The 244,522-nt window shown below is 46.4% G+C and overlaps 4 protein-coding genes across 4 annotated transcripts; 1 reads left to right on the top strand and 3 right to left on the bottom strand.

The window, feature by feature from the left end:
• Nucleotides 1–1,862: 1,862 nt before the first annotated feature.
• On the bottom strand, nucleotides 1,863–123,243 carry LOC141082383 (uncharacterized). Its single transcript, XM_073566322.1, has 4 exons — nucleotides 123,111–123,243; nucleotides 27,936–28,079; nucleotides 27,422–27,532; nucleotides 1,863–4,446 (listed from the first exon to the last, which is right to left on the bottom strand). The coding sequence occupies exons 2-4, from the start codon at nucleotides 28,005–28,007 to the stop codon at nucleotides 2,005–2,007; spliced, it is 2,625 nt and encodes an 874-aa protein (XP_073422423.1). The 5' UTR covers nucleotides 28,008–28,079; nucleotides 123,111–123,243; the 3' UTR covers nucleotides 1,863–2,004.
• LOC141082382 (gastrula zinc finger protein XlCGF66.1-like) lies at nucleotides 80,524–95,642 on the bottom strand. The gene is made up of 4 exons (XM_073566321.1): nucleotides 95,460–95,642; nucleotides 95,151–95,330; nucleotides 94,475–94,565; nucleotides 80,524–81,418 (listed from the first exon to the last, which is right to left on the bottom strand). Exons 1-4 carry the CDS (start codon nucleotides 95,640–95,642, stop codon nucleotides 80,898–80,900), a joined length of 975 nt encoding a protein of 324 aa, XP_073422422.1. The 3' UTR covers nucleotides 80,524–80,897.
• On the bottom strand, nucleotides 101,664–102,119 carry LOC141082381 (oocyte zinc finger protein XlCOF29-like). The gene is made up of 2 exons (XM_073566320.1): nucleotides 102,018–102,119; nucleotides 101,664–101,888 (listed from the first exon to the last, which is right to left on the bottom strand). The coding sequence occupies exons 1-2, from the start codon at nucleotides 102,072–102,074 to the stop codon at nucleotides 101,664–101,666; spliced, it is 282 nt and encodes a 93-aa protein (XP_073422421.1). The 5' UTR covers nucleotides 102,075–102,119.
• Nucleotides 123,244–170,119: 46,876 nt separating the features above from the next.
• Nucleotides 170,120–214,198, top strand: LOC141082380 (uncharacterized). Its single transcript, XM_073566319.1, has 10 exons — nucleotides 170,120–170,197; nucleotides 190,523–190,672; nucleotides 190,802–190,981; nucleotides 196,544–196,667; nucleotides 196,751–196,848; nucleotides 198,852–199,031; nucleotides 199,114–199,237; nucleotides 199,321–199,418; nucleotides 199,617–199,707; nucleotides 213,207–214,198. The coding sequence occupies exons 1-10, from the start codon at nucleotides 170,120–170,122 to the stop codon at nucleotides 214,055–214,057; spliced, it is 1,974 nt and encodes a 657-aa protein (XP_073422420.1). The 3' UTR covers nucleotides 214,058–214,198.
• The last annotated feature ends 30,324 nt before the right edge of the window (nucleotides 214,199–244,522 follow it).

Below are 244,522 nucleotides of genomic sequence, written 5' to 3'. Positions count from 1 at the left end.
AGGTCTCCAGCAGACCTCTATGCTTGTCACTGCCGGAATGCTATGAACTCCACTCACTAGCGAAAACCGCACGGACCAGGGATCGTCCCGCCGATCTCCCGCTCTCCTTTTAACATGGGCAAAACGCTACTCAGACAACACAGGGTGAGGGTAACACAGTGTGGCCATGCTTTATTCTACCACAGAACAGGCAGATAACACATAGAACATGAAGAAAAGATGAGGTGGCACTCACCAGTGTAAAAAGTCTGTTCTTTATTGATCAAGCAGTTCACAGCATGTCCTCAGGGAGATGGAGTATGCGAGTGACGACGGCCATTTTGCGCTTCTGCGGGTCCACACTTTCTTTACTTGGTGTGCACCCAAAGTGTCCGGTTACATGAGCTCGTCATGGCTCACTGAGCAGTATCGCACCGAGCACATGTGGCGGCCGTGATTTCCCTGCCGTGCAGTTTATCTCTTTGTATGCTAACACATAGAACAGTCCCAGAAAAATACCCAAGATGGGGCACATGACAGAGTCTCACCCTCCACTGACCCGCCAGGATAATAGCAGCTGTGACTACAGATCTTCCAGGGTCGCAACTCCACCTGTGGCGCACACACACAGGGGTAATGACAAGCATAGGAAATTGACAGTCCATACAAGGCCAGTTGATCCGAGGATCACAACCTGTCTCCAAACGTATCCATGGTTCAGCGATGGTCAATGGAGCAGATCAGTATTCTTCCAACCGGCTGACACAAACAAAAGTCTGTTTTCTTGACCAACCAGAAATCAACACTTACATTTAAAGCCAACATACAGATAACATTCTATTATTCTTCGTTTGCTAAAAAATATTCATCTGGTTAATTAAGATACAATGCTGTAAGTCTTCACAATGCCAAAAGTAAAAAAAAGTTTTTAAAAATGTTAAAAAAATATAAAAGTTCAAATCACCCCTCTTTCAAAATACAGCAATAAAAAAATCAAACATACACATACTTGTTATAGCCGCGTTCAGAATCGCCCGATCTATCAATATAAAAAAGAATTAACCCGATCTCTAAATGGCGTAACGAGAAAAAAGGTCAAAACGCCAGAATTACTTTTTTTGGTTGCCGCAACGTTGCATTAAAATGCAATAACGGCCGATCACAAGATCGTATCTGCATCAAAATGGTCTCCATTAAAATCATCAGCTCGGCAAGTAAAAAATAAGCCCTCACCCAATGCGAGATCATAAAAAATGGAGACGCGACGGGTATCGGAAAATGGTGCAATTCTTTTATACTTTACCTAATAAAGAGGAGTTATTTTTACTGATACAGCGGGTATGGAAAGTATTCACACCCCTTTATATTTTTCACTCTTTGTTTCATTGCCGCCATTTGGTAAATTCAAAATCATACTATCTATTCCTGACACTGGAGTGGCTTATAAACTTCCGAAATAAATAGTTTGAGGTCTGGGATCTGACAATATGGGGCTAGTTTTCTGACTGTTTCGAATAACATGATACATGATTTTAGTTTTTTTTTGTCTAGTCTCGCTTGAATATAGGTCAATATTAAATAGTCTCCTGATGAGTCGCCTTTGGTGAGGACGATGAAACCCGTAGAAATGAGAGGCTTGGAGAGTGAGTGTGTATACGTCACCTCACCCCATATACTGAACTGTGGGGTATATGTTATTTTCTATTAGTCACCTTCTGACTAGCCTTCAGGGGGTGAATTATGGGTATAGTTTTACATTTGGAATTAATAAAGTTTAGTTTTATGTCAGCAAACATGAGGAATGACAAGAGACAACCCATTTAAGAAGATTCAGTTTGGGTTAAAACTATTCCAACATTATGAACATAAAAAAGGCTTCTCCCCTATGTGACGTCTCTGATGTTTATTAACAGATGATTTCCAAGTAAAATATTTCCCACATTAAGAAAATGAAAAAGGCTTCACTTCTGTGTGCCTGCTCTGATGGCGATCAAGGAGCGCTTTGTGGTTAAAATATTTCCCACATTAACAGGAAAAAGGCTTCTCCCCTGTGTGAGTTCTTTGGTGGATAACAAAATGTGATTTACGTGCAAAACATTTCCCACATTCTGAACAAGAAAAAGGCTTCTCCCCTGTGTGGATTCTCTGGTGATTAACACAATCTGATTTATTGTTAAAACATTTCCCACATTCTGAACATGAAAAAGGCTTCTCCCCTGTGTGAGTTCTTTGGTGGGTAACAAACTGTGATTTATGTGCAAAACATTTTCCACATTCTGAACATGAAAAAGGCTTCTCCCCTGTGTGAGTTCTCCTGTGGGTAACAAATTGTGATTTCTGTGCAAAACATTTCCCACATTCTGAACAGGAAAAAGGCTTCTCCCCTGTGTGATTTCTTTGGTGGGTAACAAACTGTGATTTATGTGCAAAACATTTTCCACATTCTGAACATGAAAAAGGCTTCTCCCCTGTGTGAGTTCTCCTGTGGGTAACAAAAGTTGATTTCTGTGCAAAATATTTCCCACATCCTGAACAGGAAAAAGGCTTCTCCCCTGTGTGATTTCTTTGGTGGGTAACAAACTGTGATTTATGTGCAAAACATTTTCCACATTCTGAACATGAAAAAGGCTTCTCCCCTGTGTGAGTTCTCCTGTGGGTAACAAATTGTGATTTCTGTGCAAAACATTTCCCACATTCTGAACAGGAAAAAGGCTTCTCCCCTGTGTGATTTCTTTGGTGGGTAACAAACTGTGATTTATGTGCAAAACATTTTCCACATTCTGAACATGAAAAAGGTTTCTCCCCTGTGTGAGTTCTCCTGTGGGTAACAAATTGTGATTTCTGTGCAAAACATTTCCCACATTCTGAACAGGAAAAAGGCTTCTTCCCTGTGTGATTTCTTTGGTGGGTAACAAACTGTGATTTATGTGCAAAACATTTTCCACATTCTGAACATGAAAAAGGTTTCTCCCCTGTGTGAGTTCTCCTGTGGGTAACAAAAGTTGATTTCTGTGCAAAATATTTCCCACATTCTGAACAGGAAAAAAGCTTCTCCCCTGTGTGAGTTCTCTGGTGGGTAACAAAAGTTGATTTCTTTGCAAAACATTTCCCACATTCTAAACATGAAAAAGGTTTTTCTCCAGTGTGAATTCTCTGGTGATGAACACAATCGGATTTATTGTTAAAACATTTCCCACATTCTGAACATGAAAAAGGTTTCTCCCCTGTGTGAGTTCTCTGGTGGGTAACAAAAGTTGATTTCTGTGCAAAATATTTCCCACATTCTGAACATGAAAAAGGCTTCTCCCCTGTGTGAGTTCTCCTGTGGGTAACAAAAGTTGATTTCTGTGCAAAATATTTCCCACATCCTGAACAGGAAAAAGGCTTCTCCCCTGTGTGATTTCTTTGGTGGGTAACAAACTGTGATTTATGTGCAAAACATTTTCCACATTCTGAACATGAAAAAGGCTTCTCCCCTGTGTGAGTTCTCCTGTGGGTAACAAATTGTGATTTCTGTGCAAAACATTTCCCACATTCTGAACAGGAAAAAGGCTTCTCCCCTGTGTGATTTCTTTGGTGGGTAACAAACTGTGATTTATGTGCAAAACATTTTCCACATTCTGAACATGAAAAAGGTTTCTCCCCTGTGTGAGTTCTCCTGTGGGTAACAAATTGTGATTTCTGTGCAAAACATTTCCCACATTCTGAACAGGAAAAAGGCTTCTTCCCTGTGTGATTTCTTTGGTGGGTAACAAACTGTGATTTATGTGCAAAACATTTTCCACATTCTGAACATGAAAAAGGTTTCTCCCCTGTGTGAGTTCTCCTGTGGGTAACAAAAGTTGATTTCTGTGCAAAATATTTCCCACATTCTGAACAGGAAAAAAGCTTCTCCCCTGTGTGAGTTCTCTGGTGGGTAACAAAAGTTGATTTCTTTGCAAAACATTTCCCACATTCTAAACATGAAAAAGGTTTTTCTCCAGTGTGAATTCTCTGGTGATGAACACAATCGGATTTATTGTTAAAACATTTCCCACATTCTGAACATGAAAAAGGTTTCTCCCCTGTGTGAGTTCTCTGGTGGGTAACAAAAGTTGATTTCTGTGCAAAATATTTCCCACATTCTGAACAGGAAAAAGGCTTCTCCCCTGTGTGAGTTCTCTGGTGAGTAACAAAATGTGATTTCCATGTAAAATACTTCCCACATTCTGAACATGAATATGGCTTCTTTGCTTTAGGAGCAGTTGGCTTTTTATTGCCTCTTTTGTGACTTAGATTTTCCTTAGTAGTCAGTAATGAATCAGAAGATGGGACCTGTTTCATAGGATCAGATGAGAGATCTTTGCTGTGAATGGATAATGATATATCTGGAGTAACAGCAATCACTTCAGTTCTATCTCGTAGGATCTCAAGATCATCAGATTTAAAAGTTGAAGATGTCAGCTGTCCCTCTGATCTCCTGGTACAGTCATCTGCTAAGATAAAAAAACAATTATTTTTTAATAAAATATCCTTGAGTTTTATATATTTGAACATTTCTACTTAAACTGTCCATAAAAATGGCAAGCTATGTAATAAACTTTATTTACCAAGACAAGGACAGTTCACAGTCTAATAGAAAACCTTGTTGGATGAACAGGATCGGACTGGGATGCCTAGGGACCACCCTATGGCTACCATAAACAGTTTTATTACGTGTTCATTTTTTGGCCTCTCCCACTAAAACGTGTGCCTTTTTGCAAGCTGGACAGTGTGCAAAAGAGAACGCTCTCAGCCTCCAATATATCGTACAGACCGCACTCTCAGCCTCCTATATATCGTAAAGACCGCACTCTCAGCCTCCAATATATCATACAGACCGCACTCTCAGCCTCCTATATATCGTACAGACCGCACTCTCAGCCTCCTATATATCGTAAAGACCGCACTCTCAGCCTCCTATATATCATACAGACCGCACTCTCAGCCTCCTATATATCGTAAAGACCGCACTCTCAGCCTCCAATATATCGTACAGACCGCACTCAGCCTCCTTTCTATCGTACAGACCGCACTCTCAGCCTCCTATATATCATACAGACCGCACTCTCAGCCTCCTATATATCGTACAGACCGCACCCTCAGCCTCCAATATATCATACAGACCGCACTCTCAGCCTCCTATATATCATACAGACCGCACTCTCAGCCTCCTATATATCGTACAGACCGCACTCTCAGCCTCCTATATATCGTAAAGACCGCACCCTCAGCCTCCAATATATCATACAGACCGCACTCTCAGCCTCCTATATATCGTAAAGACCGCACTCTCAGCCTCCAATATATCGTACAGACCGCACCCTCAGCCTCCTATATATCATACAGACCGCACTCTCAGCCTCCTATATATCATACAGACCGCACTCTCAGCCTCCTATATATCAAACAGACCGCACTCTCAGCCTCCTATATATCATACAGACCGCACTCTCAGCCTCCTATATATCGTAAAGACCGCACCCTCAGCCTCCAATATATCATACAGACCGCACTCTCAGCCTCCAATATATCATAAAGACCGCACTCTCAGCCTCCAATATATCATACAGACCGCACTCTCAGCCTCCAATATATCATACAGACCGCACTCTCAGCCTCCTATATATCGTACAGACCGCACTCTCAGCCTCCAATATATCGTAAAGACCGCACTCTCAGCCTCCTATATATCATACAGACCGCACTCTCAGCCTCCAATATATCATACAGACCGCACTCTCAGCCTCCAATATATCGTAAAGACCGCACTCTCAGCCTCCTATATATCGTACAGACCGCACTCTCAGCCTCCAATATATCGTAAAGACCGCACTCTCAGCCTCCAATATATCATACAGACCGCACTCTCAGCCTCCAATATATCATACAGACCGCACTCTCAGCCTCCTATATATCGTACAGACCGCACTCTCAGCCTCCAATATATCGTAAAGACCGCACTCTCAGCCTCCTATATATCGTACAGACCGCACTCTCAGCCTCCAATATATCGTACAGACCGCACTCTCAGCCTCCTATATATCATACAGACCGCGCTCTCAGCCTCCTATATATCGTACAGACCGCACTCTCAGCCTCCTATATATCGTAAAGACCGCACCCTCAGCCTCCTATATATCATACAGACCGCACTCTCAGCCTCCTATATATTGTACAGACCGCACTCTCAGCCTCCTATATATCGTACAGACCGCACTCTCAGCCTCCTATATATCGTACAGACCGCACTCTCAGCCTCCTATATATCGTACAGACGGCACTCTCAGCCTCCAATATATCGTAAAGACCGCACTCTCAGCCTCCTATATATCATACAGACCGCACTCTCAGCCTCCTATATATCATACAGACCGCACTCTCAGCCTCCAATATATCATACAGACCGCACTCTCAGCCTCCAATATATCGTAAAGACCGCACTCTCAGCCTCCTATATATCGTACAGACCGCACTCTCAGCCTCCAATATATCGTAAAGACCGCACTCTCAGCCTCCAATATATCATACAGACCGCACTCTCAGCCTCCAATATATCATACAGACCGCACTCTCAGCCTCCTATATATCGTACAGACCGCACTCTCAGCCTCCAATATATCATACAGACCGCACTCTCAGCCTCCAATATATCGTAAAGACCGCACTCTCAGCCTCCTATATATCGTACAGACCGCACTCTCAGCCTCCAATATATCGTAAAGACCGCACTCTCAGCCTCCAATATATCATACAGACCGCACTCTCAGCCTCCAATATATCATACAGACCGCACTCTCAGCCTCCTATATATCGTACAGACCGCACTCTCAGCCTCCAATATATCGTAAAGACCGCACTCTCAGCCTCCAATATATCATACAGACCGCACTCTCAGCCTCCAATATATCATACAGACCGCACTCTCAGCCTCCTATATATCGTACAGACCGCACTCTCAGCCTCCAATATATCGTAAAGACCGCACTCTCAGCCTCCAATATATCGTACAGACCGCACTCTCAGCCTCCTATATATCGTACAGACCGCACTCTCAGCCTCCTATATATCGTACAGACCGCACTCTCAGCCTCCTATATATCGTACAGACCGCACTCTCAGCCTCCAATATATCGTACAGACCGCACTCTCAGCCTCCAATATATCGTACAGACCGCACTCTCAGCCTCCAATATATCGTACAGACCGCACTCTCAGCCTCCAATATATCATACAGACCGCACTCTCAGCCTCCTATATATCGTAAAGACCGCACTCTCAGCCTCCAATATATCATACAGACCGCACTCTCAGCCTCCAATATATCGTACAGACCGCACTCTCAGCCTCCTATATATCGTACAGACCGCGCTCTCAGCCTCCAATATTTCGTACAGACCGCACTCTCAGCCTCCTATATATCATACAGACCGCACTCTCAGCCTCCTATATATCGTACAGACCGCACTCTCAGCCTCCTATATATCGTACAGACCGCGCTCTCAACCTCCAATATATCGTACAGACCGCACTCTCAGCCTCCTATATATCGTACAGACCGCACTCTCAGCCTCCAATATATCGTACAGACCGCACTCTCAGCCTCCAATATATCGTACAGACCGCACTCTCAGCCTCCAATATATCATACAGACCGCACTCTCAGCCTCCAATATATCGTAAAGACCGCACTCTCAGCCTCCAATATATCGTAAAGACCGCACCCTCAGCCTCCAATATATCATACAGACCGCACTCTCAGCCTCCTATATATCGTACAGACCGCACTCTCAGCCTCCTATATATCGTACAGACCGCACTCTCAGCCTCCTATATATCGTACAGACCGCACTCTCAGCCTCCTATATATCGTACAGACCTCACTCTCAGCCTCCAATATATCATACAGACCGCACTCTCAGCCTCCAATATATCGTACAGGCCGCACTCTCAGCCTCCAATATATCATACAGACCGCACTCTCAGCCTCCTATATATCGTACAGACCGCACTCTCAGCCTCCTATATATCGTAGAGACCGCACTCTCAGCCTCCTATATATCGTACAGACCGCACTCTCAGCCTCCTATATATCGTACAGACCGCACTCTCAGCCTCCTATATATCGTACAGACCGCACTCTCAGCCTCCAATATATCGTACAGACCGCACTCTCAGCCTCCTATATATCGTACAGACCGCACTCTCAGCCTCCTATATATCGTACAGACCGCACTCTCAGCCTCCTATATATCGTACAGACCGCACTCTCAGCCTCCAATATATCGTACAGACCGCACTCTCAGCCTCCAATATATCGTACAGACCGCACTCTCAGCCTCCAATATATCGTACAGACCGCACTCTCAGCCTCCTATATATCGTAAAGACCGCACTCTCAGCCTCCAATATATCATACAGACCGCACTCTCAGCCTCCAATATATCGTACAGACCGCACTCTCAGCCTCCTATATATCGTACAGACCGCGCTCTCAGCCTCCAATATATCGTACAGACCGCACTCTCAGCCTCCTATATATCATACAGACCGCACTCTCAGCCTCCTATATATCGTACAGACCGCACTCTCAGCCTCCTATATATCGTACAGACCGCGCTCTCAGCCTCCAATATATCGTACAGACCGCACTCTCAGCCTCCTATATATCGTACAGACCGCACTCTCAGCCTCCAATATATCGTACAGACCGCACTCTCAGCCTCCAATATATCGTACAGACCGCACTCTCAGCCTCCAATATATCATACAGACCGCACTCTCAGCCTCCAATATATCGTAAAGACCGCACTCTCAGCCTCCAATATATCGTAAAGACCGCACCCTCAGCCTCCAATATATCATACAGACCGCACTCTCAGCCTCCTATATATCGTACAGACCGCACTCTCAGCCTCCTATATATCGTACAGACCGCACTCTCAGCCTCCTATATATCGTACAGACCGCACTCTCAGCCTCCTATATATCGTACAGACCTCACTCTCAGCCTCCAATATATCATACAGACCGCACTCTCAGCCTCCAATATATCGTACAGGCCGCACTCTCAGCCTCCAATATATCATACAGACCGCACTCTCAGTCTCCTATATATCGTACAGACCGCACTCTCAGCCTCCTATATATCGTAGAGACCGCACTCTCAGCCTCCTATATATCGTACAGACCGCACTCTCAGCCTCCTATATATCGTACAGACCGCACTCTCAGCCTCCTATATATCGTACAGACCGCACTCTCAGCCTCCTATATATCATACAGACCGCACTCTCAGCCTCCAATATATCGTAAAGACCGCACTCTCAGCCTCCTATATATCGTACAGACCGCACTCTCAGCCTCCAATATATCGTACAGACCGCACTCAGCCTCCTTTCTATTGTACAGACCGCACTCTCAGCCTCCTATATATCATAAAGACCGCACTCTCAGCCTCCCATATATCGTACAGACCGCACTCTCAGCCTCCTATATATCGTACAGAGCGCACTCTCAGCCTCCTATATATCGTACAGACCGCACTCTCAGCCTCCTATATATCGTACAGACCGCACTCTCAGCCTCCTATATATCGTACAGACCGCACTCTCAGCCTCCTATATATCGTACAGACCGCACTCTCAGCCTCCTATATATCATACAGACCGCACTCTCAGCCTCCTATATATCATACAGACCGCATTCTCAGCCTCCAATATATCGTACAGGCCGCACTCTCAGCCTCCTATATATCGTACAGACCGCACTCTCAGCCTCCTATATATCGTACAGGCCGCACTCTCAGCCTCCTATATATCGTACAGACCGCACTCTCAGCCTCCTATATATCGTACAGACCGCACTCTCAGCCTCCTATATATCGTACAGACCGCACTCTCAGCCTCCTATATATCATACAGACCGCACTCTCAGCCTCCAATATATCGTACAGGCCGCACTCTCAGCCTCCTATATATCGTACAGACCGCACTCTCAGCCTCCTATATATCGTACAGACCGCACTCTCAGCCTCCTATTTATCGTACAGACCGCACTCTCAGCCTCCAATATATCGTACAGACCGCACTCTCAGCCTCCTATATATTGTACAGACCGCACTCTCAGCCTCCTATATATCGTACAGACCGCACTCTCAGCCTCCTATATATCGTACAGACCGCACTCTCAGCCTCCAATATATCATACAGACCGCACTCTCAGCCTCCTATATATCGTACAGACCGCACTCTCAGCCTCCTATATATCGTACAGACCGCACTCTCAGCCTCCTATATATCGTACAGACCGCACTCTCAGCCTCCTATATATCGTACAGACCGCACTCAGCCTCCTTTCTATCGCACAGACTGCACTCTCAGCCTCCTATATATCATACAGACCGCACTCTCAGCCTCCTATATATCGTACAGACAGCACTCTCAGCCTCCTATATATTGTACAAACCTCACTCTCAGCCTCCTATATATCGTACAGACCGCACTCTCAGCCTCCTATATATCGTAAAGACCGCACTCTCAGCCTCCTATATATCATACAGACCTCACTCTCAGCCTCCTATATATCGTAAAGACCGCACTCTCAGCCTCCTATATATCGTACAGACCGCACTCTCAGCCTCCTATATATCGTACAGACCGCACTCTCAGCCTCCTATATATCGTACAGACCGCACTCTCAGCCTCCTATATATCGTACAGACCGCACTCTCAGCCTCCAATATATCGTACAGGCCGCACTCTCAGCCTCCTATATATCGTACAGACCGCACTCTCAGCCTCCTATATATCGTACAGACCGCACTCTCAGCCTCCTATATATCGTACAGACCGCACTCTCAGCCTCCAATATATCGTACAGACCGCACTCTCAGCCTCCTATATATCGTACAGACCGCACTCTCAGCCTCCTATATATCGTACAGACCGCACTCTCAGCCTCCTATATATCGTACAGACCGCACTCTCAGCCTCCAATATATCATACAGACCGCACTCTCAGCCTCCTATATATCGTACAGACCGCACTCTCAGCCTCCTATATATCGTACAGACCGCACTCTCAGCCTCCTATATATCGTACAGACCGCACTCTCAGCCTCCTATATATCGTACAGACCGCACTCTCAGCCTCCTATATATCGTACAGACCGCACTCTCAGCCTCCTATATATCGTACAGACAGCACTCTCAGCCTCCTATATATCGTACAAACCTCACTCTCAGCCTCCTATATATCGTACAGACAGCACTCTCAGCCTCCTATATATCGTACAAACCTCACTCTCAGCCTCCTATATATCGTACAGACCGCACTCTCAGCCTCCTATATATCGTAAAGACCGCACTCTCAGCCTCCTATATATCATACAGACCGCACTCTCAGCCTCCTATATATCATACAGACCACACTCTCAGCCTCCTATATATCATACAGACAGCACTCTCAGCCTCCAATATATCATACAGACCGCACTCTCAGCCTCCAATATATCATACAGACCGCACTCTCAGCCTCCTATATATCGTACAGACCGCACTCTCAGCCTCCTATATATCGTACAGACCGCACTCTCAGCCTCCTATATATCGTACAGACCGCACTCTCAGCCTCCTATATATCGTACAGACCGCACTCTCAGCCTCCTATATATCATACAGACCGCACTCTCAGCCTCCAATATATCGTACAGGCCGCACTCTCAGCCTCCTATATATCGTACAGACCGCACTCTCAGCCTCCTATATATCGTACAGACCGCACTCTCAGCCTCCTATTTATCGTACAGACCGCACTCTCAGCCTCCAATATATCGTACAGACCGCACTCTCAGCCTCCTATATATCGTACAGACCGCACTCTCAGCCTCCTATATATCGTACAGACCGCACTCTCAGCCTCCTATATATCGTACAGACCGCACTCTCAGCCTCCAATATATCATAGACCGCACTCTCAGCCTCCTATATATCGTACAGACCGCACTCTCAGCCTCCTATATATCGTACAGACCGCACTCTCAGCCTCCTATATATCGTACAGACCGCACTCTCAGCCTCCTATATATCGTACAGACCGCACTCAGCCTCCTTTCTATTGCACAGACTGCACTCTCAACCTCCTATATATCATACAGACCGCACTCTCAGCCTCCTATATATCGTACAGACAGCACTCTCAGCCTCCTATATATCGTACAAACCTCACTCTCAGCCTCCTATATATCGTACAGACCGCACTCTCAGCCTCCTATATATCATACAGACCTCACTCTCAGCCTCCTATATATCGTAAAGACCGCACTCTCAGCCTCCTATATATCGTACAGACCGCACTCTCAGCCTCCTATATATCGTACAGACCGCACTCTCAGCCTCCTATATATCGTACAGACCGCACTCTCAGCCTCCTATATATCGTACAGACCGCACTCTCAGCCTCCAATATATCGTACAGGCCGCACTCTCAGCCTCCTATATATCGTACAGACCGCACTCTCAGCCTCCTATATATCGTACAGACCGCACTCTCAGCCTCCTATATATCGTACAGACCGCACTCTCAGCCTCCAATATATCGTACAGACCGCACTCTCAGCCTCCTATATATCGTACAGACCGCACTCTCAGCCTCCTATATATCGTACAGACCGCACTCTCAGCCTCCTATATATCGTACAGACCGCACTCTCAGCCTCCTATATATCGTACAGACCGCACTCTCAGCCTCCTATATATCGTACAGACCGAACTCTCAGCCTCCTATATATCGTACAGACCGCACTCAGCCTCCTTTCTATCGCACAGACTGCACTCTCAGCCTCCTATATATCATACAGACCGCACTCTCAGCCTCCTATATATCGTACAGACAGCACTCTCAGCCTCCTATATATCGTACAAACCTCACTCTCAGCCTCCTATATATCGTACAGACCGCACTCTCAGCCTCCTATATATCGTAAAGACCGCACTCTCAGCCTCCTATATATCATACAGACCGCACTCTCAGCCTCCTATATATCATACAGACCACACTCTCAGCCTCCTATATATCATACAGACAGCACTCTCAGCCTCCAATATATCATACAGACCGCACTCTCAGCCTCCAATATATCATACAGACCGCACTCTCAGCCTCCTATATATCGTACAGACCGCACTCTCAGCCTCCTATATATCGTACAGACCGCACTCTCAGCCTCCTATATATCGTACAGACCGCACTCTCAGCCTCCAATATATCATACAGACCGCACTCTCAGCCTCCTATATATCGTACAGACCGCACTCTCAGCCTCCTATATATCGTACAGACCGCACTCTCAGCCTCCTATATATAGTACAGACTGCACTCTCAGCCTCCTATATATCATACAGACAGCACTCTCAGCCTCCTATATATCGTACAAACCTCACTCTCAGCCTCCTATATATCGTACAGACCGCACTCTCAGCCTCCTATATATCGTACAGACCGCACTCTCAGCCTCCTATATATCGTACAGACCGCACTCTCAGCCTCCTATATATCATACAGACCGCACTCTCAGCCTCCTATATATCATACAGACCGCACTCTCAGCCTCCTATATATCATACAGACAGCACTCTCAGCCTCCTATATATCGTACAGACCGCACTCTCAGCCTCCTATATATCGTACAGACCGCACTCTCAGCCTCCTATATATCGTACAGACCGCACTCTCAGCCTCCTATATATCGTACAGACCGCACTCTCAGCCTCCTATATATCGTACAGACCGCACTCAGCCTCCTTTCTATCGTACAGACTGCACTCTCAGCCTCCTATATATCATACAGACCGCACTCTCAGCCTCCCATATATCGTACAGACCGCACTCTCAGCCTCCTATATATCGTACAGACCGCACTCTCAGCCTCCTATATATCATACAGACCGCACTCTCAGCCTCCTATATATCGTACAGACTGCACTCTCAGCCTCCTATATATCGTACAGACCGCACTCTCAGCCTCCTATATATCATACAGACCGTACTCTCAGCCTCCTATATATCGTACAGACCGCACTCTCAGCCTCCTATATATCGTACAGACCGCACTCTCAGCCTCCTATATATCGTACAGACCGCACTCTCAGCCTCCAATATATCGTACAGACCGCTCTCTCAGCCTCCTATATATCGTACAGACCGCACTCTCAGCCTCCTATATATCGTACAGACCGCACTCTCAGCCTCCTATATATCGTACAGACCGCACTCTCAGCCTCCAATATATCATACAGACCGCACTCTCAGCCTCCTATATATCGTACAGACCGCACTCTCAGCCTCCTATATATCGTACAGACCGCACTCTCAGCCTCCAATATATCGTACAGACCGCACTCTCAGCCTCCTATATATCGTACAGACCGCACTCTCAGCCTCCTATATATCGTACAGACCGCACTCTCAACCTCCTATATATCGTACAGACCGCACTCTCAGCCTCCTATATATTGTACAGACCGCACTCTCAGCCTCCTATATATCGTACAGACCGCACTCTCAGCCTCCTATATATCGTACAGACCGCACTCTCAGCCTCCTATATATAGTACAGACCGCACTCTCAGCCTCCTATATATCGTACAGACCGCACTCTCAGCCTCCTATATATCGTACAGACCGCACTTTCAGCCTCCTATATATCGTACAGACCGCACTCTCAGCCTCCTATATATCGTACAGACCGCACTCTCAGCCTCCTATATATAGTACAGACCGCACTCTCAGCCTCCTATATATCGTACAGACCGCACTCTCAGCCTCCTATATATCGTACAGACCGCACTCTCAGCCTCCTATATATCGTACAGACCGCACTCTCAGCCTCCTATATATCGTACAGACCGCACTTTCAGCCTCCTATATATCATACAGAACGCACTCTCAGCCTCCTATATATCGTACAGACCGCACTCTCAGCCTCCTATATATCGTACAGACCGCACTCTCAGCCTCCTATATATCGTACAGACCGCACTTTCAGCCTCCTATATATCGTACAGACCGCACTCAGCCTCCTTTCTATTGTACAGACCGCACTCTCAGCCTCCTATATATCATACAGACTGTACTCTTGGCATCCTATATCACATACAGACTCAGTCTCCTATAATAGATACTTTCCATAAGTGTGGTATGTACAGTAAATAGGATGCCGATATTGCGGTATGTACGGAATATTGACCTCGTATATGACATACAGACTGTCGGCCTCTTATTAGGCCTCCTAGGAGACATACAGACTGTCGGCCTCCTATAAGACATACAGACTGTCGGCCTCCTATGAGACATACAGACTGTCGGCCTCCTATAAGACATACAGACTGTCGGCCTCCTATAAGACATAGAGACTGTCGTCTCCTATTAGGCCCCCTATAAGACATACAGACTGTCGGCCCCCTATGAGACATACAGACTGTCGTCTCCTATTAGGCCCCCTATAAGACATACAGACTGTCGCCATCTTAGATATTGTACAGACTGCACTCTCTGCCTATATACGGCATACAGGAGGATGATAGTGTGGTCTGTACGGTCGGTATACAGGCCTCATATGACATATTAGGCCATATAAGAGTGTGGTGTGTGTGTATCTTATATTGGAGGCACTGGCAGAGATTGTGATCGGTAATGCTGCATCATGTCATGTGTTTGAGCAGGGCCGGTTTTAGGCAAAGTGGGACCCTAGGCAAAGTTTAAAATGGGGCCCCAAATGCTAACATATTGCACATCACAGAGAAGCAGTTAGATTGTATTTACATGTGCTGAGTTAAGGCTGCTAAATGAGTGTGATCGACAACATTATATTATATTCAACACTTGTTTCCCGGCCTCTTTTCACCGTCTGAGAAAGAATGATGGGGACAGAACAATCATTAATGGATCAATCTGTCCCCATACAGTATCATGTTATCAGCAGCACATCTACAGTTTACACCCCATAGTCCTCCATATAATATAATGTACCCCATAGTCCTCCATATAGTATAATACACCCCCTATAGTCCTCCATATAGTATAATATACTCCCCATAGTCCTCCATATAGTATAATACACTGCCAGTCATCCATGTAGTACAATTCACTTCCCATAGTATAATGCACCCCATAGTTCTTCATATAGTATAATGTATTCCCCATAGTCCTTGATACAGTATAATGCAGCCACCCCATAGAGCATAATGCAGCCACCCCATAGAGCATAATACAGCCACCCCATAGAGCATAATGCAGCCACCCCAAAGAGTATAATGCAGCCCCGCCATACAATATAATGTAACCCCCATAGAATAAAATGCAGCCCCACTCTTACAGTTTAATGCAGCCACCCCTTAGAGCATAATGTAGCCACCCCAAAGAATATAATGTAACTCCCCATAGAATATAATATAGCCCCCTAATATAGTATAATGCAGCCGCTCCATAGAATATATGGCAGCCCCTAATATAGTATAATGTAGCCCCTCCATAGAATACAATGTAGCCCTCCTCATATAGTATAATACAGCCCCAATAGAATATAATGTAGCCCCCTCAAAAAGTATAATAGAGCCCCCATACAATATAATCTAGCCCCACATATACTATAATGCAGCCCCCCATAGAATACAATGTAGCCTCCTCATATAGTATAATGTAGCCCACTCAGAGTATGATGCGATCACCCCAATAGAATATAATATAATACAGCCCCCCATAGAATATAATGTAGCCCCGAATAGAATAGAATACAGCCCACCTCCCCATAGAATATAATGTATCCCCCTATATTATATAACACAGCCTCCCCCAGAATATAATGTATAATGTACCCATCATGGTATATAACACAGCCACATAATATATAGCACAGCCACAAAGTATATAACACAGCCCCACAAAGTATATAACACAGCCCCAAGTGGTATATAGCACAGCACCACATGGTATATGGCACAACCCCACATGGTATATAGTACAGCCCCACATGGTATACAGCACTGCACCACATGGTATACAGCACAGCCCCCATTGGTATACATCACAGCCCCCCACTGGTATACAGCACAGTCCCATATGGTATACAGCACAACACCATGGTATACAGCACCAAATGGTACACAGCACCAAATGGTATACAGCACTGCCCCATGGTATGCACCAGCTCTCCCTCCCCCCCGAGAATGGCCCCACAGTCACTGTTACATTTAAAAAACCAAAACACTCAACTCCTCGTGCCCGCACTGCTCCGGTATCCTGCTCTGCCTGGCACACAGTGAGTGCGCAATGAAGTGTCAGAGGCAGAGCAGGGAATGATCATCCATCATTGCTATGAACTGTACCAGCATCTATGATGCCGGTATAGTTCAATGCGGAGGCGGGGGTAGTCGGCATGGGGGCTTTTATAGAACATAATACACATCCCTTTTATTTTTTCCTTTCTTTTCCATGACCCAGAAGTCCCCCATCCAGTTCCGGGTCAGCGGCTGCGGTGTATCGCGCATGCGCCCCCAGCACTTCCCCTACCACCTGTACCTCAGCCTGTGTGCCCCGGAAGTCCAACCTTCACTTTCGGGGCAGAAGAATCTGTGTCAGTCGGCGCATGTGCCGACTCGGCTTCATGCACCGGGCTGCATCCAGGATGCAGGCCTTACCGGAACGCTGCCCCCCACGCAACTGCTATGCTGGTCGGGGCCCATGAAGCCCAGCTCCATCCCCGGGTCACCATTGGAACCCGTAAGGAAGCTGCAGCCGACGGCGCGTCTCCCGAGTGAGACAGGGCGGCCCTCCCCGGACCCAGCCATCGTGCCATCCACTAGATGAGGAGGGAGCCGTCAAATGGAAACTCCTCCAACGCTGCATCTGGACCACAGCCCCTGCCTTTCCCACAGACCCCGCACAGGCGGCATGCATTGGCCCAGGTATGTGTTCTTGTAGGAGATTATTCCTGCGGATGCCGTAGGAACAGGAAACCAACTGAGGAGGAGAGGCAGACCTCCCCTTTTATTTTCTGTAGGTTTCCTGTTCCTATGGGGTGGATCCCTCTCTCCAGTGGGTGCTGTCATGGCGAAGGGTAAAATTAGGGGTAGTAGTCCGGTGGCTCTGGCTGACAGGATGATATGGGATATTAGGGGTAGTAGTCCGGTGGCTCTGGCTGACTGGATGATGTGGCATATTAGGGGTAGTAGTCCGGTGGCTCTGGCTGACGGGATGATGTGGGATATTAGTGGTAGTAGTCCGGTGGCTCTGGCTGACTGGATGATGTGGCATATTAGGGGTAGTAGTCCGGTGGCTCTGGCTGACGGGATGATGTGGGACATTAGGGGTAGTAGTCTGGTGGCTCTGGCTGCCGGGATGATGTGGGATATTAGGGGTAGTAGTCCGGTGGCTCTGGCTGACGGGATGATGTGAGATATTAGGGGTAGTAGTCCGGTGGCTCTGGCTGACGGGATGATGTGGGATATTAGGGGTAGTAGTCCGGTGGCTCTGGCTGACTGGATGATATGGGATATTAGGGGTAGTAGTCCGGTGGCTCTGGCTGACTGGATGATGTGGCATATTAGGGGTAGTAGTCCGGTGGCTCTGGCTGACGGGATGATGTGGGATATTAGGGGTAGTAGTCCGGTGGCTCTGGCTGACGGGATGATGTGGGATATTAGGGGTAGTAGTCCGGTGGCTCTGGCTGACTGGATGATGTGGCATATTAGGGGTAGTAGTCCGGTGGCTCTGGCTGACGGGATGATGTGGGACATTAGGGGTAGTAGTCCGGTGGCTCTGGCTGATGGGATGATGTGGGATATTAGGGGTAGTATTCCGATGGCTCTGGCTGACGGGATGATGTGGGATATTAGGGGTAGTAGTCTGGTGGCTCTGGCTGCCGGGATGATGTGGGATATTAGGGGTAGTAGTCCGGTGGCTCTGGCTGCCGGGATGATGTGGGATATTAGGGGTAGTAGTCCGGTGGCTCTGGCTGACGGGATGATGTGGGATATTAGGGGTAGTTGTCCGGTGGCTCTGGCTGACGGGATGATGTGGGATATTAGGGGTAGTAGTCCGGTGGCTCTGGCTGACGGGATGATGTGGGATATTAGGGGTAGTAGTCCGGTGGCTCTGGCTGACGGGATGATGTGGGATATTAGGGGTAGTAGTCCGGTGGCTCTGGCTGACTGGATGATGTGGCATATTAGGGGTAGTAGTCCGGTGGCTCTGGCTGACGGGATGATGTGGGACATTAGGGGTAGTAGTCCGGTGGCTCTGGCTGACGGGATGATGTGGGATATTAGGGGTAGTAGTCCGGTGGCTCTGGCTGCCGGGATGATGTGGGATATTAGGGGTAGTAGTCCGGTGGCTATGGCTGACGGGATGATGTGGGATATTAGGGGTAGTTGTCCGGTGGCTCTGGCTGACGGGATGATGTGGGATATTAGGGGTAGTAGTCCGGTGGCTCTGGCTGACGGGATGATATGGGATATTAGGGGTAGTAGTCCGGTGGCTCTGGCTGACGGGATGATGTGGGATATTAGGGGTAGTAGTCCGGTGGCTCTGGCTGACGGGATGATGTGGGATATTAGGGGTAGTAGTCCGGTGGCTCTGGCTGACGGGATGATGTGGGATATTAGTGGTAGTAGTCCGGTGGCTCTGGCTGACGGGATGATGTGGGATATTAGGGGTAGTAGTCCGGTGGCTCTGGCTGACGGGATGATGTGGGATATTAGGGGTAGTAGTCCGGCGGCTGTGATGGGATGATGTGGGATATTAGGGGTAGTATTCCGGTGGCTCTGGCTGACGGGATGATGAGGGATATTAGGGGTAGTAGTCCGGTGGCTCTGGCTGATGGGATGATGTGGGATATTAGGGATAGTAGTCCGGTGGCTCTGGCTGACAGGATGATGTGGGATATTAGGGGTAGTAGTCCGGTGGCTCTGGCTGATGGGATGATGTGGGATATTAGGGGTAGTAGTCCGGTGGCTCTGGCTGATGGGATGATGTGGGATATTAGGGGTAGTAGTCCGGCGGCTGTGATGGGATGATGTGGGATATTAGGGGTAGTATTCCGGTGGCTCTGGCTGACGGGATGATGAGGGATATTAGGGGTAGTAGTCCGGTGGCTCTGGCTGATGGGATGATGTGGGATATTAGGGATAGTAGTCCGGTGGCTCTGGCTGACGGGATGATGTGGGATATTAGGGGTAGTAGTCCGGTGGCTCTGGCTGATGGGATGATGTGGGATATTAGGGGTAGTAGTCCGGTGGCTCTGGCTGACGGGATGATGTGGGATATTAGGGGTAGTAGTCCGGTGGCTCTGGCTGACGGGATGATGTGGGATATTAGGGGTAGGAGTCCGGTGGCTCTGGCTGCCGGGATGATATGGGATATTAGGGGTAGTAGTAGTAGTCCGGTGGCTCTGGCTGACGAGATGATGTGGGATATTAGGGGTAGTAGTCCGGTGGCTCTGGCTTATGGGATGATGTGGGATATTAGGGGTAGTGGTAGTAGTCCGGTGGCTCTGGCTGACGAGATGATATGGGATATTAGGGGTAGTAGTAGTAGTCCGGTGCTCTGGCTGACGAGATGATGTGGGATATTAGGGGTAGTAGTCCGGTGGCTCGGGCTTATGGGATGATGTGGGATATTAGGGGTAGTAGTAGTCCGGTGGCTCTGGCTGACGGGATGATATGGGATATATGGGGTAGGAGTACGGTGGCTCTGACTGATGGGACGATGTGGGATATTATAGTGAATGTGGCTATGAGGAGTGGGCAGGGCTATACACTCAGATTATGCATAATATATATATATATATACAAACACACACAGTACAGACCAAAAGTTTGGACACACCTTCTCATTCAAAGAGTTTTCTTTATTTTCATGACTATGAAAATTGTAGCTTCACTCTGAAGGCATCAAAACTATGAATTAACACGTGGAATTTTATAAGTAACAAAAAAGTGTGAAACAACTGAAAATATGTCTTATATTCTAGGTTCTTCAAAGTAGCCACCTTTTGCTTTGATTTCTGCTTTGCACACTCTTGGCATTCTCTTGATGAGCTTCAAGAGGTAGTCACCGGAAATGGTTTTCACTCACAGGTGTGCCCTGAGGTTGGGACCATCAGTTGTGTTGTGCAGAAGTCTGGTGGATGCACAGCTGATAGTCCTACTGAATAGACTGTTAGAATTTGTATTATGGCAAGAAAAAAAGCAGCTGACAGTCTATTCAGTAGGAATTAAAAATAAACCAATAAATTTCGTTCAACTTCACAATTGTGTCCCACTTGTTGTTGATTCTTCACCAAAAATTTACATTTGGTATCTTTATGTTTGAAGCATGATACAGTACAGACCAAAAGTGTGTGTGTATATATTGTGCGTGCATGTAGATATAAGTATATATATATATATGTATATATATACATATGTGTGTGTATGTATATAATATATGTATATATATTATATTATATTGTGCGTGTACAGTATGTGGGGAAAGCTTGAAAAGTTCCAGGGGGCCAAATACTTTCGCAAGGCACTGTAAGGGTACTGTTACACTTAGCGACGCTCCAGCGATCCCGACAACGATACGACCTGGTAAGGATCACTGGAGCGTCACTACATGGTCGCTAGTAAGCTGTCAAAGAGGCAGATCTATTCAGCGACGCAGCAACGATCCGGCGATCCGTATAGCGACCTCGGCGGTCGTTGGGACCTTGTCACACACCAGCTATTCTAAACGATTCCAGCCTGCGCCCCTGAGTTCTGCGTCGCCAACAAGGTCGCTCGTCGGCGTCAAACACAGCGATGCATGCTGGCCAGTGGGACGCCGACAATGAAAAATGGTCCAGGATGTTTGAGCACGATCAGCGATATCAGGCGGGGGGGTGGTCGCCGCTATGTGTCACACGTAGGGAGATCGCTGTGGCGTCACAAAATCTGTGATGTTCCAGCGATCTCGCTAACAATCTTATTATGTGAGACAAGGCCTTAACTACAATGGACCTGTAATAAGTGTCCGGTACATGGGACCCTGGCAGCACGCTGGTTATCTAGGTGATACAGATTCTCCATTAAATGTCACCTGCTTAACCCAGCAGGAAGTACGGCGGCGTCTAAACATCACTAAAATTGACAAATCCCCGGGCCCGGATGGGATACACCCCCGAGGACAGCAGGAATTAAGCACAGTCATAGATAGACCATTATTCCTAATCTTTAAAGATTCCATAATGACAGGGTCTGTACCACAGGACTGGCGTATAGCAAATGTGGGGCCAATATTCAAAAAGGGGACAAAAACCGAACTAGGGGCAGTTTATATAATGTGCTTTTATACTGACAGTGTGTATTAGGATTTTTCTATTCTGTTGTGAATATTGTGGCTTTATTTACTGTAATACATTTTTCATATATTTTCCACACGTGCTCCAGTTTGATCCAGCGGCACATTAATCCAGTTATTATAATTCAATAACAATTATTTTAATATTATCATTATAATGTTTTTCCTGTAGTTTATTACAATCCTCCTTGAAATTACTATATTTTTTGGACTATAACACACACCTAAGGTTTAATTGGAAATTAGGAAAAAAAATTGAAGCAAAAAATGTGGCCAATTCTGTATTTAATATCCCCTATCCTGGTATATATGGCCCCCTCATCCCCATCCTGATACACATGGCACCTCATCTCTACCCTGGCATGCGTGGATCCCTCATCCCTACCCTGGTATGCATGGATCCCTCATCCCTAGCCTGATACACATAGCCCCCTCATCTCTATCCTGGTATGCATGGCACCTCATTCCTATCCTCTTATGTATGGCCCCATCCCTATCCGGGTATGCATGGTCCCATCGCCTCCTAGTATGCGGTATGCAGGGCCGCATCTCGTCCTGGTATGCAGGGCCTCATTCTTATAAGTGGCCCCCACCCTCATCCCCATCCTGGTATACATGACTCCATCAGAAAACATTAAAAAACAAACCATTACACTTTCCTACCCGGTGCTCCCTCGCAGCCTCCTGCTCCGGTGCCAACAACTGCTTTATGCTTGTAAGCAGCGCTGAGAACAGTGAGTATTCATGAATATTCATTTCTCTTAAGTAGCGGCACACGTGACCGCCAGTAGCAGCAGGAAGCCGGTGGCTGACACTGTGCGCTACTGAAGAGCAATGAATACTCACTGCCCTTTGTGTGCACAGTCCTGGCAGCTGTGCTCTGCTTGTGAGCAGTGCGTGACGTCCCTGCCATGCGCTGCTTACAAGCATATAGCAGTTGCTGGCACCGGAGCAGGGTGCTGCGAGGAAGCGCGGGGTAAGTAAGTGTAATGGTTTGCTTTTTTAATGTTTTCTGATGGGGCCATGCATACCAGGATGTGGATATGGATGGGGGTCAATTATAAGGATGGGGCCATGCATACCAGGACGGGGTTGGGGGCTAATCATATCAAGATACTATTATTAAAGAGAAATGAATATTCATTGCCCTCGAAGTCCATGGGAGTGGAATGCAGTGAATATTAATTTCTGTTTAGCAGCGGGAACAGGAGTTAGCCGCAGCCACCGGCTCCAGCCTCATGTGACCCGCTGCTCCGCCGATGCCGTTTCCCCACCTCCCCTCTACAGCCGGAGCCGGTACATCCGAACTATAAGACACCCCCCCCATTTTACTCCACATTTTTGAAGGAAAAAAGTGCGTCTTATAGTCCGAAAAAATACAGTAGTTTTAATACAAACTGAAAAGTCAGGATAAAGGGAAACTCTGCTGTTATTGTACAGAAATTCACACTTGGCCTCACTGCACATTTAGGGTACGTGCAGACTTTGCGATTTTTGATGCATTTCCGCAGCGTTTTTGAACGCGCAGAATTGCATCATATCCGCAGTGCAGAGTGCACACAACGTAAATCAATGGGAAATCCAAAAACGCTGTGCACACGCTGCGGAAAAAAACGCGTGGATTTGCAGCGTTTTATTTTCTGCAGCATGTCAATTCTTTGTGCGGATCTGCAGCGTTTCTCACCCATTGACTTGCATTGAGTCGGGCATTTCCACAGCAAAATCGCAGGTCTAAAAAAGATCTGCAGTATTGCTGCGGATGAAACGCTGCTGATCGGAAGCAGGGAAGTGTGTGGGCGGTGACTGTGTGCGTGTCTGCCGGGGGTGTGCAGGGGGTCTGCATGTGTGTGTGTGTGTATGCAGGCATCGTCCGATGGGACTACAAGTCCCATCGGGCAATGCCTGCTACAGTGACAGTGAGTGAAACATTAGCCAATGATGGGACAGTAGTAGTCCCATCATCCGGCTAATGTGTTGAATGTAAAAAAAACCACACATATATAGTTCATACTCACCATCTACACATAATCCCCGAAGCCCTCGCTCACCTGAAAAAATATTAAAATAATAAACACTATACTCCCTGTGTGCAACGTAATCCAATTAATATGATTATCCCAGGACGATCTCCTGTGGAGAGCTGCCACATCAGCTGATGCGACTGCTCTCCAGGGGATCCAGTGATACAATGACAGAGATAATCCTCCGCATTGTATCACTCCGCCGCCGACAGGTCCCTGGAGTTCACTTGTCAACTTGCGGCAATACAGCCGTAAAATGTGAGGCTTATTTCCAATGACACACTGCTGGAGGGCTTTCGCCTGTCAGTGTGTCATCGGAGGCCTATAGAGTGGTCATATCTGCTGATGTGACAGCTCTATAGTGGAGATCGTCGTGGGACAATCGTTATTAATGGGATTATGTTGGACAGGGAGTATATTGTTGGTTTGCTTTTTTAATTTTTTTGCTGGTGATCGATGGCGTCGAATGGATTTAGGCGTACAATAAAAATTATGAAAAACTGTCATGTTTTATTTCATTAAAATACTTTATTCTTATGTGTGCTTTTTAACCCTTTCTTACTATAAGATTAATAATGAATAGGCGTTTTATTGGATGGATCTATCTATAATGGATAGGCGTCTTATTGGATGGATTCATCTATCCATTATAGATCCATCCATGGATGGATCCATCCATCTATCCATCATAGATCCATCCATAGATATGGATTTATCAATCTATCTATAGATATATCCATCTGTCCCATATTTATCTGTGTGTGTAATGAAGGGTGGGTTGGACAAATGTAAAAGAGGAGGTTGGGCCAGAAATGACATCACAAATCTTCTTTTTTTTTGTTAATTAAGATATCTTTATTTAGCTTACAAAAACGCATACAAATCCACATCAAAAACGTGCGGATTTTTACCTGCCTTTTCTGGCAAGAGATGCAGATTCTGTGCAAAAAATTCTGCAGTTAAATCTGCAACGTGTGCACATACCCTTAGAGTTGTCGCTCATAAAAGCAAAGTTTGACCAGAAAGACTTGTAAGGACCTGGTCTTTTAGGGACCATGAGACATTCAGCAGCACAGAAGGGAGAGAAGATTCAACCAATAAGATCTCAGGGATCTAGGAACCCAACAGCATCATTACCCTCCGCTTTCTCTTTCAGGCCCAGCATAATAATTTTTCTACAAGTGATTTTCTATCTTGTCAGCACATTCTACGTACGCTGTCATTTGGCTTTGAAGACTACAGGTCTGGGCAGGTAACGATCAGCGTCTCATAATCTGGGGGTAGGTGGATCTACCAGGTTGTAAGTTCTATAGAAAATGGCTTTCAAGGCCCAAAGTCATTTGAACAGTTTTGGGTGGAGGAGAATGTTGTGGTCTAGCGGCAAAATGGTGATCATGGTAATACGGCCGGACTACACCACCGATAAAGCAGCCACAGCCGGTGACTGAGAGGAATCTGTGACTTCTCTGCATTCAGTGGTCCCTACTCACCTGGGTAGTCATATGTGGGAATCTCCTCTTTACACCGCTCATCACCCCTCACATATGTCTCTGTAGTATTAATATGGGTCAGATCTTCACCCTGAAACAAATATTGTAAAAGTCACTGACAGATGGAGAAGTCCCATCTATGATCAGCTCTAATCCTGCCATCTCCACCGTTCTCATTACACAAGTATAAAACATATACCGTATATACTCGAATATAAGCCGAGATTTTCAGCCCTTTTTTTGGGCTGAAAGTCCTCTCTCGGCTTATATTCGAGTCATATATGCCAGGGGGTCGGAGGGGGAGCGGGGGTGTCAGGTCATACTTACCCGTTCTGGCGCCGTCTCTGCAGCCCCCCCTGCTTGTCCCACAGTCTCCCTTCCTTCCTTCAGTGGTCACATGGTACCATTCATTAAACTCATTAATATGCGCATATTCATGAGTGTAATGAGCGGTACCACATGACCGCTGAAGGCAGGAAGGGAGACAGTGGGAGCACAGAGCTGCAGAGACAGCACCAGGACGGGTAAAGTATAGGCTATATTCACCTGTCCCTTCACTCCATCGCTGCTGTCTGATGTGTCCTCTGTCAGTGACATTCAGACAGCAGAGGGCGTGGTGACGTGGTTAGTGCGCGTCGTGCCCTCTGCTGTCTGAACGTCACTGACAGATGACATGGCAGATAGCGGTGAGCAGCAGCGATGGACGCAGGACAGATGAATGTCTCAGGTGCCGGGTCCTGAGCAGGAGAGGTGAGTATGGCTTTTTTATTTGCAGCAGCAGCGGCAGCATATGGGGACATAATGTATGGAGCATCTTATGGGGGCAGCATATGGGGGCATAATCTATGGAGCATCTTATGGGGGCATAATCTATGGAGCATCTTATGGGGCCATAACCTTTATGGAGCAGTATATGGGGCATATTATTCTATGGAGCATCTTATGGGGCCATTATTAACCTTTGTGCAGCATTATATGGGGTGTATTTTTATGGAGCATCTTATGGGGCCCATCATGAACTGTATGAAGCATTATATGGGGCTCCTGATTCAATATGGCTATTCAAAAACATCTATCCTACTGATGTCTCAATTAATTTTACTTTTATTGGTATCTATTTTTATTTTTGAAATTTACCAGTAGCTGCTGCATTTTCCACCCTAGGCTTATACTCGAGTCAATAAGTTTTCCCAGTTTTTTGTGGCAAAACTAGGGGGGTCGGCTTATACTCGGGTCGGCTTATACTCGAGTATATACAGCAATACTAGTGGATAAAACAAGACTGAGAAGACCTTCACAGCAGTCTACACATCATAGAGGAGATCTCCTGACACCTTCTCTCCATCTACCTGATGATCCTGAGGAGCACTTGGATCTTCTTGTTTACAGTCTTGTTGAAAAAAAGGCTGGGACATCTCTCTGGTGTTGTCCTCTTACTGGATAGATCTGGAGGAAACACATACAGGGACTGAATTCATTCTCTACATACAGATAATTATAGGCCGTGTGTATTTAGTCCTGTCTATTACCTGGTGATGTGAGGGGCTGGGGAACCTCCATTATGACGTCCTTGTACAGATCTCTGTGTCCTTCTAAATACTCCCACTCCTCCATGGAGAAATAGACAGCGACATCCTGACACCTTATAGGAACCTGACACATACAATGATACCGTCATCCCCCGATCCCTTCATAGTGTTACTGTATAATGTCCCAGCATTCCCAGCAGTGTCACCTCTCCAGTCAGCAGCTCAATCATCTTGTAGATGAGCTCTAGGATCTTCTGGTCATTGATGTCCTCAGGGATCAGAGGGTGAGGTGCAGGCCCCGTGATTGGGCTCAGGGGTCTTCCACATCCCTCAGACACAGGGTCCTGACAGCGATCACTAGAGGTCTTCTTCACCACTGTGTAATCCTGGTTGTGGAGAGACACATTAATAAATCTCACTACAGACATTTCCAGAGTCCTCACCTCTCCAGTTCTGTCCATCTGTTATTCCCATAGATAAGAATGATGTAATGTGACGTCATCAGAATCTCTCACCTCTCCAGTGAGACGGAAGAGGATCTCTAGGGTGAGGTGTAACATCCTCTCCGCCATCTTGTCTCTGTCCATATCCATCCTTGATGGGTAAATCAGGAAAATTCTCTTCTGTAGAAGATCTTCACTGAGAGGATCCGATATTGTAGAGACCTGAATGAGAAGAAGATGATCCGATGTAACATCATAAGAATCCTGTGTAATAATACAATTACTGGAGATAATAAGGGAAACATATGAGGAGATTTATTATCTTACAGGGTTTAGTTTTCTCCCCTGACATCTACTAATAAAACCTATATATTTAGGCCACAGACAACAAGCAGTTTCCTCCTCGGAGTCGGCAGCTGAACACGTTCCTCATAGACTCATCTTCCATAACGCTAATTCTCGTCTCATTACCGACACTGAAATCGGTATTAGCAATACTGCAGGAGATATTCATTACACGTGACATGAGAAATAACTCCTTCATGATGAGGACGACATCTTCATCTCCTACTGCGGCTCTAGAGACAGATGTGGCCAGAGTCGGTCACTGCCTCCATCCCCACCGGCCGTCTATATGAAGGTTTCCCGTCTTCCCCGCACTGGAATCTTCTATCACGTTAGATCTCAGCTCTGAGTCACACACAGAAGTTTGTGGCTTTTAGAAAAGATTTTTTGTTTCCACAAACACAACGGAAAGAAATGATCTGATCCCAAAGTCTCCATGTACAGTGATTTATGGGGATTATTTCTGGCCTTAGGCTTTCCTATATTACAAGAAAAACTCCAGAAAAAGCCGATATTAAAATGTTTCTAAAGAAAATTGGCTCCAACAATTCTTGTGAGAAGAAAAAAATATGCAAAAAGCAGAAGACACATTTTATAATTTTTAACAATTAAACATTTATTAAAAAGAAATTAATCTTTTTGGGCCCCAGAACATAGATGTACACTGCAGGGACGGCACAGATGAGGCTGCAACAAAAACCCTGACAGTTTAACCACTTGCTGCTGTGAAAAGCAAACATGGCATCTAAGAAGGTGTGACAGAGTTTGGCTGAATGCCCCCCGCCTCCAAGTACTCGATAGTATGGGGCGGCCTAGTTACTCCGATACTTACATGCCTAATAATGGTGTCTGGGCTGCAATGTATGAAGGTCTATTAGGTCGGGCCAGAGGCAGCGTCCAATAAGTTACCTTATAACGCCCCCATACACATTAGACTAAAGTTCCATGAAAGCACTGATTTCGGGGGGTTTGGCCGACCATGTAATGTATTTGGGGGCCTCCCGACAGATGATGTCAGGGCAGAGAAGGATCTGGCATCCTGAATTTCAGAGGATAATCCGTTTGTTCTTCCTGTAGATAATCCTCCTCTAGAGGAGTCGGGAGGCGACTCTCTCATACAGACCACAGGAAAGCTGGAATATTTGTGTGTATGGGGGAGTCGGGAGAGATCGCCGTCTGCCAAATGACCGTTCAGCCAACTCTGATCTCATGTGTATGGGGCCGTTAGTATTACACTGACAGGCAGTGATGATACACGGCACTACAGTAGTACAGGGCATCACCGGAGCCATCAGAGGCTTGTATGTTGTGTGATCGCACTGATCAGAGGGGTTTAAAAAAGGTTTAAAGTGGAGAAAATGTCACAGTTTCAGCAACAAGAAATATCCATCACTATATGGAAAGCAGAGTCACTGCACAATGTTAGTTACGTCACATCCATAACTACTTTATTATACTCTATTATCCTGTACACAGTGGAGTAGACAGAAATCACAGATCCCACAGCAATAGCTGGAATTGGACCCTCCAACATAAAGAAAACAAAATCTATCTATATACACTGTTCAAAAAATAAAGGGAACACTTAAACAACAGAATATAACTCCAAGTAAATCAAACTTCTGTGAAATCAAACTGTCCACTTAGGAAGCAACACTGACTGACAATCAATGTCACATGCTGTTGTGCAAATGGAATAGACAACAGATGGAAATTATTGGCAATTATCAAGACACCCTCAATAAAGGAGTGGTTCTGCAGGTGGGGACCACACACCACATCTCAGTACCAATGCTTTCTGGCTGATGTTTTGGTCACTTTTGAATGTTAGTTGTGCTTTCACACTCGTGGTAGCATGAGACGGACTCTATAACCCACACAAGTGGCTCAGGTAGTGCAGCTCATCCAGGATGGCACATCAATGCGAGCTGTGGCAAGAAGTTTTGCTGTGTCTGTCAGCGTAGTGTCCAGAGGCTGGAGGCGCTACCAGGAGACAGGCCAGTACATCAGGAAATGTGGAGGGGGACGTATGAGGGCAACAACCCAGCAGCAGGACCGCTACCTCCACCTTTGTGCAAGGAGGAACAGGAGGAGCACTGCCAGAGACCTGCAAAATGATCTTCAGCAGGCCACAAATGTGCATGTGTCTGCACAAACGGTTAGAAACTGACTCCATGAGGATGGTCTGAGTGCCTGACGTCCACAGATGGGGGTTGTGCTCACAGTCCAACACTGTACAGGACGCTTGGCATTTGCCACAGAACACCAGGATTGGCAAATTCACCACTGGCGCCCTGTGCTCTTCACAGATGAAAGCAGGCTCACATTGAGCACATGTGACAGACGTGACAGAGTCTGGAGACGCCGTGGAGAGCGATCTGCTGCCTGCAACATCCTTCAGCATGACCGGTTTGGCAGTGGTCAGTAATGGTGCGGGGTGGCATTTCTTTGGAGGCCACACGATGTTGGGCTGTGAGCACAACCCCCATGGAGACACAATTGTGCTTTACCTGGAGATAAATTCCCAGTGGGGGCAATTTCCAAAATGCAATAACTTAAGTGGGGAATTCAGCTCTTTTCACACTTAAGGGATCTGTATATGGAGTCTACAAACTACAGTGGGGGAAATAAGGATTTGTTACGCTGCCAATTTTGGAGCTAAAGTCACATTTTTGTGAGGAAATAAAGTAAAATTGTCATTTTTTCCTTCCACATTGCTTATATTCCTGTCACACTGTCCGAATTCAGATATTGTCCTGTCAGAAAGGAGAATACAGGGAGCGAAAGGGTTAATAGGACTCACAGGAGGAACCGGCCCAGAAAGCAGAAGATCCAGGAGTGTCCGCCACATATATGACTGCTCTGTGCACACAGGACCTGTGATGAGGTCACAGGAGGGGAGGAGTCAGGGGTCACATGATCCGGGGCCTCAGTGTCTGCCACATATATGACTGCTCTGTGCACAGGACCTGTGATGAGGTCACAGGAGGGGAGGAGTCAGGGGTCACATGATCAGGGGCCTCAGTGAGTACAGGACTGGAGCGCTGGAGCGCTCCCGATAATCAGCTGCGTGTGTCGCGCTGTGTGATAGTCACAGCACCTGCATGGAGGGCGACACATGCAGCTGATTATTGGGAGCGCTCCAGGGATCCGGGGTCCCGATGCAGCTATTCGGTAAGTGATATTAGCCAATAACAACTTCTCCGACGATATTCGCTCATCTCTAGTAATAACAGCTCAAGGAAATTCACCGAACTTTTCATTAAGTTTAATAGTAAGACCCTATTAAATATTGAGCACCGACGGGATGAAGCATTGACAGCAGCGTGTAAAAGTGTGGGCGCCCCGGGTCAAAATGACCGTTATTGTGAGCAGTAGTAAGATGAAGATGAAAAGATCTCTAAAAGGCCGAACCTCTAAGATGACACATGGCCTTTGTATTTTAGGCAAAAATAATAATAAAACACATACATATGTATATATATATATTTATATATATAGACTTTTTTACAATTTCATAATTGCAAAAAGGAAAAAGGGCGATGCAAAACTTTGAGCACCCTGGGAGATTTGTGTACTGAGATAATTTTGACCAAGATTTCACACCTTAATTAGCTTGTTAGGGTTATGGTGAGATCACATGGTGACCAGGAGCTACAGTCTGAGGAAAGGGCTAAAAAGCCTTCACTAGACCCCTGTACAGCTGTATAATGAGGCCCAGGCTTTATAGTGAAGGAACAGGAGTGAGGGCCTGTTCCCAGGAGCTACAGTCTGAGGAAAGGGCTAAAAAGCCTTCACTAGACCCCTGTACAGCTGTATAATGAGGCCCAGGCTTTATAGTGAAGGAACAGGAGTGAGGGCCTGTTCCCAGGAGCTACAGTCTGAGGAAAGGGCTAAAAAGCCTTCACTAGACCCCTGTACAGCTGTATAATGAGGCCCAGGCTTTATAGTGAAGGGACAGGAGTGAGGGCCTGTGCCCAGGAGCTACAGTCTGAGGAAAGGGCTAAAAAGCCTTCACTAGACCCCTGTACAGCTGTATAATGAGGCCCAGGCTTTATAGTGAAGGAACAGGAGTGAGGGCCTGTTCCCAGGAGCTACAGTCTGAGGAAAGGGTTAAAAAGCCTTCACTAGACCCCTGTACAGCTGTATAATGAGGCCCAGGCTTTATAGTGAAGGGACAGGAGTGAGGGCCTGTGCCCAGGAGCTACAGTCTGAGGAAAGGGCTAAAAAGCCTTCACTAGACCCCTGTACAGCTGTATAATGAGGCCCAGGCTTTATAGTGAAGGAACAGGAGTGAGGGCCTGATCCCAGGAGCTACAGTCTGAGGAAAGGGTTAAAAAGCCTTCACTAGACCCCTGTACAGCTGTATAATGAGGCCCAGGCTTTATAGTGAAGGAACAGGAGTGAGGGCCTGTTCCCAGGAGCTACAGTCTGAGGAAAGGGCTAAAAAGCCTTCACTAGACCCCTGTACAGCTGTATAATGAGGCCCAGGCTTTATAGTGAAGGGACAGGAGTGAGGGCCTGTGCCCAGGAGCTACAGTCTGAGGAAAGGGCTAAAAAGCCTTCACTAGACCCCTGTACAGCTGTATAATGAGGCCCAGGCTTTATATTGAAGGGACAGGAGTGAGGGCCTGTGCCCAGGAGCTACAGTCTGAGGAAAGAGCTAAAAAGCCTTCACTAGACCCCTGTACAGCTGTATAATGAGGCTCAGGCTTTATATTGAAGGGACAGGAGTGAGGGCCTGTTCCCAGGAGCTACAGTCTGAGGAAAGAGCTAAAAATCCTTCACTAGACCCCTGTACAGCTGTATAATGAGGCCCAGGCTTTATAGTGAAGGGACAGGAGTGAGGGCCTGTGCCCAGGAGCTACAGTCTGAGGAAAGGGCTAAAAAGCCTTCACTAGACCCCTGTACAGCTGTATAATGAGGCCCAGGCTTTATAGTGAAGGGACAGGAGGGAGGGCCTGTGCCCAGGAGCTACAGTCTGAGGAAAGGGCTAAAAAGCCTTCACTAGACCCCTGTACAGCTGTATAATGAGGCCCAGGCTTTATAGTGAAGGGACAGGAGGGAGGGCCTGTGCCCAGGAGCTACAGTCTGAGGAAAGGGCTAAAAAGCCTTCACTAAACCCCTGTACAGCTGTATAATGAGGCCCAGGCTTTATAGTGAAGGGACAGGAGTGAGGGCCTGTGCCCAGGAGCTACAGTCTGAGGAAAGGGCTAAAAAGCCTTCACTAGACCCCTGTACAGCTGTATAATGAGGCCCAGGCTTTATAGTGAAGGGACAGGAGTGAGGGCCTGTGCCCAGGAGCTACAGTCTGAGGAAAGGGCTAAAAAGCCTTCACTAGACCCCTGTACAGCTGTATAATGAGGCCCAGGCTTTATAGTGAAGGGACAGGAGTGAGGGCCTGTGCCCAGGAGCTACAGTCTGAGGAAAGGGCTAAAAAGCCTTCACTAGTCCCCTGTACAGCTGTATAATGAGGCCCAGGCTTTATAGTGAAGGGACAGGAGTGAGGGCCTGTTCCCAGGAGCTACAGTCTGAGGAAAGGGCTAAAAAGCCTTCACTAGACCCCTGTACAGCTGTATAATGAGGCCCAGGCTTTATAGTGAAGGGACAGGAGGGAGGGCCTGTGCCCAGGAGCTACAGTCTGAGGAAAGGGCTAAAAAGCCTTCACTAGACCCCTGTACAGCTGTATAATGAGGCCCAGGCTTTATAGTGAAGGGACAGGAGTGAGGACCTGTTCCCAGGAGCTACAGACTGAGGAAAGGGTTAAAAAGCCTTCACTAGACCTCAGTACAGCCGTATAATGAGGCCCAGGCTTTATAGTGAAGGGACAGGAGGGAGAAAACTGGGGAAAGGAGCCAGAAGAGCCGGACTGCCCATCACTAACCTGCAGAGCCGCACTCCACATATATGGCTGCTCTGTGCGCACAGGACCTGTGATGAGGTCACAGAAGGGGAGGAGTCATTATTTGCCCCTCACTACTGGCACAATTACCCCGCGCCGCCTTCTCTACACAGTGTTATGTGTGGAATGTAACGTGTGATTTCTCTGGATGGAAATAGACCCCACACATGAGGGAATTCTCACCAGTCACCGGCCGTCTACTATATGGCGGCATATGATTGTGCTATCGACTCCACACCAGGAGCTAAAATGCCCAAATCTCGGTTATTTCCCCCCTTCCAGAGTCCGGCTGAGGCCGGGGTCACACTTGTGAGAAACTCGCCCGAGTCTCGCTCCTCAGGGCCCTTGTGGATTAGCCTCTGTAGGGGAAACGACACCGGCTGTCAGGGACAGGGGGCCCCAACATAAATCCAATATTCATTGTAAGAAAACCCAACCTGATGCCGCCATTCGGGGTCACCAATGCTCCGGCAGTCTGTGACAATGTCAGTAATTATATTTTTCTCACTGATTGGTAGATTTGTGGTAATTCTCCTGGATGATATAGTTAGTTACTCCCGTCCTCTGGAGGAGCATGCTCAGCATGTCAGACAGGTTCTCCAGGTTCTACGTGACAACTATTTATTTGGTAACCTGGAGAAATGACAATTTGTGGTCCAGCAGGTCCAGATCTCAGGACATGTGGCTTCTGCATTGGGGTCTCAGATGGACCCGTTACGGTCCCAGCAGTCCCTTCATTGGTTTTAACCAAGTAACCTGAAAGTGTTACAGAGATTTCTTGTAGTCGAGATACTGAGGAACAAACAAGTGAAAAATAGGGTCTTACCTGATAACCAGATGTAATGAGAGTAGGGGAGTATTACACTCACCTGATGGAGCGGCTCCTTTACACCATGCTCAATGCATAAATCAGCTGCTGCAGGACCCGGGGCCAAAGACCGAGCAGAAGAGCTGATCCGGGTATAATGTGTCTGTACCTGCGCTGCTGATGGAGACGATCGGAGATGGAGATTTTCATTAAAAATGTTTATTTACTTATATTCCGCAGCACTTTACAGTTTGCACACATTATCATCGCTGTCTCCGATGGGGCTCACAATCTAAATTCCCTATCAGTATGTCTTTGGAATGAAAAAACGCCAACAAATCACAAAATGTCAAAGTTCATGAGAAAGTCCGTCACACAAAGGTAAATTATAGTTCATGAGAAAACAGAACACACTTACATACAATAATTATATTATAAAGTGCCTATGAATGAAGTGCGGTCACCTAAAAGAATGAATAAAGATATACTGTATCTTTCGGACTATAAGCCGCACCGGACCATAAGACGCACCCCAAATATTCAGAAGGAAAATAGGGCAAAAGTTAATGTGCAAGTGGGGGTCTGTCTCACAGTCCGAATTCAGTAAACCCGGGGGGATCGGCAGCGCTGGTGGAGCTGGGTCACAGGAGGTGTTCGGTGATCCGGCGATGATCTGACTTATCCCAGGCTGGTGCAGCAGGAGCCTCTGTAACATCTGTAATCTCACTGAGGCCATTTGGAGTAAGGGGGTTTAGTTTATAAATCCAGAAGATTTCTTCCCGATGTAGTTGTCCAATGCGATTCTCAGTTGTGTAGAATCTTTCTTGTGTTTGATGGTGCAGTGACGTGAAAGCCCATGTTGGAGAAAACCCTATGGAGTATTGGAGCGGTGTGAGTTCAGCCTTTTGTGGAGGGGTTGGGTCGTCCTTCCCACATATAATTTCTGGTCTGAGCATATAATCACGTGTGTAACATAACTGGTGGAACATGACATGGGAGTTTTGATCGGGAAAATTTCACCAGTAGAAATAAGGCTGAATTCAGAGAGACCATGGCAGATCGAGTCACAACAGAGGCAAGTTTTCAGATTGCATGTAATGGTTTTATTCGGGAGACAGGCGATTTTTAGCAAATCTTCATTCTCTTTTATGTTTCTTGGTGCTAGGACATTTTTCAATGATGGAGGTCTTCAAAATGTCAAAAAGGGATTGCTGGGTAATGTTTTTCCCACTCCAGCTGTCTGACATGCTCATGATGCTCCTGCAGAGTACGTGAGTAACTCAATATATCATCCAGGTAAACTACCGCAAATCTACCCCATTGTGTATACATATAAGAGTAATCATAAGGGATTGAAAGAATCGTCACCCAGATCCTTCTTGCAATTTTATTCCATGGTGAAACGAGACATCAAACCATATTAGAGTGTGGCGTGCAGGTAGCAGGGAGCTATACAGAGGAGAGAGCCTGACGGAGTACGGCCGTTTCGCACTTGCTTAGCGCTTCTACCGGTCCATGCTTGTCAGGGGGTTACACCACTTCCTTTCAACAAGGGTTAGCGAATGGTTAACTGAGAAGTGCAAAACATTTACAGTGAGTACAGTGAAATGATTAATACAAAAAATTAAAAGAAATATAACATAGATCACAGCCACACAGACATATTCAATGTATCACTGAGGCCAAGGGGAACTTGTGCATCGCAATCCACCATCCATGCTGCTTCTCTTGTTAGTAGTAATCTGTTCTGGTCACCGCCTTGTACGGGATAATCACCGGGCTCAATTCCTGCAGATCTCAGCACATCGGGGTCCGCATTATGGACCTCTCTTATATCATTAATGTCACAGATCCTTTTCCTGTGTGACTGAATGGAAATGTTCTCTGAGCCTGATGTGCCGCGGTCTAATAGTCTGGGCAATATAATAATCGTCCTGGGCAGTATATGACATAAAGCACTTGCTCTGTGCGGCCCGTGATTAGTTTATCTACCGTCATCGCCCCGATCCTCAGATTTCTCCTGTAAGATGGAGATGACAGAAGGAGCGATCCCCACAATGGGAATGGCCTCTTGGGCGTCTTCCATGTAACCAGGTGACTTTATTGTTCTTCTCCTGGAATCTTTCCTGTAGCGATAAGTCATCTAAGTCACCGCTTCTTCTAGAAGCAATCGAGGGTTGTTCTTTGCTGCTACGGCTAAATCTTCATCTCCTCACAAATGCCAATTCCTGTTTATCGCTGATTTTATTACATTCATATTGGGATTAGGTGTAAAAGTAACAATAAACCTTTTATTATCTCGTCCTTTTTTCTGCTCTTCCTCCTGGATCTTGTAACTAGACCCACATGGGTTCCTCCATCGCTCTAGCACAGTGTAATAATGTTGGCGGATGACCTCTGTGTAATAAGTCATCTGTCAGGTCATTCGCTTGTTGTATGAAACCTTCTTCTCTACTATTCATTGTTCTCAGCCTCAGATACCGGCTGTATGGTCGGCCTCTGTTAGTATGTTTCAGGTGCGCATTATTAGAATGGAGGGACATATTGGTGGCTGTAGGTTTTTATAGGTGCTGGTTATTATTCTACCATCCACTATTTTATTATTCACATCTGAGAAATCTAAGTTATTCTGTCCAAATTGTGAATAAATCTCATATTAACCTTATTCTGCTCATTCATATGTTTAATGAAATCATTAACCCCTTTCTGTACCAGCCCACACCAGAAACACATCATCCACGTACCGGTGGTCCGCACGGAGGTGTCAGGGGGGGTTTACACTTTGGCAAGAACAAATTAGTGAAACTGCAGCATCCGGCGCCTCCATCGCTGTCCCCGTCATCTGGGTGACCAGCTGCCCCCAAAAGAGAAGGCCTTATGGGACAATATAACATTCAGGCTTTCCAGGATGAATCCAATATAGTCATCTGTTTCAGCAGTTTTTTCCATAGATTTTTTATTGCTTCCAGTCCTGCGATTTGTGGAATTCGTGCGTACAAGCTCCCGACGTCGATCAAAGCCAATTTATAACCCTCCTGCCAATCTATACCGGACACAATTCTCTATAAATCTCCGGTGTCCTTGATGTGAGCAGGTGCTATTCTCAGTAATGGTCTCACACACCGGTCTATAAATGTAGATAAAGATTCTGTTACTGATCCGACCCCGCACACTATCGGGCGGCCTGGTGGGGGCGCTGCGTCTTTGTGGACTTTAGGAATATAACACCAATGCGGCTTGTGTGGAAATTCAGGGAAGAGTTTCTCTGATATTTCTTAGACAATCGTCCCTTCTCTATGTGAAATCTCAGAGAAGATCTTAGTTGTTCCTTCTCGTTATTTGTGGGATCAGCGCTTGTTTTTCTCTGTGCTGCTCTCTGATCGCTGTCTTTCTGCTCCTTACTATATTGTCCATTACTACTAACACTACATTATTGCCTTTATCGGCTTCTCTAATAACAGGATCTTGGCAGTTTTTATCTCCTTCGGTGCTCGCTGTTCTTTTTTGTTACATTATCTGTTGTTTTTGTACAGCACTGCCTGTGTGTCTTTTACCCCTCTGTAAAAAACATAAAAACAATTAACCCGATCAGTAAACACCGGAAATAGAAAAAATGTGAGAATGACAAAATTACGTATTTATGGATGTCACAATTCCACAAAAAATGCTGTAACGAGCGATCACAATTGTACTAATAAAAACGTTATCTCGTCCTGCAGAAAATAATCCATCATACAGCTCCACCGGAGAAAAATAACAATGTTACGGGGCTCGGGAAATGGAGGAACTGCTCCAAAAATGTTTCTTTGCAAACCTCAGATTTTTTCTCCACTAAAAGAATAATAAAAACTGGACATGTTTGGTGTCGCCGTAATCATAGTGATGAGGAGAATCATATTACACGGTCAATTTTACCACAAAATGTACAAAAACAATTCACAATAAACAATGTCAGAATTGCTTTTTTCACAATTTCACCGCACTTGGAATTTTTTCCTTGTTTTTGAGTACACTATGTGGTAAAATTAAGGGAGTCATTGAAAAGTACAACTCGCCCCGCAAACATCAAGCCCTCATATGTCTATGTGGACAGAGAGATAAAGAGTTATGGCTCTGGGAAGAAGGGAGGGAAAAATAGAAACCAAAAAACGAAAATGGGCCGCAGCATGAAGGGGTTAATTGCATCTTTCTGCCACTTAAAGGGAAAGATAGAAATTAGTTGTCAGTTCAGCGTTATGTTCATGGCTTCTGATTTAGAGGAGTTGACTATAAAATTCCTTCCATGGCCGAATTCTCCGGATTCCTTTATTACAGAGGGAAATGAGATCATTGGGGTGAAACATAGAGCCACAAGTCACCTGTGTATAGAGCGAGTGTATAGAGCTGTGAGCCTATAGTGACCCACTAATATCGGGATTTATACGTAATGCCACCACTAACTGCTCCATCACCGGTGTGTATAGGAGAAGTGATGAGGGGCGCCCTTGTCTCGTCCCATTATTAATAGATAATGTGTCAGATAGAAGGCCGTCTCCCCTAATTATCAGTTTAGGGTCAGTGTATAAGGAGAGAATGACAGATAACAAGAAAAGGCCCAACCCAATATGTCGTAGGGTGACCTTCAGGAAAGTCCGGGCTCTATGTCCAACGCTTCTTCAGTGTCGGCAGAAACAAGGCTCATTGGGATCCCCAGGGATCCAATGTTTTCTCACGAGCTTCTCTGTCCTTAATAAAGCCAACCTGATGGTCGGTAACAATTGGGGGCAGGTAGTGGGAGAGCCGGGCTGTAATCACTTTAGAAAATATTTTCACCTCTACAGTAATTAGTGATATTGGATGAAAATTAGGGCAGACATTTGGTTCTTCTCCAGGCTTTCAGAAACAATGTTATGTCAGCCTCCAGTAATTAAGGGGCAGAGAGGGAGTCTTCTGAGATATTACTGATCACTTCTCCTAAAAATGGTGATAACTGGGGTGCAAACATCTTATAAAATCTATTATTGCCCCCATCCGGCCCAGGGCTCTTCCCGATAGGGAATGATGTAATGGCCTCTCCGATCTCTTCCTCAGTGACAGCTTTGTCTAGTTCCTCCTGCTCAGGGGTCTGTAAGGAAGGAAGAGCAGCGTCCATAATATATTTGTCAGTTTTTCTTTCCAGAATATTAGGTGGCATGTCGTGGTATTATCCATGGATATTATATAGCGAGCTATAATAGCAACAACATGCCTCAGCTGTGTCAGAGGGGTTATGAATTTCTGGCCCGGGTGCCCCTTTTATTTTGGATACATATGTCCCTTGCATGCATGGATATAACCTCCTTGTCAATGAGCGACCACATTTATCTGTGAATTCATACGAGCACCTTCTCATGTGATCTTGGTATTTTCTATCGTTTCATCTATTAACAACTTTATCACCTTTCTTTTTTCAATCAGATAAATTTTATTGAACAAAACAAAGAATTACTAGCATTTTGTTTTTCTTGTACAAACTGTGAGAAAAACAATAAAAAAAAGAAAAACCAGTAAACAATACAACAACCGGTTACAATGATATAAATCCCAATTTCGCTCTATAGTAGACGGTTTACAGCAGTCAATAACGCTGTGCATCCTCTGTAGTCCCGGAGCGTCTCTCCTAAACCCCCCTCCAGCCCCTCTCTCTCTTTCTCCCTACAGTCAGGTTAGAAGTTGAGAGTGAGTGGGAAGGGGCCGATTACAACACAGCAGAGATCAAAGCATGGCCAGGAAGATGCCTGCAGCCCTGTGTGTCTGTGTCATCTCCTCCTGAGTCCTCATCATGGCTGCTCATAAAGCACTGTCCTGGGAATGGATCTGTGCAAGTGAAACCACAGAACCTGGTAAGTATACATGTATATGTGTATCTGTGCATGTACATGTGCAGTATATAGTGTGTGTGCCTGTATATGTGTATTAGTATGTGTGTGCATATCTGTGGTGCATGTGAGTTTATATATAATATATATACATGTACATACAGTATATAGTATGTGTATGTATATTATACTTGTATACTGCTTGTGTGCACTGTATTCTGTAAATATCTAAACTGTATATGTATGTGAGCATACTGTATATACTGTATATAAACTGAATGTTTCTGTGTGTATATACTTTATATACACAGTATGTGTGTGTACTGTATATACAGCATATAGTGTATGTTTCTATATTTATAAAGTATATATAATGTGTGTCCATGTATAGTGTGTATCTGTGTATGTGTGCTGCATATATAGTCCTGTAATTGTAGTGTCGCCATAATAGGGATCAGTATTTTACCGTATTTTACTGATTATAAAACGCTCCGGATTATAAGACGCACCCCAAATTTTGAAGAGAGGAATAGGAAAATAACTTTTTTTAATAAGTTACTTACCGGGGGGTGGTGGCTGCGGTGATGCGAGGTCCCAGGGTCGCTGCTAGAGGAAGCAAGAGTGGAGCGTTGCTGCAGGCTGGGATGAGGGGGCGTTCAGATGTGTGGCACGCCGCTGCGGGTGTACGGTGCTGCGGGGGCTCTGCTGACATTTTGTGAAAGGCCAGAACCCCCGCAGTTTATATATTTTTACTCATTTATATAGCGCTATTAATTCCACAGCGCTTTACAGACATTAGTGGCGTTGTCCCCAATGAGGCTCACAATCTACATTCCCTTCTTTAGAGACGGACATGCGGCGGCGTCTTTCCAGATCACAACACGTCTATTTATCTTGTGGAGACGCGATAAATCTCACCGTACAATGTATTGTATGCAGTGAATCCACACGGCTCAGTAATCACATGTGGAGTCACCTGCGTTCAATAGCCGGCAGCGGACATGTGCTGCGTCCAAAGCGCTACCAATTCCTGATCGTGTGCACCCGGCCTAAGGAAATAAATCAGTCAATTACAGAAAAAAAGCAAATTCCTTTGACCTCTGCTGGTGTCAGTGCCGTCTGTGGCCCCAACGGGGATTTATGTGAATCCTATTTTAGAGGGATTCAGGCAGAGCCCCCGGACGCACTGCAGAAGCGCAGTGTAAACAGGGCTTAATATCCTATTGTGTGGAATAATGCCGTCTACTATACTATTCCGGGCTGTCCCAGTGCAGCGGCCAGACACGGACACCGGCCAGACACGGACGCCGGACAGACACGGACACCGGCCAGACACAGACAGCATCCAGACATGGACAGCATCCAGACACGGACACCAACCAGACACAGACACCGGGCAGACATGGACACTGGGCAGACACGGACGCTGACCAGACACGGACACCGGGCAGACATGAACACTGGGCAGACACGGACACCGGCCAGACACGGAGAGCGGCCAGACACGGACACCAGGCAGACATGGACACCAGGCAGACACGGACAGTGGCCAGACACGGACAGCAGCCAGACACGGACAGCAGCCAGACATGTACACCGGCCAGAAACAAACACCAGCCAGACACAGACAGCAGTCAAACACGGACACCAGCCAGACACGGACACTGACCAGACACGGACACCAGCCAGTATAAATCTGTTGCTGTCATCTTTCAGAGTTTCTGCAGTGTTTTTTTCCCTGTTCAAATGAATGGGACACAAAAATGTAAGTGAAAAGGCTGCAAAAAAGCAGAATATTTCCTGCCAACACTGTAGATCAATCCACAGCAAAAATTGTGAGTGTGAACAGACACTACAGGGGATTTCTGAGAATGTAAAAATAATTAGCATGAACTGATAAATCCCCCGTTGCTCAAGCACCGATGCTCCGGGGGTCTCTGTCAGTCTTAGCATTGGGCTGCAGTGTTCTTGTGGCTCCGGGGGGGTCTCTGCCAGTCTCAGCACTGGGCTGCAATAGTCTTGTGGCTCCAGGGGTCTCCGTCAATCTTAGCACTGGGCTGCAATGGTCTTGTGGCTTTAGGTGTCTCTGTCAGTCTTAGCATTGGGCTGCAGTGGTTGTGAAGCTCCGGGCTTCTCCGCCAGTCTCAACAGTGAGCTGTAGGGGTCTTGTGGCTCTGGGGGTCTCTGTCAGTCTCAACACTGGGCTCCAGTGGTCTTGTGACTCTGGGGGTCTCTGCCAGACTTAGCACTGGGCTGCAATAGTCTTGTGGCTCCGGGGGTCTCCTTCAGTTTAGCACTGAGCTGCAATGGTCTTGTGGCTCCAGGGTTCTCCATCAGTCTCAGCACTGGTCTCCAGTGGTCTTGGGACTTCGGGGGTCTCCGCCAGTCTCAGCACTGGGCTACAGTGTTCTATGGCTCCGTGGGTCTCCGTCATTCTTAGCACTGGGCTGCAATGTTCTTGGGTCTCCAGGGGTCTCCATCAGTTTCAGCACTTGGCTTCAGTGGTCTTGTGGCTCCGGGGTTCTCTGCGAGTCTCAGCACTGGGCTGCAGGGGTCTTGTGGCTCTGGAGGTCTCTGACAGTCTTAGCACTGGGCTGCAGTAGTCTTGTGGCTCCAGGAGTCTCCATCAGTCTCAGCACTGGGCTGCAGGAGTCTTGGCTCTGGGGGTCTCTGCTAGTCTCAGCAATGGGCTCCAGTGGTCTTGTGGCTCCAGGGGGTCTCTGTGAGTCTTAGCACTAGGCTGCAGGGGTCTTGTGGCACCGGGGGTGTCCGCCAGTCTCAACACTGGGCTGCAGTGGTCTTGTGACTCCGGGGGTCTCCGGGAGTATTAGTGCTAGGCTGCAGGTGTCTTGTGGCACCGGGGGTCAGTCTCAGCACTGGGCTGCAGTGGTCTTGTGGCACCGGGGGTCTCCGTCAGTCTCAGCACTGGGCTGCAGGGGTCTTGTGGCTGCGGGAGGTCTCTGCTAGTCTCAGCACTGGGCTGCAGTGGTCTTGTGGCTCCGGGGTTCTCTGTAAGCCTCAGCACTGGGATGCAGTGGTCTTGTGGCTCCGGGGGTCTCCGTCAGCCTCAGCACTGGTCTGCAGGGGTCTTGTGGCTTCACCTTATATTATAGCTGCAAAGTGAATAATAACCATCAGGGCCCCCGAACCATCGGCCACGGAGCCAGAGGGGATTTAGCAGAGTAGTTTGGGGGACATGTAGGACTTGTTATTAATCACTTTTTATTCTGCTGTTTTCTATTATGTGACTGTACGGCCCCTTCACACGACCTGTCATGTTTTTCACAGATGCCACGTGTCCCCTATTTGACCTACGGTGCTGCTCTCATGTCCGTGTTTCCCCATCGGCACAGATGACAAAGCGCCAATACAAGTCTATGAGTCCATGTAAACGTGCCGTCCGTGTGCTGTACATGTGCTGTCTGTGTGCTGTACATGTGCCGTCCGTGTGCTGTACATGTGCTGTCCATGTGCCGTCCATGTGCCGTCCGTGTGCTGTACATGTGCCGTCCGTGCGCTGTACATGTGCTGTCCATGTGCCGTCCGTGTGCCGTCCGTGTGCTGTCCATGTGCCGTCCGTGTGCTGTACATGTGCCGTGCATGAGCCGTCCATGTGCCGTCCGTGTGCTGTACATGTGCCGTGCATGAGCCGTCCGTGTGCTGTACATGTGCCGTGCATGAGCCGTCCGTGTGCTGTGCATGAGCCGTCTGTGTGCTGTACATGTGCCGTCCGTGTGCTGTACATGAGCCGTCCATGTGCTGTACATGAGCCGTCCATGTGCTGTACATGAGCCATCCGTGTGCTGTACATGTGCCGTCTGTGTGATGTACATGTGCCGTCCGTGTGCTGTACATGTGCCGTCCGTGTGCTGTACATGTGCCATCCGTGTGCTGTACATGTGCCGTCCGTGTGCTGTACATGTGCCGTCCGTGTGCTGTACATGTGCCATCCGTGTGCTGTACCTGTGCCGTCCGTGTGCTGTACATGATCCGTCTGTGTGCTGTACATGTGCCATCCGTGTGCTGTACATGAGCCGTCCGTGTGCTGTACGTGTGCCGTCCGTGTGCTTTACATGTTCCGTCCGTGTGCTGTACATGTGCCGTCCGTGTGCTGTACATGTGCTGTCCATGTGCCGTCCGTGTGCTGTACATGTGCCGTCCGTGCGCTGTACATGTGCTGTCCATGTGCCGTCCGTGTGCCGTCCGTGTGCTGTCCATGTGCCGTCCGTGTGCTGTACATGTGCCGTGCATGAGCCGTCCATGTGCCGTCCGTGTGCTGTACATGTGCCGTGCATGAGCCGTCCGTGTGCTGTACATGTGCCGTGCATGAGCCGTCCGTGTGCTGTGCATGAGCCGTCTGTGTGCTGTACATGTGCCGTCCGTGTGCTGTACATGAGCCGTCCATGTGCTGTACATGAGCCGTCCATGTGCTGTACATGAGCCATCCGTGTGCTGTACATGTGCCGTCTGTGTGATGTACATGTGCCGTCCGTGTGCTGTACATGTGCCGTCCGTGTGCTGTACATGTGCCATCCGTGTGCTGTACATGTGCCGTCCGTGTGCTGTACATGTGCCGTCCGTGTGCTGTACATGTGCCATCCGTGTGCTGTACCTGTGCCGTCCGTGTGCTGTACATGATCCGTCTGTGTGCTGTACATGTGCCATCCGTGTGCTGTACATGAGCCGTCCGTGTGCTTTACATGTGCCGTCCGTGTGCTGTACATGTGCTGTCCATGTGCCGTCCGTGTGCTGTACATGTGCCGTGCATGAGCCGTCCGTGTGCCGTCCGTGTGCTGTACATGTGCCGTGCATGAGCCGTCCGTGTGCTGTACATGTGCCGTCCGTGTGCTGTACATGAGCCGTCCGTGTGCTGTACATGAGCCGTCCGTGTGCCGTCCGTGTGCTGTACATGTGCCGTGCATGAGCCGTCCGTGTGCTGTACATGTGCCGTCCGTGTGCTGTACATGAGCCGTCCGTGTGCTGTACATGAGCCGTCCGTGTGCTGTACGTGTGCCGTCCGTGTGCTTTACATGTGCCATCCGTGTGCTGTACATGTGCCGTCCGTGTGCCGTACATGAGCCGTGCATGAGCCGTCCGTGTGCTGTACATGTGCCGTGCATGAGCCGTCCGTGTGCTGTACATGTGCTGTACATGAGCTGTCCGTGTGCTGTACATGTGCCGTCCGTGTGCTGTACATGAGCCGTCCGTGTGCTGTACATGTGCCATCCGTGTGCTGTACATGAGCCGTCCGTGTGCTGTACATGTGCCATCCGTGTGCTGTACATGTGCCGTCCGTGTGCCGTACATGAGCCGTCCGTGTGTAACATGGAAAGTCTATGAGAAGCTTTGTAATTCCATTTCCATTATCCATACAGATGACCAAGATCAGAGTCTCATTATCCCGAGTAGAGAAGCTCCAGGGACAAAGACCCCGTCTGGTCCTAACACGCTGGGGGTCCGGAGTATCCAGCCACGGGGCCCGAATTCTCTCATTTGTGGCCCCAGCGTTTCCTGTAGAATAAATCCCTTTCTCACACAGTCCTGTAGTAATGACTTTGTTCTCACGGTTTGTAGGAGGGTTCGTCTGACTCCATCTTATGTTCATAGAATCATAGAATCGTAGAGTTGGAAGGGACCTCCTGGGCCATCTGGTCCAACCCCCTGCTCAAAGCAGGATTCGCTAAATCATCCCAGTCAGATGTCTGTCCAGCCTCTGTTTGAAGACTTCCATTGAAGGAGAACTCACCACTTCTCGTGTTATCAGTATAAGGCTACGTGCACACGCTGCGGATTCCGCTGTGTTTCCGCAGCGGTTTTGGCCGCTGCGGACCCGCAGCAGTTTTAGCTGCGGTGTACAGTACCATTCAAATGAATGGTAAAAAAAAACTGCTGTGCTGACGTTGCGGAAAAATCCGCGCGGATTTGCTGCGGTTTTGAAACCGCAGAAAGAATTGACATGTCAGTTCTTTCTGCGGAATCCGCAGCGGGTTCCTACTCCACCATTGTGGAGATGGTGAATCCGCAGGCAAAACCGCAGATAATCCGCAGGTCTTTTGACCTGCGGTTTATCTGCGGTTTTTGCAAAATCCGTGCGGATTAATCTGCAGCCGATTCCGCAGCGTCTACACACACCCTAAGTGCGAGAGATGAGAGACCGTCGACCACAGTTTTACCGTGTGTGTCCGGCGTCAGTTCTACAGTGTGAGAGATGCAGGGTCTGTGACCGAAGCTGGGGGTATACGGGTGTATACAGCATACATAGAGGGGTCCGTGACCGAAGCTTAGGGCATACAGGCATATAAAGTGTACACTAAGGCCTCTTTCACACATCAGGTTTTCGCCGTCAGGTGCGATCCGGCGCTTTTGACAGAAACCGGATCCGGCGAAATGCAATGCCGGATCCGGTTTCCCCCCCATTGACTTGCATTAGAGCCGGATCGAGCCGGATGGCCATGCGTTTCATCCGGTTTTCGCCAGATCCGGCAATGTGACGCGATCCGGCGTCTGGAAAAAACGGCTACTGTAACGTTTTTTGTCTCCGGCGAAAAAGCCGGACACGCCGGATCCAGCGTGTCCGGCTTTTTCATACAATGAAAGCCTATGAGCGCCGCAATGCGCCTGATGGTGGCCGGATCCGGTTTCTTTGGTCTGAGCATGCTCAGTAGCTCTGCCCACAAGACATATATAAAAGCAAGACAGTGGGACCCACAGCCACACCCAACATGCCACCCAAGCCAAGAACCAGGAGCAGGAGAAGGCAGGAGACCACTGCAGCACCATCAGCACCACCACCCCAAATGGAGCAGCAAATGGAACATGCTGAGGAGGGGAGGCCAGCAGCAGATGAGAGACGGTAATTATCAAATCCCCCATTCCTCCAAACTAGGGCTATGGAATATCAAGATATTCATTGGCCCTTTGTTTCTCTTTATTCAACAGCCGCCCAATAGATGCAGCAGCAGCAGCAGCAATGGCAGCAGCTGGAACACCACCCACAGGCATGGCGTGTGGCCACCAGGAAGACAGCACATCATCTTCTGGGAGCCCTCCCTCGCATCGTCAGCGCTTGACGGTAAGTTTTTATTTCCAAAATCCATCATCTCTGTAATATATGTCTATTCATTGACTTTTATTTCAAAACAGGAATCACAAGATGAAGAGGAGCTCCCAGAAGAAGAAGGAAGGGGTGGACAGACACTTGGAGTGGGCTCACAATTGGTAAGTTTTTTGCATCAAACGCAGAAACACAACATCACACTACACACAACACATAGAAAACAATGTTCTGCAGACCACACACAGCAAACAAATGCCTACATCCAAAGACATAACATTTTTTGTTTTCTTCTCTAGTCTTCCCAATCTGGTGCTCGGCCAAGAGGTCCTCGCAGTGCCTCCCAGGGTCGTCGGCGACAGCAACGCGGCGGTCACCAGCGTGTAAGTATAAATATTTTTGCTTTGTTTTTTTGCACTTTTTATTTCATTTCTTTTGTGGAGGCTAATTATGTTATTTTTGTCTTTTTCTTTAACAGCCTTCACAGCGTGCTCCCGACTCTGACGGTGAGGATGGAGGGATTGATGTGGACCACCTCATCGATCTCGTCAGAGAAAGGGAGCCGCTCTGGAATATGGCTGACCGCCGCCATGCTGACCTTATCGTTACCCGACGACTCTGGGAGGAAATCTGTTCGCTCCTTGTGGGCCGCTGGGAGGACCTCGATGCTCGGGCCCAGATTAAAGAGCGTAAGTATATACGGTACCGGTTGCTTGATGTAAACCAGTGTTTCCCGAACTCCAGTCCTCGTGGTCCCCACGGATCATGTGTTCAGGATTTCTATTTACTATGGAAATCCTGAAAACATGACCCCTGGGGACCATGAGGACTGGAGTTTGGGAAACACTGATGTTGTATACTAACCACTTTGTCCTTTCTCGTTTCAGGGGACAGAATTGTGAAGCGGTGGCGGTCTGTGAGGGATCGTTTCAAGAAGGAGTTCAATAAAGAGATGCGGGCCCCAAGTGGATCTGGAGGACGCAGGAGCAAGTACAAGTACGCACGAGCCCTGTCGTTCCTCCGGGAAACAATGGTCACTAGAAGGTAAATATTACACACCACATGTGAAAAAAAATGTTAGATGTAACTTTTTTTTTCAGCCAGGGCCATACCATGTCAGTATTTTAATTGTTTTTTTTTCTCTTTATTCCACAGCACGGTGAGCAGCACTCGGGAGCCTGCACGATTGGACCCTTCTGAGGCGATCCCTGAGGAGACCGGCACCGAGGGACACTTCGACCGCCCCGGTACATCTGCACCTTCCCAGCCTTCCCACACATTCGACCCATCTGTCCCATCCACCAGCACAGGAGCATCGTGGCCGCCTACATTACATGAAGCTGCTGGTGAGGAGATCGCTTTCCCTTTACCCCACCCTTCTGCCCCTGCCACCTCTAGTACACCTGCGGGTACTGGGCGGCAGCGGCAGAGGGGTCAGGAAAAGAGTTATGCGCCAGAGTTCTTGCATCTGAATGCATCTTTCCAGAACTGTCTAAAAGTCTTGTCAGAGCAAATCTCCGCAGGCTTTCAGCAGATCAACTCCAGCATTCTGGAGGTGAAGACACTTCTGCAAACCATGCATTCAGAAGCAAGATCTTCGCCAAACCACACCTTTTTCAGGTCTGTTGTGGAGCGCATGGCAACACTATCTCCTACCCAGCAGATGCATGTAATGCATTCGTGCCACGGTGCTCTACAGCAGGTTACCTCCCAACCTCCACCTCCCACCACTGTAGTTCCTGCACCTGCACCCCCTCCAGCCACTTTCCATCCTCCCCCTCCTATTACATCTGCACCCCCTCCAGCCACTTTCCATCCTCCCCCTCCTATTACATACCAGCAACCTCACCAGTACCAGCAACCTCCCCAGTACCAGCAACCTCCCCAGTACCAGACATCTCCCCACTTCCAGCAACCTGCCCCATACCAAACTCCTTCCCCGTACCAAACTCCTTCCCCGTACCAAACTCCTTCCCCATACAACTTTCCATCAACATCATCTGCTCCTACAGTCCCTGCCCAACCCTCCACTCCACCGCCCACCACCTCTTCTGCCTCCCACATGTCCACCCATTCTGTAGCTTTTTCCACACCATCACCTCTAACTGTTCCTTCCCCACCACGATCCCAATCCTCTCTCCACACTCCCATTGTCGAAGTGTCCCGCAGCCCCTCCAGCAGTATTTCCACCCCACACTACACAGATTTATGATGTGTTTTGTAATAAAAATGACCAGTTGGTTTCAAACCTTTATTAAAAAAGTTTTTTTAACTTTAAAAACAGTTTACACAAAAAAAAATATTTTAAATAAAAGTTAAATTATTGTTTACACTGGTTGTCTGTCATTTCTTTCTGCGGCGAAATATGTTTTAAAAAAAGGTTAAATACAGGGTATTTAAAAGGTAAAAAGGTATTCAAAACCAGGTATATAACTGTGGGTAAATTTTAGCTTTTTGCCACAGTTGTGTTCCTGGTTGTGTTTGAAGCAAAGTATTTCACCTGAAAAGTTGTGTTTATTGTTGGTGATTTCCTAACAATGTACACAACTTTTGTTAAAAGGTGAAATACTTTGCATAAAACACAACCAGGTACACACCTGTGGCCTAAAGCTAAAAATAGTAAGACCATGACAAGATAGCCAACTTTGGTTGGCAAAGGTATATACTGTTGGTACAGAAGGTACACAAGTTTGGTTAAGGACACAAATCTTTCACACTCTGTCATCCTGCCAGTGTACTCTGCCTTGAGGTGACATAAAGTATAGTGCAAAATTGTCCCTCATTACTGAAACCGTCACAGAACTTCTAGTGGTAATGTCATGGTAATCTTGCAAGGTGGTTTCTTCAGAGGTGTCCTCAATGGAAATGGGTTCCTTGCAGATAACAAAATTGTGGAGTACCACGCAAGCTTTGATCACCTCGTCCACAGTTTCTGTCTTGAGGTTGATCGCAGTCAATAGGACCCGCCATTTGGCTGTCAGAATACCAAAGGTACATTCAACCATTCTTCTTGCTCTTGTGAGGCGATAATTAAAAATGCGTTTTGGTCTTGTCAATCCTCTGCTAGAGTACGGTTTCAAAAGGTGTTCTGACAGCTGGAAGGCTTCATCCCCTACACAGACAGATGGCATAGGTGGGCCAGCTGTTTGCGGCAGCGTTCTAGGTGGTGGGAACTGGAAGGTGTTTCCATACAGTTTACGCCCCATGGCAGACAGTTTGAAAACTTGAGAGTCATTGGAGCGGCCATAGGCCCCAATATCAACAGCAATAAATTTGTATTCCGCATCAGCGATGGCCATGATGACAATTGAAAAATATTTCTTGTAATTGAAATATTCCGATCCCGATCCAGCTGGCTTTACAATGCGGATATGATTCCCGTCCACAGCGCCCAAGCAGTTGGGAAACTGACATATCTGTAGAAACTTGTCAGCAATTTCAATCCACCTCTCTGTTGTGGGCTCTGGTAAAAACTCTTCAGCTAAGGAGTCCCACAGTGCACGGCATGTGTACTTCACTATTCCAGATATGGTGGAAATCCTGAGTCTGTACTGGAAATGCAGTGACAAAAGGGATTCTCCAGTTGCAAGAAATCTGTGGGGAATTAAAAAAAAATAAATTAGTTTTAAATCACAGCATTACATACCAAAACTGAGCTATAACACTTGGAGATACAAACTACCACCAACAAGATTGCAGTGAAAGTGTGCTCTGATGCAATCACATCCAATAAATGTGGCTTACCTTAAAGTCACCATCAGACGCTCTGCGGGTGAAACAGAGAAGCGGCAATAGGTGTCCGATTTTCTTATGAGGTGTGCAATGCGCTCCACCAAGTAATCAAAATTCTCCATTTTCATCCGAACATATCCAAAAAATTTATCCGGGTTTCGTCGAAGGTCCATGCAGAGTGTAGAATAGACCCCACGCGTCATTCTCTTGACTGTGATGGGGTGGATCCACAAACGTCGTCCACGATGCCTGATGCGCTGCTGTCTCGCTCTCTCCTTCTCCAGAACAATCACCCTCAAACGATTCGCCTCCGCTGTAAAATCCGCCAAATTCTTCAAAATATTTCCAATGACAACATCCATCTTCGCCAGTAACTTGCTCTTCTCTCCAACCTGCACTTTCTCCTCTACAACCTGTCAAAGAAGGGCTGTAGGAACATGCTATATATAGTTTTCCAGTAGCCAATCCCGTTCGGAAGGCCACAAGGGTCAATTTTAAAAACCGGATCCGGCGTAATCCGTCGAAAAACGGATAGAAAAACGGATGAACCGGATGAGACGGATCCGGTTTTGTCTGTCAAGAACAAGATGGATCCGGCAGAAAACCGGATCCGGCACATCAGGTTTTACAAAACATTTGCCGGATCCGGCATTCCGGCACGACGCCGGATCGCGCCTGACGCCGAAAACCTGATGTGTGAAAGTAGCCTAAGGGGGTCTGTGACCGAACCTGGGGATATACGGGTGTATACAGTATACACAGAGGGGTCTGCGACTGAAGCTGGGGGTATACTGGTGCATACAGCGTACACAGTGGGCTGTTACTTAAGCTGAGGGTATACACAGAGGGGTCTGTGACCGAAGCTAGGGGAATACGGGTGTACACAGTATACACAGAGGGGTCTGTGACCGAAGCTAGGGGAATACAGGTGTATACAGTGTACACAGGAATCTGCAACTGAAGATGGGAGATTACAGGTGTACACAGTGTACACAGAGTGGTCTGCGACTGAACTTGCGGGTATGCGGGTGTATACAGCATACACGGGGGGCTGATACCGAAGCTGGGGGTAGGTGGGTGTGTACAGCCTACAAACAGGGGTCTGTGACAGAAGCTGGGGGATTACAGGCGTATACAGCGTACATGGAGGTGTCTATGACTGAAGCTGGGGGTATACGGGTTTATACAGTGCACAGTGAGGGGTCTGCGACCGAAGCTGGGGGTATACGGGTGCATACAGTGTACACAAGAGTCTGTGACTGAAGCTGGGGGAATACAGGTGTATATAGAGTACACACAGGGGTCCGCTCCGTACACCTCGTACACACACGGCTCTGCTCCGTACACCTCGTACACACACGGCTCCGCTTCGTACACCTCGTACACACACGGCTCCGCTCTGTACACCTCGTACACACGCGACTCTGCTCCATACACCTCGTACACACACGGCTCCACTCCGTACACCTCGTACACACAGGGCTCCGCTCCGTACACCTCGTACACACGCGGCTCCGCTCCATACACCTCGTACACACACGGCTCCGCTCCGCACACCTTGTACACACACGGCTCTGCTCCGTACACCTCGTACACACCCGGCTCCGCTCCGTACACCTCGTACACACAGGGCACCGCTACGTACACCTCGTACACACACGGCTCCGCTCCGTACACCTCGTACACACGCGGCTCCGCTCCGTACACCTCGTACACACGCGGCTCCGCTCCTTACACCTCGTACACACGCGGCTCCGCTCCGCACACCTCATACACACGCGACTCCGATCCGTACACCTCGTACACACGCGCCTCCGCTCCTTACACCTCGTACACACGCGGCTCCGCTCCGCACACCTCGTACACACGCGGCTCCGCTCCGTACACCTCGTACACACACGGATCTGCTCCGTACACCTCGTACACACAGGGCTCCGCTCCGTACACCTCGTACACACCCGGCTCCGCTCCTTACACCTCGTACACACGCGGCTCCGCTCCGCACACCTCGTACACACGCGGCTCCGCTCCATACACCTTGTACACACACGGCTCTGCTCCGTACACCTCGTACACACGGCTCCGCTCCGTACACCTCGTATACACACGGCTCCGCTCCGTACACCATGTATACACACTGCTCCGCTCCGTACACCTCGTACACACACGGCTCCGCTCCGTACACCTCGTACACACACGGCTCCGCTCCGTACACCTCATAAAGACACGCCTGCGCTCCGTACACCTCGTACACACACGGCTCCGCTCCGTATACTTCGTACACACACGGCTCCGCTCCGTACACCTTGTATACACACGGCTCCGCTCCGTACACCTCGTACACACACGGCTCCGCTCCGTACACCTCGTACACACACGGCACCGCTCTGTACACCTCGTACACGCACGGCACCACTCCGTACACCTCGTACACGCACGGCTCCGCTCCGTACACAAGCGGCTCCGCTCCGTACATCTCGTACACACACGGCTCCGCTCCGTACACCTCGTACTCACACGGCTCCGCTCTGTACACCTCGTACACACACGGCTCCGCTCCGTACACCTCGTACACACCCGGCTCCGCTCCGTACACCTCGTACACACAGGGCACCGCTCCGTACACCTCGTACACACGCGGCTCCGCTCCGTACACCTCGTACACACGTGGCTCCGCTCCATACACCTCGTACACACAGGGCTCCGCTCCAGACACCTCGTACACACGCGGCTCCCCTCCGTACACCTCGTACACACACGGCTCCGCTCCGTACACCTCGTACACACACGCCTCCGCTCCGTACACCTCGTACACACACAGCTCCGCTCCGTACACCTCGTACACACACGGCTCCGCTCCGTACACCTCGTATATACACGGCTCCGCTCCGTACACCTCGTACACACATGGCTCCGCTCCGTACACCTCGTACACACACGGCTCCGCTCCGTACACCTCGTACAGACACGCCTCCGCTCCGTACACCTCGTACACACGCGGCTCCGCTCCGTACACCTCGTACACACGCGGCTCTGCTCCGTACACCTCGTACACACGCGGCTCCGCTCCGTCCACCTCGTACACACGCGGCTCCGCTCCGTACACCTCGTACACACACGGCTCCGCTCCGTACACCTCGTACACACGCGGCTCCGCTCCGTACACCTCGTACACACGCGGCTCCGCTCCGTACACCTCGTACACACGCGACTCCGCTCCTTACACCTCGTACACACACGGCTCCGCTCCGTACACCTCGTACACACGGCTCCGCTCCGTACACCTGGTATACACACGGCTCCGCTCCGTACACCTCGTACACACACGGCTCCGCTCCGTACACCTCGTATACACACGGCTCCGCTCCGTACACCTCGTACACACGGCTCCGCTCCGTACACCTCGTACACACACGGCTCCGCTCCGTACACCTCGTACAGACACGCCTCCGCTCCGTACACCTCGTACACGCACGGCTCCGCTCCGTACACCTCGTACACACACGGCTCCGCTCCGTACACCTCGTATACACACGGCTCCGCTCCATACACCTCGTATACACACGGCTCCGCTCCGTACACCTCGTACACACACGGCACCGCTCCGTACACCTCGTACATGCACGGCACCGCTCCGTACACCTCGTACACGCACGGCTCCGCTCCGTACACACGCGGCTCCGCTCCGTACACCTCGTACACACACGGCTCCGCTCCGTACACCTCGTACACACACGGCTCCGCTCCGTACACCTCGTACACACGCGGCTCCGCTCCGTACACCTCGTACACACGCGGCTCCGCTCCGTACACCTCGTACACACGCGGCTCCGCTCCGTACACCTCGTACACACCCGGCTCCGCTCCGTACACCTCGTACACACAGGGCACCGCTACGTACACCTCGTACACACACGGCTCCGCTCCGTACACCTCGTACACACACGGCTCCGCTCCGTACACCTCGTACACACGCGGCTCCGCTCCGTACACCTCGTACACACGGCTCTGCTCAGTACACCTCGTACACACACGGCTCCGCTCCGTACACCTCGTGCACACACGGCTCCGCTCCGTACACCTCGTACACACACGGCTCCGCTCCGTACACCTCGTACACACACGGCTCCGCTCCATACACCTCGTACACACGCGGCTCCGCTCCGTACACCTCGTACACACGGCTCTGCTCAGTACACCTCGTACACACGCGGCTCCGTACACCTCGTACACACCCGGCTCCGCTCCGTACACCTCGTACACACAGGGCACCGCTACGTACACCTCGTACACACACGGCTCCGCTCCGTACACCTCGTACACACACGGCTCCGCTCCGTACACCTCGTACACACGCGGCTCCGCTCCGTACACCTCGTACACATGGCTCTGCTCAGTACACCTCATACACACGCGGCTCCGCTCCGTACACCTCGTGCACACACGGCTCCGCTCCGTACACCTCATACATACACGGCTCCACTCCGTACACCTCGTGCACACACGGCTCCGCTCCGCACACCTCATACATACACGGCTCCACTCCGTACACCTCGTGCACACACGGCTCCGCTCCGCACACCTCGTACACACGCGGCTCCGCTCCGTACACCTCGTACACACACGGATCCGCTCCGTACACCTCGTACACACATGGCTCCGCTCCGTACACCTTGTACACACACGGCTCCGCTCCGCACACCTCGTACACACACGGCTCCGCTCCGTACACCTCGTGCACACACGGCTCCGCTCCGTACACCTCGTACACACACGGCTCCGCTCCGTACACCTCGTACACACACGGCTCCGCTCCGTACACCTCGTACACACAGGGCACCGCTACGTACACCTCGTACACATGGCTCTGCTCAGTACACCTCGTACACACACGGCTCCGCTCCGTACACCTCGTACACACACGGCTCCGCTCCGCACACCTCGTACACACACGGCTCCGCTCCGCACACCTCGTGCACACACGGCTCCGCTCCGTACACCTCGTGCACACCCGGCTCCGCTCCGTACACCTCTTACACACAGGGCTCCGCTCCGTACACCTCGTACACACGCGTCTCCGCTCCGTACACCTCGCACACACACGGCTCCGCTCCGTACACCTCGTACACACACGGCTCCGCTCCGTACACCTCGTACACACACGGCTCCGCTCCGTACACCTCGTACACACAGGGCTCCGCTCCGTACACCTCGTACACACATGGCTCCGCTCCGTACACCTCGTACACACACGGCTCCGCTCCGTACACCTCGTACACACACGGCTCCGCTCCGTACACCTCGTACACACAGCTCTGCTACATCCACCCTGTAAACCCCTCCTGACCCCACACAGAAACTTCCCCTCATCCAGCACCATGACAACCAGCACAGCAGAGTCCTGCAGACACTGAGGCCCTGATCATGTGATCCCTGACTCCTCCCCTCCTGTGACCTCATCACAGGCAGGGCCGGCGTTATGGGCAGGCAGACCAGGCAGCTGCCTAGGGCCCCCGCTCCTCCAGGGGCCCCCAGCCAGCGGCACATCACACAGCCACTATGGGGCCCCTGTGAGGCAGGAGGGCCCGCCTGCCACCAGCGCCGACTCCCGCCGCCGCACTGAAGGAGGCAGTGATGGGGGAGAGAGCGTCAGCTGACGCTCCCTCTCCCATCATTCCCCGCTCTGACTCTGACACAGCGGGGGCGCAATGACGTCATCGCGCTCTCACTGTGTGCAGGAGGAGACAGGAGCAGCCAGCAGCGCGGGCATGAGGAGAAGGTGAGGAGTGTTGTTTTTTTTGTTTTGTTTTTTTTAAATCAGTGCGAGTACTAGACTGTGGGGCCACTTTGGGGGGACTATATATCATGCTGGGGGGGCGCTATATACCATGCTGGGGGGCTATATACCATGCTGGGAGGGCCATATACCATGCTGGGCTGTATTATACCATGCTGGGGGGACTATATGTATACCATGCTCGGCTGTATCATACCATGCTGGGGGGCTATATACCATGCTCGGCTGTATTATACCATGCTGGGGGGGCTATATACCATGCTGGGCTGTATTATACCATGCTGGGGGGCTAAATACCATGCTCGGCTGTATTATACCATGCTGGGGGGGCTATATACCATGCTCGGCTGTATTATACCATGCTGGGGGGGCTATATACCATGCTGGGCTGTATTATACCATGCTGGGGGGCTATATACCATGCTGGGCTGTATTATACCAGGCTGGGGGGGGGCTATATACAATGCTGGGCTGTATTATACCGTGCTGGGGGCTATATACCATGCTGGGCTGTATTATACCATTCTGGGGGGGGCTATATACCATGCTTTGCCGTATTATACCGTGCTGGGCTGTATTATACCATTCTGGGGGGCTATATACCATTCTGGGCTGTATTATACCATTCTGGGGGGCTATATACCGTCCTGGGCTGTATTATACCATTTTGGGGGGGCTATATACCATGCTGGGCTGTATTACACCATTCTGGGGGGACTATATACCATGCTCGGCTGTATCATACCATGCTGGGCGGGGGGCTATATACCATGCTGGGCTGTATTACACCATTCTGGGGGGACTATATACCATGCTCGGCTGTATCATACCATGCTCGGCTGTATTATACCATGCTGGGGGGGGCTATATACCATACTGGGCTGTATTATACCAGGCTGGGGGGGCTATATACAATGCTGGGCTATATTATACCATGCTGGGCTGTATTATACCATTCTGGGGGGCTATATACCATGCAGGGCTGTATTATACTATGCTGGGGGGGCTATATACCATGCTGGGCGGTATTATACTGTCCTGGGCTGTATTATACCATTTTGGGGGGGCTATATACCATGCTGGGCTGTATTATACCATTCTGTGGGGGGATATATACCATGCTAGACTGTATTATACCATGCTGGCCTGTATTACACCATTCTGGGGGGTGCTATATACCGTGCTGGGCTGTATCATACCATGCTGGGGGGCTATATGCCATGCTGGGCTGTATTATACCATACTGGGCTGTATTATTCCATTCTGGGGTGCTATATACCATGCTGGGCTGTATTATACCATGCTGGCCTGTATTACACCATTCTGGGGGGGGCTATATACAGTACCATGCTGGGCTGTATTATACCATACTGGGCTGTTTTATTCCATTCTGGGGTGCTATATATCATGCTGGGCTGTATTATACCATGCTGGGGGGATATATACCATGCTGGGCTGTATTATACCATACTGGGCTGTATTATTCCATTCTGGGGTGCTATATACCATGCTGGGCTGTATTATACCATGCTGGGCTGTATTATACCATGCTGGGCTGTATTATACCATGCTGGGCGGGCTATATTATACAATGCTGGGCTGTATTATACAGCCCAGCATGGTATACAGCCTGTATACCATGGTGGGCTGTATACCATGGTGGGCTGGGCTGTATACTATGCGGTGTGTTATATACCATGTAGGGTACATTTTACACTATATTCTATAGGGGGAGGCTGTGTTAAATAATATGAAGGGCTACATTATATTCTATGGGGAGGTGGGCTGTATTATATTCTATGGGGGACGCTGTATTATAGTTATTATATGAGGAGGGCTACATTGTATTCTATGGAGGGGCTAGATTATACTATATAAGGGGCTTCATTATATCCCATGAGGGGGTTGCCATATATTCTATGGAGGGGCTGCATTATACTATATGGGGGGTGGGACTGCATTATATACTATGGGGAGTTACATTATATTCTGTGGAGTGGCTGCATTATATTCTATGGGGGTTACATTATATTGTATGGCGGGGCTGCATTATACTCTGTGGGGTGGCTGCATTATACTATATGTGGGCTGCATTATGCTGTATCGAGGACTATGGGGAATACATTATATGAAGAACTATGGGGTGCATTATGCTATGGGATGTGATTTGTACTACATGGGTGACTATGGCGGTGCATTATACTATATGGAGTGTATTATACGGAGGACTGAGCAGTGTATTTTAATATATGTAGGGCTATGAGGAGTGTAGTATACTATATGGAGGACTGAGCAGTGTATTTTAATATATGGAGAGCTATAAGGAGTGTATTATACTATATGGAGGACTTTGGGGCAGATTATATTATATGGAGGACTATGGGGTGTAAACTGTAGATGTCCTGCTGATAACATGATACTGTATAGTGATCTGTTAGAGTGGTTTCACATTAACGTTGCAGGCCGCTAAGCCCCCCGCTCTCTGCCGCACCTCCTTCGGCAGCTCCGCCTACGGGCGCATGACGCTTTAGCACTGGGGACGCACACGGCCGCCGCTAAGCCCCGCCACCTGCTGCGCCTCCTCTGGTAGCTCCGCCTATGTGCGCATGATGCTGCATGCGTCCGGCATCCCCTATCTTTAGCACTGGGGACGCAGGCTGTGCGCAGGTATGTGTTTGGCGGTGCATGCGTCCTTTTGACGGTGCGCCGAGCGCACCAAATTGCAACAGGTTGCGTTTGGCGCTGGTCGGCGCACCGTCAAAAGGACGCATGCGCCGCCAAACGCATATCTGCGCACGGCCTGCGTCCCCAGTGCTAAAGATAGGGGACGCAGGACGCATGCAGCGTCATGCGCCCGTAGGCGGAGCTACCGGAGGAGGCGCGGCAGGTGGCGGGGCTTAGCGGCGGCCGTGTGCAGGCCGATGCTGCGGCCTGAAACGCTAATGTGAAACCACCCTTAGGGTGTGTGCACACGTTGCGGATTAGTCTGCGGCTTTTTCTGCAGAGAATCCATATCTCTTGGCAGAAACTGCAGGGTAAAACACATGCATTTTTTCTGCGGATTCCTAGCATGTGTACAGCGGATTTGATGCAGGTTCTAGTGCGGTTTGGCAGTGCGGATGAGAGAGAGAGAGATTGATTTGTATGTCCCGGAACATACACTGCAGCTGCGGTCCCGCAAAAAAGACGTAACATGCTGCGGAATATAAACCGCAGCAAATCGGCGCGGAATTTTCCGCAGCATGTGCACGGCGGATTTGGGTTTACATTGTACTGTAAACTGCATGGAAACTGCGGCGTAACCGCAGCAAAAACCGCAACGTGTGCACACACCCTTAGTGATCGTTCTGTTCCCATCATTCTTTCTCAGATGGTGGAAAGAGGCCGGGAAACAAGCATTGAACAACTTCAATTTTGACGATCATTTAGCGGCCCGAACTCAGTGCATGTAAATACAATCGAAATGCTTCTGTGTGATGTGCAGTATGTTAGCATTTGGGGCCCCATTTTAAACTTTGCCTAGGGCCCCACTTTGCCTAAAACCGGCCCTGATCACAGGTCCTGTGCGCACAGAGCAGCTGTAGAAATCTCCGGCCTCGGGGGTCTCACCAGACTTCGCTCTTTTCTTGCAGAGGCCGCAGTGGATTTCATCCTGGATCCATAGAGCTGAATAGAGGAGCGATGTTCCTTCACTCTGATGGGAATTGATGGTGACGTTTGTCCAACGTCCACGTTACTGAGTAAATCCCCCCAGGACTGCAGCCGGTAAAGACCCCGATATCCACAGGTGTCCCTCTAATTGGGGGAAAGGGACAGAAAAGCCTCTTATCCCGAGGGGAAACCCTGTACATGGAGACATCGGCCTCAGATCTCTCCTGTCCTGTTCTTCCAGAAAAGCCTCAAACTTCTGTGTGTGACTCAGAGCTGAGATCTAACGGGAGAGAAGATTCCAGTGCGGGGAAGACGGGAAACCTTCATATAGACGGCCGGTGGGGATGGAGGCAGTGACCGACTCTGGCCAAATCTGTCTCTAGAGCCGCAGTAGAAGATGAAGATGTCGTCCTCATCATGAAGGAGTTATTTCTCATGTCGCGTGTAATGAATATCTCCTGCAGTATTGCTAATGCCGATTCCAGTGTCGGTAATGAGACGAGAATTAGCGTTATGGAAGATGAGTCTATGAGGAACGTGTTCAGCTGCCGACTCCGAGGAGGAAACTGCTTGTTGTCTGTGGCCTAAATATATAGGTTTTATTAGTAGATGTCAGGGAAGAAAACTAAACCCTGTAAGATAATAAATCTCCTCATATGTTTCCCTTATTATCTCCAGTAATTGTATTATTACACAGGATTCTTATGATGTTACATCGGATCATCTTCTTCTCATTCAGGTCTCTACAATGTCGGATCCTCTCAGTGAAGATCTTCTACAGAAGAGAATTTTCCTGATTTACCCATCAAGGATGGATATGGACAGAGACAAGATGGCGGAGAGGATGTTACACCTCACCCTAGAGATCCTCTTCCGTCTCACTGGAGAGGTGAGAGATTCTGATGACATAGTAACATAGTTATTAAGGTTGAAGGGAGACTTTAAGTCCATCTAGTTCAACCCATATCCTATCCTAACTTGCCCTAACATGTTGATACAGAGGAAGGCAAAAAAAACCCATGTGGCAAACAGTAAGCTCCACATTGGGGAAAAAAATTCCTTCCCGACTCCACATACGGCAATCAGACTAGCTCCCTGGATCAACGCAATATTAAGGAAACTAGTGTATATACCCTGTAATATTATACTTTCCAAGAAAGGCATCCAGTCCCTTCTTAAATTTTAGTAGGGAATCGCTCATTACAACATCATATGGCAGAGAGTTCCATAGTCTCACTGCTCTTACAGTAAAGAATCCGCGTCTGTGAGTATGCTTAAACCTTCTTTCCTCCAGACGTAGAGGATGCCCCCTTGTCCCCGTCACAGGTCTAAGAGTAAAAAGATCATTAGAAAGGTCTTGGTATTGTCCCCGCATATATTTATACATTGTAATAAGATCACCCCTAAGCCTTCGATTCTCCAAACTAAATAACCCCAAGTGTAATAACCTGTCTTGGTATTGCAGACCCCCCAGTTCCCTAATAACCTTGGTCACTCTTCTCTGCACCCATTCCAGTTCAGCTATGTCTTTCTTATACACCGGAGACCAGAACTGTACACAGTATTCTAAGTGTGGTCACACTAGTGACTTATATAGAGGTAACATTATGTTCTCCTCATGAGCATCTATGCCTCTTTTAATGCATCCCATTATTTTATTTGCCTTTGCAGCAGCTGCCTGACACTGGCCGCTAAATGTGAGTTTGTCTCCCACCCATACACCCAGGTCTTTTTCAGTGACAGTTTTGCCCAGTGTTTTACAATTAAGCACATAATTATACATCTTGTTCGTTCTACCCAAGTGCATGACCTTACATTTATCCCCATTAAAGCTCATTTGCCATTTATCAGCCCAAGCTTCTAGTTTACATAAATCCTCCAGTAATATAAAATTGTCCTCCTCTGTATTGATTACCCTGCAGAGTTTAGTGTCATCTGCAAATATTGAAATTCTACTCTCTATGCCCCCTACAAGGTCATTAATAAATATGTTAAAAAGAAGCGGGCCCAAAACTGACCCTTGTGGTACCCCACCACTAACCGTGACCCAGTCCGAGTGTGCTCCATTAATAACCACCCTTTGTTTCCTATCCCTGAGCCAGCTCTTAACCCACCTACACATCTTTTCCCCTATCCCCATTGTTCTCATTTTATGTATCAACCTTTTGTGTGGCACCGTATCAAAAGCTTTTGAAAAGTCCATGTACACCACGTAAACTGCATTCCCTTGGTCCAGTCCGGAACTTACCTCTTCATAAGAGCTTATCAGATTAGTCTGACAGGAACGGTCCCTTGTAAACCCATGTTGATATTGGGTCATGAGGTTATTCTTCTCCAGATACTCCAGTATAGTATCTCTTAGAAAACCCTCCAGGATTTTACCCACAGTTGAGGTTAAACTTACTGGCCTATAATTTCCAAGTTCAGTTTTTGTCCCCTTTTTGAATATTGGCACCACATTTGCTATACGCCAGTCCTGTGGTACAGACCCTGTTATTATGGAATCTTTAAAGATTAAAAATGATGGTCTATCTATGACTGTGCTTTATTCCTGCAGTACTCGGGGGTGTATCCCATCCGGGCCCGGGGATTTGTCAATTTTAGTGCTTTTTAGACGCCGCCGTACTTCTTGCTGGGTTAAGCAGGTGACATTTAATGGACAATTTTTATCCCTGGTCATGTTATCCGTCATGGAATTTTCTTGTGTAAATACTGTTGAAAAAAAGTCATTTAGCATATTGGCTTTTTCCTCCTCCTCATCCACCATTTCACCCAGACTATTTTTAAGGGGGCCAACACTATCATTTTTTAGCTTCTTACTATTTATGTAGTTAAAGAATGTTTTGACGTCACATTACATCATTCTTATCTATGGGAATAACAGATGGACAGAACTGGAGAGGTGAGGACTCTGGAAATGTCTGGAGTGAGATTTATTAATGTGTCTCTCCATAACCAGGATTACACAGTGGTGAAGAAGACCTCTAGTGATCGCTGTCAGGACCCTGTGTCTGAGGGATGTGGAAGACCCCTGAGCCCAATCACGGGGCCTCCGCCTCACCCCCTGATCCATGAGGACATCAATGACCAGAAGATCCTAGAACTCATCTACAAGATGATTGAGCTGCTGACTGGAGAGGTGACACTGCTGGGAATGCTGGGACATTATACAGTAACACTATGAAGGGATCGGGGGGGATGACAGTATCATTGTATGTGTCAGGTTCCTATAAGGTGTCAGGATGTCGCTGTCTATTTCTCCATGGAGGAGTGGGAGTATTTAGAAGGACACAGAGATCTGTACAAGGACGTCATAATGGAGGTTCCCCAGCCCCTCACATCACCAGGTAATAGACAGGACTAAATACACACGGCCTATAATTATCTGTATGTAGAGAATGAATTCAGTCCCTGTATGTGTTTCCTCCAGATCTATCCAGTAAGAGGACAACACCAGAGAGATGTCCCCGTCCTCTTCTTCCACAGGACTGTAACCAAGAAGATCCCAGTGCTCCTCAGGATCATCAGGTAGATGGAGAGAAGGTGTCAGGAGATCTCCCCTATGATGTGTAGACGGCTGTAAAGGTCTTGTGCTCAGTCTTGTTTTATGTCACCATCCTGTTAGCTCTTCTCTGAACTTGCTCTCGCTTGTCAATGCTTTTTTTTAAGTGTGATGCCCAGAACTGGACACAGTGTTCCAGAAGAGATCTGACCAAGAAGGAGTAGAGGAGAATAATTATTTGACGTGATGTAGACTCTATACTTCTCTTAATACATCACAGAACTTGTGTTGGCAGCGGATTACTCACGATTCTCTCCAAGCGTGTGACAACAGAAGTTGTTTTTTCAGGAGCAATCAAGAACAATTTTTGATAAGCTTAATAGATCAGGAATAAATCATTTGAGTGTCTCTATTTGTGCAGCATCTACAGCAGGCTGCTTCTCCCATACTCAGACACAGCAGGAAAACAGGAAATACAGTCACATGCTCTCCCTGTGTGAGCCTCTGGGAGTTTTTTTTTAAACTTTATAAACAGCATACAAATCTAGCAACTAAACAGTCATGTACATGAATGGAGTTGTTGCACTAAAACTATTCCAACAACTTGTATAATGAGAACGGTGGAGATGGCAGGATTAGAGCTGATCATAGATGGGACTTCTCCATCTGTCTGTGACTTTTACAATATTTGTTTCAGGGTGAAGATCTGACCCATATTAATACTACAGAGACATATGTGAGGGGTGATGAGTGGTGTAAAGAGGAGATTCCCACATATGACTACCCAGGTGAGTAGTAACCACTGAATGCAGAGAAGTCACAGATTCCTCTCAGTCACCGACTGTGGCTGCTTTATCGGTGGTGTAGTCCGGCCGTATTACCATGATCACCATTTTGCCTCTAGACCACAACATTCTCCTCCACCCAAAACTGTTCAAATGACTTTGGGCAGTGAAAGCCCTTTTCTATAGAACTTACAACCTGGTAGATCCATCTACCCCTGGGATTAGAAGACACTGACCGTTACCTGCCCAGATCTGTAACTATAAAGCCAAATGACAGCGTACGTAAAATGTGCTGACAAGTTAGAAACTCACTTGAAGAAAACTATTATGCTGGGCCTGTAGGAGAAAGCGGAGGGTAATGATGCTGTTGGCTTCCTAGATCCCTGAGATCTAATATCAGGGCTGTAATCTCATCTCCCAAGATCTTGATACCGAGACCTCCATCTGCGCATGTGCCGCCCCCCGGCAGCCATGTTCACAGAGTCCACCGCACAGGAGGAAACCATGGACATGCGGGGGGCTCTGGCCTTTCACGAAATGTCGGCAGAGTCCCCCTGCAGCAGCGGACTCCCCGGGCAGCAGCGCCAGGCACCCCAGCAGCACCAAACAATCACAGCGGTGCACTGCACATCGGACCCCCCTCATCCCACCCTGCGGCCTGCAGCATCACCCCACTCCTGCCTCCTCCAGCAGCGACCCTGGGACCCCGCTTCACCACAGAAATAGGATGCATGGATTATAAGAAGCACCACCATTTTATTAAAAAGAAATTCCTATTTTTCTCCTCAAAATTTGGGGTGCGTCTTATAATCCAAAAAATACGGTAACATGTTTTTTATTCTAGTTCTTTTTGTACAGGTTCATTTTGTATGGTAGTCTGATGATGGTGGGATCGGCCTGCCTCACTTATGTTAGTCTGCAACTACCTGGTAGCCTTTAAAATAAGGTCTCCATTACCTCTGCCAAATGGCTGAGATCTAAATTTAAGACACCTCAGCTCTGCACTATTATAAAAAGTTCTCTATGAATGTCTAATCTTTCTTCTTGAAACTCATCTGATGGAAAATATTGTCCCTTACGATAGTTTAGATTGCCAAGAGCCACCGAGCCCCATACTCTAATTACCCAGAGAGTTTTCACCAGGATAATAGGAAACAATTGGACCTTACAAATTATTTCCCAATGTCTCTTGAATCCAACAATCCCCTATATATGGTTGTACACTACTCTCTGGGCACATGGTAGGGTAAGAAAGGAAGGAGCGCCATTTAGCTATTCGTACACAGATCTTGATGGAATAGTTTGCAGACACGATGTATTGGGAGCACTGTTAGTGATCACCTGGCAGATCAGAAGATGGCCACCACGAGAAGGCTTGGCTCTATCTACGCTATTTTCCAGATCCCAGTGATTGCCTTGCTCATCATCCTTTAACCCCTCTACATGGATCTGGACTTACACAGAGACCCCTAGGCTTGAGCCATGGTGTTACCTGCTATTCTGTGGGGTGAGATGGCAAGAAGAATAGTCAGGTAGTTAGTCATAACCAGGAGGGCAGAGAAAGTACAAAATCAGAAGACACAAGTGTAGTCAGTAAGCGGGCTGGGATTACACCAGGAAACAAATACACCAGCTGAGCACAGAGGACTGAACCAGAGGAGAACAAGGCTGTATCTGGCAGATTCCAGGAATGTGCTTCAAGCTTTAGTAGGGTTTGGTGCTTTCTAATTGGCTTAAGCAGGTAGCAGATTACTACCAGATTGCTGGACAGCACACAAACCCATACTGCCAGGCTGGATGAAACTACTGGTCTCAGGCACCCTAATCTTAGTGGCTGGACAGAGCCAACGCCACCCAGAGCTTCTGGTTTTGACGTCTCTTCTATTACCAGCAACGTCTGCACCATAAATAAGGCGCTGCTTGGTGATAGAATCAAACATCGCAGGAGCAGATTCCAGTGGAGAGGGGACACACCATCTGCAGATGCCCTAATATAACACAATTACAGGGAACTGAAGCAGTAGAAATCCCCATAAAGTGGCTCCATTATGGAAATTATAACCCTCAGTGAATTATTCTATGGGAGTAGTGACACTTTACGGAAATTAGCTCGCACTGGATGTTGCAACATGAAAATTGCACATTTGCCATTTTATTATCCAATACATAATGCCCAGATTGTGCTCCAGGAAACACACACCGTAAATTAAGTGGGTTCTTCTCACTATAGTAATGCCACATATATGGATGCTAAATATGGTTTGGGCGCACTACAAGGCTCAGAAGAGAGTGGATATTTGACTTTGGGAGAGCGGATATTGCTGGATTGGTTTATGGAAGCCATGTTGCTTTTCAAGAGCTTTTGACCCACAAATATTGTGGAAACCTTTTGGTTTTCCTCTGACAGATGATGGATCTTAGTGGTTTCTTGTGTTTCCGTGAGATGAGTAGAAGTTTTATTGGTATAATTTTCACCTATATAACATTGTTTGTTGGCTTTTTGTTCCATGTTTGGGAGGCAGAATGAACAAACCATTGAACACCATGATGCACTGGTTCATGCTATGAGGCTTTCGATTAGACTGTGAACTGTCATTGTCTTGGTGAATACTTCAATATTTCTTAAAAAGCTTGTATTTTTTATGGACAGCTTAAGTAGAAATGTTCAAAAGTATAAAATTTGAGGATATTTTATTCAAAATTATTAATTGGTTTTATTTTTAGCAGATGAATGCACCAGGAGATCAGAGGGAACGCTGACATCTTCAATTTTTAAATCTGATGATCTTGAGATCTCACAGGATACAACTGAAGTTAATGCCATTACTCCAGATATACCATCATCCCTTCATAGCAAAGATCTGTCATCTGATCCTATGAAACCGGTCCCATCTTTTGGTTCATTACCAACTACTAAGGAAAATCAAAGCCACGATATAAGCATTAAAAAAATAATTGATTCTAAAGGAAAGGAGCCATTTTCATATTCAGAATATGGAAATAATTTTCTTGAAAAGACTTTTCTTAAACATGAAAAAATTGACATAACAGAGAATAGATTTTCCTGTTCAGAATGTGGGAAATGTTTTACTCAGAATTCACATCTTGTTACACATGAGAGAATTCACACAGCAATGAAGCCATATTCATGTTCAGAATGTCAGAAATGTTTTACTCAGAATTCACATCTTGTTGCACATGAGAGAATTCACACAGGAGAGAAGCCATATTCATGTTCAGAATGTGGGAAATGTTTTAGCCAGAAATTAGATTTGGTTAAGCACCATAGAACTCACACAGGGGAGAAGCCTTTTTCCTGCACAGAATGTGGGAAATGTTTTAGCAATAAATCAGATTGTGTTAAGCACCATAGAACTCACACAGGGGAGAAGCTTTTTTCCTGTTCAGAATGTGGGAAATGTTTTGTGAAGAAATCATCTTTCTTAGTCACCAAAAAATTCACACAGGGGATAAACCTTTTTCATGTTCTTAATGTGAGAAATGTTTTCTACCTAAAACACCACGAGAAAACTGAAAGTGAGAATTTCAGAGCATATAACCGATATAATCTCTCTTGGCAGTTCTAAATCGGACATGTCCTTTTCCTCTAAACATTTTATTTCTCAACATCAAAGGAATATTTCTTCACTTCAAGCGGTCGGATTTGAGAAAGTATGTGTTCCATCAAGAGATGGGGATTTTAAAAGACGTCTAGTGACCAGAGAAGCTTTCTGGATGTTCCAGCTGAAAACCTGTGTTCCAAATGGACTGAATGCACGAAAGGAAATTATGTTCCATAATTGATGTGCATATTTTTTACATTGGAATCCTCTATATATCTATATTCGTTTATATTTAATTGGTATATTTTATACTGATTTGTTTTTAATATTTTTCTGTTTTTGTATGACTGATTTTATTGCTATTATGCACCATGTGTGTTTAAACTGTGATTGGTGGGAGGTGGTATATATTCAGCATGGTGTTCACTTGAAAGTAGCTTGGAAAAAGAACTTATTGTTCGAAACGCGTTGCTATTGCTACTCCGCTATGATGGGGCTTGTCCGTGTATCTCTGTTCTTATGCCTTCAATAAATTTTTTGCATGTTTCGAAGCTGGATATTTTTTTCTTTTGGACCGTTTTCACGTGTGTTTACACGGAATCCGAGCCTCCTTGCATCACCATTAGCCAGGACAGGTGAGCTGGTCTTTTTCACTTGCTGTGTATAATGGCAGACAGTTCCAAGGAGAGGGAATGAACGTCTGAAGTGTGAAGCAGCTAAAAGGTAACCCAGACAGGGAAGATTAACTGAGAGACTGTATAGCCTGATGCCTGGATAAAGCATAGCCTGTGTGACCACAGGGCTAAAGGTGCAGAGCTCCACTATGAAGATTCATTGTTGTCTGCTGTAAGAATGTTCTGTTTTCCTCATGCTGCCACGGTTTATGCTGATTAAACAACAGAATATAACTCCAAGTAAATCAAACTTCTGTGACATCAACCTGTCCACTTAGAAAGCAACACTGATGACAATCAATTTCACATGCTCTTGTGCAAATGGAATAGACAACAGATGGAAATTATTGGCAATTATCAAGACACCCTCAATAAAGGAGTGGTTCTGCAGGTGGGGACCACAGATCACATCTCAGTACCAATGCTTTCTGGCTGATGTTTTGGTCACTTTTGAATGTTGGTTGCGCTTTCACACTCATGGTAGCATGAGATGGACTCTACAACCCGCACAAGTTACTCAGGTAGTGCAGCTCATCCAGGATGGCACATCAATGCGAGCTGTGGCAAGAAGGTTTGCTGTGTCTGTCAGCGTAGTATCCAGAGGATGGAGGCGCTACCAGGAGACAGGCCAGTATACCAGGAGACGTGGAGGGGGCCGTAGCAGGGCAACAACCCAGCTGCAGGACCGCTACCTCTGCCTTTGTGCAAGGAGGAACAGGAGGAGCACTGCCAGAGCCCTGCAAAATGACCTCCAGCAGGCCACAAATGTGCATGTGTCTGCACAAATGGTTAGAAATCGACTCCATGAGGATGGTCTGAGTGCCCAACGTCCACAGATGGGGTTGTGCTCACAGTCCAACAACATGCAGGATGCTTGGCATTTGCCACAGAACACCAGGATTGGCAAATTCGCCTCTGGCACCCTGTGCTCTTCACAGATGAAAGCAGGTTCACACTGAGCACATGTGACAGACGTGACAGAGACTGGAGACGCCATGGAGAGCGATCTGCTGCCTGCAACATCCTTCAGCATGACCGGTTTGGCAGTGGGTCAGAAATGGTTTGGAGTGGCTTTTCTTTGGAGAGCTGCACAGCCCTCCATGTGCTCACCAGAGGTAGCCTGACTGCCATTAGGTACCGAGATGAGACCTCAGACCCCTTATGAGACCATATGCTGGTGCGGTTGGCCCTGGGTTCCTAATGTGGCACAATGCCAGACCTCATGTGGCTGGAGTGTGTCAGCAGTTCCTGCAAGATAAAGGCATTGAAGCTAGGTACTGGCCTGCACGTTCCTCAGACCTGAATCCAATTGAGCGCATCTGGGACATCATGTCTCGCTCCATCCACCATCACGTTGCACCACAGACTGTCCAGGAGTTGGAGGATGCTTTAGTCCAAGCCTGGGAGGAGATTATGGAGGTCATACAGGCACGTGGAGGCCACACACACTACTGAACATCTTTTCCTTATCATGATACATTTCCACTAAAGTTGGATCAGCCTGTAATTTTATTTTCCACTTTGATTTTGAGTATCATTCCAAATCCAGACCTCCATGGGATATTCATTTTGATTTACATTGATAATTGATATGTTTTATTGTTCTGAACACATTCCACTATGCAATGAATAAAAATTTGCAACTGGAATATTTCATTCAGAGATATCTAGGATGTGGTATTTTAGTGTTCCATTTATTTTTTTGAGCAGTGTATAAGCCCATATATATCGGGAACTAGAGTATATCAGGTTCTGGGATTTAATTATATTTTTAATAACAACTTCATTCACGATTATTTACTTCATTCATTGTTCATTACATTTTCTTAATAAATTATCATATCTCTTTGTTACACATCCTAATACTGATTTACTTACCGTATTTATATTTCTATATTTTAATGAAAACCTTTTTTATGAGTGTATACACTTCACAACAAACACTTTTCCATATATTTTATTATCCATCACTGTTTTTTAAGCTGCTTTTATCTTTATATTTATGACAAAGTCAGCTTACTCTGAGTCGTTTTCTTTAGAGTGGACCCTCTGGGTCGTGGCACCTAGGGCGAGCTGACCTTGTGAGGAACCACCCCCTATACAGGGAGTGTCAGGGGCAAGACCAAGGGGGTGAGCCACCATGACTGCTGGAACCAGACGGCCGGCTCAAGTAGACACTAAGTGAGAGTGTCTGATGACAAAGGATGTGCAGGAAACAAGGCAAGACATGAATTCAAGGTATCTTAAGGCGAACTCAGGGTAACATCAGGTGCAAAACGTGATAACAGGAAAAACACAGCAAGGTGCGTGCATGGGCACGCCAAGGTCCATGGCATGGTACGTGCCAGGTGGCACGCCTGGGTACAGGCAAGGGCTCGATGGCATCGGACTCCAGACAGCTGGCAACGATCAACAGGATCAGGGCATCAGGCTGCGGACATCATCTCTGGACATCAGGCTGCTGTCGTCAGGCTTACGCTCTCTGGCAGGTACCGGGCATCCGGCAGGCAAAGCAGGGTTCAGGCAAGGAGGCACGACAGAGGTCGAGACAGGGTGCGTGTTAGGGAACACACCAAGGTCCAAGGCAAGGTTCCAGGCAAGGTGTGTGCTAGGGGCACACCAGGGGCAAGGTGCAAGTGTAGGGGACACGCCAAGGTACAAAGTTCAAAGTACAAGACACGGTGCGTGTGTAGGGAACACGCCAGGGTTCAAAGTCTGAGATCCTGCATGTGCAGAAGGGCACGCCAGGGTTCAGGCTAAGGCAAGGGACTGCGCGTGCTAGGAGACATGCCAGGGTTCGGGCTAGGGCCTGTGCGTGCAAGAGGGCATGACAGGGTTCACGCTAGGGCCTATACCTGCAAGAGGGCACGACATGGTTCAGGCTAGAGCCTGTACGTGCAAGAGGGCACGATAGGGTACATGTCAAGACCTGTGCGTACTTTTAGAGTAGCACGGGGAGGTATGCCAAGGAGCAGGCTATGGCCTGCGCGTGCTAAGAAGGCACGCAATGCCCAGTGCAGAGACAGCGTGGGTGCAAGGAAGCACAGAGAGCATAGCTGAGGCACTGGCTAGCTGATCGGACTGAGGCACAGACAGCTGGGCAAGACTGAGGCGAACCCGGCAGAGGCATAACAGGCGACACAGCTGTCACTGGCTGACGAGCACGGCTGATGCACAAGCAGGCGGGCACGGCTGAGGCACAGACAGGAGGCTAGAAAGGCCAGGCGTGTGCAAAGGGCACTCGAAGAAACAAAGCAAAGCAAGAAGCAAGGCAAGGCACAGAACAAGGAGCGGAACATAGGCAGAAGCACAGAGCCGGTCAGAGAGAGTATAGGACTAGCAGCGGAGTGTAGGCCGAAGCCCAGAGCGGGTCAAGGCAGAGCCTTGAGACTAGCCTGGAAATGTGCAAGAGAGCACCATAGGGCAGAGTAAGGAAAACCAGGCAGAGACAGAGAACGTGGAGGTACTACAAGGCTCAGAATAGCAAAGGCCAGACATGGCGAAACAGGCAAAGGCAGAGAACATACGAAGTACTACATGTCCAAGAATAGCAAGGACAAGACATGGCAAAAAACAGGCAAAAGCAGAGAACATAGGAAGGACTATAAGGCAAAGCATAGCAAGAACAAAACATGACGCAAAAGACAACACTAGACAAGGCATGGGACAAGAGGCAGAGAACAAGCAGAGCGTGTGCAGAGACACACAACAGGGCAGAGTGCAGGGGCACAGAATACAGGGAGCGACCGAGCAGACCATGCAGCCATGTAGGGAAGCAACATGATACTCAGGCCCCGACCATAGGAAGGGGCGGTCTGATATAGCACTTCCGGGTCAGGACCGGGGAGGACTTCCGGTTCAGATCCTCCAGGATCATAAAGAGGATCACATGGTCGAGTCCTCCAAGACCATAGAGAGGACCACATGGTAGAGTCCTCCAGGACCATAGAGAGGATAGCTGGGTCAGACTGTGCTGGACCATAGAGAAGGTCACATGGTCAGAGTCTCCAGGAACAGAGAGGATTGCTGGATCAGACTGTGCTGGACCATAGGAAAGGTCACATGGTCAGGGTCTCCAGGATCACAGAGGACAGCTGCAGGCAGAGCAGAGACTGATGGCCACACAGCAACGACGTGCAGCCACGAGGTAAAGCACACATGCGCACTGGCAATGGCAGGCAGCCATGAGATGAGGCGCGCGTGCACACTGCTCCAGGAATCTTGCAGCACAACAGTCATGAGGTGCGTGTGCACGCTGCTCCAGGGATCTTGCAGCATAAGACATAACGGGCATGATAGTTTGGTGCACGTGCACACTGCTCCAGGAGTCATGCGGCATACCAGACATGGCGGGCATGACAGTTCGGTGCGCGTGCACGACAGTTCGGTGCGTGTGCACACTGCTCCAGGGGTCATGCGGCATAACAGCCATGGCGGGCATGACAATATCTTTACCATATCTCTTTTTATTCTCTTTTCTTATCCGTTGCACAGTTGCACTTTCACTGGTCACTTGGTGATGTCACATTTGGCACTTTTCACCTGCATTGTTTTGTTTCCGGACTCACCTCACTATCACTTTACCTGATTGATCGCTACCAGATGGCTCTATGCAGCATTATTCATCTTGGACTTACCAACAGGCATTCATCCTGAACCTCCTGCTTCACTGGGGATGCTAAATGCTCTCCATGGCAACGAGTCCATCCAGCATCATTCCGGTCACTCTCCCTCGGTGACTCCATCCAATCGGAGGTGCCTGGAGGCGGAGTTACCCGGGATAGCGTGTAACGCTGTTTCCTGGATCCTGCACATGACACACCACCCGGGGGCGTCACAGATACAATTACCCACGTGGGGTATACTCGCTCCCTGTGACCTCTGATTGGCATTTGCCCCAGGTCGTTCGGTTTACACCAATAAGCCATCAGGGGTATGTCCCCACCACTATTAGGTGTCACGCCAATAACATGAACCTGGACAGGAAATGGCTGGTATAAGCAATAACCACCGATGTGATTGGCTTACACTCACGCCAACGCTCACATGCTGACACACGCTCACACTCACAAGCTGACACTCACTCTCACATACTATCTATTCCTAACACTGGAGTGGCTTCTAAACTTATGAAGTATATAGTTTGAGGTCTGGGATCTGCCAATATGTGGCTAGTTTTCTGTTTCGGATAACATGACACATAATTTTAGTTTTTTTTTGTCTAGTTTCTCTTGAATGTAGATCAATATTAAAGTCTCCTGATGAGTCGCCTTTGGTGAGGACAATGAAACCCTTAAAAATGAGAGGCTTGAAGAGTGGGTGTGTATACATCACCTCACCCTATATACTGAACTGTGGGGTTCATGTTTTTTCTATTAGTCACCTACTGACTAACCTTCAGGGGGAGAATTATAGGTATAGTTTTACATTTGGAATTAATAAAGTTTAGTTTTATCCTTTTGTCAGCAAATGATAAGAGACAACCCATTTAAGAAAATTCAAATTTGGTTAAAACTATTCCAACACTATGAACATAAAAAAGGCTTCTCCACTATGTGACGTCTCTGATGTTTATTAACAGCTGATTTCCAAGTAAAATATTTCCCATATTAAGAAAATGAAAAAGGCTTCTCCTCTTTGTGACTGCTCTGATGTTTAACAAGAAGCGCTTTCTGGTTAAAACATTTCCCACATTCTGAACATGAAAAAGGCTTCTCCCCTGTGTGAGTTCTTTGGTGTTCATCAAGATTCCATTTCTGGCTGAAACATTTCGCACATTCTGAACAGGAAAATGGCTTCTCCCGTGTGGGTTCTTTGATGGCTATCAAGATCTATTTTCCGTTTAAAACATTTCCCACATTCTGAACATGAATGAATGCAGGGATTGAAGCTTGAGGAAGATAATTTGCATATTCCAGGTGTCTTCTAGGAAAAGCAAAGTCTCCATAAGCAAGAAGATCGATGGGTACAGTCGGGACCAGCTGCTTGGAAAGCATCGCCAAACCAGGGATTGAAGCTTGAGGAAGATAATTTGCATATTCCAGGTGCCTTCTGGGAAAAGTGAAGAGTCTCCCTAAGCAAGAAGATCGTTGGGTACAGTCGGGACCAGCTGCTTGGACAGCATCGCCAAACCAAGGATGGAAGCTTGAGGAAGATAATTTGCATATTCCAGGTGCCTTCTGGGAAAAGCGAAGAGTCTTCCTAAGCAAGAAGATTGTTGGGTACAGTCGGGACCAGCTGCTTGGAAAGCATCGCCAAACCAGGGATTGAAGCTTGAGGAAGATAATTTGCATATTCCAGGTGCCTTCTGGGAAAAGCGAAGAGTCTCCCTAAGCAAGAAGATCGTTGGGTACAGTCGGGACCAGTTGCTTGGAAAGAATCGCCAATTTTTGCCTCTAGGACATTATTGCAAGACAGCTTGGCTGATTGAGTAGATTACACAAGAAGGTTACACACAATAGATTGCACAAGAAGGAAGGCACACAGCAAGTCAGCAGGATCTAGGAGCAACATGGCAGACGTGAAAACCTACATGGTGAACTGCAACATGTGCTACATGTTCACAGATCAACCAGAAGAAGAATCCAACTTCACCTGCCAGAAGTGTAGACTAGTGGCCCTTTTAGAAGAAAAGGTGCGCAGTCTGGAAAAAAGAATTGCAACTTTGAAACTCAAAGAAAATGAAGACTTCCTAGACAGAACAGAAGCATCTCTACTGGTCACAGAAGGTGAAGAAAGTGTCAGAGAACCTCCAAAAGCAGACGAATGGGAGGATGTGACGAAAAGAAGCAAGACCATAGAGACATCACCAACCACTCAACTGACAATCCGATACCAAGGCCTTGTGGAGGACGAAGATGGCACACCTAAGGATGAGGCACCACCAGCAAGCAAAGAAAAGGGCACACAGCAACACCCAGAAGTGACAACAAAAAGTACAGCGAAGAAGAGTGGTAGTGGTGGGAGACTCATTACTGAGAGGCACAGAGGCAGCCATCTGCAGACCGAACATAACTGCAAGAGAAGTATGCTGCCTCCCAGGTGCGAAGATCAAGGATGTGACTGATAGGATACCAAAGCTCATCAGTTCCAGGGGCGTCCACCCATTTCTTCTGATACATGTTGGCACCAATAAATTCATGGACTTCTGTGCGCTGCCAGATAAATTCACCAATCCAGTTTGTGAGAAAGATTAACCGTTTATTTCCCAACGCGTTTCAAAGTGTATAACACTTCTTCTTCAGGGGATGACATATATGATCAGATAGAACTGTCACAGATTATATACAACCAGGATTCAAAAATTGGCGCCAATGATCACGTCATCTAGTACAAATGTCAAAGATGACATGTGATCATTGGCGCCAATTTTTGAATCCTGGTTGTATATAATCTGTGACAGTTCTATCTGATCATATATGTCATCCCCTGAAGAAGTGGTATACACTTTGAAACGCATTGGGAAATAAACGGTTAATCTTTCTCACAAACTGGATTAGTGAATTTATCTGGCAGCGCACAGAAGTCCATGAACTTATTCCATAATCTGAAGCTTTAAGCGGTCGCAGAGCTGACTTTGGACGTGCAGCAAGCAGACTACTGATCCTACATGCCTGAACCTCTCCTGAAAAGGGTGAGTAAATTCTAATTTTTTCTTCTGGATATAACTCGGATAAGACCCTATTGCGCTATTTTGTTCCTTTAGTTTGATCACAATGTTGGCACCAATGACACGGCAAGGAAGGACCTACCGACAATCTGCAGGGACTTTGAAAAGTTGGGGAAGAAAGTAAAGGAACTGGATGCACAGGTAGTTTTTTCTTCTATCCTTCCAGTAGACTGGCATGGCACCAGATGGAACAGGATCCTTGATGCGAACTGGCTAAGACGATGGTGAAGACAACAAGGATTCGGATTCCTGGACCACGGAGTGAATTACCTGTACGACGGACTCCTCACCAGAGACGGACTACACCTCAACAAACTTGGGAAACACACATTCGCCAGAAGACTCACTACACTCACGTTAAACTAGAAGAAGAGGGGACGGGAAGAAAAACGTTAGACACAAACATGAAGCCAGAAATGATACTGATGAATGATGTGAGGTGCGGCAAAGAAGATCCAAGACAACATACTTGGAAGGAAGGTAAGAAAATTTCTAAAACAATCCACAGGGAGGAGATGGAAGAACTAGAAGTAGAAATATCTACAAGTAACTATGACATAGTGGGAATAACCGAGACATGGTTAGATGAAAGCTATGACCGGGCAGTTACCTTACAGGGTTACAGTCTGTTTAGAAAGGATCATAAAAATCGGAGAGGAGGAGGAAGGGTTTGTCTTTATGTAAAGTCTAAAGTCGACTTTGAGGGAGGATATTCGCGAAGGGAATGAGGATGTCGAGTCCATATGGGTCGAAATACATGGAGGGAAAAATAGTAACAAAATTCTCATTGGGGTCTGTTACAAACCCCCAAATATAACAGAAATCATGGAAAGTTTACTACTAAGGCAGATAGATGAAGCTGCAACCCATAATGAGGTCCTTGTTATGGGGGACTTTACCCGGATATTAACTGGGAAACTGAGACCTGCGAAACCCATAAAGGCGACAGGTTTCTGCTAATAGCCAAGAATAATTATCTTTCATAATTGGTTCAGAATCCAACCAGAGGAGCAGCACTTTACACCTAATACTATCTAACAGACCTGACAGAATAACAAATCTGCAGGTTGTTGGGCATCTAGGAAATAGCGACCACAATATTGTACAGTGTCACTTGTCTTTCGCTAGGGGGACATGTCAGGGAGTCACAAAAACACTGAACTTTAGGAAGGCAAAGTCTGACCAGCTTAGAGATGCCCTTAATCTGGTGACTGGGACAATGTCCTCAGAAATAAGAATACAGAAAATAAGTGGGAAATGTTTAAGAATATCCTAAATAGGCACTGTAAGGCCTTTCACACTTCAGTTATTTGCATCAGTTACAATCCGCCAAAAAGGCGGAAAAGCGGATCCGTTCTCAACTGATGTGAACGGATGGCACAGGATCCGTTTTGAGACGGATCCTGAAAAACGCTGGCTGGGGAGAGAGAGAGAGAGAGAGAGAATTTTTTTTTTTGTCCGGCACCTAGACAGAATTTCGGGTTAAATAAGTGTCTGGAGGATCCGCTGGGGAAAAAAACGTTACAAGCTCCGTTTCGAAATCTTTGAGAATGGAAACGGACAGCAACATTATGGCGGATCCTCACAAAAACGGATGCAACGGACAGCAATCCGTCAGGATCCGCCACTAATGATATTCAATGGGGAAAAAAACGGATCCTCAAAAGAAAATTGCGGATCCGTTTTTTTCAAAACCTGGCGGATTGTGACTGATTGTAAAAAACTGAAGTGTGAAACAGGCCTAAGCGGTTTATACCTTGTGGGAATAAAAGGACAAGAAATAGGAAAAACCCAGTGTGGCTAAACAAAGAAGTAAGAGGGGCAATTACCAGTAAAAAGAAATCATTTAAACTACTAAAGCAGGATGGCACAGTTGAAGCTCTAAAACACTATAGGGAGAAAAATACTTTATCTAAAAAACTAATTAAAGCTGCCAAAAAGGAAACAGAGAAGCACATTGCTAAGGAGAGTAAAACTAATCCCAATCTGTATCAACTACATCAATAGTAAAAAAATCAAAAGTGAAAGTGTAGGCCCATTAAAAAATTGTGAGGAAAGAATGGTTGTAGATGACGAGGAAAAAGGTAATATATTAAACACCTTCTTCTCCACGGTATTCAAGGTGGAAAATGAAATGCTAGGTAAAATGCCAAGAGACAAAGAAAACCCTATATTAAGGGTCACTAATCTAACCCAAGAAGAGGTGCGAAACCGGCTAAATAAGATTAAAATAGGGTCCGGATGGCATACACCCACGAGTACTAAGAGAACTAAGTAATATAATAGATAAACCATTATTTCTTATATTTAAGGACTCTATAGCGACGGGGTTTTTCCACAGGACTGGCGGATAGCAAATGTGGTACCAATATTCAAAAAGGGCTCTAAAAGTGAACCTGGAAATTAAAGGCCAGTGAGTCTAACCTCTATTGTTGGTAAAATATTTGAAGGGTTTCTGAGGGATGTTATTCTGGATTATCTCAATGAGAATAACTGTTTAACTCCATATCAACATGGGTTTATGAGGAATCGCTAATGTCAAACCAATCAGTTTTTATGAAGAGGTAAGCTATAGGCTGGACGTGGTATATCTTGATTTTCCAAAGCATTTGATACCGTGCCACACAAGAGGTTGGTACACAGAATGAGAATGCCTTAGTGATAGAAAGCAGAGGGGGGTTATAAATGGTATATTCTCTAACTGGGTTGCTGTGACCAGTGGGGTACCGCAGGGGTCGGTTTTGGGACCTATTCCAATCAACATATTTAGCAACGATCTGGTAGGTTTACACAGTAAAATATCGATATTTGCAGATGATACAAAACTATGTAAAGCCGTCAATACAAGAGAAGATAGTATTCTGCTACAGATGGATCTGGATAAGTTGGAAACTTGGGCCGAAAGGTGGCAGATGCGGTTTAACAATGATAAATGTAAGGTTATACACATGGGAAGAAGGAATCAATATCACCATTACACACTGAACGGTAAACCACTGGGTAAATCTGACATGGAGAAGGACTTGGGGATCCTAGTTAACGATAAACTTACCTGGAGCAGCCAGTGCCAGGCAGCGGCTGCCAAGGCAAACAGGATCATGGGGTGCATTAAAAGAGGTCTGGATACACATGATGAGAGCATTATACTGCCTCTGTACAAATCCCTGGTTAGACCGCACATGGAGTACTGTGTACAGTTTTGGGCACCGGTGCTCAGGAAGGATATAATGGAACTAGAGCGAGTACAAAGGAGGGCATCAAAATTAATAAATGGGATGGGGGAACTACAATACCCAGAGAGATTAGCAAAATTAGGATTATTTAGTCTAGAAAAAAGACGACTGAGGGGTGATCTAATAACAATGTATAAATATATAAGGGGACAATACAAATATCTCGCCAAGGATCTGTTTATACCAAGGAAGGTGACAGTCACAAGGGGGCATTCTCTGCGTCTGGAGGAGAGAAGGTTTTTCCACCAACATAGAAGAGGATTCTTTACTGTTAGGGCAGTGAGAATCTGGAATTCCCTGCCTGAGGAGGTAGTGATGGCAAACTCAGTCGAGGGGTTCAAGAGAGGCTTGGATGTCTTCCTGGAGCGTAACAATATTGTATCTTACAGTTATTAGGTTCTTTAGAAGGACGTAGATCTGGGGATTTATTATGACAGAATTCTATAGACTGAACTGGATGGACTAATGTCTTTTTTCGGCCTTACTAACTATGTTACTACGTAATATGGTTTCTCTCCTATGTGAGTTCGCTGGTGGCCAACAAAATGTGATTTACGTGCAAAACATTTCCCACATTCTGAACATGAAAAAGGTTTCTCCCCTGTGTGAGTTCTCTGGTGACTAATAAGATTCCCTTTGTGGTTAAAACATTTCCCACATTCTGAACAGGAAAACGGCTTCTCCCCTGTGTGAGTTCTCTGGTGGTTAACAAAATGTGATTTATATGCAAAATATCTCCCACATTCTGAACAGGAAAATGGCTTCTTTGATTCAGGAGCAGCTTGTTTTTCATTGCCTCTTTTGTGACTTTGATTTTTCTTAGTAGTCGGTAATGAATCAGAAGATGGGACCTGTTTCATAGGATCAGATGAGAGATCTTTGCTGTGAATGGATGATGATATATCTGGAGTAACAGCATTCACTTCAGTTTTATCTTGTAGGATCTTAATATCATCAGATTTAAAAGTTGAAGATGTCAGCTGTCCCTCTGATCTCCTGGTGCAGTCATCTGTTAAGATGAAAAACATTTTTTTTTAATAAAATATCCTTGAGTTTTATATTTTTGAACATTTCTACTTAAACTGTCCATAAAAATGGCAAGCTATGTAAAAAAGTCTTTATTTATTTACCAAGACAATAACAGTTCACAGTCTAATAGAAAACCTTGTTGGATGAGCCAGTAGTGTGCGGTGTTCAACTGTTTGTACATTCTGCCTCCCAAATATCCAATAAAAAGAAACCAATCAATGTTATGTAGGCGAAAATAATACCAATTCTCCTCTCACAAAAACCAAGTCCCCACTCAGGTCCATCATCTGTCAATGGAAAAACAGAGGTTCCCGCACTATTAGTGGCTCAAAGGCGGCTGAAAAGCAACAGAGTTTCTATAAACCAATCCAGCAAAATCCGCTCTCACTCCGGAGTCTTGCAGTGTGCGCAAACAACATTTAGGATCCCTGTATTTACCAATATTATAGTGAGAAGAACCCACTTAATTTGCGGTGTCTCCTGGAGCACAATCTGGGCACTATGTGCTGGGTAAGAAAATGGCAAATGTGTAATTTTCACTCTCCAACATCCACTGCGTGTTAATTTCCGGAAAATGGCTGTGGAGTCAAAATATTCACTCCTCCTACACACATGGTCAATGTTGTTGGTACCCTTCATTTGATGACAGAAAAACCCACAATGGTCACAGAAATAACTTGAATCTGACAAAAGTAACAATAAATAAAAAATCTATGAAAATTAACAAATGAAAGTCAGACATTGCTTTTCAGCCAGGCTTCCACAGAATTAAAAAAAATAAATAAATAAAACTCATGAAATTGCCTTTACAGAAATTATGGTGCCCTTAACTTAACCACTTCATGACTGCCAACGATAGATAAATGTTGGCGCTTGCGCCGTTTGTCTACTGTTGGCAGTTTTATGCTCATCAGGACCCCCACGTATCTTATAACGATTCCGGCTCACATCGCTTCCTGTGACCCCCGCCCTCATCGACATCTGATTGGTTCAGGTCCTTATGACGTCAGCGTCACACCAGCCAATGAGACAAATCACTAGGAAAGTTTGTTGTAGCAGTGAACTTTCCCGGGTGATCTGTCTCATAAAAACGCTGTTTCTCCTCAGATCTCTGGTCAGTGAGAGATTAGAGGAGAAACAGTGTTACAAGTGCTGCTGGGAACAGCTGTGTCAGTCAGCGATTGTGGTATAAAGTAAAAAACAGATAAGGCAGGTTAGGGTTAGTGCTATAGTTAGGGTTAGTGTTAGGCTAAAGTTAGGGGTAGGGTAAAGAATTAGGCTTTTCTCAATTGTCTCCCCAATAATTTGGTCACATCAGTCATGTCAGAGTTTTCTATTTCCGGGAAAAAAAATGAAAATGAATAAAATGGCCGGTCAGTATTATAGTGCAGAGGAGGCTTATGCACTTTCCTGTTCTGACAGTGAAGAAAGTGCAGTGTCAGATGGCGATGTGGATTTCGAGGGATTTAGCAGCAGCGACAGTGATAGCTCAGAAATGAGCAGTGATTCTGGTCCATCCTCACACACGGACCAGTACAACAAGGAGGACAAATAGCGCTTCTGGAGAAATGTCTCCAACTCAGGGAACAATGCCCAGTACTAGCGCTGTCCCTAGTGCTCGTGAATTGGCGCACACCAATGTCCAAGGGGCTTTGCCTCTTGATGTAGCATTACCCAGATGGGAGGCTTCGGATTCGGCTACTCCATTCATCCCTAATTTTAATGCCATTCCTGATATAAATGTGGAGGTGGAAAATTTTGGACTAATTATATTTATTAGTTGTGACAGATACAGTTGTGGCCAAAAGTATTGACACCCCTGCAATTCTGTCAGATAATACTCAGTTTCTTCCTGAAAATGATTGCAAACACAAATTCTTTGGTATTATCATCTTCATTTAATTTGTCTTAAATGAAAAAACACAAAAAGAATTGTCCTAAAGCCAAATTGGATATACTTCCACACCTAACATAAAAAAGAGGGTGGACAAAAGTATTGGCACTGTTCAAAAAATCATGTGATGCTTCTCTAATTTGTGTAATTAACAGCACCTGTAACTTACCTGTGGCACCTAACAGGTGTTGGCAATAACTAAATCACACTTGCAGCCAGTTGACATGGATTAAAGTTGACTCAACCTCTGTCCTGTGTCCTTGTGTGTACCACATTGAGCATGGAGAAAAGAAAGAAGACCAAAGAACTGTCTGAGGACTTGAGAAACCAAATTGTGAGGAAGCATGAGCAATCTCACGGCTACAAGTCCATCTCCAAAGACCTGAATGTTCCTGTGTCTACCGTGCGCAGTGTCATCAAGAAGTTTAAAGCCCATGGCACTGTGGCTAACCTCCCTAGATGTGGACGGAAAAGAAAAATTGACAAGAGATTTCAACGCAAGATTGTGCGGATGTTGGATAAAGAACCTCGACTAACATCCAAACAAGTTCAAGCTGCCCTGCAGTCCAAGGGTACAACAGTGTCAACCTGTACTATCCGTCGGCGTCTGAATGAAAAGGGACTGTGTTGTGAGTTCATTTTCCCCTTCACTACTGAGGCCCGATGAACTCCCTCTTCTGGTAAGGAAAGGTAGTGAGCCTGATTATCAGCCACCTGAGCCTAATGATGATGACTGGCTGAGTGGAGTTATGGACTGGATATAAGGCTGCCGACGCCCTTCTGCCCTGCGGGTGATTTCTCTGTGGGATCCTTGGAGACCAGTCTGAATTCCTGCTCTTCTAAAGCTAAGTTTTTCTGCTCTGCTTTTTGCATTTGTGCTTTGACTTTGTTTGCTTTGTTTTTCTGGACTTCTGCCATTCCCTGCTGGGGTGAGCTGAATTCCTTTAGCTCTGTCTTCTGAAAATACCTGAGTGCTCATATAGTTTTTGAAGCCTAGCTGCTTCAGGGTCTTTTTCCATATCAGCTGTTGGCTTATGTCTTTGATAGGATTTTGGCAGATTGCAGACAGCAACCTTCCTTTCCTGTCCTGTTTACTTCAGCTTGGGCCCCATCGTTTGCTCAGCCTATCTTTCTATCTGTGTGAGTGTTTTTTCATCTTGCTTCACCATCATTATATGTTGGGGGCTGCCTTTTACTTTGGGGTCTGCTCTGGGGCAGTTTAGATTTCCTTTTCTGTCTTTAGGCTATTTAGCTCTCCGGCTGTGATAGAGGGGTCTAGGGCACTGTAGGAACCCCCCACGGCTACTGCTAGTTGTGTTGATAGGTTCAGGGGTCTGCAATCTGATAGTTGCCAACTTCTCTGGTTTTCTGGACGTAGCTTCTATTTTTGTGTCTGCTTCCTACGGTGACTCATTCATAACAGGACTGTATGGTAGGAGACCCAGGAAGACCCCACTTCTTACCCCGAGACATAAAAAAGCCAGGCTGGAGTTTGCCAAAACTTACCTGAAAAAGGCTAAAACATTTTGGAAGAATGTTCTCTGGTCAGATGAGACAAAAGTAGAGCTTTTTGGGCAAAGGTATCAACATAGAGTTTACAGGAGAAAAAAGAGGCATTCAAAGAAAAAACACGGTCCCTACAGTCAAACATGACGGAGGTTCCCTGATGTTTTGGGGTTGCTTTGCTGCCTCTGGCACTGGGCTGCTTGACTGTGTGCATGGCATTATGAAGTCTGAAGACTACCAACAAATTTTGCAGCATAATGTAGGGCCCAGTGTGAGAAAGCTGGGTCTCCCTCAGAGGTCATGGGTCTGCCAGCAGGACAATGACCCAAAACACACTTCAAAAAGCACTAGAAAATGGTTTGAGAGAAAGCACTGGAGACTTCTAAGGTGGCCAGCAATGAGTCCAGACCTGAATCCCATAGAACACCTGTGGAGAGATCTAAAAATGGCAGTTTGGAGAAGGCACCCTTCAAATATCAGGGACCTGGAGCAGTTTGCCAAAGAAGAATGGTCTAAAATTCCAGCAGAGCATTGTAAGAAACTCATTGATGGTTACCGGAAGCGGTTGGTCGCAGTTATTTGGCTAAAGGTTGTGCAACCAAGTATAATGCTGAGGGTGCCAATACTTTTGTCTGGCCCATTTTTGGAATTGTGTGTGAAATGATCAAAGTTTTGCTTTTTGCTTCATTCTCTTTTGTGTTTTTTCATTTAAGACAAATTAAATGAAGATAATAAAACCAAAGAATTTGTGTTTGCAATCATTTTCAGGAAGAAACTGAGTATTATCTGGCAGAATTGCAGGGGTGTCAATACTTTTGGCCACAACTGTAGCTTGCTAGAGCATATTGTCCTACAAACAATTTTATATGCGTCCCAATTCATCAGCCAGAATCCACGATCCTATTATGCTAGGTCAAATTTATGGACACAAACTAATGTCCTAGAAAAGAAACAGCTTTTCACATTTATGAGGGGAAACACAGCCAACTAAACCCACCAGGATGCCCTACTTATCTGGGGACATCGGGAAAAATGGTTTTGAGCCTTTTTTTTTTTTTTTTTATAAAAAGGCTACAATCTATATGTTGACAACTACTACACCAGCATACCTCTATTTAAAAGTCTGGTTGAACATAACATAGGGGCTTGTGGGACCATTCGCAAAAACCGTCAGGGGTTTCCACAATCATTGGTCAGCAAAAAGTTCCGAAAGGGGCAGTCAGGGGCTTTACACAATGGAGAGCTGCTTGCCCTTAATATTAAGGATAAATAAAATATTTTTATCCTGAGCTCGATCCACACAGATGCCACAAGGGCCACTGCAGACCAACAGGGATCCACTACTCCAAAACCTGTGTCTGTCATTGACTACAACAAATATATGGGGGTGTGGACCTTGCAGATCAGGTTCTACAGTCATACCAGGTGTCAAGAAAATCATATATCTGGTATAAAAAGTTAGTCATGTATTTGTTTCAGGAGGCTACATATAATTCTTTTGTGTTATACAAAAAAGCCAGAAATGCAGATACTTTCCTTGATTATCAGGAAAAGGTCACTGAAAATCTTGTTTTTGACAATGTTGTCTGCCTCCTACGGTGACTCATTCATAACAGAATCACCCGCCACACCGCTGATCCTAGGGTACTCAATAGCAGGAAAGAATTGCAGAAAAAAAAAAAAAAAAAAAGTGTGTATATTTTTTCCTCTATATCTCTGAGGCCGTAGGGGGAATTTTCTTTTTCTCTCAATGGAGATAAAGCAATTGTCTGATCGTGTGGAGCAGCTCGCTGCGGAAGTGCGGGGAATTTCCGCCTACCTTGCTCATTCACATGCTGCTGAACCAAAGATTCCTACACCTGATGTATTTTTTGGGGATCGGTCTAAATTTTTGAATTTCAAAAATAATTGTAAATTATTTTTTGCCTTGAAGCCTAACTCGTCAGGGAGCTCCGCGCAGCAGGTTAAAATTGTCATCTCTTTGCTGCGTGGCGATCCCCAGGATTGGGCGTTTTCTTTGAAACCAGATGATCCTATTCTGACTAATGTGAATGCATTTTTTCAAGCCTTGGGGTTGTCGGTGTGCCTTTAGTGAGGCTCCGGTGTTTTCCACCTCTCCTCAGTCGCATGATGTTCCTGATTATTTGGCGGACTTTTATGATGTATTTAGTGACAATGAGTCTGCGTCTCTGCCTCCACATAGGAGTTATGACTGTGCAATTGAACTGAGCCTGGGGGTGTAAATTTCCCAAGGGTCGGCTCTTCAATTTATCTGTACCCGAGCACGAGGCTATGCGATCCTATATTAAGGAGGCATTGGAGAAGGGTCATATTAGACCATCCTCGTCACCCTTAGGTGCCGGGTTTTTTTTTGTAGCCAAAAAGGATGGATCATTAAGACCTTGTATTAATTATCGTGCCCTCAACAAAATTACTGTTAAATATCAGTATCCGTTACCCCTGATTTCGGATCTATTCTCTAGAGTTAAAGGTGATGGTGGTTTACCAAGCTTGACCTCAGGGGGGCATAAAATCTTATTCGCATTAAGCATGGGGATGAATGGAAGACGGCGTTTAATACTCCGGAGGGACATTTTGAGTACCTGGTGATGCCTTTTGGGCTCACTAATGCCCCTTCTGTCTTCCAGTGCTTCATGAACGATATTTTCCGAGATTTTGTCGATAAATTTTTGATTATCTATCTGGATGATATTTTGATCTTCTCCAAGGATTGGGATTCTCATGTGGAACATATTCGGACTGTGTTCCGGATCTTGAGGGAGAATTCCCTGTATGTCAAAGGATCTAAATGCATTTTTGGAGTACAGAGGATTTCTTTTTTGGGATTTATTTTGTCCCCGTCAACTATCGAAATGGACCCGGCCAAGGTACAGGCCATTTACAATTGGGTTCAGCCCACTTCTTTGAAGGCCCTCCAGAAGTTTTTGGGTTTTGCTAATTTTTATCGGAAATTTATAGCAAAATTTTCTAGTATTGCCAAGCCATTGACTGATTTTACTAAAAAGGGTGCTGATGTGTTAAATTGGTCTCCGGAGGCTGTTTCTTCCTTTCAGGAGCTTAAGCGAATATTCACCTCCGCCCCGGTTTTGCGGCAACCTGATGTCTCACTTCCGTTCCAGGTAGAGGTGGATGCTTCTGAGATTGGTGCAGGAGCTGTTTTGTCCCCAAAGGATCCTGTAACATCTAAAATGAATCCCTGTGCTTTCTTTTCCCGAAAGTTCTCTCCATCTGAACGTAACTATGATGTGGAGAATCGGGAACTGTTGGCCATGAAATGGGCATTTGAGGAGTGGAGACATTGGTTGGAGGGAGCTAAGCATCAAGTCGTGGTCCTCACTGACCACAAGAATTTAATTTACCTAGAGTCGGCTAAGCGCTTGAACCCTAGACAGGCTAGGTGGGCCTTGTTTTTTACACGTTTTGATTTTGTGGTTTCTTTTCTTCCTGGAACTAAGAATGTCAAGGCTGACGCCCTCTCTAGGAGCTTCTTTGCTGATTCTCCTGTGGTGACCAAGCCTGCTACCATCTTAGGCGAAGGGGTAGTTCTTTCTGCCATCTCGCCCGATTTGAGACATGCTCTGGAAGAGTTCCAGGAGGACAAACCTGAGCATTGTCCCAGTGGAAAGTTGTATGTTCCTGACCAGTGGAAGAAGAGAGTGATGTCTGAAGTTCATTGCTCTGCTTTGGCTGGTCATCCAGGTATTTTTGGTACTAGAGATCTGGTGAGTCGGTCCTTTTGGTGGCCCTCCTTGTCTCGTGATGTCAGGAATTTTGTGCAGTCCTGTGGGACGTGCTCCCGGTCTAAATCGTGTTCTCGCTCTAGTGGGTTGTTGATGCCTTTGCCTGTCCCCAAGAGGCCATGGACCCATATTTCAGTGGATTTCATCTCTGATATGCCTGTCTCTCAAAGAATGACTGTTATTTGGGTGATTTGTGATAGGTTCTCTAAGATGGTTCATCTTGTACCACTCCCTAAGTTGCCGTCTTCCTCTGAGTTGGTGCCCCTGTTTTTTCAACAGGTGGTTCGCTTGCACGGGATTCCTGAGAACATTGTATCTGACAGAGGAGTTCAGTTTGTGTCTAGATTTTGGAGAACTTTCTGTTCCAAGCTGGGAATTCAGTTGTCCTTCTCCTCTGCTTTTCACCCTCAGACCAATGGGCAGACAGAGAGAACAAACCAGACCTTGGAGTCATATTTGAGATGCTTTATTTCCGCTGATCAGGATGATTGGGTTTCATTTTTGCCCTTGGCCGAATTTGCTTTAAATAATAGAGCTAGTTCTGCCACTTTGATGTCACCTTTTTTTTGTAACTTTGGGTTTCATCCTCGATTCTCTTCAGGGCAGGTGGAGCCCTCTGCCTGCCCAGGTGTTGACACTGTGGTGGAGAGAATGCACCAGATCTGGGACCAAGTGGTAGATAAGTTATCTCTCTCCCAGGAAAAGGCCCAGCGGTTTTCCAACCGACATAGGACCATTGGTCCCCAGTTTAAGGTTGGTGATATGGTGTGGTTATCATCAAAAAATATTGCTATGAAGGTGGCTTCTCCTAAGTTTAAGCCTAGATTTATTGGACCTTACAAGATTTTGGAGATTATTAATCCGGTCTCTTTTCGTTTGGCTCTTCCTGTCACATTTAAAATCCATAATGTGTTTCATAAGTCCTTGTTGAAGAGGTTTGTTCAACCTGTTGTTCCGGGGGTGGCACCTCCAGACCCTGTATTGGTTGAAGGTAACATGGAATATGAGGTAGAGAAAGTACTGGATTCCCGTCTGGCTAGACGGAGACTCCAGTATTTGGTTAAGTGGAAGGGTTATGGTCAGGAGGATAATTCCTGGGTCTCTGCCTCTGATATTCATGCCAAAAGATTGGTGCGTGCCTTTCATCGGGCTCACCCTGATCGCCCTGGTGGCGTGGTTGAGGGTTCGGTGACCCTTCCTCAAGGGGGAGGTACTGTTGTGAGTTCATTTTCCCCTTCACTACTGAGGCCCGATGAACTCCCTCTTCTGGTAAGGAAAGGTAGTGAGCCTGATTATCAGCCACCTGAGCCTAATGATGATGACTGGCTGAGTGGAGTTACGGACTGGATATAAGGCTGCCGACGCCCTTCTGCCCTGCGGGTGATTTCTCTGTGGGATCCTTGGAGACCAGTCTGAATTCCTGCTCTTCTAAAGCTAAGTTTTTCTGCTCTGCTTTTTGCATTTGTGCTTTGACTTTGTTTGCTTTGTTTTTCTGGACTTCTGCCATTCCCTGCTGGGGTGAGCTGAATTCCTTTAGCTCTGTCTTCTGAAAATACCTGAGTGCTCATATAGTTTTTGAAGCCTAGCTGCTTCAGGGTCTTTTTCCATATCAGCTGTTGGCTTATGTCTTTGACAGGGTTTTGGCAGATTGCAGACAGCAACCTTCCTTTCCTGTCCTGTTTAGTTTAGCTTGGGCCCCATCGTTTGCTCAGCCTATCTTTCTATCTGTGTGAGTGTTTTTTCATCTTGCTTCACCGTAATTATATGTTGGGGGCTGCCTTTTACTTTGGGGTCTGCTCTGGGGCAGTTTAGATTTCCTTTTCTGTCTTTAGGCTATTTAGCTCTCCGGCTGTGATCAAGGGGTCTAGGGCACCGTAGGAACCCCCCACGGCTACTGCTAGTTGTGTTGATAGGTTCAGAGGTCTGCAATCTGATAGTTGCCAACTTCTCTGGTTTTCTGGACGTAGCTTCTATTTTTGTGTCTGCCTCCTACGGTGACTCATTCATAACAGGACTGTATGGTAGGAGACCAAGGAAGACCCCACTTCTTACCCCGAGACATAAAAAAGCCAGGCTGGAGTTTGCCAAAACTTACCCGAAAAAGGCTAAAACATTTTGGAAGAATGTTCTCTGGTCAGATGAGACAAAAGTAGAGCTTTTTGGGCAAAGGTATCAACATAGAGTTTACAGGAGAAAAAAGAGGCATTCAAAGAAAAAAACACGGTCCCTACAGTCAAACATGGCAGAGGTTCCCTGATGTTTTGGGGTTGCTTTGCTGCCTCTGGCACTGGGCTGCTTGACTGTGTGCATGGCATTATGAAGTCTGAAGACTACCAACAAATTTTGCAGCATAATGTAGGGCCCAGTGTGAGAAAGCTGGGTCTCCCTCAGAGGTCATGGGTCTGCCAGCAGGACAATGACCCAAAACACACTTCAAAAAGCACTAGAAAATGGTTTGAGAGAAAGCACTGGAGACTTCTAAGGTGGCCAGCAATGAGTCCAGACCTGAATCCCATAGAACACCTGTGGAGAGATCTAAAAATGGCAGTTTGGAGAAGGCACCCTTCAAATATCAGGGACCTGGAGCAGTTTGCCAAAGAAGAATGGTCTAAAATTCCAGCAGTATTGTAAGAAACTCATTGATGGTTACCGGAAGTGGTTGGTCGCAGTTATTTTGGCTAAAGGTTGTGCAACCAAGTATAATGCTGAGGGTGCCAATACTTTTGTCTGGCCCATTTTTGGAGTTGTGTGTGAAATGATCAAAGTTTTGCTTTTTGCTTCATTCTCTTTTGTGTTTTTTCATTTAAGACAAATTAAATGAAGATAATAATACCAAAGAATTTGTGTTTGCAATCATTTTCAGGAAGAAACTGAGTATTATCTGACAGAATTGCAGGGGTGTCAATACTTTTGGCCACAACTGTAGCTTGCTAGAGCATATTGTCCTACAAACAATTTTATATGCGTCCCAATTTATCAGCCAGAATCCACGATCCTATTATGCTAGGTCAAATTTATGGACACAAACTAATGTCCTAGAAAAGAAACAGCTTTTCACATTTATGAGGGGAAACACAGCCAACTAAACCCACCAGGATGCCCTACTTATCTGGGGACATCTGGAAAAATGGTTTTGAGCCTTTTTTTTTTTTTTTACAAAAAGGCTACAATCTGTATGTTGACAACTACTACACCAGCATACCCCTATTTAAAAGTCTGGTTGAACATAACATAGGGGCTTGTGGGACCATTCGCAAAAACCGTCAGGGGTTTCCACAATCATTGGTCAAAGAACATTTCCGAATGGGGCAGTCAGGGGCTTTACACAATGGAGAGCTGCTTGCCCTTAATATTAAGGATAAATAAAATATTTTTATCCTGAGCTCGATCCACACAGATGCCACAAGGGCCACTGCAGACCAACAGGGATCCACTACTCCAAAACCTGTGTCTGTCATTGACTACAACAAATATATGGGGGTGTGGACCTTGCAGATCAGGTTCTACAGCCATACCAGGTATCAGACAAATCATATCTCTGGTATAAAAAGTTAGTCATGTATTTGTTTCAGGTGGCCACATATAATTCTTTTGTGTTATACAAAAAAGCCGGAAATGCAGATACTTTCCTTGATTATCAGGAAAAGGTCACTGAAAATCTTGTTTTTGACAATGTTGTCCCCGCCAATCCTTTAGAATGTGAAGAGGTGAGAAGACTCACTGAGCGACATTTTATTGCACTCATCCCAGTAACTGAAACAAGAAAGAACCCCCAGAGAAGATGTCGTGTATGTTCCTAGAGAGGAATGAGGCATGATCCCCGCTATTATTACCCACAATGCCCATCACTGCCAGCCTTATGCCTCCATGACGGCTTTACAATCTTCCACACAGAACCACGTTGTTGAACTGTTTTGACATTCAAGCATTTGGTTTATTTAGTGACAGACACATTTGAGTAGAGCTGACTTAATTTCCGGGGGTAGGTGGGGGGAGGTCTCCAGAGACACAAGCTGGGCACAATATATTGGGCACTACAATGACATTTTTGCAATTTTTGCTCTGAAACTACAAGTTTCTGGAAATCATCCATGTAGTGAAACTGGTCACTATATCCATAGATGAATTCCCAGAGGGGTGTCACTTCCAAAATGGGGTCACTTCAGGGGGGATTCTGTTGTTCTGGCACTTAGCAGCTCTCCAAAGTGCCACAACAGCAGAATCCCCCCTGAAGTGACCCATTTTGGAAATGACACCCCTCTGCGAATTCATCTATGGGTGTAGTGACCATTTACCTATCTACCTATTTTCCAATGTAAAATCTGGGGTTAAAACAACATTTTAGTCGTAAAAATATACCATATTTTTCTGACTATAAGACGCACTTTTTCCCAAGAAATTTTGGGGGGAAATGGGGGTGCGTCTTATAGTCGGAATATACTTACAAATGATGCTGCGGCGGTGGTGCTATGTGGAGGGCTCCGCCAGCATTTTGTCAAAGCCCGGAGACCCCCGCAGTTCCATTGCTGTGATGCAGTGGTCTCCACAAAAATGGCCGCTGTGGGCGGCGCATGCTCAGATTCAGATCTTGGCCACGTGGTGGTGTATAGGAATGCAATATAGCGAATTATAGGGAGAGAATAGCTAATTTCTGGATATAAAGTACTGTACCATTAAATGGCCTTGGCACCCCGACGTGCGTTTCGTGTTTAGCTTTTTCCAAGGGGCTCTCCAAATGTGACATGGCAACCGCTAATTATTCCAGTATATTTTACATTCAAAAAGTGAAATGGCACGCCTTCCTTCCGAACCCTGCCGTGCGCCCAAACAGTATATTTCCCCGACATACGGGGTATCGGCATGCTCAGGAGAAATTGGAAAACAAAATGTATCATCCATTTTCTCCTGTTACGCTTGCAAAAGTAAAAAAAAAAATAGGTGTAAAGGAAAATTTTTATTATAGAAAAGAAAATGTTTATTTTTTCCTTCCACATTCCATTCATTCCTGTGAAGCAACTGAAGGGTTAATAAACTTCTTGAATGTGGTTTTGAGCACCTGGAGGGGTGCAGTTTTTACAATGGTGTCACTTTTGGGTATTTTCGGTCATATTGACCCCCAAACTCACTTCAAATGTGAGGTGGTCCCTAAAAAAATGGTTTTGTAAATTTTGTTGTAAAAATGAGAAATCGCTGTTTAACTTTTAACCCTTATAACTTCCTAACAAAAAAAATTGATACAGATGCTACTGTGCAGGCGCCGCCATCGCCGATGATATTTTGCTGGATGTAATTTCTTTCTAAGCCTCACAATAGCCACAATATTATAGGCATTATCACCAATAATATCAATGCTATTATATGCATTATGTAATAATGGGGGCAGGTCAGTGAGGGGTCAGCGACCTGTCATAAGCCAATACAGATGAATATGTAATCAGATCACCACATAAAGCCCCGCCCACAGCCCCACCCACAGCCCCGCCCCAGAGCACGAGAATCTCATTAACTGAAAACTACAAATACAGATTACACAACAGTAAACCAGAGTTGCCCTCATTTATGGTGGACCATTGGAGCTACTATGGATCCTGAGCAGAAGATTAGAGAAAATAATATTGCTCCCCATTTCAGGAGAGATTGTGCAGTAATCTGAATTCCTTAGGATCAGAAACAATGTAATTGGTTGTAAGTTCTATAGAAAAGGACTTTCAATGCCCAAAGTCATGTGAACAGTTTTGGGTGGAGGAGAATGTTGTGGTCTAGAGGCAAAATGGTGATCATGGTAATACGGCCGGACTACACCACCGATAAAGCAGCCACAGCCGGTGACTGAGAGGAATCTGTGACTTCTCTGCATTCAGTGGTTACTACTCACCTGGGTAGTCATATGTGAGAATCTCCTCTTTACACCACTCATCACCCCTCACATATGTCTCTGTAGTATTAATATGGGTCAGATCTTCACCCTGAAACAAATATTGTAAAAGTCACCGACAGATGGAGAAGTCCCATCTATGATCAGCTCTAATCCTGCCATCTCCACCGCTCTCATTACACAAGTATAAAACATATAATACTGGTGGATAAAACAAGACTGAGCACAAGACCTTCACAGCCGTCTACACATCATAGGGGAGATCTCCTGACACCTTCTCTCCATCTACCTGATGATCCTGAGGAGCACTGGGATCTTCTTGGTTACAGTCCTGTGGAAGAAGAGGACGGGGACATCTCTCTGGTGTTGTCCTCTTACTGGATAGATCTGGAGGAAACACATACAGGGACTGAATTCATTCTCTACATACAGATAATTATAGGCCGTGTGTATTTAGTCCTGTCTATTACCTGGTGATGTGAGGGGCTGAGGAACCTCCATTATGACGTTCTTGTACAGATCTCTGTGTCCTTCTAAATACTCCCACTCCTCCATGGAGAAATAGACAGCAACATCCTGACACCTTATAGGAACCTGACACATACAATGATACCGTCATCCCCCGATCCCTTCATAGTGTTACTGTATAATGTCCCAGCATTCCCAGCAGTGTCACCTCTCCAGTCAGCAGCTCAATCATCTTGTAGATGAGTTCTAGGATCTTCTGGTCATTGATGTCCTCATGGATCAGGGGGTGAGGTGGAGGCCCCGTGATTGGGCTCAGGGGTCTTCCCCATCCCTCAGACACAGGGTCCTGACAGCGATCACTAGAGGTCTTCTTCACCACTGTGTAATCCTGGTTATGGAGAGACACATTAATAAATCTCACTACAGACATTTCCAGAGTCCTCACCTCTCCAGTTCTGTCCATCTGTTATTCCCATAGATAAGAATGATGTAATATGACGACATCAGAATCTCTCACCTCTCCAGTGAGACGGAAGAGGATCTCTAGGGTGAGGTGTAACATCCTCTCCGCCATCTTGTCTCTGTCCATATCCATCCTTGATGGGTAAATCAGGAAAATTCTCTTCTGTAGAAGATCTTCACTGAATAGGATCCGATATTGTAGAGACCTGAATGAGAAGAAGATGATCCGATGTAACATCATAAGAATCCTGTGTGATAATACAATTACTGGAGACAATAAGGGAAACATATGAGGAGATTTATTATTTTACATATATGTCTCTGTAGTATTAATATGGGTCAGATCTTCACCCTGAAACAAATATTGTAAAAGTCACAGACAGATGGAGAAGTCCCATCTATGATCAGCTCTAATCCTGCCATCTCCACCGCTCTCATTACACAAGTATAAAACACTAGCTGAAGAGCCCAGCGCTGCCCGGACATAGTAACTAAGTACAGTTAGTTATAACAAATTATAACGATTATATCTATCTCTACATATAAAGCTGAGTGTATAGCCCCGCCCACTCCGCATAGCCACATTCACGTTAATATCCCACATCATCCCATCAGCCAGAGCCACCAGACTACTACCACTAATATCCCACATCATCCCATCAGCCAGAACCACCGGACTACTACCCCTAGTATCCCACATCATCCCGTCAGCCAGAGCCACCGGACTACTACCCCTAATATCACACATCATCCCATCACCCAGAGCCATCGGACTAATACCCCTAATATCCCACATCATCCCATCAGCCAGAGCCAACGGACTACTACCACTAATATCCCACATCATCCCATCAGCCAGTGCCATCGGACTACTACCCCTAATATCCCACATCATCCCATCACCCAGAGCCATCGGACTACTCCCTCTAATATCCCACATCATCCCATCACCCAGAGCCATCGGACTACTACCCCTAATATCCCACATCATCCCATCAGCCAGAGCCAACGGACTACTACCCCTAATATCCCACATCATCCCATCACCCAGAGCCATCGGACTACTACCCCTAATATCCCACATCATCCCATCAGCCAGAGCCATCGGACTACTACCCCTAATATCCCACATCATCCCATCACCCAGAGCCATCGGACTACTCCCTCTAATATCCCACATCATCCCATCACCCAGAGCCATCGGACTACTACCCCTAATATCCCACATCATCCCATCACCCAGAGCCATCGGACTACTCCCTCTAATATCCCACATCATCCCATCACCCAGAGCCACTGGACTACTACCCCTAATATCCCACATCATCCCATCAGCCAGAGCCACCGGACTACTACCCCTAATATCCCACATCATCCCCTCAGCCAGAGCCACCGGACTACTACCCCTAATATCCCACATCATCCCATCAGCCAGAGCCAACGGACTACTACCCCTAATATCCCACATCATCCCATCAGCCAGAGCCAACGGACTACTACCACTAATATCCCACATCATCCCATCAGCCAGAGCCAACGGACTACTACCACTAATATCCCACATCATCCCATCAGCCAGAGCCACCGGACTACTACCCCTAATATCCCACATCATCCCGTCAGCCAGAGCCACCGGACTACTACCCCTAATATCCCACATCATCCCCTCAGCCAGAGCCACCGGACTACTACCCCTAATATCCCACATCATCCCCTCAGCCAGAGCCACCGGACTACTACCCCTAATATCCCACATCATCCCATCAGCCAGAGCTACCGGACTACTACCCCTAATATCCCACATCATCCCGTCAGCCAGAGCCACCGGACTACTACCCCTAATATCCCACATCATCCCATCAGCCAGAGGCACCGGACTACTACCCCTAATATCCCACATCATCCCGTCAGCCAGAGCCACCGGACTACTACCCCTAATATCCCACATCATCCCCTCAGCCAGAGCCACCGGACTACTACCCCTAATATCCCACATCATCCCCTCAGCCAGAGCCACCGGACTACTACCCCTAATATCCCACATCATCCCATCAGCCAGAGCTACCGGACTACTACCCCTAATATCCCACATCATCCCGTCAGCCAGAGCCACCGGACTACTACCCCTAATATCCCCCATCATCCCATCAGCCAGAGCTACCGGACTACTACCCCTAATATCCCACATCATCCCATCAGCCAGAGCCACCGGACTACTACCACTAATATCCCACATTATCTCGTCAGAGCCACCAGACTACTACCCCTAATATGCCACATCATCCAGTCAGCCAGAGCCACCGGACTACTACCCCTAATATCTCACATCATCCCGTCAGCCAGAGCTACCGGACTACTACCCCTAATATCCCACATCATCCCATCAGCCAGAGCCACCGGACTACTACCCCTAATATCCCACATCATCCCATCAGCCAGAGGCACCGGACTACTACCCCTAATATCCCACATCATCCCATCAGCCAGAGCCACCGGACTACTACCCCTAATATCCCACATCATCCTGTCAGCCAGAGCCACCGGACTACTACCCCTAATATCCCACATCATCCCGTCAGCCAGAGCCACCGGACTACTACCCCTAATATCCCACATGATCCCGTCAGCCAGAGCCACCGGACTACTACCCCTAATATCCCACATCGTCCCATCAGCCAGAGTCACCGGACTACTACCCCTAATATCCCACATCATCCCGTCAGCCAGAGCCACCGGACTACTACCCCAAATATCCCACATCGTCCCATCAGCCAGAGCCACCGGACTACTACCCCTAATATCCCACATCATCCCGTCAGCCATAGCCACCGGACTACTACCCCTAATATCCCACATCATCCCATCAGCCAGAGCCACCGGACTACTACCCCTAATATCCCACATCATCCCGTCAGCCAGAGCCACCGGACTACTACCCCTAATATCCCACATCATCCCGTCAGCCAGAGCCACCGGACTACTACCCCTAATATCCCACATCGTCTCATCAGCCAGAGCCACCGGACTACTACCCCTAATATCCCACATCATCCCATCAGCCAGAGCCACCGGACTACTACCACTAATATCCCACATCATCCCATCAGCCAGTGCCACCGGACTACTACCACTAATATCCCACATCATCCCATCAGCCAGAGCCAACGGACTACTACCCCTAATATCCCACATCATCCCGTCAGCCAGAGCCACCGGACTACTACCCCTAATATCCCCCATCATCCCATCAGCCAGAGCTACCGGACTACTACCCCTAATATCCCACATCATCCCATCAGCCAGAGCCACCGGACTACTACCACTAATATCCCACATTATCTCGTCAGAGCCACCAGACTACTACCCCTAATATGCCACATCATCCAGTCAGCCAGAGCCACCGGACTACTACCCCTAATATCTCACATCATCCCGTCAGCCAGAGCTACCGGACTACTACCCCTAATATCCCACATCATCCCATCAGCCAGAGCCACCGGACTACTACCCCTAATATCCCACATCATCCCATCAGCCAGAGCCACCGGACTACTACCCCTAATATCCCACATCATCCCATCAGCCAGAGCCACCGGACTACTACCCCTAATATCCCACATCATCCTGTCAGCCAGAGCCACCGGACTACTACCCCTAATATCCCACATCATCCCGTCAGCCAGAGCCACCGGACTACTACCCCTAATATCCCACATGATCCCGTCAGCCAGAGCCACCGGACTACTACCCCTAATATCCCACATCGTCCCATCAGCCAGAGTCACCGGACTACTACCCCTAATATCCCACATCATCCCGTCAGCCAGAGCCACCGGACTACTACCCCAAATATCCCACATCGTCCCATCAGCCAGAGCCACCGGACTACTACCCCTAATATCCCACATCATCCCGTCAGCCATAGCCACCGGACTACTACCCCTAATATCCCACATCATCCCATCAGCCAGAGCCACCGGACTACTACCCCTAATATCCCACATCATCCCGTCAGCCAGAGCCACCGGACTACTACCCCTAATATCCCACATCATCCCGTCAGCCAGAGCCACCGGACTACTACCCCTAATATCCCACATCGTCTCATCAGCCAGAGCCACCGGACTACTACCCCTAATATCCCACATCATCCCATCAGCCAGAGCCACCGGACTACTACCACTAATATCCCACATCATCCCGTCAGCCAGAGCCACCGGACTACTACCCCTAATATCCCACATCGTCCCATCAGCCAGAGCCACCGGACTACTACCCCTAATATCCCACATCATCCCGTCAGCCAGAGCCACCGGACTACTACCCCTAATATCCCACATCATCCCATCAGCCAGAGCCACCGGACTACTACCCCTAATATCCCACATCATCCCGTCAGCCAGAGCCACCGGACTACTACCCCTAATATCCCACATCATCCAGTCAGCCAGAGCCACCGGACTACTACCACTAATATCCCACATCATCCCGTCAGTCAGAGCCACCGGACTACTCCCCCTAATATCCCACATCATCTCGTCAGCCAGAGCCACCGGACTACTACCCCTAATATCCCACATCATCCCGTCAGCCAGAGCCACCGGACTACTACCACTAATATCCCACATTATCCCGTCAGCCAGAGCCACCGGACTACTACCCTAATATCCCACATCATCCCATCAGCCAGAGCCACCGGACTACTACCCCTAATATCCCACATCATCCCATCAGCCAGAGCCACCGGACTACTACCACTAATATCCCACATCATCCCGTCAGCCAGAGCCACCGGACTACTACCACTAATATCCCACATCATCCCGTCAGCCAGAGCCACCGGACTACTACCCCTAATATCCCACATCATCCCGTCAGCCAGAGCCACCGGACTACTACCCTAATATCCCACATCATCCCATCATCCTGGCGTCAGAACCAAAGCGCAGAGTGGATTTTCCCTGACTTCCATACCAATGATCCCTTTAATAGAACCCTGTGTCAGAATGAGAGCGCTGAGGGATTTGCCCTAACTCCCATACAGGAGATCCCTTTAAGAGAAGACTGGGGTCAGAACCAAAGTGCTGCATGGATTTGCCATGACTTCCATACCGGGGATCCCTTTAAGAGAGGCCTGGGGTCAGTATCAAAGCGCAGAGTGGATTTTCCCTGACTTCCATACCGGGGATCCCTTTAATAGAACCCTGAGGTCAGAATCAGAGCGCTGAGGGATTTGCCCTGACTTCCATACAGGAGATCTCTTTAAGAGAGCCTGGGGTCAGTACCAGACCATTTGAAGGCAATTGCCCTGACGTCCATACCGGAGATCCCTTTAAGAGAGGCCTGGGTTCAAAACTGAAGCGCTGGATGGATTTGCCCTAACTTCCATACCAATGATCCCTTTAAGAGGCAAGATGTGCCTATGGGACGGAGGATGTGTGATGGGTATATGGGCAGGGAGGGGGGGGGATTCATTTCTGTCATGCTCTCTGCTCCTTTCTGGGGGGGGCAGACAATGGCTGGGAGCTTATGTTCCCGGGGATGCTAGATTTCTCCCACCATGTCAGTGTCTGCTGAGGTGTTGTCAAGTGGGAAAACTTGCTCATAGCAACCAATCACAGCTCAGCTGCTTTTAACCAGCTCTGGTGAAATGAGAGATGCTTAGTGATTGGTTGCAAGGAAAACTGCTGCTGCTCATAGCAGCCAATCACAGCTCAAATTCTTTTGAACAGCTCTGGTGAAATGAGAGATGCTTAGTGATTGGTTGGTGACACACACACACACACACACACACACACACATTCAGTTTTATATATAGAGATATAATACTGGTGGATAAAACAAGACTGAGCACAAGACCTTCACAGCCGTCTACACATCATAGGGGAGATCTCCTGACACCTTCTCTCCATCTACCTGATGATCCTGAGGAGCACTGGGATCTTCTTGGTTACAGTCCTGTGGAAGAAGAGGACGGGGACATCTCTCTGGTGTTGTCCTCTTACTGGATAGATCTGGAGGAAACACATACAGGGACTGAATTCATTCTCTACATACAGATAATTATAGGCCGTGTGTATTTAGTCCTGTCTATTACCTGGTGATGTGAGGGGCTGGGGAACCTCCATTATGACGTTCTTGTACAGATCTCTGTGTCCTTCTAAATACTCCCACTCCTCCATGGAGAAATAGACAGCGACATCCTGACACCTTATAGGAACCTGACACATACAATGATACCGTCATCCCCCCGATCCCTTCATAGTGTTACTGTATAATGTCCCAGCATTCCCAGCAGTGTCACCTCTCCAGTCAGCAGCTCAATCATCTTGTAGATGAGTTCTAGGATCTTCTGGTCATTGATGTCCTCATGGATCAGGGGGTGAGGTGGAGGCCCTGTGATTGGGCTCAGGGGTCTTCCCCATCCCTCAGACACAGGGTCCTGACAGCGATCACTAGAGGTCTTCTTCACCACTGTGTAATCCTGGTTATGGAGAGACACATTAATAAATCTCACTACAGACATTCCCAGAGTCCTCACCTCTCCAGTTCTGTCCATCTGTTATTCCCATAGATAAGAATGATGTAATGTGACGTCATCAGAATCTCTCACCTCTCCAGTGAGACGGAAGAGGATCTCTAGGGTGAGGTGTAATATCCTCTCCGCCATCTTCTCTGTCCATATCCATCCTTGATGGGTAAATCAGGAAAATTCTCTTCTGTTGATCTTCACTGAGAGGATCCGATATTGTAGAGACCTGAATGAGAAGAAGATGATCCGATGTAACATCATAAGAATCCTGTGTAATAATACAATTACTGGAGACAATAAGGGAAACATATGAGGAGATTTATTATCTTACAGGGTTTAGTTTTCTCCCCTGACATCTACTAATAAAACCTATATATTTAGGCCACAGACAACAAGCAGTTTCCTCCTCGGAGTCGGCAGCTGAACACGTTCCTCATAGACTCATCTTCCATAACGCTAATTCTCGTCTCATTACCGACAATGGAATCGGCATTAGCAATACTGCAGGAGAGATTCATTACACGTGACATGAGAAATAACTCCTTCATGATGAGGACGACATCTTCATCTTCTACTGCGGCTCTAGAGACAGATGTGGCCAGAGTCGGTCACTGCCTCCATCCCCACCGGCCGTCTATATGAAGGTTTCCCGTCTTCCCCGCACTGGAATCTTCTCTCCCGTTAGATCTCAGCTCTGAGTCACACACAGAAGTTTGAGGCTTTTCTGGAAGAACAGGACAGGAGAGATCTGAGGCCGATGTCTCCATGTACAGGGTTTCCCCTCGGGATAAGAGGCTTTTCTATCCCTTTCCCCCAATTAGAGGGGACACCTGTGGATATCGGGGTCTTTACCGGCTGCAGTCCTGGGGGGATTTACTCGGTAACGTGGACGTTGGACAAACGTCACCATCAATTCCCATCAGAGTGAAGGAACATCGCTCCTCTATTCAGCTCTATGGATCCGGGATGAAATCCACTGCGGCCTCTGCAAGAAAAGAGCAAAGTCTGGTGAGACCCCCGAGGCCGGAGATTTCTACAGCTGCTCTGTGTAAAGTATGAAAAACCAGAGAGTTTTTTTAATCCTATTACAAGAAAAAAGTCCAAATGACTCTAATCCAAGACAATTTACAGGTGGACATCCATTGTCTTTATTACAGACGGACATAGATGTGAATACACATAGAAGATTAGAGCTTATAATAATAGATATCCACAGGAGCAGGCGGCAGCGGATCACCTGGAGAGCACCGGAGGGGATCAAACATGAGACAAACGAGATCATCTCAATCACTACATAGTAAAGTGCAGATGCTAAAAATGAGGAAAAAGGAGGGGCAGAATGATGGGTTAAATACCCATATTATATGGAATAAATAGCACTAAAAGGGCCACACATCAAGTATAAAATCATGTGACCAGCAAAAATAATAATGGCAGCAATCATGAGCCAAGAGGCCCTGTACTCAAATGACACTTCATAACCTACCCATATCCAGAGCACAGAAGCCCCGAACCTGCAGAGCCGCACTCCACATATATGACTGCTCTGTGCACAGGACCTGTGATGAGGTCACAGGAGGGGAGGAGTCAGGGGTCACATGATCAGGGGCCTCAGTGTGTGCAGGACTCCGCTGTGCAGGTTCAAATAAGGATGAGGAACAGCATCTGGTCTGGGTGAAAAATTGTATCAAAAATGTATTCTGCCAGTACAAAATACAACGTTTCGGCCATATTGTGGCCTTTTTCAAGTATAACATAACAGCACAAATGGTGGCCTTTTATAGTGTGGCACAGCCAATCACCATTTAGGTAACACCCATCATGCGCGGTGCTATGCAAGGGATCAGCCACACGAACCGCCCACCGGGGAGGACCGCGCACGCGCAGAGGCCTAGAGCACGCGATCACATACCGCACTCCCTCACAAACCCGCGCATGCGCTGATTAACAAAAACAAGTGTAATACCACACTTGAATAAATGAGTCCACACAGATAGGCCAAAATGCTCCCAAACAACGCAGCATATAAGAGACATGTGGCTGATCCCTTGCATAGCACCGCGCATGCGCGGTGCTCTGTGACGGAGACGTCACGTGACCGGACCTGCGGGGATGGGCGGCGCGCGCCGTGACCTGGTGGTGCGCGTCATTAGACTGCGCTCCTGATACAACCTGGCTCTGGCTGATGTTGTCATATGGGGAGAGGGAACTCTGCCGATATAGGGATTTGTGAGTCCTCATATGATTGGTCCATTGGGGTTGGCGCCACTATTATGTGATTAGGGATTGGCGGTTTATATATGGATATGTATTACTGCAAGTGATTGGTGCATTATTTCTATGGATACCTTTGATGCATCACGATCATTGGTGGCTGATTTGGGGATCGTTGTTTATATATGAAATGCTTTTGCAATATTTCTAATATGAATATGACCATTATTGTTAACGACTAGATAAACTGTGCTATTGAATATATATGTATCTGATGGATGTATTTATATGTATTTTATGTATGGATTTTCTGTGATGGGTGTTACCTAAATGGTGATTGGCTGTGCCACACTATAAAAGGCCACCATTTGTGCTGTTATGTTATACTTGAAAAAGGCCACAATATGGCCGAAACGTTGTATTTTGTACTGGCAGAATAAATTTTTGATACAATTTTTCACCCAGACCGGATGCTGTTCCTCTTCCTTATTTGGACTATTGTTCATTTGGGTCCATGAACCTTTGAACTGGCATCCAATCCTCCGCTGTGCTGTCAGCTGCTCTTTGCTGTCCGCTGTGCTAGTTGTCATGGTGGTGGATGAGGGGAAGTTTATGTGTGGGGTCAGGAGGGGTTTACAGGGTGGATGTAGCAGAGCCGCGTGTGTACGAGGTGTACGGAGCGGAGCCATGTGTGTACGAGGTGTACGGAGCGGAGCCATGTGTGTACGAGGTGTACGGAGCGGAGCCGTGTGTGTACGAGGTGTACGGAGCGGAGCCGTGTGTGTATGAGGTGTACGGAGCAGAGCCGTGTGTGTACGAGGTGTACGGAGCGGATCCCTGTGTGTACAAGGTGTACGGAGCGGAGCTGCGTGTGTACGAGGTGTACGGAGCGGAGCCCTGTGTGTACGAGGTGTACGGAGCGGAGCCGTGTGTGTACGAGGTGTACGGAGCGGAGCCGTGTGTGTACGAGGTGTACGGAGCGGAGCCGTGTGTGTACGAGGTGTACGGAGCGGAGCCGTGTGTGTACGAGGTGTACGGAGCGGAGCCGTATGTGTACGAGGTGTACGGAGCGGAGCCGTGTGTGTACGAGGTATACGGAGGGGAGCCGTGTGTGTACGAGGTATACGGAGCGGAGCCGTGTGTACAAGGTGTACAGAGCGGAGCCGTGTGTGTACGAGGTGTACGGAGCAGAGCCGTGTGTGTACGAGGTGTACGGAGCGGAGCCGTGTGTGTACGAGGTGTACGGAGGGGAGCCGTGTGTGTACGAGGTGTACGGAGCGGAGCCGTGTGTGTACGAGGTGTACGGAGCGGAGCCGTGTGTGTACGAGGTGTACGGAGCGGAGCCGTGTATGTACAGGGTGTACGGAGCGGAGCTGCATGTGTATGAAGTGTACGGAGCGGAGCCGTGTGTGCACGAGGTGTACGGAGCGGAGCCGTGTGTGTACGAGGTGTACGGAGCGGAGCCGTGTGTGTACGAGGTGTACGGAGCGGAGCAGTGTGTGTACGAGGTGTACGGAGCGGAGCCGTGTGTATAAGGTGTACAGAGCGGAGCCGTGTGTGTACGAGGTGTACGGAGCGGAGGTGTGTGTACAAGGTGTACAGAGTGGAGCCGTGTGTGTACGAGGCGTGCGGAGCCGTGTGTGTACGAGGTGTACGGAGCAGAGCCATGTGTGTACGAGGTGTACGGAGCGGAGGTGTGTGTACGAGGCGTACGGAGCGGAGCAGTGTGTACGCGGTGTACTGAGCGGAGTCGCATGTGTACAAGGTGTACGGAGTGGAGCCATGTGTGTACGAGGTGTACGGAGCGGAGCAGCGTGTGTACGAGGTGTACAGAGTGGAGCCATGTGTGTGCGAGGTGTACGGAGCGGAGCCGCGTGTGTACGATGTGTATGGTGCGGAGCCGCGTGTGAACAAGGTGTACGGAGCGGAGCCACATTTCTGCCGACCTATCTGTGTACTCTGTATACCCCATCTTCAGTCACAGACCCCTCTGTGTACGCTGTATACACCCGTATACCCCCAGCTTCAGTTGGAGACCCCTCTGGGTATGCTGTATACATCTGTATTACCCCAGCTTCAGTTGCAGACCCCTCTGTGTACACTGTATACATCTGTATTCCCCCAGCTTCAGTTGTAGACCCCTCTGTGTACTCTGTATACACCCGTATACCCCCAGGTTCAGTTGCAGACCCCTCTGTGTATGCTGTATACACCTGTATACCCCCAGGTTCGGTTGCAGACCCCCCTGTGTATGCTGTATACACCCGTATACCCCCAGCTTCGGTCGCAGACCCCTGTGTATGCTGTATACACCTGTATACCCCCAGGTTCGGTTGCAGACCCCTGTGTGTATGCTGTATACCCCCGTACAACCCCAGCTTCAGTCGCAGACCCCTGTGTAGACTGTATACACCCGTATACCCCCAGCTTCGGTTGCAGACCCCTATGTGTAGGCTATAAACACCCGTATATCCCTAGCTTCAGTCTCCTGTGTACACTGTATACACATGTATACCCCCAGCTTTGGTCGCAGAACCCTGTTTACACTCTATACACCCATAACTCCCCAGCTTCGGTCACAGACCCCTCTGTGTACACTGTATACACCTGTATACCCCCAGCTTCGGTCGCAGACCCGTTCACACTGTATACACCCGTATACCCCCAACTTCAGTCGCAGACCCTGTGTACGCTATATACACCTGTATACCCCCAGGTTCGGTGTTATAATAATTGTAATAAAGTCCTTTTTTTTATGTGCGTGTATATATATATCCATACGTGAATGTGTGCGAGTATATATATATATATACACACACATGATTGTATAAGCCATTTATTTTGCCTAGACTTTGAAACTCTTTTTAGTTTACGTATTGTGAAACATATGGGTGTTACCTTTGGGTGTTACTTTTTGTGAACGTTAGCTGGCTTTCCTTATCTTGCGTGACTTCTCTGGTAATGTAGATAAGGATTGTTAACAGCTACGCTTATTCTAATTGCATGTACTATTTTTCTTGCAAATGTAGTGTTTTCAACGCCTTCTTTTCCTGCTATTTAAACTCTAAGAATATGTATTGAAGTTAGACAGAGGACTGCCCACACCTGGTGTGGCCGTCATTCTCTCTCCATGCCCGCATGTCCAAATAAAGAAGCATCTTACTTATTCAGGTCTGGACGATTTCTAATTGGAACATAAAAAAATCCCTGACATTTGGTGCGTTGGCCGGGAATCCAACACCTTTCCCTCACCGGTGAGTACTGTAAACCGTGCACGGGGGAGTCTAGAACTCCTTAAGTAAGTCCTCCGCCTTGCCATTAGGCGTCAACAGGGGCATTATCAGTTATCCCGGACTGAGGGAAAGTGATGGATTTCGTATAATCTAAGGATCTCTGGGAATCGTCTGTATCTGAATACAGGTAAGAACATTTAATAATTTTCATTATATTCGGTAACCTTGTTAATCCAGTATGAATGTTATTCTAGGAATTGAATGGGAACTGTGATTGTAGACTTTTCCAATTGGGGTTTGCGAGAGGCTCCTGTAAGTTGGTAGTTTGCATGCAATTGGAGTTATAATAACTCCTGTTGCTAAGCTCCATAGGAATGGGGTTTGTTTGTTCTTGTAAAATATTCCGAAGAATAATAATAATCTTTTTTTTATTTTTGAATGGGATGAATGTTATTTTAGGAATTGAATAGGGAACTTGTGGACTTTTCCAATTGGGGTTTGTGAGAGGCTCCTGTAAGTTGGAGGTTTACATGCAATTGGAGTTATTAAACCTCCTGTAAGTTGCGAAGCTCCATAGTGATTGGGGTTTGTTTGTTCTTTTAAAATATTCCACTGAATAGCAATAATCTTTTTTTTTTATTATTTATTTTTATTTTTGAATGGGTACAAAGCCAGTGTGAGAAGGCTACTGTGCAATAAAAAACTCCGTGTGCACGTTAAATTGATCTAGATGGGAGAATCGAGGGAGATTCTTTTTAGATTAACCCCTTAATGACAGCCAATATGTCTTTTTACTGACCTGAGATTTAAGAGAATATCATCCCCGTGCAGGTGATGATCCAGCAGCTGTCGGCTATCCACTATAGCTGACAACTTGCTGTATCCGGCTATACCACTTTGCAATAATTCCTGAAAATCACCTGAAGGGTTAATAAACTACCTGACAGAAGTTTTCAATATGTCAGGGGGTGCTGTTTTTTAAAAAATGGGCTACTAAGGGGTTAAGGAACCCGGTATAAGATGAATTTTTGCCGGTATTCTGTTTTGTCTTCTGTACTTTGTTGAATGTTGTTTTCTGGTAAGTGTGCTGTTTTGTCTGTCTTTTAAAATTATAGAACTAAAACGCCATAAATATATGTTTTATGTTACTCATGAGACTCCTTGAATGTTATCTTGAGTGAATGTATGAGGATTTAAATATAAAATCCTGAGTGTATAAGGGAGTCCAGTAGGCGTGGTTAACAGTCATCTGTGGACTGGAGACAAATCATAGGTTATTATAGTGATATAAATCACCTAGGTACACGCGACCTGATCCCCATAGAGAATATTCTATGTTGTTATGTTATATGTTTTTCTTTTAATAAGACAGAGTGACTGAACCCTCCTCGTTTAAAAAGTGGACACAAAGTCAGATTAAGATCTTATAATGATCACTGAGGAGAGTCCGCGCCTGTGGTGCTTTGAATACCTGATATTAAGAACGGGAACGTCTCTGGATAAAAAGAGACAGTGTCATTAGACTTTATCTCAGCACTTCAGGAATAGGAGTACGAGGGAACTTTACTCTCTTGTCTTATATGTCTCTGTGTATGTCCAGTCCCTAACTGTGGAAGCTGTTGTACCTTGTGTGTTTGCACTGTGACGTTAGTTAAAAGTCCATGAGAGTGACCATAGCCCTTGGGGACCTTTCTTGTTTGTTACACTGTGTTGTCACACTCACCCCTTACAGGCTTTCCTTGGACGGAGGTGGCAAGATATAGAGATACAAGCTGGTAAATACCTAGGACATAGTGTAATCAGTGAGGATTATTTAGATCCTGGATATTAGTAACAGTAATTGTATTGTTGCTATTTTATCTTCTTGTTGACTTATGAATTTCACTGATATTTGTCAATCTTCTTGCAAGTGGGTAGAAATCCATTGTGCTCCAGGGTTTATATTGTGTATTGTCCTTATTTTGTTTTTTGTCTTTTTGTGTTTAAGAATTTTACGTAACATCCTTATGGGGCTTTATCCCATAGACATATAGATATATATTTTAAGACCTTGTCCTCATTGTAGGGCAGGATTGTTATTGACCATTTCATCTGATGGCTGGAAAGTTATTAAGATTGTACCAAGAAGGTATCCCTGGAATGAAGCAGGATTATGGTCCTTTTTCATCGAGTACCCAGAGAGAACAGCCTTCAGATCAAATGTGCAATGTGTCCTTATTGGTAACTTATAGGCCGAACTCTTATATATTATAACAAATAGAGAGTAAAAATTCTATATCGCTGACATTGTCTTTTTAGTCTTGACAATCTAGGAGTAGGCACCACCCAGAGCAAACAGTCCTGAAGTGGGGAGATAAGCTGTTAGCATGAGAATTGTTGTGGAATGTGGTTGTGGTTTTGAGATAAGAAGGGGCCACTAGGAGATCCTGAATGTGTCCCCGGATGGATGGGTTGTATTTTATGATAAACTTAGTTTCATAAAATGTGAAAATTTGGTACAGGAAATGGAAAAGTGTAATGAGAGGAAATATTTAATTTGGCTAAAGTAGAAATACATTTATAAAACACTGTATTTCCAGAAGTAACTGTCCTTGTGGGAAGCCATGAGGTCACTTTTCTTGTTGATTTCTTGTTGATTCAGGAGCACTAGAACCTTAGTACTTCCAGAAGAGATACCGACTATTGGACTGTCTGCTGTCTGCATAGTGGTAAAAGGAGCAAGTGGTAAGACACAGAGAACCATTGTCTACGCCTGTGGAAACACCGGGCCCTCAGCACAGGTAAAAGTGCAATTACACAAATTATAATATCAACTCTGTGGGAGGGATATGATGCAAGCCCTGAGCCTGGGAATAATTCCTACTGCTGCCGGACTATAGGTGAAATCCATGGCTGAGACAATGGTGCTCCAGGGGTATGGGGAATCTAGATACTATTACAGTCTAGATCTAATAACTGAAGGACCATCCTCAGTTACTGAGTCCTTAATCAAGGAAGCAATAGATAAAGGTACACAAATGTAGATGTTCACACACCTGAAGAACTACACAGCACCATGTACTACAGGTATTTCAGGGGTCCTGATGTAAAATATGAGAATTTCCATGCTCTAGATTGTTTATTGCACACCATATACTGGAATTATAAAGGGAACTGTGCCGTCAGTTGTAAACTGTCAGAACAAATTAAATTGTTGTTTTTGCTTTTTAGAGGCACCGAGCCACATATTTCCCTCTCCAGATGTAAAGGTAGATCATGGAAATTCCTTGGTGATTTTGTTGAAGAGTGTAAGGAAAGTAACAATGGGAGGATTTGGGTGATGGCTTATTTTGCAGTGCCAGACTGCAGGCATGTTCACAAGTACAAAAAGTGGAACACCATTTCTAAACCCAGTGTCCACCTGCAGCGAGGCAGGGGAACGAGTGAGAAATGCTGATCCTTTCCTAGAATTAGAAGAATTGACCACATACCCAGAATCTTTGTGGTCCTCATGACCTGCAGATGTGGGATTGATAAAAGGGGTGATTATACCCTGTCCAGCTCACCTTGTAACACAACCTTGTTTCCAGTAGGGAGGGCGCCCCCATCTGTAAACGAGGCTGTGATTCCAAGAGCCCCCACAGTGCCAGACCTCCATACTCTGCTGAATGACTGGAGGCCGGAACATAAGGTCTTTACAGTGATGTCTTCAGCATCCTGGTACATCCAGATAGCCAGGTTTGGTTTGTACTCACATATAAGGGGAGCAGGTATACATTCACCAGGATCCCACAAGGGTACTGTGAATCACCTACTATTGTTTTCCAGGTAAAATCGGCTAACCTAGCTCAATGTGAGTCACCAGTAGGTAGCCAGATGCTCTTATATGTGGATGACATGCTATTGGCATTAAAAAAGAATAAAAACAAATTGGTAACCAAAGGGGTTATCTTTAAAGATGACCTATATGTATGAACTGCCCAGTGACCTCCTAAGATATGTCACAGTATTGAGCCATGGTATAAGCTATGTCTCAACAGGAGGGGTGGTAGAGGTCATATCTTACGTATTTATGATGTATGGCTTTACTATTAAAAATTTTTGTTTAATCTGCATTACTTGTGCAAAAAATAATTCCTAAGGGAATCTGAGACCAAAGAGAGGACAATGTCCTCACCCTGAATACTTATTCCAACACATTTGTATGGATTTTATTGAACAAGTGTGAGGGAAAAAGTCCGGCCTTGTTATTATGGATGCTTTCAGCAGGTGGATTGAAGCTGTCCACCCTGATGCATTAATGGTACCGAAGGCCCTTATAAAGGAAATCATACCCAGATTTGGGGTTCCAGAAAATATATAGTAAACTAAGTAATGTTATTATTACCTAAAACATTGTCAATTGAGTTGGGAAACCACTGTGCCTGTCATCCTCAGTCAGCCGGACTGAAGGACACAGTGGGATCTTGAAAAATAGGTTGACAAAGACCATGCAGGAAACAGGAAAAATTGGTTGTACTGTCTCCTATTGGTTGTACTAAATATGTATGTCACACGGACATCAGTAGTGCTGACAGCCTTTTGAAGTCATATACGGGAGATCTTTTCTGTCACCTCAGCTAAAATCCTTTAAAAGGATAGATGAGGAAGTTGATTGTACATTAGCAGAATATATGGCTAAGATATTAACTCACAAAGAAGTTTCTACTCGTAGTTTTTTTCCAGGAAACTCACTAACAAAACCTGAGATTGTGAAACTTGCAGACTGGGTCCTTGTGAAGGTGATAAAGAAGAAACACCAGCACCATCCTAAGTGGGAAGGTCCTTACCAAGTCCTGTGGACTTCTCCTACTGTGGTCAAGATTCCTGGATCCATCTCTCATACTGTAAACTTGTCAGACAGGTAGGGACAGAGTGAGATCTGACTTGCTTGTCAAAGTCCAGCTACAAAGGGAGGTTTTCCACAAGGGAAAGCTTGTCTCAAACTGGTGAAGTCTCCCATTCATCCCCCTACCCGGACAAGACGGTCAGATCTAGAATGTGTACATCAGGGTTAGTCACAGGTATATTCTTCGTGACCATAGTGATGGGAGATTGGAGGGTAATAGACCCAGCAGGAGAGGAAAGTCCAGGGTGGTAGAATGGTTTCAGATTTAAGACTTTAAATCCTACTTTTGAAATTGGGCAGGAGGCCGCCATGTTAGTGGATTTCTGTCTGTTGTATATATGATGTAGAGACAGGGAACAAGCTGTGAAACTAGCCGAGTCTGATAAGTATGTTTGTGTTATGAGCTCTAATAGCAGAAGGGATGTATGTGTGTGACTGGAGTAAAGCAGCATGGACAATTGTAGCCCGAGACTATAGGTATAAGCCTTATGGCTACATAGATTTTAAAGCCTGATTCTCCATTAGGAGAAAGGAGATCCCCTTACACAAATAAGAATAATTGTAATCAGCTACTGAGAACTTTTAAAAAACCCTAAGATGAGGGATCGAAGGTTATAGGAGCTGATATGTCAGGAGCAGACCCAATAGGACATTTCTACATAGAAGTTCAGAATAATAGCATTATTAATAATAATACATAGACCCAAGGAAGGTATGCCAGAGAGAACCATAACAGAGTCCATAGGGTTCATAGTTAGATTGTCTAACCTAACTTATGAAGATAAACTAGCTCTAGAGAGAGGCTGTGAGGAGAAGAATGGTTAGAATGGCTTAAATACATTGCAAACAGGTTTAAAAAATTAAGTTATATAGTAAAACTTATGTCTGCTCAGAAAGGGAAGGAAAATGTATATCCCCACTTGAGAAACCGGATATCCCACCACAGGTGATTGCTAATCCTGGTAACTATACTTGTTCTAGTCTTCCAGGGCATGGACACGACTTCGGAGAGCTCCAAGGTGACTCTTGTAGAGAATGGATCATTGTCTCCCACAGGGCCAAGTACTCAGCCATATGGTCAGACCACACTACCCTGAGAGCGGATATATGGTCGTTATGCGGTGATAAAAGCATAAGAGCCAGACTACCACATGGTTCCCGAGGGGATTGTGTGGTGGTCCAGCTAATAATTCCGTTCCACCTGTTGTCAACAGGGATATGGCCAAAGGTACGTAGAGGAAGAGACAGAAGCGTGAAACTCTGCAAGGATCCTTCCATTCTAGTATCTACAGAGATGACATTGGAGTTCCCACGGGAGTGACCAACGAGTACAAGGCTAGGATCCAGGTAGCAGCCAGGTGGGAATCCATAATTTGGTGGGTGATTATAAATAAAAATGCAGATTGGATAAACTACTTATACTATAACCAGCAGAGATTTGCTAATTATACCTGAGATACAGTTAAAGGGATAGCTGAGCAATTAGGACCAACTTCTCTCATGGCTTGGTAGAATAGGACGGCATTAGACAAGTTCTTAGCAGAAAAGGGAGGTGAATATAAAATGTTTGGAGGATTTTGTTGCACCCTTTATCCCTAATACAGATCCTGATGGGAGTATCTCCAAAGCTCTTGATGGACTGACTGCCCTGTCTAATGAATTAGCTGAGAACTCTGGATATGACGACATATTCCTGGACTGAAGGATGGTTTGGGAAATGGTCCGGAGTATTCACTTCTGCGTTGACATCTCTTACCATCGTGGCTGGACTGCTGATTGTTTGTGGATGCTGTGCTATTCTATGCATTAGAGGACTTGTTCAAAGACTGATTGACTCTGCCATAACAAAAACTATGCATCAAGGAATGGAGACCTTGGAAGAATGAAAATGTTGGGACTTAATGATAAATATACTGAACATATTACTCTCCATCTATATTATATGAAGATCTTCTGTGAAACCTGACAAAAAGAAATCTGTCCCCAATGTGTACAGATAGATGATTTTACTACAAGATGAGGGAATGTTATAATAATTGTAATAAAGTTCTTTCTTTTATGTGCATGTGTATGTATATGTGTATATATATATATATATATATATATATATATATATACATACATACACACACACACATACATGTGTGTATGTGTGAGTATATATTATATATATATATATATATATGTATATATGTGTGTGCATCCACAGTATATATGCACACATGATTGCATAAGCCATTTATTTTGCCTAGACTTTGAAACTCTTTTTAGCTTACGTATTGTGAACATATGGGTGTTACCTTTGGGTGTTACTTTTTGTGAACGTTAGCTGGTTTTCCTTATCTTGCATGACTTCTCTGGTAACGTAGATAAGGATTAACAGCTACGCTTATTCTAATTGCATGTACTATTTTTCTTGCAAATGTAGTGTTTTCAACGCCTTCTTTTCCTATTTAAACTCTTAAGAATATGTATTGAGTTAGACAGAGGACGGCCCACACCTAGTGTGGCTGTCATTCTCTCTCTCCGTGCCGGCATGACCAAATAAAGAAACATCTTACTTATTCAGGTCTAGACGATTTCTAATTGGAACATAAAAAATCCCTGACAAAAGGGTCTTGTGGCTCTGGGGGTCTCTGCCAGTCTTTGCACTGGCCTGCAGTGTTCTTGTGGCTCCGGGCTTCTCTGCCAGTCTCAGCACTAAGCTGCAGGGGTCTTGTGGCTCCGGGAGGTCTCTGCCTGTCTCAGCACTGGGCTGCAGTGGTCTTGTGGCTCCGGGGTTCTCCGTCAGTCTCAGCACTGGGCTGCAGTTGTCTTGTGGCTCCAGGGGTCTCCGTCAGTCTCAGCACTGGGCTGCAGTTGTCTTGTGGCTCCAGGGGTCTCCGTCAGTCTCAGCACTGGGCTGCAGTGGTCTTGTGGCTCTGGGGGTCTCTATCAGTCTCAGCACTGGGCTGCAGTGGTCTTGTGGCTCCGGAGGTCTCTGTCAGTCTCAGCACTGGGCTGCAGTGGTCTTGTGGCTCTGGGGTTCTCCGTCAGTCTCAGCACTGGGCTGAAGGTGTCTGGTGGCTCTGGGGGTCTCCGTCAGTCTCAGCACTGGGCTGCAGAGGTCTTGTGGCTCCGGGGTTCTCCGTCAGTCTCAGCACTGGGCTGCAGTTGTCTTGTGGCTCCAGGGGTCTCCATCAGTCTCAGCACTGGGCTGCAGTGGTCTTGTGGCTCCGGGGTTCTCCGTCAGTCTCAGCACTGGGCTGCAGTCATCTTGTGGCTCCAGGGGTCTCCGTCAGTCTCAGCACTGGGCTGCAGTGGTCTTGTGGCTCCGGGGTTCTCCGTCAGTCTCAGCACTGGGCTGCAGAGGTCTTGTGGCTTCACCTTATATTATAGCTGCAAAGTGAATAATAACCATCAGGGAGCCTGAACCATCGGCAACGGAGCCAGAGGGAATTTAGCAGAGTAGTTTGGGGGACATGTAGGACTTGTTTTTATTCTGCTGTTTGCGAGGTGGGATGTAGAAAAAGATGGCAATTCTGCTGTTTTCTATTATGTGACTGTACGGCCCCTTCACATGACTTATGTTTTTCACAGATGCCACGTGTCCCCTATTTGACCTACGGTGCTCCTCTCATGTCCATGTTTCCCCATCAGCACAGATAGGGGGTGTATACAGCGTACACTGAGGGGTCTGCAACCAAACCTGGGGGTATACAGGTGTATACAGTGTACACAGGGGGTTGTTACCGAAGCTGGGGGTATACGGGTGTATACAGTGTACACTGAGGGGTCTGCGACCAAAGCTGGGGGTATACAGGTGTATACAGCGTACACAGGGGGTTGTTACCGAAGCTGGGGGTATACGGGTGTATACAGGGTACACAGGGGGTTGTTACTGAAGCTGGGGGTATACGAGTGTATACAGAGTACAGGGGTGTCTGTGACCGAAGCTGGGGGTGTACTGGTGTATACAGTGTACACAGAGGAGTCTGTGACCGAAACTGGGGGTATACGGGTGTATACAGCGTACACAGGGGGCTGCGACCGAAGCTGGGGGGTATACGGGTGTATACAGCTTACACAGGAGTCTGCGACCAAAGCTGGGGATATACGAGTGTGTACAGCCTACACACAGGGGTCTGTGACCAAAGCTGGTGTGATTACAGGTGTATACAGCGTGGTGTCTGACTGAAGCTGGGGGTATACTGGTTCATACAGTGCACACTGAGGGGCCTGTGACCGAAGCTGGGGGCATACGGGTGTATACAGGGGTCTGCGAACGAAGCTGGGGGTAAACATGTGTATACATTGTACACAGGGGTCTGTGACTGAAGCTGGGGGTATACGAGTGTATACAGTGTACACAGGGGTCTGCGACTGAAGCTGGGGGAATACAGGTGTATATAGTGTATACAGGTTTCTGTTCCGTAGACCTCGTACACACACGGCTCCGCTCCGTACACCTAGCCAGGGCTGTGGAGTCGGTAAGCCAAACCTGCAACTCCGACTCCTCAATTTCCCTTACACCGGCTCCGACTCCATGACTCCGACATATATTGCTTATATTTAAGTGAAAAATTTATTGTAGTACAATGTGAACATCAGACATTTAATCATTTCTATGATCCAATAATCAAGATATTTAGATAGAACATATCGATTTATAGGAATACAACTTTAGAACACAAAAAACTGTAATAAATTGTAAATATGTAATACGCTGTATAATATCGATTACATGTATACAGTACAGTCATGGCCAAAAGTTTTGAGAATGACACAAATATATTTTCACATGATCTGCTGCCCTCTGGTTTTTATGTGTGTTTGTCAGATGTTTTTATCACATACAGAAATATAATTGCAACAATATTATGAGTAACAAAAGGTTATATTGACAGTTAGAATGAGTTAATGCAGCAAGTCAATATTTGCAGTGTTGACCCTTCTTCTTCAGGACCTCAGCAATTCTCCCTGGCATGCTCTCAATCACCTTCTGGATCAAATCCTGACTGATAGCAGTCCATTCTTGCAAAATCAATGCTTTTATTTTGTCTGAATTTGAAGGTTTTTGTTTGTCCACCCGTCTCTTGATGATTGACCAAAAGTTCTCAATGGGATTAAGATCTGGGGAGTTTCCAGGCCATGGTCCCAAAATCTCTATGTTTTGTTCCCTGAGCCATTTAGTTATCACCTTTGCTTTATGGCAAGGTGCTCCATCATGTTGAAAAAGGCATTGTTGATCGCCAAACTGCTCTTGGACGGTTGGGAGAAGTTGCTCTTGGAGGACATTCTGGTACCATTCTTTATTCATGGCTGTGTTTTTAGGCAAGACTGAGAGAGAGAGCCCATTCCCTTGGCTGAGAAGCAACCCCACACATGAATGGTTTCAGGATGCTTGACAGTTGGCATGAGACAAGACTGGTGGTAGCGCTCACCTGGTCTTCTCCGAATAAGCCGTTTTCCAGATGTCCCAAACAATCGAAAAGGGGATTCATCAGAGAAAATGACTTTACCCCAGTCTTCAGCAATCCACTCCCTGTACCTCTTGCAGAATATAAGTCTGTCCGTGATGTTTTTTCTGGAGAGAAGTGGCTTCTTTGCTGCCCTCCTTGAGACCAGGCCTTGCTCCAAGAGTCTCCGCCTCACAGTGCGTGCAGATGCACTCACACCTGCCTGCTGCCATTCCTGAGCAAGCTCTGCACTGCTGGTAGTCCGATCCCACAGCTGAAGCACTTTTAAGAGACGGTCCTGGCGCTTGCTGGTCTTTCTTGGGCGCCCTGGAGCCTTTTTGGCAACAAGGGAACCTCTCTCCTTCAAGTTCTTGATGATGCGATAGATTGTTGACTGAGGTGCATTCTTTCTAGCTGCGATACTCTTCCCTGTTAGGCCATTTTTGTGCAGTGCAATGATGACTGCACGTGTTTCTTTAGAGATAACCATGGTTAACAGAAGAGAAACAATGATGCCAAGCACCAGCCTCCTTTTAAAGTGTCCAGTGGTGTCATTCTTACTTAATCATGACAGATTGATCTCCAGCCCTGTCCTCATCAACACCCACACCTGTGTTAATGGAGCAATCACTGAAATGATGTTAGCTGGTCCTTTTAAGGCAGGGCTGCAATGATGTTGAAATGTGTTTTGGGGGATAAAGTTCATTTTCTAGGCAAATATCGACTTTGCAAGTAATTGCTGTTAAGCTGATCACTCTTTATAACATTCTGGAGTATATGCAAATTGCCATTAGAAAAAATGAAGCAGTAGACTTTGTAAAAATTAATATTTGTGTCATTCTCAAAATTTTTAGCCATGGCTGTACAGACCAAAGTTTGGACACACCTTCTCATTCAAAGAGTTTGCTTTATTTTCATGACTATGAAAATTGTAGATTCACTCTGAAGGCATCAAAGCTATGAATTAACACATGTGGAATTATATAATTAACAAAAAAGTGTGAAACAACTGAAAATGTGTCTTATATTCTAGGTTCTTCAAAGTAGCCACCTTTTGCTTTGATTACTGCTTTGCACACTCTTGGCATTCTATTGATGAGCTTCAAGAGGTAGTCACTGGAAATGGTCTTCCAACAGTCTTGAAGGAGTTCCCAGAGATGCTTAGCACTTGTTGGCCCTTTGGCCTTCACTCTGCGGTCCAGCTCACCCCAAACCATCTCGATTGGGTTCAGGTCTGGTGACTGTGGAGGCCAGGTCATCTGGCGTAGCACCCCATCACTCTCCTTCTTGGTCAAATAGCCCTTACACAGCCTGGAGGTGTGTTTGAGGTCATTGTCCTGTTGAAAAATAAATGATGGTCCAACTAAACACAAACCGGATGGAATAGCATGCCACTGCAAGATGCTGTGGTGGCCATGCTGGTTCAGTATGCCTTCAATTTTGAATAAATCCCCAACAGTGTCACCAGCAAAGCACCCCCACACCATCACACCTCCTCATCCATGCTTCACGGTGGGAACCAGGCATGTAGAGTCCTTCCGTTCACCTTTTCTGCGTCGCACAAAGACACGGTGGTTGGAACCAAAGATCTCAAATTTGGACTCATCAGACCAAAGCACAGATTTCCACTGGTCTAATGTCCATTCCTTGAGTTCTTTAGCCCAAACAAGTCTCTTTTGCTTGTTGCCTGTCCTTAGCAGTGGTTTCCTAGCAGCTATTTTACCATGAAGGCCTGCTGCACAAAGTCTCCTCTTAACAGTTGTTGTAGAGATGTGTCTGCTGCTAGAACTCTGTGTGGCATTGACCTGGTCTCTAATCTGAGCTGCTGTTAATCTGCGATTTATTTCTGAGGCTGGTGACTCGGATGAACTTATCCTCCGCAGCAGAGGTGACTCTTGGTCTTCCTTTCCTGGGGCGGTCCTCATGTGAGCCAGTTTCTTTGTAGCACTTGATGGTTTTTGCCACTGCACATGGGGACACTTTCAAAGTTTTCCCAATTTTTCGGACTGACTGACCTTCATTTCTTAAAGTAATGATGGCCACTCATTTTTCTTTACTCAGCTGCTTTTTTCTTGCCATAATACAAATTCTAACAGTCTATTCAGTAGGACTATCAGCTGTGTATCCACCAGACTTATGCACAACTGATGGTCCCAACCCCATTTATAAGGCAAGAAATCTCACTTATTAAACCATAGTCATGAAAATAAAGAAAACGCTTTGATTGAGGTGTGTCCAAACCTTTGGTCTGTACTGTGTGTGTATATATATATATATATATATATATATATACACATATACACACACACACACACACACATACTGTGACTTATCTCGGCTAAGACAAAGCCTAGATCCTCAGGCTACATCCACATCATGGGCGTAGCCAGGATCAAACCTGGGGGGGCAGAACCTCATACTGCACACCCCTACACTTGAAAATAAAGCCTGCACCTTAAGAAGATGTGGTGGTGAATGCAGTCTATTTATTCCAACTATCAGTTGATGTTACTGAAGACGAGCAATGCCTGTCCTGGGCGTCCTTTTGGGCAGCTATGAGGTGGACCTGACTGGTGCTAAAAAAAAAAAGGAGTGTTAGTCTGTGTGCTATCCGGCTTTCATTCTTTTTGGTACAGATATGATATGGATAGACAGATATATAAATAAAAGCAGATTAGAAATCTGCTCTGATATTGAAAACATTATCTATGAGCTCAAAAACCTTTCAGGTGATGCAGTTTTTAAAAAGCTGATCTGCTTTTGCAACTGAAAAACGTATCCTCAAAAAACGCAGCAAAAACGCTGTGTGTGAATGTAGCCTTAGATCAGGAATAGAACAGTCATTTATAGGACATTTCATAACTTTCCCAAATTCCTATGAAAAAATATTCAGCACATTCTGCATTGAATTACTGTACCCAATTTATTATATATTTTAGGAGTCGGAATCGGTCCATTTTATACCAACTCCGACTCCACCAAAATGAGCTCCGACTCCGACTCCACAGCCCTACATACTAAGGTTATGTTTTATCTCCCGTCCACCACACTCCAGCTCCGGCTCCGCCCCCCAAGCACCAGCCTCTGCTCCCCCCATGCTCAGCCTCTGCTCCCCCCATGCCCAGCCTCTGCTCCCCCCCCATGCCCAGCCTCTGCTCCCCCCCCATGCCCAGCCTCTGCTCCCCCCCCCATGCCCAGCCTCTGCTCCCCCCCCCATGCCCAGCCTCTGCTCCCCCCCCCATGCTCAGCCTCTGCTCCCCCCCCCATGCCCAGCCTCTGCTCCCCCCCCCATGCCCAGCCTCTGCTCCCCCCCCCATGCCCAGCCTCTGCTCCCCCCCCCATGCCCAGCCTCTGCTCCCCCCCCCCATGCCCAGCCTCTGCTCCCCCCCCATGCCCAGCCTCTGCTCCCCCCCCCATGCTCAGCCTCTGCTCCCCCCCATGCCCAGCCTCTGCTCCCCCCCCATGCCCAGCCTCTGCTCCCCCCCCATGCCCAGCCTCTGCTCCCCCCCATGCCCAGCCTCTGCTCCCCCCCCATGCTCAGCCTCTGCTCCCCCCCCCCATGCTCAGCCTCTGCTCCCCCCCCCCATGCTCAGCCTCTGCTCCCCCCCCCCATGCTCAGCCTCTGCTCCCCCCATGCTCAGCCTCTGCTCCCCCCCCCCCCCCATGCTCAGCCTCTGCTCCCCCCATGCTCAGCCTCTGCTCCCCCCCCCCCCCATGCTCAGCCTCTGCTCCCCCCCCCCCCCATGCTCAGCCTCTGCTCCCCCCCCCCCCATGCTCAGCCTCTGCTCCCCCCCCCATGCTCAGCCTCTGCTCCCCCCCCCATGCTCAGCCTCTGCTCCCCCCCCCATGCTCAGCCTCTGCTCCCCCCCCATGCTCAGCCTCTGCTCCCCCCCCCCATGCTCAGCCTCTGCTCCCCCCCCCCCATGCTCAGCCTCTGCTCCCCCCATGCTCAGCCTCTGCTCCCCCCCCCCCCCATGCTCAGCCTCTGCTCCCCCCCCCCCCCATGCTCAGCCTCTGCTCCCCCCCCCCATGCTCAGCCTCTGCTCCCCCCCCCATGCTCAGCCTCTGCTCCCCCCCATGCCCAGCCTCTGCTCCCCCCCCCATGCCCAGCCTCTGCTCCCCCCCCCATGCCCAGCCTCTGCTCCCCCCCCCATGCTCAGCCTCTGCTCCCCCCCATGCCCAGCCTCTGCTCCCCCCCCCATGCCCAGCCTCTGCTCCCCCCCCATGCCCAGCCTCTGCTCCCCCCCATGCCCAGCCTCTGCTCCCCCCCCCCATGCTCAGCCTCTGCTCCCCCCCCCCATGCTCAGCCTCTGCTCCCCCCCCCCATGCTCAGCCTCTGCTCCCCCCATGCTCAGCCTCTGCTCCCCCCCCCCCCCATGCTCAGCCTCTGCTCCCCCCCCCCCATGCTCAGCCTCTGCTCCCCCCCCCCCATGCTCAGCCTCTGCTCCCCCCCCCCCCATGCTCAGCCTCTGCTCCCCCCCCCCATGCTCAGCCTCTGCTCCCCCCCCCCATGCTCAGCCTCTGCTCCCCCCCCCCCATGCTCAGCCTCTGCTCCCCCCCCCCCATGCTCAGCCTCTGCTCCCCCCCATGCTCAGCCTCTGCTCCCCCCCATGCTCAGCCTCTGCTCCCCCCATGCTCAGCCTCTGCTCCCCCCCCCCATGCTCAGCCTCTGCTCCCCCCCATGCTCAGCCTCTGCTCCCCCCCATGCTCAGCCTCTGCTCCCCCCCATGCTCAGCCTCTGCTCCCCCCCCATGCTCAGCCTCTGCTCCCCCCCCCCATGCTCAGCCTCTGCTCCCCCCCCCCATGCTCAGCCTCTGCTCCCCCCCCATGCTCAGCCTCTGCTCCCCCCCCATGCTCAGCCTCTGCTCCCCCCCCATGCTCAGCCTCTGCTCCCCCCCCATGCTCAGCCTCTGCTCCCCCCCCCCCATGCTCAGCCTCTGCTCCCTCCCATGCTCAGCCTCTGCTCCCCCCCATGCTCAGCCTCTGCTCCCCCCCCCCCCATGCTCAGCCTCTGCTCCCCCCCCATGCTCAGCCTCTGCTCCCCCCCCCCCATGCTCAGCCTCTGCTCCCTCCCATGCTCAGCCTCTGCTCCCCCCCCCATGCTCAGCCTCTGCTCCCCCCCCCCCCATGCTCAGCCTCTGCTCCCCCCCATGCCCAGCCTCTGCTCCCCCCCATGCTCAGCCTCTGCTCCCCCCCCCCATGCTCAGCCTCTGCTCCCCCCCCATGCTCAGCCTCTGCTCCCCCCCATGCTCAGCCTCTGCTCCCCCCCCCATGCTCAGCCTCTGCTCCCCCCCCCCATGCTCAGCCTCTGCTCCCCCCCCCCCATGCTCAGCCTCTGCTCCCTCCCATGCTCAGCCTCTGCTCCCCCCCCATGCTCAGCCTCTGCTCCCCCCCCATGCTCAGCCTCTGCCCCCCCACACACCGTCTCCCTTCTGTCCTCTGCGGGGTGTCGCCGCTCCCTCCTCCGCGCTTCTCGGTGTGTTGTGTCGCGCTCTTCCCCGCTGACAGCTCCGCTCCTCTGCTGCGCGCTCTCCACACTTCTCTCCTATGGGAAATGCTGGACAGTGTGGGCGGGGCCACAGCTTCCTCCCGTCTGCTCTATGGAGGAGGAGGCGCCGCCCCTTCTGGTCACATGGCCATGACGTCACCACAGGTCCTGTGCACTGCACAGAGCAGCCATATATGTGGCAGACAGTGAGGCCCCTGATCATGTGACCCCTGACTCCTCCCCTCCTGTGACCTCATCACAGGTCCTGTGCACAGAGCAGTCATATATGTGGCGGACGCTCCTGCACCTTCTGCTTTCTGGGCCGGTTCCTCCTGTGAGTCCTATTAACCCTTTCGCTCCCTGTCTTCTCCTTTCTGACAGGACAATCTCTGGATTCGGACAGTGTGACAGGAATTTCAGCAATGTGGAAGGAAAAAATGACAATTTTCCTGTTTTCCTCACAGAAATGTGACTTTCCCCCAATGTATCATTGTCCTACAGGTGACAGGAGCGCTGAGGCCGCACAGTGCGCCGTGTCTCCTGAGTGCCGATACCCCACAGGCTCGGGAGGGAAGGGGCGCCATTGTGGGGGGATAGACGGCGGACGCCGTGTGACGTGTGAAGAGCGCTGACACCAGAACAGCAGAGACCCCACAAGTGGCCCCATGTTACCCCCTCCACCTCTGGGGGGCTCCTCTAGGGGGCAGGGAGGATTATTAACCCTCAGGGGAGTCGCTTGTGTAATACACGACTGCTCCGTTTGGGGGTCACCAAGACAATTTTGTGTTTTCCATGAAGACTTTTATTCATCTATTGAGTTACCAAATGAATTTAACCCCTTAAAGGGAGTCTGTCACCCCATTTTAGCGCTATAAGCTGGGGCCGCCGCCATCAGGGGCTTATCTCCAGCATTCTGTAATGCATTCTGTAATGCTGTAGATAAGCCCCCGATGTAACCTAAAGATAAGAAAAACACGTGAGATTATACGCACCCCGGCGTCCGGTCCGATGGGTGTCTCCCATCTTCATACGATGATGTCCTCCTCCTAACTTCTCCCTCAGCTCCTGTGCAGGCGTGCTTTATTGGCCCTGTTGAGGGCAGAGCAGAGTACTGCAGTGCGAGGGGCCGGGAAGGTCACAGAGGTCCCGCGCATGCGCACTGCAGTACTCTGCGCTGCCTTCTACAGGGCCAATAAAGCACGCCTGCACAGGAGCCGAGGGATAGGAGGAGGACGTCATCGTATGAAGATGGGAGGCCCTGGACCGGACTGCAACACCCACCGCCCCCCGGTGAGTATAATCTCACGTGTTTTTCTTACCTTTCAAGTTACATCGGGGACTTATCTACAGCATTACAGAATGCATTACAGAATGCTGTGGATAAGCCCCTGATGGCGGTGGCCGCAGCTGATAGGGCTGAAATGGGGTGACAGATTCCCTTTAATGAACGGAGCTTTTTTCGTTTTTCGCTCCCCTTATTTCCAGAGCCATAATTTTTTTATTTCTCCGTCAGTATGGGCGTGTGAGGGTTATTTTTTGCGGGATGAGTTGTGCTTTTGAACGACACCATTGCTTCTACCATGTCTTGTACTCAAAACCGGGAAAAAAATTCCAAGTGCGGTGAAATTGCAAAAAAAGTGCCATCCCACACTTGTTTCTTGCTTGGCCTTTTTGCTAGGTTCACTAAATGATAAAACTGCCCTGCCATTATGATTCTCCAGGTCATTACGAGTTCATAGACACCAAACATGTCTAGGTTCTCTTTTATCTAAGTGGTGAAAAAAAATACAAAATTTGCTAAAAAATAAGCACAATTTTCCAAGCCCCGTAACGTCTCCATTTTTCGTGATCTTGTGCTTGGTGAGGGCTTATTTTTTGCGTACCGGGCTGATGGTTTAATGATGCCACGTTTTTGCAGATACATTCTTTTGATCACCCGTTATTGCATTTTAATGCAATGTCACGGGGACCAAAAAAAACGTAATTCTGTCATTTGATTTTTTTTCTCACTACGCCGTTTAGCAGTCGGGTTCATCCTTTTTTTATTGATAGAGCGGGCGATTCTGAATGCAGTGATACCTAATATCTATAGGTTTGATTTTTTTTATTGTTTTATTTTGATTGGGGCGAAAGAGGGGTGATTTTAATTTTTATGTTTTTTATTTTCTTTAATTTTTAAACACTTATTTTTGGCATGCTTCAATAGCCTCCATGGGAGAGTAGAAGCATGCCATACTTGATCGGCTCTGCTACATATGGGAGATGAGCAGATTACCCATATGTAGCAGTAACACAGCATTGCTCATAGCAATCTGACGGCAACAACCATAGAGGTCTCTATGAGACCTCTGATTGTCATGGCAACGCGTCGCTGACCCCCGATCACATGACGGGGGTTGGTGATACGCTCATTTCCGGCTGGACGCCGGAAGTACTAGTTTAATGCCCGCTGTCAGTGTTTGACAGTGAGATTTAACTAGTTAATAGGCGCAGGCAGATCTTGATTCTGCCCGCGCCTATTGCCGGCACATGTCACCTGTTTATAACAGCTGACATGTCGAGGTTTTGAAGTGGGCTCACCGCCGGAGCCCACATCAAAGCAGAGGATACTGACCGCTGATGTACTATCCCGTCAGAGGTCTGTAAGGGGTTAAAATCTCGTCCAGACATTGACAAGGTTCGAAAAAAAGATTTTTATTTGAAATAATAATTTTCTCCTTTAAACTTTGCTTTCGTCAAAGAATGCCCCTTTGCAGCAATTTCAGCATTGCAGACCTTTGGCATGTGTACCATACGGTCAAGCTGCTCCCACAACTGCTCAATGGGGTTGCGATCTGGTGACTGCGCTGGCCACTTCATTACAGACAGAATACGAGCTGCCGGCTTCTTCCCTAAATAGTTCTTGCATAATTTGGAGGTGTGCTTTGGGTCATTGTCCTGTTGTAGGATGAAATTGGCTACAATCAAGCGCTGTCCACAGGGTATGGCATTGCAAAATGGAGTGATAGCCTTCCTTATTCAAAATCCCTTTTACCTTGTGCAAATCTCCCACTTTACCAGCACCAAAGCAACCCCAGACCACATTACCTCCACCATGCTTGACAGATGGCGTCAGGCACACTTCCAGCATCTTTTCAGTTGTTCTGCGTCTCACAAATGTTCTTCTATGTGATACAAACACCTCACACTTGGATTTGCCTGTCCATAACACTTTTTTCCAATCTTGTTCTGTCCAATGTCTGTGTTCTTGTGCCCATATTAATGTTTTCTTTCTATTAGCCAGTCTCAGATATGGCTTTTTCTTTGCCACTCTGCCCTGAAGGCCAGCATCCCGGAGTCGCCTCTTCACTGTAGACGTTGACTCTGGCGTTTTGCGTGTACTATTTATTGAAGCTGCCAGTTGAGGACCTGTGAGGCATCGATTTCTCAAACTACAGACTTTAATGTACTTGTTACTCAGTTGTGCAGTGGGGCCTCCTACTTTTCTTTCTACTATGGTTAAAGCCTGTTTTTGCTCTAGGAGTAGTACACACCGTTGTAGGAAATCTTCAGTTTCTTGGAAATTTCTTATATAGAATTAATTTCTAAGAACGAGAATAGACTGTCAAGTTTCACATGAAAGTTCTTTTTTTTCTGGTCATTTTGAGAGTTTAATGGAACCAACAAATGTAATGCTCCAGATTCTCAACTAGCTCAAAGGAAGGTCAGGTTTATATCTTCTCTAATCAGCCAAACTGTTTTCAGCTGTGCTAACATACTTGCATAAGGGTTTTCAAGGGTATTCTAACCATCCATTAGCCTTCTTACACAGTTATCAAACACAAAGTACCATAAGAACACTGGAGTGATGGTTGTTGGAAATGGGCCTCTATACACCTATGAAGATATTGCATTACAAACCAGACGTTTGCAGCGAGAATAGTCATTTACCACATTAACAATGTATAGGGTGTATTTCTGAATCATTTAATGTTAGCTTCATTAGAGAAAACTGCTTTTCTTTCAAAAATAAGGAAATTTCTAAGTGACCCTAAACTTTTACATGGTAGTGTGCTTTAATATTAGCCGTATTTCCTATTGGCAGGTATACGTTTTCTTTTAGGATTTGATTATAAACTTCCACCAGTGGAGAAGAAAACTCTTCTACTAATGTTTTGCAGAACTCCCCTGGCAGCCCATCTGGTCCGGGGGCCTCGCTATTTTTCAGGGAGTTAATAGTGTCTAGTATCTCTTCCTTTCTTATTGTAGAGTTGAATCTTTCTCACCTTCTGAGACTGTTGGGAGGGATAGTCTATCTAGGAATGTCTTCCCCTCTTCTCCATCTACTGGTTCTTGTTCATACAATGTGTTATAGTATTTATGCCAGATGTCATTTATGATTTTTGGGTCTGTTTGTGGTGAACCTTTGTGATCATTCAAGCTACCTATAAATATCATAGGTGTTTGACCTTTTGCCAAGCGAGCCAATAATGAACCAGCCTTATTACCGTATCTAAAAATTCAGACGTTTTTTTGGTTCCCCCTTATTCTTTCTAGTCTGTCCAGCTAAATGTCAAATTCTGCTTTAGCTTTGATCCATTTATGCCTATTTTCTAAATTGGGTCAGTTAACCCCTTAACCCCCAAGGGTGGTTTGCACGTTCATGACCAGGCCAATTTTTACAATTTTGACCACTGTCACTTTATGAGGTAATAACTCTGAAACACTTCAATGGATCCTGGTGATTCTGACATTGTTTTCTCGTGACATATTGTACTTCATGTTAGTGGTAAAATTTCATTCAATTAACTTGCGGTTATTTGTGAAAAAAACGGAAATTTGGCGAAAATTTTTAAAATTTCGCAATTTTCCAACTTTGAATTTTTATGCCCTTAAATCACAGAGGTACGGCACACAAAAAACTTAATAAGTAACATTTCCCACATGTTTACTTTACATCAGCACAATTTTGGAACCAAAACTTTTTTTTTTTAGGAAGTTATAAGGGTTAAAAGTTGACCAGCGATTTCTCATTTTTGCAACACCATTTTATTTTTACGGACCACATCACATTTGAAGCCACTTTGAGGGGTCTATGTGATAGAAAATACCCAAAAGTGACACCACTCTAAAAACTGCACCCCTTAAGGTGCTCAAAACCACATTCAAGTAGTTTATTAACCCTTCAGGTGCATCACAGGAATTTTTTGAATATTTAAAAAAATGAACATTTAACTTTTTTTCACAAAAAAAATACTTCAGATTCAATTTTTTTTATTTTACCAAGGGTAACAGGAGAAATTGGACACAAAAGTTATTGTACAGTTTGTCCTGAGTACGCTGATACCTAATATGTGGGGGGAACCACTGTTTCGGCGCATGACAGAGCTCAGAAGGGAAGGAGCGCCGTTTGACTTTTTCAATGCAAAATTGGCTGGAATTCAGATCGGATGCCATGTCACGTTTGGAGAGACCCTGAATTACCTAAACAGTGGAAACCCCCCACAAGTGACCCATTTTGGAAACTAGACCCCCCAAGGAACTTGTCTAGATATGTGGTGAGAACTTTGAACCCACAAGGGCTTCACAGAAGTTTATAACGTACAGCGGAACAATAAAAAAATCATATTTTTTCCACAAAAATAATCTTTTCACCCCCAATTTTTATTTTCCTAAGGGTAACAAGACCCTAAAAGTTATTGTGCAATTTGTCCTGAGTACGCTGATACCCCATATGTGGGTGTAAATGACTATTTCGGCGCATGGCAGAGCTCAGAAGGTAAGCAGCGCCATTTGACTTTTTTGGCTGGAATTGAGATCGGACACCATGTCGCGATTGGAAAACCCCTGATGTACCAAAACAGTGGAAACCCCCCCCACAAATGACACTATTTTGGAAACTAGACCCCCCAGGAACTTATCTAGATGTGTGGTGAGAACTTTGAACCCCCAAGGGCTTCACAGAAGTTTATAACGTACAGCCGTACAATAAAAAAATCATATTTTTTCCACAAAAATAATCTTTTCACCCCCAATTTTTATTTTTCCAAGGGTAACAGGACCCTAAAAGTTATTGTGCAATTTGTCCTGAGTACGCTGATACCCCACATGTGGGGGTAAACCACTATTTGGGCGCATGGCAGAGCTCGGAAGGGAAGCAGCGCCATTTGACGTTTTTGGCTGAAATTGAGATCGGACACCATGTCGCGTTTGGAAAGCCCCTGATGTACCAAAACGGTGAAACCCCCCACAAATGACCCCATTTTGGAAACTAGACCCCCTAAGGAACTTATCTAGATGTGTGGTGAGAACTTTGAACCCCCAGTGCTTCACAGAAGTTTATAATGACCGGGCGTGAAAATAAAAAAATCGTATTTTTTCCACAAACATGATCTTTTAGTCCCCATTTTTTTTATTTTCCCAAGGGTACAAGGAGAAATTGGACCCTAAAAGTTGTTGTCCAATTTGTCCTGAGTGCGCTGATACCCCATATATGGGAGAAAACTACTGTATGGGCACACGTCGGGGCTCGGAAGGGAAGTAGTGACGTTTTGGAATGCAGACTTTGATGGAATGCTCTGCAGGGGTCATGTTGCATTTGGAGAGCCCCTAATGTACCTAAACAGTGGAAACCCCCCCCACAAATGACCCCATTTTGGAAACTAGACCCCCTAAGAAACTTATCTAGATGTGTGGTGAGCACTTTGAACCCCCAAGGGCTTCACAGAAGTTTATAACGCCCGGGCGAGAAAATGAAAAAAATCGTAATTTTTCCACAAACCTGATCATTTAGTCACCATTTTTTTATTTTCCCAAGGGTACCAGGAGAAATTGGACCCCAAAAGTTGTTGTCCAATTTGTTCTGAGTACGCTGATACCTTATATGTGGGAGTAAACTACTGTATGGGCACACGTCGGGGCTCAGGAGGGAAGTAGTGACGTTTTGGAATACAGACTTTGATGGACTGGTCTGCGGGTGTCGTGCGTTTGGAGAGCCCCTGATGTACCTAAACTATTGAAACTCCCCACAAGTGACCCCATTTTGGAAACTAGACCCCCCACGGAACTTATCTAGATGTGTGGTGAGCACTTTGAACCCCCAAGTGCTTCACAGAAGTTTATAATGATATTTTTGCCCCCAATTTTTTATTTTCCTAAGGGTAACAGGAGAAATTGGACCCCAAAAGTTGTTTTGTAATTTGTCCTGAGTAGGCTGATACCCTATATGTGGGGGTAAAACACTGTTTGGGCGCATGGCAGAGCTTGGAAGGGAAGGAGCGCCGTTTGACTTTTTCAACGCAGAATTGGCTGGAATTGAGATCAGACGCCATGTTGCGTTTTGAGAGCACCTGATGTGCCCAAACAGTGGAAACCCCCCAATTATAACTCCAACCCTAACCCCAACACACCCCTAACCCTAATCTCAGCCCTAACCTTAACCCTAGCTCTAACCCTAATGGGAAAATGGAAATACATACATTTTTTTTATTTTATTATTTTTCCCTAACTAAGGGGGTGATAACGGGGGGTTTGATTTACTATTTATGGCGGTTTTTATGTTTGGCGGCTGTCAGACGCTAAAAGACGCTTTTTATTATAAAAAGTTTTTGCATCACCACATATTGAGAGCTATAATTTTTCCGTATTTTGACCCACCGAGTCATGTGAGGTCTTATTTTTTGCGGGACGAGTTGACGCTTTTATTGGTACCATTTTCGGGAACGTGACATCTTTTGATCGCTTTTTATTCCAATTTTTGTGACGCAGAATGAACAAAAACCAGCGTTTCATGAATTTCTTTTCGGCATGTGTTTACACCGTTACGCCTGCGGTAAAATTGATAAAGCCCTTTTATTCTTCGGGTCAGTACGGTTACAGCGATGCCTCATTTATGTCATTTTTTATGTTTTGGCGCTTTTATGCAATGAAAACTTTTATATAAAAAATAATCATTTTTGCATCGCTTTATTCTGCGAGCTATAACTTTATTTTTTCGCTGATGATGCTGTGTGGCGGCTCGTTTTTTGTGGGACAAGATGACGTTTTCAGCGGTACCATGGATATTTATATGCGTCTTTTTGATCGCGCGTTATTGCACTTTTTGTTTGGCGGTATGATAATAAATCATTATTTTTTGCTTAGTTTTTTATTTTTATTTTTTAAGGGGTTCGCTAAAGGGGTTAACTAGTGGGACAGTTTTATAGGGCAGGTCGTTATGGACGCGGCGATACCAAACTTGTGTACTTTTAATGTTTGTTTTTTTTATTATTTCCAAAAAAAATCTGTCACAGGCAGTGCAGAAGGCTTCCTCATGTCTGCGCTTTGCAGGCACTGAGGAAGCCAGCTCCCTGAAGGCCCCCAAAGCCCCCCGTCGCCATCTTGGATTCGGGGACCTGCAGGGAAGGAGCCCCCCGCAGTAGCGCTGCATATTGCGCTGCTGTGGGGGGCTCAGGGAAGCACGGAGGGAGCCCCCTCCCTGCCGATGCTTCCTTTTAACTCCCGATACACCGCGATCGTGTTTGATCGCAGTGTGTAAGGGGTTTAACGTGTCGGGGGCGGTCCGTGACCACCCCTGACACATTGTGCCGGGTGTCAGCTGTGATAATCAGCTGACACCCGGCCGCGATCAGCGGCGCTCACCACGTGGGTGCCGCTGATCGCTGTGACGTACTATCCCGTCCCTGGGAATTAAGTCCCAGGGCACATGGACGGGATAGTACGTCACATGGCAGAAAGGGGTTAAACACGGAGGTATGAATAAGGCCTTATTCAGAGACTGGGAAGTAATAGAATAGTAAAATCCATCCAGTGATCCTCCAATGTCTGCTGGACATGGGATGGGGAGAGTTTCTAGTTCTGTTAGAACATAGACACCAGACTTCTTGCTGTTAACCAGTTAATGCTTTCTTGTCCACCGCACTGCAGTGTCCAAAGAGGAAGACAGTGAGACAGGCAGCGACATCGCATCAGAGAGCTCGTGACCTCAGAAGATCCCCGGATCCTGGTATTGTGACATAATATTAAGAGCAATATTCATTCATTGATATTACTCTATAGAAGGGAACCTGTCGCCTCGTTTTGCCGCTGTAAGGCTGGTTTCACATTTGCGTTTTTTAGCGCTGGAAAAAAACGCTAACCTGCGCATGCGTTTTTTCCCCTATATTTAACATGGGTGCGCATACCTGCGCGCTGCCATGCGCATGTATGCGATTTTCATGCGCTGCGTTTTTTTGGGGTATGCGTTGGTATTTTCCAGACGCAGCATGTTGCATTTTTTGGCCCTGCAAAAAAGCGCATGCGCACATATGCGCACGTTTTGCGCTAAAAATGGCCATTATAGCCTATGGGTGCGCATATGTGCGCATTGGCATGCTTATGTATGCGTTTTTTTGCACCAGCGTTTTTTTTTTTTAACCATGGAATTTAGGGGTTTGGGTTAGAGTTAGGGTTAGTTAAGGGGGTTTAGGGTTAGGGTTAGGGTCAGGGCCAGGGTTAGGGTTGGGGTTTGGGTCAGGGTTAGGGTTAAGTATGGTTTGGTTAAGGGTTAGGGTCAGGGTTAGGGTCAGGCTTAGGGTTAGGGTCAGGGTTAGGGTTAGGGTCAGGGTTAGGGTTAAGTATGGTTTTGTTAAGGATTAGGGTCAGGGTTAGGGTCAGGATTAGGGTTAAGTATGGTTTGGTTAAGGGTTAGGGTCAGGGTCAGGGTTAGGGTTAGGGTCAGGGTTAGGGTCAGGGTTAGGGTTAAGTATGGTTTTGTTAAGGGTTAGGGTCAGGGTTAGGGTCAGGATTAGGGTTAAGTATGGTTTTGTTAAGGGTTAGGGTCAGGGTTAGGGTCAGGGTTAGGGTCAGGATTAGGGTTAAGTATGATTTGGTTAAGGGTTAGGGTCAGGGTTAGGGTCAGGGTTAGGGTTAAGTATGGTTTTGTTAAGGGTTAGGGTCAGGGTTAGGGTCAGGGTTAGGGTTAGGGTCAGGGTTAGGGTTAGGGTCAGGGTTAGGGTTAGGGTTAGTTAGGGTTTAGGGTTTGGGTTAGGGTTAAGTATGATTTGGTTAAGGGTTAGGGTCAGGGTTAGGGTTAGGGTTAGGGTCAGGGTTAGGGTTAGGGTCAGGGTTAGGGTTAGTAAAGTCATGGTTTGGGTAGTGTGAGGGGCCACCTAAAAATGTTGGAAAAAAACGCAAACGCGGTAAAAACGCACTAAAAACGCATACAAACGCTTAAAAACGCTGCGTTTTTTTCATGCATGCTCATAAAAATGCTTGAAAAAAACGCAGCAGTTGTATGCTTTTGTATGCGTTTTTTCAATGCGTTTTTTTGCGGGAAAAACGCGCTGCAAAAAAAAGCAAGTGTGAAACTAGCCTAAGATGCGGCCACCGCCTTTAGGGGCTTATCTACAGCATTCTATAACGCTGCAGATAAACCCCCAATCTAACCTGAAAGATGAGAAAAAGAAGTTTTCTTACACTCACCCGGGGGCGGTCCGGTCCGATGGATGCCGCAGCGATTTTTGCCGGCAGTTTTTCCGCCTCTGCCCTGTAACGGATCACTTATGGCCACACTGCGTTCGGCCTCATTCATTCCCTGTGGGAATTATGAACATGTGCTGCACTTGCGGTTTTGAACTTGCAGTGAAACAAAAAATCACTGCTCGCCGCGTTTTCTTCCGTTGCTGCAAGTACAGCATTTGCCGGATCTGCCGCGAATGGCAAAAAAGGCTGATGTGACAGTAGCCTAAGTCCCTGACGACAGTGTCTGCATTAGTCATCCTCATCAATGGGAGGGCAGCACTAAAAGTGCCCAGGGCAGCACCAACTCTAAATACGCCCTGAGCAGAGGCTCCTGTTTAGGATAATAAGCCAACATGATCACATCTGCTCCAAATTATAGGAAAATTAGTTTATTACAATGAGAGTTCGTTCACATAACTATATGATATGGTGGAGAACTATCCGATGTCTCATCAGATCGCGCTAGACCCAATATTATACCATGGGGCAGAGCAGAGCTGTACTCTGTATCTCATACTAATTCAGCATGAGAAAAAAAATCACAGCATCTGGCCACTTCCTGATGGGCACCATGAAGAATGTGACGTGACCAGATAAAGTCCATCATTACCCTGCACCTTGGTTCAGCCGGACGTGGCTCTTCTTTAGCACATGATGCTCACGAAGGAGTCACAAAAGCATTTTTTTACCAGTCAGATATTCTATATCCTGTTCAAATTGTTTTTATTGAAAATGTCCCAATTATTATACAATCCAGGTAATGACGGTCACAGAGGAGCGCCAGCCGTGCCTTCTCTGGGGAGATCAATGCAGCTCCTGCCGGGTGCCTCCAAAGAGGAAGGAGGTTGCGATGCTGAATGAACCCGGTCGGACGGAGCGCAAAGAGAGGGGAATGAAGATTTAAAATCTTCTTTTACTAATCACATTGGACTACATTAATAAAAGAAGATTGTAAATCTACATTCCCCTCTCTTTGCGCTCCGTCCGACCGGGTTCATCCAGCATCGCTAATTATTATACAAAATAGAGTTAAACAAAAGAAAAGAAAAGAAAAGGAAAAAAAAGGGGAAACAAGGGAAAATAAAGGAAAATGGGAGAAGGAACTATCGCAAAGCAACAACAGTTATTCTATCTCTGATACATGTACCAAGAGATACTAAGATCAAGGGTAAGACAATGGAGTTATCATTTCTTTCACATTATCTCACCATTGTGATAATGAAACTATCACATATTATGTAAGCTATGTTCCTGATCAGGGCTGCCAAAAGGAATTTCAGGGCCTCATACTGGCAAAATTTTTGGGCTCCCTTGAAACTCCATCCAGGCTCCACCCCAGTTCTGCCTCCACTCAAGCCCCGCCTATACCCATCAAACTTTCCACAGTCCCACCACCCACTCTTGGAAAAACTCTTCTGCCCCATCCTCACCAATCACACAGTAACTGTTCCCATGGAACCATATCACATACATAACCATCAGCTTTTGTTTTGACCAACGGATTTTTTAAGCCTGCCACCACGACAAGGTAGACTCTTTTGGCAGGGCCCTACTCTACTCTAACACTCTACTCTAACCTATTAAATGTTTCTTAAAATATCCAATCATCTTATTAGGAATATTTTCTATTTATTTTTCTTTAAGGGAATGTGTCACATACATTTTTTAAACTAATTTAAATCCTATTGTTATAATCTTTTATATAATCTGTATTTCTGATTGAAGATTATTGTATGCTGTTTCCTGAACATTTATGGAAGCTGCTCTCTTGCCTGTTTGGAGATATGGATATTGGACATATACATGTGTATATATATCATAACACATTATAGAGGACTCTATTTCCTTGGGAGAGTTTTCTATTCATGTTCTTACGTTTAGTGACATTACATGCAGATGTCATTGTGCAGGAAGGGGGAAGAGGTGAGCTGTGACATTACCTACTGGGAATGATGGATTCTGTTATCTTTCATTGTAATCCTGCTTGTTATCATAACAAGGTGACTGCTAATAAGGGATCTCTTCTGGAAGTGCCAGTCTATTAGAAAAGTCATTTCTGTTTATTATTTTATGATCTAAGGGGTTACATACTTTAAACTCAATTCTTGCAAAACTTTATTAACTATAAAGGATTGGCCATGTTCTGGTTATTGGTCACGAATGTGTTTGAGATGATAGGGCTCTTCCTAATATGGCCTTTCTTGAATTACAGCAACAAATATGGAATATGGGAAATAGAAATATAGGCTATGCGGAATTTTTTGCACTAAATGCCTTTTAATCATCTCATATAATTGTAGATTGTGAGCCCTCGCGGGCAGGGTCCTCGCTCCTCCTGTGCCAGTCGTGACTTGTATTGTTTAAGATTATTCTACTTGTTTTTATTATGTATACCCCTCCTCACATGTAAAGCGCCATGGAATAAATGGTGCTATAATAATAAATAATAATAATATACTCATTGGTTAATAATAATAACTAGAGAGTGGACAATGCCCAAAACATAAAAGCTTCATAACACATTCCCACTAAATATTTTGCTAACTCTTATTTTCATAAGAGTCATTTAGTTAAATCCTTTGGTCAATTACATAAAGTGCAAAATTACAGTGCCAATAACAAAAGAGAAAACAAAGAAAAGAGACAAAACAAAGACAACACATATAACAATAACATATAACACAATGAAAATAAGGTCATTTTGTGAGTTCAGAGAAACATAATATAAAAACAACAAAGAGTATTGCTCACAATCTAAGGAACTGAAGCAGGTCCGACCCCCCCCTCTTTGCTTCTGCTCACCAGGCACCATACACTAGTAAGGGCAGTAATGCCCTGATGGCGGCCCTGTCCCTGCCTACATGAAGTATGTAGCTAGTCTACATAGATCATGGGATGTCGGGCATCCATTCCTGGCTACCTACAGTTGCCATTTCATCTAAGTATTCAGTCAATCTATATTAAAAGGAAACTGTCACCCCCCAAGGTCATATATGACCTATTAATATGGGCACACAGGTAATAGTTACTAGTCCTACCTGTATGCCTCATATTAACGGTCTTGTTGTGGAGAAATGTTATATTCTGTCTTTACGTTAATGATTTCTTCCAGGCTCCGGGGCATTCTCTGCCTGGAAGAAATCCCTGCCCCCTCTCCTCATTACAATACTACCCTCCTCCCATCAGCGCCAGTAATAGCCCCAGAATCCTGCGCCTCAGCCATGCACCTTGTCGGCGCGCACACCAGAGATTACTGGAGTGGAAGGTGCCGGCACCTGTGCAGAAGATCCCTGAGTGCAGTACCCATAGAAGGGAGGATGAGATATGTATTTCTGGGGGAGTGCAGGGCACAGGAGTGGGATTCCAGGGCCAAAACAGCCGTGCATGAGAGGGGGTTAGTATTACAATGAAGAGAGAAGGCAGGGTCTTGTTATGGAGAAATGTTACATTTTTTTTAAGTTAATGAGTTCTTCCAGGCACTGGGGCTTGCATTGCCTGGAAGAACTCATTAACTTAAAAAAAAGTAACATTTCTCCATAACAAGACCATTAATATGAGTCTTACAGGTAGGTCTAGTGTAACATTTCTATTACCTGTATGCACAAATTAATATGTCATATACGTCTCGGGGGTGACAGATTACCTTTAAAGCATAAACACACATAGATAAGAATTAATATACACTCACTGGCCACTTTATTAGGTACACCTGTCCAACTGTGTGTTAAGACTTAATTTCTAATCAGCCAATCACATGGCGGCAACTCAGTGCATTTAGGCATGTAGACATGGTCAAGACAATCTCCTGCAGTTCAAACCGAGCATCAGTATGGGGAAGAAAGGTGATTTGAGTGCCTTTGAACGTGGCATGATTGTTGGTGCCAGAAGGGCTGGTCTGAGTATTTCAGAAACTGCTGATCTACTGGGATTTTCACGCACAACCATCTCTAGGGTTTACAGAGAATGGTGCGAAAAAGAAAAAAAATCCAGTGAGCGGCAGTTCTGTGGCCGGAAATGCCTTGTTGATGCCAGAGGTCAGAGGAGAATGGGCATACTGGTTCGAGCTGATAGAAAGGCAACAGTGACTCAAATTGCCACCCGTTACAACCAAGGTAGGCAGAAGAGCATCTCTGAACGCACAGTGCGTCGAACTTTGAGGCAGATGGGTTACAGCAGCAGAAGACCACACTGGGTACCACTCCTCTCAGCTAAGAACAGGCATCTGATGGCTACTTTCAGCAGGATAATGCGCCATGTCATAAAGCTCGAATCATCTCAGATTGGTTTCTTGAACATGACAATGAGTTCACTGTACTCAAATGGCCTCCTCAGTCACCAGATCTCAATCCAATAGAGCATCTTTGGGATGTGGTGGAACGGGAGATTCGCATCAGGGATGTGCAGCCGACAAATCTGCGCCAACTGTGTGATGCCATCATGTCAATATGGTCCAAAATCTCTGAGGAATGCTTCCAGCACCTTGTTGAATCTCTGCCACGAAGAATTGAGGCAGTTCTGAAGACAAAAGGGGGTCCAACCCGTTACTAGCATGGTGTACCTAATAAAGTGGCCAGTGAGTGTATATAATATGATGACGACAGCCGTCCAGACCTGCATCCCACCACAAACAGTCCAGAGTAATCCCTGGAGAATGCTATCATCCTCAGTGACACAGTGAGGGGCTATGCGCCCCCTTCTGATCTCAGGCTATTTACTCATTTAGGAGTGTCTGCTCAAACTGATGGGGTACAGCTGTGGGACCCTATTTTCAGAGATGATGTCCTCCACCCAAGTCTCAAAAAGCTGAAAGGGTCTTCAGGAGAGGTGGGTAGTCGAGCTAGGCTATCAGACGGTCACCTCTGTAGCTGCAGTCATCCTTCCTATGGTACTATTCAGGGGTGGACATATTATTGGTACAAATTGTGAAATTGCACACGGGCCAAGAGGTAAGGGGACCCATTTCCACCTCCAAAGCAGATAAAATTGTGCATTATGATGAGTTATTGGGCTGATCTTTAGCATAAAGACATAATATATCCACAAGACCATTAATATGAGGCATACAGGTAGGTCTAGCGTAACATTTCTATTACCTGTATGCCAATATTAATGGGTCATATACGTCTCGGGGGGTGACAGATTACCTTTAAAGCATAAACACACATATATTAATTCTTATTTATCTAATAGGATGACGACTGCTGTCCAGACCTGCATCCCACCACAAGAAACAGTCCAGAGTAATCCCTGGAGAATGCTATCATCCTCAGTGACACAGTGAGGGGCTATGCGCCCCCTTCTGATCTCAGGCTGTTTACTCATCTAGGAGTGTCTGCTCAAACTGTTGGGGTACAGCTGTGGGACCCTATTTTCAGAGATGATGTCCTCCACCCAAGTCTCAAAAAGCTGAAAGGGTCTTCAGGAGAGGTGGGTAGTCGAGCTAGGCTATCAGACGGTCACCTCTGTAGCTGTAGTCATCTTTCCTATGGTACTATTCAGGGGTGGACAGGGATGGGCATGTTATTGGTACAAATTGTGAAATTGCCCACGGGCCAAGAGGTAAGGGGACCCATTTCCACCTCCAAAGCAGATAAAATTGTGCATTATGATGAGTTATTGGGCTGATCTTTAGCATAAAGACATAATATATCCACAAGACCATTAATATGAGTCATACAGGTAGGTCTAGTGTAACATTTCTATTACCTGCATGCCCATATTAATATGTCATATACGTCTCGGGGGGTGACAGATTACCTTTAAAGCATAAACACACATAGATAAGAATTAATATATATAATATGATGACGACAGCTGTCCAGACCTGCATCCCACCACAAGAAACAGTCCAGAGTAATCCCTGGAGAATGCTATCATCCTCAATGACACAGTGAGGGGCTATGCGCCCCCTTCTGATCTCAGGCTATTTACTCATCTAGGAGTGTCTGCTCAAACTGTTGGGGTGCAGCTGTGGGACCCTATTTTCAGAGATGATGTCCTCCACCCAAGTCTCAAAAAGCTGAAAGGGTCTTCAGGAGAGGTGGGTAGTCGAGCTAGGCTATCAGACGGTCACCTCTGTAGCTGTAGTCATCCTTCCTATGGTACTATTCAGGGGTGGACATGTTATTGGTACAAATTGTGAAATTGCCCACGGGTCAAGAGGTACGGGGACCCATTTCCACCTCCAAAGCAGATACAATTGTGCATTATGATGAGTTATTGGGCTGATCTTTGGCATAAAGACATAATATATCCACAAGACCATTAATATGAGTCATACAGGTAGGTCTAGCATAACATTTCTATTACCTGTATGCCCATATTAATAGGTCATATACGTCTCGGGGGGTGACAGATTACCTTTAAAGCATAAACACACATATATTAATTCTTATCTATCTAATAGGATAACGACAGCTGTCCAGACCTGCATCCCACCACAAGAAACAGTCCAGAGTAATCCCTGGAGAATGCTATCATCCTCAGTGACACAGTGAGGGGCTACGCGCCCCCTTCTGATCTCAGGCTATTTACTCATTTAGGAGTGTCTGCTCAAACTGTTGGGGTGCAGCTGTGGGACCCTATTTTCAGAGATGATGTCCTCCACCCAAGTCTCAAAAAGCTGAAAGGGTCTTCAGGAGAGGTGGGTAGTCGAGCTAGGCTATCAGACGGTCACCTCTGTAGCTGTGGTTCCATTCAGGGGTGGACAGGGTTGGACATGTTATTGGTGCAAATTCTGCGACTGCCCACGGGCCAAGAGGTAAGGGGACCCATTTCAACCTCCAAAGCAGATGAAATTGGGCGTTATGATGAGTTATTGGGCTGCAAAGGATCCACATATTGTTCATGCACAGTGTCCCTCTTCTGCCTGTGTCTTCCAGTGGCTCCAATATATAATTAATTTCCTGCACATTAATAATTTCGAGGCAATCAAGCTCAATACAACCAATCCTATCACTACCAATACTGTATGGGCTTTTGAAAAGTTGAGAGTAAATTGTTTAACCCAACTCTGATAGACCCCATCCAGAAAAAGGGATTCCATCCCTCCTTGGATATATCTCCAGCTTTTTGCTGCAGTTCCTTTACTTTATCCATTATTGAATCATGTGCATCTTCTAGGAGCAGCATTGCTCACCTATAACAGCGCAAGTGCCCCCTTCAACTGCTAACAGGCAGTCACGCGCCATTGTCTTCTGAAGGGCTACTATCCTCATTAGTGACATCACAAGTAGAAGCTAATGGAGGTGACGCCAACAACCAAAACATTTGGTGATATCACAAGTAGTAGCTTATGGGGGCAAAACTAACCACCAAAACATTCCGTGAAATGACAAATAAGAGCTAATGTGGGCGGAGCCAAGAACCTCACTTCCATTGAAGTGCATTGCCCAATATACTAGAGATGAAACGCTATGAATCCTCCAATGTGGGGGAAGATCTGACTAGCTTCACTGCATATGGAGCTAATATGTATATACATCGGTGTTGTACAAGGATTTCCCAATATTGGTTGGATTTATATTTTTGATCTGGACTGTATATTACTATATGTCTCAATAACGTCCGACAATTACATAGTTATCTTCATGTTACAAGTGTTCCCTTTACAGGATATAACTTTAATCTCCCAGATTTGGATGATTCTCTAACAATACATGGCCTAAAAATCGAGAAGTCGTCATGTTCCAGTTCTGGCTGAGGGGATTCTCTCAATTATAACTAATCTATGGAGCTGATCAGCAAGAAAGTCAGAAGCCAGAATCATGTGATGGTAGATCGCTGTCATTTCTGGGCTTGATGATAAATCCCGTCACACCCTATATATCTCCCTTTACTATTGGGAGAAGAGCTGTAATGCTTGGACAGCTCCTAATCTGAGGGGTTCACTAATTATTTTGGACCTGCTTGTATTATATAGAATAAAGACTCCATAATGAATAAATAATAAATGAGAAATAGATGATAGAAGAGAACGAAGGACACAACAAGAGATGACATAGAGCCGACTTACCGCTCTCTCCACCGTCTGCAACTGTCAGACGGAATGTTGGCTCTGCAGCTCCATACACAATGTGTGTGATGTCATAAGGCAAGGGGGCGGAGCCAGAAACCTCAACATTCCGTGACATCAGCAGCAGGAGCAGCAGTTATTTAAAGAGACCAGAGCAGGCCATACAACCCATTCATTACCATATAAATGAAATTGACTCTAATTATCCATCTTGACCTCTTAAAACTTTCAAAAAATGCCACAATGTCATTATTACCATACATTGTAATTCCGGAGTAGTTTCCACTGATGTGAACAGTGATAAATCAACAATAATAACCCATATATCCCAGTATTACAGAAGATTAGATTATGTGGATGGTTGGATGTGGAGGTGGACATGCTACTGTAGGATAAATGGCCAGTAAATAGGGGAGGACACTATAGACAATGTTACTATATACCAGGATTGGGCTATTAGTTTTCCCAAGGGGCTATATGAGAGACCATAACATATTAATTACAATTATTACTTTATATTAATAATAATTGTATAACTTAATATTGAGTAGAATTAAATATGCTGACACCCCCTACATACCATATGAACCCATATACAGCCCCCTTTAAACCTCTATATACTGTAAGAGCTCACACCTAGCTTCCTACATACAGTATGAGCCCTTACATAGCCCCTCCACATACATTGTAAGAACCCACCTGGCCTCTCTATATATAGTATGAGCCCCCACATATCCTCTCTATATTCAATATCAGCCCTCACATAGCGCTTTGTATATACAGTCATATGTTAAAGTTTGGGCACCCCTATTAATGTTAACCTTTTTTCTTTATAACAATTTTGTTTTTTGCAGCAGCTATTTCAGTTTCATATATCTAATAACTGATGGACTCAGTTATATTTCTGGATTCAAATGAGGTTTATTGTACTAACAGAAAATGTGCAATCTGCATTTAAACAAAATTTGACTGGTGCAAAAGTATGGGCACCCTTATCATTTTCTTGATTTGAACATTCCTAACTACTTTTTACTGACTTCCTGAAGCACTAAATTGGTTTTGTAACCTCATTGAGCTTTGAACTTCATAGCCAGGTGTATCAAATCATGAGAAAAGGTATTTAAGGTGGCCACTTGCAAGTAGTTCTCCTATTTGATTCTCCTATGAAGAGTGGCATCATGGGCGCCTCAAAACAACTCTCAAATGATCTGAAAACCAAGATTATTCAACATAGCTTTTCAGGGGAAGGATACAAAAAGTTGTCTCAGAGATTTAACCTGTCAGTTTCCACTGTGAGGAACATAGTAAGGAAATGGAAGAACACAGGTACAGTTCTTGTTAAGCCCAGAAGTGGCAGGCCAAGAAAAATATCAGAAAGGCAGAGAAGAAGAATGGTGAGAACAGTCAAGGACAATCCACAGACCACCTCCAAAGACCGGCAGCATCATCTTGCTGCAGATGGTGTCACTGTGCATCGGTCAACAATACAGCGCACTTTGCACAAGGAGAAGCTGTATGGGAGAGTGATGCGAAAGAAGCCGTTTCTGCAAGCACGCCACAAACAGAGTCGCCTGAGGTCTGCAAAAGCACATTTGGACAAGCCAGTTACATTTTGGAAGAAGGTCCTGTGGACTGATGAAACAAAGATTGAGTTGTTTGGTCATACAAAAAGGCGTTATGCATGGAGGCTAAAAAACACAGCATTCCAAGGAAAACACTTGCTACCCACAGTAAAATTTGGTGGAGGTTCCATCATGCTTTGGGGCTGTGTGGCCAATGCCGGCACCGGGAATCTTGTTAAAGTTGAGGGTCGCATGGATTCAACTCAGTATCAGCAGATTCTTGACAATAATGTGCAAGAATCAGTGACGAAGTTGAAGTTACGCAGGGGATAGATATTTCAGCAAGACAATGATCCAAAACACCGCTCCAAATCTACTCAGGCATTCATGCAGAGGAGCAATTACAATGTTCTGGAATGGCCATCCCAGTCCCCAGACCTGAATATCATTGAAAATCTGTGGGATGATTTGAAGCGGGCTGTTCATGCTCGGCGACCATCAAACTTAACTGAACTGGAATTGTTTTGTAAACAGGAATGATCACAAATACCTTCATCCAGGATCCAGGAACTCATTAATAGCTACAGGAAGCGACTAGAGGCTGTTATTTTTGCAAAAGGAGGATCTACGAAATATTAATGTCACTTTTATTCAATATCAGCCCTCACATAGCGCTTTGTATATAGTATGAGACCAACGCTAACCAATAATAATCCCAAATAGAGTGCAACACCTAGCCTATAAATTAATGAAGCCAAAAGACACGGAGAAAAAGAAAAGGCAAATAACATGGTATACACCTCCGTATATAAAAAAGTGAGAAAACCTTTATTTCATCATGGACATGGTAACTTTAAAAACATTTAAAATACACAACAAACCAATAGCCCAAAACTCCCAAAAAGGCCCATAAGCCTTAAATACAACCCATGTAATGGGTGAATGGCAGCCCCCCAGCATATGCAGAAAGAAAATACATGTGTCATATGGTGATAATGATAAATGAACCTATAAATACAAATATAAACAGAATGGGTGATGGTACATGCAGGATGTGACTAATCAACATCATTTCCCATTGCACAGGTAAAAAAACAGTCAAAAAATAGAGACTCCCACATATACCAAAGCATGTATGCAAATAAGTCACCCTAAAATAGTTGTAACAACACAGATGACGTCAAAAAATGGGCATAACTGACTGAGAATGCTATAATGAAATAAAAGTATGATCACTCAAAATGAGAAAGCCAGACACTGACATGGGGGCGGCAAGAAGTCCCGAGGGGGACAAGAAGGGAGAGTGGGAAGAGGCCCCACGCGTATCGCTGCTTCGTCAGTCAGTTATGACTAAATCCAGTAACTGTTGACTACTGGTGACAGATACATAAGAAAAGAAGGAAGCGCATCACAGAAGAATATAAAATTCAAGTCACCTTTATTCCATCCAGGTTAAAAATTAGAACATTCATGGTACAAGATTATTTTATGACTAAGGTCTTCAGCCAGAAACGCGTCAGAATGAACATTTTTTTAATCTTGTACCATGGATGTTCTAATATTTAATCTGGAAGGAATAACTACTTGAATTCACATTCTGCTCTGCCCTCCAGTTCTTTAGAAGGAACATGAAGCAATTTGACAGCCTTTTAGGCAGATAGGTCCAAGTTGCCATCTCCTAGTCTGTGGTTAGGCTAGCTCTGCCCCGTAGGCACCACTAGGGACTGCGGTGCCAAGAGATCTATTCTGTACAAGAACCATCAGGGTCAGTTGCAGCTATTTAGTGTATAACCTATTTTCCCAAGTGAGTTACCACACAGGCATAACACCCCGATTTGCCTGAGCTACTTGTGAAGGAACGCCTCGTGTGCGCACATTTCCACAAGACAGCTACAGCTGCTGCTGATCTAGCAGTGCTTCAGCAGCTCTTGCAAGTGCCAGTTCACACACTGGTGTGCGACGTGACCATACTCTGGAACCCCACATTACATATGTTGGCAAGTGTTTGTGAGCAGCAGAGGGCAGTAGTTAAATACGAGCTACAACATGCCGGTCAGTATTCCGATCAGTCTCCGCACATAACAACTGACAAGTTGGCATTACCAATTACCATCGATTACCAATATGCAACACTACAGAGAGAGGTTGAGCTTTGTCCTGGGTAACTGTATCCCTGTAGAGACTTGTTAATAACACTATTATTTAGTCCTCTATCTCTTAAATCTGTGTAGTTATATCCTGTAAGTGAATGGTCACTGATACATTGTCTCTAAATCTGCATAATTGTATCCCATTGGCCAGATAAATACCTTATATTCCAGTACCTGGGAAATTGTATCCCAGTAGTGATAGCTCTACTGCTTTATACAGTATACCTATCCTGCTGGCTAATGGTCTGGCTAAATTTATCCCTCTACTATCAGCAACTATTGTATTTCTAATTGCACTTTAATCTTATTATTATATAATTTTTCAATAAAGGTTATATTTTAGTAGACTTTAGTTAGGGTTTATTTGCTGTCTCAGATTTTCCCTCTCCCCATATTGTATACGCATACATCCCTTCCTTGCCCCCCAAGCTGTGTATTCAAATCTACCCAACCCCATTACAATAAATCGTCAGTTTCTTCAGTTCCATTGGAGCACTTAGCACCGATGCTGTTTGCGCCTCTGAGGCGCCGTCGAATGACGTCAACAGGGTGATCACAAGACTTGATCACGCTGCTGACATCGCCATATCCCGGTGGTCAGGACTTCAATTGTGCTCAGTCCGTCTGAAAAATGCAAGTACAATTGATCACTGGGATACGGCGCACTTCATCTTCTCTGAGCTTGACATCCGTCTCAGAGAACAGCCGACTCATAGTCTGCCTGACCCATAATGCAACCTCCAGGAAATCTCGGACCGCCGGATGAGTCGGCTCAACGGTGTTCCCATGCCGGCTGAACCGGGGCAGATACCCCTTCTGCCCTCCCCTAGACAAGCCTCTGGGTTAAGGCTAAATAACAGAAGCAGTTGCTGTTTTCTATAAAATTTATAAAAAGCAGTACATTATAGTAATACCTTGACTAACGAGTGCATCGACTTATGAATTTTGCGAGATGCGAGCCGTCGCTCTGTCAATTTTTGCTTTATGATGTGAGCCGAGATCTGAGATACAATCGAGCAAGCTTACACCACTCACCTCGTGGTTACCCTGCCGTGCAAGCAGCTCTGTCGTTGCTTCATTCTTCGACTATGGGTCCTAAAAAAGTGAGTTGCCCTGTCAGTTCTTTTTATCTTTTCTTGTGATTCAGGACCTTACCATCTTTTGCTGCACACAGGTTTTTAGTATTACCAACGTTGCCATTTTCCTGAGGTGGACTCTATTTTAAGCACTGCATGCTGCGTGTATTTGACATGGGGCTGTTCATAGGATAATGGTTATTTTTTTGGTTCATTCTTCTGCTAATTTTGCTGTTAATGAATCTTTTTTAAAAACTCCTAATAAAGGGAATAGAAGAATCCAGGATATCTATAAACAGAAAGATAGTGAGGAAACACTTAGCTAACCTAAATGAATTCAAGTCTCCAGGTCCAGATGAATTACACCCCAGAGTACTGAAGGAGATAGCAGAAGAAATTTTTGAACCCCTCTCCATAATCTTTGAAAATTCTTGGAGAACAGGAGAAGTGCCAGAAGACTGGAGAAGAGCAAATGTTGTTCCTATCTTCAAAAAGGGGAAGAAGGTGGACCCAGGCAACTATAGGCCGGTGAGTCTGACCTCTATACCAGGAAAGATCTTTGAACAAATTATTAAACAACATGTATGTCAATACCTGGATAAGAATGAAGTGATTAAACAGAGTCAGCATGGGTTTGTAACTAATAAGTCATGTCAGACTAACTTAATTTCCTTCTATGACGGTATCACTGATTGGGTGGATCAAGGAAATGCTGTAGATATAGTATATCTTGACTTCAGCAAAGCATTTGACAAAGTCTCTCATACAATCCTTATTGAAAAAATGACTAAGTATGGAATGGACAAGGCAACTGTTAGGTGGATTCATAACTGGCTTAGTGATCGGACCCAAAGAGTGGTCGTAAATGGCTGCACATCCAGTTGGAAGAATGTCTCAAGTGGGGTACCACAGGCCTCTGTCCTGGGCCTTGTATTGTTCAACATCTTTATCAACGATTTAGATGAAGGAATTGAGGGTAAACTGATTAAATTTGCTGATGACACAAAGCTAGGAGGGATAGCTAATACTAGAGAAGAGAGAGAGAGGATTCAAAAAGATATAAATAAACTGGAGAAGTGGGCAGCAACTAACAGAATGGTTTTTAACAGGGAGAAATGCAAAGTACTACATCTGGGCAATAAAAATGATAAAAGCATATATAGAATGGGAGGAATAAGGCTAAGTGACAGCACATGTGAAAAAGACTTGGGTATACTAATAGATCACAGACTGAATATGAGTCAACAGTGTGATGCAGCAGCAAAAAAGGCAAATGCAATTCTAGGATGTATTAACAGAATCATACAGTCTAGATCACGTGAAGTCATTATTTCCCTCTACTCCTCTTTGGTCAGACCTCATCTGGAATATTGTGTCCAGTTTTGGGCACCACATTTTAAAAAAGACATCAACAAACTGGAGCAAGTTCAGAAAAGAGCGACCAGAATGGTGACCGGTCTGCAAACCCTGTCTTATGAGGAAAGGTTGCAGGATTTGGGAATGTTTAGTTTGCAAAAGAGAAGACTGAGAGGAGACTTAATAGCTGTCTACAAATATCTAAAGGGCTGTCACATTGTAGAAGGATCAACTTTATTCTCATTTGCACAAGGAAAGACTAGAAGCAATGGGATGAAACTGAATGGGAGGAGACAGAGATTAGATATTAGAAAAAACTTTTTGACAGTTAGAGTGATCAATGAGTGGAACAGGCTGCCACGAGAAGTGGTGAGTTCTCTTTCAATGGAAGTCTTCAAACAGAGGCTGGACAGACATCTGACTGGGATGATTTAGCGAATCCTGCTTTGAGCAGGGGGTTGGACCAGATGGCCCAGGAGGTCCCTTCCAACTCTACGATTCTATGATTCTATGATAAATGGTGTGGTTTTTGGGGGGCTGGAACAGATTAATTGCATTTCATTTCATTTTAATGGGGAAATTTAATTTGATATACAAGCAAATTAAGTTAAGAGCTCGGCCACAGAATGAATTAAACTTGTAAGTCAAGTTATCATATATGGTTTTTAGTGATGAGCGAACATGCTCGGATAATGTCTGATCCAAGCATGCTCGCGTGTTATCCAATGCCTTCAGTGTCACCAACTCCTTGCCATCCCCTTGTCCTGTCTCCTTCACTGCTCCTTGCACCTTGCCCTAGGCAAGGCTGCCCGGGCTCTGCTGCCTATCCAGGAAGTGTCCTGACTATATCCCTATGCTCTGCCTTGCTCAACTCTGACTCCTCCCTACTGACAAACCTCTATGCTAACTGTACCTAACTAACACTCCTAATCTATTTTATTCTATTCCTTTTCTCTATGATGACCCCCTCTATTCTAATCCCCCTACGGTCCTATACTATCTAAGATCCTATCCTGGCCCTGAGCCTATACATCGTACATGACAGATACATCACATTACAGTACATAACAAGTATAATAACGTTAGTGAACAATGAGGTGCCGCACGTAACCATGTGAATAGCATCCAGGGGAGAGGAGGAATGTGAGGGTCCCCGCCACCTCCTTACACTCCTCCCTCCTAAAATATGGTCATCCCTGAACATGGCGGCACCTGTAAGCTTAAAACTGTTAGAATTTTTTTTAAACATATATACAGTTAGTACAGCCTATGTCCAATGCTGCTGAGGGTCAAACGTGACCCTGGCTCCACTTTGTTGGAGCCCCCCAACAAAAGAATTCAAGTTCCTTTAGTGTGGGTCCGACTGACCTCGGTCTCCTGGCTGCTGGGACCCATCTTAAAGGGAACCTGTCACCCCCCAGGGGCGTTTTTCAGTTAAAGAGCCACCTTCAGCAGCACAAAGGCTGCATTCTGTGAAGGTGGATCTTCTTTTTCTGACCCCCAGTAATGCCAAAATATTGACTTTTATAATTAGCTCCTCTTACCTGTAATGTGTCCCATAGGTATGATGTGTCCCATATATCAGCCACCTACCATCCGTCAATCATGCCTGAGCTGCGCCCGCCACCCACCATCTGTCCATCATGATGCCCCGTGCGTTGCTGCCTCCTCTTGATTTGAATCCTGACGCCTGCGCTGTGACAAGCGTTCTCGGGCATGCGTAGTGCGCGCTGCCCTAGAACCGATATCAGGCTATTTAGCGCCTACGCATTGTGGAGGCCCCAGATCCCGCCCTGCAATGTGTTATGACATATTCACACTGCGGGGCTGGGGCCTCCACAACGCGCAGACGCAATAGCCTGATGTCGTTCTCGGGCAGCGCGCACTGCGCATGCCCGAGAACACTTGTCACAGCGCAGGCGCCGGGATTCAAATCAAGAGGAGGCAGCGATACACAGGGCATCATGATGGACAGATGGTGGGCGGCGCCGAGGTGCCGCACAGGCATGGTTGACGGATGGTAGGCGGCTGATAGAGGGGGACACATCATACCTGTGGGACACATTACAGGTATGAGGAGCTAATTATAAAAGTCAATATTTTGGCATTACTGGGGATCCGAAAAAGAAGAGCCACCTTCACAGAATGCAGCCTTAGTGCTGCTGAAGGTGGCTCTTTAACTGAAAAACGCCCTGGGGGGTGACAGGTTCCCTTTAACAACAACAGTACATATAGTCCTGACCTGACTTGCTCCTCGGGTCCTCCTGTTCAGATTTTCCCCCCTTCCTCCTTTAGCAGAGTACGGACCCTTAACAAAACAAGTGGGCTGCTTTTATCAGAGGACAGTACAGGGTTAAAACAGGAAAAGTTCAGGGTTAAAACAGTCCAGTACATAAAGCAGCCACACACAGTCCATTACTGTTTCCAAGGGTGATTAACCCCTTCAGGTTTTAGTCCCGTAATCCAGCAGGGGGTGTGCAAACGTGCACAAATAAACTTGGATAAAGGGTAGAAGAAAAACAAACAACAGTCCTTCAACTGTGACCATACTGGCCACCATTGACACCAAGTCCTGGTCCCGTCCAGGGCTAACTACCCTTTCACAGATACGGAACAGTCTCCTGCACTTCAATCCATGCAACTAGCACATCCAGTCCATTTTAGGGGCTGCCTTCACTCCTTGCTCTCCTTGCGACTGGAATAATGGGCCGCATTCTGGTCCTGAATTATTATAAACGTGTTGCCCGAAGACCCGCTGGAGGAGGACTCTCCGCTCTTTCTCCTGCTCCTTTCCTCTGTCAGCGGCTGATTCATGGTACCTGGAGCTTCCTGCTCCCGTGACTCGATTGTGGCCACCGCTTCCTTTAAGGGCGCCTCTGACTTTCTGTAGGGACTACGATCATTGCAGACGGCTGCACGCAATACTGCGCTTCCTGTGCCTGTCTCTCTTTGATGCTGGAGACCATTTTCACCGCCACAGCATACTGTCCACGGGGCCCTTGTTCTTTACTAAATGTCACTAGGTCCCATTCCTGAAAAGGACCGTCAAAACTAAAGGACCCGGCATTCACATAGACCTTGTCCCCAGTCTCGACCTCATGGATGAATCATACAGCCCCTTATATACTATGATGGTCCAACTGTCAGCACCCTATATAGTGCGATTGTACCCCAGAGCTCCCAAAAAAGAAAAAAGAATCCCTATACTCACCTAATCGAGATTCCTCATCCTCCGCAATGTCTGTCTCTTCTTCTATCCATTCTCGCAGTGGATTCTGATGGCATGATGCAGTGACATCTTTGCACCGCCAATGTTCCTTGCTTAGTGCCGGACCCAAGCAGGCCGAAGATAGAAGGGACGCCCACAGCTGGCTGGGGTAAGTGACGAAGCCAGTGACTTTGTGCTCCGTCACAACTGTTAAAAGTATGCGCATCTTGAGGAAGCCGATTCTGTTAGCAACATAGCAGATAAGGCAGCCCACAACCAGACAGGCCCTTCTGCCATTTGCCAGAATGGCACGATGGCCAGTCCGGCCCTGCAAGGTCCTTAATCCTGCAAATCTTCTAGCGCACTTTGGTTCCGCTTGATTTTGGCTGGCCAGCAGATAGCAGTCTTTCCTCATTAATGGCACATCTTGCACTAATTTTCCAGTGGTCTCATCACTTTGTTACTTTCTTCCTCCCTTTTTGCTCGCCTGTCCTTGGGTGAGTGAATTCTTTTGAGTTTGAGGTTTCCCCACAGGTAGGCCGATGTCAGCCAACAATTGCGTGCATTCCTGGGTCTTCTGGGATCAAACAAATTCATCCTGAGCATACTGGTTAGAGGTAATCCCGGCATTGGCTCGCTCAGTCCTGAGGAGCTCTTCCTGCAGAGGCGCATTTGGGGTACTTGGAGACTCAAGCACTGGGTGTGGTAAGTCGACTCTGAGTTTGTTTTGACCCTGTTAACCATTATTCTTCTTCCTCTAAGACTGCCCATTGTGGACCTCAGCCACTTCAGTTGGGGCCCCTGCCTGGTATGGTCTTCTGCTTCAGAAGAGCAGGGTCACAGCATATTCCTGTGCAACACCTGAGGTGGCATCATCCCCTTCAGGTCTAACCTCATAGACTGGGTTTTTCAGGTGATTCTTCCTCACCACTCGGTAGAGTACCGCCTCCCAATGATGATGCAGCTTGTTTCCGGGTCGTTTGACCGGCATCAACACATGGTCCCCTGGCTGAAGTGGTCCATCTGACATCGAGGATCGACTTGAATGTTCCACTTCCTGAAGCTTCTGCTCAACAAGCTTCCTTACCGTCTGAAATCTGTGACTGTGTTCTCAGCTCCTGGCACCAGGACTACTGCCCGAACAGGAATCCTCTGCCTCCAGCTCCAGTTCAGTGGTCTCTCCGCCAAACAGTAGCATGTAAGAGGTGTAACTAGCAGTCGCATGGAAACAATTATTGCAAACCCACAACAACTTAGAGGCAAATTCGAGCCACTTCATCTTCTTGTCCTCTTCCAGGGTCCGCAACATTTGCAACAGGGTTCGGTTGACGTGCTCACAAGCCCCATTCCCCTGTGGATGATATGGTGTGGTTCGGGATTTTTTGATTCCATGGATGCAGTACAGTTTGTTCGTCACTTGCCCCTGGAAGCAGGACCCTGGGTCATAGTGAATTCACTTTGGGCATCCATATATGCGAATGAAGTCCTGACAAATGGCTCTGGCTGTAGGTTCAGCTGTCTGATCCTGGGTGGGAGTCACCACTGCAGGGTTGCCATTAGGAATTTCGGGGCCCCATATGGGCAAAATTTTCGGGGCCCCCTTGAAACTCTGCCCAGGCTCCACCCTAGCCCCACCTCCACCCCTCGGACCTTCCACGGTCCCACCAACCTCTCTTGGAAAAACTCCACTTCTACACCATGTCCTCACCAATTATACATCACCAGATCACATACATAGCCAGCAGGTTTTGTTTTGGCCAAAAGATTTTTTAATCCCCCTCCACGACAAAGTAGTCTCTTCTGGCCAGGCTCTACTCTACTGTAACTTATTAAACAATTGATAAAATATCCAATACAATGTTAGGTACCGTATATTTTTATTTATCATTTTTTTAAAATGACCATTAACATCACATACAAGGGAAAAATACCACCGCACCATGACCAGATCACATATTACCACCACATAATGACCAAATATTACCACATACAGGGAATAAATACCACCACAACATAACTAGACAATATATTACCACCACAGTGACCGAATAATAGCATGTACAAGGAACAAATACCACCACATCATGACCAGATCACATATTACCACCACATAGTGATTGAATATTACAATACTGATCATTAATAAAATAAAAACACAGTATTAATGCCATTATACACAGGGGATCTGTACTTTAGTATACAGTGTCCGTGTACAGGTAATGCAGTGATCACCTTTGACATTATACACAGGAGCTCTGTATATAGTGTCAGTGTACAGGTAATACTGTGATCACTAGTGACATTATGCACAGGAGCTATGTATATAGTATACAGTATATAGTGTCAGTGTACAGGTAACACACTGACTCACCGGTGACATCTCTAGTTAAAGTCCTTCATCTTCGCTTCTCTTCTTCATCCAGTTCTGAACACGATCACTTCTTCCAGCCAGGACTCGTCTCTGCATAAAATAACACAGTAATCTATAGTACATTCCCCAATTTTTGCCCAACTTCTATACTACACCAGATGAAAAAAGCGACCATGTCGCCATGCATAGTAACAGGACCGCTTCTCCCCCACACTGAAAACAGTAACCTCAAAAATAATATCCTTTAATTAGCCCCTATAGTAATAATATCCCACATTCTGGACCCCACGTGTCCACGCATTCTGCCTCATGTCTCTGCATATTGCCCCAGAGTCATCCCTAATTGTATAATGCATCCCATAGTCATATATAGCAGTATAATGCACCCCCATGGGGTATAATATAACCCATAGGGGTATTATGCACCCCCATAATGCTCCCTCATAGGGGTATAATGCTCCCCCATAGGGGTATAATGCTTCCCCATAATATAATGCGATAGGTAGAGTTGAGCGAAACGGGTCTGTCAAGTTCATAAGTCGCCGACTTTTGCTAAAGTCGCATTTCAAATGATGCTTCCAGCACCCTTTTTCAGCCAATGATGGAGGACGCACACTGTGGGCAACGCGATGACATGGGCAGCGGTCACCACCATCTTTGAGAAGGGCATGCAAGTGATTGGCTTGCTTTGTGTGGGGTCACAGGGGCTATAAAAGGGCATGCACGTCAACCGCCATCTTACTTCTGCCGATCTTAGCATAGGGAGGGAGAGGTTGCTGCTGCTGATTCTGAATAAGGGAGAGCATTAGCCAGGGAAGAAGAACCCAAAAACTGCTTCTGCTGGTAGCGATTTCCACTTACAACACAACACTTTGTGTGCAGTGACAGGGGAGGCTCTATTTTTGTGCATCCGCTCTGTTGGTTATTAGGCTGCCTTATAAGGCTCCCTGATAGCTGCATTGCTGCTTGCACACTGCTGTGCAAACTGCTTTTTTAAAAGCAAAAATACTTTTCTTCCTCTTTTCTGCACAGTTACCAAGCGTTCATTTTTCCACACTTTTGTGTGCAGCAGTCCTGCTTATTAGGCTGCCTGCTGCCGCCATACTTGGACTGAGAGCATCATTGTCAGCCTCCTAACATCTCTAGGGAGATTCTCCCCAATACTATATACACCTTGTACTTTGTCATACACCATCCAATTTCAGCCTGTTAAATTGAGGTGTAATCTATAGTGGGCCTGAGATAATAGTCCAGCCTCCTAAAATCTGTAGGGAGATTCACATTCTCCCCAATACTATATACACCTTGTACTTTGTCATACACCATCCAATTTCAGCCTGTTAAATTGAGGTGTAATCTATAGTGGGCCTGAGATAATAGTTCAGCCTCCTAAAATCTGTAGGGAGATTCACATTCTCCCCAATACTATATACACCTTGTACTTTGTCATACACCATCCAATTTCAGCCTGTTAAATTGAGGTGTAATCTATAGTGGGCCTGAGATAATGGTTCAGCCTCCTAAAATCTGTAGGGAGATTCAAATTCTCCCCAATACTATATACACCTTGTACTTTGTCATACACCATCCAATTTCAGCCTGTTAAATTGAGGTGTAATCTATAGTGGGACTGAGATAATGGTTCAGCCTCCTAAAATCTGTAGGGAGATTCAAATTCTCTCCAATACTATATACACCTTATACTTTGTCATGCACCATCCAATTTCAGCCTGTTAAATTGAGGTGTAATCTATAGTGGGCCTGAGATAATAGTCCAGCCTCCTAAAATCTGTAGGGAGATTCACATTCTCCCCAATACTATATACACCTTGTACTTTGTCATACACCAGCCAATTTCAGCCTGTTAAATTGAGGTGTAATCTATAGTGGGCCTGAGATAATAGTTCAGCCTCCTAAAATCTGTAGGGAGATTCACATTCTCCCCAATACTATATACACCTTGTACTTTGTCATACACCATCCAATTTCAGCCTGTTAAATTGAGGTGTAATCTATAGTGGGCCTGAGATAATGGTTCAGCCTCCTAAAATCTGTAGGGAGATTCAAATTCTCTCCAATACTATATACACCTTATACTTTGTCATGCACCATCCAATTTCAGCCTGTTAAATTGAGGTGTAATCTATAGTGGGCCTGAGATAATAGTCCAGCCTCCTAAAATCTGTAGGGAGATTCACATTCTCCCCAATACTATATACACCTTGTACTTTGTCATACACCAGCCAATTTCAGCCTGTTAAATTGAGGTGTAATCTATAGTGGGCCTGAGATAATAGTTCAGCCTCCTAAAATCTGTAGGGAGATTCACATTCTCCCCAATACTATATACACCTTGTACTTTGTCATACACCATCCAATTTCAGCCTGTTAAATTGAGGTGTAATCTATAGTGGGCCTGAGATAATGGTTCAGCCTCCTAAAATCTGTAGGGAGATTCAAATTCTCCCCAATACTATATACACCTTGTACTTTGTCATACACCATCCAATTTCAGCCTGTTAAATTGAGGTGTAATCTATAGTGGGCCTGAGATAATAGTTCAGCCTCCTAAAATCTGTAGGGAGATTCACATTCTCCCCAATACTATATACACCTTTTACTTTGTCATACACCATCCAATTTCAGCCTGTTAAAATGAGGTGTATTCTATAGTGGGCCTGAGATAATAGTTCAGCCTCCTAAAATCTGTAGGGAGATTCACATTCTCCCCAATACTATATACACCTTGTACTTTGTCATACACCATCCAATTTCAACCTGTTAAATTGAGGTGTAATCTATAGTGGGCCTGAGATAATAGTTCAGCCTCCTAAAATCTGTAGGGAGATTCAAATTCTCCCCAATACTATATACACCTTGTACTTTGTCATACACCAGCCAATTTCAGCCTGTTAAATTGAGGTGTAATCTATAGTGGGCCTGAGATAATAGTTCAGCCTCCTAAAATCTGTAGGGAGATTCAAATTCTCCCACATACTATATACACCTTGTACTTTGTCATGCACCATCCAATTTCAGCCTGTTAAATTGAGGTGTAATCTATAGTGGGCCTGAGATAATAGTTCAGCCTCCTAAAATCTGTAGGGAGATTCACATTCTCCCCAATACTATATACACCTTTTACTTTGTCATACACCATCCAATTTCAGCCTGTTAAAATGAGGTGTATTCTATAGTGGGCCTGAGATAATAGTTCAGCCTCCTAAAATCTGTAGGGAGATTCACATTCTCCCCAATACTATATACACCTTGTACTTTGTCATACACCATCCAATTTCAACCTGTTAAATTGAGGTGTAATATATAGTGGGCCTGAGATAATAGTTCAGCCTCCTAAAATCTGTAGGGAGATTCACATTCTCCCCAATACTATATACACCTTGTACTTTGTCATACACCATCCAATTTCAACCTGTTAAATTGAGGTGTAATCTATAGTGGGCCTGAGATAATAGTTCAGCCTCCTAAAATCTGTAGGGAGATTCAAATTCTCCCCAATACTATATACACCTTGTACTTTGTCATACACCAGCCAATTTCAGCCTGTTAAATTGAGGTGTAATCTATAGTGGGCCTGAGATAATAGTTCAGCCTCCTAAAATCTGTAGGGAGATTCAAATTCTCCCACATACTATATACACCTTGTACTTTGTCATACACCATCCAATTTCAGCCTGTTAAATTGAGGTGTAATCTATAGTGGGCCTGAGATAATAGTTCAGCCTCCTAAAATCTCTAGGGAGATTCAAATTCTCCCCAATACTATATACACCTTGTACCTTGTTTTACAGTACCATATAGCTGGTGGTATTTTGGGTACATTTTCCCAAAAATGAGGAATTATGGTGGAAGAGGCCGTGAACGTGGGCGGGGGTTGCCAGCTGGTGGTGGTGGTGGTGCTGCATCTGCAGGTAGTGGCAAAAGCACAATAGCACCTAAGGCAGGAGGTCTTGAGCCTGCGTCATCGTCTGGCTCCACAAGGCCTCGTAGGCTCCCTTTTCTGGGAGTAGGTAAACCGCTTTTAAAGCCGGAGCTTCAGGAACAAGTTTTGGCTTACATTGCTGTCACAGCCTCCAGCTCTATCGCCTCCTCTTCTGAAGTTTCAAAAAATAAAAGCACTGAGTCATCTGTGGAGGCTCCTGGTCAGGAACAACACCTTTCCTTGTGTCCTTCACCCCTACCAAAAGTGAAGGATGCGGCAGGCCACACTACAGATTTCTCCATGGAGCTCTTTTCACATACCATGCCTGGGTTATCAAGTCAAATCGTGAATTCCCCAGTCCAAGATGAATCTGACATGGAGTACACTGATGCACAGCTACTGCTAGAGTTTTCTGCTGGTACATTCACTCAGAGCACTACATTGTCCTCGCAGTGTACTGAGCCAGAATCTGACCCTGATGAGACTCAGGTGCCCCTTCCCGCATACTATACCACCTTACACAGTTACACAGAGGAAGGTGCACATGAAATTGAAGAGGAGGTGATGGATGACCCAGTTGTTGACCCAGATTGGCATCCATTGGTGGAAGAGGGTGCCGCTGCCAATAGCTCAGAAGAGGAGGAGGAGGATCCGCAGCAGGCATCAACATCGCAACAGCTGTTATCTGGCAGGCCCGTAGCAGTCCAAAAACGGGTTACAAAAACCAAAAGAGTTGCATGACAGCTTGGCCAGACGGTCAAAATAGCACAGCGTGCAAGGCTTCACAATGTCTTCCACAGTAGGAAGAGTGCAGTATGGCACTTTTTTGAACAAAATCCTATTGATCAGGCAAAGGTTATCTGTAAGAAGTGTGCAAAGACCTTTAGCCGAGGGAAAAATCTGAGAAATTTGAATACCAGTTGCATGCTTAGACACTTAACCACCATGCACTTGCAAGCGTGGACGAAATACCAAACCTCACGTACCACATGTGCACCTGCTCCAAATGAAGGTAGTCAGCAACGCTACATCGCTTCCCCCACTGTAAGCCCACCGGTTAGCACACCAAAAGCAGCAATGTTGAGGTGTCGTCGCAAGGCCAAAGCAGTCAGGGAATCACTATGTTATTGCTACGAAAGACTGAATCTAGGCCATCAGCAAGACCACCAACACATCACCATCACCAACCCTCTCTCAGTCCGCCATGTCCACCGTTAGTTCCACCATATGCAGCTCTCAAGTCCAGCTCACCCTACCAGAGACTCTGAGTAGGACAAGAAAGTACTCATCCGCGTACACTGTGTTTGAACGCCCACATTGTCAAACTAATCTCGTTAGAGATGATGCCCTACCAGTTGGTTGAAAGTGAAGCTTTCCGCAAGCTCATGGCCTACGCAGTACCACGCTATGACATACCCAGTCAACATTTCTTTTCTCAAAAAGCCATCCCAGCCCTCCACCTGCATGTGAAAGACCGCATTGTCCACGCACTCAAGCAATCAGTGAGTGGAAAGGTGCACCTCACAACAAATGCATGGTCCAGTAGGCATGGCCAGGGCCATTACGTGTCCATCACTGCGCACTGGGTTAATGTGGTGAATGCAGGGTCCACAGGTGACAGCTGCGGTGGGACAGTGCTGCCTAGCCCACGGTATAGGAAACGGCTGTAGGCATTCGACCCTCCTCCTCCAGAAGCGAAAGGTCATCCACAGAGCGCAGTCGCACAAGCACTCCATCCGCAGCTGCCAGTGTTGCACCCGAGGTGTCCCACTATTGAACAGCTAGTGGTAAGCGTCAGCAGGCTTTGTTGAAGATGATGTGTTTGGGCGACAACAGACACACCACTGAGGTACTGGCCGACTACTTGCAGCGACAAACTTAGTCATGGCTGGGCAGTCTACATCTTGAGGCAGGCAAGGTAGTTAGCGATACGTCCGGAATTTTGTGGCAGCCATAGCCCTTTCAAAACTCAGACACATACCTTGCCTGGCTCACACCTTGAACCTGGTGGTGCAGTGCTTCCTCAATAATTTTCCAGAGTTAACAGCCCTGCTCCATAAGGTGCGAAGACTGTGCTCGCACATTCGCCGGTCGCCCGTACACTCCAGTCGTATGCAGAAGCTGCAGCGATTGCTCCACCTTCCCAAGCACCACTTAATTATCGACGTTGCAACAAGGTGGAACTCCACCCTGCACATGGTTGAGAGGCTGTGCGAACAGAGGGAGACTGTAATGCATTTGTGGGAGGATACACGGGCAGGCAGTTTGAGGGCAGACATGGAGTTGTCTGGTGTGCAGTGGTCGAAACTGAAAGACCTCTGTAAAGTCCTTCAGTGTTTTGATAAATGCACACGGCTGGTAAGCGCAGACGACGCCATCATAAACATGAGCATCCCACTTATGCGTCTGCTCATGCAAACTTTGACGCACATTAAGGAGCAGGCGTCTGCAGCCGAGGAGGAAGAGGAGGAGGGAAGCCTTGATGACAGTCAGCCATTGTCTGCTCAGGGAACTCCTGGACGAGGTGGAGGAAGAAGAGGAAGAGAAGGAGGACGAGGATGATGGGGATGATTATTTAGGGGAGGAGGATGCTTCTCAGGGGCAAGAGAAAATCTTGGCGTGGCAAGGTCAGGTACAGGGTTTGTGCATGACTGGAGGGAAGTGGATTTGCCAGAAAGTGCTCCTCCACCCAGCACTCACAGTGCATCATTGACACCGGGAACATTGGCCCACATGTCAGATTATGCCTTGCAGATCCTAAAAAGGGACCCCCGCATTGCCAAAATGATGAACGATGATGACTACTGGTTGTCCAGCATCCTGGATCCACGCTATAAAGGCAAATTCCAAAACATCATGCCACAGGAGAACCTAGAGCTAATATTGGCTAACAAACAAGCAACTCTGGTAAACCGTTTGTTTAAGGCATTCCCAGCACACAGCAGCGGTGATGGTTCTCACACGAGCCGTAGGGTGCAACATGGAAGAGGTGTTCGTGGTGCACACATCCAAAGTGGCGTTGGAGACAGGGGTTTCATGACCATGTTGTGGACTGATTTTTCAAGTACCGCTCACACGACTGGTAATACTGCATCGATTGAAAGTGACAGGAGACAGCAGTTGTCATCTATGGTTACAAACTACTTCTCCCATATCGATGTTCTCCCTCACTGGTCATTCCCCTTTGACTATTGGGCCTGTAAACTGAACACCTGGGCCTTAATTAGCACAATATGCCTTACTGGAGCTCGCTTGCCCTGCTGCTAGTGTGCTATCCGAAAGAGTCTTCAGTGCTACTGGATCAATCCTGACAGAATAAAGGACCCGTCTGTCAACCCAAAATATTGATGATCTAACCTTCATTAAAATGAACCATGCATGGGTTTCAAAGGATTTTGTCCCACCTTCCCCTGCTGACACATAGGTTGCCAGAAAAATGGCTCGCTTTTGTCCTCCTCTTCCTCGGACTTCTCCAATTCCTCCATATGCAGCTGCTGAATGTCCAACATCAACATATGCCATTTTTTCCACCTCCCTAACTGGGCTGCCTCACCCACAGGGCCGGGGTCACCACCTGGCGCACGCACCTGTGCGAGTGCCATTTCCCTGGACAGGTGGGTGGGCACACTCTTGGGCGACGGCACTGGCACAGGGTCCCTCATAGTACAATCAAGTGTCTCTGATGGTGGGGGTGCACACCCGCTGTCAGTCACACCAGCATACTATGAGGGGCCCTGTGCCAGTACCGCCGCCCATGAATGGGTCCCCCCTGCTGGCTCAGGACCCCAGCACTTGCAATACTTACCTCTCCCTGCTCCACCGCTGTGTAGTCTGGGCTGTTAAATCCTACACTGGGACTTCCACTACAAATTTGGTGAAGTGATAGATGATGGTTAAAACGTAGCTATGCCCTGTCCTGCTGGACTCTATCTTCAGATGATCAATGGCTTCGATTTGTTATGGACGTCGACTCACAATGAGATGCAGTGCCGGTTTATCATCAGCTTTCACAGTTTTCCTACCCACAGACGTGTGACATTCCAGTGCACATTTTTAAATGTGCCCTCTCATGCCAATCCAATAGAATGGCCTACAGCCTGTGGCTTCTGTCTTTTGCACTCCAAAGTTACCTGACAGATCATGATAGGCAGTGAGGACCATGTCTGCATCTCTCCTTGTGATCAAAATTTGATGCAGATGAGTAACGGTGATGGGATCAACGGTACTGCGATACAGCAACACTTTCTTCACAAAGAACTGTTTTCGCTGTCTCCACACACAAAGTAATTGAGGGTCAGCATCGCCTCTGAGAATTCTCCTGGGAGTTTTTCCCGTGATTAGTAATTCCTAAATTTCTGCAATCACTCGACTTTATGTCTGTACTTTTATCCATCTCGTTTCCTCTTGCGGAGAGTCTGGACTGTCTTACTGAGACTGAGATATAAATGAAGATTTAAAAATACCCCAACAGTGTATACTGGTGTACGCTTCAAAAACATTTCCTTTTTGTTACTTTTTAGATTGTTGTCTAATCCATACTGAGGCTGTGAGTGTCTTTGTCGTACTCCGGAAATAAACACAGAGATTTTAAATGTTTAAACTTTGCTATATATACCTGTTATCCGGAGATACTGTACCCTTTCTCAACTTTCTGCAATCTTGTCGAATCCATACTGTGCCTGAGACCGTCTGAGTCTGCCTCCTGATTACAGATGAGTGGTGTTTGAGTGGAACTGTTGGCCAAGTTCAAATTCTAGCTGTTTTGGGCAGTGTTAGATCCGTTCGTCGAACTACAACACTTTGATTAAAATTCGGCTGTTCGAGTTTCCGTTCGAGAACGTTTCGTTAAACAAAAGCGCATCTTTTTTTCACATTAATAATGGTTTTCAATGATAATAGACAGTTTTAGGGCATAGTAGTGGTGTCTGGTAGCCAGCGGTGTACTACACCTGTGAAGGAGCTGCACTGTGTATTTCTAATAATTTTTTAATATTGTCCTGAAAATCCCTTTGGGCCTAGTAACTGTGTCTGCTACTCAGATGAGGAGCCCACCCGTGAACCAAGCTATGCCGCCTGTTTATGAAAGAACCAGTTTTTGACTGCATTTACACTACTTAATACTTTGGGCCTAGTAACTGTGCAATGCTACTCAGCAGAGTTGGCCACCCGTGAACCAAGCTATGCCGCCTGTTTATGTAAGAACTGTGTGCTACTCAGCAGAGGAGCCCAGCTGTTAAGCAAGCTACAGCACCTGTGGTTTGGGCACTTCATTTTTTAATATTCTTTCTGGAATGCCATTTAGTCCTAATTTCAGAATTATGGTTGACCTGCACTTACTGGGAAATGCTTGTTCGCGGGGAAGAATTGTAATCCCAGATCCCCATCACTAACGGGGTTCAGCGTGTTATCCGCACCTGTAAGCGATACACGCTGGTCCTTTCATTGTAGCATGCGTGCAGCCCCGGACATGTAAGGGCATGACAGACCTGTTATTGGCCGATCTCGCATGCCAGAGCCTTGCGTGTCCCTCTAGTAAGCTGGACGCGGACCACGGGGGCATGCCTGAGTCTCGTTCGTTAACGGAATTAAGCTTGCAATCTGTGCAGCTTTTTTGTGGATGGCATGGTTGAGGTTGCCCATGTTGAGTCCAATTAAGCCGCAGGCTCCACTCCTGGTGGTGCCCTTCTGGACATTCCTTTAAGGTTCAGCTTTGCAACCATACTGCCCCCGGAAACCAAACACTTTTCCTGACAGTGACATTCTGGTCAAAGAGCGCGATGACATCACGTCTGTACGCCCTCTGCCTAAACAGTCCAAGTGCAGAGAGAAGGAAGATGGGGAAGACGAGGACTCCAGAGTACAGGGATTCCCTATCGAGGAGACTTATTTAATTGTTTTAAAGGTTGGGAGCAATTTTTGGAGAGCACGATACTCTGGAGAATGATATCTGGGGCCCACCATACACTGGAGCATTCCAAAGGTGGATATCAGTCACTGGAGCAGCATTTACAGGGCCCATTATACACTGGAGCATTAGAAATGGGGCCCATTATATATGGAGCATTATTTGGGCCCATAAGACACTGGAGCTTCATCCATGGTGAACAACATATACTGTAGCATTATGTGGAGCTCATCATATACTGTATCGAACATTATATGGGACCAATGATTCTGTATGGAGAAATATATGGGCCTCATTACTCTGTATGATGCACTATGCGGTGGCCATAATACTGTATGGAGGAATATACTGTCTGTTTTTGGAGCTGTTGGAGAATTTAAAATGGATATCAGTCAACAGATTTAAGAAGTGAAGTATTTTTCATAGTACTGTACCGCTATTTCTCTGCCGTATCAGAGGATCATGAGTTGTATCATGTGTTAAAGGAGCCCAGTGACACTCTTTGGCCCTGGGCCCACGAAAATCTGGAGCCAGCACTACCCCCCCACAACTTTAGCCAAATAACCCCCAGTTTTCAATGCGTAACTATTATTATGAAGTAAATTAATGTTGACAAGCTTAAGGAATAAGAATTGATGTTTTTGGCATTAAAATGGGCACTGTAGGTGTGTTTCCTGTCCTCCACTCACTGCCGATTTTTCTTCCCCATTGACTTGCATTGGGTTTCGTGTTTCAGTCGGCCTTCGACTTTTCACAATAATCGGCCGATTTCGTTCGACCCGACTTTTGCGAAAGTCGGGTTTCGTGAAACCCGACTCGACCCGAAAAAAGGCAAAGTCGCTCATCTCTACTTCTTACCCATGGTCTTTTGAGACATTATACCTTAGTTCATAATAAGGATTTTAATAAGTTACAAATTATTCCTATTGATCATATCCCTGCTCATATTCCAAATAGGATTCTGAAATTAAACAGGAAACAGGTATATTGGATCTATAAATTAAGAAGCCTCAAACCACAGGGTCTTCATGAGATCACAGAGGTTTTTATTTAATTTATTAATGGAGGTTGTTATATGTATTTATTTATATTTTTTAATATTTATGGATGTCCTTTGATATATATTTTTCTATGGGAGTTTATAAGGAATTTCACCATGAAATACCTGATGATTATTTAATTGTTATAAAAGATCTTATTCATGTTTTATAAGGGAAGTATTTTTAATGTGTTTTTAATATAATTATTTCCATCATACTCCTTTATGTCTAGTAAGCCCTTTAAATTTAGAGACTTATTAACTATAAGCACTCCACAGTAATAGGATTAAACCGATGGTGCTGCGGTTAGAAAATGGGATGAGTAACGCCAAGTAAGTATTTGTCCCCCTTGTTAGGTGTTCTTGGTCCTTCCTGATACATTTTACACCATAATTACATATAGAGCGTCACTCTCTCTTTTTCCCGCAGAGCGGGTAAGGGAAAGCCCGAAACACTGTTTTTTTTTCTATTCTATCTCCACTCAGGGAAATAGTAGTTCTACAGAGCATTAACCCTCTCCTCTTTCCGGACTGTCTGTGGACCCCAGTACAATTATAAAAATGATTACTGGTATATATATATATTTTTCTAAGTTTGTTAATATTCCTCTCAGAAATATTTATATAGAACCAATCATTCCTTTGTCCTAAAGAAATCATCCCCTGACATGATTTGCTATCCTCAGGTGGTGTTAATAACGCTGCTGAAGGAGTGAGTTTTTAAACTTTGGGATGTGACTTACACCGGTCGCTGTATAATCTGACTCTGTGCGGGAGATGTAACAGCCGTGTGGTATTGGGAGAAGCGCCGTGTGCTCCTCCTGCGGTGCGATCCTGAGTATGTGCGCAATATTGCAGGTGTGGAGCACATCGTCCTTCCCACTCTGCCACTGAGCTTTTACAGATGAGTGATTCCCTTTTTTTTATAATAAGCCGAACCTGAGATTTAAAAAAAAAAGTATATTTTTTTTATTAATAAAACATTTATTTTTAATTGATTAAAATTTAGATCCTTACAATTTAATTTCTAACTAATGGTTTATTTCATCCTATGTCTCTTCCACATTGGATCCGCTTGCAGGAGCTTGTTAGTATAGCCGAGTGGTCTGATTGTCGGGCGGCAGAGCAGGAGGAAGCTGAGGCAGATCTCTAGGAGTTCGTGTCCGATATTTGCTTTTCTTGCTCAGTATATATGTGTTTTTTAATTTTCCTTTTGTTCAACAACCTGTGAAATTAACATAGACAAGTGAATATAAGAACAGCTGAATATTGAATATGAATATGAATATTTATACTGTCTGCTAACTATGAACTTTGACATCTGTCATCTGACTGGAGCTCATTTTTTTTAAATCTGTGTGTACTTAATGCACCACCTGTGTATGCTTCATGTGGTATTTCCTGTAGAAGAGGTTCAAAAAACCTTGAAACGCGTAGAATAAACCACTGTCAAACGTTATTACCCTTCTGGAATTTCATCATTTGTGCAGCGCGGACGAAATCCATGTATTCCTTTGCAGAGTTATGGAAACTATTGAAGCAGGCCAAAAGTAAAAAAAATGTTTTTAAACATATTAAAAAAATAAAAAAATATAACAGTTCAAATCCCCCCCCCTTTCACACCATTCAAAATAAAACAAAAGAAAAATCAAACATACACAAGTTTGGTATCGCCGCGTTCAGAATCGCCCGATCTATCAATAAAGAAAGGAACAACCCGATCACTAGACGGTGTAGTGAGAAAGAAAGTCAAAATGCCAGAATTAAGGTTTTTTGGTCACCGCGACATTGCATTAAAGTGCAATAATGGATGATGAAAAGATCGAATCTGCATCAAAATGGGATCAATAAAAACATCAGCTCGGCGCACAAACAATAAGCCCTCACCCAACCCCAAATCACGAAAATGGAGCAGTTTTTTTCCAACAATTTTTGGATTTTTTTACCACTTAAATACAAAAGAGCGTAGACATGTTTGGTATCTATGAACCTGTAATGACTTGGAGAATCATAATGGCAGGGCAGTCTTAGCATTTGGTGAATATGGTAAAAAGAAAATCCAAAAAACATTGTGGAGTTGCACTTTTTTTTGCAATTTCACCGCACTTGGAATTTTTTCCCATTTTTGAGTACACGATATGGTAAAACCAATGATGTCGTTCCAAAGCACAACTTGTCCAGCAACAAACAAGCCCTAACATGGCCATACTGACGGAAACATAAAAAGTTATGGCTGTGGGAAGAAGGGGGGCGAAAAACAGAAACGCAAAAACGAAAAAGGGCAAGGTCTCTAAGGGGTTAACAAACCCTATTTTTCCTTCCCCAGTCTCCTCCTTAACCCTTTCTCCCCTTTATTCTGCCTCTCTCTTTCATGACTTTACATTTCTCTTTTTTGCTGTTGTTTGGTTCTTGTCTGTATTATTGGTTATTTATAATCTGTCTCTCCCCTTTTTCTTTACCCCCATTTATGTAAATAAATCTTTAATAAAAACTACTTTACCATAAAAGGCGCCCGCTGTGCGCCCAAGGACGCGGCTGATCTGTGCGGATTTTCTTCTCTTCTATGTGTCTAAAACCACAGGTAAAAAACTGCAGAAACTTTATTAAGTGCAGAATCAAAGCTTTTCTGTCCTCTAAAAAGCGCATTATAACCGCGGCTTCACCTCTGCACCAAGAACGCATCAAATAAGGGGGAGAAGATTGTTATTGTAGATGGTGCGGATCCTGCAGAAAACAAAAAACACCGTATTTCTACAATGTGTGAACACGGCCTTACAGACACAAATAAGCCGGATGTCGTATAGTGACGCTACATAAAGATGAGAACGTTCTGGAGGCTCCGACTGTGAATGACGGCACAAAAAATAATCCCCAGGTCCCATGCACGCTGGACCAGAGAGCCATGAATCCACCTGCTCATCTCCAGTCCCAACTGTCCCGGATACAGCGGTCAGTCCCGGATTTGGGTCTACGCACTGCAGTCTCAGGCGTCTGCTGAATTTCCCTCACTACCAGTGTCCCTCTGACAACTCCTCCTGCCGGGGGAGAAAGCAGTGGTAAATGGCCGTGGATTAGGGTAAGGCCAAAATTTGCTGCTATGTGCGTCGCATGATCTGTGCCTCTTTCTGTGCTTCAAAAGTTGTGAGGTGTGCACAGTTACTTGGTGTAACACTGGTGGATGTGGACCCACTACACGATCGGCCAGGCTTACCCTAGAGAGGTGTAACTAGGTGTCCACCAGGACTTCACTAGAGCTACTGGTGCAGAGGATAGGCTGGACAGCCGGTAGACACCAGGAACTACTCCAGGGTAGTCCCCAAGACTACCTCAGCTGATTGGTGGGTCAGAGACTCGAGTGTGAGGTACAACAGGCAAAGTGAACTGCCTAGGAATCAACATCAAGCAGAGGGCAGATGGTGGAGCTGCCTAATATAGTACCTGCCAGCACGGGATAGGCTGGGGAACCTAATCTGTGAAGGACACAGCAGGGTTAAATTCCTGTACAGACTGGCCAATCCCCCTAAGGCTAAATGGAAACAAAATGCTGATGTGGCGCTCCTGAGGCTCAGCCGCCACAGAGGTACTGCACCTCCTCCTGAGGTGTGGTACCCCACCATTCAGGTAAGGTGGAGACTCCTGACCACACTCCAACACCTGCACCCCACACCACAAAGTAGTGTAGCAAAGCACCTTCGGCGGCTCCCTGCTTGGAGTGTAGCAAAGCACCCATTGGTGGCTCCCTGCTTGGAACACGAAACGTGGTGGGTGGAGTTTAGTTTACATTAAAGAGAGCGGGGAGAGTTTGGGAGAGGAGTCAGTTGTTGAGTAAGGAAAGAGAAGAAGATCCCCGGAGAGAGGGATAGATGGATGGAAGTGCTGCAGCAGATCCCAGTGACCTGGGTCTGCTGGCACGGGAAAGGAGAGAGTGAGCAACATAGACTGAAAGCCTGATTTTCCATAGAAAGAAAGATTAGTACGGAACGTGAGGAGTAAAAGAGAACAGAGGACGTGGGTTAGAAGAGAACCCTTCCTAGAAGTTCTAAGCGCAAGGCCGGGGCCCGGTCCCCGAGGTTGTATGGATACTAATGGTCCTGCAGCAGACACCGGAGGAATAGAAGGAGTGACTGCTTTATTCCCACAAAAGACTTGGGGGCACAACAGCAACTGGATAGTGAGCCAGGACTTAGTAGCAAGGAGTCCCCGAAGCAGGCTACAGCTGCCTGCTGTACAAGTAGAGTTCATAAGAACATCGGACAGGAGGAACTCCAGTGTAACTTAGTACTAGGAGTACTTCATTTAAAGGCGCTATAAGAGGAGACGTTTAGAAAGGCACATGTTGGCGGAGTGTTGGAAAGGAGTATTCCATCTGGCCTGGAGGTTGACTGAGTCCCTGACCCGGAGGACACGGCACGGAGGCAGGCACCTGTTTGTACCACAGACTGTGAGTAAAGCTTTGGAACTACATGCCCTGGTGTCCTCCACTCATTCTCGCATCACACACACCTGGCACCGCTGCATCCCTGTGCCTACACTGCACCATTCCTGCAACGCATCTCTACACTGCCCTGGGACTACAGCCCTGCCTGTGGAGGGCTATAACATCACTGCTGCACCACACCATCTGTCCCAGAGGATCTGTCTGCAGTGTCGGCTTACATCTCTATTGCCGAACGCCACAGGTGGCGTCACGAATCACTCATAAACTTTCATCACTCTAAGCACACTGCACACACTGCAACAACTCCTTTTACAATGGGTGCCCAGGGCCACGGGCCGGGTCCCAGCTGCCGTGACATCTCCCATTGAAGCTCATCGGGCCCGGTACCGAGTACCCCACAGCCCTGGGAGGGCGACTCAACTTTGGCGTCGCGAACAGGATGATGAGATCCGATGCCATCGGGTTCTGTGTGCCTAAGACTCAAATCTTTTGAAATGTGCAGAAGACCCAATTTAATAGACTGTAAAATGAACGCTAAAAATGGCCGCCGGTGTGGTGAAGAAGGGCGTGACAATATGGGTGGTCCTAAGATAAGAGCGCGGACTGTCCTGGGCCTCCCCTGTCTGAACTTCTATGCGACAGCAACATGGCCCACCCCCCGAGGGGTTCGTATACTGGCTTGGTATGGAGAAGTAGGAAGAAGATGCCGCCCTCAGAAGGAGGGGCGAGAGCCAGTGGCGGGAAAAGAGCCTAGGCAGGAAGAATGCGAGAACACCATATTGGAAGGAGAAGGTAGGAGGCCTGTGGAGCGCGAGGAGGTTGAGTTGAATCTCCCCGGCGCAATGGCTGAAGGCTCTGACCCGGCTTCCAGGATGAACCGCCAGCAGCTGGAAGACGAGATTGCCCAGCTGGCGCACCGTTTACAACTGAGACAGGAAGCCTTATGAACCTTGAATCTGCAGCGTGCCCAGGAGGGGCCTACGCCCACGGTACCCCAGTCACCGGTACCCGCCATCGCTGCACCGGATCTCCCCCAGGCAAACCCTGTAGAGCCTGCGACCGCTGCAACACCACCTGCAGCATCCTTTGCAATCTCTCCATTACCATCGCCGCTGTGTGAGGCTTTGAGAGTTGAAGCGGAGGAAGAGGAGCTCCCGTCTGGACCTGACGCGGCCGCGCAGGTCCCACCGGAGGCCCCCGCGGACCGGGAGCCGCCATCTGTTCCACCGCCGTCACTCATATCTACCCGCGCAGCCCTACCACCGTTGCCACCAGGACCCGCACCGTGCCTGCACCGGAGCCGAGACTGCACCTTCGGGAGGCACTAGGTATAGATGCTGGCCCTCCTAACGGGCTACCCCCCGAATTCTCATTGTCGGAGGCTGGCCTGCTGGAGCTTGAAATGGGGGTATTGGACGAGTCGTCCAGGGGCATTAGGCTGACGGAGATGGGAAGGTGGAAGAAATCCCTGCTGAGGAGGGTGCGGTTGGAATAGGCCGCACCATACAACACCTTCAGGGCTTGGACGAGTCTAGGCCGCTTCGGGACATTGAAACGCATCATGGGTTCTCTTGGCCGCAGCTGCAAAACCCCCGTGTAGCCTCCTACCTACGTCAACAGGCCACGGCATCCCTAGATATTAGACCAAGGACCAGAGCAGCAGTACCCCCAGAGGATGAAGAACCTTATCCATTGATACCAGCTGCCACTCCTATCGACTTACTGGTGGCAGAGACATCACCAGCAACAGCTGATATGCCTACCCCTGCTGTACCTCAGGCAGCAGCTGTCTCCAGAATTCCTACCAAGGATCAGCGATTCATCAACCCATCTGGATACCCAGAGCATCTCCCCTGGAAGCAGCCCAAGCAACCAGCTTCCAGAACCCCAGGAGGGGATAACCAGCCATAATGTTGATTTAAACTAACTTTTGTTACCCAGGAGGGTATTTCCACCTTATTGCTTGTTTTTCTATTTTGGTTATCATGTTTTTGTTTTCTTGTTTGTTCCCATTGGATCCAGTTGTTGCCCAGTTTGATTGGTAGCCGTTACACTTGAACTGTGGAGATCATGGACGTTGAGTGATCCAGAACTGCTAATGTAAATAGTTTGCACCTCTTTAAGTGCTCTCTCTTGGTTTTACATAGGAACCTTCCCTTGGAACAAGGACTACCTCGTTATAAGGACATTTCCAGACATGATGGCCGGTCCAATGTCTACTCTTTGCACTTAGTAATAATGCTTAGTATTTTTGAACAAGAAACTAGAAAGTGATAGTGTGTAGTGAAAGTATTAATGACATATTTCATAGGGTTTAATTGAGAAAGAAATATAGTGAATGTTTTACAATGTTTGAATAAAGATGTGAGAATTATTAATAATAATAATAATAATCTTTATTTATATAGCGCCAACATATTCCGCAGCGCTTTACAGTTTAACAATTTCAAAACACAAGCCATAAGTAACAACGTTAACAATACAATAACTAAAGCAAAATAAGATGAAATAAGACGACCCTGCTCGTGAGAGCTTACAATCTACAATGAGGTGAGGGAGATACAAAGTACAGGTGTGTATTTACAATTGTATATTTACAATGAAGGTCCAGCCATCTTGAGGGAGTGAAGGATGGATGGAGATAGTGAATGGGCTACACACGCACACTTACACATAGAATGACTTTGATTAGTGAACGTGATAAGCCACTCTGAACAAATGTGTTTTGAGGGAGCGCCTAAAACTATGCAAATTGAGGTTAGTCCTAATTTCTTGGGGTAGAGCATTCCAGAGGATAGGAGCAGCACGGGAGAAGTCTTGGAGTCGGGAGTGGGAGGTACGGATTAGTGCAGAGGTTAGTCGAAAGTCATTTGCAGAGCGCAGTGATTGGCTAGGCCGATAGACAGAAATGAAAGAAAAGATGTAGGGGGGTGCCGCACCATGGAGAGCTTTGTGGGTGAGATCAAGTACTTTGAATTGGATCCTATAATGAATGGGCAGCCAGTGTAATGACTAATGAAGAGAGGACACGTCCGAGTACCGATTAGCCAGATGGACAACCCTGGCTGCTGCATTAAGTATGGACTGGAGAGGGGATAGTCGAGTGACGGGGAGGCCAATTAATTGAGCATCGCAGTAATCCAAGCGGGAGTGGATCAATGCTACAGTGAGGGTTTTTGTTGTTTCCATGTTGAGAAAAGGTTGAATTCTAGAGATGTTCTTTAGGTGTAAGCGGCAAGATTGGGCAAGAGATTGTATATGGGATGTGAAGGAGAGATTGGTGTCAAACATAACGCCTAGACAGCATGCCTGCTGCCGGGGTGTTATTGTGGTACCACCCACAGAAAGGGAAATGTCCGATTTAGGGAGGTTAGTAGATGGTGGGAGAATTGAACAAAAATATGCAGATGATGAACCAGACACCAGCAGTTGTCAATTAAGGGTAAGAAGAAGAAAAGTAGAAAATGTGAAGAATGACAGAAAGGCAATGTATTGCTAGAAAATGTGTTACTATTTGCTTCCATGGCACTTTAAATTAGGTAGCATAACTTTAAATATTGATAGACAGTTAAACTGTAACGTTCAAGAAACAGTGCCTCCCACATTGTGAAGTTTAGTATAAGACATGTTCATTATGCAATATAAAAATTTGTATGTTCCTGTATTGTCAACTTTGTTTCCCTTGCAGCACGCAGACGTGCTGTGTTTAACGGGGGGGTATGTGGCACCCCTGAGGCTCAGCTGCCACAGAGGTACTGCACCTCCTCCTGAGGTGTGGTACCCCACCATTCAGGTAACTTGGAGACTCCTGACCACACTCCAACACCTGCACCCCACACCACAATGTAGTGTAGAAAAGCAACTTCGGCGGCTCCCTGCTTGGAGTGTAGCAAAGCACCCATTGGTGGCTCCCTGCTTGGAACACGAAACGTGCTGGGTGGTGGGTGGAGTTTAGTTTACATTAAAGAGAGCGGGGAGAGTTTGGGAGAGGAGTCAGTTGCTGAGTAAGGAGAGAGAAGAAGATCCCCGGAGAGAGGGATAGATGGATGGAAGTGCTGCAGCAGATCCCAGTGACCTGGGTCTGCTGGCACGGGAAAGGAAGAGAGAGAGAGCAACATAGACTGAAAGCCTGATTTTCTATAGAAAGAAAGATTAGTACGGAATGTGAGCAGTAAATGAGAACAGAGGACGTGGGTTAGAAGAGAACCCTTCATAGAAGTTCTAAGCGCAAGGCCGGAGCCCGATCCCCGAGGTTGTATGGATACTAATGTGTTATGAATGAGTCACCGGAGGAGGAGAAAACAAAATACAAGCTAAGTCCAGAAAACCGGAGAGGTTGGTAGCTATCGGATTGCAGACCCCTGATCCTATACACCACAACTAACAGTAGCGATGGGGGATTCCTACGGTGCCCTAGACCCCTCGTCACAGCAGGAGAACTACATAAACCTAAAGAAGGAAAGGGGAAATCTAAACTGCCCCAGAGCAGACCCCAAAGCAATAGACAGCCCCCAACATGTATTGTCGGTGAAATACAGATGAAAACACAAACACAGACAGAAAGACAGGCTGAGCAAACGATGGGGCCCAACTAACTAGATAGGACAGGACAGAAAAGATGCTGGCTGCAATCCGCAAAAAACCCTACCAAAAATGTCCCAACCGTCTGATAGGGAAAAAGGCCCTGAAGTCGCTAGACTTCAAAATCACTATATCAGCACTCAGGTATATTCTGAAAACAGAGCAAAGAGATAAACTGATCAGAGACAAAAATGGAATTCAGCCAGTCCCAACCAGGACTGGCTGAATATAAACACTAAGGAAACCAGACAAAATCTCATGGAATAACAGCAGGGCAAAAACTTAGCTTTTAGTAGACAGGAACTAAACTGGATGCAAGAGCTCAGAGCAGAAAGGATCACCAGCAGCCCTGCAGGGCGTCGGCTGCCTTATATCCACTCAGAAATTCCAGATGTCCAATCACACTCCGCCTGTTCAGATGACAGGTTCTTCCCATCCCAATCAATTTCACTACCTCTCTTCACCAGCAGAGGGAGTTCATCAGACATCAAAGGTGAAGGGGAGAATGAACTCACAACAGTACCTCCCCCTTGAGGAGGGGTCACCGAACCCTCATCCACGCCACCAGGGCGATCAGGATGGGCCCGATGAAAAGCAGGAACCAATCTTTTGGCATGAATATCGGATGCAGGGACCCAAGAATTATCCTCCTGGCCATAACCCTTCCATTTAACCAAATACTGGAGTCTCCGTCTAGCCAGACGTGAATCCAGTATCTTCTCAACCTCATATTCCACATTACCTTCAACCAATACAGGGTCAGGAGGTGCCACCACAGGAACTACTGGCTCAACAAACCTCTTTAACAGAGACTTATGAATCACGTTATGGATCTTGAATGTAACAGGAAGAGCCAATCGAAAAGAGACCGGATTAAGAATCTCCAAAATCTTGTAAGGTCCAATAAATCTAGGTTTAAATTCTGGAGAAGCCACCTTCATAGAGATATTCTTTGATGACAACCAAACCATATCACCCACCTTAAACCGGGGACCAATGGTCATATGCCGGTTGGAAAACCGCTGGGCCTTTTCCTGGGAGAGAGACAACTTATCCACCACTTGGTCCCAGATCTGGTGCATTCTCTCCACCACAGTGTCAACACCTGGGTAGGCAGAAGACTCCACCTGCTCTGAAGAGAATAGAGGATGAAACCCAAAGTTACAAAAAAAGGTGACATCAAAGTGGCAGAACTAGCTCTATTATTTAAAGCAAATTCGGCCAAGGGCAAAAATGAAACCCAATCATCCTGATCAGCAGAAATAAAACATCTCAAATATGACTCCAAAGTCTGGTTTGTTCTCTCCGTCTGCCCATTGGTCTGAGGGTGAAACGCAGAGGAGAAGGACAACTGAATTCCCAGCTTGAAACAAAAAGTCCTCCAAAATCTAGAAACAAACTGAACTCCTCTGTCAGATACAATGTTCTCAGGAATCCCGTGCAAGCGAACCACCTGTTGCAAAAACAAGGGCACCAACTCTGAGGAAGATGGCAACTTAGGGAGTGGTACAAGATGGACCATCTTAGAGAATCTATCACAAATCACCCAAATAACAGTCATTCTCTGAGAAACAGGCATATCAGAGATAAAAATCCATTGAAATATGGGTCCATGGCCTCCGGGGCACCGGCAAAGGCATCAACAACCCACTAGAGCGAGAACAAGGTTTAGACCGGGAGCAAGTCCCACAGGACTACACAAAATTCCTGACATCACGAGACAAGGCAGGCCACCAAAAAGAACGACTCACCAAATTTCTAGTACCAAAAATACCTGGATGACCAGCCAATGCGGAGCAATAAACCTCAGACATCACTCTCTTTCTCCACTGGTCAGGAACATACAATTTTCCAATGGGACAACGCTCAGGTTTGTCCTCCTGAAACTCTTCCAGAACATGTCTCAAATCGGGCGAGATGGCAGAAAGAACTACCCCCTCACCTAAGATGGTAGCAGGCTTGGTCACAATAGGAGAATCAGCAAAGAAACTCCTAGAGAGTGCATCTGCCTTGACATTCTTAGTGCCCGGAAGAAAAGAGACCACAAAATCAAAACGTGTGAAAAACAAGGCCCACCTAGCCTGTCTAGGATTCAAGCGTTTGGCCGACTCCAGGTAAATCAAATTCTTGTGGTCAGTAAGGACCACGACTTGATGTTTAGCTCCCTCCAACCAATGTCTCCACTCCCCAAATGCCCATTTCATGGCTAACAGTTCCCGATTCCCCACATCATAGTTACGTTCGGATGGGGAGAACTTTCAGGAAAAGAAAGCACAGGGATTCATTTTAGATGTTACAGGATCTTTTTGGGACAAAACAGCTCCTGTACCAATCTCAGAAGCGTCCACCTCTACCTGAAACGGGAGTGAGACATCAGGTTGCCGCAAAACCGGAGCAGAAGTGAACCTTCGCTTCAGCTCCTGAAAAGAAGAAACAACCTCCGGAGACCAATTCAGCACATCAGCCCCCTTCTTAGTCAAATCAGTCAATGGTTTGGCAATACCAGAAAAATTAGCTATAAATTTACGATAAAAATTAGCAAAACCCAAAAACTTCTGGAGGGCCTTCAAAGAAGTGGGCTGAACCCAATCATAAATGGCCTGTACCTTGGCCGGGTCCATTTCAATAGTTGACGGAGACAAAATAAATCCCAAAAATTAAATCCTCTGTACACCAAAAAGGCATTTCGATCCCTTGATATACAGGGAATTCTCCCTCAAAATCCGGAACACAGTCCGAACATGTTCCACATGAGAGTCGCAATCCTTGGAAAAGATCAAAATATCATCCAGATAGATGATCAAAAATTTATCCACAAAGTCTCGGAAAATATCATTCATGAAGCACTGGAAGACAGAAGGGGCATTAGTGAGCCCAAAAGGCATCACCAGGTACTCAAAATGTCCCTCCGGAGTATTAAATGCCATCTTCCATTCATCCCCCTGCTTAATGCGAATAAGATTATATGCCCCCCTGAGGTCAAGCTTGGTAAACCAGCAAGCACCTTTAACTATGGAGAATAGATCAGAAATCAGGGGTAACGGATACTGATATTTAATAGTAATTTTGTTGAGGGAACGATAGTCAATACAAGGCCTTAATGAACCATCTTTCTTGGCCACAAAAAAAAACCCAGCACCTAAGGGTGAAGAGGATGGTTTAATATGACCCTTCTCCAACGACTCCTTAATATAGGATCGCAAAGCCTTGTGCTCGGGTACTGATAAATTGAAAAGTCGACCCTTGGGAAATTTACACCCAGGGCTCAGCTCAATTGCACAGTCATAACTTCTATGAGGAGGCAAAGACACAGACTCATTCTCACTAAATACATCATAAAAATCAGCCAAATAGTCAGGAACATCATGCGACTGGGGAGAGGTGGAGAAAACAGGAGCGTCACTAAGGGCACACCTACAACCCCAACTCACCACAGACAAAGATTTCCAATCCAAAACTGGATTATGGATTTGCAACCAGGGAAACCCCAGAATGAGGGTATCATGCAAATTATGCAACACCAAAAATCTGCAATTTTCTTGATGGTCTGGGGCGACCCGCATTACGACCTGGGACCAAAACTGAGGTTTATTCTTCGCCAAAGGAGTAGCATCAATACCCCTCAAAGGGATAGGCGTCCGCAGAGGTGTCATAGGAAACCCACAACGTTTAGCAAAATCCAAGTCCATCAGGTTCAGAGCTGCTCCCGAATCCACAAAAGCCTTAGCGGAAAATGTGGTCAGAGTAATTGCCAGAAGAAACTTAGGTTGAACACCACCCACAGCAAATGTGTGTGCAAAATGTTTCTCTCATTTAGGGCAGACAGAAATAATATGAGAGGCATCTCCACAGAAAAAACACAGCTTATTACGCCCTCTGAACTCCTGACGTTGCGCCCTAGACAAAACTCTTATCACATTGCATAGGTTCAGACATTTGTTCAACAGGTGGCAACACCTCTCGTGCAGTTTTGCGTTCACGCAAACGCCGATCAACCTGAATGGCTAATGACATAGAATCGTCAAGACCAGAGTGAACAGGAAATCCCACCATAGTATCTTTTACGGTTTCTGACAAACCCTTCCGAAAGAGAGCTGCCAAGGCACCATCATTCCAGGTAGTGAGGACCACCCACTTTCGGAATTTTTGACAGTACAACTCTGAAGAATCTGGACCCTGGCTCAATGCCAACAGGGCCTTTTCAGCCTGATCAATAGCATAAGGTTCATCATACAACAACCCCAAGGCCTGAAAAAATGTGTTCACATCAGTCAGAATAGGATCATCAGGTTTCAAAGAAAACGCCCAATCCTGGGGATCGCCGCGCAGCAAAGATGACAATTTTAACCTGCTGCACGGAGCTCCCCGATGAGTTAGGCTTCAAGGCAAAAAATAATTTACAATTATTCTTAAAATTAGGAAATTTAGACCGATCCCCAAAAAACACATCAGGAGTAGGGATCTTTGGTTCAGCAGCATGTGAATGAGCAAGATAGGTGGAAATTCCCCGCACTTCAGCAGTAAGCTGCTCCACACGATCAGACAATTGCTTAATCTCCATTGAGAAAAAATTCCCCCTACAGCCTCAGAGAAATAGAGGAAAAAATATACACTAAAGAAAAATTCTGACACTTTTTTTTTTTTACAATTCTTTCCTGCTATTGAGTACCCTAGAATCTGCGGTATGGCTGGTGATTCTATTATGAATGAGTCACCGGAGGAGGAGAAAACAAAAATACAAGCTAAGTCCAGAAAACAGGAGTGGTTGGTAGCTATCGGATTGCAGACCCCTGATCCTATACACCACAACTAACAGTAGCCGTGGGGGGTTCCTACGGTGCCCTAGACCCCTCGTCACAGCCGGAGAACTACATAAGCCTAAAGAAGGAAAGGGGAAATCTAAACTGCCCCAGAGCAGACCCCAAAGCAATAGACAGCCCCCAACATGTATTGTCGGTGAAATACAGATGAAAACACAAACACAGACAGAAAGACAGGCTGAGCAAATGATGGGGCCCAACTAACTAGATAGGACAGGACAGAAAAGATGCTGGCTGCAATCCGCAAAAAACCCTACCAAAAATGTCCCAACCGTCTGATAAGGAAAAAGGCCCTGAAGTCGCTAGACTTCAAAATCACTATATCAGCACTCAGGTATATTCTGAAAACAGAGCAAAGAGATAAACTGATCAGAGACAAAAATGGAATTCAGCCAGTCCCAACCAGGACTGGCTGAATATAAACACTAAGGAAACCAGACAAAATCTCATGGAATAACAGCAGGGCAAAAACTTATCTTTTAGTAGACAGGAACTAAAACTGGATGCAAGAGCTCAGAGCAGAAAGGATCACCAGCAACCCTGCAGGGCGTCGGCTGCCTTATATCCACTCAGAAATTCCAGATGTCCAATCACACTCCGCCTGTTCAGATGACAGGTTCTTCCCATCCCAATCAATTTCACTACCTCTCTTCACCAGCAGAGGGAGTACATCAGACATCAAAGGTGAAGGGGAGAATGAACTCACAACACTAATGGTCCTGCAGCAGACACCGGAGGAATAGAAGGAGTGACCGCTTTATTCCCACACAAGACTTGGGGGCACAACAGCAACTGGATAGTGAGCCAGGACTTAGTAGCAAGGAGTCCCCGAAGCAGGCTACAGCTGTCTGCCGTACAAGTAGAGTTCATAAGAACATCGGACAGGAGGAACTCCAGTGTAACTCAGTACTAGGAGTACTTCATTTAAAGGCGCTATAAGAGGAGACGTTCAGAAAGGTACATGTGGGCGGAGTGTTGGAAAGGAGTATTCCATCTGGCCTGGAGGTTGACTGAGTCCCTAACCCGGAGGACACGGCATGGAGGCAGGCACCTGTTTGTACAACAGACTGTGAGTAAAGCTTTGGAACTACATGCCCTGGTGTCCTCCACTCATTCCCGCGTCACACACACCTGGCACCGCTGCATCCCTGTGCCTACACTGCACCATTCCTGCAACGCGTCTCTACACTGCCCTGGGACTACAGCCCTGCCTGTGGTGGGCTATAACATCACTGCTGCACCACACCATCTGTCCCAGAGGATCTGTCTGCAGCGTCGGCTTACATCTCTATTGCCGAACACCACAGGTGGCGTCACGAATCACTCATAAACTTTCATCACTCTAAGCACACTGCAACAACTCCTTTTACAATGGGTGCCCAGGGCCACGTCCCAGCTGCCGTGACATCTCCCATTGAAGCTCATAGGGCCCGGTACCGAGTACCCCACAACCCTGGGAGGTCGACCCACTGAGAAGCTGCAGTGACCATAGTGAGAAGAGAGGCACTGACAAGGCATGTGAGGCACCATCATAACATCTGGTTAGGAGCCCACTCAGATGTCCTTGAGCTGAACCACTCGCTGCACCTCGGAACATATGTAATATTATCTTCACAGCAAGTAGTAAAGAAATCAGTGACACCTGTAAGATAAAAATGCCCATTACACCCTTAGATGACTTCCCTGATGAGTACAGGGTCTGAAATGGGGTAACTTTAGGGGGTCGTACGTTGTCCACGATCATCGGGGGCTTTACAACTGGCCCCCACAAGCTAGGACTGCCAAATTAGTGCTCCAAAAAGCAAAACAGTGACTCTCCCCATTGGAGCCCGGCCGTGTGCAGTCATTCCTGACCTCAGGTTTGGGAGAAATTTCTGTGTAAATTATGGCTCCATTTTCACTTCTCTGTGAAATAGAAAAATTTGAGTCTAAAACATTTCACCTCGTACACACACGGCTCCGCTCCGTACACCTCGTACACACACGGCTCCGCTCCGTACACCTCGTACACACGCGGCTCCGCTCCGTACACCTCGTACACACGCGGCTCCGCTCCGTACACCTCGTACACACGCGGCTCCGCTCAGTACACCTCGTACACACAGGGCTCCGCTCTGTACACCTCGTACACACGCGGCTCCGCTCTGTACACCTCGTACACACGCGGCTCCGCTCCGTACACCTCGTACACACAGGGCTCCGCTCCGTACACCTCGTACACACACGGCTCCAATCCGTACACCTCGTACACACGGCTCCGCTCCGTACACCTCGTACACACGCGGCTCCGCTCCGTACACCTCGTACACACACGGCTCCGCTCCGTACACCTCGTACACACAGGGCTCCGCTCAGTACACCTCGTACACACGCGGCTCCGCTCCGTACACCTCGTACACACGCGGCTCCGCTCCGTACACCTCGTACACACGCGGCTCCGCTCCGTACACCTCGTACACACACGGCTCCGCTCCGTACACCTCGTACACACACGGCTCCGCTCCGTACACCTCGTACACACACGGCTCCGCTCCGTACACCTCGTACACACACGGCTCCGCTCCGTACACCTCGTACACACACGGCTCCGCTCCGTACACCTCGTACACACACGGCTCCGCTCGTACATCTCGTACACACACGGCTCCGCTCCGTACACCTCGTACACACACGGCTCCGCTCCGTACACCTCGTACACACACGGCTCCGCTCCGTACACCTCGTACACACACGGCTCCGCTCCGTACACCTCGTACACACAGGGCTCCGCTCCGTACACCTCGTACACACAGGGCTCCGCTCCGTACACCTCGTACACACACGTCTCCGCTCCGTACACCTCGTACACACACGGCTCCGCTCCGTACACCTCGTACACACGCGGCTCCGCTCCGTACACCTCGTACACACACGGCTCCGCTCCGTACACCTCGTACACACACTGCTCCGCTCCGTACACCTCGTACACACACGGCTCCGCTCCGTACACCTCGTACACACGCAGCTCCGCTCCGTACACCTCGTGCACACGCGGCTCCGCTCCGTACACCTCGTACACACACGGCTCCGCTCCGTACACCTCGTACACACATGGCTCCGCTCCGTACACCTCGTACACACACAGGGCTCTGCTACATCCACCCTGTAAACCCCTCCTGACCCCACACAGAAACTTCCCCTCATCCAGCACCATGACAACCAGCACAGCAGAGTCCTGCACACACTGAGGCCCCTGATCATGTGACCCCTGACTCCTCCCCTCCTGTGACCTCATCACAGGTCCTGTGCGCACAGAGCAGCCATATATGTGGAGTGCGGCTCTGCAGGTTAGTGATGGGCAGTCCGGCTCTTCTGGCTCCTTTCCCCACTTTTCTCCCTCCTGTCCCTTCACTATAAAGCCTGGGCCTCATTATACAGCTGTACAGGGGTCTAGTGAAGGCTTTTTAGTCCTTTCCTCAGACTGTAGCTCCTGGGAACAGGCCCTCACTCCTGTCCCTTCAGTATAAAGCCTGGGCCTCATTATACAGCTGTACAGGGGTCTAGTGAAGGCTTTTTTAGCCCTTTCCTCAGTCTGTAGCTCCTGGGCTCAGGCCCTCACTCCTGTCCCTTCACTATAAAGCCTGGGCCTCATTATACAGCTGTACAGGGGTCTAGTGAAGGTTTTTTTAGCCCTTTCCTCAGTCTGTAGCTCCTGGGATCAGGCCCTCACTCCTGTCCCTTCACTATAAAGCCTGGGCCTCAATATACAGCTGTACAGGGGTCTAGTGAAGGTTTTTTAGCCCTTTCCTCAGACTGTAGCTCCTGGGCACAGGCCCTCGCTCCTGTCCCTTCACTATAAAGCCTGGGCCTCATTATACAGCTGTACAGGGGTCTAGTGAAGGCTTTTTAGCCCTTTCCTCAGACTGTAGCTCCTGGGATCAGGCCCTCACTCCTGTCCCTTAACTATAAAGCCTGGGCCTCATTATACAGCTGTACAGGGGTCTAGTGAAGGCTTTTTAGCCCTTTCCTCAGACTGTAGCTCCTGGGCACAGGCCCTCGCTCCTGTCCCTTCAGTATAAAGCCTGGGCCTCATTATACAGCTGTACAGGGGTCTAGTGAAGGCTTTTTAGTCCTTTCCTCAGACTGTAGCTCCTGGGCACAGGCCCTCACTCCTGTCCCTTCAGTATGAAGCCTGGGCCTCATTATACAGCTGTACAGGGGTCTAGTGAAGGTTTTTTTAGCCCTTTCCTCAGTCTGTAGCTCCTGGGATCAGGCCCTCACTCCTGTCCCTTCACTATAAAGCCTGGGCCTCAATATACAGCTGTACAGGGGTCTAGTGAAGGTTTTTTAGCCCTTTCCTCAGACTGTAGCTCCTGGGCACAGGCCCTCGCTCCTGTCCCTTCACTATAAAGCCTGGGCCTCATTATACAGCAGTACAGGGGTCTAGTGAAGGCTTTTTAGCCCTTTCCTCAGACTGTAGCTCCTGGGATCAGGCCCTCACTCCTGTCCCTGAACTATAAAGCCTGGGCCTCATTATACAGCTGTACAGGGGTCTAGTGAAGGCTTTTTAGCCCTTTCCTCAGACTGTAGCTCCTGGGCATAGGCCCTCGCTCCTGTCCCTTCACTATAAAGCCTGGGCCTCATTATACAACTCTACAGGGGTCTAGTGAAGGCTTTTTAGCCCTTTCCTCAGACTAGTTCCTGGGCACAGGCCCTCACTCCTGTCCCTTCACTATAAAGCCTGGGCCTCATTATACAGCTGTACAGGGGTCTAGTGAAGGCTTTTTAGCCCTTTCCTCAGACTGTAGCTCCTGGGATCAGGCCCTCACTCCTGTCCCTTAACTATAAAGCCTGGGCCTCATTATACAGCTGTACAGGGGTCTAGTGAAGGCTTTTTAGCCCTTTCCTCAGACTGTAGCTCCTGGGCATAGGCCCTCGCTCCTGTCCCTTCACTATAAAGCCTGGGCCTCATTATACAACTCTACAGGGGTCTAGTGAAGGCTTTTTAGCTCTTTCCTCAGACTGTAGCTCCTGGGATCAGGCCCTCACTCCTGTCCCTTAACTATAAAGCCTGGGCCTCATTATACAGCTGTACAGGGGTCTAGTGAAGGCTTTTTAGCCCTTTCCTCAGACTGTAGCTCCTGGGAACAGGCCCTCCTGTCCCTTCACTATAAAGCCTGGGCCTCATTATACAGCTGTACAGGGGTCTAGTGAAGGCTTTTTAGCCCTTTCCTCAGACTGTAGCTCCTGGGCATAGGCCCTCGCTCCTGTCCCTTCACTATAAAGCCTGGGCCTCATTATACAACTCTACAGGGGTCTAGTGAAGGCTTTTTAGCCCTTTCCTCAGACTAGTTCCTGGGCACAGGCCCTCACTCCTGTCCCTTCACTATAAAGCCTGGGCCTCATTATACAGCTGTACAGGGGTCTAGTGAAGGCTTTTTAGCCCTTTCCTCAGACTGTAGCTCCTGGGATCAGGCCCTCACTCCTGTCCCTTAACTATAAAGCCTGGGCCTCATTATACAGCTGTACAGGGGTCTAGTGAAGGCTTTTTAGCCCTTTCCTCAGACTGTAGCTCCTGGGCATAGGCCCTCGCTCCTGTCCCTTCACTATAAAGCCTGGGCCTCATTATACAACTCTACAGGGGTCTAGTGAAGGCTTTTTAGCCCTTTCCTCAGACTGTAGTTCCTGGGCACAGGCCCTCACTCCTGTCCCTTCACTATAAAGCCTGGGCCTCATTATACAGCTGTACAGGGGTCTAGTGAAGGCTTTTTAGCCCTTTCCTCAGACTGTAGCTCCTGGGATCAGGCCCTCACTCCTGTCCCTTAACTATAAAGCCTGGGCCTCATTATACAGCTGTACAGGGGTCTAGTGAAGGCTTTTTAGCCCTTTCCTCAGACTGTAGCTCCTGGGAACAGGCCCTCCTGTCCCTTCACTATAAAGCCTGGGCCTCATTATACAGCTGTACAGGGGTCTAGTGAAGGTTTTTTAGCCCTTTCCTCAGACTGTAGCTCCTGGGCACAGGCCCTCGCTCCTGTCCCTTCACTATAAAGCCTGGGCCTCATTATACAACTCTACAGGGGTCTAGTGAAGGCTTTTTAGCCCTTTCCTCAGACTGTAGTTCCTGGGCACAGGCCCTCACTCCTGTCCCTTCACTATAAAGCCTGGGCCTCATTATACAGCTGTACAGGGGTCTAGTGAAGGCTTTTTAGCCCTTTCCTCAGACTGTAGCTCCTGGGATCAGGCCCTCACTCCTGTCCCTTAACTATAAAGCCTGGGCCTCATTATACAGCTGTACAGGGGTCTAGTGAAGGCTTTTTAGCCCTTTCCTCAGACTGTAGCTCCTGGGAACAGGCCCTCCTGTCCCTTCACTATAAAGCCTGGGCCTCATTATACAGCTGTACAGGGGTCTAGGGAAGGCTTTTTAGCCCTTTCCTCAGACTGTAGCTCCTGGGCACAGGCCCTCACTCCAGTCCCTTCACTATAAAGCCTGGGCCTCATTATACAACTCTACAGGGGTCTAGTGAAGGCTTTTTAGCCCTTTCCTCAGACTGTAGCTCCTGGGATCAGGCCCTCACTCCTGTCCCTTAACTATAAAGCCTGGGCCTCATTATACAGCTGTACAGGGGTCTAGTGAAGGCTTTTTACTCCTTTCCTCAGACTGTAGCTCCTGGGAACAGACCCTCACTCCTGTCCCTTCACTATAAAGCCTGGGCCTCATTATACAGCTGTACAGGGGTCTAGTGAAGGTTTTTTAGCCCTTTCCTCAGACTGTAGCTCCTGGGCACAGGCCCTCGCTCCTGTCCCTTCACTATAAAGCCTGGGCCTCATTATACAACTCTACAGGTGTCTAGTGAAGGCTTTTTAGCCCTTTCCTCAGACTGTAGCTCCTGGGATCAGGCCCTCACTCCTGTCCCTTCACTATAAAGCCTGGGCCTCATTATACAGCTGTACATAGGTCTAGTGAAGGTTTTTTTAGCCCTTTCCTCAGTCTGTAGCTCCTGGGAACAGGCCCTCACTCCTGTCCCTTCACTATAAAGCCTGGGCCTCATTATACAACTCTACAGGGGTCTAGTGAAGGCTTTTTACTCCTTTCCTCAGACTGTAGCTCCTGGGATCAGGCCCTCACTCCTGTCCCTTCACTATAAAGCCTGGGCCTCATTATACAGCTGTACAGGGGTCTAGTGAAGGTTTTTTAGCCCTTTCCTCAGACTGTAGCTCCTGGGCACAGGCCCTCGCTCCTGTCCCTTCACTATAAAGCCTGGGCCTCATTATACAACTCTACAGGGGTCTAGTGAAGGCTTTTTAGCCCTTTCCTCAGACTGTAGCTCCTGGGATCAGGCCCTCACTCCTGTCCCTTCACTATAAAGCCTGGGCCTCATTATACAGCTGTACAGGGGTCTAGTGAAGGCTTTTTAGCCCTTTCCTCAGACTGTAGCTCCTGGGATCAGGCCCTCACTCCTGTCCCTTAACTATAAAGCCTGGGCCTCATTATACAGCTGTACAGGGGTCTAGTGAAGGCTTTTTAGCCCTTTCCTCAGACTGTAGCTCCTGGGAACAGGCCCTCACTCCTGTCCCTTCACTATAAAGCCTGGGCCTCATTATACAGCTGTACAGGGGTCTAATGAAGGCTTTTTAGCCCTTTCCTCAGACTGTAGCTCCTGGGCACAGGCCCTCGCTCCTGTCCCTTCACTATAAAGCCTGGGCCTCATTATACAACTCTACAGGGGTCTAGTGAAGGCTTTTTAGCCCTTTCCTCAGACTGTAGCTCCTGGGATCAGGCCCTCACTCCTGTCCCTTAACTATAAAGCCTGGGCCTCATTATACAGCTGTACAGGGGTCTAGTGAAGGCTTTTTACTCCTTTCCTCAGACTGTAGCTCCTGGCAACAGACCCTCACTCCTGTCCCTTCACTGTAAAGCCTGGGCCTCATTATACAGCTGTACAGGGGTCTAGTGAAGGCTTTTTAGCCCTTTCCTCAGACTGTAGCTCCTGGGATCAGGCCCTCACTCCTGTCCCTTAACTATAAAGCCTGGGCCTCATTATACAGCTGTACAGGGGTCTAGTGAAGGCTTTTTAGCCCTTTCCTCAGACTGTAGCTCCTGGGAACAGGCCCTCACTCCTGTCCCTTCACTATAAAGCCTGGGCCTCATTATACAGCTGTACAGGGGTCTAATGAAGGCTTTTTAGCCCTTTCCTCAGACTGTAGCTCCTGGGCACAGGCCCTCACTCCAGTCCCTTCACTATAAAGCCTGGGCCTCATTATACAACTCTACAGGGGTCTAGTGAAGGCTTTTTAGCCCTTTCCTCAGACTGTAGCTCCTGGGATCAGGCCCTCACTCCTGTCCCTTAACTATAAAGCCTGGGCCTCATTATACAGCTGTACAGGGGTCTAGTGAAGGTTTTTTAGCCCTTTCCTCAGACTGTAGCTCCTGGGCACAGGCCCTCGCTCCTGTCCCTTCACTATAAAGCCTGGGCCTCATTATACAACTCTACAGGTGTCTAGTGAAGGCTTTTTAGCCCTTTCCTCAGACTGTAGCTCCTGGGAACAGGCCCTCACTCCTGTCCCTTCACTATAAAGCCCGGGCCTCATTATACAGCTGTACAGGGGTCTAGTGAAGGCTTTTTAGCCCTTTCCTCAGACTGTAGCTCCAGGGAACAGGCCCTCACTCCTGTCCCTTCACTATAAAGCCTGGTCCTCATTATATAGCTGTACAGGGGTCTAGTGAAGGCTTTTTAGCCCTTTCCTCAGACTGTAGCTCCTGGTCACCATGTGATCTCACCATAACCCTAACAAGCTAATTAAGGTGTGAAATCTTGGTCATAATTATCTCAGTACACAAATCTCCAAGGGTGCCCAAAGTTTTGCATCGCCCTTTTTCCTTTTTGCAATTATGAAATTGTAAAAAAGTCTCTATATATATTTATTTTTTATTATTACTTTTGCCTAAAATACAAAGGCCATGTGTCATCTTAGAGGTTCGGCCTTTTAGAGATCATTTCATCTTCATCTTACTACTGCTCACAATAACGGTCATCTTGACCCGGGGCGCCCACACTTTTACATGCCGCTGTCAATGCTTCATCCCGCTGGTGCTCAATATTTAATAGGGTCTCGCTATTAAACTTAATGAAAAGTTTGGTGAATTTCTTTGAGCTGTTATTACTAGAGATGATCGAATATCGTCGGAGAAGTTGTTATTGGCTAATATCACTTACCGAATAGCTACATCGGGACCCCGGATCCCTGGAGCGCTCCCGATAATCAGCTGCATGCGTCGCTCTCCATGCAGGTGCTGTGACTATCACACAGCGTGACACACGCAGCTGATTATCGGGAGCGCTCCAGCACACTGAGTCCTGCACACACTGAGGCCCCTGATCATGTGACCCCTGGCTCCTCCCCTCCTGTGACCTCATCACAGGTTCTGTGCACACAGAGCAGTCATATATGTGGCAGACACTCCTGGATCTTCTGCTTTCTGGGCCGGTTCCTCCTGTGAGTCCTATTAACCCTTTCGCTCCCTGTATTCTCCTTTCTGACAGGACAATATCTGAATTCGGATAGTGTGACAGGAATATAAGCAATGTGGAAGGAAAAAATGACAATTGTACTTTATTTCCTCACAAAAATGTGACTTTAGCCCCAAAATTGTCATGGTAACAAATCCTTATTTTCCCCACTGTAGTTTGTAGACTCCATATACAGATCCCTTAAGTGTGAAAAGAGCTGAATTCCCCACTTAAGTTATTGCATTTTGGAAATTGCCCCCACTGGGAATTTATCTCCAGGTAAAGGCACAATTGTGTCTCCATGGGGGTTGTGCTCACAGCCCAACATCGTGCGGCCTCCAAAGAAATGCCACCCCACACCATTACTGACCACTGCCAAACCGGTCATGCTGAAGGATGTTGCAGGCAGCAGATCGCTCTCCACTGCGTCCAGACTCTGTCACGTCTGTCACATGTGCTCAGTGTGAACCTGCTTCCATCTGTGAAGAGCACAGGGCGCCAGTGGTGAATTTGCCAATCCTGGTGTTCTGTGGCAAATGCCAAGTGTCCTGTACGGTGTTGGGCTGTGAGCACAACCCCCATCTGTGGACGTCGGGCCCTCAGACCATCCTCATGGAGTTGTTTTGTAACCGTTTGTGCAAACACATGCACATTTGTGGCCTGCTGAAGATCATTTTGCAGGGCTCTGGCAGTGCTCCTCCTGTTCCTCCTTGCACAAAGTTGGATGTAGCGGTCCTGCTGCTGGGTTGATGCCCTCATACGGCCCCCTCCACATCTCTTGGTGTACTGGCCCGTCTCCTGGTAGCACCTCCAGCCTCTGGACACTACGCTGACAGACACAGCAAACCTTCTTGCCACAGCTCGCATTGATGTGCCATCCTGGATGAGCTGCACTACCTGAGCCACTTGTGTGGGTTGTAGAGTCCGTCTCATGTTAAAACAAGTGTGAAAGCACAGCCAACATTCAAAAATGACCAAAACATCAGCCAGAAGCATTGGTACTGAGATGTGGTCTGTCGTCCCCACCTGCAGAACCACTCCTTTATTGAGGGTGTCTTGATAATTGCCAATAATTTCCATCTGTTGTCTATTCCATTTGCACAACAGCATGTGAAATTGATTGTCAATCAGTGTTGCTTCCTAAGTGGACAGTTTGATTTCACAGAAGTTTGATTTACTTGGAGTTATATTCTGTTGTTTAAGTGTTCCCTTTATTTTTTTGAACAGTGTATATAGAGAGAGAGATTTTTTTTCTTTACGTTGGAGGGTCCAATTCCAGCTATTGCTGTGGGATCTGTGATTTCTATCTACTCCACTGTGTACAGGACAATAGAGTATAATAAAGTAGTTATAGATGTGACTTAACTAACATTGTGCAGTGACTCTGCTTTCCATATAGTGATGGATATTTCTTGTTACTGAAACTGTGATATTTTTTCCACTTTAAACCTTTTTTAAACCCCTCTGATCAGTGCGATCATACAACATACAAGCCTCTGATGGCTCCGGTGATGCCCTGTACTACTGTAGTGCCGTGTATCATCACTGCCTGTCAGTGTAATACTAACGGCCCCATACACATGAGATCAGAGTCGACTGGACGGTCATTTGGCAGACGGCGATCTCTCCCGACTCCCCCATACACACAAATATTCCAGCTTTCCTGTGGTCTGTATGAGAGAGTCGCCTCCAGACTCCTCTAGAGGAGGATTATCTACAGGAAGAACAAACGGATTATCCTCTGAAATTCAGGATGTCAGATCCTTCTCTGCCCTGACATCATCTGTCAGGAGGCCCCCAAATACGTTATATTGTCGGCCAAACCCCCCGAAATCAGTGCTTTCATGGAACTTTAGTCTAATGTGTATGGGGCGTTATAAGGTAACTTATTGGACGCTGTCTCTGGCCCGGCCTAATAGACCTTCATACATTGCAGCCCAGACCCCATTATTAGGCATGTAAGTATCGGAGTAACTAGGCCGCCCCATACTATCGAGGACTTGGGGGCGGGGGGCATTCAGCCAAACTCTGTCACACCTTCTTAGATGCCATGTTTGCTTTTCAAAGCAGCAAGTGGTTAAACTGTCAGGGTTTTTGTTGAAGCCTCCTCTGTGCCGTCCCTGCGGTGTACATCTATGTTCTGGGGACCAAAAGAATTAATTTCTTTTTAATAAACGTTCAACATGTTAAAATTTATAAAATGTGTCTTCTACTTTTTGCATATTTTTTTTCTTCTTACAAGAATTGTTGGAACCAATTTTCTTTAAAAACATTTTAATATCGGCTTTTTCTGGAGTTTTTCATGTAATGTAGGAAAGCCTAAGGCCAGAAATAATCCCCATAAATCACTGTACATGGAGACTTTGGGGTCAGATCATTTCTGTCTGTGTTGATTGTGGAAACTAAAAATCTTTTGTAAAAGCCTCAAACTTCTGTGTGTGACTCAGAGCTGAGATCTAACGTGATAGAAGATTCCAGTGCGGGGAAGACGGGAGACCTTCATATAGACGGCCGGTGGGGATGGAGGCAGTGACCGACTCTGGCCAAATCTGTCTCTAGAGCCGCAGTAGAAGATGAAGATGTCGTCCTCATCATGAAGGAGTTATTTCTCATGTCGCGTGTAATGAATATCTCCTGCAGTATTGCTAATGCCGATTCCAGTGTCGGTAAATGAGACGAGAATTAGCGTTATGGAAGATGAGTCTATGAGGAACGTGTTCAGCTGCCGACTCCGAGGAGGAAACTGCTTGTTGTCTGTGGCCTAAATATATAGGTTTTATTAGTAGATGTCAGGGGAGAAAACTAAACCCTGTAAGATAATAAATCTCCTCATGTGTTTCCCTTATTATCTCCAGTAATTGTATTATTACACAGGATTCTTATGATGTTACATTGGCTCATCTTCTTCTCATTCAGGTCTCTACAATATCGGATCCTCTCAGTGAAGATCTTCTACAAAAGAGAATTTTCCTGATTTACCCATCAAGGATGGATATGGACAGAGACAAGATGGCGGAGAGGATATTACACCTCACCCTACAGATCCTCTTCCGTCTCACAGGAAAGGTGAGAGATTCTGATGACGTCACATTACATCATTCTTATCTATGGGAATAACAGATGGACAGAACTGGAGAGGTGAGGACTCCGGAAATGTCTGGAGTGAGATTTATTAATGTGTCTCTCCATAACCAGGATTACACAGTGGTGAAGAAGACCTCTAGTGATCGCTGTCAGGACCCTGTGTCTGAGAGATGGGGAAGACCCCTGAGCCCAATCACGGGGCCTCCACCTCACCCCCTGATCCATGAGGACATCAATCACCAGAAGAACCTAGACCTCATCTACAAGATGATTGATCTGCTGATTGGAGAGGTGACATTGCTGGGGCATTATTATTATTATTTATTTATAGATCACCATTGATTCCATGGTGCTGTACATGAGAAGGGGGGTTATATACAAATTACAGATATCACTTACAGTAAGCAAACTAACAATGACAGACTGATACAGAGGGGAGAGAGGACCCTTCCCTTTCGGGCTTACATGCTACAGGATGGTGGGGAAGGAGACAGTAGGTTGGGGGGGTTGCAGCAGCTCCAGTGATGGTTAGGCGGTAGCTCCAGTAGTGATGAGGATTCAGCGGGATCATTGCAGGCTGTAGGCTTTTTTGAAGAGGTGGATTTTCAGGTTCCGTCAGAAGGATCCGAGTGTGGATGATAGCCGGACGTGTTGGGGCAGGGAATTCCAGAGGATGGGGGCTATTCGGGAGAAGTCTTGGAAGCGGTTGGTTGAGGAGTGAATACGTGTGGAGGAGAGAAGGAGGTCTTGGGAGGACCAGAGATTACGTGAGGGAAGGTATCGGGAGATTAGTTCTGAGATATATGGAGGAGACAGGTTATAGATGGCCTTGTAGGTCAGTATTAGTAATTTGAATTTGATACGCTGAGTGAATGGGAGCCATGCAGAGAGTTGCAAAGGGGAGAAGCGTAGGAGTAGTGAGGAGAGAGATGAATTAGTCAGTCGGCAGAGTTAAGGATGGACTGGAGAGGTGCAAGGGTGTTAGCAGGGAAGCCACAGAAAAGGATGTTGCAATAGTCAAGGCGGGAGATGATGAGGGCATGCACAAGTAGTTTAGCAGGTTGAGGAAGGGACGGATTCTGGAAATATTTTTGAGCTGGACGCGGCAGGAGGAGGAGAGAGCTTGGATGTGCGGTTTGAAGGACAGGGCAGAGTCAAGGGTTACTCCGAGGCAGCGGACCTCCGGTAGGGGGGAAAGCGTGATGTCAGTTGTTATAGAAAGGTCGGGTAAGGAAGATCTGTGAGATGGGGGAAAGATGATTAGTTCAGATTTGTCCACATTGAGTTTGAGGAAGCGAGAGGAGAAGAAGGAGAATATGGCTGATAGACACTCTGGGATTCTGGAGAGCAGAGAGGTGACGTCTGGGCCAGAGAGGTAGATCTGAGTATCATCGGCATAAAGGTGGTACTGGAATCCGTGGGACTTTGAGTTGCCCCAGGCCAAGTGTATAGACTGAGAAGGGTAGGGGTCCTAGAACAGAGCCTTGGGGGACTCCAACAGAGAGAGGGTGGGATGAGGAGGTAGTGTGGGAGACGCTGAATGTGCGGTTGGAGAGGTATGAGGAGATCCAGGATAGGGCGAGGTCTTTGATGCCGAAGGAGGAGAGGATCTGTAGTAGGAGGCAGTGGTCAACTGTGTTGAAAGCAGAGGACAGGTCTAGAAGGAGGAGTATAGAGTATTGTCCGTTAGCTTTGGCTGTAAGTAAGTCGTTAGTAATTTTGGTCCGGGCTGTCTCAGTGTAGTGATGGGGGCGGAAACCAGATTGTAGGTTGTCAAAGAGCAATGTTAGATGAGAGGTGGGAGGAAAGTTCAGCGTGGACATGCTGCTCCAGGAGTTTAGAAGCGAATGGGAGCAGCGATATTGGGTGATAGCTGGACGTGGCTGTTGGGTCGAGGGTTGGCTTTTTAAGGATAGGCGTGATTGTGGCATGTTTGAAAGCAGAAGGTAAGGTACCAGAAGTTAGTGATAGGTTGAAGAGTTGGGTTAAGGATGGGATAAGGGTGGTGGTGAGGTTGGGGAGGAGGTGGGATGGCATAGGGTCAAGTGCACAAGTGGTAAGGTGTGATTTGGAAAGAAGATGAGCAAGCTCCCCTTCAGTGATGTTAGATAGGGAGGTTATGGGGTTTGGGCATTGGTCTGGTGTGCAAAGGGGTTGTGGTGGTTGAGCAATAAAGACATGCCGTGTTTGGTCTATCTTGGTTTTGAAGTGTGCGCAAAGAGATGAGGGAGGTTGGAGGGGGCAGTGGTGGGCAGAGGAGGATCTGTAGTAGGAGGCAGTGGTCAACTGTGTCGAAAGCAGAGGACAGGTCTAGAAGGAGGAGTATAGAGGATTGTGGGTTAGCTTTGGCTGTAAGTAGGTCATTGGTAATTTTGGTCAGGGCTGTCTCAGTGGAATGATGGGGGCAGAAGCCAGATTGTAGATTGTCAAAGAGCAAGTTAGATGAGAGGTGGGTGGAAAGTTCAGTATGGACATGCTGCTTCCAGGAGTTTAGAAGCGAATGGGAGCAACGATATTGGGCAATAGCTGGACGTGGCTGTTGGATCGAGGGTTGGCTTTTTAATGATAGGTGTGATTGTGGCATGTTTGAAAGCAGAAGGGAAGGTACCAGAAGTTAGTGATAGGTTGAAGAGGTGGGTTAGGGAAGGGATAAGGGTGGTGGTGATGTTGGGGAGGAGGTGGGATGGGATAGGGTCAAGTGCACAAGTGGTGAGGTGTGATTTGGAGAGATGAGCAAGCTCCCCTTCAGTGATGTTATATAGGGAGGTTATGGGGTTTGGGCATTGGTCTGGTATACAAAGGGGTTGTGGTGCGGCAAATTCCTCGGCAGAGATTAGGGAAGTCGGAGGGGGCAGTGGTGGGCGGAGGAGGGAGTTAAAAGTATTGAACAACTGTTTGGGGTTGTGGGATAAGGAAGATACAAGGGATGTAAAGTAGGCCTATTTAGCAGAGATGAGAGCCGATTTGAATGCAAGTGTTGCTTGTTTGAGTGCAGTAAAGTCGTCTTGGGAATGAGTTTTCTTCCTGCGTCGTTCTGCAATTCTGGATGCTTGCCGAAGCTTTTTGGTGGTGTTATTGTGCCAGGGTTGTCTATTGATTCGTCGCACTCTGTTATGCATGACAGGGGCGACTGTTATGATTGGGTCACCGAGGAGAGCAGGCCCAAGCTAAGCCACAGAAAACCAGAGAGGTTGGAAACTAAGCGGATTGCAGACCCCTGATGCTATCCACACAACTAGCAGTAGCCGTGGAGCGTACCTACGATGATCCTAGACGCCTCGACACAGCCGGAGAACTAAATAAGCCTAAAGCAAGAAAGGGGAAATCTAAACTGCCCCAGAGCAGACCCCAAAGGAATAGATAGCCCTCAAACATATATTGTCGGTGAGACAAGATGAAAACACAAATGCAGGTAGGAAAATAGACTGAGCAAACGATGGGGCCCACACTAACTAGACAGGACAGGAAAGGAAAGACACTGTCTGCAATCACGCAAAAAACCCTGCAAAAAATGCCCAACACGTCTGATAGAAAAATACTGAAGTCACTAAACTTCGCCCACTATATCAGCACTCTGGTATATTCTGAAAGCAGAGCAAAAAGAGGCCAATCTAATAAGGGACAAAAACAAACTGGCACAAACAGTAACATAAGGATGGAAATTCAGCACAGCCCCCACCGGGGCTGGCTGACCACAACTGTTGTGAATTTGCTTTCTGGCCTGCTTTTGAGTACCCTAGGATCTGCGGTGCCTCCTGAGGTCTTAGTTCACCAGCCTAAACCGCAGATCCTAGGGTACTCAAAAGCAGGCCAGAAAGCAAATTCACAACAGGCAGCCAAGTTGATGGCTGATGCAAGAGTGGCATTGTAGAAAGTAGTGGTAGTGTCAGTGTCGTGGAGTGAAGATATGGAGGACAGTGGTAGAATATAGTCAGAGAGTGTGCGAGTGTCTAGATGTGTGAGGTTTCTGCTGGGGTGCGCATGCTTCTGGACATCGGTGACAGGTGAGGAGGATAGGGATGAGAAAGTGAGTAGATGGTGGTCAGATAGAAGGAGATGGGAGGTGGTGAAGTTAGAAATAGAGCAGAGAAAGGTGAAGGCCAGGTCTACTGTATGTATGTCCGTCTGTGTGGGTGGCTGAGGAGGACCACTGAGTGAGTCCAAAAGATGAAGTAAGGGACAGGAGTATGGAGGCTGCTGAATGTTGGGTGTCAATGGGGATGTTGAAGTCACCCACGATGATGGTGGGAATGTCAGCAGAGAGAATGTGAAGGAGCCAGGTGGAGAATTGGTCAATGAAGGCAGTGGTCGGGCCTGGAGGTCGGTATATGACGGCCACTTGGAGGTTGGCGGGAGAGTAGATGCGGACAGAGTGGACTTCAAAAGAGGGGAGGACAAGGCAGGGAAGAGGTGGGATTGGGTTTAAGGTGCAGTTGGAAGAAAGGAGAAGGCCCACTCCTCCGCCATGTGTGTTGCCAGGGCGAGGAGTATGGATGAAGTGGAGGCCGCCTTAAGCTAGCACAGCAGGGGAGGCTGTGTCGGAGGGTGTCAGCCATGTTTTGGTGAGGCCAAGGAAGGAAAAATTACGAGAGGTAAAGAGGTTGGGAATCACATGGAGTTTATTGCAGACAGAGCTGGCATTCCAGAGTGAGCCAAAGAGTGGGAGCAAGGTGGTGGGTGTCAAGGGCACGGATTTGAGGTGGGAAAGATTTCTGGTGTTTGTGTTGGTTTGGGAACGATAGAAGGGGGTAATGATGGGAGGTATGGGCTGTGGGGGTCTAGGGTTGGGAGATATGTCACCAGCAGTGAGAAGCAGATAGAGGGAGAGCATGTGGGAGAAGGAGGGTGGGTGGCTTGTTTTGTATTTTATTAGGAGAGCTCTGAGGTCGAGGAGCAGGTCAGCAGAGGAGGTCAGGTGGGGAGGCAAGAGGGAAGGAGAGATTATTATTTGGTTAGCGGGTGCTGGGGTTTGCGGATAGTGAAGGAGAGTAGGGAGTAGTGGAGCCAAAACTGTTAGTGCGTATGTCAGCATGATGAGAGTAATTTAGAAGGCAAAAGAAATTTAGAACATGTAAACGCAGCGGTTAGTCGTACCTTCTGGTCACTTCAGGCTCATTTCAGATGTTATCCTTAGAAGACATCCTTGCAATGACAGACCGAGGTCAGCCAGACCTCTGAGTCTGAATTTATACTAACTTAACAGCACATGAAAGGGCCCAGGTGTGATCAGAAAGGCAGGAGCAGCAGGGAGACTGGATGCAGACACAGGAGACGGTTAATTAAAGTCACAAGAGGAAATGCAAAGGGAGATAGTATTGCAGCCAGAACACATATCAGTGATAGCAGACAGATTCAGGGGTGATTGGGGTTCAGGAAAGATGGGTGATGATGGTATTGCAGCCTGAACACATACCAGTGATGGCAGACAGATACAGGGGTGATTGGGGTTCAGGAAAGATGGGTGATGATGGTATTGCAGCCGGGACACATACCATTGATAGCAGACAGATACAGGGGTGATTGGGGTTCAGGAAAGATGGGTGATGATGGTATTGCAGCCAGAACACATACCATAGATAGCAGACAGATATTGGGGTGATTGGGATTTCGGAAAGATGTGTGATGATGGTATTGCAGCCAGAACACATACCTGTGGATGAAGCAGATCGATTGTCAGAGTGATAGTAATAGTGAAGCATAGTAATAATAATAATGAAGCATCTATAGCAGGGAGTCATTTTCAGGCATATTTCAGATGTTATCCTTAGAACGACATCCTTGGAATGACAGACCGACATCATACAGTAACACTATGAAGGGATCGGGGGATGACGGTATCATTGTGTGTGTCAGGTTCCTATAAGGTGTCAGGATGTCGCTGTCTATTTCTCCATGGAGGAGTGGGAGTATATAGAAGGACACAGAGATCTGTACAAGGACGTCATAATGGAGGTTCCTCAGCCCCTCACATCTCCAGGTAATAGACAGGACTAAATACACACGGCCTATAATTATCTGTATGTAGAGAATGAATTCAGTCCCTTTATATGTTTCCTCCAGATCTATCCAGTAAGAGGACAACACCAGAGAGATGTCCCCGTCCTCTTCTTCCACAGGACTGTAACCAAGAAGATCCCAGTGCTCCTCAGGATCATCAGGTAGATGGAGAGAAGGTGTCAGGAGATCTCCCCTGTGATGTGTAGACGGCTGTGAAGGTCTTGTGCTCAGTCTTGTTTTATCCACCAGTATTATATGTTTTATACTTTTGTAGTGAGAACGGTGGAGATGGCAGGATTAGAGCTGACACCAGTGACCGGAGATAAACTTTTTACCTCCGATCACAGCTGGGTGGTCATGCTGTGTTCTGACAGTGTGTGAACCGCGGCTCTGTGACTGGCGGAGATGATTTTACCGCCAATCAGAAGCGCTACACCGGTGTTTACCACAATGTCACACAGCTTGGGAAACACCGGTTTTGTGCTGTGCATGTTCGGCTATATTCTGCAATTAAATCGGCAAATATTGCAAATTCGGCGATCATGAGCCGAACATTGAAATATTCGCTCATCTCTCGCCATAATACTGTGTGAGGTGCTGGGGGGCCGTCATACTGTGAGGGAGCCCTCATATTGAGCTACATGGCCACACAGGAGAACAATTTCCTTGTGATGAGTCAGATAGAAAGTGAGAAATCCAGGCCTTTGGTCTATCTGATTGCCGTCCTCCTGAATTGATATGGTGTTGTGTGCCAGGAGGGAGACATCGGATAGTACGTTCTGAAGGAAAGCAAAGATACAAAAATATAATGGCAGTAAGAATTCGGATTCCAGGCAGCGAGCATAGCGGAGACACAGAGCAGGAAGAGGTCACTAGCTCAGGTTTGCTGCACTATTGTGGCTTATAACAAAGGTTATGTACTGCCGCATGTAACCGGAAAGTTCCTGACTGCATAATACAGAAGAAGCATTCATAAAGTGTTGTGCCTGCCGTCTGATGTGTATACTTCTCATCAAGGTCTTGGTAAGTAAAGAAAAGTCTATTTTTGAACTTTGGTCTCCCTCATTCATCTCCATAACATCTGATCTGGGTCTACAACGACAGCAGCAATCTGCGGATTCGGGAGATATGACTCTGCCAAATATATATGTTCAGGCGGTGTAGAAAATTGCTTCGGAAAGGCTTCTGGGATCGACTTTGGGATTGCCCCTTGCAGACCGGGGGGGCTGGACCCTCATCTGACATTGTTTTCCATGGGCACGTCTCCGCCTGTTGCACGCGCCATCTTCCTTCTCTATGGTGACGTCACCGCTACCCGGTGTTCGGGCGGTGTGGAGATTTCCTTCTGAACAGCATCTGCGTCCTGCCTTAGGCTTGCCCCTTGCTGACTGGGGTTTTTTTGCCATCCTCTGCTCAAGTTAAGGCAGGGGACATCGTTGGTGAAGTTCCTGTGGAGGACTGCTGCGGGCGCCATCTTCCTCCACCTTCAGTGATGTCCCCAGGCACGACCAATCAGCGACGCGGGATTTCCGTTACAGACAGACAGAATTAGACGAATATATATATATATATATATATATATATAGCTGACCCGTGGAAGCCCTGTTAGGCCGTCGTCAGAGTTTGCTCACTCCTTTCTTCAGCCTCCTGGCCATGAAGTTTTACACTTTTGCTCCAAATAAACTATGGACTTTCAATATGGATCAGTGAGTGCTGCAGTCCTTACTTTCTTTGGTGAAATTATATATATAGATAGATAGATATGTGTATGTATGTATATATATTTGTCAGAGTCATATCTCCTGACTCTGCAGATTGCTGCTGTCATTGTATTATTACACAGGATTCTTATGATGTTACATCGGATCATCTTCTTCTCATTCAGGTCTCTACAATATCGGATCCTCTCAGTGAAGATCTTCTACAAAAGAGAATTTTCCTGATTTACCCATCAAGGATGGATATGGACAGAGACAAGATGGCGGAGAGGATGTTACACCTCACCCTAGAGATCCTCTTCCGTCTCACTGGAGAGGTGAGAGATTCGGATGACGTCACATTACATCATTCTTATCTACGGGAATAACAGATGGACAGAACTGGAGAGGTGAGGACTCTGGAAATGTCTGTAGTGAGATTTATTAATGTGTCTCTCCATAACCAGGATTACATAGTGGTGAAGAAGACCTCTAGTGATCGCTGTCAGGACCCTGTGTCTGAGGGATGGGGAAGACCCCTGAGCCCAATCACAAGGCCTCCACCTCACCCCCTGATCCATGAGGACATCAATGACCAGAAGATCCTAGAACTCACCTACAAGATGATTGAGCTGCTGACTGGAGAGGTGACACTGCTGGGAATGCTGGGACATTATACAGTAACACTATGAAGGGATCGGGGGATGACGGTATCATTGTATGTGTCAGGTTCCTATAAGGTGTCAGGATGTCGCTGTCTATTTCTCCATGGAGGAGTGGGAGTATTTAGAAGGACACAGAGATCTGTACAAGAACGTCATAATGGAGGTTCCCCAGCCCCTCACATCACCAGGTAATAGACAGGACTAAATACACACGGCCTATAATTATCTGTATGTAGAGAATGAATTCAGTCCCTGTATGTGTTTCCTCCAGATCTATCCAGTAAGAGGACAACACCAGAGAGATGTCCCCGTCCTCTTCTTCCACAGGACTGTAACCAAGAAGATCCCAGTGCTCCTCAGGATCATCAGGTAGATGGAGAGAAGGTGTCAGGAGATCTCCCCTATGATGTGTAGACGGCTGTGAAGGTCTTGTGCTCAGTCTTGTTTTATCCACCAGTATTATATGTTTTATACTTGTGTAATGAGAGCGGTGGAGATGGCAGGATTAGAGCTGATCATAGATGGGAATTCTCCATCTGTCTGTGACTCTTACAATATTTGTTTCAGGGTGAAGATCTGACCCATATTAATACTACAGAGACATATGTGAGGGGTGATGAGTGGTGTAAAGAGGAGTATCCCACATATGACTACCCAGGTGAGTAGTAACCACTGAATGCAGAGAAGTCACAGATTCCTCTCAGTCACCGGCTGTGGCTGCTTTATCGGTGGTGTAGTCCGGCCTTATTACCATGATCACCATTTTGCCTCTAGACCACAACATTCTCCTCCACCCAAAACTGTTCAAATGACTTTGGGCATTGAAAGCCCTTTTCTATAGAACTTACAACCTGGAGGATCCACCTACCCCCTGGGATTAGGAGACGCTGACCGTTACCTGCCCAGATCTGTAATCTATAAAGCCAAATGACAGCGTACGTAGAATGTGCTGACAGGTTAGAAAATCACCTGAAGAAAAATATTATGCTGGGCCTGTAAGAGAAAGCGGAGGGTAATGATGCTGTTGGCTTCCTAGTTCCCTGAGATCTTATCGGATGAATCTTCTCTCCCTTCTGTGCTGCTGAATGTCTCATGGTCCCTACAAGACCAGGTCCAGTCTTTCTGGCCAAACTTCACTTTTATGATCGACAACAGTAAATGTGCAGTGAAGCCAAGTGTGAATTTCTGTACAATAACAGCAGAGTTTCTCTTTATCCTGACTTTTCAATTTGTGTTAAAAGTAGCGTAATTTTCGGACTATAAGATGCTTGAGGAAAATGGGGGGTGCGTCTTATAGTCCGGCTCTGGCTATGATGGGTAGGTGGGGGAACGGCATCGGCGGAGCATCGGGTCACAGGAGTCTGGAGCCGGTGGCTGCGGCTAACTCCTGTTCCCGCTGCTAAAGAGAAATGAATATTCACTGCATTCCACTCCCATGGGCTTGGAGGGCAATGAATATTCATTTCTCTTTAATAATAGTATCTTGATCTGATTACACCCCCCACCCCGGTCCTGGTATGCATGGCCCCATCCTTATAATTGGCTCCCATCCAAATCCTTGTATGCATGGCCCCATCAGAAAACATTAAAAAACAAATCATTACACTTACCTACCCCGCGCTCCCTCGCAGCGTCCTACTCTGGTGCCAGGAACTGCTATATGTTTGTAAGCAGCACATGGCAGGGACATCATGTGCTGCCTACAAGCAGAGCACAGCTGCCAGGACTGTGCACGCAAAGGGCAGTGAGTATTCATTGCTCTTCAGTAGCGCGCAGTGTCAGCCACCGGCTTCCTGCTGCTACTGGCGGTCACGTGTGCCACTACGTAAGAGAAATGAATATTCATGAATACTCACTGTTCTCAGCGCTGCTTACAAGCATAAAACAGTTGCTGGCACTGGAGCAGGAGGCTGCAAGGGAGCGCCGGGTAGGTAAGTGTAATGGTTTGTTTTTTTAATGTTTTCTGATAGGGCCATGCATACCAGGATAGGAATGGGGGTGGGGGCCACTTATAAGTATGGGGCCCTGTATACCAGGACGGGATGGGGCTGTAGGCTACCAGCAGGTGCGTTGGATGCAGTGACGAGCAGAAAACAGAGCAAGTGTTAATGGGTGTTTTTATATAACCAGAGAAAAAGATAACAACGCTTTCTCCATGCAGGGAGTTAATATATACAAGATGCACAGAAGTATTGCGCGGGCAAATATGTGGAAGTTCAGTATTATGCAGTGACAGCTTGACTTCAGCTGTCAACAGTGGTAACAACAAAAAAAGAATTGCTAACGGCGGGAGAGGAAAAAACGGTAGGGTTCAACTTATCAGACTGTCGTCCGAAGGGAGGTGGTTGAAAGATTCCACGATGGCACCGCAGATGGCGCATCACGTTGAGGAAGCGGTCCTGGATGTATCGGAGGCGCTATCTCTTAGCGGTGAAGAAGAGTCCGGGACCTTTTGGTGGGCTGCTGTATGTCCAGATGAGGCGGAGGGTTCTAGTATCAAGGCCGCAGCCGCAGATGTAAAGTGAAAGTCTCCGACGGGAGTCATGCACTCTACACTGTCTGCTGTTAAGCGTTGCACAGTATGGTCAGCGCTTCCTGCCTGCAGTCGCGTAGGGTCAGCATCCGGCAGCAGTAAGTGGTCACTGGTGCTGTTGCTGGATGTTGGGGGGTGCGCACGAAAGTGCAGTTTGTTGTCAGTAGTGTTATCCGCAGGGAGGGAGCAAACCTTCCTCTGCTGCACCTCCTGTCTTCCCGCCAGAAGCCCCAGGTTCCGGCGCACCCCCCTTTTTATATCAGAGTCGCCCTTTGCAGCAGAGGTCACAGGTCTGTCCCGGTCAGGTTCTCTGTCCCCCTGCCACACTAGTGGCATTCCCAATGGTTACGGCTCAGAGACACTGTTGCCTTTATTGTTCCGGTCCTTCCTCCTCCAGGGCCATGCATACCAGGATAAGGATGGGGTCATGCATACCAGGATAGGGATGATGGTACCATGCATACTAGGAGGAGATAGTGGACCCTGCATACCAGGATAGGGATGGGGCCATGCATACCAGGATAGGGATGATGGTACCATGCATACCAGGAAGAGATGGGGGCCCTGCATACCAGGACGAGATGGGGCCATGCACACCAGGACGAGATGGGGCCCTGCATACCAGGATGAGATGGGGCCCTGCATACCAGGATGAGATGGGGCCCTGCATACCAGGATGAGATGGGGCCCTGCATACCAGGATGAGATGGGGCCCTGCATACCAGGACGAGATGGGGCCCTGCATACCAGAATTGAAATGATGGTACCATGCATACCAGGACAAGATGGGGGCCCTGCATACCAGGACGAGATGGGACCATGCATACCAGGACGAGATGGGGCCCTGCATACCAGGATAGGGATGATGGTACCATGCATACCAGGACGAGATGGGGGCCCTGCATACCAGGACGAGATGGGACCATGCACACCAGGACGAGATGGGACCATGCACACCAGGACGATATGGGACCATGCACACCAGGACGAGATGGGGCCATGCATACCAGGACGAGATGGGGCCCTGCATACCAGGACGAGATGGGGCCATGCATACTAGGATAAGATGGGGCCCTGCATACCAGGATAGGGATGATGGGGTCATGCATACCAGGATAGGGATGAGGGATACATGCATACTAGGATGAGATGACGGGCCATGCATACCAGGATAGGGATGGGACCATGCATACCAGGATAGGGATGATGGTACCATGCATACCAGGATGAGATGGGGGCCCTGCATACCAGCACGAGATGGGGCCATGCATACCAGGACAAGATGGGGCCCTGCATACCAGGACGAGATGGGGCCCTGCATACCAGGACGAGATGGGGCCATGCATACCAGGACGAGATGGGGCCCTGCATACCAGGATAGGGATGATGGGGTCATGCATACCAGGATAGGGATGAGGGATACATGCATACTAGGATGAGATGAGGGGCCATGCATACCAGGATAGGGATGAGGCCATGCATGCCAGGATGGGGATGAGGTGGCCATGTGTATCAGAATGGGGATGTGAGGACCATATATACCAGGATAGGGGATATAAGTACAGAATTGACAACATTTTTTGCTTCAATTTGTTTTTCCTAATTTCCTCCACTAAAACCTAGGTGCGTCTTATGGTTCAAAAAATACGGTAAGTGTCAATTTTCTGTACAATAACAGAGTTTCCCTTTAGCCTGAAATTTCAATTTCTTTTAAAACAAACTAACTTCAAGGAGGATTGTGATAAACTACAGGACAAACATTCCACCTGTGCCATGATGGATCTCTAAGCTGTGCGTGGCTGATGGCTGTAATATACAGTTATTCCCACCTGCAGGAGATGTGTTGGCATAGCTCGAGCCCTGGTTTCATAGATTTACTAAACGTCATGAATTCCATTATGTTTTCCATCCTAAGGAATTCAGATTACTGCACAATCTCTCCTGAAATGGGGGCACTAATACATTCTCTCCTCTTCTGGTCAGGATTCATAGTAGCTCCAATGGTCCACCATAAATGAGGGCAAATCCAGTTTAGTGTTCTCCCCTCGTACATACATTGTTGTTGGGGATATAACATATTTTTTTATTCTATGTCTTTTTTTAACCTGTTCATTCTGTATGATAGTTTGATTGTGGTGGGATCGGCCTTCCTGCCTAATGTGAGTCTGTAACTCCCTGATAGTCTTGAAAAAATCTCTCCAATCTCTTCCAAATGTCTAAGATCTAAATTTAATGGGAACCGGTCAGCAGGATTGTGCTCAGTAACCTACAGACACTGTCAGGTCGGCGTTGTTATACTGATTGCATTGATACCTGGTGATGAAATCCGTCTTGTGGTTGTTGTTTAATCTGTATTTGTAGATTTCAGTTAGAGATTCTTGTGCTCTGGGGCGTGGCTGTGGGCGGGGCTTTATGTGGTGCTCTAATTACATATGCATCTGTATTGGCTTATGACAGGTCGCTGATCCCTCACTGACCTGCCCCCCATTTTTACATAATGCATATAATAGTGTTGATATTATTGTTGATAATGCCTATAATATTGTGACTATTGTGAGGCTTAGAAAAAAAAATTCTCACATGACACTGGCGGCGCCTGTCCAATAGCCTCTCCCTCTTACTTATAGATGGTACTGCACAGGTGCCGCCATCGCCGGTGATATTTTTCTGGATGTAATTTTTTATGTAAAATAGGGGGCAGGTCACTGAAGGATCAATGTTATGAATGAGTCACCGAGGAGGAAAAACAAAAAGCAAGCTAAGCCCAGAAAACCGGAGAGGTTGGTAACTAGCGGATTGCAGACACCTGATCTTATCCACAACAACTAGCAGTAGCCGTGGAGCGTGCCTACGGTGGTCCTAGACGCCTCGTCATGGCCGGAGAACTAAATAAGCCTAAAGAAAGAAAAGGGAAAATCTAAACTGCCCCAGAGCAGACCCCAAAGGAATAGACAGCCCCCAACATGTATTGTTGGTGAAACAAGATGAAAACACAAACACAGATAGAAAGATAGGATAAGCAAATGGTGGGGCCCACACTAACTAGAAAGGATAGGAAAGGAAAGCTGCTGTCTGCAATCCGAAAAAACCCTGCCAAAAAGATGTCCAACACGTCTGATAGGAAAAATCCCTATATCAGCACTCAGGTATATTCTGAAGACAGAGCAAAAGAGATCAACTGATCAGGGACAAAAACAAACTGAAATAATCAGAGACAAAAATGGGAATTCAGCACAGCCCCAGCCGGGGCTGGCTGAACACAAAAAACTAAGTAACCAGACCAAAACTCATATGAATAATAGCAGAGCAAACAGCTTTGAGAAGGCAGGAACCGAACTGGAAACCAGAAGCCACAGGCAGGAGAAATCACCAGTAAGAAAATAGGGAGTCAGCTGCCTTAAATCCAATCAAAGACTCCTGATGTCCAGTCGCAGTCCTCCTCCTCAGGTGGCAGGTTTCTGCCATTTAGATCAGCTTCATAACCTCCTTTCACCAACAGAGGGAGTCCAGATAGAGAACTCAGTACTCCTCTGTCAGCACAGCCAGCTCCATCACCCTCACCAGAATCCAGAGGTGAACCAGAAAATGCATTCACAACAGTACCCCCCTTGACCAGGTCGATCAGGATGGGCCCAATCTATTGGCATGAATATCAGAGGCAGAGACCCAAGAATTGTCCTCCTGGCCATAACCCTTCCACTTGACCAAATACTGGAGTCTCTGTCTAGCCAGACGAGAATCCAGTATTTTCTCTACCTCATATTCCACATTACCTTTAACCAATACAGGGTCAGGAGGTGCCGCCATAGGATCTACTGGCTCAACAAACCTCTTCAACAGCGACTTATGAAACACGTTATGGATCTTAAACGTAACAGGAAGAGCCAATTGAAAAGAAACCGGATTAAGAATCTCCAAAATCTTGTAAGGTCCAATAAATTTTGGCTTGAGCTTTGGAGAAGCCACCTTCATAGAGATATTCTTTGATGATAACCAAACCATATCACCCACTTTAAACCGGGGATCAATGGTCCTATGCCTGTTGGAAAACCGCTGGGCCTTTTCCTGGGAGAGAGACAACTTATCCACCACTTGGTCCCAAATCTGCTGCATTCTCTCTACAACAGTGTCAACACCTGGGTAGGCTGAAGATTCCACTTGCCCTGAAGAAAATCGAGGATGAAACCCAAAGTTACAGATAAAGGGCGACATCAAGGTGGCAGAACTAGCTCTATTATTTAAAGCGAATTCGGCCAACGGCAAAAATGAGACCCAATCATCCTGATCAGCAGATATAAAACATCTCAAATAGGACTCCAAAGTCTGGTTTGTTCTCTCTGTCTGCCCATTAGTCTGAGGGTGAAACGCAGAGGAGAAGGACAACTGAATTCCCAGCTTGGAGCAAAAAGCTTTCCAGAATCTGGAAACAAACTGTACTCCTCTGTCCGATACAATGTTCTCAGGAATTCCATGCAACCAAACCACCTGTTGTAAAAACAAGGGTACCAACTCTGAGGAAGATGGCATCTTTGTGAGTGGTACAAGATGGACCATCTTAGAGAATTTATCACAAATCACCCAGATAACAGTCATTCTCTGAGAGACAGGAAGATCAGAAATAAAATCCATTGAAATCCATGGCCTCTTGGGCACAGGCAAGGGCATCAACAACCCACTAGAGCGAGAACAGGGTTTAGACTGGGAACAAGTCCCACAGGACTGCACAAAATTCCTGACATCACGAGATAAGGCAGGCCACCAAAAAGACCGACTCACCAAATCTCTGGTACCAAAAATACCTGGATGACCAGCCAATGCGGAGCAATGAACTTCAGACATCACTCTCTTCCTCCACTGGTCAGGAACATACAACTTTCCCATAGGACAATGCTCAGGTCTGTCCTCCTGAAATTCTTCCAGAGCACGTCTCAAATCGGGTGAGATGGCAGAAAGAACTACCCCCTCACCTAGGATGGTAGTAGGCTTGGTCACAATAGGAGAATCAGCAAAGAAACTCCTAGAAAGGGCGTCTGCCTTAACATTCTTAGTGCCTGGAAGAAAGGAGACCACAAAATCAAAACGCGTAAAAAACAAGGCCCACCTAGCCTGTCTAGGATTCAAGCGTTTGGCCGACTCAAGGTAAATCAAATTCTTGTGGTCAGTGAGGACCACAACTTGATGTCTAGCTCCCTCCAACCAATGTCTCCACTCCTCAAATGCCCATTTCATGGCTAACAATTCCCGATTCCCCACATCATAGTTGCATTCAGATGGGGAGAACTTTCGGGAAAAGAAGGCACAGGGATTCATTTTAGACGTCACCCGATCTTTTTGGGACAAAACAGCTCCTGCACCAATCTCTGAAGCGTCTACCTCAAAAGGAAGTGAGACATCAGGTTGCCATAAAACCGGAGCAGAAGTGAACCTCCGCTTCAGCTCCTGAAAGGCCGAAACAGCCTCTGAAGACCAATTCAGCACATCAACACCCTTCTTAGTTAAATCAGTCAGTGGTTTGGCAATACCAGAAAAATTACCTATAAATTTACGATAAAAATTAGCAAAACCCAAAAACTTCTGGAGAGCCTTCAAAGAAGTGGGCTGAACCCAATCATAAATGGCCTGCACCTTGGCCGGGTCTATTTCAGTAGTTGACGGAGACAAAATAAATCCCAAAAATGAAATCCTCTGTACACCAAAAAGGCACTTCCATCCCTTAACATACAGGGAATTCTCCCTCAAAATCCGGAACACAGTCCGAACATGTTCCACATGAGTCCCAATCATTGGAAAAGATCAAAATATCATCCAGATAGATGATCAAAAACTTATCCACAAAGTCCCGGAAAATATCATTCATAAAGGATTCGAAGACAGAAGGGGCATTAGTGAGCCCAAAAGGCATCACCAGGTACTCAAAATGTCCCTCCGGAGTATTAAACGCCGTCTTCCACTCATCCCCATGCTTGATGCGAATAAGATTATACGCCCCCTGAGATCAAGCTTAGTAAACCAGCAAGCACCTTTAACTCTGGAGAATAAATCAGAAATCAGGGGTAACGGATACTGATATTTAACCGTAATTTTGTTGAGGGAACGATAGTCAATACAAGGCCTTAATGAACCATCTTTCTTGGCCACAAAAAACCCCCCAGCACCTAAGGGTGAAGAGGATGGTCTAATATGACCCTTTTCCAATGACTCCTTAATATAAGATCGCATAGCCTCGTGTTCGGGTACAGATAAATTGAAAAGTCGACCCTTGGGAAATTTACACCCAGGCCTCAACTCAATTGCACAGTCATAACTCCTATGAGGAGGCAAAGATGCAGACTTGCTCTCACTAAATACATCATAAAAATCAGCCAAATAGTCAGGAACATCATGCGACTGGGGAGAGGTGGAGAAAACAGGAGTGTCGCCAAGAGCACACCGACAACCCCAAATCACCACAGATACAGATTTCCAATCCAAAACTGGATTATGAATTTGCAACCAGGGAAACCCCAGAACAATGGTATCATGCAAATTATGCAAGACCAAAAATCTGCAATTTTCTTGGTGGTCTGGGGCGACCCGCATTATCACCTGGGTCCAAAACTGAGGTTTATTCTCCACCAAAGGAGTAGCATCAATACCCCTCAAAGGAATAGGCGTCCGCAGAGGTGTCATAGGAAAACCACAACGTTTAGCAAAATCCAAGTCCATCAGGTTCAGAGCCGCTCCTGAATCCACAAAAACCTTAGCGGAAAATGTGGATAAGGAGCAGATCAGAGTAATTGCTAAAAGAAACTTAGGTTGTACACCACCCACAACAAATGTGTGTGCAAAACGTTTCTCTCGTTTAGGGCAGACAGAAATACTATGAGAGGCATCTCCACAGAAAAAACACAGCTTATTACGCCTTCTAAACTCCTGATGTTGCGCCATAGACAAAACTCTATCACAATGCATAGGTTCAGACATTTGTCCAAAAGGTGGCAACACCTCTCGTGTAGTTTTGCGTTCACGAAAACGCCGATCAACTTGAATGGCTAATGGCATAGAATCGTCAAGACCAGAGAGAACAGGAAATCCCACCATAGTATCTTTTATGGTTTCTGACAAACCCTTCCGAAAGAGAGCTGCCAAGGCACCATCATTCCATGTGGTAAGGACAGCCCACTTTCGGAATTTTTGACAGTATAACTCTGCAGGATCCTGACCCTGGTTCAATGCCAATAGGGCTTTCTCAGCTTGATCAATAGCATTAGGTTCATCATATAACTACCCCAAGGCTTGAAAAAATGCATCCACATTAGTCAGAATAGGATTTTCAGGTGTCAGAGAAAAGGCCCAATCCTGGGGATCGCCGCGCAGCAAGGAGATGACAATTTTACCCTGCTGCGCAGAGCTCCCCAAAGAGTTAGGCTTCAAAGCAAGAAATAATTTACAATTATTCTTAAAATTCAAAAATTTAGACCGATCCCCAAAAAACACATCAGGAGTAGGGATCTTTGGTTCAACAGCATGTGAGTGAGCGAGATAGGTGGAAATTCCCCGCACTTCAGCAGTGAGCTGCTCCACACGATCAGACAATTGCTTAATCTCCATTAAGAAAAAAAAATCCTCCTACGGCCTCAGAGAAAAAGAGGAAAAAATATACATATAAAAAAATTCTGACACTTTTTTTTTTTTTTTTACAATTCTTTCCTGCTTTTGAGTACCCTAGAATATGCGGTATGGCTGGTGATTCTGTTATGAATGAGTCACCGAAGAGGAAAAACAAAAAGCAAGCTAAGCCCAGAAAACCGGAGAGGTTGGTAACTAGCGGATTGCAGACCCCTGATCTTATCCACAACAACTAGCCGTAGCCGTGGAGCGTGCCTACGGTGGTCCTAGATGCCTCGTCACGGCCGGAGAACTAATTAAGCCTAAAGAAAGAAAAGGGAAAATCTAACCTGCCCCAGAGCAGACCCCAAAGGAATAGACAGCCTCCAACATGTATTGTCGGTGAAACAAAATGAAAACACAAACACAGATAGAAAGATAGGCTGAGCAAACGGTGGGGCCCACACTAACTAGAAAGGATAGGAAAGGAAAGCTGCTGTCTGCAATCCGAAAAAACCCTGCCAAAAAGATGTCCAACACGTCTGATAGGAAAAAGCCCTGAAGTCACTAGACTTCAAATCCCTATATCAGCACTCAGGTATATTCTGAAGACAGAGCAAAAGAGATCAACTGATCAGGGACAAAAACAAACCGAAATAATCAGAGACAAAAATGGGAATTCAGCACAGCCCCATCCGGGGCTGGCTGAACACAAAAAACTAAGTAACCAGACCAAAACTCAAATGAACAATAGCAGAGCAAACTTAGCTTTGAGAAGGCAGGAACCGAACTGGAAACCAGAAGCCACAGGCAGGAGAAATCACCAGCAAGAAAATAGGGAGTCGGCTGCCTTAACTCCAATCAAAGACTCCTGATGTCCAATCGCAGTCCTCCTCCTCCTCAGGTGGCAGGTTTCTGCCATTTAGATCAGTTTCATTACGTCCTTTCACCAACAGAGGGAGTCCAGATAGAGAACTCACTACTCTGTCAGTACAGCCAGCTCCATCACCCTCACCAGAAGCCAGAGGTGAACCAGAAAATGCATTCACAGCAGATCAGTGTCATATACCAATACAGATGAATATGTACGCAGAGCACCACATAAGGCCCCACCCACAGCCCAACCCACAGCCACTCCCACAACCCCACCCCGAAGCACAAGAATCTCATTAACTGAAAACTACAAATACAGATTCAACAATAACCAGCCCGCAGCTTCCCAGAAAAAGCATGTCTATTAGATGTGCCAATTCTGATGCTTTTCCTAGCTCTTCCCACTTGCCCTGTAGCTGTGGGAAATGCGTCCTGTGTCCCCTATCTTTATCACTGGGGACACAGGTCATGCGCAGTCTACGTTTGGCGGCGCATGCGTCCTTTTGATGGTGCGCCGACCAGCGCCAAACGCAACCTGTCAGAAGGACGCATGCGCCGCCAAACACAGACTGCGCACGACCTGCGTCCCCAGTGATAAAGATAGGGGACGCAGGACGCATGCAGTGTCGTGCGCCGGTAGGTGGAGCTACCGGAGGAGGCGCGACAGGGGGCGGGGCTCAGCGGCGGTCGTGCGCAGGCTGTCGCTGCGCCCAGAATTGCAAATGTGAAACTAGCCTTAGTAATGGAAAAGTGTTTATCCATTACGAACCCCATAGTTACATGGTAAATAAAGACACAGCCAGAATAAAGTCTTTTATTAGAAATAAAACAAAACAGTTTTCCTTTTTCAAAAATAGCAAACACAGTTATACTCACCAACACCTAAGTGCAAAGCACCAGAATTGGCGCATCTAATAGATGTGCCTTTTCTGGGCAGCTGCAGGCTGCTATTTTTAGGCTGGGGGGGTCAATATCCATGGCCCCTTACAAGCCTAAGAATACCAGCCCCCCAGTTGTCAGCTTCAGCAAGGCTGGTTGTCAAAAATGGGGGGGACTCCATGCCATTTTTTTAAAATAATTTATTTAAATAATTAAAATAACAGTGTGAGGACCCCTCTATTCTGGATAACCAGCCTTGCTGAAGCTGACAGCTGAGGGTTGCAGCCCCCAGTTGTGAGTTTTGCCAGACAGGTTATAGAAAATACAGGGGAACCCACACCGGTATTTTCATTCATTTATTTAGTTTTAGTGCAGGCGGTGGGTGAGGAATACTCCCATCATCCACTCCTGCTGTCACTGTACTTAGCAGTAGCAGGTGTAGGTTGATGGTAGTAATAATCCCAAAAGCCCCCACCTGCTGTCATCATTCTGACTTTAATAGAACTCTCCTCATTCTCCTCGTTGGCAAAGCAGAGGAGAATAATGAGAGCGTCTTCAGCACCCGCCGCCGGGGAATAGCGCTTACTGCAGCGCTTCTTCCCTGCCGGCCGTCCATGTGGTACTGATACTGCACACGGGCGGTATACGGTTGTCACACATGTGCCACAAATATTACACACATGGACGTCTCCGGTACCGGAAATATCAGGATATGTGAAACCGGCTTTATACACAGTTCTCTTTAAATGCCAAATATTTCTTCTTGAAACTCATCTGACAGAAAATATTGGCCCTTACGATAGTATAGATTGTGAAGTCTCCGAGCCCCATACTCTAATTACACCAGAGAGGTTTCACCACTAGCTACTCATTTATTACTGATGGAGACTGTGGAGTTTGATCATTTCAGTATTTTCCTAATCAGGCCCCATTTTTAATATCTGATTGTGTCACTTTATGTGGTGGTAAGTTTGGAATTCTTCACAAAGGATAATAGAAAATAAATGAATCTTACAAATTATTTCCCAGCTTCGCACTATACCCTACATACGGTTGTACATTACTGTCTGGGCACATGGCAGTGTTCAGAAGGGAAGGAGCGCCATTTAGCTATTTGAATGCAGATCTAGCTGGAATAGTTTGCAGACACAATGTATTGGGAGCACTGTTCATGGTCACCTGGCAGCTCAAAAGATGTCCACCATGAACATGCTTGGCTCTATCTTCTCTTCTTTATATATCCCAAGGATTGCCTTGCTCACCGCCCTTTAACACCATTACATGGATCTGGACTTACACTGGGACCCCTAGGCTTGTACCATGGTGTTACCTGCTATTCTGTGGTGTTCGATGGCAAGAAGAATAGTCAGGTAGCTGGGTCAGAACCAGAAGGACAGAATACAGAATCAGAAGACACAAGAGTAGTCAGTAAACGGGCCACGGTCACAGCAGGAAACAAATACACAAGCCGCAAGCTGAGCACAGAGGACTGAACCAGAGGAGAACAGCGCTGTATCTGGCAGATTCCGGCCATGTGCTTTGCGCTTTAGTAGGGTGTGGTACTTTCCAATTGGCTGAAGTAGGGAGCAGATTACTCCAGCTGGACAGCAGGAACAGATCCCAGATGAGATTGGGCACACCATATGCAGAAGCCCTAATATAACTAAATGACAGAAAAACAGAATAGTCAAAATCCCCATAAAGTGATTCCATGTTATAAATTAATTCACTGAGGGTTATAATCCTTAGGAGGAGTGAATATTTTGATTCCACAGCCACTTTCTGGAAATTAACATGCAGTGGATGTTGGAGAGTGAAAATTACACATTTGCCATTTTCTTACCCAGCACATAGTGCCCAGATTGTGCTCCAGGAGACACCGCAAATTAAGTGGATTCTTCTCACTATAATATTGCTAAATACAGGGATCCTAAATGTTTGAGCACACTGCAAGACTCCGAAGTGAGAGCGGATTTTGCTGGATTGGTTTATAGAAACCCTGTTGCTTTTCAACAGCCTTTGAGCCACTAATAGTGTGGGAACCTCTGTTTTTCCATTGACAGATGATGGACCTGAGTGGGGACTTGTGTTTTGTGAGATGAGAATTGGTATTTTTTTTGCCTACATAACAAGGTTTTCTATTAGACTGTGAACTGTCATTGTCTTGGTAAATAATTTAAGCTTTTACATAGCTTGCCATTTTTATGGACAGTTTAAGTAGAAATGCTCAAAAATATAAAACTCAAGGATATTTTATTAAAAAATTGTTTTTTTTATCTTAGCAGATGACTGTACCAGGAGATCAGAGGGACAGCTGACATCTTCCATTTTGAAATCTGATGATCTTGAGATCCTACAAGATACAACTGAAGTGAATGTCATTACTCCAGATATACCATCATCCATTCACAGCAAAGATCTGTCATCTGATCCTATGAAACAGGTCCCATCTTCTGATTCACTACTGACTACTAAGGAAAATCAAAGTCACAAAAAAGGCAATAAAAAACAAACTGCTCCTAAAGCAAAGAATTCATATTCATGTTCAGAATGTGGGAAATGTTTTGCACAGAAATCAAATTTTGTTGCCCATCAGAGAACCCACACAGGGGAGAAGCCTTTTTCCTGTTCAGAATGTGGGAAATGTTTTGCACATAAATCATATTTTGTTACCCACCAAAGAACTCACACAGGGGAGAAGCCTTTTTCATGTTCAGAATGTGGGAAATGTTTTGCACAGAAATCACATTTTGTTACCCATAAGAGAACTCACACAGGGGAGAAGCCTTTTTCATGTTCAGAATGTGGGAAATGTTTTTCACATAAATCATATTTTGTTACCCACCAAAGAACTCACACAGGGGAGAAGCCTTTTTCCTGTTCAGAATGTGGGAAATGTTTTAACAGTAAATCAGATTGTGTTAAGCACCAGAGAATCCACACAGGGGAGAAGCCTTTTTCCTGTTCAGAATGTGGGAAATGTTTTAACAGTAAATCAGATTGTGTTAAGCACCAGAGAATCCACACAGGGGAGAAGCCTTTTTCATGTTTAGAATGTGGGAAATGTTTTGCACAGAAATCAAATGTTGTTACCCACCAGAGAACTCACACAGGGGAGAAGCCTTTTTCCTGTTAAGACTGTGGGAAATATTTTAACCAGAAGGATCTTCTTGATCGCTATCAGAGCAGTCACATAAAGGAGAAGCCATTTTCATTTTTCTTAATGTGGGAAAAATTTTACATGGAAATCAACTGTTAATAAACATCAGATATGTCACATAGGGGAGAAGCCTTTTTTATGTTCAAAATGTTGGAATAGTTTTAACCAAAATTGAATCTTCTTAAATGGGTTGTCTCTTGAGATTCCTCATGTTTGCTGACAAAAGAATAAAACTAAACCTTATTAACTCCAAATGTAAAACTATACCCATAATTCACCCCCTGAAGGTTAGTTAGTAGGTGACTAATAGAAAAAACATGTACCCCACAGTTCAGTATATAGGGTGAGGTGACGTATTCACACTCTCCAAGCCTCTCATTTCATCGTCCTCACCAAAGGCGACTCATCAGGAGACTATTTAGTATTGACCTATGTTCAAGTGAGACTAGACAAAAACTAAAATCATGTATCATGTTATCCGAAACAGTCAGAAAACTAGCCACATATTTTCAGATCCCAGACCTCAAACTATATACTTCATAAGTTTATAAGCCACTCCAGTGTCAGGAATAGAACAATACAAATGGTAGAAAGCTGCATCCTATAAATGTAACAAATTTATATTTTAAATAAACAGGTCATGCTAGCTGAAAATCATGGACATATAAATGGATCCGTCATACATATGCAAAATCACGGGGGTGTGGCAAAACCACATAAATGATCAAAACACCCAAATCTTAGAAAAACATATACCGTATTTTCCGCTTTGTAAGACGCACTTTTTTTCCCCAAAATTTGGGGGGAAAACAGGGGTGCGTCTTACAAAGCGGACATGCCTTACCTAGGCTGTGATCGGGGGCGTCCGGCGGTTGCTGGCCGCTGCTGCGGGTGTGTCCGGTGCCGCGTTGTGTGCCCGTCGATGCCCGGGGCTCTGCCAACATTGTGCGACAGGCCAGAGCCCCGGCATTTCCTCGGTTCCCTGTGTGCCGGTAAAAAGATGGCCGCCGGCGCGTGCGCAGATGGGATCTCGGGACCCAGTTCTCGAGAGATGAGATTTGAAATCTCATCTCTCGAGAGCTGGGTCCCGAGATCCCATCTGCGCACGCGCCGGCAGCCATTTTCCCTGGGTTCCCTGTGTGCGCGCGGTGGTGCCTGTAAAAAAATGGCCGCCGCGCGTGCGCAGATGGGATCTCGGGACCCAGCTCTCGAGAGATGAGATTTCAAATCTCATCTCTCGAGAACTGGGTCCCGAGATCCCATCTGCGCACGCGCCGGCGGCCATCTTTTTTTTTTTTACCGGCACTTCAGCGCACGTATACAGGGAACCGAGGAAATGCTGGGGCTCTGGTCTGTCGAACAATGTCGGCAGAGCCCCGGGCATCGATGGGCACACAACGCCGCACCGGAGGCACCCGCAGCATCGGCCTGCAACAGCCGGACAAGTGGAGAAACCTGACACCAGCACAAGACTCTGCAGCAGCAACGGCACACATCGGAGCCCCCCCTCATCCCTGGATGCGGCCTGCAGCATCACTCCACGCCTGCCTCCTCCAGCAGCGAGCCTGGGACCCCGCTACATCGCAGCCACCAACCCCGGTAAGCAATAAGATGCAAGGATTATAAGAGGCACCACCATTTTATTAAAAAATATTTTTTTCTTATTTTTCTCCTCAAAAATTGTGGTGCGTCTTATAATCCGGAGCGTCTTATAAAGCGAAAAATACGGTACTTTATTTTGGATAATTGGACAGAAAAAGGAAGGTCGTGGAGAGCATGTGCAAAAATAAGCAAAAAGTGCCACAGTGCAACAAGAGGACACGCTGACCAATGAACCACCACCATCAATGTGTCTCAACCATATTTGTTATATCATCACCACCCCCAAGTTATATTTAAAAGGTTACATCAGAGATAAAGAATACAAAGTCTGAAAAAATAGCAATACCTCTTAGGAAATGGGCCAAAGGTATTAGGGCCGTCAAATGAGTAGTGCAACCACCTGAAATTAGGATAGCTGCTATTGTATCACATGAATATGAATCTAATATCCTTCCCGGTCTCATCTCTCCATTTGCCTATTTAGAAAGTGGCGTCTCCCATTATGGCGGACCCAGTCAGCGCGTCACCCTGACGCGCGTTTTGGAGACTGAATCCTTCGTCAGGGGGCGTGACAGTGAATAAGAGACACTGGTTTAAATTGCCGTCTACCGGATGTGATGACACCGCAGCTGGAAATGACACATCTGTAGCCCTAGCAACCTGGAACGCCCGGTGGCATTAGAATCATGCGGTAGGCAGAACCAGGTGGGTCACTCGGCAACCGCCCCCATATAGAGATGCTGCAGACCATCAGGCGTGTCGGGGCAGGGCGCACACGCGTACAGGTCCGCGGCATCATCAGATCCTCCCACATTATTGCATCACCACCAATATTGAAAATATGTGAAGATACAAATCTCAAGTAAGGGACCTGCTAAAGATAATGTATTCATTTACCATAAAAAGTCAAAAAGCTATGTCATAATATTTTCTAGATCCACTTATTGTAAGAATCTATAAATCAACCTATCGCATTATCTACCATATATCATCTATTAGTTATATAACTTTATAAGTACACATATGACATGTTATCCAAGATAGTATTCTATAGCAATAGATGGCAAAAGCATCCATATATAAAAGTGGCATCAAATCCATAATATAGAGACAGTATATAATATGGCAAATTCCGATCCCGATGTTGAAACAAGGTGGGAGGACTCCATGTGTTCATGAAGCGCCTTCAATCCAGACAGAATGTCACATTGTAGAAGGATCAACTTTATTCTCATTTGCACAAGGAAAGACTAGAAGCAATGGGATGAAACTGAATGGGAGGAGACACAGATTAGATATTAGAAAAAACTTTTTGACAGTTAGAGTGATCAATGAGTGGAACAGGCTGCCACGAGAAGTGGTGAGTTCTCCTTCAATGGAAGTCTTCAAACAGAGGCTGGACAGACATCTGACTGGGATGATTTAGCGAATCCTGCTTTGAGCAGGGGGTTGGACCAGATGGCCCAGGAGGTCCCTTCCAACTCTACGATTCTATGATTCTATGTGCACAATCTAAAAAATAATAAGAAAAATAAAAATAATTAAAAACAAGCACAGCACACTATTACCCATAAATGCACTGCTCCAAAGCAGGAAAATAGATAACAAGAATATATAGTATGAATTTGAATTTACCAAATGGCTGCAATGAAGCAAAGAGTGAAAAATGTAAAGGGGTCTGAATACTTTCCATACCCACTGTATCAGTAAAAATAACTCATCTTTATTAGGTAAAGTATAAAAGAATTGCGCCATTTTCCGATATTCGTCTCATGTCCATTTTTCATGATCTTGGGTTGATCTTGGGTTGGGTGAAGGCATGCAAATAGTTTAAATAATCAAGTAATGCTATAATAATCTCATCTCCATTCTTACCCTTTATGTAAATACTGAATGAAGGACACTTGTTAAGTCTAAAAATAGGTTACATGCCTCTGTATAAAGAGACTGAGAGAGAAACAGCCAGAGAGATTCTACCAAGACATCTATACATCCAAAGGACAAGAGACAGGACAGCAGCCACAACATTATCACAAGCGTCACGGATCTATTCTATAGGAAACAACTTAGGGGTTTTCAGCCTCATTTAGAAGAATACAGATCTACTCCGTTGACCATCACTGAACCATGGATACGTTTGAAGCCAGGTTGTGATCCTCAGATCAACTGGCCTTGTACCTTGTATAGAATCAATGAGCTGTCATCTTCTTACACTTGTTGTTACCTCATCTCTGTGTGCGTGCCACAGGTGGAGTAGTTGACCCTGGAATATGAAGCCAGGTTGTGATCCTCGGAACAACTGGCCATGTGTGGACTGTCATCTTCCTACACTTGTCGTTACCTCCTCTCTGTGTGTGTGCCACAGGTGGGGTAGTGACCCTGGAAGATCTGAAGTCACAGTAGCTATTATCCCAGCAGGTCAGTGGAAGAGTGAGACTCTGTAATGTGCCCCATCTTGGGTATTTTGCTGGGACTGTTCTATGTGTTATCTGCCTGTTTTGTGGTACACTAAAGCATTGCAACACTGTTTTACCCTCACCCTGTGTTTTCTGAGTAGCGTTTTGCCCATAAAAAGGAGAGTGGGAGTTTAGTGGGACAATCCCTGATCCATGTGGTTTTGGCTAGAGGGCGGCGCTCATAGCATTCTGGCAGTGACAAGCATAGAGGCCTGCTGGAGACCTCTGGTTGTCATGCCAACCCATCGGTGACCCATGATCATGTGACGGGGTCACCGATGGGTGGGATTTCCAGCGTGCTTGCTGGCAGTGCGCATTATGTGCCGCTGTTAGGGGCAAATGGCAGCTGTTCAAAACAGCTGACGTGCCGGAAAAGATGTAAGCTCACCGCCAGAGCCCACATCAAAGGGGGAAGTACATTTATGCCCAATGTCAGAAAGGGGTTAAAGGGGATTGTTTTTACAGAGACAGAAGTGGTAATCAATCATGCATACTTACAAATAATTACAAAAATACACAGCTTCTAATGTTATAGTATATAGTTACGACAAGAAAATATAATTGTTAAAAAATGCTTATTCTTGTATATTATTCAGGACTTATTACCAGATGCGATATGACAATTTCTTATAAAAAAAATGTAGTGGTTTATCTGGATTCTTCCATCAAAGAAAAGATTATTACAGAAAAACATAAAAATAGGTGCATGATTATAAAGAGATTGTCCATTTGTTCATAGCAAAGCTTGTACCCTTCTTTTCCTGGAAATCTGCATGGTAAATGGCGTCTGTCTCTGTTAAGCGAAGTCACATGGTGATTCAGTTACATACCAGCTGTCCGTAGTGTCGTGCAAGGATCATTCCTCAAGTCTGTGTCTCATGGTGGTGAAGGAGCGAGCGACCCCCTAGAGTAAGCCCCCACCTTAAATATACGTCTTTTAAAGCACGTGGTCTCTATAAATGGAGTTGACATCTACCATGAGCTAAACTTGCAAAAAAACACATGCAGTGTCAGCTGAAGGTACTATTCAGTAAAGAATTGAGTGTAAGAAATTAACAACCGATTAATATTTAACAATTCCCCCTTTTGAGGGTGAAATACATTTATTGAAACCCTCAAAATATAAGATCTTTCTTTTCTTCTTCTTTGACAAAATGATTTAATTATTATTGTTATACGCACTTAATGATGTGAATTCATGTTATGGTAAGCCGTAAACAATATTCATATAAAATATGTATAATTATATTTCCCTAAATCTAAGTTGAAGCATCTCTGGTCCAGTCATCATCATCTGATGTCATCTGGTCTTAATTTTAATATCTTCTGTCTTTTCCTTGGTTCTTCTTTAGAGCACAGTCTTTATATGATAATTCCTTTGAGATAGCTTATAGATGTTGTAGAAATCATGTCGTGTCACGTGTCATGTGTCAAATCAAAGTCCATAAATTCAAATGTTGATAAGAAAACAAAGTCCATAGATGAAATGCAGCTTTAATATCTGTGCAGTGTCACTTTTAAAAACCTGGGCTTATATTGGCTCGCCTTGGATATTCTGGAATCTTCCATCTGCACTGGTCTTTGAACAGGTGTCACGTCTTTGGTCAGGAAAGCAAGGGTTAAAATGACTCTTCCTTGCTAAACATAGCACCATAACCAGTCCTTGTCCTAATGCACAGGACACATGTCAGGGTTGTAGCTTCCTGACAATTACCGCTTTACAGGTGATTGGAAACCTCTGGAACTTGGTAAGAACGTGATAACACCGTTCACATCAGCATCATAGGATCATCGTCCTCTGGTTGTCAGGTTAGACACTTTAATTGTGACTGTCAGTGGTGGATACTGCACTTGTGACTGTCAGTGGTGGATACTGCACTTGTGACTGTCAGTGGTGGATACTGCACTTGTGACTGTCAGTGGTGGATACTGCACTTGTGGCTGTCAGTGGTGGATACTGCACTTGTAATTAATACAGTCTATTACTCAGTAATCATAGCTTTGTTACCTTCTGGGACTTCAGGATCGCGGCATTCTTCTTCCTGCAACTGGTAAGAATCAATTGAATTTAGAAATATGAAAAGTCTTTATAATTGTAATTTCAGTATCTTGCTTGAAGTCTTCATTCCCTATTCTATACCAAATCTGGTAATTTTCCTAACCTATAATATCACAGCGTACCATAGCAATCAGTAATATCCATATAATCATTATCAGAATTTGTACCATATATGGATTTCAATGTTTGAAATAATAAAACAATAATAAGTGATAATACATTATTATCCATATTCTTTCTATATATGGAACATTTTTTTATGTCATAGGTGTAATTACCTTTTTCAGCCCATAGGTGTCAGTGTGTTTTATGTAACAAGTGTTTTCATCTTTATTAATAAGGAATATATTTATTATACCAATAATATGTAAGAATGTATAGCCATGAACCAAATTAAGAATATATGAGTGAGCGAATGAATGAATGAAAGAATTGTTGCATATAACTCAGAAGTGAAACATTTTCCTTTGTAATGGCCATATCATTGTTATATTTAATGAAGCAATATTCTCATAGTAGATATTACTTTATTAAATATTGATTTTTTTGTTTGTTTTTTTTCTTGATTGACAGAAAAAATAAAAATTTAAGAATTAAAAATAAAAATAGAATAATAAAAATTGAAAATGAAAAATAAAAATGAGAAGAAAAATAAGAATAAAAAATAAGGCCTTTATGTTGATTCCAAGTACAGAATGGTTATGTCCTCAGTAACATATACCCTTAATATTTCCATGATCTGGATTGTTTCATAATTGTCATAAACTTGTATTACCAAAATATTCAAATTATGCAACTTTGCATATAATACTCTTCTTAGTGTAAAGAAATGACTCTTTATAATACTCAATGTTATTATACCCAATACTTATACCATTGTACCTTATTTGTATTTCTTCTTTATTAAAATGTGTGAAGAAGAGGTATTAATCTAATGTGATGATGTAGTCAGGATCAAAAACACATTCCCCCTTAATACCGAAAAATATTGTTTCATGAAATAATTCATTTATCAAAACCAAAACTAAAAATAATTAATTTATAAATTGTGTAAATTTTATACTTGCTTTATACCATTTATTTCTCTGAAGATGTGTAACCATCTATGTAACCATTAAAAATAAAATTGAATATCATAAAATTATCCTTTGGAAAAATTAATTTAAATGTAGATTTTCTTAATAAACCATTTTGATGTGATTGCACTTATCCACAATTAACTAAATCAAGAAATAATAATTACTATAGAAATATATGTTGTGTAGATAATATTTCATTATGTATCTTAATATTCTAATAATTAAGCTGACCTGCATATTTCTTATAAAGGCAAAGTTTTTTCTCTAACAAACATAGTCTTGAGGCCTCTTTCATACATCAAACGTATCACATTACCTACCCCTTAGCAGCTGCTCATACATGTATCTGTCATCTGTCACTCAGACTGTGTCACATATAAGTTCAAACCAAATTATTCCACATACGAAGGTGTGAATACATGAATACAAATCCAAAAAAAATTATTGTCCTAATTATCAATGCGCATTGTAAACTATTAAATTTAGTATCTTAATATTTCTTTGAATATTCCACAAATACACATAACATAAATATATGTTGTATTAGCTATACTTGAAACTTTAGGCCTAGAAAGAAAAATTCCTTTGACTAGTAAAGGCTGGCATCAAAACCAAAAATTCTTTTCACTAAGGAACAGGGACATGGTATACCTATTATTAGAACAAGGTTCAGATTTCACATGCTGTGGTTGTCATGTCATGCCATGCAGTAAAGACATACACACAGAACACATTTAAGATGCAGTTATTTTCTTTTAAGTGTTAAATATATAAAATCATGCAATTATTGCAACTTCCTGTGTAAATAAAGGCATAAATCCATGTAAGAGAATTTTTCCCAATTAAGTCCTGCTTTGAAATGAAAATTCTAAGGAAAAATAAAAGATAAGGTTAATATCATATTCATAATTCTAAATATTATTACTGAAGTAGATTTTAATTTTCACTAAAAAATACAGTTCTACAATCTCTACTTCTACAAACACTCTATATATACTGTATGAATATGTATATCTACAAAACTATAGAACTACAGAATTATACTCTATATAATAATTACATATAACTGACTAATACACTGTATAACACTTTTACACAACATATAATTACATTTTTAGCCAATTCCTAAACCTAATCTTATTTCTCTGTAAAAAATGTCCTGAAAAGTTCTTGCCATTTTGAAGCTGACGGATTCTCTGAGCAGAGTGTTCAGTTGAAAGCCAATGATCTCACTCACCACCTGCTTCTGTCCGTCAGATAACGCCATCTTTTTTACAGAAAGAAGGTCAGAACTCATCATTCCTTAAGGATTAAAGCAAATATGTGATTTTCTTCGTTCTTCATAGATTTGATTTTGGGGATAACTCAATTTAGAACACTTTGATACAGGCTTCTGATAAGATTTTACTCTGCCTGTCTTTACAAAATTAGCATGATTTATCCTCTTTTCATTATTTTCACATTTTCTAGCAAAATCAAGGGATTGCGCGCATTCAAATAAAGAATCTTTTTGTGACGCAATAACACGAGATGCAGGATTTAGAAAACCAAATTTGTTTACAAAACTCTTTATCAGGGTGTCATGATCTCAGTGCGGGTTTGACTCGCACACATGGGGTTAATGTCTGGAACGAGTGCTGATGACTGGCATTTCTGGGGTTAAAGGTTGTGATCCCAGTGCAGTCTTACCTGGACACCTGGGGCTTATGATTGTGGCCTCTCCCTGGTTCTGGGAGAGGCTTCTTATAGCCTCAGGAAGCTCCTATGTGAAGCGAAAAAGAAGAAATATGCAGCACTCACCGATGTAGCTGAAAAACTGTGCGTCTTTATTTCACATGAATTCCATCAAATGTGTGGACATGCAGGACGTGGAGGAATGCTAGGGGAGGGAGGTGCCGGACAACGGCCGTTTCGCGATTACTCGCTTCTACGGGTCCAGGTGAGGGGATTAGCTAAAGGTCATTCCCTATATAGGATCACAGACCTTACTAATTAACATACATAACAAGTTGTGAAACAAACATTTACAAAAAAATATAGTTATACAATATACAGAGTGCAAGATACTAGTAAAGAATAAATCTTTCCATATCGATTTACAAGATAATCTATATTTTTACAATATCATAGGAAGATTATAATCTAAATAACTTTACATACAATTTTTTATATGACATTTTTTATAAAAATACTGACAGATCGATCCGGTCATTTAGTCCCAAAGGACCTTGTGCGTTCGCTTTCAGGATCCATTTTGCTTCTTGTTGCAGTAAAGCTTTGTCATGGTCGCCTCCTTGAGGTGGAAAATTGACCTTCTCAATCCCTGCAAAACTCAAAATTTCTGGGTTAGCTTTCTGCACATCTTGAATATGCTTGATTAATCGCAGTGAGCCCTTTCCTGATGTAATAGATCTATAGTGTTCACCAAAACGTATCGTAAGTGGTCTTATAGTTTTTCCAATATAAAAATAACCACATGGACAAAAAATAATATAAACCACGAATTTAGTTTGACAAGAAATGTAGTTTTGTACCTTATGTTCCATAGAGCCAAAATGTATAGAATTCCCTGTCAGGTGAAGATGACAGTATCTGCAGTGACCACATTTATAATTTCCTTTTACTGATAAATCTCGTAGCCAATTTTTTTGAGGGGAACGAAGTCTATGATGTACTAATAAGTCACCTATATTATGTGCCCTCTTATATGCAAATTGAGGAACTAATTTACCATCTGTGTGTAAGGTTTTTTCTGCATCAATGAGATGCCAGTGTTTTCTCACTGCTGCTTGGATTGCTCTATCCATTGCACTATGTTTGAAACAAAAATTAAATTTTTTTTGTAGGTTTGACTACACTATTTAATGTTTTAGTCCTTTCCTTTAATAAATCCATCTGAGAAAATTTTTTTACCCTTTCATATGCTTCATTTAATAAAGTCATAGGATATCCCCTTTGCAAAAAACGTTGTTTCAGCTCAGAAATTTGTTCATTAAAAATGGTTTCATCGTTATTCAGTTTTCTTACTCTTAGCATTTGACTATATGGAAGTCCCTTTTTAGTGTGTAATGGGCGAGCGCTCTTATAATGTAAGTAATTATTTGTTGCGGTTTCTTTTCTAAACACTTCTGTTTTTCAAGAGCCATTTTTTATTTTAAATTTGACATCAAGAAAATCTATTGTGTTTCCCCCAAATGAAAATGTGAAGCGCATGTTGTCACTGTTCACATTGTTCAGGTATTTTACAAAATCTGCAAATTCTTCCTGAGAACCCCCCCCAGATAATAAAAATATCATCCACAAAGTGAAAATATGCTTGTAAATGTTTTAAGTGTGGATTTAGGGCTGTTTTTATATAAAACTCTTCAAACCGTGCTAGGAATAAATTTTCATAAACACAAGAGACTGGCATGCCCATTGCTGTGCCCACCCTTTGTATGACACAAGAGACTGGCGTGCCCATTGCTGTGCCCACTCTTTGTATGACACAAGAGACTGGCGTGCCCATTGCTGTGCCCACTCTGTATGACACAAGAGACTGGCGTGCCCATTGCTGTGCCCACTCTTTGTATGACACAAGAGTCTGGCGTGCCCATTGCTGTGCCCACTCTTTGTATGACACAAGAGACTGGCATGCCCATTGCTGTGCCCACCCTTTGTATGACACAAGAGACTGGCGTGCCCATTGCTGTGCCCACTCTTTGTATGACACAAGAGACTGGCGTGCCCATTGCTGTGCCCACCCTTTGTATGACACAAGAGACTGGCGTGCCCATTGCTGTGCCCACCCTTTGTATGACACAAGAGACTGGCGTGCCCATTGCTGTGCCCACTCTTTGTATGACACAAGAGACTGGCGTGCCCATTGCTGTGCCCACCGTTTGTATGACACAAGAGACTGGTGTGCCCATTGCTGTGCCCACCTTTTGTATGACACAAGAGACTGGCGTGCCCATTGCTGTGCCCACCCTTTGTATGACACAAAAGACTGGCGTGCCCATTGCTGTGCCCACCTTTTGTATGACACAAGAGACTGGCGTGCCCATTGCTGTGCCCACCCTTTGTATGACACAAGAGACTGGCGTGCCCATTGCTGTGCCCACCCTTTGTATATACCACTTATCCAGAAATTTGAAGGCATTATGTGTCAAAACATAATCAAGTGACTCAATAATAAAGGAAATAAAATCCTGTGATTTGTTTGTGTAAAATCTCCTTTATTGCTGCTATGCCTTTATCATGGGGGATGCGGGTATATAGACTCTCAGCATCAATAGATGCAAGGGAGAAATGTGGTTGCCAATGGAAATCTTTCAATTTTTTCAATAAATCTCCTGAGACTTTTACAAAGGATGGCACAGCTTTTAGTAAAGGTTTTAGTAGCCAGTCTAAGTATTGTGAAAGTGGTTCAGTTAAAGAGTTTTTCCCTGACATTATAGGGCGACCCGGAGGCTCTTTTAAAGACTTGTGCACTTTTGGCACACTGTACCAATAGGGAATTTCTGGGTATTCTGGAAAGAGTTTTTCTGCTCTCTTTTTTGATAATATCCCCAATTGAACATACTTTCTTAAAAGAGATCTTAATTTGTCCTTATATTTATGCAAAGGGTTGTCATTTAGCATACAGTAGGTATTACTATCATTCAAGTGATTTACGGCATCTTGTATATAGTATGTCTTATCCAAAAGACCCAAATTCCCTCCTTTATCAGATCTCCTGAACACAGTATCACTCCATCCCTTCATTTCTTGCAAAGCTTTCATCTCAGGTACTTTCAAATTTTTTTCTGACATGGGATAGAGTAAAGCTTCTACATCCTTGATGACCATATCATGGAAAAGATCGATACTGTTCCCAGGAGATATAGGAGGCATGAAATTTGATTTTATTCCTCCTTTAAAAGGTATTGGTATTTCTTCGTTGGAATTAACTGATTCCAGGGAGAAATCTGGTTCAGTTATACTCATTAACATTTCAACATCACTTAAAAATTGTCTGGGACAGATATCTGAATTTAGCATAAAGCCTAAAGGACCAATAGTTGGAGGTTTCTCACCTTCATGTATAGGAACAGAAACTGCAGCTGAAACATTGGAAAAAGATTTTTTTAAGATGTAGCTTTCTTATACTTTTAAACAATTCAATCCTAAAATCGACATAATCAAATTTTTCTGGAATACAAAAATTTAAGCCTTTAGATAGAACTTCAGTATGTTCACTGGATAATTGGCGCTTTGAAAGGTTTATTATACGTAGATTGTCCTTGGAGGTGTTATTTCCTCCATGATACTTGCTTGCGTTTCTTTCCTTGATTTTGTAATTTTCCGGCCTCGTCTTGTTTTTTTCCTAAAGGGGGCGTATTATTAGAGGTAGAAGGAAAAGTAAGCATGCTTGAGTCCTCTCGATCGTCTGCAACACTTGAGTCCGAATCCGTGGTCCATCCTTCATAGTTATTTTTCTTTTTATGAGCCATGTTGTATCTCCGCTTTTTAGAAAAAGAGGAACGATTTTTATTCCAGGAAAAAATCATGTTATTTTCGTAGTCATTTTTATCTCGCAAAAACTTTTCTTTTTTCTTCTGTTTAATATTTGTTGTAATACGATTTTTTTATCCAATTTTTTGTAAAAATTTGTATTTTGCTTTTCTGTGTAGCGTGACTTTAATTCTGATTTCGCTTTCTCCAACTGTTCAGTCAGATGATCATACTCCTGCTCATTTTTCTCTGCTACCAATTGTAATAAATTGAGAGAACATTGGTGAAGGAGATCAGTCCATTTCTTTTGGAAAATAGGATCATCTTGAAATTGTGAAATTTCCTTGAAGATACGTAAACCTCTCGGGACTCTCTTGCATTCAGTGTATGATTTCAATGATTTTACAGTCCAGAATGATCAGATTTCTCTCTCAGCTAATGATTGTATTTTAAATTCAAGTGATCTTGTGCTGATAATATGCAGCTCTTCCTTACGATTGCATCCTCTCGTCCTGCTAAAAGTCCCTGTTCAACCGCACTCATATCAGAAAGCTCCATATTTTCGTCTGTGTCCATAGTATGGATAAAAAGTGAGTGAAATAAACCCTGTGCTCAGTTCAATTACACAAGTTGAATGATCCCAGCAAAGAGCAAACAGATGAACGGCATACTAGGGCACACAAATCACCACATTACCAGACGGAGCTCTTTATCTGAAGTATTGCGGCATATGATTCAGTCAAAAAACGGAGGTGCTTGCATGAAAAAACATGAATATTTCAATGTGATGCAAAAAAAGAAGAAATATGCAGCACTCACCGATGTAGCTGAGTTTTGCAGGGATTGAAAAGGTCAATTTTCCACCTCAAGGAGGTAACCATGACAAAGCTTTATTGCAACAAGAAGCAAAATGGATCCTGAAAGCGAATGCACAAGGTCCTTTGGGACTAAATGACCGGATCGATCTATCAGTATTTTTATAAAAAAAATGTTATATAAAAAATTGTATGTAAAGTTATTTAGATTATTATCTTCCTATGATATTGTAAAAATATAGATTATCTTGTAAATCGATATGGAAAGATTTATTCTTTACTAGTATCTTGCACTCTGTATATTGTATAACTATATATTTTTTTGTAAATGTTTGTTTCACAACTTGTTATGTATGTTAATTAGTAAGGTCTGTGATCCTATATAGGGAATGACCTTTAGTTAATCCCCTCACCTGGACCCGTAGAAGCGAGTAATGGTGAAACGGCCGTTGTCCGGCACCTCCCTCCCCTAGCATTCCTCCACGTCCTGCATGTCCACACATTTGATGGAAATTATGTGAAATAAAGACTCACAGTTTTTCAGCTACATTGGTGAGTGCTGCATACTTCTTTTTTTGCTTCACATTGAAATATTCATGTTTTTTCATGCAAGCACCTCCATTTTTTGACTGAATCATATGCCGCAATACTTCAGATAAATAGCTCCGTCTGGTAATGTGGTGATTTGTGTGCCCTAGTATGCCGTTCATCTGTTTGCTCTTTGCTGGGATCAGACTACAGGGGAATGCAGATGCCCTGTCCAGAGATCACTGTATGTCATGTGTCCACCCCCTTAGGGTTGAACATAGGAGGGAGGTACTGTATGTGGTACAGTAAAGGGTTTTTTACTGGATGGGAGATACATTTCTCCCAGCAGGTTAATGTTTGGCTGGGTTTTTCCCTAAAGGCAGGACCTGCGATGATGTCATGTGATCATCAGCCCATGTGATGTTTACCTCACTTGTAGGAGGGGTTATGGGCTATGTAATGGAGGTTGGTGTTTGGCACATGGTGTGTGTCTGGAAGTGACAGGACCTTGGCTGGACTTAGCCTGAACACATACACAGGATCCCCGTGCTGCAGGACTATAGCAGCAAGACTCTCAACAACTGTCACGGCCGCCGCTGATACTCACCTGCAGGGTCCTGTGCGCACCTCCCGGCGCACACCCGCTCCCCGGCGCGTCCCCCGCTGCTGACCTCCGGCCTCCCCGACGTCGCTCCCATGCTCCTCTGGCCGGAGCTCTGACGGCGTCATGTGACGCGGTGGCTCCGCCCCCAACATGGCGGCGCCCATCGCCTATTTCTGGCAGGCGTCTCCCCAGGTAAGACGCCTGTGTATCGTTCCCGGGCTGCTGTCCTTTTGGCCAGCGCTTGGTACGCTTTCAGGCCCTGCTACTCTTCACCTCCTAGCCCCGCTCAGTTAGGTTTCTTTTGCTGTTCTCTCTCTGGGTTCGCCCCTCTGGATGTTCCGTTTCCCTGCCTCCTTCCCGGTGTGCTTGCGCCCCTTTGAACTCCTTGTCCGTGCCCTCTCTTACCCGCTCTCTCTCTTGCAGCCTCCAGCCACTACCTGCTTCGGACCCGCCAGGTCTATGCGTCCTTCTGGCTCCTACCACTGACCTCCCGTGCCGCTGCTCCGCTGACTCTCCACCCTAGTTCCTCTGGTGCTCACCCAGTCGTCCCTTTGGCTCTGGCTGTCACGGTTCCATCCCTTGTGGGCCTGCCCCTAACACTCCCTGTATAGGGGGTGGCTCCACCTGGTCCAGCTTGTCCGCAGGGGCTCTGGGGCCCTGACCCAGAGGGTCCACTCCGTGTTGCTCTCCTTGTTTTTTGCCATCCAAAACACACTCCGTAACAGATACACAGGCCATGGACCCCGCTGGAGTCACGGCTACTCAGAAGGAGTTACTTTTTTTACGCGAGAACCAAACGCGCATAATGTCCTTCATGAAATCGCGTCTCTCCGCTCTCCAAACCTCCTATCCTGGTAATGCGGCCCAGCTGGCTGGCTTACAGCAAGAGTTAGCGCAGCAGCAGGACGCACAAAGTCTCATCCTCAGCTACATGGCTTCAGTTGATGGCCGCTTACTTGCGCTCCAGGCAGCCGCGGCTGCTCCTCCTCCAGTTACTGGTCCTCACCCCCTTCCACGGTTGGCCAAACCACCCCGTTATAACGGTGACGCAAAACTATGCCGAGGTTTCCTGAACCAGTGTCGCCTCCATTTCGAGTTGCAGCCTCAAGCATACCCCACGGATCGCTCTAGAGTGGCCTTCATAATCTCCCACCTCGAGGGGGATGCTTTGGCATGGGTAAACCCCCTCTGGGAGCGTGATGACCCCCTGGTTACTCATTTGTCAAATTTTTTGGACACCTTTCGTCGTGTATTTGATGAGCCAGGTCCTCTCGCCTCCACCACCGAATCTCTGTTCAGTTTATGTCAGGGGTCCCTAACCGTGGGGCAGTATGCCATCCAATTCCAGACTCTGTCGTCCGATTTGGGTTGGAACAATGAGGCTTTGGTAGGAGCTTTTTGGAGGGGGCTTTCGGGTCGGATAAAGGACGAGTTGGCAGGCCGCGACACTCCCACGGTTCTTGAGGATCTAATCTCGTTGGCAACCCGAATCGATCTGCGGTTCCAGGAACGAGCTTGTGAAAGAAGACTCGCGCGCCCGCTGCCATCTCCTCGCAGACCACCCAGTCCTCGGTCTAGAGCTTTTCCCTCCGCGTCTGGACCCGAGCCTATGCAAGTAGATCGCTTGAAACTCTCCGAACAATGACGCAAGGAGAGAAGTTCTCACGGCTTATGTTTCTATAGCGGTAGCGGGTCTCATTTGCTCCGTGCCTGCCCGGATCGTCCGGAAAACTTCTCCGCCTAGGTCAGGTAACAGAGGCCTCCCTAGGTGTGCATGATTCCTCTCAACCCCTTTCTCTATCTGTCCTATTGCATGTGGGTGGCAAGCGGGTCTCCTTGGCAGCCTACGTGGACTCTGGCGCCGCTGGGAATTTTATTAGACTCTATGTAGTTTCCAAATTTTCGGTCCCTGTGAAGGCCCTCGAGAATCCCCAAGTCCTTGCATCCGTAGATGGTAATCCCTTGCAAGAGACCGTCAAGTTAGTTACGCACGAGGTCGAGCTTCAGATTGGCGCCTTGCACAAGGAGAAAATCTCGTTTTTTGTTTTAGCCGGTATCTCTCATCCCATTCTCCTCGGTCTTCCCTGGTTGCGACTCCATGAACCCACTTTGGATTGGCGTAACGGCAATGTTTTGTGCTGGGGGGACTCTTGTCGGTCTCGGTGTCTGCAGCCGGTGCATCCCGTAGGTGTTCCCTGTCTCCTCCCTGGTCCCTCTAGTTTGCCGCCCGCATATCGGGTCTACGCGGATGTCTTCGACAAGAAGGAGGCTGAAGTTCTTCCACCTCACCGACCGTATGACTGCCCTATTGAGCTCATTCCTGGTGCCACTCCTCCCCGCGGCAGAATTTTTCCTCTCTCTTTAGCCGAGACGCAGGCTATGTCGGAGTACATCCAAGAGAACCTAGCCAAAGGCTTCATTCGAAAATCGTCCTCGCCTGCTAGTGCAGGCTTCTTTTTTGTGAAGAAGAAAGACGGGACTCTTCGTCCGTGTATTGATTATCGGGGCCTTAACCGCATCACGGTAAAAAACAAGTACCCGCTTCCATTAATTCCTGAACTCTTCGATCGCCTGAGAGGAGCACGAGTCTTCACCAAGCTGGATCTGCGAGGAGCCTACAATCTAGTTCGTATACGGTCTGGGGATGAATGGAAGGCCGCATTCAACACACGGGACAGGCATTACGAGTACTTAGTGATGCCATTTGGACTCTGCAATGCTCCTGCAGTTTTCCAAGAACTCGTCAACGACGTCTTTCGAGATCTTCTCTATGTCTGTGTAGTGGTCTATCTGGACGACATCTTGATTTTCTCTCCCGACTAGAGTTGAGCGATACCAGCCGATACTTGAAAATATCGGATCGGAATGGATCGGCCGATCTTAAAAAAAAGTATCGGTATCGCCGATTCCGATACCGGGAACCAATGCAAGTCAATGCGGCCAAAATATCGGAATTAAAAAAAAACCTTTCTTTCCTTGTAGGTTAATTCTACATGAAGAAAAACAACTAAGAATAATGTAGAATGTATTGTGGGAGGTGGAGGAGACATTAAAGCCATAGAGGTTTAGCTCAATCAAATGGAATAGCAGGAATTAAACTTTTTTTTTAAAGACGTTAGGAGTTACAAAGATATTGACTATGTTAGCCTCATTTATATTTTGCCAGACATGTATGTCTTCTTCTTCTTTCTTCTTCTTTCTTATTCTTCTTCCTTTTTTTACCTTCTTCTTCTTCTTCTTATTCCTTTTTTTACATTCTTCTTCTTCTTCTTCTTCCTTTTTTTACATTCTTCTACTTCCTTTTTTTACATTCTTCTTCTTATTCCTTTTTTTACATTCTTCTTCTTCCTTTTTTTAAATTCTTCTACTTCCTTTTTTTACATTCTTTTTCTTCTTCCTTTTCTTACATTTTTCATATTCTTCTTATTCAACAATTATTATTCTACATATTCAACTTCTTCATCTTCTTCCTTTTCTTCTTCATCATATTCTTATTTGTGTCAGGCATTCCTGTAGTTGTTATCTAGAAAAGTTAGAAGTTTACACCTTCCGTTCTGCCTGTCACAAATAATTTACAACAGGATTTGTCCGTGTTCAGTTTGGCCTGCAGCAGCAGGCCTTTTCCAGGGGCACCACGAGGAGGAACGGACTCACCCCCATACACTGCTTAGTCTTCTTCTGCTTATAAATAAGATAATATCATTTGCTCAGAGTATTAGTCTTATGCTTCATGTTCTTCTGCTTTGTTTTTTATGCTTCTTTGTCTTCTCTCTCTTGTTGTTCTGCATCTTGGTGGTTGTCTTCCTGTTCTTTGTCCTCTTGAACCAGCTGACGGTACTGGCACCCGGAGGGGCAGCAGAAGGAACAAGAGCCAATGGCACTACCGAGGACCAGCTGACTGTGCTGGAACCCGGTTACTAAGCAGGAGGTACCTGTGCTACAAAGCACTACCAAGGACCAGCAGACGTTGCCGGAACTCGGATACCGAGATGGAGGCACCTAGGCCAAAGGCTCTGCCGAGAACCAGCTGACGGTGCTGGAACCCGGATGGGTAGCATAAGCTGCAAGAGCAAATGGAAATAGCGAGGACCAGCTGACAGTGCTGGCACCCAGAGGGGCAGCAGAAGGAATAAGAGCCAATGGCACAACCGAGGACCAGCTGACGGTGCTGGAACACGGTTACTAAGCAGGAGGTACCTGTGCTACAAAGCACTACCAAGGACCAGCAGACGTTGCCGGAACTCGGATACCGAGATGGAGGCACCTAGGCCAAAGGCTCTGCCGAGAACCAGCTGACGGTGCTGGAACCCGGATGGGTAGCATAAGCTGCAAGAGCAAATGGAAATAGCGAGGACCAGCTGACAGTGCTGGCACCCGGAGGGGCAGCAGAAGGAATAAGAGCCAATGGCACAACCGAGGACCAGCTGACTGTGCTGGAACCCGGTTACTAAGCAGGAGGTACCTGTGCTACAAAGCACTACCAAGGACCAGCAGACGTTGCCGGAACTCGGATACCGAGATGGAGGCACCTAGGCCAAAAGCTCTGCCGAGAACCAGCTGACGGTGCTGGAACCCAGAGGGGTAGCATAAGCTGCAAGAGCAAATGGAAATAGCGAGGACCGGCTGACAGTGCTGGCACCCGGAGGGGCATCAGAAGGAATAAGAGCCAATGGCACAACCGAGGACCAGCTGACGGTGCTGGAACCCGGTTACTAAGCAGGAGGTACCTGTGCTACAAAGCACTACCAAGGACCAGCAGACGTTGCCGGAACTCGGATACCGAGATGGAGGCACCTAGGCCAAAGGCTCTGCCGAGAACCAGCTGACGGTGCTGGAACCCGGAGGGGCAGCTGAAGTTACCCCTGAAAAGCAAAGTTGGCATGCCGCAAGCTGGCCACAGTTACCGAATCACACACTCCTACAGGGGGTGCTTGTCCTACTGGCACTACGGAACAAGCCTTTCTTACCAGAACCCGCAGTCCACATAGGAAGCACCTAAACTGCTGGCACCCTAGCCTCGGCTAACCCAACCGCAACACGACATGGCAACTTGGGGTGGCAAACTGACATTGACACTTCCCGGAAACAGCAGGCAGGGCTGGAACCAAGCTGGGCAGGAGGGAGTACCCGTGCCAAAGTCAGTTATGAGCAGCAACTGGTGATGTTGGAGCCCAGGGACAAGCACTTAGCAGGCTGAGGCCTGATGTGCTGTCAATTGGGAGGCAGCAGGACAGATTGCCATCAAAACAGCAGGGGAACAGCTGACGTTACTGATCCCCACAAACACAGGAGCTAGTGTTTTACTCTGTGAAGACGGCACTTCCGAGCAACAACTGGCTGTGTTGAAGCCCAGGGACAAGCACGGAGCAGGCTGAGGCTGCATTGAAGAAATTTTAAGATCGGTTGTAGACTTCTACTAATTTTAACCAAGCTCCACTTAGGCCTGTGGCTTCACTGATTTTCGTATTTCCCCTGTCCTCCAACCCCGCCAGTTACAGCTCCGATGTGGCGTCTGCACAATCCACACTTGTTCCTGTGTTATGGGAATGTGGACAGAGCAGGCGACATTGCCGGACACACATCAGAGGATTAACTGACCGGACTGAACACCTGTAACACAGGAACAAGTGTGGATTGTGCAGACTCCACTTCGGAGCTGTAACTGGCAGGGTTGGAGGACAGGGGAAATACGAGAGACAGTGGAGCCACAGGCCTAATTGGAGCACGGTTAAAAATCAGTAGTAGTAGGACTGTGTAGGCAGCAGGAGACTTTGCCATCCACACAGCAGGGGATCAGCTAGCGTTACTGAACTCCACTGAGACACGGGAGCAAGTGTCTCTTTCCGTGTGGACGGCACTTCCGAGCTACAACTGGCTGTGTTGAAGCCCAGGAAATAGGAGGGTGTAGGCAGAGGCCTACTGTCTTTGGAATGCGGAGACAGCAGGAGAGACTGCCATCCACACAGCAGGGGAACAGCTGGCGTTACTGAACCCCACTGAGACACGGGAGCAAGTGTCTCTTTCCGTGTGGACGGCACTTCCGAGCTACAACTGGCTGTGTTGAAGCCCAGGAAATAGGAGGGTGTAGGCAGAGGCCTACTGTCTTTGGAATGCGGAGACAGCAGGAGAGACTGCCATCCACACAGCAGGGGAACAGCTGGCGTTACTGAACCCCACTGAGACACGGGAGCAAGTGTCTCTTTCCGTGAGGATGGCACTTCCGAGCTACAACTGGCTGTGTTGAAGCCCAGGCAAAATCTGGGTGTAGGCTGAGGCCTACTGTCTTTGGAATGCAGAGACAGCAGGAGAGACTGCCATCCACACAGCAGGGGAACAGCTGACGTTACTGAACCCCACTAAGACACGGCAGCAAGTGTCTCTTTCCGTGTGGATGGCACTTCCGAGCTACAACTGGCTGTGTTGAAGCCCAGGAAATAGGAGGGTGTAGGCAGAGGCCTACTGTCTTTGGAATGCGGAGACAGCAGGAGAGACTGCCATCCACACAGCAGGGGAACAGCTGGCGTTACTGAACCCCACTGAGACACGGGAGCAAGTGTCTCTTTCCGTGTGGACGGCACTTCCGAGCTACAACTGGCTGTGTTGAAGCCCAGGCAAAATCTGGGTGTAGGCTGAGGCCTACTGTCTTTGGAATGCAGAGACAGCAGGAGAGACTGCCATCCACACAGCAGGGGAACAGCTGACGTTACTGAGCCCCACTGAGACACGGCAGCAAGTGTCTCTTTCCGTGTGGACGGCACTTCCGAGCTACAACTGGCTGTGTTGAAGCCCAGGCAAAATCTGGGTGTAGGCTGAGGCCTACTGTCTTTGGAATGCAGAGACAGCAGGAGAGACTGCCATCCACACAGCAGGGGAACAGCTGACGTTACTGAACCCCACTGAGACACGGCAGCAAGTGTCTCTTTCCGTGTGGACGACACTTCCAAGCTACAACTGGCTGTGTTGAAGCCCAGGAAATAGGAGGGTGTAGGCAGAGGCCTACTGTCTTTGGAATGCGGAGACAGCAGGAGAGACTGCCATCCACACAGCAGGGGAACAGCTGGCGTTACTGAACCCCACTGAGACACGGCAGCAAGTGTCTCTTTCCGTGTGGACGACACTTCCAAGCTACAACTGGCTGTGTTGAAGCCCAGGAAATAGGAGGGTGTAGGCAGAGGCCTACTGTCTTTGGAATGCGGAGACAGCAGGAGAGACTGCCATCCACACAGCAGGGGAACAGCTGACGTTACTGAACCCCACTGAGACACGGCAGCAAGTGTCTCTTTCCGTGTGGACGGCACTTCCGAGCTACAACTGGCTGTGTTGAAGCCCAGGAAATAGGAGGGTGTAGGCAGAGGCCTACTGTCTTTGGAATGCGGAGACAGCAGGAGAGACTGCCATCTCCACAGCAGGGGAACAGCTGGCAGTGCTGAACCCCACTAAACACTTGAACGAATGTGTTTGGCTCTGTGGAGACGACACTTCTGAACACCAACTGACGCTGTTGGAGCCCAGGATTAGGCGAGGAGCAGGCTGGGGCCTGTTGCTTTTGGCAGGTGAAGGCAGCAGGAGACTTGCCATCTCCACAGCAGGGGAACAGCTGGCAGTGCTGAACCCCACTAACACTTGAACGAATGTGTTTGGCTCTGTGGAGAAGACACTTCTGAACACCAACTGACGCTGTTGGAGCCCAGGATTAGGCGAGGAGCAGGCTGGGGCCTGTTGCTTTTGGCAGGTGAAGGCAGCAGGAGACTTGCCATCTCCACAGCAGGGGAACAGCTGGCAGTGCTGAACCCCACTAACACTTGAACGAATGTGTTTGGCTCTGTGGAGACGACACTTCTGAACACCAACTGATGCTGTTGGAGCCCAGGATTAGGCGAGGAGCAGGCTGGGGCCTGTTGCTTTTGGCAGGTGAAGGCAGCAGGAGACTTGCCATCTCCACAGCAGGGGAACAGCTGGCAGTGCTGAACCCCACTAACACTTGAACGAATGTGTTTGGCTCTGTGGAGATGACACTTCTGAACACCAACTGACGCTGTTGGAGCCCAGAATTAGGCGAGGAGCGGGCTGGGGCCTGTTGCTTTTGGCAGGTGAAGGCAGCAGGAGACTTGCCATCTCCACAGCAGGGGAACAGCTGGCAGTGCTGAACCCCACTAACACTTGAACGAATGTGTTTGGCTCTGTGGAGACGACACTTCTGAACACCAACTGACGCTGTTGGAGCCCGGGATTACGCATGCCGCATGCAGAGGCCAATGGGCAGCGGTTTTTATGGAGGTTGTTGACTACTACTGATTCTAACCATGCTCCACTTAGGCCTCTGGCTCCACTGTCTCTACTATTTACCCTGGCCTCCAACCCCGCCAGCTACATCTCTGAAGTGGCGTCAGCACAATCTACACTTGTTCCTGTGTTACTGGTGCTCAGTCCCGTCAGTTCATCCCCTGATGTTTGTCCGGCAAGTTCGCCAGCTCTGTCCTCATTCCCACTACTGGTTGTGATGGCTCCTGTCCATGTCTCTCTGACTGCCTGGGCACTTTGGCAGGTGGTGAAGAGACAGATGGTTGCTCTTCGGTGCTCTGGTCCTGAGAGGCTGTGGAAGTAATTGAAGTCGATGCGTTAGCTGCCATCCATCCGACAACGGCTTCAATTTGTTCCTCCCGCAGCAGTGGGGTACGTTGAGGTCCTACAAAGCTGCGCATAAAGGACTGTTGCCTGCTAAAACTGGGGGATGCTGATCCACTGGTGCCCGCAGCAGGCCCAGAATCCCCACGTCCTCTACCTGCAGAATCCCCACGTCCTCTCCCTGCAGAATCCCCACGTCCTCTCCCTGCTGAAACTCCACGCCCACGCCCACGCGCCTTACTCCCTGCCTTCTTCATCTTGCCAGACTGCTTAAGATAGGCAGAAAAGTACAAAGGGGGGCCTTAGTGTGCTTATTCCTGAATAGCTGGTTACAGGTACAAGAAACACTAATTTTATGAAGTGTGTGTGTGTGGACTACACTTTAATAGGAGCTGATGTGGCCTACACAAGTTCCAAATGTAGTGTTTGGTGAACTTTTTTTGTGGTTTCTTTGTTGGAAACAAACTCAAAGTATGTGAACAAAGAATTGAAACTGATAGTATCACCAACTTTTTGGAGCTATTACAATGCAGGCAGGTAACCTACAATGCAAAAGATGAGGCTCCAAAAAAATTGGGTAATACTAATCTGGCTGCGCCGGCAGGGCACAAGCCAGAAAAAAAGGCTCCTCTATCTACTCCTATATAGTGTTTGCAACCAACTAATGTTGATGGATACGGATGGATGCACACTAATAGGAGAAGAAAAAATGAGCTGCACTCAAAGACAAATATGTGTGAGGCAGTGACGCACGTTGAGCGTCCTACAACCAGACGTAGCTGCAGGACACTCTACTCAGCGTGAGCTGCACTCACACACAGTCAGAGACCTCTCAGACAGCCGTGAACAGTGCAGCTAAGTGGGCACTGGCACTGACAGGCTGCAGAAAGGCTCCGCTGTGTACTCCTATATAGTGTTTGCAACCACCGTAGATGGAGATGGATGGATGCACACTAATAGAAGAAAAAATGAGCTGCACTCAAATAAAAATATGTGTGAGGCACTGACACACGCTGAGCGTCCTACAACCAGACGTAGCTGCAGGACACACTACTCAGCGTGAGCTGCACTCACACACAGTCAGAGACCTCTCAGACAGCCGTGAACAGTGCAGCAAAGTGGACACTAGCACTGAAAGGCTGCAGAAAGGCTCCGCTGTCTACTACTAGTGTCTGCAACCAACGTATATGGATACGGATGGAAGCACACTAGATTGAAATTATGTAAAAAATGCAGCTCAAAAATTAAAAGATGTATGAGGCAGCAGTGAGGCACGCTGGGCAGCCTACAACCTGACGTCGCTGCAGTACCCACTCCACAGCGTAAGCTGCACTCACACAGCCCTTGTAGACAGCTGTGAACACTGCTGCTAGGGCAAAGAAGGCTACAGTGGTGGTTTATGTAGCCTGGGTAAAGCACTAGATGTTTGGTGGAATCGCTGTTTCTAACTGTCCCTCACAGTCTTCTACAGCAGCCTGTCCCTAACTGAATTCACAGCAGAGTGAACCAGAAATGGCGGCTGCGGTGGCTTTTATAGTGCATCATGACATCATTTCGGCAGCCAATCACAGCCATGCCAATAGTTAACATGCCCACATGCCTAACAGGATGTGCCCACACTTCGGAGGATTCCCATTGGCTTAATCAAAGAAAGCAGGCTCATAGCATGATAGGAACTTCCGATTCCGGTATCCGATATGACAAAAGTATCGGAAGTCAGTATCGGAATTCCGATACCGCTAATATCGGCCGATACCCGATACTTGCGGTATCGGAATGCTCAACACTACTCCCGACTTGTCTACCCACCGCCGAGATGTCCGTCAGGTTCTACATCGTCTCAGGGAGAATTACCTGTTCGCTAAGTTGGAGAAGTGCCTCTTTGAGCAGTCCTCTCTACCGTTCCTTGGCTACATCGTTTCGAGCACTGGCTTGGAGATGGACCCTGAAAAGGTCTCTGCCATTCTCAAGTGGCCACGTCCCCAAGGAGTGAAGACAATCCAGCGTTTTTTGGGCTTCGCCAATTTTTACAGGCAATTCATTCCGCATTTTTCCTCCCTAGTCAAGCCTATCTCTGCTCTCACTCGCAAAGGGTTTAATTCCCACTCCTGGCCGCGGGAGGCTGAAGTCACTTTTAAAGATTTAAAGCAGGAATTCGCTAAAGCCCCAGTACTCCACCGTCCAGATGCCAGTAGGCCATTTTTTCTGGAGGTTGATGCCTCGTCTGTGGGTGCAGGAGCGGTTCTTCTACAAAAAACCTCCTCTGGACGCGTGGTCACATGTGGGTTCTTCTCTAAGGTTTTCTCCGCCCCAGAACGTAATTACGCTATCGGAGACAGAGAACTACTGGCCATTAAACTCGCCCTTGAAGAGTGGCGCCATCTTCTCGAAGGAGCTGTCCATCCATTTACCATATTCACGGATCATAAGAATTTGGCTTATGTTCAGACTGCCCAAAGACTCAACCCGCGTCAAGCTAGATGGTTCTTGTTCTTCGGGTGCTTTGATTTCCAGCTCCACTTCCGGCCAGGGAATAAGAACGTCAAGGCTGACGCCTTGTCTCGGTCCTTTTTGCCTGTGGACAGTGAAGATGACCCAGCACACATCATCAATCCAGCTAAGATTATCACTGTGGCTCCCCTAAACGTACTTTCTCCACCACCCGGTAAGACCTTCGTTCCGAGCAGGGACAAGGCTAGGGTCTTACACTGGGGGCACTCATCTAAATTTTCTGGACACGCTGGAATAAGGAAGACTCTCTATCTCGTCTCTCGACATTATTGGTGGCCATCGCTTCGCCAAGACGTCCTGGACTTCATCGTTTCCTGTCCTTCGTGTGCCAGGAACAAGGTTCCTCGATCCCGACCTTATGGGCTCCTACACCCATTACCCATACCCACGACTCCTTGGACCCACATAGCTATGGACTTCATCACTGATCTGCCAGAGTCCTCGAGGTGTTCGGTTATCTTAGTGGTCGTGGATCGGTTTTCGAAAATGGCTCACTTTGTTCCCTTGTCTGGTCTGCCTTCTGCCCCCGAATTGGCGAAGATTTTCTTGCTCCACGTCTTCCGTCTCCATGGCTTTCCCCAGCACATTGTATCGGACAGAGGAGTCCAATTCACCTCTCGATTCTGGCGAGCTCTCTGCGGGTTGATGAAGATAACTCTGGATTTTTCATCGGCCTATCATCCCCAGTCTAACGGACAAGTGGAACGGGTCAATCAAGTCCTGACTTCGTACCTTTGGCATTTTTCTAACGTGCACCAGGATGACTGGGTTTCTCTTCTTCCATGGGCTGAATTCGCGTACAATAATCACCCCAGTGATGCCTCTACCAAGTCCCCCTTTTTTGTGGTTTTTGGTCTACATCCCGGCATTCCCCTTCCCGTTTCCCCCACCTCGGGTGTACCGGCGGCGGATGCTGTGTCGATAGATTTCTCCCAGATCTGGAGGGACACCAGGGAGGCCCTTGAGAGAGCCAGTTGCAAAATCAAGAACTACGCCGATAAGAGACGTTTAGATGCTCCTCCGTACTCCCCTGGGGAGAAGGTCTGGCTTTCCTCACGGCATATCAGACTAAAGGTTCCGTCCTATAAGTTGGGTCCATGTTTCATCGGTCCTTTTGAGATTCTAAGGCGCGTCAATGACGTGGCCTACAAATTAAAATTGCCTGCCTCGCTAAGAATTCCCAATGTTTTTCATGTATCCCTCCTCAAGCCTGCGGTATTTAATCACTACCACTCAACCGCTTCGCAAAATTTCCAACCCAGCACTTCTGATAATACCTTTGAGGTTAAAGATATACTCGCCACTAAGACTGTTAGAGGTCGAACATTGTTTTTTGTCGATTGGAAGGGTTTCGGCCCTGAGGAGAGGTCCTGGGAACCTCGAGAAAACATTAATGCTCCTCGGATCATGAAACGATTTCTCGACAACCTTAGGAGAGGAGGGAGTAGAGGGAGGGGTACTGTCACGGCACCCGCTCCCCGGCGCCTCCCCGCTGCTGACCTCCGGCCTCCCCGACGTCGCTCCCAGGCTCCTCTGGCCGGAGCTCTGACGGCGTCATGTGAAGCGGTGGCTCCGCCCCCAACATGGCGGCGCCCATCGCCTATTTCTGGCAGGCGTCTCCCCAGGTAAGACGCCTGTGTATCATTCCCTGGCTGCTGTCCTTTTGGCCAGCGCTTTGTACGCTCTCAGACCCTGCTACTCTTCACCTCCTAGCCCCGCTCAGTTAGGTTTCTTTTGCTGTTCTCTCTCTGGGTTCGCCCCTCTGGCTGTTCCGTTTCCCTGCCTCCTTCCCAGTGTGCTTGCGCCCCTTTGAACTCCTTGTCCGTTCCCTCTCTTACCCGCTCTCTCTCTTGCAGCCTCCAGCCACTACCTGCTTCGAACCCGCCAGGTCTATGCGTCCTTCTGGCTCCTACCACTGACCTCCCGTGCCGCTGCTCCGCTGACTCTCCACCCTAGTTCCTCTGGTGCTCACCCAGTCGTCCCTTTGGCTCCGGCTGTCACGGTTCCATCCCTTGTGGGCCTGCCCCTAACACTCCCTGTATAGGGGGTGGCTCCACCTGGTCCAGCTCGTCCGCAGGGGCTCTGGGGCCGTGACCCAGAGGGTCCACTCCGTGTTGCTCTCCTTGTTTTTTGCCATCCGAAACACACTCCGTAACAACAACCCTGGGAATGGCACCTGGCAGATGCCGCGGACCTGTCAGCCGCTTAGTTAAGCCCGTCTCGTGCAAGTGGTGAGTATGGGACCAGTGGTTCTCCAAGCTGGAGTATATTTCTGTTTTTCCTTACTTTCTGTTAATCTGCTGTTTACAACGTGACATTAAACCACTGAAATTGGACTTTAAGCCTCTGTGTTGCCTCGTTACTGCAGCCCTGCCATTACCTACCAGAGTGAATCCCTACACCTCCTTAAAACTATTGCACAGAGTCTATTTGGTGGTCTTGTACAATGGTTTCTGGGTTTTGGGATAAGGTGAAGCGTCTGATAGCACAGATGTATGATGGACCGGTTGTTCTGGAACCTTCTACCCTTTTACTGGGAACCAGGCCTTCCCGGCTTCCAAAAAGCTTTCAGAAGCTAGTAAACTACTTATGTATGGCCACTAAAATCCACATTGCGGCAAAGTGGAAGTCGCCCTCACTGTCAATACAGTTGTGGCCAAAAGTATTGACACCTCTGCAATTCTGTCAGATAATACTCAGTTTCTTCCTGAAAATGATTGCAAACACAAATTCTTTGGTATTATTATCTTCATTTAATTTGTCTTAAATGAAAAAACACAAAAAGAATTGTCCTAAAGCCAAATTGGATATAATTCCACACCAAACATAAAAAAGAGGGCGGACAAAAGTATTGGCACTGTTCGAAAAATCAAGTGATGCTTCTCTAATTTGTGTAATTAACAGTACCTGTAACTTACCTGTGGCACCTAACAGGTGTTGGCAATAACTAAATCACACTTGCAGCCTGTTGACATGGGTTAAAGTTGACTCAACCTCTGTCCTGTGTCCTTGTGTGTACCACATTGAGCATGGAGAAAAGAAAGAAGACCAAAGAACTGTCTGAGGACTTGAGAAACCAAATTGTGAGGAAGCATGAGCAATCTCAAGGCTACAAGTCCATCTCCAAAGACCAGAATGTTCCTGTGTCTACCGTGTGCAGTGTCATCAAGAAGTTTAAAGCCCATGGCACTGTGGCTAACCTCCCTAGATGTGGACGGAAAAGAAAAATTGACAAGAGATTTCAACACAAGATTGTGCAGATTTTGGATAACTCGACTAACATCCAAACAAGTTCAAGCTGCCCTGCAGTCCGAGGGTACAACAGTGTCAACCCGTACTATCCGTCGGCATCTGAATGAAAAGGGACAGTATGGTAGGAGACCCAGGAAGACCCCACTTCTTACCCCGAGTCATAAAAAAGCCAGGCTGGAGTTTGCCAAAACTTACCTGAAAAAGCCTAAAACGTTTTGGAAGAATGTTCTCTGGTCAGATGAGACAAAAGTAGAGCTTTTTGGGCAAAGGCATCAACATAGTGTTTACAGGAGAAAAAAGAGGCATTCAAAGAAAAGAACACGGTCCCTACAATCAACAATGGCGGAGGTTCCCTGATGTTTTGGGGTTGCTTTGCTGCCTCTGGCACTGGACTGCTTGACCGTGTGCATGGCATTATGAAGTCTGAAGACTACCAACAAATTTTGCAGCATAATGTAGGGCCCAGTGTGAGAAAGCTGGGTCTCCCTCAGAGGTCATGGGTCTTCCAGCAGGACAATGACCCAAAATACACTTCAAAAAGCACTAGAAAATGGTTTGAGAGAAATCACTGGAGACTTCTAAGGTAGCCAGCAATGAGTCCAGACCTGAATCCCATAGAACACCTGTGGAGAGATCTAAAAATGGCACTTTGGAGAAGGCACCCTTCTAATATCAGGGACCTGGAGCAGTTTGCCAAAGAAGAATGGTCTAAAATTCCAGTAGAGCATTGTAAGAAACTCATTGATGGTTACCGGAAGTGGTTGGTCGCAGTTATTTTGGCTAAAGGTTGTGCAACCAAGTATTAGGCTGAGGGTACCAATACTTTTGTCTGGCCCATTTTTGGAGTTTTGTGTGAAATGATCAATGTTTTGCTTTTTGCTTCATTCTCTTTTGTGTTTTTTTCATTTAAGACAAATTAAATGAAGATAATAATACCAAAGAATTTGTGATTGCAATCATTTTCAGGAAGAAACTGAGTATTACCTGACAGAATTGCAGGGGTGTCAATACTTTTGGCCACAACTGTATCTATGAACGACATTATGTTATTCTTATTTGTGGCCCCAGCGTTTCTTATAGAATAAATCCCTTTATCAGACAGTCCTGTAGTAATTACTTTGTTCTCACGGTTTGTAGGAGGGTTCGTTATCAGTATAAGTGCGAGAGATGAGAGACCGACGACTGCAGTTTTACCCTGTGTGTCCGGCGTCAGTTTTACAGTGTGAGAGATGCAGGGTCTGTGACCGAAGCTGGGGATATATGGGTGTATACAGCATACACAGAGGGGTCTATGACCAAAGCTGGGGGTATACGGGAGTATAAAGAGCACACTGAGGGGGTCTGTGACCAAAGCTGGGGGAATACAGGTGTATACAGCGTACACTGAGGGGTCTGTGACTGAAGCTGGGGGTATACGGGTGTATGCAGCGTACAC

This window comes from Dendrobates tinctorius, unplaced genomic scaffold (assembly GCF_039654945.1).
Source record: "Dendrobates tinctorius isolate UK_male_01 unplaced genomic scaffold, ASM3965494v1 ptg000017l, whole genome shotgun sequence".
In the NCBI taxonomy this organism is placed as follows: domain Eukaryota; kingdom Metazoa; phylum Chordata; class Amphibia; order Anura; family Dendrobatidae; genus Dendrobates; species Dendrobates tinctorius.
This window is presented reverse-complemented; position numbering and strand designations above follow the sequence as displayed.

What these genes read in the sequence shown, in the direction of transcription:
- LOC141082383 (XM_073566322.1), bottom strand. Translation starts at nt 28,007, where the DNA reads ATGGATATGGACAGAGACAAGATGGCGGAGAGGATGTTACACCTCACC. An exon ending in AGATCCTCTTCCGTCTCACT is followed by an intron (nt 27,533 to 27,935) that starts GGAGAGGTGAGA and finishes TGTCAGGTTCCT; the next exon opens with ATAAGGTGTCAGGATGTCGC. An exon ending in AGGTTCCCCAGCCCCTCACA is followed by an intron (nt 4,447 to 27,421) that starts TCACCAGGTAAT and finishes TTAGCAGATGAC; the next exon opens with TGTACCAGGAGATCAGAGGG.
- LOC141082382 (XM_073566321.1), bottom strand. Translation starts at nt 95,642, where the DNA reads ATGTTACATCGGATCATCTTCTTCTCATTCAGGTCTCTACAATATCGG. An exon ending in TCTTCCGTCTCACTGGAGAG is followed by an intron (nt 95,331 to 95,459) that starts GTGAGAGATTCT and finishes CTCCATAACCAG; the next exon opens with GATTACACAGTGGTGAAGAA. An exon ending in TTGAGCTGCTGACTGGAGAG is followed by an intron (nt 94,566 to 95,150) that starts GTGACACTGCTG and finishes TATTTGTTTCAG; the next exon opens with GGTGAAGATCTGACCCATAT.
- LOC141082381 (XM_073566320.1), bottom strand. Translation starts at nt 102,074, where the DNA reads ATGGCGGAGAGGATATTACACCTCACCCTAGAGATCCTCTTCCGTCTC. An exon ending in TCTTCCGTCTCACTGGAGAG is followed by an intron (nt 101,889 to 102,017) that starts GTGAGAGATTCT and finishes CTCCATAACCAG; the next exon opens with GATTACACAGTGGTGAAGAA.
- LOC141082380 (XM_073566319.1), top strand. Translation starts at nt 170,120, where the DNA reads ATGGGGGTATTGGACGAGTCGTCCAGGGGCATTAGGCTGACGGAGATG. An exon ending in CCAGCCCCTCACATCACCAG is followed by an intron (nt 199,238 to 199,320) that starts GTAATAGACAGG and finishes TGTTTCCTCCAG; the next exon opens with ATCTATCCAGTAAGAGGACA. An exon ending in TCCCACATATGACTACCCAG is followed by an intron (nt 199,708 to 213,206) that starts GTGAGTAGTAAC and finishes TTATCTTAGCAG; the next exon opens with ATGACTGTACCAGGAGATCA.